Source organism: Vidua chalybeata, chromosome Z (assembly GCF_026979565.1).
Source record: "Vidua chalybeata isolate OUT-0048 chromosome Z, bVidCha1 merged haplotype, whole genome shotgun sequence".
Taxonomy (NCBI): Eukaryota; Metazoa; Chordata; class Aves; order Passeriformes; family Viduidae; genus Vidua; species Vidua chalybeata.
In genome coordinates, this window is record NC_071570.1 from 46,592,876 (window position 1) to 46,838,944 (window position 246,069).

General features: G+C 40.0%; 5 protein-coding genes across 18 annotated transcripts; 2 read left to right on the plus strand and 3 right to left on the minus strand.

Moving 5' to 3' along the window:
• Positions 1 to 9,121: 9,121 nt before the first annotated feature.
• GNE (glucosamine (UDP-N-acetyl)-2-epimerase/N-acetylmannosamine kinase) lies at positions 9,122 to 43,468 on the plus strand. 4 transcript variants are annotated; one of them, XM_053932049.1, is made up of 12 exons: positions 9,122 to 9,190; positions 22,087 to 22,295; positions 24,631 to 25,082; positions 26,084 to 26,236; positions 26,686 to 26,898; positions 27,140 to 27,227; positions 33,945 to 34,155; positions 36,491 to 36,620; positions 38,407 to 38,628; positions 39,486 to 39,668; positions 40,252 to 40,368; positions 41,068 to 43,468. In XM_053932049.1, the coding sequence occupies exons 1-12, from the start codon at positions 9,140 to 9,142 to the stop codon at positions 41,301 to 41,303; spliced, it is 2,265 nt and encodes a 754-aa protein (XP_053788024.1). In that variant the 5' UTR covers positions 9,122 to 9,139; the 3' UTR covers positions 41,304 to 43,468. The 4 variants fall into 4 exon arrangements, with proteins under 4 accessions (XP_053788024.1, XP_053788026.1, XP_053788027.1 ...); XM_053932050.1 differs by lacking the exon at positions 9,122 to 9,190 and adding an exon at positions 18,180 to 18,212; XM_053932051.1 differs by lacking the exon at positions 39,486 to 39,668.
• A 3,566-nt stretch (positions 43,469 to 47,034) lies between these two features.
• On the minus strand, positions 47,035 to 61,395 carry CLTA (clathrin light chain A). Of its 3 annotated transcripts, XM_053932478.1 has the most exons (7): positions 61,118 to 61,395; positions 54,600 to 54,637; positions 52,624 to 52,741; positions 51,159 to 51,270; positions 49,725 to 49,778; positions 48,519 to 48,554; positions 47,035 to 47,477 (listed from the first exon to the last, which is right to left on the minus strand). In XM_053932478.1, the coding sequence occupies exons 1-7, from the start codon at positions 61,326 to 61,328 to the stop codon at positions 47,306 to 47,308; spliced, it is 741 nt and encodes a 246-aa protein (XP_053788453.1). In that variant the 5' UTR covers positions 61,329 to 61,395; the 3' UTR covers positions 47,035 to 47,305. The 3 variants fall into 3 exon arrangements, with proteins under 3 accessions (XP_053788453.1, XP_053788454.1, XP_053788455.1); XM_053932479.1 differs by lacking the exon at positions 48,519 to 48,554; XM_053932480.1 differs by lacking the exons at positions 48,519 to 48,554; positions 49,725 to 49,778.
• A 13,179-nt stretch (positions 61,396 to 74,574) lies between these two features.
• Positions 74,575 to 84,376, plus strand: NANS (N-acetylneuraminate synthase). 2 transcript variants are annotated; one of them, XM_053932639.1, is made up of 6 exons: positions 74,575 to 74,753; positions 76,065 to 76,292; positions 79,380 to 79,479; positions 79,733 to 79,887; positions 81,303 to 81,569; positions 82,635 to 84,376. In XM_053932639.1, the coding sequence occupies exons 1-6, from the start codon at positions 74,622 to 74,624 to the stop codon at positions 82,842 to 82,844; spliced, it is 1,092 nt and encodes a 363-aa protein (XP_053788614.1). In that variant the 5' UTR covers positions 74,575 to 74,621; the 3' UTR covers positions 82,845 to 84,376. The 2 variants fall into 2 exon arrangements, with proteins under 2 accessions (XP_053788614.1, XP_053788615.1); XM_053932640.1 differs by having other exon boundaries at positions 74,576 to 74,753; positions 76,077 to 76,292.
• Positions 84,377 to 85,575: 1,199 nt separating this feature from the next.
• Positions 85,576 to 90,745, minus strand: TRIM14 (tripartite motif containing 14). The gene is given in 5 exon segments (XM_053932626.1): positions 85,576 to 86,111; positions 87,180 to 87,272; positions 88,339 to 88,501; positions 89,540 to 89,773; positions 90,656 to 90,745. Coding segments are annotated over 5 exon segments (1,116 nt in total).
• A 9,922-nt stretch (positions 90,746 to 100,667) lies between these two features.
• Positions 100,668 to 211,010, minus strand: RNF38 (ring finger protein 38). 8 transcript variants are annotated; one of them, XM_053931534.1, is made up of 13 exons: positions 210,485 to 210,571; positions 196,770 to 196,854; positions 155,127 to 155,197; positions 129,713 to 129,906; positions 124,519 to 124,732; positions 121,582 to 121,749; positions 117,412 to 117,582; positions 115,624 to 115,785; positions 112,736 to 112,842; positions 111,201 to 111,285; positions 109,624 to 109,745; positions 109,207 to 109,306; positions 100,668 to 104,093 (listed from the first exon to the last, which is right to left on the minus strand). In XM_053931534.1, exons 2-13 carry the CDS (start codon positions 196,816 to 196,818, stop codon positions 104,031 to 104,033), a joined length of 1,506 nt encoding a protein of 501 aa, XP_053787509.1. In that variant the 5' UTR covers positions 196,819 to 196,854; positions 210,485 to 210,571; the 3' UTR covers positions 100,668 to 104,030. The 8 variants fall into 8 exon arrangements, with proteins under 8 accessions (XP_053787509.1, XP_053787507.1, XP_053787514.1 ...); XM_053931532.1 differs by lacking the exon at positions 196,770 to 196,854 and having other exon boundaries at positions 210,485 to 211,010; XM_053931539.1 differs by lacking the exons at positions 196,770 to 196,854; positions 210,485 to 210,571 and adding an exon at positions 157,234 to 157,292 and having other exon boundaries at positions 155,127 to 155,193.
• Positions 211,011 to 246,069: the final 35,059 nt, after the last annotated feature.

The window sequence follows — 246,069 nt, forward strand, 5'->3', positions numbered from 1 at the left end:
TCTGTGTAGAAGTTACTGCCAAGACACTAAGGAGTAGCTCAGGCATTTAAACACAGGCATCTGATGTAATTTAGAGACCTTTCAGCAGCCCATCAGTACACAACCTGTAGGAACCTCTACATCTTCAATATTTTATGACGTCTATCACAGAATCTTAGAATGGCTGAGGTTGGAAGCAATCTTTGGAGTACATCTGTTCCAACCACCCGGCTGAAAAAAGGCCACTTCACGCCGGTTGTCAGAACTATGCCCAGATGACCTTTGAAGATCCCCAAGGCAGGAGAATCCACCACCTTGATCACTCACACAGTAAAAAAGTCTTACCTGATGTTCAGAGGAAAATTCAAGCATTTCAGTTTGTGCCCCTTGTCTGTCACTGGGCATCACCAAGAAGAGGCTGGCTCCTTCTTCTTTTTGCTCGCCCTTCAGATTTTGGAACACACTGATTTCCCCATGAGCCTTCTCTGAGAAAGTATACCAGCTTTCTTGGACTTTCTTCATATGAGAGATGCTTCAGGCCCTTAGTCATCTTTGGAGCCCTTCTAGACTCTCCCAGCAGCTCTGTATCTCTGCTGTACTGGGAAGCCCAGAGCTCACCACAGCACTCCAGGTGCGACCTTACCAGTACTGAATAGAGGAGAAATATCACTCTCTCAGCCTGCTGGTAACACTCCTCCTAATGTAGCTCAGGATACTGTTCAACTGCATTGGCACAAGGGTGTGTTGATGGCTCTTGTTCAGCTTGTTGCCCACCAGGACGTTAGGTCCTTTCCCACGAAGTTGTTTTGACCAATTGACCTCCAACAAGTACCAGTGCATCTGACTGTTCCTCCCCAGATGCAGGACTTTGCAATTCCCTTGGCTGAACTGTATGATGTCAAACTCCCACTAAAAAGCAGAACAACCCTCTGGTGTATCAGCCACTCCTCCTAGTTTGGTGTCATCAATGAACATGCTGTGGGTGCACTCTGTTCCATCAGCCAGAAAATTAATGAAGATGTTTAAAGAGTGTTGGACCCAGTATGGACCCCTGGGGTGCACTACTAGTTACTGACCTCAAACTTCATGCCATTGAACAATAACTACCCTCTGGGCTCAGCCATTCAGCCAGTTTTCAATTCACCATACTGTCTGCTCATCAAGTCCATATGACAGCAGTTTATCCATGAATTTTATGGGAGTATCCAAAGCCTTACTGAAGTCAAGTTAGGCAGTATCTACTGCTATGCCCTCATAGATCAAATGACTAATGAGTAACCTTCATCATTGAAGGTTATTGGCTTCATTAAGCAGGATTTCCTCTTTGTATATCCACACTGACTAATCCAAATCACCTTCTTTCCAGGAATAGTTTCCAGAAAGCTGTTTCACCATCATGTCAGGAGACAGAGAACCACAAAAAGGGTTGAAAGGGACACAAAGTATCATCTATTTCCAACCTCCTTGCCATGGGCAGGGACAATTTCCACTAGACCATGTTGCTCAGAGCCAGTCCAGCCTGGCCTGGAACATGCCCAGGGATTGGGCATAAAGAGCTTCTTTCAGCAACCTGTTCCAGTGCCTCACCACTCTGACAGTAGAGCATTTGTTCCTAACATGTAATCTAAACCTACTCTCTGACAATTTGAAGCCATTCCCTCTTGTCCTGTCACTACATGCCCTTGTAAAAAGTCCCTTCCTGTCTTTCTTATAGGCTCCCTTCAGGTACTGTAAGGTCACAATTAGGTCATCCCAAAGCCTTCTCCTTTCCAGGCTGAACAATCCCAGTTCTCTCAGCCTTTTCTTATAGGAGAGGTTTTCCTTCACCCTGTTCATCTTGATGTCCCTCCTCTGGACTCACTCCAACAGGTCCATGACCTTCCTGTGCTGGGACCCCAGAGCTGGATGCAGGGTTCCAGGTGGGCTCTCACCAGAGCAGAGCAGAGGGGCAGAATCTCCTCCCTCCCCTGCTGCCCACGCTGCTTTGGATGCAGCCCAGGACATGTTTGGCTTTCTGGGCTGGGAGTGCCCATGGCTGGGTCATGTCCAGCCTCTCACCCACCAGCACCCCCAAGTCCTTCTCATAGGGCTGCTCTCCCCCTGTTCATCCCCAGCCTGTGCTGATACTGGAGATTGCCCTGACTCAGGTGCAGCACCTTGAACTTGGCCGTGTTAAACCTCATGAGATTCCTATGGGCCTACTTCTCAACCTTGTCCAGGCTCCTCTGGATGACATCCCATCCTTTTAGGAGTGTCAACAGCACCACTCAGCTGGGTGTCATTAGCAAGTTAGCTGCGGATGCACTCCATCCCTCCTACTAACGAGTCAGGACAGGGGTGACTGACCTATAGTTGCCTGGATACTCTTTCTTGTCCTCCTTGAAGACAAGAAAGACAGGAGTGACTTTCTTTTTCTTTCAGGTCTCAGGAACCTTTCCCAGTCACTATGATCAGTCTAACATAATTGAGAATCACCTCACAATTATATCTACTAGCTCCCTCTGCACTCATGAGTACACACCATCAGGGTCCATGGCTTTAGGTATTAATTTAGTTAAATATTCCCTAATCTGAATCTCTTCCAACAAAAAGAGTACTAAATCCTCCTCCCTTCAGACTTCCCCCCACTCTTACCAACATTTCAACAAATTAATTCCTACAGATCTTGACAAGCAAGCAGTCATATTGTGGCCAAACCACTCCTTGTAAACCATGAGGAAGCCATTGTCTACTGATACAGACCAAGACAGGCAAGGTACAGAGGTGTCTTCTAAGTGTTGGCAATGCATGAATGGCATCTTCAGTCTCCTGTGTCAAATTCTGAGCTCCTTGGTTTGTTATTTAGCACCCAAGTGAGATAGCTTTGATTGTTCCTAAGTGCTGGGTATTGAACAAATCTATTAGCATCAGTAACACAACACAACAGCAAGAATAGGAGAATAGAAAGCGTTGTTTCTTATGTATGCCTGTGTTTACCCAGTATGACACTTTCCAGATAAGGCTGGGACAAGGCTTATTGCTAACTGTGATGACCATTCTTTAGAGAAGAAATCCATGTATGGACATAGATCACTGTTGTTTTCTGATGGGAGTGTGTTTTTTCTCTTGTCTATCTGCTACTAACCAAAAACCTCTATATTTTGATCCTTAGCTGTCCACTCCTGCTCAGATAATTTAAGCTGTGGAAGAAAATCTTATGCTTCCCCTGCTCTGACCAAAGACAGAGAGTGAGCAGTCCTCAGGGTTATACCAGAACAGCTGGCTAAATCTTCCCAGGGTAGCTTTCAAGCCTAGACATATGATGACACATCTCATCTCAGAGTGGGAACAGAAGCACTCAGTGCCTCTCACAGCTCTGTCAGGGAAGACATGACGGGCAGCTCTGAGAACATCAGCCAGAGCTCTCTCATGCTCTGACACCTGACGACAGTGCATCCTTCATAAAGAGCCAGCTCTGTGAAGAACCAGGGTTTATGGGAAAGTGTTGAATCTGGACTGGTCCCCCTGGTACACCTCATCGCAGCCCTGAGGTAGAAGGCAGGTAAAGGTATTTTCCCAAAATTTGGTTAAGGGCAGAGGCTGTCTAAGGGCCATCCTAAGACAGGTATGTTCTGTCCAAAATAAGCAAGTGCTCTTTTCTGTCAAAAGTCAGATCTGACCTGGACTAACAGTTCCATGGATCTGTTTCCTTAATTAGATCTCGTGACTCCTGAATAATGGTCACAAGCCTCCTTAGAAAATTCTAAGATCCACGTGGCTTTCCTAGAGCTAATCACTCACCTTCCTCAAAATATTTATTACTCTCATTTCCCTTCTGGAGCACCAAAACAAGTGTCAGTCTAAGTGACCAAGGAATCTGAAATCTTCACAGGTAAAAACTTTTAAGTAAAATGTGACCTTCTTTAAATACAGGACACCAGACAGGCCTTTCTTGTTTTCTAGGTAAACACTCCATATCATCTCAAATGAATCCCACCTTCAGCCTGCTTCCATACATACTTGGCTATATAAATCTAGTGCTTCCAGACTCCTGCTTCAATAAAATGTATCAGGGATTACAGTATATTTCTGCCTGAACAATCAGAAGATGTCCACCATACAAATACTACGCTGCACTCCATCTGTGCAGGATCCTTCAGAGCTTGAAGCTTTTGAAAGTAGAAAGCAGGGATAAATATTTTTCTCTAACACCACATAACTTGTGGTGTAACAGCTACATTATTGGTATACAGCAGAGGACTTAGCCAAAAACTTGCTAAGGAGTAAGACCTGAATTAATTGAGTGTTGTAACAGGCTGTGAACATATAACAAATGTGATATTGCTCCTGCTAGCAGAAAGATGCTATTATACTGTGGAGGCTACTGGTTTTATTTTAATGAGCTGTTTTCACCTAAATATATTAACCATTCACCATACTGTATGTTACTAGCTATAGAAACTCTAGGGCTTTTACCACACTAACACACTTGGACTTTTATGAAGTATTGGTCTTTTTCGTAAATATCAGTAAGGTTTTTTAATCATCATCTGTTTGAATCTGTGTAAATACTGGGTCTTACTAAGTCTGCAAACCTGGGGATTTTCTACACAGAGCTTTTCCATTCACCTCCCTCTTGATGCAGAGTCTCTGCTGTTGTCAGTCCAGGATCCACATTCCACTTCTTTCAGACAGTCTGGTCAGGCACTCATGTAGTGGATGAAAAGGGCACAGAAAGGCCTCGTCTGCCTCATCCACAGTCCCTCATGGCAGTGGCTGGTAGAAATCACCTTTATTTCTGTCATTCTGGAAGTTTAGGCCTTCCTTTCTCCTTCAGCAACTTTACTGTGCTAACTGTTATACTGAATTCCTCCAGTGTTTGTGGTGACATTTTTAGCTAAGCCTGCATGAGCTATATAACAGTAGTCTGCTCTTTTCTTAGTGGTCCTTCTTCACATGCTTTTTTACAGGAACAGCCTGGAGGCAAATAAAGGAGGGTAAAGCAAGAAAATGTAGTAAAGCAAGGCTAATTGTTTAATCAGAGATTACTTGAAAATTTCCTTCTGTCCCTCCTTGTCCTAAAGCAGAGAGAAGTAAGTATACCCTAGAAGGGCTTAGAGGACCTAACATTTACTCTCAGCTTCCGGCAACAGCAACTCAGTGCTCTGAATGCCCACAAGGAGCAGAAAAAAACTTCTGCAAATCATCCATGTCCACACTTCAGCTTCCTCCACACCTAATACCTCATCACTTGGGCAGGGCATAATGTCTCCAGACTGTTTAAACTGCCAAGAGATCAAGTGAACCTATAAGAGGTTACTGAAAGCCCAGGCAATACTAGCAGGAAAAGGGTGATGTTACCTCCCTTTCAATAGGAAAGGTCAGTGAAGATGTGTGGAAAACAGACATGGCTGTGTGAAGTCATACATGTATGTCTTATATACAACTACACTCATTTTAATATGACATACAGCTTTACAAAGACAATGTCTTTTTTATTCCCCTTTTCATTATTAAGCAGCCAGGCTGCAATCAGCAACATGTCAGCTGCCCTAGCAGGCCAGCAGAAGGCAATGCAAGCAGCTCAATTTGAGTTCCCTGCACAGTTCCCTCTTCCTCAGAACATCCTGTTCAATGGGGTTATTGTTATTTGCAAGTCACTGATCTCATCAAAGCAGGGGAAGAGAGGGAGAAATTGAAACTTCTGCCAAATTGATAAAAATTGACCAATATGTTTTTTCAAATGCAGTATTTCTTTTAGACTGTAGACAGAGTTGACATTGGGCAACAGCATTTTATCAAGACTTTTTCCTTAAAGGAGATGTCAGAAGACAAGATAAGGCACTTGACAGTCTGGTTTTGTGTGAGAAGGCAGGCTCTCAGTTAGGTCCAAGTAGATTGTACAACCTCACGTTTCTCACAAGCCTACTGAAGATTAAGGGGAACACAACCATCTCCATTTGTCTTGCGTGCAGAGAAGGAAGGAGTGGTGGATTGTCGTGGTTTAACCCCAGTTGGCAATGATGCACCACACAGTGGCTCATTCAGTCCACCCTCTCATCAGGAAGGGGCAGAAAATCAGCAAACTCAGACTTCTGGATTTACATAAGGACAGTTTAATGGGGACAGAGAGAACATATTAATGATGATGGTGGTGATGATTAATAATAAGAACAAGAACAACAATGATAATTAGAATATATAAAAGAGTGAGTGATGCACAAAGAAATTGCTTACTGTCTCCTCACTGATTCTGCCACTTCCCAAGCAGCAGGCCCCAGACAGCTTTCCTCCCCAGTTCATATGCTAAGCATGACATCATATGGTACGGAATATCCCTTTAGCCACGTGGGGTCAGCTGTCCTGGCTGTGTCCTCTTCCAGCTTCTTGTGTCCTGCCAGCCTTCTTGATGGCAGAGCAGAAAAAGCTGAAAATTCTCTGACTTAGTATAAACACTACTATAAATTTAGTAACAACTGAAAATGTAAGTCTGTTATCAACATTATTCTCATACTAAATCCAGAACACAACACCATACCACCTACTAGGACAAAAATTAATTTATCCCACCTAAAACCAGGACATGGACATATTACAGAAATGACCTGTTGCTGTTCTAAATCGAGGGATAGTGAGGGAAAACCTTGTTAAAGGTTTATTTTATGCAGCCTCTGCCATCCCTCCTGAATAATGCCTTATAGTTATGAATTACCACATCTACACAGGCATGTCTGTAGAGGCTGCCTGAGAATAACAATCATCTTTCAGCTGGGGAGGCCAGGACAAAGGCACATAATACTGAGAGCCTCAAACACCTTGGGGATACTTTACTGCACCTTCGAAGACATGGTTTTCTGCACACTGGGTAAAACACCAGTACAATTCACATGGTACAAGGGACCAGGACAGGAACACTTGACTGTCACTACAAGCACTCAGGTGTGCTCATTTGTCTGAAGGAGTTGGTGAGTTTTCAGAGCAGACTCAATAAAGTCCCAGGCTGACAACCCAGACTCTTGAGCTCCTGCTTTTGCTAAGTTTCAGGAAAAGTAAAAAGTCCTGTAGCACGACAGACACAGTTTCTGGCAGACAAGAATTTTCTGCAGTGCTACGGATCACAGTACTAAAGGAAAAAAAATGAGCTAAACAAAAGAACTTGCATGTGTATCAATCCAGAACAAAGGCCTATCTCTAAGGGTACTAATCATCAGTAGAGTAGGAAGTAAAGGTCCCATGCCAAACAAATGATCAGTGACCTTTGAAGAAACAGGATGACAAATGTTTGCAAAAGTGGAAAAGTACAGTAAGAAAGGAATGCTGTTTGGAGAAGCCCAAGGGAATTTGGGCTTTTCTTTTTAGTAGTCTTGTCCCAGAGGAAAAAAATAGAGCCTCAAGTTCTAAATCTAAAGTTCTCTTTTTGTCAACAACAGAGAAATTTTAGAAACCAAGTATCTCACAAAGGGAAATTTCAATACAGATTGTTTTCTCCCACAGACAGCAAGTATGTTTAAAACCTATATACCTACATATATATTTATGTGTATGCCTACACATATACACCACTGTAATGCAGCCCTGGGGGAAGAAAATCTGTTAATTGGATGTATAAATGCTGAGAAGAAATAAGAGCTGAAAATACTTATGTGCAGAATGAGACTTCAGTAGAACACAGTGTAACACTGTTGGGTTTCAGATTAGACTAGAGACAGAAAAAATTATGTATATTTCTGAGACAAATAAAGAAGAGAACTGCAAAGGACTCACAGTGAAAATATATTGAAAAGAGAATCACACAGATCTGCACGCTGTGTAAAATGGGGGGGAAATGCAATGTACAGTTTACAGCAAACTAAGAAAATGCCTCCTTCTTCTCCAATTCCACAAATGCCCACCTTTTTAGAGTCTTTTGTGCTGCTTTATTGTCCTTCCTTTTGTTCTGATGTTTTATTTAGTAACTCACCTTGTAGATATATAACAGGATAAAATGAGCAGCTAGGAAAACATTGTGATAACAGAATGTAAAACCAAAAAATTATAAACTGCCAATTATAAACTGCCATGGCTACAAGGGAGGTATCAAAACAGATACCAGTGAATTAAAATATCACAGCAATAGTCATGGACACTACTGTTGAATTGTTTGTGTACAGGTGTAAATCTGGTCATGGAGAAAAAGCCAGTCAGTAGAATTTACAAGTGCTGTGTGCTGACCTGCTTACTGGAGTAAAGTGCTATAAATTTATGTGTCACCTTGAACATCTGTGTTCCAGGAAAAACAAGCAGGACAGGAGAGAATGGTTGGAGACAAGTAATTTCTCTGCAAACACTAAGGCACACATCTCAAAAATCAAAAGACATTCACAAAAAAACTGCAAACACCCCAAGATAACACAGAAATTTGTGCTCACACAAGTGTCTAGATCAGCTTGGGGCTCTGCATGAGAAGGGTAACTTCAGGGCTCCCTTGGCACAGGGTGGACACATGCAGGCCCCAGGACTTCCAAAGGGCCAGAGTACAGCTACAAGACACAACATGTCACAGCCTTGAAACATTGTCTTGGGACAAGAAGAAACTGGAATCAGACTTGTGAAGCTCTGGCTGCTGCTGTCTTCCAAACCTGTGTTTGGGAAGACTCACTTGACAGGTTCCTTGCCTTGAGACAGCTGCAGATTCCTGTTGTTCTCACCGGATCTGGGTAGTCTTGGTGACGTTTAACACACTCGCTGTCATGGATAATTAGCGGGTAATATCCACAGAGATGCTTGGTAGCAGTAAAGTTGCCTGCATTTCCTCACCGCTGTGAGTGCTCTGAGGGTACTCAGCCGGGGAATAGCTCCCCGGGGAGAGCACAAGGAGTCGATACCGGGGGATACCCGGAGTAGAAATCCTCTTCCCACGCTGCCCTGCAGGGATAGCGCACGGCCTTAGCGCACGCAGTGCTAAAGCCCTGGACGCCGGGACCACCCCAGAATACCGAGAAGTCTCATCATAGCCCCTCATCCCTCAACCCTCCGGCACCTTCCAGCGCCGCGCGCGCCCCTCCCGGCGGCGGGCGGAGGGCGGCGCTTGCGGGGCGGTCCCGGCGCGGCCCCGTCCCCGTCCCCGGCCCCGTCCCCGGGTGTCTCTCGGCTTGGCAGCGGCAGAGCCGGCCCGGGAAAGTGGCGGGGACCGGCGGCCGTCATGGGGACGAATGCGCCGCCGCGCCGGGAGCCGCTGGCCCGCGGCCCCCACGTAAGTCAGGGCTGGGCGCGGGGGGCCGCGGGCGGGCCGGGGACGCTGCAGGGCCGTGCCGCGGCTAAGCGCCGCGGCGCGGCCGGGGAGGCTGCGCTCCGCCGAGCCCTGCACTGAGCTGGCTCCCATCATGGGGGGATGCACCTGGGAGGTAGATGCCCTGCCCGCTCGGCGAGGATGTCACGACAGGCGCCGTCTTCAGGGCCATCTCGGGACCCGCCTCTGTGTCTGTATCTCCGTGTCTCCACCAGGCACTCGGGATTTGGGGCCATGCCGGCTGCTGTTCTGGGCGTTTAGAAGTTCTCGTGAGACCTGTGCTGAATGGTTGCCCATTTGTGCCCTTTCTCTCTGGATTCTCTTTTTATTACCCAGTCCATAGCAATCTGTGGGGAGCCAGTGACCTTCCCAAAGCTAGCACCACTGTTCCTTGTAACTGTGACTACATTTCTATTATTTGGGAAGTGAGAAATTAGATTCACCCACATTAGGCTCACCCACCCTGGAAGGTGGTCTCAGCAAGAATCATTTCCAGTTTTATTTTGTTCATGTACCTGTGGCAATAATGAATGGCCCCAACATGCCAGGTGCGGTACAAGCACAAGGAAGCATGCACGCTCCAAGGATTCACTTTCAAGTAGGATGTGGACAGGGCTCGGGAGAAGAGATACGAATACAGGCGGGATAAAAAGGAGACTTGAGCTCTGTAGGCTGCTTTTTCAGGTAGGTTTTCTCAGAAGGTATTTAGCCAACAGGTGAAGTAACACAACATTGAGGGGAAGGCAGAGGAGAGTCGTACAGCAGGGAGGATAGCAAGTGCAGAAAGGCTGGGAAGACGGGGGCCAAGACTTATGGGAGGGAGGGGTCCAAAATCCTTGCTCTTTGGCCAGAAGTGCCACTGCAGGAAATAGTCCTGCTGATGCTGTTGCCCCCAGCCATCGACTTTGCCACCTGTAAAGCAAGTTTTGTAGGTGACTGACAGCTGATTTTAACTACCAGGAGCTACAGCTCTCTGCATGCTTGAAGAGTGTGGAACAGATATCAGAGGTGATGTCTGTCAAAGTACAAGCCAAAAGGTGTGTGCCTGTCATGCAAGCAAGGCCTGTTCCATTTCAGTCTGAATGTCCTACCATATCAGTTGTTTCTCTGAAGTTTTTCTTTACCTATCCTCCCTTTGCTCTTGTGTTCCAGTCAGCTTTGACTTCAGATTTGGCACCAGGTCTCCCTGAGATCTGGAGATGCTGAAAAATATCACCTTGGATATTCACCAGTAAAGATATCCATCTAGGACTCAGATATAGGCTTTAAAGAAACTGATTTCCAAAAAGCACTGAAAATATATCTGTTGTATTTATTTTTAAGTAAGAAATTAATTGACATTTTCTGCTGTCTAGTAGCAGTGCTTTCCTATGGTGGTCTGAGTCCAAATCTGAAACCACCATGACAGCACATCAGATACTGAAGATTAAACCAACACAGGGACAAAACTAAGAAAGCTCAGGGACAAAAAAGAAAATTAAGAAAGCTCCCCATTCATATTAAGGAAATCAAGGGTGGTGATGGAAATTATACAATGTTTGCATATTCCCCAAGATTTTAAATGAGAATGTCAGTACACAGGAACTATGTGGACTGTCTGACTTGGGAGCACTCTTCTATCAGAAGATTTCTCACCTCTGCTGCATTGCTCCTTAAGCATATCACACTTAACAACTGTACCTGCAGCCTGGAGAATTTTAACTGGTAAGAAGGTTGGTGGCCCACACTCAGGGACATGAGTCCCATCAACACTGTGCTGCCTGGGGAAAGCAGATTTTTATGGGCTATGTAAAACTGACACTAGGGCAGAGCCAAGGACAACCATAACATTTTCTGTAAATAAGCATGATTTCATGTGGTAGAAACCAGTCAGGGATTTTTCCACTAAGTACTTAGCTTTGAAAATACAGGATTGTCCTTTTCAAAATCAAGTTCAAACTGTATGCTTTTTCTTAAAATTGTAATCAAATTTTAATTCTAATCAAAAGATTGAGCTTGATCATTGGATCTTTGTATGAGAAAATACAGGCGTGAGAGCATGCCACACAATGTCAGTATTTCATAACTGCCTTTCAGAGACACACAAGAGAGTTTCAAAAAGCACAGGAAAAGTAAGAGGGAGAGCCTTTCACAACCTGAAGTCTCATTGTCAGATACATTCAGGCTGAGTTTTTTATTAATAATGCCTCAGCAGCTAGACCAGTCAGAAAGTGGTCAGTGTCCACGTGATTCTGAGTAACCTCCTACACCCTGGCACGCGGAAGGCCTTGGGAAAATAGACTGCTGTTCTCTTAATAGTATATGGTCTTTCCCAGAGGGACTCGGCACAGCCTAAGGACATGGGTGTCTGTTAGAACGACTGTTGTAGAGTTACTCTCATGGCAAAAACCAGGGAATATTTTAGCAGTTACTTATATGTCTCTGTAATTTTGGACAATTTTTCATTAAAACATCTGGTACTAAATTAAAGCTTTAATAAAAGAACATGGATTGCAAATCCATCTGAGAAAATCAGACTATTCTAGAATAACGGCTTACTCAGATGTTCTGCATGTGACTATTTTCCAGATTAGTATCAAAAAGCCGTAAGGAAAGAAGTAAATAGCAATTTAGCATGTAGGGTTTCTTGCGTTTTTTTCTAAATGTCATCCTGAATTCCAGAGATTTACTCTTCATCATCAAGATCTTGATTTTTTGTCCAATCAAAGCAAATTTACGGAAGGTTTGTTGGTTGAAGGCTTTAGAAACAGAACCTCTTTTTAAAATTGTGTGCTTGTTTTTACTTTTCCTTGACTTTTATTTGTTGTTTGGAGAAACCAAACTTTTTCTGGACATTTCTGGTAATGAAAATAAGGCCTACAGATACTTCGAAAAACAAGGAGATTTTATTCTTGACCCAGAATTAAAAACACAGATGTACTTTTGTGGAATACCTGGTACCATTGTGCTTTTGACTGGCACTTAAGCCTTCTGTTGCATCTCTACAAGCTTCTTCATATGGAAAATCTGCAATTGTTTCAGGGAATTATAGTAGCCATGTAATAGACTAAGATTTAAGATCCCTCTGAGGGTCACATGATTAAAGGAGACATTTAAATAACTCACCTAATAATACCTAGTGTGTTAAAAGACACGAGAATCTAGACTTAGTGAAGGGTAGCTACTGCTACACTTCTTTGTCCATTTTATATTCTGTCTCACAAAATTTCCTCATCTGTCTTAGTAAATGTAAATTGACTATCTGCTTTGTACTGTAACTTTTCAATCTAATTTTCTTCTTTCATCACATTTTTTGTCTTAGTTAATAGCCAAAATCCACAAACTACACATGAAAGAAATTATTTTAATATGGCATAAAGGGTGGAAATACATGTTTACTATTATAATTCTTTAGTCCTGATAATAGATCACTTCTTAATGGATTTTTTTTGTAATTATGTAGTAGAATTAGTAATCCTTAAAATTAGAAATTAGCAATTACCAGAGAAGATACAATATTTCAAATATTTGTAATCTGATAATCACATTGAAAAACACAGTTGCATTCAAGTAGGATGCCAAAGAGCCTCAAAAGGACTAGGAGAGATGAAAAAAAAGAACAAACCAGTTGGACAAGAACAGCAAAGAGGAATTTTTAGACCACAGTATGCAACACAGGATGTATTTATTAATAGTGAGAAGTGGCCAGAGTTTGATTCCTCCTTCCTGCCAGACTTTTAACCTTCTTTTCAGCACTTCATGGCAATATGAAGTGAAAAAAGTAGGCAGTCTTAACATCAGAACTGGGAAAGCTTAACAGAACTTTCTTTCCAGACTTTGACAAATGAGAGACATTTGCATCTTTGGCTGTTGCAAAATTGGCTCTTTCTTCTGCATAGTTTCCTCAACCAGGTATATTTCTCTATATATTCATATATAACAAATAATTCTCCCATCTGTACCTGAGGTGGAAATTGGGATCTTGTATTTGGCAAAGTTACCCACCGTCTTACCTAGTGATGACAGCTTCCAATCAAGTTCATTTTGTGCTGGATCACATCCAGATACTCTGAGTATGTACAGCAACTCTACTCATTCCATTTTGAACACACCCCAAGTTGTTTTAAGTGAACCACAATGTCTACTAATCAAGGGGTGTAGATGCACAGCACAGTAAGAGGAAGAATTACACCACAAGAACCACCCCAGCCTGGGCTGCCATCATTATTCAAGACCAACTGGTTTGAAGCCAGCTTGGGTATGTTGAACTGCATCAGATTTCCCCATGAATGTCTGATGTGTGTCAAAAAATCATCAGCAGCAATCATTCCAGCAGGACTGAACAAGAAGTGGAGCTTCAGAAGAAACAGACAAGCCATAACCTTAGCAGCATTGGTTACAAGTGAAGAAAACAGACCCTTTTGAAGAATTAAACTGATCACATAAGCAGAGTTAGTCACATGATGAGAGCAAAAAGTGGGTCAGTTCCACTCTTTTTAGAGTGGGAAAGAAAAGTTTTGTGGCTTGGTGTTTTTTTTAGCAGAAATTAAGAAGATAAAGGCTCAAGACATTGAATGAAATGGAAAAAAAAAAAAAAAACAAACAAACAAACAAACAAACAAACCCCCCCAAAAAAAAACAAAGAAAAAAAAAAAAAAAACCACAAACCAACCATTGAGGTTTCCCATACTCTTTCCAGTGCTTTCCATCGGTTTCAGATGGATATATATATTCAGATGGATATATAGCCTAGCCTACGCATGCACTCCTGATGAAGGAATTCTCTACAACAGAGATTGCTTTTTTGCCATGCATCTATCACATTCTAAAACTCTAGCTAGTTACAATAAACTTTATTCACATTTTAGAGGATATGTGCAAATGCCATTATTTTGTAACACACCAGACACCAGAATATGCCATCTTTCCAATATGGAAAAAAGGGACTCCAGCCTATTACAGAACATTGGAAACTCTGAAAAAAAGTATAGGATATTTTTTACCTAATTCCTAATTATGTCAATGAGATTCACAATTCTGCCTGTTACCTGAATTTTTGAAGCACCTAATTTTAACACCAAGTCATGGAATATTTAGATTGGAAAAGAACCTTAAGATCATCAAGTCCAGCCATTAATACAGCACTGCCAAGTCCAACATTAAATCATGTCCCTAAGTGCCACATCTATGTGCCTTTTAAATAATTCTAGGGATGATAACTCCAGTACTTCCTTGGGCAGTTGCTTATAATGCTTGATAACCCTTTCAGTAAATAAATATTTCTGAATATCCAAGAATAAACCACTGTCACACCCTGAGGCCACTTCCTCTCGTCTATCATTTATTACTTGGGAGAAGAAACTGATCCCCACCTTGCTACAGTCTCTCTTCAGGTAGATGTAGAGAGTGATAAGGTCCCTCAGCTGCTCGTCATAAGATAGCTCCCTGCACCAGTTTCATTGATTTCCTTGGATAGTATCTTTCCAGAGACAAAGAATAAATTTTCATATAGTTAATTATTTCCTCTCCCTTAGCTCCCTTAGGGAATTCTGCGTCTTACAATCTTAGTTACATGTAGATGCTCATTTTATGTTAGCAAATGCTCAGTGTCTTTGTTATAAGACACTGAGCAAAGATGTAAGATGTGTGTTGTGATGAGAAGAGAATAAATCCCCAAATTTCCCTTTTCATGGCATCTATGGCATTGTCTTATCCCTGATCTCTTCCCTTTCTCCGGAACATCAGATATGAACTGTGATGTGGTTGTCCACAGTTGCTATTAATTGCACACCTCACCTGGTAGTTTTAACTGGGAAGAACAAACAGGAAAATGCAGGAAGGTAAAATTTGTTAGGCTTTCCCTACTGTGTGTAACTGTTTATATTCTACTTATATAATGTAGTACATTGTACTTGGTCTCTTCCTACAAGGGATATTTGTAATGGAGTGCATTCATAGTAGCTGAACACTGCTGTGCCAGAATCTTCAGAGGTTATTGGTTCAGCTGTGTCAGAAGGGCCTGCTTTTCTGAAAGCCCTGATCTGTAAAATTCAAGCTGCTTTCAGGTGTTTTAGGCTGGACAGTACAGAATTGATATGGACAGCTGCTTTTGAAAATCTTAGTGGAAGTTTTCACCTTCTTACTCTCAGCATGTGTCTTTGACATAAATAAAATGGACTTAAATGAAAAATGAAGTAATAAAAGATTCACATCATGTAGATGCTGAAAAGTCAAAATGCTCTGCTTTCAGAAGGGAATAAGCAACACAGTGCTTAGCACCAGTGCAGAAGGTCAGAGTGCAACTGATTCTATCTGTCCACACTATCCATCTCCCAGGCACAGTCATGCACTGACCATCCCAGGTAAGCACCTTTCACCTTTTGCAGGATGGGTTTCCAATGAATCCAAACCAGCTGCAAACCAAACCCACTAATTTTGGTTCTTCTGTTCAGATCTTAAGCAACATGACCTCTCCCAAAATTAGTAAGCTACTCATCTCCAACATTTCCCAACACTTCGACACTAATGTCCATTTAGTCTCTGCAGAGCCTTTACTATTCCTGCAAAGCTTTCTGATGAGGGAAGTGCCAATGAATTACCTGGATACTGAGACTCTATTCCTCTCATTAATCCCTTCACAGCCAGTGGCCTTGTCAAGGACAGAAGGCCCTCTTCACAGTGTCATTGGAGATTTTGAGCAGCAAAGCATAAAACCGACCGGAGCAGGCAGATTATGGGCTGAGGCTTCTCCTCCCATCTGATTTCTCTGCACAACATTTGTCTCTCTGCTGAGAAGCCTTGAGGCAGGGCTCACTCAGTAACAAGAAAAATCTAATCTTGTTTATGTAATATGCGAGGTCTGTGAGAAATCAAAAGGACCATAGTTTCTTGTTACTTCTACACCTTTTACTGCAACATGCTGAAACACCATTAGAACATTTACAGAAAAGTCACATGAAGAGATGCACTGATGCTGTTGTAGGAGTAATTAACTCTCAATGTAGTTGCTTCTAGCTATGTTAGTATAAACCAGAGTCTGTCCATATGTTCACACTTCCATGCTCATGCTCAAATATGATTCAGGCTGCTCTTCAGTGTTTCAGTGAAACCAACCATAGATATGCTGGTAAGCTTATCATAACCTGAAAGCATTTATAGGAGACAATTCAAATTTATTTAATATGGCATTTCCAGAATGTACATGGGTTTTTAAGCAATGTGCATAAAGTAAATCTAGTGGTGCAGAGAACAATGAAAATAATTTAAACTGGACATGAATTGAACCTAAGGTGCCTTCCAGTTGCTATTACTGCATGTGGTCAGTATTGCAAGCAAAGATGCCTGGTAACTTCAGAAGCGGGTGTGCTGCAATATTCTCAAAACACTGAGTCTTTGCAGAGTTATGATTCATTGAACTGCAGCTGTCTGAGGACTTTCTGAACATCAGTATAGGATAAGATCCTTTCTACCTCTCTTGGGAAACAGTCAAGTCATCATTTTAAATTCCCAAAGGCAAGTCTTTAAGAGTTTTTACTTTAATAATCACTATTGAAGACTTTTTTTCTTTTAGCTGAAGACTTCACTAATTGTTTCTTAAAGTCTTTTTAAACAAGTATTTGTAACTGCTGGGAAAGTCAACCTTTTTCTCCCTGGTAAAGGCCAGAAATGCAACTATCTCATTCCTTGCACCTACTTTCTTCTAGGTGTGTCAGACAGGAGTCACTCTTACAGCTAATTTTTCTAAGAATTAAAGGGCAAAAGTAGAAGGGATTTGAGACCCCTCAAGTATTATATGGATAAACAAAGATACAATCTAGACTGAAAAACTGTGGCAAAGTACAGACTTGTTCAGATGTATCGCCCTACCACACTAGACTCAGGTTTCAGCCACACAAATGTGAAATCAGAGAGATAAAAATGGGAGAAAGATTGTCCTTTTACTAGGACTGGGTGACACCATTTCAGCTACTGAAATGTTTTAGGTAATTGTTTTCATAGTATAATATAGTGGGTACAGATTGCTGATGTTACACATGGTGCCTCAGGTATTGAGCTGGGATCCAAGTCACAGTCACTTCACTAATGTGAGACTTGACCTCGAAATACCTCCAGCTTGAGAAAATAAACCACGTCTTTTACAGTCAACTGGAACACAGATGACAGCAATACCTGGTAGTTGGTTTAACAGCTTTTTTGATTGTGCTTCACACCAATGAAGTTGTCATTTGGTGGCACTCTGGGCTGAATTAATGCCAAAATTATAAAATTCTGGATCACACCCAGGCACTCTTCATGAGCTACTGGCTGGTGCCCAGACTGGAAGGCTGCAGTTCCTCACAGCCTGCACCATCAGGCTACTGCCTTATTCTTCCATACACCCCTGTAGGCCATTTGTGCATCTGTGCATCCTAACTGTGCATCTCCTACAGCAACTCCACAGCCTCTAGTTCCCTGACAGCCCTCACTTTAAAAGCTCTTGACATGATGGCAGTCACCAATCCAGCAGTTTTAGCTAGCTAGCTCAGATGTGTATATATGGAGTATTCCATATATGGACAGGAAGAGACTGTTTCACCTCAACAACATGGCTCCTCTTTAGGAAGAATTTCTTCACAGAAAGGCTGATTAGACATTGGAACGGGCTGCCATTGCAGTGGAGTCACCGTCCCTGGCGGGTGTTTAAGAAAAGACTGGATGTGGCACTCAGTGCCATGGTCTGGTTGACAGAGAGGTATTGGGTCCTAAGTTGGACTCGATGACCTCAGAGGTCTTTTCCAACCTAATTAGTTCTGTGATTCTGTGACGGCAAACCTGCATGCGGCCCTACAGACGCGCCGCTGCCCGCCCAACGCCTGGCCAGGGGCAGCTGGGGCCTTCGGCCCCGAGGCGGGCGGGGCGCGGCTAGCGGCAGCGCCCTCCTCCGCGCTCACTTCCTGCAGGGGTGGGGCTTGTTGCCGGCGGATGCGAGCGGGCCGCCACCGCCGCCGTGGTCCAGGCGCTGGGCAAGGTGACTGCGAGGTGGCCGCGCAGAGCCCGGGTCGGGCCCGGCCGGGCGCGCCACAGATGTGCGGGGAGGCGGCGGGAGCGCGGCTACGCCTGGGGGCGGGGCAGCGCGGGCCGGGACGCGTCCCCGCGGAATGCAGGGATCCACAGACCCGGAGATGCGGACGCGGGTCCCCGGGAAAAGCGGGGATCCAGAGCCTCCGCAGGGGGAAAGTGCGCACGGGGGAATTGTCCAGAGGAACGGAGAACGCGGGCCGCAGGCGTGGCTTTTCCCGGGGTGGGGGGGGGGTGCGGAGAGAGAGAGAGTACCAGGGCAGACTTGTGTAACAAGTGAATGTCCTGAAGTGTCAGGGTGGGCTTAGGCTGGGTATTAGAAAAAGGCTCTTCACCCAGAGGGTGGCTGGGGTAGGCTCCCTAGGGAAGTGGTCACAGCACCAGTCTGACGAGGTTCAAGGAAGCATTTGGGCAGTGCTCACAGGCACATGGATACTTGGGGTGTCCTGTGCAGGAGTAAGGGTTGGACTCAATGATCTTTGTGGTTTCCTTCCAGTTCAGCATTGGAGTCGTCATATTCTGTGATTCTTGGTGTATCAGTATTTGAAAAAGCACAGGGGGTGATGATCCCTTGCACCAGGGAGAGGCCTAGTGAAGATATCAGCCACATTTCATGGGGGGAATGGTGGAGAGCATTTTTTGCCCTAAAACACGTGCAGGACGATGGATGTTTTTCCACCCTCACAGAGGCGTTTGAGGGTGTTGTTTGATGTTTGGTCACCTGCACTGGGCTCTAGGAAGAGGCCCTGGGTGTGTGTGCACACAGGTGATGTAAAACCGATGGCTCAGCGGATGTGTGGAGAAGTGTGGTGGGAATACACATGCTGGTAGAGGGTGTGGGAAGAGTTCAGGGCAGAATAACCTATATGCCACGCGGCAAAGCAAGTGGAAAGATGAAATTGCCCTCAAGACATGGGCATACACAGAGTGTAGAGACTGGGTCTTTTGATTTTATAACCCAGTGTTTCAGAGGTGTGAATGTAGAATATAGAGTATACAGGTGGTGTCATTTGTTTGTGAAACAGTGATCAAGGGGTGTCTCATGCTCTGAGGACTGCTAACAGAAATAGTAGCTGCTTGGCTGCTGTAAAGTCTGGCCCAGAATTTCCCAGTCTTAAAAAGTCTTTGAATCTGTGATAATCTAAAAGCTTTAGGATGGGATACAGAAGAGCAGTAGACCAAAGCACATGGAGATTAAGTATTTCAAGTAGTCCTTCTTGGAAGACTGTTTTATTTCTTCTCTCTTCTGCTAAAGATTGTTAGTCCCTGCAAGGTGGAAGAGATAGACCTTGGAACAGAAGGATCCCCCAGCTAGAGAGTTCTATTGTAGATCAAACTCAGTATATGATCAAACATCTAGAAACTAAGAGGCAAATGTTAGTGATTCGTTATTTCAAATAATTTTGGTAAATAGTCCTGAAAAGAGATTACTTACCTGCAAAAGCTGATAATAAATGCTAAAACCACAGTGGTAACAAAATTTTGTAGCTAGGGCGTCACAGCTCTGCTTGAAGGAATTTGCTGTTAATGGCTGAAGGGATTTGGGCATTGCTTTTTGACTGTGAATACTGTCTGAAAATACAGAATTATTTTTGCATTTAGGCTCAGAAAAGTTGGGAGTAAGGATAGAATAATGTCTGTTATTAAAATGTGATGTGGTAATACATCACATGTTTCTTTAGGAAACATCCAAGTCATCCTAGAAAATAATAAACCAATTTAATTAGTGGCAAATTTCCACATGCAGTTGATAATTATATTGCATTGTTACCTACCTTATGCTAGGGTAAATATTTTGGTTCTTCAAATAAGCAAGTGTTTAAAATTGACAGCAATGGAAAACCTGTCTGCACCAAGGCCAGTGTGTGGCTCACTTGGCAGCTTTTTGAAACTACTGTGTTACAGAGTCTTAAGTCAGTACTGGAAATAATTCTGCTTTGAAATGTAATGTTAACAGAAGTTGAAATAGACAAATACAGGAATTGCCTTTGATTCTAGTAAATTCAGACAGATTTGGAGTGTCTCAACATCTATGTCTAAAATTATTTCAAGAGACCATTGTTACAGCCAAATACTAATTGTACTTAAATGTGATCTTCATGGCTGGAAAGATGTGTGGGCTAGTGATTCAGTTCTGTTGGATCTGTAGTTATGGTGAGAAAAGAGATTCTATTTTTTTCTCAACTTACAGACCTGTTTTAGGAGATGGTATGTTCTGTGTCTGGATGGAAGGTTTTTAGAATTTTAGACAATGCTTAAAGAAAAAAGTAGAACAGAAAACTATTCTGCTTCTTAAAAGATTGCTTTGCATAAATGAAAAGAAACTGCTTTGTCAGAGGGGTCTTGGTGGTCTTAGCTCAGACAGCTAACTTGGAGTTAGCAGACTTCAGATAAGTTTGCTTTGTCACTTCCTTATTTTGCAGTTTTTTACTTTGGCTTCTTGTTTTATGTAACATAGAATAGGCATGCATCAGTGGCCAACTGGAAGAGTTTTGTGAGAGGTTTGCCTCTAGTTATACTAATATTGTTCATGCAGTTTCAAAGACAAGCTTACAGGTGTGTCAGAAGTGGCATTCACATCTTGATCACCATTTTATTTGAATTAGTGGCTGGTTTTACATAAATAACAACAGGACGTCCTGCTCAGAACCACCTCCAAAGAGAGGTTGTTTTAGAAATGAGGAAAAGCAGTGGGGTCTGTTAGATGTGAATCTGGCTGGTGTCACTGCCAGTAATAGTTTTGCAGAGCTGTAATGGATTGCAAGTGGACTAGAGATACCACTTGGACAACTTGGCATAGATTCCTGATCACCCTAATGTTGCTATTACACCAAAGCATTGTTTTGTCACATGTGATGAAACCTAAACTAATGTCTTAAAAATAGGGAAATCTTGAAAAGTTGCTGAATTTTGTAAGTTTCATGAGAGTGTGATGTCACAGTAGCCTTTCTTTTAGAACTATACTGAAAAAATCTGAATGCAGTCTAAAAGGAGCATGGAATTGCTCCTGTTAATATAATCATGTACTGTCATGCTTTTCTAGCTGGCAAAATCAGTAGAGACATTGATACTTCTTTGAGTCAAGGATAAGCAAGCCTTGTCCATTAATCCAGAAAAAGTTCCGTCTGCCGAGTGGAGCAAGAATCTGACATAACATTAGTTTTATACCAGAAGGATGGTACTTACTTAAACTCTTGCTAATACCTTAGTAATTTCTGTCTGGGAGGAGAGGAAATTTCGGTTATTTTGATTTTCTGTAATACTGATTTTCTTAATGTACTTTGGCCTACAAAAGAGTATGTAAGTCTTTAGAAATAAATGTTTAACTTGCTTTACCTCACCAAAATGTGTTTAATGGAGATACATAAACTGTCCTGGTCAAAAACTTTCACTTTTTGTTTACAGAGCCTCGGTGGATGCATCTGATCAATTTGTTCTATTCTTTTGTTTGGAATATGAGATTTTCTTTCCTTTATTTACTAAGGCAGAAGAGTTTTTCTACTTATACCATCAGAACAGGGAGAAGTCATTTTACTGCTTAATTACAGTTGAACTTCATAATACTTAATTATTGTTTATACAGTATTTTTATATACTATTTGTAGAAACAGAGGTATTAAAATTGAGTTTTAACTAGGAAAAAAAAATTTTGGGAACAGAACTCCGTTTGTTTTGTGAGGTGCTAGATGTCCATTATAAGTGGAGTAGTTACTGTATATCCACAGTTGGGGCTGCACTTGTGTACTATTGATGAAGTATATACCATTTGATGTAAGTAAATTCTATTATTGATGACACACTTCTTGTTTTCTCTATTATGTCAGGAGGTGTACTTCAAGAATCTTTCAAAACAGAAACAAAAGGAAGTCATGGAGAAGAATGGAAACAACCACAAACTTCGTGTTTGTGTTGCTACTTGCAACCGTGCTGATTATTCAAAATTGGCTCCCATTATGTTTGGTATTAAGGCAGAACCACAGTTTTTTGAGCTTGATGTCGTAGTGCTTGGTTCCCACCTGATTGATGACTATGGGTAAGGTGAATTTTTATCTACCAGTATGTTTCTGAGGTGTTAGCAATGATAATATGTACATTAGGTAAAACGAACTCTTGGCATCATGAGTGTACACAACAAAGTTTTACTTTTTTTTTCCAGAATTTTATTTTGCAGCTCCTTATGAGATTGCATATTTCATGCAGTCATTTTTTTTCAGCCAGTCTTGGAATTCTAGAAAATTTTGTGCAAATGCTGTAATTGAGACCGCCAAAATGGATCACAAACTGTATGAAGGGAGAAACTTATGTCCTGCAATTTTCCCTAAAACCTGGTGATTGTCAAATGGAAATGTGCTACAGTTTTTTAATTTTCATGGAGAAAAGAGCCTCCTCAGTCATTTTAAATTGCACCTCTTCTGCTTTACAGTTATTGGAGAAAGTACTTATATATCGTATATCCCAGAAGAACACTGTTAGTTCTTTCTTCCAGTATTGTGGAGGCAGGAAAGTGTGGTCATATATTTCTGACAAAATGAATAACAAAATGACAGATATATGGTTATCTGTGGTATGGGTAGGTGGGAGAGAAGAGAGTCCCTGTCCATAGCTCTCCATAAGTAAGCAGTCAAATCACCTGCCCAGGAGGATTGAATTGGTCTGAATTCCTTCCCGTGGAAGGACATCCCAGATCCCTGGTGGATATTCTCCTGATTGCTGGGGAAAAGGTAGAAGAAACAGCATGGATAGCCTTTCTGGGATTGTGGTTGATTTTCCTCAAGCAGCATTTACCAGATTGGACCCAGTAAGTGGAATACATATGAAAATGCATATTCTGGAAAACAAAAGCAGACTTTAGCTTAGGTCTGCAGTATATCGGCATTGTCGAACTTTAGGAAATGTATAAGCATATAGATTATACAAGTAGAGATACTTTTTTCAAGCAGAGATACTTTTTGGACTTTCCATTGAGAAATTTTGGCATTTTGTAAGCCAGGACAGGATGAAGTTATCCCAAATTACTAAGACAGGATGTTCCACTGGTGACTGTTCACTTTCTGCACATTATAGCACTCTGTTCCTTGCTTTGTACTGGACATTGTTTCCATCCAGTAACATGGCAAGATGAATTCAACATCACAAAACTAACTGATTCAAAACAAAACCAGACAAAAAAACCCAAAAAAAACAGTTGAACTTCTTGACAGGATAGTATGTTGAATTGCACTGTCTGATTAGAGAAATAAAGTAATCCCATTTCATTTGCTAAAAAGGACAAACACAGTCCTGATTTCTCCATATCACATAACCCTTGGCTGTCTGCAAGACTTGTGCAAAGTAATACAAAATACTACTATTTCAGTTCCATGGTGTTTAATGTTTGTCTCTGTATTGTGAATGATTTGTAATGCACAAAGCAAACAGTAGAGATTTCGATCTGGCAAATGTTTTTGCTGTTAGTTACTTTGTAGTAAGTATTCTAAAAGCCAGGTACTCCTTGGCGTCTTTTCAGGGCCTAGCCCTGCACCCCTTAATCTGGGTCATCCTAGGAAATTAGTGGATCCTCAGAACATATATGTTCTAGTGATGTGAATGGTGTAATCAACAGTAGCAGAAGTCGGATGACAGTGATCCTGTGAAGTGTCTGGTACTGAAATGTTTGGAGAATAATAAAGGAAACAAAACCACTAGAAATGCACAGTCTTGCCTGTCTCCTAGATTTTCACCTCTCAAAAGGCAAAAAATACAGAAACAAAGAGAAAAAAAAGTTTTCTGAGATGAATGTACATAATCAGGAAGATGGTAGGTCTGTGAAGGATATTTGTAAATGGAGTTGGAAATGTAATGAAATTTATACTATAAAAATGTGAGCCCCTTTACTCAGTAAAATAAAAAGGATATGCCTTAAAAGAATAGACAATCTGAAATAATATATGCTGCCTGCAGGACGTTTTCTTTAAACATACTGGCCTCAGCTTTGCATCACATTGGTTGTTGTATTTATAGAGTTGTCCACAGAAGAGTCGATAAACATACCCTTTCTGACAGGAAATCATGCCACATCTATTCTCTGAAAGGCTCAGTGGACACATGAAAGAGTTTGATTTCTGAGGATTTCCACAATATGTTCAGCACAGTTCCTCTTTAAAGGTGCCTAGAGGAACTGGATGTTTGGAATATTAGGGAGGATCTTCACATGGATGAGAATATTCTGTTAAAATCTTAAAAGCTACTTTCCTCAGTGAAGAAGATGTGCAAAGCAGACCTTTTTTCAGCCCCAGTACAGCTGTTGTAATTTGTGTTTATTTTGTGAAGCAGTATTGCTGTAAAATCAATTGTATTTACTCTAATAACCCTTTTTCTCTGACCTTCAGTAATACCTATCGTATGATTGAACAAGATGACTTTGATATTCATACAAGATTACACACCATTGTGAGAGGGGAGGATGAGGCAGCTATGGTGGAGTCGGTGGGCCTTGCATTAGTCAAGTTACCTGATGTCCTCAACCGCCTGAAACCTGACATAATGATAGTTCATGGGGACAGATTCGATGCTTTGGCCCTGGCCACGTCTGCGGCCCTGATGAACATTCGCATTCTTCACATTGAAGGTGGGGAAGTCAGTGGCACCATTGATGACTCCATCAGACATGCCATAACCAAACTGGCCCATTACCACGTGTGCTGCACAAGGAATGCAGAGCAGCACTTGATAGCCATGTGTGAAGACCATGACCGCATCCTTTTAGCAGGCTGTCCCTCATATGACAAGCTTCTCTCTGCCAAAAACAAGGACTACATGAGTATTATTAGCATGTGGCTAGGTAAGCAGGTCACTTTTTATGTTTTTCTCACATGTATTCAACACTAGACAAACTCAGTAAGTAGGCTATCAGTCAAAAAGTAATATATATTTTTTAATAGTACCTGGTATTTCTTTCTACATTTGCGTTCATTCTGTATTCTGCCACGTACAACTGAAAAATTACAAATCTATTTTACTGAGCATTTCTAGACCTTCTGCCAAGTCAGAAAATAACTCCTTAAATGGGTAATTTCTCTGAGCTGAACAATTTAAAAGCAGAACAGTCTTAAATGAGCAGTTACCTTGGTGTAGTAGAGTTTTAGTTAAATAGAATCAAAGCTGTTCAGGCCTAATATAAAGAATCATACAGAATTTGTATTATGAACCTTTTTTTGAGGAATGCACCAAAACAGGATAATATGCATCTAAGGCTTTTGGTGTTTAATACTCAGTGACTTAGAAATAATTCCTGTAAACAGTGGAGTTTTGTGTTTGCTTTTTATCTTTGACAAAGCAGTCTCCTGTATGGCTACCATGTGTAGAGCTGCAGTCTTTTTCAATCAGTATGTTTTGCAGATAAATGTTTTATCAAACGTACTAAGACAAGTATGATTGACTGTTTTAAAGCAGTGGAAATGAAGTCTTTGCTTGAGAATGGACAATTGACAGAAAATCAGAGTGACTTCAGGAGTTACTCCAGATTTATAGTGGTGTGAGAACAGTCTCTTGATCTTGGTGTAGTCTGGGAAAGCTTCAGAAGTAGACTTGCAAGTTAACAGTTTGTTGACATTTAGGTAGTGTTCTCTAAAGTTAGGAGGCGTGCTTAGAGAGGCACATAACAAGCTAGGCTACCCTGTAACTCCCTTAATTTTTATTCTAGCATTGATCCATATGTGTTAGATAAATCCCATTCAGTGCCTTGACTTTTCAGGGTTTCACATCTGTAGTTCCGAAAGTATGTCCTTCCTTCCTCTTGCTATTCTATGATAAAAAAACTTTTCTTGCCCTCCATTTGGACAGGTGAAGATGTCAAAACCAGAGATTATATAGTTGCTCTGCAACATCCTGTAACCACAGATATTAAACATTCCATAAAGATGTTTGAGCTGACACTAGATGCACTCATCTCCTTCAACAAGAGAACCCTTGTTCTATTCCCTAATGTGGATGCAGGTGAGTAGAATACCTTCATGACAGAGTGACACATAACAGATTGTCCTCAAAAGAGTGCTTTTATCCCAGCTCCTCTAGCCAGATGGAAATAGCTGGATTGTGTCAGCCTCATGGGTGCATCTGCTGCAGCTCTATGTTCACATTGCTGGAGACATTTCAGTTTTTCAGTGTGTGAAGGAAGATGAGAGAAACTACGTAACATGTAGGAGCAATAATAGTGCCTCTTAAATTAGCTTAAAACTGGAAAGATACTTTTGCAGTGAATTCTTGTATCAAACTTTGGCATATGTGCTGAGCTAAATGATTTACAGTGTAAGGATAAAAAGAGAGCAAAAACCTATTCAGAGCTAGCAACTCAGTGAATAGCTGGCTACTAGATTCTTTGTGTACTTGGACTTTGATTTTAAAAGTAGAACTTAAATCATTTATTCTACTTTGGTTTTCTGTAGGAAGCAAAGAGATGGTTCGTGTGATGAGGAAGAAGGGCATTGAACACCATCCCAATTTTCGGGCAGTAAAGCATGTGCCATTTGACCAGTTCATTCAGCTAGTTGCTCACGCTGGTTGCATGATTGGTAACAGCAGTTGTGGTGTCAGAGAGGTGGGAGCATTTGGTACACCTGTCATCAACCTGGGGACACGTCAGACAGGAAGAGAAACAGGTACATGTTTGCTTAACTAGCGTTTTGTAATGCAGGACAGTGTATCAGAGGTGTCACCGTTGCTTTAGTGGAAGCAAGGGGAGGGGAGGCACAGAACTGATAAAGAGTGATGTCAATGTGATGGGCATCTTGCCCTCACAGAGGAAATAAAACCAATTTTTTTTTCATTTCTAAAGCAGCTCATACTCTAATGCAATTTGAGCATCTGATCTGTCCTATTATGTTAATTTTTGTCATCTAGGTGAAAATGTTCTTCATGTTCGTGATGCTGATACACAGGATAAGATTCTTCATGCTCTACAGCTGCAGTTTGGGAAGCAATATCCATGGTGAGTACATTCATCTTAATTCATTGGAGGGGACGTTAAAGCAGCAGAGTAAAAGGCATTTAGTCCTAAGGTGTTTCATCATATTTGATTGGAGTGCTTTTAATGCACTGATCTGAGGTTACAAATGATTTTTCATTTCAGAACCATAATGCGATATCTGGTATGCAGTAGTATTTGTAGAACAAAATGTTACTAGTAATGTTTCAATACAAGTAGTCATTTAACATCCAACAGAAAGTCAAGAGGACAAAATTCATATTAACCTACTAGACCAGTGTGATTCGGAGAGCTTGTTCTTTAGGAGCAGCATGGGGAAGAACATCCTTTCTGCTTACTTTGACTTGTGCCTGAAGGACACTTTTTCATGTGGGTACAAGTGATACTGAAAGCTGAAAAATGACAAGGATCAAGGAAGACTATAAAGCCCTGGCAAGGCACATGAAAAATATCTCTGCCCAAGTCACCTCCTCATGTATCCTACCAGTTAGAGAAATCAGGACAGCCAGAGGCAGATGCATTGTGCAGATCAATGTCTAGGTTTGTGACTGGCACTATCGAGAAGGTTTTGGCTTTTATAACAGTGGGTTGTGTTTTTATGATTTTTAGCCTGTTACAGGGGAATGGGATCCCCCGGCTAAAAGGGGCAGAGAGTCTTTGGCAGCAGGCTGGCCAGTCTAGTGAGATGGACTTTAAACTGAGGGACTGTGAGTTAGGGTGCAAATGGCAACGATTGTGCTATTGCTTCCTCCTGAGGAGCAGGTCATAGCAACCACTGCAGAGACAGATGTTCCTTGGCTGCAGCTCAGATTGAAGATCTCTCTTGTTTTGAGGCAATTTAAAGAGATGAGCAGTCTGAAATGAGTAACCTCCCCCTTGATTCCAACCAATCCCTTTCCACCAATAACGAACAACACACAAGTAGATGCAAGTGAAAAAATAACAATTTATTAACAAACAGGATGCCAACAGGCAGCGGGGGTGGGGGGAATAAATAACTGTTAGATACCAAACTGCTAAATCTCACAACCCCACGGGAACAAAGAGAGACTTGAAATGCCAGAAAGTGGTAATGCCTGAAGTGGTACCTGCCAGAGGCAGCTGCATGGCGAAGGACAAAGGGAAGGTGGCAATCTCACCCTTCCCTTCCAAGATGGTGCCTCCCAGGTGACCACACGTTTGCAGGAAAAAAGAGACAAGATGGTGAGAACCCCCACTGGGAAGGCAGAAGTCTGCAGAGCAATTCTGGAGGCAGATGGAAACTTACTGGTTCAAGTGGCTGCTGCCACTTCCTCCTGCTGTCCCTGGACTCTGCTGGTGCTGCTGCCATGCTCTGCACCATGGTTCTGGGATGGGGTGGTGGAAAAGGAGCAGTCCATCCACACTGGCACAGGGTGCCCAACCCCAGGAACTCGCTGGCTTTTTTGCTGCCAGCAGACCTTGTGAAGATCACTTTGAAACAGTTTCTTACTGCAAAATGCAGTTTTTAGAATGGCAAACCCAAGGCTGCCACAAAAGGGAGAAGCTCTTCTCCCATAGTCTTCTCTCATGGAGTGGCTTGGACTGAAGCGAGGCCAGTCCCTCTCTGCAGCAGCAGGAGGGCACATATAGACTTTGCCCCAAGACAGCCCGGAAATGCCAGCTGGTGTCCCTCTGAGGCAAGAGGGAGGAAAAATGAAAAGAGAACCCGAAAAGGGAAGGGAAAAAAACTCTGCCAAAACAAAGATGAAACAGCCCTCAAAGCAAACACTATGCAGCAAAAGGCTGCCTGGGCAAGGCGATTTTATAAAATGCCTGCAGTCACACCCCCACCTGCCACACACACACAAGGTCCCCAGCTGCAGGGTCTTGAAGAGACAATGATTTTTTGCACAGATAGATACAGAATACAGTAACATATTAGATCACTCCAGGACAGGATCAAAGGGCAAAACACGTCAAGGCTTTTTGTTACTATGGTGTTCATGGACTCTCACACCCCTTCAAGCAACCTGATTGATTGAACTTCTGTGAAGTGCCTGTATACCAATGCACACAGCAAGTGGTATAAACAAGGTAATCTAATAAACTAGAAATCTATGTGAGGTTGCAGAGCCACGATCTCATTGGAATTATGGCAACATACCTGGAATGTTGTCATGGATGGCTATGGATTAGAGAGGACAGGTCAGAGAAGCAGGGTAGTGGAGTTGTTCTTCATGTGAGAGAGCAATTGGAATGTATCAGGCTCTACTCAGGGAACGATGAACAAGTTGAGAGTTTATGGATGAGAATTAAGAGACAGGCTAATATGGGTGACACTGTTGTGGGTATTTACGAGAGGCCACCTGATGAAGAGGAGGAAGTTGATGAGACTTTGTGTGGGCCACTGAAATAACCTTACAGTCACAGGCCCTGGTTCTCCTAGGAGACTTGTACCTGATATTTGTTCAGAGTGACAACACAGCTTGGCACTCAGTTCAGGAAGTTCCTGCAGATCAGTGAAGATAATTTTGATGCAGTGGTGGAGGAGACAGTGAGGAAGGGTATGTTCTGGACTTTTTACTAACAAACCAAGAGGCACTGGTTGAATATGTGAAGGCTAGGGACAGCATTGGCTGCAGTGACCATTAGAAACTGAGAATTCTGCATTGGGGAAGCAAAATAGCAAGCAAGATTAGAACCCTAAACTTGCAAAGAGCTAATTTTGACTTCTTCAAGGGCCTATTTGGAGGAATCTGATGGGTTAGGACTCCAGATGAGGAGCGTGTCCAAAGAGCTGGTCAGTATTCAAGCATCACTTTCTCTGACCTCAGGACCAGTGCATCCCTGTGATCCAGAAATCAGGCAAAGAGGGCTGGAGACCTAAATAGATGAGATTCTAGTGAAACTCAAACAGAAGAAAGAAATGTATGGGATGTGAAAAAAGGGACAGGCCACATGGGAGGACTATAGGAACATTGTCAGAATATGCAGGGATGTGAGAAGGAAGGCCAAAGGCCATTTGGAATTCAGTCTGGCTAGGGATATAAAGGACAACAAGAAGGACTTCTACAAATTCATCAGCAGCAACAGGAAGAATAGGGTAGATTCTTGGATTCTCATTGGCTGCTGGATCATATGGGTGTCCTGGTGTTGGAAGACACTGAGAAGGTGGAATTACTGAATGCCTTCTTTGCTTCAGTCTTTACTGCTGAGAATGGCCCTCAGGAATCCCAGACCTCAGAGGTAAGAGGAAAAGGTTGGAGAATGGAAGACTTGTTTGTAGAGGGTTGGGTTAGAGATCAGCAAGGAAAATTAAACACCCATAAATCTACAGACCTGATGGGATGCACCTACATGTGCTAAGGGAGCTATTAGATGTTGCTTATCTTTGAAAAATCATGGAGTGGGAGAGATGCCTAATAACTGGAGGAAGGCGAATGATACTCCCATCTTCAAAGAGGGCTGGTGGGAGATGTGGTGGTTGGGGGCCATTTGGGATACAGTGGTCATGCAGTAATAGAATTCTCAATAATTGGTGGAACAAGGAGGGGCACCAACAAAACTTCCACACTGGACTTCCAGAAGGCAGACTTTGACCTAGTCAAGCAGCTGATTTGGAAAGATCCTTAGGAAGCAGCACTTAAAAACAAGGCGGTCCAGGATGGATGGATGTACATCAAGAAAGTAATCTTGAAGGCACTGGAGCAGGCTGTCCCTATGTGCCAAAAGATGAGCTGTTGGAGAAGATGACTGGCCTGGATGAAAAAAGAACTTCTGAACGAACTAAGGGAGAAAAAGATGATGACCTTTGGAAAAAGGGGCAGGTAATTTAGGAAATGTTTAAGGATGTGGCTAGGTCATGTAGGAAAAAAAAATCTAGGGAGGTAAAAGCCCTATTGAAACTTAATCTGGCCACTTCTGTGAAGAATAATAAAAAATATTTTCATAAAGGCATTAATGGCAAAAGGAGAGGCAAGGATAATCTCCATTATTAGATGTGAAACAGAATGTAGTAACTAAAGATGAGGAAAAGGCAGAGATACTTAACACCTTCTTTGCCTAAATTTTCATCAATAAGACAGGTTGTCCTCAGGACAGCTGTCTTCCTGGGCTGGTAGATGGGGACAGGGAGCAGAATGGTCCCCCTGTTATCCAGGAGGAGGCCATCAGAGACCTGCTGAGCCACTTAGATGCTCACAAGTCTATGGGCCCAGATGGGCCATCCCAGGGTGATGAGGGAGTTGGCAGATGAGCTTGTGAAGTCGCTCTCCATCATTTACCAGCAGTCCTGGCTCACTGGGGAGGTCCCAGATGACTGGAAGCTGGCAAATGTGATGCCCATCCACAAAAAGGGTAGGAAGGAAGATCCAGGACACTACAGACCTGTCAGCCTGACATCAGTGCCTGACAGGATTATGGCACAGATCATCTTGAGTGTTGTCACATGGCACCTACAGGATAGCCCAGGGCTCAGATGTAGCCAGCATGGATTTAGGAGGGGCAGGTCCTGAACAACCTGATCTCCTTTTATAACCAGGTAACCCACCTGATGGATGAGGGAAAGGCTGTGGATGTTGTCTACCTGACATTCAGCAAAGCCTTGACACCATCTGCCCGTAGGACGTTCCTGGAAAAGCTGGCAGCCCATGGCTTGGACAGGAGCACTCTTTGCTAGGTTAGAAACTGGCTGCATGGCCAGGCACAGAGAGTGGAGGTGAATGGTGTCACATCCACTTCGTGGGCAGTCACCAGTGTGTCCCTCAGGGGTCTGTGCTGGGACCAGTCCTGTTTAATATCTTCACTGATGATCTGGATGATGGGATCAAGTCCACCATCAGTAAATTTGCAGATGACACCAAGCTGGGAGTGAGTATTGATCTGTTAGAGGGTAGGAGGGCTCTGCAGAGGGATCTGGACAGGCTGGATAGATAGGCCAAGTCCAATATAGGACTCCAAATAGGAGGTTTAACAAGTCCAGGTGCCGGGTCCTTCCCTTGAGTCACAACAAGCCCCTGCAGCAACCACAGGCTGGGAACGGAGTGGCTGGACAGTGCCCAGGCAGAAAGGGACCTGGGGATGCTGGTCAGCAGGTGATTGAACATGAGCCAGCAGTGTGCCCTGGTGGCCAAGAAGGCCAACAGCATCCTGGCCTGTATCAGGAATAGTGTGGCCAGGGCAGTGATTCTTCCCGTGTACTGGTTGGGCCTCTCCTTGACTGCTGCATCCAATTCCTCAATTTAGGAAGGACAGAGATGCTTAAATTCATGCAGAGAAGGGCAACAAGGCTGGTGAAGGGCCTGAAGTGAGGCGCTATGAGGAGTGGCTGAGGGAGCTGGGGTTGTTTAGCCTGGAAAAAGGGAGGCTTGAGGAGACCTTATCACTCTCTACAACTCCCTGACAAGAGGCTGTAGCCAGGTGGAAGTTTAGGCTAGATATTAGAAAATATTCTTCACAGAAAGAGTGGTTCGGGAATGGAATGGGCTACCCAGGGAGGTGGTTGAGTTGCTGTCCCTGGAGGTGTTTAAAAAAAGACTTCATGAGGCACTCAGTACTGTGGTTTAGCTGATAATGTTAGGTAACAGGTTGGACTCAATCATGTCAAAGGTGTTTTCCAGCCTAGTTTATTCTATGATTCTGTTATTTGGGGTCTGGAGCATCTCTCTTATGAGGAGAGAGAGAATGTGGAAGCCGGCCCTGTCTAGACAAGACAAGACACAACTGAGAGGTGGGATCTGTTCAATAAATAAAAATATCTCCAAGGCGGGTGCCCAGAGGATGGTGCCACACTCTTCTCAGTGGCTCCCAGCAACAGGACAAGGAGTAATGGCCATGAACCAAAACACAAGTTACAGCTCAACATGAAGAAGAGTTTTACATTGAGGGTGGCAAACAACAGGCAAAGACTGCCCAGATGGTTGTGAAGTCTCCCTCCCTTGGAGACACTAAAATCCCACCTGGATGAGTTCCTGTGTCACCTCGACATGACCTGCCTTGGGGGCATGTTGGCCTAGATGATCTCAAGAGGTCATTTCCAACCCAAGCTATTCTGTGCTTTTGTGACACAATACTCAATAACTGATTTGACCTCATGATGCGTAGAGAGTCCTGATTGCAAGCTTCCAGGAAAGCTGCAGAATTCTGGCATGGTGCTTTTCCTCATTCCTCAGCCCTAATGAGTATTGACTTTCCCTTTCTCTAACATGTAAGTTCTTACAAACTTCGATAGATATTTGCTCAACTAAGGACAAGGATAAAAGCAGTATTTCTTAAAAATCTAAACAGAACAATAAAACTGAATTCTTTAATACCAAGTAACTGATACCATGTATGATATTTTAGGAACAGGCATGTTGAAAACTGACATGAATATACAGTTTATTATTATATAGTTGGCACCTGTATAAGTACATCTTATTTGATCTGTAACACATACATAAACTGTCCAGATTTTTATTTCTGCTTTATGGTGTGGGTCCCTTCATGAAACTTAATTTTACAGGGGTTTTGGTATCATTAGTTTCCAGTTTTCTACCTTCCAGTTTCATATTCCAAAATTATTGAACTAATGCCAGACTTTAAAGATCTGTGTGTGTTCTTTAAACTACTGTACATAGTCTGTCATAGTGTGAGCTGCAGTACTGGCAGAGTAGCCAGACCATAATATTTTAATGACACTGTTACACTCTTCTGTCATAGAAAGAACTTTATAGATTGCAGTGTTATTTCTGATTACATTAATTCTTTTTTGTATTATAGCTCAAAAATATATGGAGATGGTAATGCTGTTCCAAGGATTTTGAAGTTCCTTAAATCTATTGACCTCAAAGAACCATTGCAAAAGAAGTTCTGTTTTCCTCCTGTCAAAGATAATATCTCTCAAGATATTGATCATATTCTAGAGACACAGAGTGCTCTGGCAGTGGATCTAGGTGGAACAAATCTCCGAGTAGCAATTGTCAGCATGAAGGTAAATATTCTGTTGTGCTTCTACATATTCTGCAAACTCCACTGGGCTTTATGGATGTGGGGTTGTGATGCAAAAGAGCTCCAAAACAAAGCAGTCTGTTGACTTTTATTGAGGGATAAAGAAGATTTCTTTCCTGCCTCTCATAGAGTCCTGATACAACTTGCCTAAGACTGATGTTAAACTAGCAATGCCCATTTGGTGGTGCAAGGTTTTAGCTGCTTCTTTGTGGGTTGACTACAGACTTTGAAGAATAGAACAGCTTTCCAATGTATTGGTTCTCCTTAAAAGGTGACTCGGTTCAACCTGCAAGTTTTTGTATGTCAAGCAAAACGTGGAGGGCTCCAATAGTAGATTTTTTTTGCTTCCCCACTGCCTTACACTTCAATTACACTTGTGATTGACACACAAGACCATTCTGAGCAACAATCAGCATCTAGCAAATCAGCATTTCAAAGATGTGAATAAAATTCATGATGAGAAGTCTTTTGCTTTTGTTCTCAACAGTATTGGACAATTACGCCTACAGTTACACTCCATATTTGCAGATAACTAGATCAGTTCAATAATAATTGCCCAGAAGGCAGAATAAGGTGCCTGAAGCATGAAGGGTTATATACAGTCCAGAATTTTCACATTCATTTAAGAGATGTCTGACAGATCTTCAAGGCCTTAAAGACAGCTTTTAAAAGTGTAATATTTTTAGAAGCAAAATTGACACCATATTTTTTCCTATGAGTCAACACAGACTGGAAAAAAATAATGTAAAAAATTTCTGCCCACTTTACAGAGCTCAAAGTTACATTTGTGAAAATTGAAATGCTAGCAAATCAGAGTGAAAACAATCAGACTTTCGTAATAAAATTTACACAACAAATGTAAGCATTTAACAGCCAGTGGCAGAATATGAGATTTAATTTTATTTTCACAAAAAAAAAAGGAAATTTAAAAATTCCTTTTAGAAGCCCTTATGTCTTCTGATAGTATTTGCTGCAACCTTGTCTTCCAAAACAAGTTCTCTGATGCGCCTTCGAAACTAAAAGTGAAGAAGAAACTAAGCATCCAAAATCCACAAACTCTGTCGCTCACGTGATACTGAGACAGTGGAACCCAGTACTCAAACCCATTGTCTGTTTGGAATTTTCCAAGTTCTTTGGCAACAATGATTCAGCCATGTTGCATATAGAATGTCTTTGTTACCCCTCTTTGATGAGTTGCATTAATTCAGTGCAGTTCACTGAGATACATGGTACAGGAGATTTAACAGGGAGAATAATACTCAACACAGGATACCTTGAGCAGTCTCCTAGCTTAATCCTGCGATGTAAACATTGAATTAAGATCAGTTCCTTAGTACCAATCCAAGCAGGTGCCATGAATACTTTCATTACACAGCACAACTACGGTTGAAGATAATCTTCATGGCCCCTCCCCACCCTCTCCAAACTATTTACAAGGGCATGTTATGACAGGAAAAGGGAGAATGCCTTCAGCCTGAAAGAAGCTGGGATTAGATTAGATTAGATTAGATTAGATTAGATTAGATTAGATTAGATTAGATAAGATATTAGGAAGAAATTCTTTATTGTGAGGCAGGGGGGCACTGAAACAGGTGGTCTAGAGGAGTCTGGGATGCTGCATCCCTGGAAGTGTTCAAGGCCAGGTTGGATGGAGCTCTGAGCAACCTGGTTTGGTTCAGTGTCCCTTCCCATGGTAGGGAGTTGGAACTGAATGATCTTTGAGGTCCCTTTGAACCCAGACTATTCTATGATACATGACACTTGATGGCACTCCAATACTGCAAGTGACTCAGAAGTGTAATTGCTTAGAAGATATTTCTGAAAGTATAGTCCTTTGCCTTGAAATTTCTAGCATTTCTGCTGTCTGATTCTGTTTTCATGCAGTCAGATTGGAAAGATTTTATTTTTAAAGCACTGTGGGTTTTATGTCCTTTTTAGCAATTGTTACTCTCTTTTTTTAACATTTCAGTGTTGAGCTTAAGTACATTGCTCTATCATGGTTCATGCTTAACAACAGTTGCAGCAGCTCTGGTGATACTTCCTCACACAAGCTATGTGTTCCTTAAAATGTGTATTTAATTTCAGATGGGAGGTTGATTACAGAAGCAGAACGTAATGCCTAATCTTACGAACTTGTCCCCCAGAGCTGTCAAGAACATTGCCTGCAGGCCCAAAAACTAAAGTATAGCACCTATGTTTTTTTTAAAGAGATAAGTTATGGCTCTCTATTTTCAAATTGACCTGTAATTTATATGGAAGAGAAATTTCATCATCACATACATTTCTCTGGGGAATGTTTTGTTGTTTCTAATTTCTAGGGTGAAATAGTTAAGAAGTATACCCAGCTCAACCCTAAAACTTATGAAGACAGACTAGCATTAATTCTAAAGATGTGTGTAGAGGCTGCATCAGAGGCAGTAAATGTAAACTGCAGAATTTTGGGAGTAGGTAAGTTAACACATAGTTTTTACATCTATCTTTTTCAACATTAAATTAAATCACTACTCATTAATTTAAAACACCTCTCTGAAACGGATCTCATGTAGTTTAAGTTCTTACATATTCTAAACAAATAAACGTTTCTAAATGGGTGAAAATGAGAACCTGACTATAAAGACTGAAGTTTCTACAGTTTGTAACAACCATTAAACAATCTGTTATGGTAAACTATATCTAAAATGTGGTTTTGTAGTACTCTGGATTTTGAAGCTCTCTGCATTTTGAAGCTCTCTGTGGTCTTGGCCTTGTGAATCAGATGCTCAGTGTTTATCAAAACAGCTCTTTGCTGTCTGTAAGCCTTCCTTTAGGGCTAGGATCAGCTGTGCAGCAGAATTTTCAGATACACCAAGGCAAACTAAAAAGGCCAGAATGTTAGGAGTAAATTTGTAGCTAACAGAGAAAACAGCAGCCCTTCTGCTGACTTTTAGTTCACTTGCAGTCCCCTTCTGTGTTAAACTATGTTATATCAGACATGACTTCTTCAGTTTAATGGTGACTAGGAGATTTGGCCTTAGATATTAGTTATTTATGAAAATGTTGATTAATATGTCATGGATTTTTAAGAAGGACATAGAATATTCATTTTAGCTGAGACATGTTCCTAAAGAAAAGTAGTTTGTTCGAGATGAAAACTTACCTGAATCACACACTACAAAGAAAAGTTAACTTGGACATATATTCTTTAAAAACAATATAAGTACACAAAGCTGTGAGGAGAAATGTTAGCCCTTCAAATCAGATCTTTCTTACACCTTTAATGTTCAATTCAGCTGCTAGTTTTAGAGCTTTTATGGCTGCTTTCTGTTACAGCATTAACCCTGAAACCATCTTCATACGTGACTCAGTTATATAAGCCCTGTACAAGAAAATGTTCAAACTTTACTGCCTAGAGCTAAATACCTCCATAATAGATACCTGCTTTTCAGTGGTCCTTCCACCAACTCTGGAAGCCTCTCCAGCTAGGGAAAACTGGGTTGGCTAATGGAGCCTATTACTGGCCTACACTATTCAGTAGACAAATCTCCAAACACAGTTTTGATCTTTCACAAAAACAGTGTGTTTTTAAGGAAAAACCACTACTCAAGGTCTAGTAATTATTTTTAGTCATTCTTAATCTTGAGAGTTACAGCAGACTTCTGGACACTAACAGTGTTCCAGGGTTTGAATAATTTATTTTTGCTGTTATGTCTTTTGTACAGCAGTAACAAGAAACACAGCTATTAAATGATTTGCTGTAATCTTGCCTGAAGTAGGAACATTAACTCTCTGACTAACATTAACCACTTCCCATCTAGTTAGTCTTAAGATACTTGGTGCATTGTGATTAGAGGTGTGGCATTCTATGAACTATCTTCTTTACTTTGAGGGTGACTGAGCACTGAAACACACTGCCTGGAGAAGTTGTGGAGTTGTCTTCTCTGGAGATATTCAAAACCCACATGGACAGAATCCTGTGCCACTTGCTGTAGTTGAACCTGCTTTAGCAGAGAGTTTGGACTAGATGATCTCCAGCGGTCCCTTTCAACCCGCACCATTCAATGATTTTGTGATCTTTACATGTCCAAAGTGGAACTGCCAGTAATACTTCAAAAATTTTTATTTTTATGCTCTGCTTCAAAGCCTAGTATTAGGGGGAAAAAAATCTTGTCATTAGAGAAAGAAAAACAGATTTCTACTTAAAGTCTGTTATACAGATTTAGTTTTCATTTTTCTCTCCTGTATTTCTGGGACTTAGGTATTTCCACAGGTGGACGGGTAAACCCTCGAGAAGGAATTGTGCTTCACTCTACAAAACTCATTCAGGAGTGGAGCTCTGTGGATCTCAGAACTCCTATATCTGATGCTTTGCACCTGCCAGTCTGGGTGGACAATGATGGAAACTGTGCTGCTCTAGCAGAGAGGAAATTTGGTCATGGAAAAGGAATAGAAAATTTTGTAACACTGATTACTGGTACAGGTGTGTATGTCGTAGTTCAATGACACCCAAAGTCCAGCATCATCACTTAGAGGCTCAGGTGTTCTATAGGCATAAACATTACCACTATGCCTGGAAAACCAAAACTTTTTTTGCTACACCATTTGTTTGGTTTAAGGTGTTTTTTAATATATTCAGGCAAATAAAACCACTTCGATAGTTTAGACTTTTTGATGAAAGAAGTTCTTCTGGTACTGCTACACAGGCAATTAAGGAAAATCTGAGCAACTTCAACTAGAAGAATTTTGCATTTTTCAGCTTTATAGCTTAATTCTCGTTCAATTTTAGAAATACAGAATATGTATCTAGAAGATAAGCAATATAAGAAAGTATGCTTAAATCTCAAATGCAAATGTGAGGTAACTTTTCTCATTTGCTAAGTATATAGTCCTTTAGATGGTGGCAGTAAGAACTAGCTGATGAATCTACACCCAGTTCGGGAAGGGGCAGCAGATACCTGCACATTTATCTGTCCTGGCCATTTAACACGCAGGTTTAACTGTCTAAATACAAAAATGCAAAATTTTGAGGCCAATTTGGATAGTTTTCTGTGTAAAGAGCATGACTCACAAGCTTAAAAGATCTGTCATAGTTCAGTACCATCCATAGGTTTAAAAAAAAAATACAAGCATTATATACCATTTTGTGCCATATATGAATAGGAGGGAGCTATGAGCTTGTCTATTATGCATTTCAAAACACTGAACAAATTATTTTATCTTGTATATATCAGAATAAGCAAATATCAGTGTCTTGTAGAACTGAGGCCTTTAGAAACTGTTGGGGAGCAGGGGGTGTTTGTCTTTTTTTAAACAAAAGAAGTCTTAATATCTTTGCAGGAATTGGAGGTGGAATCGTTCATCAACACGAATTGATCCATGGCAGTTCTTTCTGTGCTGCTGAGCTTGGGCACATTGTTGTATCCTTAGATGGACCAGAGTGCCTGTGTGGCAGCCAAGGATGTATAGAAGCATATGCCTCAGGAATAGCGTTACAGAGAGAAGCTAAGAAACTGCATGATGGTATCTATTTACTCTGGGTTTGAAAACACAGTTACTAAACTGCAGTATAGGAAGCCATTTTCAAAGAAGGTATTAAGAGAAAGTAAATGTGCCTTCTTTTTTCTAGGAGGAGACAAGAATAGGTGCACAGGCAGCCTGCATAATACAGATCTTTTTCAGTAGCAAGGAACATTTGGAACCAGTGGTCTCAGAATTCCCAGAAGCACACAGTCGAGCTTGTCTCTTCTTTTTAAGCTTGACATAAACTAATCTGTCAGGCATTCTGTGACATTGTCTTTCAGCAAAAGTTTCTCAGTCTTAAAGAAGTTTGAGAATATTTATATTTTATTTATTTTTGAGTCTAACAAGACTAATGAATTACCACACTCTAACTTTCGAGTTTGATTCTCTGCTTCTGCAGGTAGTGTCCTGAATAATACAGATACGATTATTTCAGCTAAACTCAGGGTTGGACACATTGTTCAGGATTCAGTATACAAGTAAAAGAGATGGAAATATTTTAATTGCCTATTTTTTCACCCTCTGACTTTTTCACCCTCTGCCACATTATCATGTTTTGCTCTTGGCTTTCTCTCCTTTCCAGATGATCTGCTTTTAGTAGAAGGAATGTCAATGAAGGAGGAGGAGATTGTTAGTGCTGCACACCTTATTCAAGCAGCTAAACTTGGGAATACAAAAGCAGAGAGCATTCTCAGAACAGGTGAGAACATAGTCCAGAGGGTGAAACACTTCCATGATTGTATTTTAGGAGGTACAGAAATGGTAGTGCACAGTAACACTACAAGAATCCTGTACGTGTTGAGGCCCTCTCAATATAGAAATTACTTATGGTAATGAGATTTAAAATATAAATGTTGGAAAAAATATCAGAAGTGTTAAAAGTATCTGTTCCAGTTAAAAAAAAATATTAAAAGGCTCTACAAAGATCAGTTTAAAAAAGAAGTCTCAACATTATCATAATGGAAAATTCTGGGACATTTCATTGTAGGCAAGTGAACGGCTGGTCTGAGGTAGCAAAGGCAATTTAAGTTACGTGTTACTTTACATGGAGGATTTTACTGGTTTACTTGTTTTAAGCATAGTCCTCCCTCATACATACCACTAAGGTGGTAGAGCGATGCTTTCCTATTTTCTCCTTGCTTACAAGCATGCTTAATGCCTTGTTTTGTCTTTTCACATCCATAATGTTGAATAACGCATTACTGTGCAAAAAAATTTGCCTTTTCTTTTTTCCTTTTGAAAGAAAATTTAATAGCAAGACACATATTGCCTAATAACATAAAACAAAACACTTTACTGACTTTCCAGTGTTATTTGCTGCTAACAGAACTGCTTCAACTACTAATGCCAGAATTGCTCTGAGTATTCTACTCAGTTTCTTTTTACTTCCTCTTTTCAGCTGGGACTGCACTGGGCCTTGGCGTTGTGAACATTCTACACACCATGAACCCGTCTCTTGTGATCCTTTCTGGAGTTCTAGCTAACCACTATGTTAATGCTGTCAAAGATGTGATAAATCAACAGGCGCTGTCCTCTGTTAAAACAGTGGATGTGGTGGTCTCAAATCTAGCAGATCCTGCTCTTCTCGGAGCTGCTAGCCTGGTACTGGATTATACTACACGTAGAATATACTAAAGAATTACAGAAGAATTAGAGAATTGGACTATTCAAATTCCTAATGAGTGGAGGGAATACTTTGCCCCAAACTTTTCTTTGATGAGAGCAGCTATTGAATCAAAGTAGTGTTCTGAGTAACTAGTGACTACTTTAGCATTTCCTAATTAAGGTATTATCTTTTTGTATTTTTCCTAAATTTCAGCTGACTTCATTGGAAGTAATGTGCAATTCTGGTTTTTTAAGCACCTCTGTTGTTAAGCCTATACATTACTTTTGAGTGTGGCTGAATTATTTATGAGCATCTCTTGCTGTATGGGGATAATGTGTATGGTGTGTAAAACTCTTGGGGATCCATATCTCATTTCCCACTTATGTGAAATGAGACATTTACCAGCTTTTCAGTTTCCAGGATTCCATCCACAAAGTAAATATGATGTAATCACCAGTAGCAGGTAGTAATTTCAGTGGGTGGAAATGAGGGCCTCTAGAATTAAAAAAAGGCTACACTTAGAAATTCCTTTTCATGAAGGATTTGGTAGAGGCAACCAAGTTTATTTATTAGATAATCTCTAAAGGCCAGTGTCAAATTCTAGAAGCTTTGCATATGAAGGAAAAAACCTACAGTTTAATCAGCTTACAGACTGCAGAGGAGTCCAAACAAACTGATAAGTAGTTGCAGTGATGCAGTGAGCATCTTTGTCTTCTGGCTATGACCAATAGTAAATTGTTTGAATTTTAATCTCGGGGGATAGCTCAAGAGACTGAATCTACTGCTTTCAGTGAGGGGGGCTGCATATTCTTTGGTAGCCAGTTAGCTGAAATGCAGCCACATGGCACAGCTAATCATAAAGAATCTACCTTTCACTGCAGAGTGACACAGTGCATCTCAGCCATTCGGGTGGCTGCAGGTGCAATGTTCTTGTCCTGCTTTCACCATCAGCTTTCAGGATGGAAAGTCAAATCTGACCCTTATCCTTGCCTTCAGAGCATTCAGAGGCCTAGGGGAAAAGTATGTCAAGTACCAGTGAAGGCTTGCCTAAGTAAGCTGTGGTTTGTATTTCTTTAATGAGTCCTTGATATACAGTGCTGTCTTTATCCAGCTCCCTTTTTAGCATACTTTCAAGATGCTGGAGAAATTGAAAAACCTATCAGCTATCTGTCAGCTAATCCAGAAAGATAACTCTGGAGGAACAGTCAGAAGACTATCCTGTCCTGAATTTAATGACCTATTTTGAATCTAACTCAACCACTGTTACTCTCAGAAGTCCAGTAATGTGTCAATACAGGGGCTATTTCCACACTTGAACTTCCCCTCCAATTAAAATGAAACAATCTTCTGCTATATAATGAACTTTGAGTGAATAGTTCACTTGCTAATTCTGGAATAATCTATACAGGTTGTCTTTACTTCACCCTCTCTTCCACAAGGAATGCTTACTGGTAACTCACATATTCAGCGCAGATTTTAGGACCACCACCAGATCTCCCTTCTAATGTATCCAGGAACAATCATGCAGCCTCTATACCATTGGCAAATAACTGGTTGCCAAGTTATACTAGGCTTTATGTAACCAAGGAGTTTTAGTTCCTTTCCCTACACATCTTTGTTTGCTTGATGATTCCCATTACCTTCAATACCAGAGCATTAGCTCTATGAGCAGGTCAAAGAGAAACTGGCATTTCTCTGCAGTGACAGTAGCTCAGATCAGGAGTATGGAGGTTCTAACAGTGATGAGGCGTGTCTTTTGATCTTTCCATCCTCAATTATCACAAGGAATGCCTGGCTGGAATGCCTGGCTAAAAGTGGGACCAGGCTTTTGCTTTCCAGACCCTCTGAAGCTTTGTATTTCTGGTATCTCAGACTCAAAATCTTTTTCCCTAGCAGCTGGAGGGTGCAGGCACAGAAAAACCACAACAGACTAAAACACAGTTGAAATGTTCTACACCTTTAACATCATGTTAAGAAAACAATTCTTCACATGCTTTTGAAAATGCTTTTTTTTTTTTTTGTCAATTGACTAAGAACTTGCTGCATATGTACAAGCAGTTTATAAAATCAGAAAGAATAAAAAATCATGTTTAATAGCATAATAGTGGTTTTGTTTGTCTCTCCTTACCCTGTACAGAAGCATCCTTTGAACTTCAGGTACTTTAATGTGGACCAGAGCTTTTATGGATATCAGCCCCCTGTTGTATCCAGTCCCAGAAGGAGCATCAGATGTTCACAGAATATCTGCAGCGATGTGCTTACTTGATGTGGTCCAATGTCCTTTAGAACAGCCCATACCATCAAGTTTAGTTATTCAGTATTTTGAATCTTTGATATGCCACCCAGACACTTGGAAATAGTAAATTCATTAGTTTTCTGATGGTCTTGAAGCACTGTCCTTCCTCCATTTAATTGTAACAAAATTGTCAAAAACTTGCAAATGTATTATCAATGGAAGCAATGGCTATTTTGTATTAAAAAAACACAACACAGAGTAAGGTGCAGACGGAATTTACACTTGGATTCAGTGAAATCCGTTCACTGTGTCAATTTCAAATGCCATGGAGATACCACAGGCATTAGCAAGTATAAAATACCTGGGCTGTACACCCCTTGGGCCATTACAGATAATTATATCTGGATTAGAACTAGTGCCATAGTAGACAGTTCTGCAAGGGAACATGCTTGCCTACATAACAAGTACTGTTGGAGGAATCCTCTTGGCAAAGACTATAGATACCCACGTTGTCCATTCTGAAATACAAGCCAGTAATCTGTATGTTTCCCTCTTAACTGGTTGCTCAGGAAAAAAAAAAAAAAAAAAAAAAAAAACAAAAAAAAACAGCAACAAGAAAGATAAGCTGCACCATGTTTTTTTATGGCTGCTTAAAACTTAACCATTTTCCATAGGCTAAGAGGATGAATGCACAGTGCTGTTGTTTTCAGGCTCCCTGCTTTCCAATGAACGCATGACCTCTCCATCCCCCTTCTTTACAAATGCTCACTGTAATTTCAGACTGCCTGGCTGCTGGCTGCCACCTGATCAGAAGCTAAACAAAGCAAGTTCTATACCAGGATATATTCAGCAAGAGTCCACAGCTTCTCTCAGTACTGCCTGAGATCTTCACACACATGCAGCCGGGATTATATCTGAAGGATAGAAAGCGTCCAAGTTTTTTTCCAGATTCCACTGACTAATGCTATGGAGAAAAGCAGCTACAATGGGAAGTTAAAGCCAGTAAGCAGGATTGAGCATGCACAGGAGGCCAGAGGTGTAGCACAATACTGTCATGTCACATGAAGTTACAAAACAAAGTGACAGATACTGACCTCTGAAAAAAATGAGTCAATGTTTAGAAACATGAACAAGGAAACTAATTTTCCCAAATAAACCTGAGAATTCCTTTGCTCTGTCACAAGGTCTAGGTATCTAAAGCAATGCTCAGACACAGAAAATGTCCTGACTCCAGGAGTGCTGTGTTTGTTTCTGAGCTTCCCAGTACATAAGAGACATAAGCACACCAGAGAGAGTTCAACAAAGAGCCACAAAGATTACAAAGCAACTACAGCATTTCTCCTATGAGGAAGGGCTGAGAGCTGGAACTGTTCAACTTGGAAACAAGAAGGCTTAGGGGAATCTTACCAATGTATATAAATACCTAAAGTGAGAGTGCAAAGAAGATAGCCTCCTTTCATTTGTGCCGTGACAGGAGACACTAAGAACAGGCTGAAACACAGGAGACGCCATCTGAACATCAGAAACACTTCTTTACTGTACAGGTATCCAAGTACTGGCAGAGGTTGCCCAGAGAGGAAGTGGACTTTGACTTCTTGGAGATCATCAGAAGCTGTCTGGATATGGTGATGGGCAACAGGCTCAATGTGGTTTTGCTTGAGCAGAGGAGTTGAACTACATGACCTCTAGAGGTCCCTTCCAACCACAGCCAGTCTATGATTTTGTGACAGCACTGATAAAGACAGTGAGCTAGCATACTTGAATGTAAAATTAAGGCAGAAGAAGTAACCTGCAAAATCTCTGCACCAGAGTTAGCAGAAGTAATCAGAATCCACAGAGCTGCATTTTAAGTGTTCCAACAGGATGAAATATGTCAAAAGTCTGCAAACACATTCTTAACCTCTGCAAACCCAGCATATAAAATACTGCTTTAACTTCTGTAACATTGCTTTAGCCTTGAATTTGAGTCTTTGCTTATTTTCTTGGATTGCAGTTCTAAGCCACATCCATAGCCGAATAAAATATTCTGTAAGATAGGAAAATGTAGTGGTCAATAAATACCATAATTCAGTGTGCAGAAATCTCTCCAACCTGCTGATCTTTCAAATTCTCTTAAATTCATATTAACACTTTAAAGACTCTATATTTAATGTAGTAACTTTATTACATTATCAGCTCATTTTGAACACCTTTGTTTTCAAAACTTTTGAGTGTGCAGCAAAAAGGAAATTTTCAGTCAAGGTGAATGCATAACTAGTCAAGGCTATGAATGAGTGTCAGTATTCTACAGACTTGCTCTGTGCTTCAGTCCTGTTGGACTCACCTGCCATACCCTTGTGCAGGTCAGAAGATTAAGGCAGATTCTTGCCTTAATCTTCCATGGAATCAAGCTTTCAGACCTGTAAGCTACTATAATTCTCATCACCACACATCAGTAGTGTGCGAATACACTTGAAAACGTGAGACTAGGTCCAGTCATTACAGACAACAGCAAGGTACAGCTTAACAACTGCAGCCCAACTGGAAACCATTTATTGACTACCTTACCCATCAAAGGGACACAGCTGCTAGTAAAACAGCTGCTGTGCAACAACATCCTGAGCCATCGTAATCTGCATCTGCAACCCTTTTCAAACTGCCTGGACTAACCCTCCAGCTTGTACATAAAAGGTATTAAAGCAATTACGCTACACAGTAGTTAAGATACTGTGTCTTTGATAAACACGGTGGAATAACATAGGAGATTGAACAGATTAGTTTTAGAAGATAGACAGCTAAGGTAAGGCTTAACAGAGCAAGGCTAGAATACAGCTCCTGTGACTGCTGGGTGACCAAAGGAAGCCGAACAGAGATTTTCTAGATCAGTTTGATTCAGATTCAACCACCTTGGCAGACAGAGCTCCAACCTAGAGATGAGCAGCAGTAAGAGCAAGTCTTCCCTTCTCTTACTCTCCAGCTCTTCAGTTCACCACCTAGTGGGAGGAAGTGTCTGCAAAAGTCAGTGAGGACAAGCACACAGTTCAAAAACATCCAAACAGCCTCTACACCACAGATCTTTGCATATGAAGACAGCATTGAAAAGCTAGTGGAACACTATAAGCAGTAGAATACCAAAGGTCTTAACTGCACAGTGCCCTCTCCTGTGTGTTGAGCCTCAGACAGGCAGCCAGAGTGACAGCAGAAAATTATACAGAACTACTTACCTGCAGAAGATGGCATCCTCAGTCCCAATGGAAGCAAGAGAAGGCCCTTAACAAGCCCGCTGTTTAAGTTTTCTTGAGCTGCTGTCTAGTGTGATAAATTGGATAGGGGAGAAGTTTTTAAACTAAAGCTCTCAAGAGCTTTAAGAAAGCTTAAAGAAACAAGGAGGACAGCCCTGCAGAGACCAGAAGCACTGCTGGCTGGACATTCACCACCAAGGTGAAATCACTAGCAATCAAGAGAAATGTTTACTCACACTTAATTGAAACACTCTCTGTCAAAAGGAAGCAGGAGACCTTCTCAATTCATCCAAAGTCAACACATTTTGCTGTTTAACAGATCTTTAATATCAGTAATGTAGTAAGTGACACCTTGGTGCACAAAACACAGAGAATGCAGTTTTGGAGGTTCTCCCATTTCAGACACAGAAAGGAAACATCAGGAAGAACATGCAATCAAACAATGATCAAGTCTAGATACATCATGATGTGGTCCAAAAATACACATTGAAACAATTAATCAAATTACTGCAAACATAGCTTCTCTGAGTAAGGTTAAGATATTGCATTTATAGTGTCTCCATCAAGCTTTGCTTCAGCGAACCAGTGGAGCTTGCTTGAGCGAGATGAGGACTGAACGCATGCGAGACACATCTTTTGCCTGCTTACTAGACTTGGGATTAAAGTCACAGAGCTGAGCCACACGTTCCCATTCAGTGCCCGGAAAAACTTCTTCTGCATCATTCACAAAGGCTTCTTCAGCTGCCCTAAAAGCAATGCAATGCACCTTGTGTTAATGCCCAGCATATAAGGCACTCCTTCCCTCTTACAGGATGCAGTTTCTTTCAGCATGTTTTGTAAGAAATGTGACCTGACAGCTGCTTGTGGACATTATGGCCACATATGCTCCCACTGCCCCAGTCCTGGAGATGAAAGTAGATTGCTGTAGTATGATATGCACAAGCAGTGCAGAGGATCGCAGAGGATTGTGTAAAATGTTGGAATACAGGTGTTTGGTTTTAAGAATACTTATTGAGTCTTTGCCTAAGGAGTCACCACACAAGCTTCCAGGAAGTAAGGTACTTCTATGTAGGCATTTTATTTATGGAGAAATGCCCAGGTCTTAACTAGGTAAGCCTCTGCCACTTGATGGCTTATACTGAACATTTGCCAACTGGAAATTTACAACTTCCTGCAAGCATGTCTTAAACAAATTCCATTTGAGGATTTTAAATCAGCCCCAAGGCCTACATTATAAAACTATGTGCTGATGATTCCCAATGCTGTAGTGAAGCAGCATGAATCATAAGGAATTTAAGTCAGGAATCCCATGCTTGTGAGTGCAATAGACTACAGTGTATCTTAGCAGAGGAGATGACTTGTTTGAGGTCCTCTCACAGAACAAAAGTATTTCCCCTGCTCTCACCCTATGGATACTCTAAGAAGGCTTTGTACATTATATACTGTATAGTGCCAGTGGCTTCCCAACTGTATTATTTTGGCTTGTCTATGCTGCCAATAGTATTGCTTCAGTACAGGGATAACACTCCAGCATCTAGTTTACATGAACTGTGGGGCCCTGGTAGCTGCCTGAGTGCAAAAGCAGTAAGCATCAAGAGATCAAACCAAATCCATCTACGCCAACAAGCAGTATAGAGAAAGCAGTGAAAATGACTCTCTCATGAGGGTTCAGCACTATTCACAGGGATGATAAGGTTACAGACACCACTGAAGACAAGGATCACTACAACACTGCTACTTTATGTGACATGACACTTTTAAGGGCAGTGAAGATTTTTTTACTTAACTGTTCTAGGCTGTAGCAAGGATGATTTATGTTTGTGCTTAAAGGTGAAGAAAAGAAAAGAAACAAGGAGAGAAAGTTTAAGTCAGATATAGAAAATGAGAATGAGTTTAATGCAGATGATTAGCTGGCTGAACATACACTAGTAGCTTAGCCTACATTCAGGAAACAGGCAGCCAGTTTTATTATGCAGCACTTACACTGCACATTTGCATGGGACATATAACAATAAGGGTTTTATTGAAAAAAATCTAACAAAACCAACTCCAGATTTCAGAAAAGATAAACACCACCTGTAAATCCATCATTTCACAAGTCTTGGTATACATCCCCCTACAGTTCGCTGTGAATTTCACACCAAACCTTCAATATTAATGCATTCAAAGCCACAACACGGCTCACCAGTACACCTTCTAAAGGTGTCACCTTAGAATCTGTGACATGTCCATCTTTCAATTCAAGTCTACAAATTAAAGGAAGAAATTAAAATACATGAACAAGCCAATGAACATTCCAATCCTTCTACCCCTCAGAAACTAGCATACTCACTGGGGCTTGAAAGTCACAGTTCTGTTGTCACTGACCTATTAGCCTGGCAAAACATCTACACTGCTCCTAATGTCTTCCCAGCAGTTTACATTGATTTCCCCCAATGCCACCTTCTTGTACTTCCCATCTGTTCTCTAACAGCCTCCTATTTCTACATACACGCACATTTTCTACCCTGATTCATGTCAGGCAATGCCTTTCTACCTTCCTTGGCTTGTGAACCTTTATGTGCGAGCATTGCTTGAATAGTTTTCTGATATGTAGGCAAAGCAGGTCATCACTACTTATTACAGAGTTAAAACACTGCTTCTCTGTGGAAGGACTAAATACAGCACCCATGTGAAACTGCAGGCACTAACCCACACCCCCAGCAAAGCATCTTGCTAAGCAATGTTCACTGGCCTGGAAACAACTGTAAACCCTTAGGTCTAAAGAGTACTGAAGTCATTGCTTTAATTCCAGCGCTATGTACACTACATGACTTAATCAGAAAGTGCAAGGATTTGTGCAGTGCATACAGGAGAACTGCACTTAATACTGCAGACCAGAATTGGTCCAAAAAGTAAATATTCAGAAGGCACCTTCAGACATTCAGCACTATTTCTAATCCTGCTTATTATCGTTATTATTAGCAAACAGAATTAGTAGTTAAGCAACATACACATAACCAATCACGTCAGCGAAGGGTTGTTTGTAGAAAGCTTCATCGGCCACCCTAGGTAGCAAGTAGTCCAACAGGCAGGCAAGCAGGCAGGAGAAAAGAGATAAGGATGAGAAATACAGAACACAGCTGGAGGCAGTTTTAACAAGCACGTTAACCTTGCATCACCCAGACTTACTGTAACAGGAAAGCAGTTACCACATGGAATGAATCAATCAAGCCGTTGGTCAGAGGGGCAACACAGAAATTCTGCTACATCCTAGAAGTTTGGATCAACTAGTTGAGGACTAGAGCCCCAATGTTAGCATTAGACTACTCCCAAAGGACAGAAACTACCATCAGGCAAGAGATCTTTCCAGGGTGATGAGAATGCCAAACACTTCTATGTATTTAATGAGCCCTGCTCCAGACTCCATATCCTGCACTCAAACACTGGCCATAATAAAATTGAGGGTATCATGAATTCTGGCCACCAACTAGGACAGTACTAATCCTGTTTCCCTTTCTTCACTCAACCAAAAGGTAGTGAATTCCTCAGTGAATGGAAGTGGCAAATCCATAATTCTGAAGAAAGTGTAGGCCTCCTTTCTTCCTTTAGAAAGAAGAGTAGTCTACCTAGGATTTTATTTAAGAAAGACTAACCTGATGGCCATTTTGATAAGAAAGGCAGTACTTACAAAAAACAAACTAACAAAAAAACAACAACAAAATGAACAAAGCAGCAGTTCATCTTGAACCCTGTGAGTTCCCAAAATATAAAGTAGTCTTGATGATTACCTGCACAGAATGAAGTAGAGATTTAAGAAGCAGTAAGTCAGTTCTATCACTTTTACCTTCATCTAGCTTGAAGTCAGAATTCCACAGGGAACTTCTAAAAAAGTGTCAGAGCTTACTATTCCTGCAACCAAGTCATCACTTTCTACCACAGGACCCATAATTAGACAATTCAAACCACCACAGACACAAGTCACCATTCAGTTTTTCACTAGCAGAACTAAGTCATGTTATTTCTGAACTGTTTCCAAAAAGAGCAGCAAAAGATTTTAAGATATTTAATGAAATGACCTGTAGCAAAGATTAACTAGAATGCCACTTCCATAAGTTCTAAAGTAAGCAAGTAAGAATGCTAGTCTCAGGGTAGGTAACTGCAGACATTGAAGGCCTATGCAGCTGGGAGCATGACAGCAAGCAGGTAGAGTAAAATATTTTCTGGCCATGTTCAAGCTTCATGTCCTAAGGAATCTTCAGTAATACTTGATCATCATCTTAATGCTTCCTGGATACTTAATCTAGATTATCTAAGAAAAAAAGGTAGGTAGTAGGAGTGTTTACCTTAATGATCTGAAGGACTATTGCCTTAGGACATAGAAGAAGTATTCTAACCTCCCTTCCCAATTATTTTCATAATTCTCCCGATGGCTGGAAAAACTTTACCTGTTACTGGCTTTTGTTTTCTCAAGCTTTTCATCTTGCCTTGCATACCACTCTTCCAACTCTTTTATTGCTTTCTCTTTCCATTCTGCTTCCTGCTTCCGCGAGTTTGCATCTGAAGATTTAAGAATTGCTTTGTCAGTCACGTTTGTATTCAAATGCATCTTGTAAACATTTCAACAGATAGTTCAGGGTGCACTCTAGTGCAGGCAGTTGCTTCACCAACTCAGGTAAGGGTTAGGAGATTTCCTGATTTACACTATGAGAACTCTAAATACTACAAACATTCAAAGGACTACTGTGCTGCATAACTGGGACAGTCCAGTTTAGGATAGGCATTTTGCAGAGTAGTTCAGATTCAGATCTGAATCTGTATAGTTCAATCTGTTGGTCTGCAAACTGCTCAAACCAGAAATAGTCACCTTGTTATGCCAGTGCTAGAACAAAGCTTAGTAAAGCCTCTGTGCTTAGACAAGTGAAGGAACCTGGCACTCCACATACTTTTACATACAGCCTACAATTCAGGACAACCTCATCTGCTGTAACTAGTACAAAAGAGGAGTAAAATGGTCAACTCTATCCAGAATTACATTTTACAGAAAGTTCTATCCTAACAATTTCAAGCAAAGGCTCCTCCACCATGTAAGTGGGAAGCACACCAGTTTGTAGTCCCTTAGACACTGTCCATGGGTAGGTACCACTGCATTTGATAGCTGTATTTAGTTTAGTTAATAATCCATTACTTTCTTAATTTAGTTATTAGATTAAGATTCATGTGACAACAGATTGCCTCAGCAATTACAAAATGCTTTATCCTTTGAAATACACTACTAATGCCTGCAGTATTTATTATCATCAAAGCTTACAAAAGCTTTTCATTTTCTGTCAGCTCATCTGTAAGTAAAGGTTCAGAGAGCTACTTGCTTGCTGACTCCCACACCAGTCTTAAGTCTGCTTACTAGAAGACTTATCCAGGCTTGCTCCTTGAACACAGGAAGCATGTTAAGACTCTGAAGAGGCAGTGTCATGGTTCAGAATTCTACTGCTTAAGAATCACAGAATGGCTTGAGTTGGAAAAGGCCTTTAAAATCACCTAGTTCCACCTCCTCTGCTGTGGGCAGAGACACCTTTCATTAGACCGGACTGCTCAAAAACCCCATTCAGCCTGGGATGGAGCATCCACAGCTTCTCTGGGCAGCCTGTGCCAGTGCTTCATCAACCTCACCATAAAGAATGTTTTCCAAATGACTAATCCAAATCTACCCTCTTTCTTTTTAAAGCCATTACCCCTTGTAAACTACACACCCTTGTAAAAATTCCCTCTCCAGTTCTTCTGTAGATCCCTTTTAGGTACTGGAAGGCAGCTCTAAGGTTACCCCAGAGACTTCTCTTCTCCAGGTAGAACACCCCGACGTCTCTCAGCCTGAGAGAAGCTGACATTAGGTTACTCAACAAATACCATGCTTACCAAGTTGCTCCAGGCGCTCCTTTTGCTCCTCTCTCCACTTACGAATACTTTCCGGTTCTGATTGCAGTCGATCTACTTGGGAGATGGCAGCATAGCAGTCTGTGGGACCATTACTCTCCTTGAAGAAAAGGAATAGTAAAGTTATTTGTGCATATAACTACCTCCCAGCTATATAAAATTAGACTCTATTTGAACTGAGCCAATAACACATTCATTTGATGTTATAACACATTTCCACCATTAAAAACATCTTACTACAAATTACAGAATCAAAGGAAATTAACACAGAGCTTCCTCCAGAAATCAGGGATAAAACAAAAATTCAAGACAACTGGAAATACAAGTGCCACACAGACTTAGTACCAGAGCACTAAGCCTGCAGAACACAGAAGGCAATGCCTAGCACTTTACTACACAGCTGTAGGCCAGATATTCTCTGAGTTCATCTCACCTTAAATATTTGCTGTGAAAGTAATTTGTTTTATGGTTTTGCACACAGGACTACAAAACATTCTTTGCAGCTTATTTGTCGACTTCAAGAGACATTACCATACCACATTACAAAATTTGGATTGCTGTATGCCACTTATAACACAAGAGGCATTTCAATGTTTAATCATCAGAACAGTGAGAGTACTAACATCCTTTTCACAATGTAACATCTCAAAGACTTGAAATGAATAGGGCTAACATTAATACACCAGATTTACAAAGCTTATGAATATTGTGGTATTTGCTACAGAAGATACTCTAAGTTTAACAACTTTTATTGCTTCATCCTACAGAGTTAAGAAATACCACTTTTAAGAGTACCAGGTCGATTGCAGCTGACCACAGATTTGCCTGTACCTTGCCCCTCTCTGGACCTCCTGTAGCCCTCATTGAAGGAATAATGCAAAGAGAAGAGGCTAGGCTGGTGCAACACCATCGGGCTCCACATTTCATCCAGAGCACAATAAATTGGCCAGCTGCAGGGCCAACTAGTTACAGGTAGCTAAAACGTAAGTTATGTAAAGTTAGTCTCTTCTTTCTGATTAAGAGGAAGTTCTGTCAACGAAAGCAACTGATCTCTTAGAATTCCAAACACAAAATCAAGGTATCTAAAGAGGGAAATCTACCTTCTGTTGTACAAGGAAGCACAAAGGGCCTGTAAAACACAGGTTGTCCCATCTATCTCACAGTAATGCTGAGGATATAAGAATGTCAGCAGCAGTGAAAGCCATTTGTGTCTCCACAAAGCTCAGCAGTCACTTCAAACTCTAAGGAAAAGTACATCGCTCACACGTTGCTTCCTTCCCAAGCATTCATTTAATCAGGCTAACGAGCCAACTGTGACACCAGGCAATGATCATGCCATGGACAAACTGGTGTGAAATTTAGTTACAACAAACTGATTGCCTTAGTATGCCTCATTCCTCCCTGACACCAATAAAGCAGGTATCTCCTCCTTTTGTCATTACCAGGGCTGTCTAACATGCTTTCATAATGCAGTTGAGCTTTTTAGCCATCAGCTTAATTTCATGCAACTTCATGTCACTAAGAAATGTATGTTTTCAGTCCATTCCTTGTAAGACTATCTTGATACAAAAACCAGGATGCATTAATTATCTCTAAGAGCAAGCAAATCTGAAAACTCTTCTTTAAACTAGATAATCAGAGCACACTTCCAGCTTAGCAGCCAGTGCAAGTCAATGTAAAGTTGTATCACAGAGCCTAACAGTCTGCTTTACAGTGCTTATGTACTCTTAAGCCACATTTCAAAATGAACTGCTGCTTTAAGTAGCCTCTAAGTTCAGAGGATGGGCATAGTTAAGAAGACTGACAACTCGATGAGATGAGCTGCCAGTATAGAAGACCATCCTCAGATATGAGACAAAATTACTTTATAGACAAGAAACAGGAAGTATTAGTCTATATTAAGGTAAAGTTGTCAGAGTACAACGGCACATTCTAAGTACAGAATACTTCTATCTTACCTGATAGACATCCCCGTTAGCCACTCCATCAACGGCATCTGTAAAGAGGTGACTTGTTTAGTCATTTGAGAAAGATAGAACAGCCAGATTTATTGATTTCTGTAACTTATATGGAAAGCTTTACTAGAGGAGGTAAAATGTGGGAGTTGTGAATGTTACTTGATACCCTGCAGGGACACTTCCTTGTCCCTGCACTTTTCTGGACAGGCATGAAATCCAAGTGAGCCAACATTCTGCAGAACCAGAAATACAAGGTCATTTCTACATCATGAGATCCTGCTTCTAACAACATAAAAAGCAGAGCTGATACTGCTGAGAAGCTGCTACAGACTGTGTTCTAAAGCTACTCCCACTGTGTCCTTCCTCTCTTAGAAGCTGATCACTATACAACTGTTCTGAAGTTAAGAGAGATTACAACCAGTTTTTTAGTGTCTACCTAGAAAATTAACAATGCTGCAGCCAACAACTGGTAATTCTTATCCTAGTGTTGTTATCTCCTAATTAACTCAAAGATAGAGCTAACATTCCTAGCAAAGTCACCTTTCTGCTACCATCTGTGATGACATGCTTGAGACCTCCTACTTCAGTTGCAGCATTATTATCTCTGAAGTGACAGTGGCAATACAGCCGTAGGGAACAAATACCAGTTGTGAGTCAAACTCTTAAGTTTTTGAAACCATTTATATCTCTGGACTATACAAAATAAACCAAGATTTTCAGGACAGAATTTTTTTGCTAAATCTCAGCAGGGCATTTCTCTGGAGCAGCGCCACGTAACATCTGTCAGCATGCTATAGCGAGTAGTCATGTTACTCATACCACCATGGATAAATCTATCACACAAAAGTGTTTCCATCATAATACACCCCTCAGTGAAAGTAGTGACTGTACCAAACAGTAAGCAAAAAAATCTTATCAAAAAGTTATTTTGCACCACCTTCTTAAAAACAGATAGCTGACTGACCCAAAGTTACTCTGCTGTATCCTCTTTTTTGTGGCTAGGTGTGCACCAGATTCATAGCTCTAGTGAATTTCTTCAATCTCCTTTATCAGTGAACTAGGCAAGTGTTTTAAGTCTTTATCTCTGAGCCCTGAAGAGCAATCATTATCTGTGTTATGTAGAGGGCTGTAAATTCATCAGTTCAGAAGAACAGTAGTTAAGTTGGAGGATACTAGTCCCCAAGAACATAGTAACTAACTTTTGCATGGGAAGACTCAAATTAAGAAAAAATAGCTTTTCAGTTATGAGAAACTGGTATTTTATAACTAGACTCCCATAATTGATAGATGGTTGCTACTTTGTCAGATTCCTACTCCTCTGCAAGGTACAGGAGGCCTTTACAAAGACTAAAGTCACCCACTGGACGAGAGGGCTCATAAATCTTGAGGATGCTTCCAAGTACAGTGATAATATCTTTTTCTTGTCACACCAAAACACATTCATTACGGTCTTCACTACTCAGGCCGGCAGGTAAAAGGAACATCATTGTTTAAGGCTGTGCCTGAGATGAAACACATAGGTTTGTCCAAGGGCCATTTTTGTTGTGCACAGAAACAGACACTAACAGACACCAAACTAAGTGTTTCCAGAGGGCACCCAGGTTAGAAGCATTAGCAGGATTAGAACGAATTCCCCATCTGTTCTGAGCTCCCTAGAACTTGCAATTAAGCTGCAGAGTCAGCATGCTGACTGAGCTTATCACAAGCAGAAGAGGAAACAGAACTGTACCAGCGTGCTGTCATATGCCAATACAAGTGTGCTACCTGGAACAAGACCAATAGTCAAACATTGCTTCATTTCAGCTCTCCAGTCCTCATGCTTCTATAATTAAGTATGAAGTATAGAAAATCATCTGTCATCCTTCATATCAGTAATCAATGCTAGTTGTGTATCAGGTTTTTCTGTTCACAGAAACATGCAATTTCATAAGCTTCCCACAGAAAAAGCCTACATACTGATAGTGCCATCACAACATTTTCAGCAGCCATGAACAATGAGACCCCCCTACAGGCTTCAGAGTCCATCCAATTCTATCATAGTATTGTACCTCCTGAAGTTAAAATCCACATATTTAGAACCATCTCAGTTAGCAATGATCCATACTCCTTGTTGTTTGCTTTTGAACTTAAGATAAACTTTTATTTTTAAGGGCACTGCTGCAATGAACACACAAAAACATCTACAGTTCTGGAACACATGCTGACAATATGGTAATAATGAACATTCATACAGCAACACAGATACTTTTTAAAGTCTGGAAGAGTCTGGAGAGGATAAGTCATATCAACTGCCTTGCATTCACAGGAGATACAACAGCCAAGCTTGCCAGAAATAGGAAGCTAGCATCAATGCCCTCCACATTTACCACAGCTTACAAAAGAAAAGGCTGGGTAGTTTCAAGATAAATACAAAACCCATTTTGTCACTTCCTAGAAGTGAATATATGGCCTCAGAGGTTTATCACAATAATGATCAACTATTCTGAAGGCTGCTTCTGTCATCATTATCACATCAGTACCACCTGGCCTAAAAGGAAGTTAGCTTAGCCTAGTTTACCAGCCTCTCTAAAGTCTTATTCTCAATGCAAAAGAGGACTGTTATCTGAAACGTTAGAGGCAGTTTGCAGTACACTGAAATATTTTTTATACTCTTTTAAAGTAGAAGTATTTTGTATGAGTCACCTTCAGCATCTCTTTTAAACAATAAGTACTCTACGTACTGCTACATTCAATGAGCTAACAGCTCTAGTTAAAGCAACAGAAGAACATAAAAGTTTCATATATTCTGACATAAGGTTAAGTCACTTCACCACTCAAGGCCTAGTTTACCATCCTTTTTCTTTTAGGCACAGTCATGTTTTCCTTTTACCTACCTCTAACCCATAACATGATAAGAAAGAATCTTTTACAAAACTTTTGTTTACATAGTTATGCAAGAACCTAGAGAAGAAATCATTTTTCTAGCCATAACTCATTCTCATGCCTGTGTGTAAAATAAAGGCAAGCAGCTCAGGAAGAGTGCTTCTTTCCAGTGTTTTAGTTTAATCTGCTGTCCTATCAAAACCCATTAGTTCCCTCATTTTCAATATAATCAATAGGCTAGAATTAAAACACACCTGCAATAACACTGTGCTGTAACAGTTTCTATAATTTTCCAGTGTAACAGCTCCTGTAACTTCCACCTTCTGCACATTTCCACTAGTATTCTCTTGAAAATAAAAAAATATAGATTTTTCTGTCCTGACTTTATAATAATGCAGTATCACTAACACAAGCTAGACAGATGTCATTCCTTTATCATACTTTTCTAAGTGCCGTCTTTTGGGGCTCTGAAGTCTCAGATACTGATTGCCTAGCAAAACCCAGATCAATGGCTGTTCAAACAATTAAGAAAAAAATCAATTGTCAAAAACAAGAACTCTTTCTGTCTGTGATGCAAACTACAAAGACAGGAGGAATCAATTCTTTCCTAAACAATTTTGAAGCTAATTGATTCTCAGTTCCTGAAAGGCTATTAAATGAAATACCTAGGCAAACCACCAGACACAATTAATTTTCTTAATTGCTAGAGGCTCATGAACATCTTTTGAAGATAGAGAAACATAATTCAGTCAAGTTCATATAAAACTTACAGAGGGTGAAAATGTGAAAGCAATGTTTGAGACTAGTCAGCCAGCATTAAACTTGTGTATTTGCACACTTGTTAACATACATAACTGCTTGTCTTTGAATGAAATGCCCCATAAGAAGCTACTCAACAAACTGGCATGATGATTAGTATTGGCATAGAGGATCTAGAAACCACACATTTCCCCCTGAACACTTTCTTACTCAGAGAACACAGTAAGTGAACCGATACACACTCAAGACATCCTATTGTCAGAATCTCACTGCAAATACAAGGACTTTGATTCATCACTGAAAAAGAAATGTCATAAGACATCACGTTACCAATACCTAGGCAACAGCGTTGTATTACTTCATTTATACAGTACTCTCTGCCTTCTGAAGCAGGGATTATTCACCTTCCAAGGGAAATAAGATTAGGTTTTTGCAAACTCAGGCAGCTTGAATGGCATAGCTATTTACATAATGAATGGCCTACTGGATGAGGTCTGGATTAGTACTGCAACCCTGATCACGGCAACATGAATTTATGCTATGTGAGACACACAAGCCTGGCAACATTTTGCCATTCCCCCATACTCACCCAGTATCCACTATTACGACAATTAACAGAATTCCCAATACTTATATTTTCAATTTCTGTCCATGAAGCTCACTTCTGTCCATGTATTTGTCTAATCATTTATCAAGAGACTGAAATTGAAAGACTGTTTGTTGATGAGACACTATGATTTTATAATATGATTCTACAATATGAGTGTATTTCAAAAAGTTGATGACTGCTGAACTTAATATCTTCAAACTTCAGTTGGGAGCTGCCCAAGTCATTACTTTTGGTCCAGTATTTAGAAACAACTTATCCAACAGACCTGTAAATAAGGAGTTCAAAAAAGGTTATGGTTAAAAAAAGTAAATCCACAAATCCCTGGTCATGATGCTTAAGGATTTACATAAGAACTTGCATTGTTTCAAGAAGAAATTTGCATTCACCTATTCAATTACAGAAGAGTTTAATGAGCTAATACGCCAGAGACTACAACTGTCTGATATTTATTAAGATACTGATCAGATGATAAGAAATGTCTAACATAAATGGAACAGAAGTCATTAGATAATTTGTCACCATGCCTGAACCAGTACATTTTGCATGGCTGAAGTCTGTGCTTTTTAACATGGAGAGAGACAGTACAGGCTCTGACAGTCAACAAAGACCAATTTTTGTTATGTTTCGGGTTTTTTTTGTTAAAAAACAGGACCACCACTAAAAGTCCACAAGCATCATCTACCACACCTATTTAACAGAGCATAAACACAATCCCAGGGTATAAAAGAAAGCAAAATGACATACCGTTCCTGCTTAAAGTTCCCAGATCCTTGGATCATATTATCATATTTATTATTTTATTAACTTCTTCCTAAAGTTCTCCAATAACCCTTTTGCACTTCATGACAAGTCAACTTACATGACTTGAGAAAAAGCGCTTGAAAGGCAGTTTAAGAACTACTTTTAAATATCAAGCCAATCTAGAAGCATTGAACAAATCAACTTTTTGACAAGAAAACACTTTGCAATAGTCATCATTACATGTATGTAGAGAACATACTCTTCTAGTTGTTCTTGTACATTGTGGGAAAGGTAAATGATAGATTTTTTTTTTTCAACTAAATTAGTTTTCTAACAGCCACTTTAATGTTCCAGAGTCTGTTTGGAACATAAAGCCCACGTAAGGCACGATAGTTGTCTAAGCCTTCTGAAAGTAAGAAGGGAAGTGACCATTGTGTCTGTTTCTGCACGATACATAGAATACGGAAGTCAAATTATATATGATACCAAAACAGGATGGTGTTCTGATAACAATTATCCCCAAGTTCTTGTGCTGGGCAAAATAGTCCCCAGTAAATACCTTTTTTTCAGAAGTATGTAATCCATATGTTTTGGACCTTATGAGTGAGCTGATGTTAAGGGCAGTGCTACCTCTAAATAAGCACTGGAAGGTCTCCATTACCCAGTTTATCTAGATGAGCTTTATTCACTGAGATACTACAAACCTGCCCCCTCATACATAAGATACGCCAGTAATTTCTGAAATCAGGTTGCAAAATGAAGACTTAATTCTAAAGATGTTCTGACAGTGAACTGGAGAGCAGTTATTCAACTTAGTCTGAAGGAGAGTGGCATCCTACTGCAGAAACAAACGGATGTCACATGAGAGCAAGTATGTCCCTGTGGCTCTGGTGACAAGTAGAAGAAAAGTCTTCTGAGAGTTTTGCAACATCAACCCCTTTCCACTCAGGCTTCAGTTAAAACCTTTCATAAGGAGAAGTGCTTATTTTGGGCTACTTTAGCCACCATTAGACTATAACCCATACTTCTAAACACACAGTTCCCACCCTTCTCCAAAAGCGGGTCCTGCAGTGTCAGGTTTGTTACATTAAGTACAAAGGTTACCAAGGAACAAAGGCTAAAGGTTTAGTAAAATTAAACATTAGCTTAACTGCTCTTATGCTGTAAGTCTAAGATCACCCCCGCTGAAGACAGAAACTCAAGTGGCGGATTTATTCAGCTGTCAGAAGGCTTCCTTCAGACAGGCTGCTGGATTAGGCGAGATCAGCACCGTTCGCATTAGGACATGGGTACGCCTTAGGCATCTTCAGGAGATACCAGCCATAACAGAGGAAGCAGGGAGGTAGCTCACCTTGTGGCACAGCGCACCCAGGACGGCCCCGACCCACCCCCAGGACCACCGCCAGGCAGCGGGCCCCGCTCGTGGCAGAGCGCCAGGGCGAGGGTCCTGCCGGCACCGCCCCCGCCCGGCCGCGCCGCTCCAAGGGTCAAGGGGACCCGGGACCCCTCACCCCCTGGCCCCACCCGCCGCCCCCGCAGGGCGTACCCGCGCCGAGGCCCTCGGGACCCTGCAGCGCCTCGGGCACCTCGCCGTTCTCCAGGATGCCGTAGCCCTCGTCGTTCTCGATACCCGCGATCTCGTTCTCCTGCTGCGCCAGGAAAGCGGCGGCGGGATCCTCCTCGCCACCGTCGGGCATCCCGTTGCCGGCCGGCGGCTGCTGCGGCTGCTGGGCACCGAAGAGCTCCATGTCGGCCATGGGTGAAGGCAGGCAGGGAGCTGCGGCTCCGCACCGCGCCTACGCCAGGCATCAGCGCGGAAGGGGCGGTGCCCTCCCGCCTGCGCCAATGAGCGGCGAGCACCGCCCGCTCTGCCCAATCAGCGAGCGGCCGTGGCGGGGCCTGCGGAACGCGAGCCAATCAGCGCCCAGAGAGCAGCGGGCGGGGCGGGGCGGAGCGGGGCGGGGCGCGGCGCGGCCCCGGTGCCCGGAGAACCGGGTGGCAGCAGTGGGCTGCGCTCCCTCGGGATCCGCTCCCTCGGGCTGTGGCTGGACCGGGGTCGCCTCTGCCAGCCTGCCAAAGCACAGGCGCTCCGCTGGGACCGTCGGCAACTTGGAGACAAATTCGAACCCGTAGAATACGTCCAAAATACCGGTTGTGTCAAACATCTTTCTCTCGTGATTCTGGGTGTCTTCTGTCTGACACAGGGAAGCTTAAGTCACAGAAACACAGAAGGTGTTGGCAGGGACCACACTGGGTCATCTGGTTCAACCTCCCTGCTTAAGCAGGGTCATCCCAGAGCATTTGGCACAGGATTGGGTCTATATGGTTTATAAATATCTCCAGTGAAGGAGATTTCACACCATCTCTGGACAATCTGTTCCAAAACACAGTCACCCACACAGTAAAGCTCTTTCTTATGTTCAAGTGGAATTTACTGTGCATCAGTTTTTGATAGTTGTCTCATGTCTTAGTGGTTGGCACCACCAAGAAGAGCCTGGCTCCATGCTCTTTACACCCCTGACTTTAGATATTTATACATATTAATGAGGTCATTGTAAATTCTGGAAGCATGTGTTCCATTGACCATGTGTTGACAAAATGTTCATTGGAAGGGCAGTGATTTCTGATACAATTTTTTGGACAGTTACTTTGATGTTTCTGTATCTGGCTTATAACACAGATAGAATAACACAATTGTAGATTAGAATGGACTAAGAGATCATCTAGTCCCAACCCCTGCTGCCTTGGGCAGGGACACCTTCCACTAGAGCAGATTATTCCAGGCCTTATCCAACCTGGCTTCAACACTGCCAGGGTTGGGGCATCCACTGCCTCCCTGGACAACCTGTTCCAGTGTCTCCCCGCCAGTAGACTAAATAATTTCTTCCTAGTATCTAACCTAAATTTCCCCGTTTCAGTTTATAGCCATTATCCCTTGTCCTGTCACTACAGTTCCTGACATTGGCTCCCTCTCCAGTTTTCCTGAAGTATCCTTCAGATAGTGGGAGGTTGCACAACCTTCTCTTCTCCAGGATGAATAGACACAGCTTCCTCAGTCTGTCTTTTTAGGGGTGGTGGTCCAGTCCTCTTACCAACATCATAGCCTCCTCTGGACTTGCTCCAACAGTTCCATGTTTTTCTTACTGTGAGGGCATTGGAACTGTGTGCAGTACTCCGGGTGGGGTCTCACGTGAGCAGAGACAGGGACAATCACCTCCTTTGACCTGCTGGCCATGCATGTAGTTTATTGGCATAGCAAAGAGGGAGGGGAAATATTTCTGTAAAAAAGGAGAAAGTGATGCTGGCAGCCCTCAGGCTGGGGCAATTGCTGCAAGAGGTACTTGTTTAATTCCGCTTACATGTTGCCTATCAGTCTGTATGTATGTTTCAGGAAATATTTGAGGTAATGCCATCCAGGCTTATGTTACAGTCCCAAACAAGGGTTCAGACGTATTTCAGAAGGAGGCCAAATTCAGAGAAAAATTTAACTCTCAAAGACAGTTGTTTGCCTTGTGAATTTAATGGGAGAGATAAATCACATGCTCAGTTACACCTTTCCCCCATCAATATCATTTGCTAGAGAAAAAAGCACAAGTAAATTCCTGTAGTATGACAGAGAGCTCCCTTCACCTCATTTAGTCAAATAAAACATGTGCCTAGTTTTTCCTACAAAAACTCAGAATCTGGTATGGCAGGAGGCTAGATACTTCTGTATTTAGTCTCTCATGGAAAAACAGCAAGGTTATTTATTTTAAATAATCTCCAGCTGCCATGGGAAAGCTAAAGAATTAAAAACAATAGCAGTAAGCAGGCCCATAAATCACAACAGGAGATGATAAAAATGAAATGCCATCATGAAGTGTATGCCACGCTCTCACAGAAACTTGCTGACTTTGTTCCACAAGTTCTTCTAAAAAGATACTCCCACATTCATTTTCATCACTCTTCTTTCCTTATATGTGAATAAAGGAATATTGCACTGCTTCCCTTTAACTATGACTAGTGAATGTTGGATGACTGTCTAGCTATTTCCTTTTTTGCATTACCACTGCCTCTTAGCCCTCTGGGGGATTTCTGATGGCACAAACACAAGTAGGACATTGTGATTTAAAATGAAAAGCAAATCTGGTTACTTGCTTGTCTAAAAATAGCAGAATAGGGATTAAGGAATATGAAATATAAGCAGAATTGCAATTTTTCAAATAGCCCAAGAAAATTATTTTCTGTGTTCTATCAGAATGAGTAACTGAATGTTATTGCTTTAGATACAAAGGAAAATACAGTGAGCCATTAGATCTGTTTTGATGATGAATTCAAAAATTTGTATGTTATCTATCATTCAGATGCACTATGAAGTGTTCTTGCACTGTCAAAGCTATTATTACTTTTCTGCTTTCTTACCCTGTATAAGAAGTCAAGATACCTCCTTTTTCAAAGGCAGGTGTTACTCCTTAGAGAGTAGAACAAAACATAAGAGTAGCATATCCTTTGTTATTCATCCACAGAGGTTTGTTGATGTGTCACACTGAGGAGAAGAGTTTATTACAGAAATATTACAGAATAAACCCTTATAGAAATATGAAAAGGCAAAAAGACTACAAAGGAGTGTCAGGATTGTTCTGTTTCTCTCCATTCTTTAAAAGATTATAAAATTCAATTCCAGTTTCTATATGAACTGAGATTTTATTCAAAAGTAGTATAAAAATATGTTTTTGAGCATTTATAAAAATATGGGTTTGCAACTCTGCACTTCCAACAATAAGAAAGTCATCAGGGTATTGTTGACTTTTGTAAGAATTGCAACAGGGTAGTGGGATTTCTCTGACTCTTTCACAATGTTTTTGATTTAAGAAATTAAATAATTAGTAGAACAGATGTTTCTAGAGAAAAAAATTGAAATGCAAGTCCTTACAACACTCTGTAAGTATGCAAATGAGAAAGGCATTGCACAGCTGACATCTGGACATGAATCACTTCTCAGGAAATCTCTCTAACTAGAAGCTCCCTGCACAAGAGCCCACAGCTGGTGGCAAGTCAAAGATGAGAGCAATGACTAGGACTTGGTCCAGTTCTATTGAAACCAGTTAAGAGGTTTCCTCAGACTGCTGATGGCTAGCAACTTTCAAGCAAGCTATAGACAGAAGTTAGAAAAACCTCCCAGCTTTTCACTTATGAGTACCTAGTATTTTATAACTAGACTCCTGTATCAGAAAGATGGTGCCTACTTGGGGTCAGATTGCCACTCCTTTGCAAGGTACAAAAGCCAAAAGGAACTGGTTTGAGAGGCACATAAAGCTACCAGCATCAGTCTGCTCTACAACAGCTAACCTGCACATCACTTCACATCAATCTGGAAGCTCCCTCAAAGCAGATTTTTAAAGGTCACTGCACATACACTGACTTGGGCACTTACAGCTAAAATTAACAGTTCTTCTAAATGGGTTTATGAAGACTAAAGCCCCCAAAGAAAACATTTGTACACATCACTGCCATTCAAGCCCATCTGCACTACAGAGTCATGCTGCAGCTGTTCACTTTGTTTTGATGGGGTTGGATTTAAAGCCAAGCCAGTGTCTATAACTCATATTGACAGTAGCAGCTTAAATAAGCCATCTGCCCACTCTGACTACCTAGGAAGACCAAACAGCAATTCTCCTATTCAGATAATCAAACTGGAGGCATGATTATTGCTACAACATGTGAGAGAAGCCAGTGTTTAAAAATATGTAGTTCTCATCCCAGAAGAAAGGCAGTTTTTTCATGAGAGAGGCTCCTTGGGTGCACCAAGTCACCTGCAAGGCAGGAGGGTTTGAAGCGGCCCAGCCTTAATTCACATGTATATTGACAAGCATGTCTTCTGCTAGAAGACCTCCAGTACCATGGCAAGACACACTGCTTTCAGTTTATCAAGCTGATTTGCTGCCATGATAATTTAATTAGATGAGGTCATACTGGTAGTGTCCACACTATTAAACACAAACATCCCAAGATAAGAGGTGCAGCTGTTTTTCAAGGAATAGTCAGTAGTCAGTAAAATAAGGAACATACCTACAACTAATAAATATGTGGTGCTATACTGCTTTTTTGTTGCTCTGACAGCTGTGTCTAATTATCACAGCTGTGCAAGGTATTCAAACAGAATCTGAGTAAGCAGAGAAATAGACATTGTTCCCTACCTAAGGGAAGCACAGAGCTGCTCAAAGAAGAACAGAGTGGAGGGTTAGACCGCCAGAGCAGAACAGTAGTAAGTAATATGACAAGAATAGTATAAAGAGGCAGGTTTGCAAATACAGGGTCAAGACCCTTGAAATTATATGAATATGAATTATAGAGTAAGCAATACCATGAAGGTAAAGTCTTACCAAAATTTTGTATGGATACAGTGGGCCTCTCCTTAACACAAAAGTACTTCAGTCCTTTAATAATCTTTGTTGTCTTGCCCTAGACACACTCCAGTATGTCCATGTATTTCTTGTTCTGTTGGCCCAAAACTGATGTGCTGAATGCAGAGGAGGATCACTTTCTTTCACATGCTGGCAGTGGTCTTCCTAGTGCAGCCCAGGATGCTGTTGGCCTTTTTCATTGTAAAGGCATATTGCTGGTAGATAATAAGCTTCTTGTTCCCAAAGACCCCAAGGCCCTTCCTTGCAAAGCTGTTCTCCAGACCCCAGAATGTACTGATGGCTGGAATTATTCTTATCCCATTGTAAGACTTCACGTTTCCCATTGCTGACTTCTATGAGATTCCCCTTTGCCCAATTCTCCAGCCTACCATAGTTCCTTTCAGTGGTAGCACAACCCTCTGATGTAATAGTCACTCCTCCTGGTTTTGTATATGTGAACCCAGATTGTTAATGAAGAACTTCAACAGTACTGGCCCCCCGTCATTCCCTGAAGTATTATGCTAGTGAACTTGCTTCCAGCTTGATTTTGTGCTACATATCACAACCTCTGGACCTGATTGCTCAGATAATCTTCAATTCACCTCAGTATCCATTTATTTATCCCATACTTTGTCAGCTTGCCTTGTTAGAACATTGTGAAAGACAGCATTAAAACCCTATTACAGCCAAGGTAAACATTATCTCATTGCTCTCCATTCTTGCAGCAGGCAAGGCAACTCACTGTGGAAGGTTATCAAGTTGGTTAAGCATGACTTTCCTTCCATAAGTGCATGGTGGCTACTTCTGATGACTTTTTGTCCTTCCTGAGATTGGAAATGGTATCCAGGATTAGTTGCTCCGTCATCTTCCCAGGGGCTCACCTGAAACAGGTTAGCCTGTTGCTCTGGTGATGTTATTTTTTGACTTTCTGGAAGATAGGTGTAACACTTGCTCTCTTGCAGTCTTGAGGGACAATCTCAGTTGCCATGGCCTTTCAAAGATTATCAAGTGTGGACTCCCAAAGACATCAGTCAGGTTTGTCATTGGCAGAGTATGTAAGGCCTATTTGTTTATGTGCTCCTTAAACTGGTCCTTCTCCACCCAGGGAAAGTTTCTTTGCTCCAGACAATTTCTCAATAGGTTCAGCCTATTGGTTGTGAAGCCTTGAGATTCTTGAAGGTTAGGATTGTTTTATTTCAACAGGCCTAATAAGGTGCTCCAAATTTACTCATAATCCAAGGTGGAGAGTTTGAGAGTTTAAGAGCATCGGCTTTGCTAAAAGGAGTCAGAGGAAATGCACAGGAAAAACTCTTATAGCATGTTGCATTTCCATAAAGATGACAAAGTCAACATTTTTGTGGTGTTCTGAGAGGTGTATGAAATAATAAGGGAGAATGTGCTTGAAGGGTCCCTTTTACTTCTTGGTACAAAACTCATTAATTATCAGGGAAAAAAAGCCCTATGTAGGAGCAGAATAAAAAAGTACCTATTTGCAGGTATTTCTGGAACACATTTTCAAGCCAGGTCATTGATTCTCCTTTTCAGGATAAAGGCTTATTGCAAAAAAAAAAAAAAATCAACCCCCCCCCCCAAAAAAAAAAAAAAAAAAAAAAAAAAAAAAAAAAAAAGTTACCATGTAGAACTGCTGAAGCCTGCAAGAAGCTTCAAATTCCTGCCTTATTAGATTTGATAAATCTACTCTTGTCTGGCATCCATGTCAACAAGGAAGATGATTGATGTCATTGTGAGACCACTCATTCATCTTTGAGACACCAGTTAGGAGGGTTCCTTAAACCTGAATAAGGGCAATTACCATTCATATCTTAAAGAACAAGTTCACAGAAAAACATTTTGAATTCCTCACTAGTGAAAGATTAAACAGAACCTCCAATTCCACAAAGCAATGGCATGTATGTTTGACTTCAGAGTTTCTTGTTGTTGTAGAATGTGCTGCATGTGAAGTTCTTACATCCAAAGGAAGACTTGTCAGCCTGCCTGACAGAATTGTCCTGACAGAAAAATTCATTTTCCACAGATGATAACTTCCTAGCCTGTCTGACAATTGTTTGCAACTGTGTAGGTAATAAACATCTTTCTGTCCTATAATCTCACTCTCACCTGCTCTGACATACTAAAGAGACCTATTCAATTTACAGCAGAAATTGTAAATTACCCCAACACCATCCGAAGTATTGAGTGAAAAATTTTACTTTGGTAGTATATTTGAAAATGTATTCAGCAAATTAGTTTCCTGTCAAGTTTTCTGGACAATCTGTGTTACATTTTTGTTCTACAGTTTGGATTCCCAAGGCTACTTCAAAATACATTGTCTTAGTATTTTAGTATCACTTCTGAATGTGGAACTTCTGCAGCTCCTAAAGTAGTAAAACTAATTGAAGTATTAGCAAATAATCTACCACTTCTTTCATGTATTACAGTCCTATCGGCTTCCTTAGAAACAAAGAAGCAGTGGCCTTTTCTGGATTTGATTTACAGACACAAAAGCATTCCATGAGGTCCAGAATGAGTATTTTAACTTGCCCAAACCCAACACAGGTCATAAAAAGTTGAGAAGAACCTGACTACATAAAAACAACTCATGCAAAGAAGTATAAATAAAAGTAACTCTTTAATTCTATTTCTGCTGTAAACTGCTTTTCAAAGTGTGGGGATTTTTGTTTTGTTTTGTTTGTTTGTTTTTAATAGTTTAATTGAACCTTAAATAAATGACAGCCACTTGAAATACAGGGATTGTTGAAGAGCATATTGAGTAGAAATCATAATTTACTGCAGACTGTTGCAAGGTAAGGAAGTTAAGAAGGCTCCAGTAGAAGAGAAAAGCCATTCTTTATTGACAGAGGGGGTTTTTTACCTTTTAAATTAATTTTTAGAAGAATTTTGAAAGGTAATTTGACTATATGGAAAACTGGGTAGTCAAGAGCTTTTGAAGCTCTTTTGAAGCTCTTGGACCCCCCAAAATCTTCTCTTTCCCTCCTAAAACAGCAACGGGTTTATGACTGAATTCTATACAGAAGGTGAGATATTGCACCATTTTCCCCTATTTAAGTGTCAAAGTAATCTACATTCTGAACACATAGAAAGCACCCATTCAGCTGCCTTATCACAAAATACATTAACTTGACTTTTTCTTCCCCTGGCTAATCAAGGCAGTAGCAACTATGTGAATGCTTATTTTTCCAGTCAGAGTTCAGTTTTCTTTCTAATACTTGATAGTGTTAGAGATCTATTTCCTTGCAACAGCACACCTGAGCTCTGATCTGCTGGAGGAAAGCAACTGGATCCAGATGCAAGATGTGCCTTTTACAGTGGGAACTTTTGACTAACATGTACAAACCAGCTGAGAATGGCTTTGGCTATAACCTCAGCCCCCAGACTGTAGTAATGAGCAGGTCAAGGAAGGGCGATGTCATCCAGGCAGGCCAGGAGGCTGAGATGTAGACTGGCACTCCTATAGCACTACTGAGGCAGGACTGACAGCCCCAAGCTAAGCTGACAAACAAACATTCTATTTATTTTCATTGTTTTGTGTGTCACGAGTTTCTGCATCACACAGTTTTCAACTGTTCCTCTGACAACAGATGTATTATTTCTGTCCTTACGCTTTTTACAATCGCGTGGAAGTTTCTTAAAGTAATAATTTACATTTACACACCTCTCAGAAAAGTAAGAGTATTAGTCCTCTCTGTCTCTGCCCTCAATGTACAGAGTGTACTCTCCTCCCTCCTCTGCTCCTACAGAGTAGAACTGAAGTACAACCAGATTAGACTGGATGGTGTCTACTCATTCCAAATGTCAATTCAGAGATACCAAAGACCAGGTATTTTATATAGGTATTGTGTTAGTTCAGCACATTTCTCATACTGATTTGTACCTGTAAGAATTCAACAGACTTATAAACTTAACAATAATGCCTTGAATAAGCCAGCTAAAAGAATTCAGTTTGACAATTAGATATGAAAATCTTATTTTAGTGATCAGCACAGTTATCATCCAGCAATTTGATAGCAAAAACAGTGACACAGAACTGGATGATTTAGGGACCAGCTTTCTCTTCCCTAAAACTTTGATCACTGCTTCCCTGCTGTCTTGTAAAACACAGGATATACAGACTAGGACAGTCACCTCCAGTACATCTGGTACAGTCTGGGGCAAGACTGCTCTTGATGGGGGGTATTTTACTGAATGTTCACTAAGTATGCTGAAAGAGGCAAAAATGATGACTGAAAAACCTTAAAACTAGTAGCCTCTATCATTTGAGGGTTGTATAGCCCTAAACATCTACTTCGTGTCGTAGCCCTGATCATGTGTCTTGTCAAATCAAAAATTGCAAGCCAGCGCACCCCAGTGATACACAGAGGGGTGGAACATAGAGATATCTGTCCCTTCAGCTCAGGAAATAACTGAAGGAGAGAAAACAGTTGTGCAGAAGGAAAGAGAAAATATACTCTAGGTAGGCCTCTAGCTAAATTCTAAATCTTTACCAATTTTGAATATGTTCTAATGGATCATAGTCCTTTGCTTGTGATTTTTTAGGGGAAAAAAAAGACGATGTTTAACATCATCTGCCTTCTTCTCATGCAGACCCCTTATTTATAGCCCCATTTGTCTTATATTACTCATAGCATTAGAGAAAGGCTCTGATTTTCATGACTCAGTCCCCCCAGCTGCTAATTCCAGCAGCATTCCTCATGAAACCAGTACCCTTCAACTTTCAGTTCAGCTTCTTATGCTCCTCATATCTTTGGGCTTCACAGCATTCTCAGCAATCCACTGGCCCAATATCAGCCAGTATCAATTTATTCTGTCATTCTTCCCTATTTTCTCCTTATATCTTTTCCCTTCTGAATCCCTTCCTGCCTCTCTAACCCTTAATCACTGTTTGACAGTAAGAGTTGTCTCATTCACATCATCCCACCCACCCCTCCCAAATATTGTATGCAATCTTCATGTCTCACTTCTTCCTGGGGAAGTTGTTTAAAGTTACTTAAACTCCACAAGATCTGGTGAAAGGACAAGTCAATCCATTGCTGTAATTTTCTGAACTATTAGCACATCTGGACGCATTCCTAGTACACAGGCTTGTTTTCAAAGTTGCATGAGAAAGTTGGTCACAGCAAAAGGGAAACATGCTGGTCTTCTTAGCTTTTCAGAACTTGTGTGGAAACTAAAATTCAAATGTCGGGCTGAAATAAAGAGAATCGGTAGAAATCAAATTCTTACTATCACCACAAGGAGATGTACTCCTGTCACCTATGGTCTGGATGGCCCAATAAAAAAATTATACTGTCATTGCTAGTAAGAAAACTAATGCTAGCATTGCAAGGCCACAAGAACTGGTGGGCTGTTAGGTTTGTTATTAGTTTGAGTGAATTTACTCAGTGCAAACTGAAATTGGTACCAGGTGTCTTTTCTTATGATGTAGAGTTTAAGTGTGGGATAATACCAGAGACCTTGAAAATATGTGCACAGGCAAAAAACAGAGGCCACAAGACTATAAACATCTCACTGGCAGTCTGTTTCTGGTTCTTGACAATTAGAATCTTAAGTGCTGAGAACACTTCTTTAGACATAACAAGGAGCACGAGGAAGCAATCAACAGCAAATGCATGTAGATTATGCACTGCTTATGAATAAAACAGATAGATTATGTGGTCATGGGAAGTTAACACCCCCAGAATTGCAGAGTATATCATCCAAGGAAAGGAGACCAGAGAATTAAAATTCACTGACAAAGTCAAGCTTTTTTGAAATGTACTAGATCTTGATATTTGAAAGGAATTGCTGCTGGCAAATGGTTGTCATCACTGGATTATCATGGAATTTTCTTCCTAAAAACTATATCAAAGCTGCAAGCACATCATCTGTTTCAAGGACCAAGGCTCTTCAAATATCTTTTATCATGCCAGTCAAGTTTTAGCGCTGTATAGAAGTCTGTGTCTGAGTACATAAACTACATGCACTGGTTGTCTCAAGCTCTGTAATTCCTGAATAAAGCATTACTGCATGTAAATTCAGTTTGCCTAGTGTGATAACTATCAGTGTGACAATCATCACACTGACAAGCCATTAAATGGTCAAGCAATTGCACTAAACAATCATTGTAGTGTCTTCCAGCTGGAAGTATTCCATTGTATTCTCTGTATGCTTCTCATTATTGTCTGTAAATACATCCATCAAATCCTCAGTGTGAGTTGGCTCTCCCACTGAAATAAAAGACAAACCTGCAACAGAACCAGGGTTTTAGACATCACACAGGAACACAGTTTCACAGAATACAATGTTGGAATTATTGTGCCCTGACCTTCATTAGGAAGTGTTAGGGAGTGTAAAACTGCCTGGTTTGGAAAAGTTCATAGTTTCTGTACTGTTATTATTTGTTTCTTACTTTAGTGCTTTACATTAGAAATATTTATATATGTGTATATATATATATATATATATATATATATATATATATATATATCACTATGTGTCATCTTACTCCATTCTACTGCTTTAATACCAAATAATTAAAAGCACAGAGGCTCAATCTTCTCTCATTTTTAGGCTATACTACACAAAATGTTATTATGCCATTGCAAAATTACTCCAGAAGTTAATTACTTGTGTTCTGGAGGCATTTTTTTCCTGCTTCTTTACCTGATGACTGAACAAGGAACTTGCCCCAGGAAAGAAGGGTGTGCCTGTTCTGTGGAGCTGGTGGTAAATGTTTGTGCAGGAAGAACCTAGAGCACCTAAGGTACTACAAGAACAAACTGGGCTTTTGGCCTCAAGCCATGTAGTTTAGTTGGAGAAATGTCTCATGGGGTAGGTCATATATTACAGTGTAAACTAAAATTCAGTGAAACATAGCACATTAGAGGCTTGCTTCAGATACCACAATTTAGAAACACTTAAGGAGCTGCTTTTTCAATCAGCAAACTTTTGGGGTAAACTTCATTATAATTATTTGCAGTGATTGTATGCAAGCAGTATTAAGGTTACATTCACAAATTGTTTTGCAAAGCCAATATTGAGTGTCAGTTTTCATAAATCGTTCATTTTTAGTATCCTAAAGTTCAACAGACTACAGTATCAACTCTGTAATTCCTGACATTATACTGTTTTAGCCCATATGGGGTACATCACTAATACCTGCAGTACATATACCTTCTATATTTTCTCTGGAAAATTTTCATTAAAATTTTCATATATTTTTTCATAACAAATTTCATACACACAAGGTTTTTTATAGGGACTGTATTTTACTCAGATCTCTTTCTGTAACAGTCATTCAGCACCCCTAAGAAATCTATGCCTGCATTTGTATCCACCTGTGACTGTAGTCAATGTAATTGACTAGTAGAAATGGTTAGTAGGAGTTCCGTTGTCAGGAAACTTTCTCTTGTATGAGACAGCCTCAGGCAACTGACCTGCTTCTAGAGAACTGGCTGGTTTTATACAGATACAAACATTTTATATGTTTATATGGTCTGCAATTCTTGGTCACACAAAGAGAAAAAAATTTATATTTATATGGTGTTCTCATCATAATTTATAAAATTCAATCCTTTGTAAAAGGCAACATCCTTTTCAAGAGCCACTAGCGTATTAGGGTGTATCACTCATCAAGACCATTTCTGATTTTAAACTGAGGCAATGTCTTAGGCTATCTCTCATGTAGTACTACACAGCTTAGAATCTGCTAGTTGTGTTCAATTAGTCACTGGAATCTCTCAGAAGGATGCAGTTCTCCTTGGGGATCAGTCAATACCAGCAAAAATAATTACTGTACTGTAACTGTAGGACTAACATTGTGTGTCAATGAGACTCCATATCACTCACCAAAACAAAACAAATGAGATAAAACAAACAAACAAAAAAACACGAGGCATGTACCATAAAATCATAACAATCGAAATTACTGATTTTCAGTTCCATTGAAAACCTCACAGATAGGCCCAGAATATCACAAGTGTCAGTCAGAGAAGGATTTTGGAGTAAAATTATCTCAGAAGTGGCCTTAGCCATTGCTTTTACCACTTATTTCCATGTATCATGGAAAGTTTTGACTGAACCAAGTCTCTGCAACTCCTGAAAGGAGGGTGTAGTGAGGTGGGGGTCGGTGTCTCCTGTCGGGCCTGGCAGTGAGTTGACAAGAGGAAATGGCCTTAAGGTGAGACAGGGGAGATTCAGATTAGATACTAGAAAAAAAAAAAAATGTCACTGTCAGGGTGGTCAGGCACTGGAATAGGTTTCCCGGAGGTGGTGGTGTCACCATCCCTGTAAGTTTTTAAGGGTCTGCTGGGTGCAGCGGCCAGCTAGTCTGTGTTTCCTGGGAAGCCGCTGCCGTGGCGGCAGTGCCCGTGTCCCTGCGGCGGGTGCAGACGGGAAGCGCTGAGGGCGCGGTGCCGCGGCGCCCCCTGTCGGCCTCCCGGGGGCAGGTAGCCCTTGGGGAGGGAGTCCGCGGCCGCCGGCGGCGCCGATTGCTGCGGCTGGGAGAAGGCGCGGCCGGACCGGCAATGTCGGCGCCTATTGGTGCGACTGGGAAGAGGCGCGGCGGGGCCGAGAGCGGCAGTGCCAATTGGTGCGGCTGGGAAGAGGCGCGGCGTGGCCGGGAGCGGCGGCGCAGTCGCGGGCGAGTCGTGGGGCTGCCGCCATCTCACCATGCCTCGCGAGTTCGAGCTGTGCCCTGGGCGGCGTGTCGGCGGCGACCAGCCCTGCTTCATCATCGCCGAGATCGGGCAAAACCACCAGGGCGACCTGGACATCGCCAAGCGTATGATCCGCATGGTCAAGGTGCGTGTGGGGGGAGGAGGGTGAGCGAGAGCGCCGGGGCGCGGCCTGGGTTTATTCCAAACACAGATTGTCTGCAGGGAGACCCTTGCATTTGACTTTGATGAAGGGTCTGGAATGCTTGTCCTGTGAGGAGCGGCTGAGGGAGCTGTGCTTGTTCAGCCTGGAGAAAAGGAGGCTCAAGGGTGACATCATCACTTTCTACAACTTCCTGAGAGGAGTTTGTGGCCAGGTGGGGATCGGCCTCTTCTACCGGACAGCTAGTGGCAGGATGAGAGGACGTGGCTTCAAGCTGTACCGCAGAGGTTAAGGCTGGACATCAGCAAGAATTTCTTCACAAAAAGGCCGAACAAACATCGGCATGAGCTGCCCAGAGAGGTGGTGGAGTCACTCTTCGTGGAGGAGTTTAAGGAAAGACTGGACGTGGCTCTTGGTGCCATGGTGTATTTGACAAGGTGGTGTTCAGTCACCTCAAGGACTCGATAATCTCAGACGTCCTCTCCAGCCAATTCATTGTGTGATCTTGTGTCATGGCTGCAGCCCCCAGCTGGGGCATGAGTTTATGGGGAATTTAGGAATTATCAGGTGGCTGCTGAACCGTCTCTAATGAACCTCCAGTTTGACTTGGTTGACATCAGACCTTTATAGCAGTAAAGCTTGTGTCATCCAGTAAGACAGCTAAACTGCTTTCAAATTTGATGTTATATCCATTAGATAGAAAATCACACATCACCACTGCTTGGGGCATGGTGTATTCAGTTCTGTGTAAGTGGAGACTGCTCTAATCAGGATATGTCTTCAGTGTGTGACTTAAAATTAATTATTTCAGGAGGTGTTCCAGAGGTGTCTGGTGCTAGTGATGTGATCTAGTATTAACTGTGGTGATGCTGGGTGGATAGTTGGACTGAATGACCTTAAAAGTTTCTTCCAGCCTTCATGATTCTGTTTCAGATACATACTCCATGTTCCACAGAATCCTGTGTCCTTTTTTAATGTAAAATTATCAGTGACAGCTAATCTGGGAAAAACACTCCAGAAGTCAGCTCTTTGAATAAGCATCATGCATAGCTAAGTAGTTTGTAGGTTTAATATGATTTCTCTGAACTGCTGCTCTACTAAGTGTATCAGGACTTTGAAACAAAAGGGTTCATGTGTGTGTAGGTCCACAGTAGCTCTGTGTTCATTACTGTTTCTGTGATTGCCCTGATGATAATGTGAAAACTCCACAACAGATGAGCACATCAGTTATTCACTCCTTGCCTTCAGAGTTAGGTGAGTGCAGATTCACTTGCATTTCCATTCAGTGTGCACCAGCTTGTCTTGCAGGACTGTGGAGCAGACTGTGCTAAGTTCCAGAAGAGTGAACTGGAGTACAAATTCAACAAGAAAGCCTTAGAGAGGCCCTATACCTCTAAACACTCCTGGGGAAAGACTTATGGGGAACACAAGCGCCACTTGGAGTTCAGTCATGACCAATATAGAGAGCTAAAGAAGTATGCAGAGGAGATTGGCATTTTCTTCACAGCTTCCGGCATGGATGAGGTATGTAAGCCATACTGGAATGAAAAGGGGAGTCTGACTGTTGTGTCTGTTGGGTTTTACTTAGGTGTGATAGTTCTTACAGAAAAAGAATATATGGACAATCAATTTCTAACTGAGAGACCTAGAGTAATTTGCCCATTCACCTGTGTCTCTACAATGGTTGGCTGAATATTTTGGAAGACTTGCCACCTGTGTTGAGATACATATACACAGTAAGTAATATTAGGGACAAGGCTTCATTTTGACCTTCAGCAGTTGGGGCTTTGAGAGAATAGATCAAGATGGCAATCAGACTGCTCTCTGGTGTGTTGGTTTCAAGAATATCAAACTTCCTTCTGTATTTAAACCAGATTCCTTTCTTGATCTAATCCCTCTTATTTCCCTCTTTTTTTCCTCCCTCCTTATTGTTTTCTAGATCCCCTGTGGTCTTTCTAAGCAGCAGAAGTGTTTACGCCTCTATTTCTTTTACTAATCTCATGGGGGGGCTCAGCACCTTGTCCTATCACTGCTGAATTATTTACTGATTTTTGCCAGTGGGTTCTTGAACAGTCAGTCACCAGCTTCACAACTCCATGAAACTCCTGCTGCTGTTCCCCCTTAAGACATGTATACTTGTAGCTGTTGCATGTCACTTGCCTCAGAATAATGATAGTGACAGTATTAACAAATGCAACATACAGTTGATATGCATAAGCTGTAAAGGTCAGGTAACACTTCAACTTCAGTATAGATGAGAGATTACAGATTTATTTTTCTCTGTGGCCTAGAAAATACAGAGAACCAAATGGAAAGAGACCCTACCAGAAGTAAGCTAGCCACTCTTGCATATGGCCAGCAGAGCAATGTCCCTGGCTTTCTGGAAGTAGACATATCCAGGATAGGACAAGGATGTGATTTTCTAAATGTTTTAAGGCAATATATCCTGTGTTTCACTTTGCAATCAGAGACAATTCCTGATACATCAGTGTTACTTCTTCTCATTTGTTCTCCCTCTTCATCTGACGATAGACAAATATGTTTTGCGTATATGGTAATAGCTCAGTGCCATGGATTCAGAATTAGATCTGTGAAAAGAGAGTGTGGTGATGTTTCTTTTATTGCTGTCTTCACATCTAGAAGACCTACTGAACAGCATTCACTCCTTTAAGAAAGGAGTAAATGAACCCAGGAGTCTTGGACTTCTGTATCTGGGATCTTAAAAGACCCATGTACCTTTGGGGAGGAAAAAAACCCCCACATTTCTTCTTTGATGTTAAAACCTCTGGTTTCTAAAGGCTGTAGTGCAACACAGAACACCTTTTGTAGGCAGCCACTGAGATCACTTTCTGCTGTTGAGATCCCTCTTTTTCTCTGCTGTGCTCCCTTGTATGTGGCTTTATCAGCTAATTAACAGAAGTGATACATGTTTGTGCCTTTTTTGAGCAGTAATTACATTACGCAACTCCTAATATTTCTGGTGGCGTTTCTGCAAGACAGGGGTTTGGAACCTAAAATATTGCATAAATTGACATAAAAACTCTTTAAGAATACATTAACTCCTGGAAGTTTTTATACATTGAGTTCTGTAAATTTAACATAATCTCTGGAAGTCCAGTTATGTCAAAGAGGTTAAATTGTGTGTTTAACTATATGAGGAAATTATTTCAGTGATGTGTGAAATAAATAAAAAAGCCTATTAATAACTTCTTTATCTATTCTGTTCCAGTGTGTACTGGAGACAAAGCAGGATCTCATTGAACCACTCCCTTTAATGTCATTCCTGTTATTTGAAATTACTTCCTGGTTCTTGAATCTCTTAAAGAAGAGCTGCTAATTTAAAGAGATATTTACCTAATGAAGAGTGGCCTTAGATGCAAGGTCTACCTGTAATATTTAATTTTTTGTCATCTCCTGAGATAAGATCTGTGCCATTTTAATATAGAATACTAATTGTCTTTATGCACAATGCATCTGTATAAACTATACTAAATAGTTAATAGAGAGATGTTATACATCACGGGTACAAGAAATTTAATCTCCATCATCCTGATGATAGAAAAATGAGACCGAATAAGATGTGATTATCTTCGTGGACATAAGCATTCTTTCTCTCGCATTAAGTAAATGTAACTGCAGCAAGGAAAGAGCTGAAGAAATTAAAAGTGTTTGTGAGTGGTTGATCAGGGGCATAGGTAAAATTTCATTACTTTCTCCAGAGGTGAATGGAGGATTTAAATACCTCTTGCATGTGATAGATTTGGAATTTAAATTTTCTTCCAATAAAGTGCTAATTTTTAAAAGTCTACTTACTGATGTAATACCTGTTTTCAGGAAGCCTCTAATAATTCTTGAATTGTCTTCAATATAACACTCATATTTTTAGACAAAGGCCAAGTATAATTAGCATTTAAATAAACAGTTTTATAGTCTTTGCTTTGGCATATTTTATCGTCTAGTATCTCCCCTTAAAGCAAACTAATTTTGGATTTCCCTTTTTGGGCACTTTTGGGTTTTTTTTCTGGTACTTATTTAATATACTCATACAAGTTTCAGTGTGATGAATCTATTCTACTACCTATAGTCTTAAACACTCTGTGGCTTAATATTTCTGACCTGCAGGACATGTGTGGCAGTGAAACTGTCTCCATGCTTGTATCACATTTCTTCTTCAACAGGCAGACTTCCATCTGCAGGTAGTTGCTCTCTCTGGTAGTGTTTTAAAAAAGAGAGAAAAAAGCAAGAATGTCATGATAGACAACAGGTTCATCTTCAAGCTGAGATGGAGCTCCCTAAGCAGCAGAATGTACAGCTGGTGTGACCAGAGACTGCCTTGAGACAGTGATCCCAGTCAAAACTCTGCACTAAAATAGAAGTACGAAAGAAGGCATCATAATTATACTTCACCTGGAGGGAAATCAGAAACTAAAATTGTCAAGATAGCAAATGTTACTTCAGGAGCAGTGTTTTTTGGGAAGATGTCTATAATACTGACCTGTTTAATTAAGCATTGCCATGTTAAAAGGTTGTTTATTTCCAAACACAATAGTTATTTATCCCTTTATCCAGCTGAAGTGGAGTCTTAAAACACAGTGATTTCTTCTCCTGTAGATGGCTGTGGAATTTCTACATGAACTGGATGTTCCATTTTTCAAAGTAGGATCAGGAGATACAAATAATTTTCCATATTTGGAAAAGACTGCAAAGAAAGGTAAGCATTTTCTTTGAGCCATCTTGGTGAACATCAGTAGTTCAGTTATTACATTTTTCCTCCAGTTGATTTTTGGGAAAAAAAATCTGAAGTTTCTTTTAAAGAAACTCACCCTCAGACTTTGAAAAAAAAAGTTTTACCCAGCATTCTTTTCTAGTTTTACTGAATTAATTTACTTAAAGAATTTAATTTAATCTTGGGTAGCTTTCTTGTAGACCTAGGACAAAACTTGTGCATATTTTCTAATGGCTAGGTCGCCCAATGGTGATTTCCAGTGGGATGCAGTCGATGAACACAATGCATCAGGTTTATCAGATTGTGAAGCCCATAAATCCAAACTTCTGCTTCCTGCAGTGCACCAGCGCATACCCACTTCAGCCAGAGGACGTCAATCTCCGTGTCATATCGGTCAGTGAGTAACCCAGAGCATGCTGTCGGTAGGGTAGCAGAGAAGGGTGGTGTCCTTTTATGAGATACACTTTCAGGTCTTAAGGTGTGCTGGAATTAGCTTCTGTGAAGTTACAAGATGTGTCATGTTCCTCTAATTCACACTGAAATAAAAAGATCCACCAGGTCCTTTTTTAGCAGAACTCATCTTTAAGGAATATGATAAAGGATATTGCTGGAGTATTCACAGTTCATCAGAGGAAAACATGACATGTTAACAGGTTAACACTGTGGTTTATAATGCTAAGAAAAATCATGTAGACTGTTGCTGTTAAGAAGGTGCATGAAGTGAGAATGTAATTCTAAATAGGGAGCTAGACCAGAATTTTGTTAGAAAAGTTTTGTGGCAAGCACATTTCTCTCTCTCTCTCAGGATCTTTTATTGAGGTGCACAGAGAGAAATGAAAGAGAAAACAATTTCTATTTCTGCTCCTTGTTTTTCTCTTGTGGAATGTGCTTGGAGAATTGTTTACCCAGAGTGAGCGCTTGGTTGGATCATGATGGATTGTTTGGGCCTGACGGCCAATCGGATCCACCTGTGTCTGGACTCTGGCGAACAGGGTCACGAGTTGTGAGTTGAGATGTTAGAGAGTTAGCTATGATAGTTAGAGAAAGTAGCATGTAGTATTTAGTATCCTCTTTTATATAGCATATTAATGTATTATAACATAATTATAATAAAGCAATCATTCAGCCTTCTGGAATGGAGTTAGACATCATTATTCTTCCCATTGGGTTCACCGACATCTACAACAAAGTTTCATGTGACTATCAGAGCCATGAAGAAAATTGATTTGACCCTACTGTAGTTTCCTTCATTTGAAATGTTACTTGGATATGCTAAATAGTGATGTAAGAAAGTTTTCCCAAACTGTCCAGTGCTGAAGTACTACCTTAGATCTATGCACACATAATACATTTTTTTTAATAGAATGCCACATGGCTGCATTTAAGTGCCTTTAGGATTTGGTGACTGTTCTCTATGCATGGATAAAAAGATTGCTTCAGATTTTAAATACAATGTTGAAGAAATATGGTTTGGATACAGATTAACCAATCCACTGGGTTCTTGGATAAAAACAGGATACTATTACTGTTACATAAACTGATACAGGCTTTGAAGACTTTGAGTAATAGAACTGAATTAAAAGGAGAAACGTAAATTGTAGATGAGAACATGCTGCCTTTTTCTTGTCAGTATTGATAATATTAGTCAAATTTGGAATGTGGAGATCAGTAATGCAGTGACTTGTTGAATTTAACCAACTGCTTGTTTTATGGCACAGTATTTATCTACTGCAATTACCACTGTTAAATTTGCTTTGTCTTTGAAACTGCTACCTTGGTAATTCAGACCAACTCTGTCGTGATTCAAGGCATATCAGTCAGCATTTCCTGATATCCCCATTGGCTATTCGGGGCATGAAACTGGCATAGCCATTTCAGTGGCAGCTGTTGCTATGGGTGCTAAAGTACTGGAACGCCACGTGACTCTCGACAAAACATGGAAAGGAAGCGACCACCAAGCATCTCTGGAGCCAAATGAACTGGCGGAGTTAGTGAAAGCCATCCGTACTGTGGAAAAAGCAATGGGTTCTCCAGTCAAACAACTCTTGCCCTGTGAAATAGCTTGCAATGAAAAGGTAACTTTTGATTTTGGTTTGTGTAAACCTGCAACTAATTTAGACCTACAGCTAATAACTCTATAGTCAGAAAAATAGCTTGTAAATTGTTTATTGCAGTAGTGTTTCTGCCTCTGCACTTAAAAAATTTCACACTGCATAATGTTAGCAGTTTTGATTATAATAGAGTTCTATGTTTATAATCCAGTGGTTAACTAACTTGAGTAACAGCATGGAATCATTTAGGTTGGAAAAGACCCATGAGGTCATTCAGTCCAACTTAACATTGCCAAGTCCAACCATGTATGTTCCTAAGTGCCATGTCTACATGTTTTAAATAACTTCAGGTATCGTTTCTCAATTTCTTCCATGTTCTAGACTGTTTGAGTGCTTGATCACCCTTTTAGAAAACAAAATTTTCCTAGTATCCAGTCTATGCTCCCCTAGCATAGCTTGAGCCATTTTCTCTTGTTCTGTCACTTGCTGCCTGGGACAAGAGACCAACCTCCACCTGACTACAGCCTCCTTTCATGGAGTTGTAGAGAGTGATAAGGTCCCCTCTGAGCCTTGTTTTCTTCAGGCTAAACAACCCCAGCTCCCTCAGCCACTCTTCAAAGGACTTGTGCTCCAGACCTTTCACCAGCTTTGTGGCCCTTCTCTGGATTCACTCCAGCACTTCAATGTCCTTCTTGTAATCAGGGGCCCAGAACTGGACACAGGACTCGAGGTGTGGCCTCACCAGTGCCAGGTACTTGGCAATAGTAATAGGAATAATATCTCTGTGATTGTATATGAGCTGCTTTTACACTGAGCTAAAATACCAGTCATTCTAATCAGATTCCCTCCATTGTGATTTTGAAAAATTCCAGTGAGCCACTATCCAGTTTCAGGAAACATCTGCATGTTCCTGGCAGCTTAATTACAGTGAAAGTAACCATCTAAATTAATCTTGGAATAAGTAATGGAGAAGGCAGTTCTACACAACCCGTTCTGAAATAACTGCAGAATATTTTTTATCCTTTTTTGTTATACTAAGCTAGCAATAAATTTAACTTTAATATTGTTTTTTTTCTCCCTTTCCTGTAGCTGGGAAAGTCGGTAGTGGCAAAAGTGGCAATTCCTGAAGGTGCAATATTGACCCTTGACATGCTGACGGTGAAGGTGGGAGAGCCGAAGGGATTTCCCCCAGAATGCATCTTTGATCTGGTGGGCCAGAAGGTTAAAAAAAATATTGAAGAAGATGAAACCATCACTGAGCAAGTAGTGGAAAATCATGTAAAAAAAGTGAAGTGCTAAACCAAAGCACTCCATTCCATATTTCTCAATGTACTACCATGCAACGTGTTTGAGAATAGCAGCATGGTAGATTAGAAGAAAGGGATGTAATTATGAGGGTGCAAACAGGTTAGAATTTTCAGGAAGTTTTAGAAGCAAGGGGATATAAATTATGAAGATTTTATTAGAAATTGTATAGCATTGTGCCTAGGAAATGCCATGGTCCTCTCTTGTCCATTTCACTTAACCTAGATTAATTTGGAGTTCTGCCAAATAAAGGACCACAGTCTGCTGCTTTCCAGCTTCTCTTTTCTGTTAAGAATACAGTAAATCATGAGAATTTTATCTACACTTGAATTGTTCTAGCTCTGTACCTTTTCATACTCCTCTCTTTTCTGCCATTTGCTGAGCCCCTGTGATAGTAGGACTTTGATTGGAGGACTAATGATTGGAGTTGAATACAGATAAGTAAAAGTTCACATACCCTGAACTGAAAACTACAAATACAACCTGGATGGATTTATTTTTAAGATGAAAGTCTTAAAAGTGTCATGATAAAACAGTGGGTTGCAAGAATCTGTATTCTGTGGGAAAATGGGCTTCTTGAGCAACCTAAGTTCTCAGGAGACAGTACAAGGAAAGGAAGCGTAGGGATATATGAAAGGTTCCATTTAAGGGGCAAGAGAGCCTTTTGTGAACTGAAAGACCAAAAGGTAAGCCAGAGAGATTGAGCAGGGAAGAAAAGCAGATCTGAGATGAATCAGTAGAAATAAGTTTAACTTATGCTTCAGAAATTGTGTAAAATATCTATTGCAAATTGAGTGAAGTCTGGACTATTAAGTCGATTCTGCAGAGCACTGGGTGCCTCTCTTTGGACCTGGGGGGCAACTTCTCAGGTAGGAAGCCAAATGCTGATGAAGTTGAGCAGCTTTTTTTTTCTGTACTAACCAGCAAATCCTCTACATTGGGGTTTTTCTCCCAACACTGGTGTGTGAGATGGCTGAGGCTGACTGCCTGACTACATCACACCATTATGCTTCAGCATGATGGTCAGTACACGCTTTGCGTGGTCTGCTCTTGCATCCCACGGTGCAAGAATGGAAATGCAATGCCACTCCTATCACCTGCTGCCTTTCCCTGTGACCAGAAGGGAGCCATATAGCAGCAGCTGCAAACCATTCATTTTTCAACTACCTTGCTTAGCACAGAACTGCTTTGCAATAAGTCATCTGCTTTTTTTCTGTGGTGGAATCATTTACTAGTGATGGTTACTTGGAACTTGCTACCTTTTCTTCGTGAGTTGGTGAAGTATCTTGAATTTGGTGGTGAGTGGTTTTGTACCTATAAACTGTTTACTTTCCAAATGTTTACCCTTGTGCATTTCTGAGGAAACTGTATTCATATCTTTAAATGGGGAAGCAGAGTCATATACTTCACCATATGTGAGCTGTGACTGATGCAGCATGCTTGCCTTACATTAAAAAAACTACTCAATTGTTAAAAGATTTTTTTTTCATTTCAAATTTGAAAAATAAATTTAGCTTATAAAACAAGCTCTTGTTTCTGCATTTCAGTCTATGGTCAGACCTTGCCTTTGCCAGCACTGGTGATGAAGGGCCTTTAGTATTTGAACACTGTAAGATTACCTGACCAGTGTCAAGTAGCAGTGCTTTTTCACTCTGGGCTGGTCCTGGAGACTGCTGTAAGCAAAAGCTCCAGAAATTTCCAGGACTTTAATTAATGTATTGGTGAGGGGAGAAATATCCATATACAGAAACTTGCAAGCTGTGTTCCCTAGTTTGAATGATGCAAATATGAATGCGTATTTGCATTCATATCCTAATATGAATGTTGTAAATTGGACACAAAGATAAATGGGCTACAAATGCATTTCTGGCCTGGTGTTTTTATTGTACCTGTGAGCCCTCCAGACATTTCATCCTCTGTTAGGGGTTGTACACAGCTTTTTCTCATGCTTCCACTCAATGGAAAGAATAGGGCCACCCAGAAGTCCAATTCAGAGCTTCTGTCACATGTAAGAGCAGCTAGTGACTATTAAATGTAGCCACAGAAGCTCCAACATCAGAAGAGACATTTCCAAGAGTCAGTACCAGACTTTGATTTTTCCAAGATGACACTTAAATATGAGCTAATTCACTTAGTGCATTTATTTTCCAAATGTGGCCTTGTCAATAATAACAATATGCAGTATATAATCTTGAAGCTTGAATCAAACTAAACCTGTTGCCATACACAATTGCAGGCTCTCCAGGCCGATGAGAGGAGGGAGTTCATTTAAAAAAAAAAATCAAAAAGTCAATATCCATGTTCCAGTCTGAGTTGTAATATGTTTCTTTCAACCTGACTTCTTCCACTTTGCGAGTTGAAAAATACTACATGCAGCACTTCAGGTGGTACAGCAACACCATTTATAAGTCAAATCATCTTCCCCCATTGAAAAATACATTGGTCTTCGTGAATTTACTGTTACAACTTGAAAAAGTACAACAGTATTACATACTGCACTTTGAGTGGTATGTCAACATCATTTCTAAAAGTCAGGTCACCTTCCCTCATTGAAAAAAAATACACATTAAAAATCACAGTTGGTTTTCTAAACTTACGTTACCTTCTAAAAGCATCATAATTACAACTTTAATACAACAGAGATGAATTCATTAGACATTCAACAGAGATGAAGTGGCATTAGTAGAAAAAGCATGAAATAGTGGGCTTTATTTCACTTTGTTTCTTACGTTAGTTTGCATGTTCTAATGGACCCTTCCCAGAGTCTCAGGGCTGAATAAATTGGTTCTGTGAACTTGCAGCAGAAGGTGTGCAAATGAGCCATGTCATCGCTAACATTGTAGAATGAAAGGATTCCTGACTCATAATCTAGAAAAATGCCAATGCAATCAGGATCATCTTGTATCAGGATGGGGATTCTTTCTCCCTTGTGAAATGCCCAGTATTCAAAATCAGACTTCTTAAGGCACCAAGATGCTCTATTCCAGCCCAGTTGACAGGTTTCAGAGTCTCCTTTCCTGCCAATGGCAGGGTAGGCTGCGCCAATCCACCATCCTGCTCCAGCCCGAAGCAGGTCAACCTCCTAGTAATGGCTCCCAGAAAGGAATGCATCTCTGCTTAGCACTTGCCATAATTTATCAAATCTCTGGGGACTACAGGGGTAAAATATTTTCCTCCAGCTACAGCTTACTTCAAGACAGTCATCTGACAACTTCAGTCTTGGGTGAATGCTGTCGTATTCCCAGGTTGGTGATCTTGCATCTGCAGTCAAAGCCATAAAGATACTTGCTACATTTCTCATGACCCTTGGAAGAAGTCCAAGTTTTAAAACACCTGCAGAGGAACCCACACTTGGAAGTGTCTTGGGACAGTCAGAAAGCCTGCAGTCCCAGGAACACAGGCTGGAAAAGGCCTGCCAAGGGGATCACAGCAGGGCACTAACATTGCTGCCTCCACACCTTTGTGATCTGGGCCAACCATGGTAATGGGGACCTCAGCCACAGCACCAAGGTTGCTTTACATTTAGGGTTAGGGCTCAGCCAGAAAGGCCACAGGTCCAAGGACATTGATCTGGAAAAGGCATTCCAGTGTGAGCAAGGCAGGGCCCCAACATTGCTGATTCTACATTAGGTAGGGATGGGATTCAGCTAGCCAGATCCTACAGCTCCAAGGACACTGGAGCTGGAAAATATGCCAAGTGCATAAAGCAGCGAACCAACATTGCTGTCCCCACACCTTTCTAACCTAGGGCACCAATGTGATGGGCACCTCAACCACAGCATTAAGCTGCCATTTGGGCTAAGATCAGGATTCAGAGAGCCACAGAGCCTACAGCTCCAGAGACACTGGGACTGCAAAAGGTGTGCCAAGGGAATCACAGCAGGGCACCAATACTGATGCCTCCACACATTTCTAATTTGGGTCACTCATGGTAATGGGATAAGGTGAAGTCATACACAGAGAGTTAAGAGTCCCGTGGTCTGTTCAGCCTGGAGGAGACTGAGGGGAAACCTCATTGCAGTTCACAACTTTCTTGTGAGGGGGGAGAGAAGGGGCAGACACTGATCTCTTCTCTGTGGTGACAATGACAGGACCCAAGGGAATGGCCTGAAAGATCTGTCAAGCAAGGTTCACAGAACCCCAGAGTGGGCACTAGAACAGACTCCCCAGGGAAGTGATCACAGCACCAACCCTGACAGAGTTCAAGAAGCACTTGGACAACACTCTCTAGACACATGGTCCTGTGCAGGCCCAGGAGTTGTACCCTAGTGATTTCTGTGGGTCCATTCCAGCTCAGTGATTCTAGAACTCCAGCATAACCATACTTACATTTTAAGAAAAGCAACCGATCAATAGGAGTCATGGTTTTCAGCACTGTCCCAGGCTCTTTCTTTGCAGGGGGATTAAGGCTACTGAAAACATCTGGGCAAAGATGAGAAGGAACAGCTTAGGGAGTCTGCCAGTTTTTCAACTATCATTTTCCAACTTCACGGACAAACTATGTTACTTTTTCTGAAGAGGGGCTACTCACTCTGTATGCTTTCAGTGCTCTTTGTATAGCATGGAGATGCTGGATTAGTGTTGCCACAGAAATTCACAATTGAGCACAACACCATGTAATCAGACCTGATTCGTTTAAAAGTAGCACTTATCAGATTAAAATAGGCAGCTGAAGATAGCTGCAAGTGCTTGCTGTAGAGCACCTCCACCATGCTTTCTAGCACTCCTACACACATCCTGCAGTGGTCTTTCAGATCAGATCTGACCATATGCCCCAGCAACCTGCTAGAGTCTTGTCGGTGGCAATTCTCTGATAAGGGATTAAAAGGCAGCTGGGTGAAATGTGATGGCCACTGTTGCCTGCTCACTCAAAGAGCAGCAGGATTTTCCCATGGTTATTTAGTTTTGTGGCTCTGTGCCCCATTAGGAAAAACTCCTTGCCTTAATCATGCCAAAGGTCATTTAAGGATGAAGTAACAGCTCAAAGACAAAAGGATTTCTAAATAGAACATGTCAGCTCAGCTTTACAGTACCAAAAATCATCAATTTTTTTCAGACTGAGGCAGATCACCAGGTACATCAATTAGAAAAAGTTTTCAAATTTTAGAGGTACCCCAATGCCAGAGCACCTACATTCAATTGTAAGTGTAATTGTAAGTAACTGAGAGAATACATAAATTCGATAGGTGTGATGTTCTGCATTAAATTGTATTGAAATACCTGATAGAACTCTATCAGTTCTATCTGGGTGGGGGGGGGGAAGAGCCAGCAGACAAACCAAAGATAATTTTCAGGGTTGGAAGAGAAATCTTACGTTCCTAAATCACCACTGCTATAACAGCATTACACCCATGCTGTCAGAAAGCAGTATCCATGCCTGAAACACTGTTGTTTCTCCAGATTATCTGGTTAAAAATCCTGTTCTTACTTAAAAAGTACACTTTATTTGCAAAGAGAGCAGAGGAAAGCAGTGCACTCTCCCAGGTACCTTCTTTAAGCCGGTCTTCCAATAGTTTCTGTAGAATGGACTGAAGAAGTCTGATGAAGTGTTTATAATGGTTAAGTAAGTGTTCAAACGAGAGAGGTACTGGATGCCACTTTTCTAATGGGTGCCTGGATTCCTTAATTTCCTTCTCAATTTCTGTGTACTTCTGAGGGCAGAAAGCCAAACACTACAATTAGCAGAGACTGTGACTTTAAAGGACATGAAAGGACAGCTCCCATACACACATCCAGAGCAAGGACAGTGCCAACACTAGGTAAACCTATGGGCCATAACTGGCAAACTTTGCTGAGATCAGCCTGCCTTTTAGCTCATTAGCCTGCCCATTACCTCCTCCTGCCAGTGGAGCCACACCAGACACGGAGAACCCAACAGCTATCATTAAAGAGATCCCTCCAGGATGGAAATTAGTTTAGCCTGGCCAGGACCCATTGTGGGAAATCCCATCAATGGCAAAATCAAACTATAAAGTTTTAAAAGCAATCTGAAGAATAAAATCCAACCTCCCCACAAGAAAATCTCCACAAAATCACAAAGAGCACCTCCTGTATGGAAGTATGTTGCTAGCACACACAGCAAAATGCCAGGGCCATATCACAGCAATGGAAACTCAAGTCTGACACATTACAAGGATGCAAAAATGCTCCAGAGGAATCATCCTGTAAGAAATTGCATCTTTTGTCTTATGTCAGGTCATAAGCACATGGCAATACAATCTTTCCAAGGAAGGTGAAGATCATTATCTGTAGGCAAAAAGAACAACATTGCCCCCTCTGGTGAAGTGGAGGCTTATGGTGATTAGGATTTCTTGCAATTAAGGAAATTACATATTTTAACTTCCCTCCTGAGGTTTCCCGAGGGCTGGCTTTTCTCATATCTTCATATTTCACTGGACAAGAAAGACTTGATACAGCATTTGTCTTCAAGATTAAGAGACATGTATCTGTCTTTTCCATCTGTGCTTAAAATTAACATGAATTTCATACATACCTGAAATCCATGCCATAGCAGGAAGACCTAATTAAGAAAATCAGGAACCAAATTTGTTCACCAAAACACCAACACAAAGCAAATTAAAAAGCACTTAGGGAGATGCTGCTTACATACAGAAGGATCTATAGAAGACATCACTAGAGAAATTTAGGACTGTCAGGGTAGGAGGTAGAAAGAGAGCATACAATACCACCTCCAGCAAATTAATAGGATCACTGTCCTGTTGTATTTGTCTGATCTGATGTGTGAAGGTCTCTAGGGCTGCAAGCTGTTCTTGACAGGGCCTCAAATGCTGATCATGTGTTTCCATGGCTTGCTGAGTCTTTTCATCAATTAAGTTTTTTGCCAGACTCTCTTCTTCCCGAAGAAGTAACTGAAGATCAGTCATTTTTTCTGACAGCTGCTATTTAACCATATCAGCATGGGCCTATGGATAAAGCAGAAGAATGTCTCCCCCCTGCTGAACCATAAACATTTCAGACATTTCTCTTTCAGGCTTTCAGTTCTATGTTTTGGTTGAATTTTATGATTTTCTCCATCTCTTCAGAAACATGTCTCTACTCCTTAAGGGAGCACAGACATGATCTACCTGCTGATGTCTGGATGGAAACGAATGAGGGAAGATTCCAAGATGCCTATTTATGTCAAAAAATCTGTTTTCAGCTGGAATTAACAGGGTACCAACTGCAACAAGAAGCAGACCTTGTCCTTCAGTAGCAAGACTTTGACTGCTTTTAAAGCAAGCCTGAGACATGTAGCTGGTAGGAAGAGAAAGGCTCCAAAACAAAGCGGCATCAGATCAAGTCTCTAAAGCCCCCTCAAGTTCTTACTGACATTTCTGTAACAGATCTGCCTAGTGATGTTCCTTAGAGCAGAAGTCATTTCATGCTCTATAAATGAGATGCAGCTTAGCATACATTCCCATTCTTAAGACAGAATCAGCAGAACTGTTCTTGTGTTAACTCTGAATCCAGAAAATTCAATAATGCAGTTCAGTGCAATACAAGAAACATAAGTGTAGCCAGAATAACATAGGCAGCTGGGGCTACCCACTATTCCTCTGCATAAAAATTTCACCCTTGGTCTTCCAGAGATGTTCAGCTGATCAAAGAATGAAGTCTTCGGAGACTCTCCCTTTTCCCTCTCTTTGGTAGTGTAATATATCATGATGAATACAAGGAATACATTCTTCTCCTGAGAAGTAGAGTAGCCACCCAACAGATGGCTGGGTCTTTGCATAGCTACAGAGAAAACAAAATGTCTCCCCGTGGAAAATGACCATCCGGTGGAGAACGAAATCACACTTTACCTTCACATCATTTACAGCCTCCTCCATGCTCCTTCTGTTGCCATCTTCTTCCTCTTTTCTCTCTTCTAGATTCTTCAAACACAATGCCATGAGTTCCTATACAACAATGGAACAAAATAAAACACTCTTTCATAACAACATCTGTAAAAACTACAAACAACTCTCCAGCTTGATTACCATATAGGGGGGCACTGAATACTCCATTTCAAAATCAGAATATTTTGAATTGGAAAGTGAAACTCTTAAACAAATGGCCTTTTACGAGGCTTATTAAGGCCAGTATAGTGATGAACCATAAGGATATCAGCATTTCACCTGGTGGTTATACTGGTAAGGTTTAAACAGTTGGGCAAATTAGCACCACCTTCTTAAAGCACAGGGAAACCTAAAGTGAAAAAAACATATGCTATGATGCTGCGCATTTCAATTATGTGCTAATGCATTTAGCAGCTGAAGGGCAACTAAGTACTTTTATTGAGAGGATAAGTGGAAGGCTCCATTTAGACTCAAAATCAAATGAATGTTCAGGATGCTTCCCAGTGTACAAATGACCAATCAGATACCCCACTATCGCCACAGTGATGCTTAGTCTGAACGTCTGCAACAGCTAATAGTGTCAGCATGGCTGGTAATCAGTCACAGTATCTGTGACCCTTGTGGTGTGCCCAGCACAGCATAATCAATGTTCTGCTTATGTCTTGTGCCAGTTTCTCACCTGCAGCCCTCTGAAATTGGCTGCCCTCTGCCCAGCAGGTTGAACAGTCTTGGTATACGTCCTAATGCATTTTTGCCATCACTAACATGAAGGATACAGTCAATGCTGCCCCACACTCTCAGTGCACTGGTGCTAAAGCAGGCCCTCAGTAAATACCAGGTAAGCTAGCACCAGCTGTAGCTGCTATCAGTGTCCTCTTCTGCAGCTGAGACCCAGTCAACAACACCTGCATGCACATCTACAAGTTCAGTGCAACAGCCCCAGGGCAGCACAGCATTTAAACTCTGCAGCATGGATAAACAGAGCATGAAGTTTCTCCTGCTCTGATGCTTGACTATCCTCAGAAAGAAAGATTTTCCTACTGTCAATCAACATTTTTCTCATTACAGCTGGAGCCATGTTGTTTCACTGTGCCTTTCTAAGGGGAGTTTTAATCTCATCTTCTCCATACGCCCATAAAGGAGCTGTAGACACCACTGAGTTCTCTGACAGAGGCTGAACAATTCCAGTTCTTTGCCTGTGTGTTTTGAAACGCTAAGCTTCAGCTCCACTATTGTGTTTGCAGCTTCTGCAGGAGGGTTTGCCTGATGAAGTCTGTGTGTGTCCTGTCCAGAGGAACGTATGTGTTAAGTAAACGTTCCCATCTGACCATTCAGGAACACTCTTGTCAGTCACACCACCAGAGACTGTAACTGCTGGGACTGAGGCCCCTTCTCAGGGGTCTCTCCAATGAGCCAAAGTAGGAGCCTGACTCCTACTCACCTCACAGTCACACAGTCAGACAAGGTTTCCTTAACAGTTCAACCCCAGGTTTCCAGTAGCAGAATCTCAGACCTCTGGATTCCTGAAGAGATTTATTTATGGTTCAGTAGCAGAGTAACAGCTCCAGCTGGTGCCTAAAGTAGGAATCCTGAACAAAGGATTACCTGGACTTTTATACCCTCACAGAAAGTCTGGGGTCTTCCTGCTGAGTCCTTGGCTCTGGCAGTGCCTCAGTGTCCAGTCACCTGGCTGGTCACAGGTCCCTGTGCCCTTTGCTGTGCTATTGCTATTGGCAATTCCGGACCTCTTGCCTCAGGCTCCCAGTCAGAGCTCAGTGTGCAGCTCCCACTGCAGCTGCACCCCAAGCTACCTTCACAGAATGTTCGCCCCTTTTTTTGGATTGAGCATATCTGCTAATATATTAAAAGGGAAAAAGAAAGCTTTCACAGCATTTTACACTGCCCTTACTTAAAACATTATTGCAAGTAACAGAATTAAGGCTAACATTGTTGTCATAGGGTAGAAATTATTATTAAGACCATTATTATTAAGATCATGAAAGATGCTTGAAAATTATTTATTGTCCAACTTGTTAATCATTCACTACTTGTTGGACATGAGACATGTGTATCCAGTTTTCCTAACACAAAATTTTAACAGCAAAATTAAAATGTTAAAGAACACAGAAAGACAGCATATGGTCCCTCCCATTTAGATTCTAATTTGAGTTTTTTGTGAGAATATCTTGCTTAGCACTACATCTGCAGGTTGTGTATAATTTACTTCTATTTCAAGTGGGCTGGGTTGATACTATTGTGCATACTTTCTTAATTCCTCTAACCCTTTCTGTATTTTATATATAAAATACTGGGTCAGGCATTCTTTTCCATGCAGAAGGTTGATCTTAGCTGGAATATAAGTTCCTGACATAGCTGAGTGGCTTCCAAAGAAACTTTCTGCCAGTGCCATGGATTGTGATGGAACATTCCAAACATTCCACAGCGCCAAATTTAAGGTTTGTGGCCATTTCAGATAAGCTCATGTGCATATTTTTTGTGTCCTGTTCATCCCCTCTACTTGTCCTGAAGATTGTGAGTGATACAGTTAGATGTAATTTTCTCTGTATTCTCAAGGACTTACACAACTGATTGTTTATATTAGCTGTAAAATGAGCACCCCTGTCTGATTCAATAGACTCTGTAGAACCCTGTATGTAGGTTTAACTTTTTAAGCCAAGGCCTTTTGTGCTCCTCTTGTGCCAGCCCTTTTTGCTGAAAAGGCTTCTGCCCAGCCTGATAGCTGATCTGCTATCACTGGCAAATGCTTACATGCAGCTGTAGGTGTCCACAGACTCTATCTGCAGTCACTGAAAAGGGAAGTAGATTCATAGTTAGTCATCCTATCTCTGAGCTTGGCCTCATACTTGAGAACTTCTGGTAGACTGGGAAGCTATTTGTGATCCTTCTTGCAGTGGCATAAATTCCTGTAGATGCGCATTTTCTTTTCTTTTTTTATTTGGCTAGCTGTTGCCTCTGCCTCTCCACCTACTTTATTGTGAAACCTTCTAACCACACAGATTAAATATCTCTTTGGAAGAGTTGGCTTCCCCTCTGTAGACCACATTCCATCATAATCTTGTGTCACTTCTCATTTTTCCCACTTTTCTTTTCTTTTGTTGAGCAGTCCTTCTCATATATGGTCTTAGGATCTCTCAAATTTGGCCATTCACTCTGGCTAACCAGAGCCACAACAGCATGTTCTCTATCATCAGGTAGAGACATTAGGCTCACTGGATTCAATGTGTTACATCTTTTTAATATTATGTGCCATTGTGAAGATCAGTTCATATCTATGTGCCCATTGTGCTGTTAGAGCTTGGGCTGCAGACAGTCAACAGTATCTCCACATCATGTGGGATATGAACTGTTTCAGGATATAGAAGGGGAATAACTAATTTCTAATATTTTTGCTGTTGTTGTCACTGACTCAGGCTGGTGTTTCTGCTGCAAGTGAAGCTAATTTAACTGAGTAATATGCAAATGGTCTCTGATAGGGTCCTAAATTATGCTTTACCCCTCCACTGGCTATTCCTTTACATTCATGTACATACAGATTGAAGGGTTTTGTATATATAACCTAGGAGCCCAAGACCAGGAGCAGACACCAGAGCTCCTTTTATTGCTGTGTAAACTTATTCTTTCTCTAGATCCTATGCAATAGACTTTATGTCTTTGTTCTTGGTTTCCTCAGTCAGAGGCTTAGTCAATTCCTCTACTGCAGGAATATATGGCCAACAAAATCCCACAGTTCTGAGCAAACCTGGTACATGCTTTTTGTGACTGGATGTGAGCTGTCAGAGCTCTTCTCAGAGCTCCTGAGGTTATGCTCTACTGCATTGGGTGCCCCATGACACCCATCTCTGCCAGTCTGGATGCAGGGATCTGAACCCAACACCTGACTGATTGGTAGAGAGCAGGGCAGTCATTGCTCGTTCATTCAGAATGGTGCTTGCCTGTTGCTCATGAGGATATCAACCGGGTCTCTGGTTACAAGTAATTTAATCCTGGTGTAGTAACAAAGTAAGAGTTCAAGCTGGTGCCTCGAGGAGAAACCCTGAACAAAGGATTACCTGGGCATTTATACCCTCACAGTTTGTATGCCAGAAAGTCTGGGGTCTTCCAACTAAGTCTTTGGCTCCTGCTGTGTCTCAGTGTCCAGTCCCCAGGCTGGTGCCACAGGTCCTTGTGCCCTTTCCTGTGCCAAGGGTCGGCAGCTCATGGCCTCTTGCCTCTGGCTCCCATCCAGGGCTCAGCCTGCAGCTCTCACTGCAACTGCATCCTGAGCTAACTGCACTGAATGTGTTCCTCAACATATGGCTGGTCTTCATCACCACAAAGCCACACAATGCTGATGGAAGATATCCAGCTCAGGACTCAGGTTCCTTTTCTGGAAAATTTAATCCCCGGCCTGTTGGTGCCCAGTCTTAAATGTTGCAGAGTCACTCCATGGGTTGGATAATCCCAGACACGTCTTGATCTTTGTGAAGTTCATGCTGGTGCTTTCTGCAGCACCTCACAGTCCCTCAGAAGACTGACTGCCTGCCACTTAATCTTTCCTCATCCTCTGTTTCATACCCTCCTTGTTTGTAATGACAGCAAACTCTGAGGGCATATTCCAACCTATTGCCCTGGTTGCTGATAAGAACATTAAGGCACATTGGGCTCATCTTCTGTCCCAGAGGAATGACACTAGTACCCAGCTGCCAGTTCAGGCGTTCTAGTCTATCTATCCAAACTCAAACATAAGGTTGTCTGTAAGGACATTTCAAGATCTATTACTTGCAGCATTAGAATTTTCAAGTTATTAGTACCTAGGGAATTTCCCATTACAAATAAACTTATTGAGCTAGATTCTCTGTGCTTTCTAGTGTTTTAAATTGTTTACTGTGGAGAAGAGAGTTGTAATAAAACTAAGTCTGTTTTAGTGTACTGTTTACAGGACTTGGTGCAGATCTGGACATCTTTGCAGCCAGCTACAAAAAACCAACCAACTAACTCAAAACCAAGTGGAATCACCACTTCAGCAAAGACATTGAGGACTGTAATTTGAATGGCACTAATACACCATCTAGCACCTGGTGTTCTAAACCCCAGACAGGAATGAGGCCACACCTTGAGTGCTGTGTCCAGTTCTGGCCCCTCAGTTTAGGAAGGACATTGAGATGCCTGAGCATGTCCAGAGGAGGGCAGCGAGGCTGGTGAGGGGCTTGGAACACAAAGCCTGTGAGGAACAGCTGAGGGAGCTGAGGGTGTTTAGCCTGGAGAAAAGGAGACACAGAGATGACCTTATCACTCTCTGCAACTCCCTGAAAGGTGGCTGTAGTCAGGTGGGGTTGGTCTCCAGACAGCAAGTGATAGAATCAGAGGACACAGTCTCAAGCTGTACCAAGGGAAATACAGGTTGGATATTAAGAAAAAGTTTTTTACAGGAAGGTTGATAGTTCTGGAATGGTCTGCCTGGGGAGGTGGTGGAGTCACCATCCCTGGATGTGTTTAAAAGATTGGATATAGCGCTCAGTGACATGGTTTAGTTGACGTGTTAGGGCATGGGTTGAACTCAATGATTTTTAAGGTCTCTTCCAACCTAGTCATTCTGTGAATTCTGTGTGAATTAATTAGCAAATAGTCTCCTTAATTCAGCAAATCTTGTCTGTGCTCTGAATTTCTCATACCCTGAGAAAGATCTACCAAAGCACATCATTCTTTCTTTTCTTAATGTGTTCAGACAGGTTGTACCTTTCACTTCAGATATGGAGTTCTGTCAAAATAGCACTCCTACCTGCTACCTCAGGATGAATTTAGCAGCTAATCATTCCACATGACCTTTAGTTAACCTGAAGGCTTGTGCTTCTGGCTCTCATCCCTAGCCCCCGCACCATGGTAAACTGAAGTCACACAACAATTCTTTATCTGTTTCACTCTTCTTCTATTAGTAAATTGATGAAACTTGATTTGTTGAGGACATTACTCAAAAATGAGGGTACACAAATTTATATGACTATACAAATTCATTACTGTGATTGTGTTTCCTGTGACTTCCTCAGCATCTGGTATTGATATTCATGAGTAAATGTCAAACCCTACAGAAGTTGTATGGTTTCCTGTCCTTTCATGTACACTTAATGATTGTGCATTGTAGAAGCACATGCATTTGCTGCATGAAACACCCCATTAATAACAGACAGATGGTCTGGTCATAGAATTCATTTTAGCATGTGAGCGAGCAACCATCCAAGACCAAAACTGACATCTTTATTTTTAGATGCTGTGTCATTTGTAGTATTCAACTGCATTTACTCCTTTTGTGGCAAACTGATAATTCTCTTTGTCTTAAAGACGAAGTACAATCACTTCTTTTCATGCTCTGCAACCTCCTTTCCCTGCTCTGTTTCCTTAAATCTGTTCATGCTGGCCCAAGATGCAATGGTATACAGAGGAAGATGAAAAGCAGTTTGCAGTAACCAGTTTTTAAATTTGGCCTTGCTCTTCAGAAGGAAAAGACATAGCAAAATGCCTTAAGGCCAAGCAAAATGAAATCATACATGCCCAAAGTGCTCCTGGCCCTGCATGTTGGACCAGATCTGGGTAGAAAGGAAGTGTATGTTGCAACAGAGTAGTAATAACCTCTGTACACAGAAGGGATATGGTCTATGATCAACAGCAGGTCAGTAAATTGCAGAGCAAGAGCAAGGTGAGAGAGAACCAATACTTCAGATATTGCAAAAACATGTGTTTTAGCAGCACCAGAATGCATAATTGCTTCTTTCAATTAGCATGATTGTTTCCTGAATTCTTACAGAAATACTTCCTAATTACAATGCAACACTATCACAGCTACTTGCTAAGGATTTTTTTGAAGATGGTAGACCATATAAACATTATGGTCTATGTACCTCATCTCATTACTAGTTTGTTGCACATGAAAAAAAATTCCATTCCTTGTTTTGAGTACAGTTCCTTCTCATTTATTTTGCTGAACTAACAGATTTATATTCAGTTTTTAAATAAGACTATATGATGGCCCAAGCTCCTAGTACTCAAATGAGCTGTGAATTGCTTCTTCTCTCTCCATATTCTTGCCTTAACTGCCTCTCAAGAAAAAATTAAACATTCTCCAAACCCTAGCAAACATGGTGTGGTGAAAACTGTTCTCCTGCACACACAAATCTATGGGAAGAAACAGTGTGACAGAGGAACTTGGTGGGGTATGTCCCAGGACATTTATCATGGAGGAATGTGCTGGCTTGGGGATCTGCAGAACTGTTAACTTTAGACTCTTCTAGTGGTGCCAGGATGAGACTTTCCAAGATGTCCATTTCAAAATGAAGATTTGCTGAATTTTGTTCTAGGTACTAGAAGTCTGATAGTACTGGAGTTCTTTTACAATTGGAAACCACACTTTGAGACACAGTGATGTGTTAAGTGGCACACAGTGCAATCCATTGCAAAGGCCAGCATGTGAGACTGGCCTTTAATGAAGCTGTTGAAGAGCACAGGACTGAGGATGGAGCCCTGTGGACCACCACCAGTGATAGGTCACACCAGTCTGATGTCACCCCATTCACTATTGCCCTTTGTGCCTGATCCTTGAGCCAGCTGCTCACCCATCACGTGTTTATCCAGCTGTGGGCTGGGTGTTTTGTCCAGAAAGATACTGACAGAGACAGTATGGAAAGCTTTACTGAAACCCAAAAAGATTACATCACCTGGCTTTGCTTGGTCAGCTAGGTGGGTTATGTTGCTGTAGAAGGAAATCAGATTGGACAAGCAGGACTTTCCCCTCATGAAGCTGTGGTGGCTGTGACTGATGACTGGGTTGTCCTCCAAGTGTTTTTCAGTACTCCAAGAATAATCTTTTCCACAATTTTACCCGGCAGTGAAGTGAGACCTGTAACAGGTTGCTGTTATTTTCAACACTGCCTTTTGCCATTAATATATTTGAAAAGACTGTTTTTATTGTCCCTGTTTCTGGCCAGCTTCTACTCCAGTAGAGCTTTGGCTGCATAAATTTTCTAACTACAATGGGAGGCAGCACCTCTGCATTCTCTCTATGTTACCTGACCTTACTTCATAGGGCATATACCTTACTTTTTGCCTTATTTCCAAGAGAAGATGCCCCACCTCCCTGACTTCCAACTTTTAGGAATTGCCTGTTAACTGTGCCCCTAGGTGATGTTTAAAAAGTGACCAGCACTGATGGACCCCAGCATCTGCCTGAACATTTTCCCAGACGATTTAACTTACTAGTTCCCTGAGCAATCTGCTCTCCTCATGTTCAGAGCTGAGATTTTGCTGGGATTTTCCCTCACATCAACAAAGATTTTAACCACTTTGTGGTCACTGTGGCCAAGACGGAGCCAATCTCCACCCACAAGACCTCTCTGTTGACAAGGTCAAGGAGGGAATCTTTCCCAGCTGGCTCCCTTCGCTTCTGTAAAGCTGTCACCAAGGTTTTTAAGAATGTTACGACCTGGGTTGTACCACCTGTGTGATGGCTCCCAGCTGATTTCTGGCAAGTTGAAGTCCCCTGTAAGGACAAGGGTAGTTGATTTGGAAGTGTCCCCTAATTCCTCAAAGAATCAAAGACAAGGGAAGATTCTTATACTGTTAAATAAATACATCTACATCTACCAAGGTTAGCAAAGGCTAGAATTGGACAAAAGCTGCAGCAATGCCACTGCTCCTGAAAAGCCAAGCCTGTCTATTGCATATGTAAGACTAAAGAAGAAATGGTATCTTAAGCATTCCTGAATCAGTTGAAAAGCAATGTGGGCATGTAAATCATGAATGTGCAAGGCTAATCAGTTGCAAGGAAATACCACATCTGAAAGTCAGATGGTTGTGTGCATCATAGTGTGAGCTGTGGGAGAAGGAGGGTTACAGCAGACACATGAGATAGAGAAACTAGAGCTGTAGGCAGTAGCTGAAAGCAAGAAAGGAAAACAGAATCACAAAGAGTACACAGGATGCAGTATCTGGTGGCAGTGATATGATTTACTAGAAGTTAGCAACAGAAATTGTCAGCTAACTAATGAGAACGCCAGGAGACTCTCAAGGAGTGGTAACACAGGCTTGTGAGCAAAGACGGCCATTGCACAGGCTGAGGAAGAGACTGAGATGCTGTGACACAAAGGTGGGGAGCATAGACCAGATCAGGAGAGAGGAGCAGGGCAATTCTGCTCTTCAGGCTAGGACTGATCATGGCCAAACTACTGATGATGCTGGAAGCTGCTCTACAATATAGTCATGTGCAAAAATGTGACTTTGCAAGTATCTGAGCTCACAGATTGATACCTTTCTCTTTTCCAACAATTCCAAAATCCAAAAGGTATGTATGTGGACCTGCATAAGAATTCTCAAAAGCATGAATTAATCTTCAAATATGACTGAGTACCTAGAACACCTGCTATAGATGCAGCTATTAAAATCTCCTATGTAAATGAAAACCTCTTAAATAACTACATCTGTCAACTTAGATTACATTATCTTAAAACCAAAATCACACAACTCCACTTTTTTTTCTTTCTTTTTGGTTTTGTTTTACTACCAGTTTCTTGTGTGACCCTGGGTAATTAAACCATCATAATTCAGGATGCATCACTTACTATTGTTAAGGCACTGCAAAAGTGTAACACATCTCTTCAGCTGATTCACAGTGCAAATAGTATACCTAACAAGAACTTTCATCCCTGCAAAGTTTCTTCTGGCTAAGTAAATAAGATCTTTAGAACACAAGGATTTGGGTATGTTGAATTCTCACACTCTCAGAAACATGGTACAGCATTTCAGATCAGTTTCTGAAGCTCTCTCAACATAAGGATAAAGAAAAAGTTGTGTGCTACAGTTAAGGTGGCAAAACACCTACAACACAAGTGACTGTTGCCAGTAATATTTCAATTTGCATGATGATGCACAGAAATATGCCCACTAATAAAAGAAAACCTCAGAGAAAGAACAGAACAAAATTGTGTAAGTGTACATCATACATTTATTACCGAACAACTCTCTCAACTCCAAAATTGGGCACAGGGATTAAAAATAAAAATTCATTGCACTACCTAGTAAAGCATTACTAGTAACTCTCATAAAAAAGTACAAATTTTGTTAAAAATTTATCAAGCCTTCAAATGATTTGGTTACAGATATTTAGAATACATTTAAAACTACATGTTACATGATACAATAGCACATGATTTAAAGAAAACACTTAACAAAATATGATTCCAACAAAAACCATAAGCTTTCATAATTAGCAAGTCTGAAACACAAGTAGCAAAATGAGGTAACAATGTACCAAAGGAAAAAAAAACACAGCTTTTACAAAGGCCCAAAGATAACTCAGTTAAAACTGTTTTCTACAATTAAAACAGTTGTTAAGTCTCATCCCAAGTATTATGCTTTGTGTTAACAGCTGTGAAGTCACATTCAAAAGCATGTACAAAATGACATACAATATATGGCCTTACTTCTTTTTCTAAAGAAAGCCAAAAACTGAGACACTGGAATTATCTGTAGGCCTTGATATCCACCAAAATGTCAAATTAAATTGACAGTTTATGCAAAAAACCACAGCAATGCCAATATGATAAAGCAAACATATTGGAGGTTGAGTATTTTTGGTTTTTTTGGATAAGTCATTGGATGGCAGAAAGGCAACAAACATAAAAGAAGTGTTGCTGAATTCAGGTGCTATCAGGCACCACGGCAGCTGTGCATAATATATGGCAATTAAGAGCTGAACATAAATCCCCTGCCCTTGACAGCCACCACAGAAGATGTGGTTGTAGCCTGTCTGAGCTAATTCAAAATATAAGCATGTGTGCTCTTTGTACACATTAACCATGGGAAGCAAGTCCCCATTCATCCAAGCAAACCGAAGAACCATTCCAGAAGAGATGAGCCATAGGAGTGCAACAATTCATTGCAGGATTTTACCAACTTAGACCATCTCCTAGATGTCCCATTGTCTCAATAAATTTTAGAGGGGGAAAAGGGACACTTCTCCAGTTCCAGAAAGAGAACTACTTTCCCTCAGCTTCAGAAGTATGTGTCCTGTTCACTTGTATCAAGTAAAGTACTCTCTTTCCATGCTTTGAACTGAATACTAAACACAGAAATGTTAGTCATGTTTGAATCTGTACACAGATTCTTTTTGTTTTGCAGATATATAAAAGAGGCTAAGTTTTGTAAGACATACGTGGCATATGCTTTTAAAACATGATTTTATTTGTTAAAAAAATAAATTTTATTACATGTAATTAAACTGCTAGGTGCTATTGTGAAAAGCCTATTCTTTAACTCCATTGGAAGGGAGGAAAAAGAAATTCTAGTATTTTGAAGTGGAAGTAACAGCATTTTTATTTATTTAGTGTTCCTAAGTATGGACAGGTATATAAAGCATCACTGCTTTTCAGAACTACCTGCATAACTAAACAGAGGGAAAAACAACTGAAACAGGGCAAAATTGTGCTTTTATTTAGCTGCACCAAGGGCTGTGACTGGTCTGTAAAATCTTCAAAGAGGAAAACCAGCATGGAGAACATCTAACACTGTTTGAAATTTTAACTAATACTAAAGCATAGCAGCATACAAAAGCATCAGAAATTATAAAGAATAAACTTAAAGTTGAGACTGGCAGCAAGTTGTAGCAATACTGGTAATTGTGCCACTTGTGCTGCTGCTGCAACCAAAGAAATGACACTGAATTTATGAGAAAAGTTTCCTTGCAAAAAGTGTATCCTTTTAATAATTGTGGCATATGCAGACCTAAATATTTTGCTAGAACACATCAGAGACGTTAACAGTGTGAATGTTACAAAAAAAGCTCATCTTTTTCAATGGCCCAAATAAAATATTACTCAGACCACTTGAATAGATGTTATCCCCTCCTTTTTCACAGCATTGTTCTGGAAAGTATTCCAAATTTCTCCTCTAGTGAAACACTCTGGAAACTTGACTGCAATAACCTTGGAGTTCCTTCTTCCTATTACACTCATCATGAAATAAGGAAGGGAAAGAAGCAGCATCTGGGCAACTGAATTCTGCAGGTTATGACCAAAACCTACTTTGTCTTGTGATAGGGTGAAAGAAATATGAAATTCTACTTCTCTGAGAAAACGCTAAAAAATGTATTTTATTCATGAAATCGCAGGAATAAAATTGTAACCTTTTACAAGTTATTTTAGTTACATACCAACTTCCTTGTAGATGACAAAGAATGAATGTGATTAAAGCCAATGTTTATAAGCTAAAAGATGATGTCCTTAGCAAGTACAATGGGCAAAAGTTAAGAATGTTCCACAAGACCAGGACATCCTCAGTGTACTTCCTGCTTCCCTTCATGAAAGAAACATGTAACTGGTAAACCCAGCTAGAAAAATTTGAAAGGAAAACAGAAAAACACTGATATATTAGCAATTGAAAACATTAGTATTGCTAAATATGATACTGTGACTCTACATTGATAAAATAACTTGTAAATCAGCCATTAAAAAAATCCAGACTTTTAAACATACGATAAAACCTCCAAGGTTAGTAATGTATGAAGAATGAATTCATTCTTTAGTGTTACACACTTAAAGCCTCCAGTGAAGGGGAAGCATAACAGCTGTTTGAATAGTAGTAGGTAGAAAGGTCTTTACACCTGTAAGTACGTTGGGGACAAAATACTAAATGTCTGTAATTGCTGCACCCATCACATTCAGTGTGCAACTGCAAACACAAGGAAGGGAACCAGTGTACAGTACTAGTACTGTTTAAATAACTCACAAGATTATACATTGCAGCATAATTATTACTACACACATACGTTCTCAGTACATGCTGGTATATAGGTTCTCAAACACACAGGCACACCCAGTCACAAGCACACTTCACTCACCCCTCTCTCAGACAAACACACATTCACACCATTCATATCCACTCACAGTATCTGAAGGCTCTATATAAGGTAGATTGCTATATTGTTTGGAGCTACCACTTTTTTTCCTTTTTTCTTTTATATAAAAGCACATGCTAAAAGATCACATCCACAGTAATCTTGCAGCAACACTTGGAATGATCACACAAAACCCAGGGAATGTTAGTGCACACACAAAATTAAGCTAAAAAAAAATCTTTGGAGTTCCAATCACACTTGTTAGTATAACAATCCCGTAACTGTGAAGACTAATTATAAGCTTTATAATTGATTAAGTCACACAGTGCAAAGTAAGGTCCATTGACCCTTTTGTGTAAAGGGTAGGCTGGAAGCCACATGGGTAGGTAAGTTCAATAGAGAGTTCATATATACATGTGACCAGAAACACCCGAACCAGATTTGTTTGTGCTCTTAGATTGGTCATTCTGAATCACGATGCACTTCTGAAGCATCAGCTCTACAAATCGGGCAGGTACGATTTGCCTGTAAAACCAGAAAAATAAAATAGGGTTAATCAGACTGACAAATACATTGTTAAAGTAATTTGTATGTGACACTGACATCTGTGACCACTGAAGAGCAATTCAAGAGAAGACAGAATGTGCTTATGCCTTTTCTTAATTTGTTTTGTTATGTTTGAATAGTGTGGTGAGTTTGTCAATTCAAAATTACATTTACAAAAAAATAATTGTGCCTTTTATCTTTAAAGCCAAAGCAAGACAACAAATAAGGCTCTAGCTAAGTGATGGTGGTTTCATTAACGTGGATTCACAATTACAGTATATTGCAGTCAGATGGATGCAACTAACAACCTGTACTGTATGCCAAAGAAAACCACCAAAACAAACTGAGACACCCTGGGCTCAAATAAACATTTTGTTTGAAGATGTCATATTGCTACAAACTGTATTGATGAGGAATGACACCATACTTTGTTTATTCGGTTATCGTCACAGAATATATTATATAGACTTGGTCAAAGCTGAAAGAAAACCAGGGGAAAAGGGAGGGCCTTTTAGTCAAGGGGAAGGGGAATAAAAAAAATAAATAAAGAAAAGATGACCCGACCAAGCAGGTATTCAAGTAACTCACACCAGCAGGTCTAGATTTAACTTTTTAGTAAAGCACACTGAAAATATGTCCTCTGACTCACTTTTCTACTTCTACTCTATTTACTTTTCTAGCTTCCTTAAAAAGTAAGACAGATAAGAAGTAATATTCCTTAAGCTACTGGGAAAGTATTTCTGCCTTCTCATTACCCTTTTCAAATACTGGCTAATTTCATTTTAGTAAATAATAAGAAAAAGCCCCAGAAAAATGAGTCAATACTTCCCTTGCAAAGTGAAAAGTGAAGAGAGCTCTTCCCTGTCACAAATTTTCTACTTCATAGTTACCAAAACTGCAGGACCAACCACTGTACTCCAAGTCTTCTAAGGCAACAGATTTTTCAATGAAAATACAAGTGAAGAGCATCAAGAAATATGATTCTGTAGGCCAGAATTCATAATTCTTTGTCAAATATTTTAAATCCAAACAATAACTAATCCAATGAAAGTACTATGTTATTTATTACTGAAAAACATTATTCAGTAATGGAAGTTAAAGTTACAATTTAGTTTTCCTGTCAATTTTCCTGCTGTCAACTGTTAGCACTGTCCATACACTTTATTGCTTTGTAATTTTTGTAAATCATGAATTGGAGTATCAATTAAACTTAGATTTCTTGCTCTTTCACTAGCAGTTTCAAAATATACTTCAAAATGTCCTTAGTCAGTCATTTCATTCCATTTAATTTAATTTAATTTAATTTAATTTCATTTCATTTCATTTCATTTCATTGCATTTCATGTGCCTGATTCTAAACTGGCTAATATAATGTTTAAAATAAAAAGGCATGTTCTTAAACATTCAGTGGATTAATGAATCAAAAGCTATTCATTTAGGTTGGTACTGAAGTAACAACCACTTGCACCACAGAACACCATTCAGTAGGAGTAATTTCCTGACAGGAATTGCAGACATAGACCTACTGTGCCAGGATAAAATGAATACTCATGGACACCAAGCCACTGCTTGCTTTTCAAGATCCTACATGAACATCTGCTTTAACTTTAGTTGTATTATTGTGTCTTTCATGAAATTAATTTCCCCCTCCTGGCATTTCATATGACTCTTTGACACCAAAAGAGGAGCGAGGGGGACATAATATTTTAATACTGACCTTCTAACTTGCCACTCTTCCAGGCAGACTTAATTTTGTGCTGTAACTACAGAGTGCTGCACAATGAACTGATTTTTTAAATGTATTTTATAGAAATTTATAGTTAAAGTGAACTGCATTTAGAATAACAAAACTATAGGGCTACTAGAATCCTCTAAAAAGCATTGCACTACATTGGTGTTAGTCTATCAGAAATAAGTTGAAGTATAGTTACAGTTTGTCTTTTCTTATATATAATACAGCATTTCCTCGTATGTTAAATATAAAGGCAGGTTGTCCTTTTAACATTATTCACAATTACTTTTATTTTATAGAAGAACACACTTCTCATGTGTTCATACTTGACTAGAAGAGGATATAGGGTAAGAAGGAGCCGAATACTGTGAAGCACGGGAATTGGGAATACTACAAAAAGTGAAAGGATAACCTGTCTCTTTTTAATTCTTTTGCTTCCTCCACTGTATTATATCTTCTCTTGTTAAGTCTTTGAGTTTGTTTAAATAGGGAAGTATTTTAGCTGAAGTGGGTAACTTAATGCACTGTTATAGAACATTTCCTCTTACTTGCTCTTTCTACTTACTTGCCACCTAAAAAGATAGTACCGTCACATATTCCATGCATACACAAAACACAAGCCAAAAAACATTTTTAGAGAGTTTTTTTACTTCGCCATCATCACCAACAGGCAACCCAAGAAGAATATTTTTAAAGTACTCAGTTGAATCACTAACCTTTTATTTATATCTTCCACTAAAGTGACATATGGTGAAACTTAAAAAAAATTAATTTGACTCCATAGTTCTAGAAATAGTCCTAGATAACAAATACATTCTTCAAAGAAATGAGATTAAATTAGTAAAAAATAGTGACTAACCGATAATTTTTTGTCTACTTAGTGGAGTAAACATTACAAATACTGAAAGCTACAATTTTAATTTTCCCTTGTACAATTTATGAACATGATGTTGGCTGGATGATGTGAATTAGGTAGATGTGGATATAATTATACAATCAAGATACATTAAAAAAAGCTCTCAAATTCATAAAAAATGGACAGAAGCAAAACTAAAGCACAAAATATTTTCCAGTTATTATCACTTCCAGATGTTAGCTTCTTAACTGCAACCAAGTTTAGACAGAAGCAGTAACTAAAACAGACTGCTATTACAGGTTATTCGTTAGAGCTTCCAAAGCAAAATAGTGTTTATTTGCAGACACCATCTTTGTACCAGTGTAACTGAGCCCACATGGTGTAAAAGTAGTCTATTAGTGAACCTACACTATGATGGTTTAATGTTGTCTATCTTATTATGCACTCAGCTCTGGAAAAACAATGTCAATGCAAATTCTACCAGGTTTAACTGCACCCCTCAACATTTGGATTGCGTATCTTGCACCTCATTCTAAAGACAACCTTAACAAAATACTACAGGTGAAGATCTGTTAGAAAATGTAGATTCTAAGATGGGACAGGAACATCAACAAAACAATTTCACTGCTAGAATAGTACACTATGATTATGAAAACTGACTAAACTAAATTTGGTTTTTTCACTTTGCAGTTCCAAAGTCTATTGCCAGTTCATTAGCAATTGAAAGGACTAACTCTTAACTTTTAAAGTAACACACTGAGTCCAAAAGAGATTAACTCAACATGCTTGTCTGACCCCTCAGTGGGATGTCAGGTAAGAAAAGAACATTAAGAAAAAGACAAACACGCATGGTACTTTCCTGATGTGTTCCTCTAACTTCCAGAAAACTGCAGATCAGGGGTTCTATGAATCAGAGGTATATTTTTTTTTGCATTAATAGCCTGGGAAGAACTGTCTTTAAAAAAATCCACATAATAAACCTATAGCATCCACTATCTCACATGCTATGTCAGATGACATTTTCTTTTTGTTTCCCCTTCTTTCCATAAAGTGGAGAGAATACTATCCCTGGATACTCACTGTCCACACCACAACTGACTTAGACAATTTCATGCCATGAAACATTGACACATGTAGTGTGGATGCTGCTTGAGAAGAGAAGGGGGACATTGAAGACACCACTTTGATACGTATAGACTCTACTCTGAATTTATAGTAAGTGAAAAAAACTGCATACATCTAGCAGAGAAAAAACGATAATGTTATGTGGAGTCTGTGCATGTAGCTTCTTAGTATGACAATAAAACAACCAGGTGTTTAGATTACTCTTGCTGATACTTGAGCATGTGAATTCAGATACTTTTGGACCATTTCTACCAAAAACTATGAGCATTACAAGCAGTTACACTAGTCCTAGATTTTGTAAGAGCTTTAGACTTACACTACTATGGGTACTGTAGACAAAGGGCAATTTGATATCCCCTTTTCAAATCCTTCTCATTATTCTTGGGATCTTCTTAGGAAAAAAATACTGTCAATATTGACTTGATTTTTTTTCATTGTCTGCACTTTTAGCACTTGCCAAAGATATGATGCCATATTTATGATGCCGCAAAGGCAAGGGGGGTTTATTTCTTTTTCCAAAACAACAAACACCATCTGTAATTTTCTAGGGACCATATCAACATAGGATCACTGCAGTTTCGGAGGTTCCACACAATAGACTAAATGGATTAAAGCTGAATAGAATATAACAGTTAAAAAACTGAGGCAAGATGAGAATCAATACCTTGCTGGCAATAGATATGGTTCAATGCAGCCTGTAGAAATGTCCGCCATAATCTACTTGTATTTCTTGTTCTTCTCAACTTCTGCACAGCTGCTATTTAATCAGAGCTCTTACTGGGTGGTCCTGACTCTTGAGCCTTTCTTTTTTGCTCAAATCCTCTTCGATGGGTAAATTATTTTGTACAACTGTAGTTTTTATCTATATATATTACATTTCTGTGTATATACATATACATATACATAAATGTACATATGTAACCCACTTAATTTGCCCCAGAAACCAACATTAACAGCAAAGTGGGGAAGGAAATGTGTTGGTACTCATTCTTGCTAGGCAAGGAATGTAAAACAGTTGAAGCCACCATCATCATCAAACTCTATATCATACCTCCTATATTATTTACTTTTTCTCAAGTCTTCTTTAATGTTGTGTATTACTCAAACGCAGGGTTATTGTTTTAAGCAAATAGAAAACACAGTAAGAGCTGTCAATGAAAACAATTGTATTCATTTTCCATTGTGCCAAATATTGTGAAGAAACAGCCTTCATAATTATTAGAATAATATAATATCTAGGCAGTGCTTCCATTCTGCTGACATTTCTAAGAATCAGAAACACAAAACAAGACAAAATGAAGCTTAACAGCAAAATATCCCCACCCACTCCTATTAAACCACATAATCTATTTCATCTAAGATAGGATTACTTTTCTTACCTTCAGCCATTTATCAACACACTTGGCATGGAACTCGTGGTTACAGGGTAAGACTCTAAGTAGCTGCCTTGACTCAAAATCACACATGCACACCACACATCTAAAAAAGACAATGAAGTTCAAATGTATCTGCTATGTAAGAACAACAAATATGCAATTCCATACAAAACCTTACAGGTATGATTGCAACAAGTAGCTACTTTACTCCTTCAGAACTACAGTGATCTACATCTGACAATGGAAACTGAGAATTGACTGTGGGGTTCTATGGGTGTTTAGTTGGTTTTTTTATTTACTGTGCTTTCACATCACAAATCAAGTATTCTTGCTCTTCTCACCTAGCTGTGACTGCAAGTTAAAGAAATGAAAATCAGGCCACCTAAATTATGGATCCTTGAAAGAGACCAATATACTTACAATGTCTGCTCTGACTGGTGATTGTTTGGATTGAACCTGTAGGATGGAAGCTGCTCAATGTCTGCTTTTGTTAATCCCCGTGGTTTGGCTTCTCCCAGACGTTCTGCCAAATTTAGCAGTGCCTGCAAAACATGGAAACTAGACATTTAAAAATTCACTGATCAAACAGGCTCTGGTTCCATTAGTGCTGGGCACTACCATCACATCTCACTACACCAGCTGCTAGCACAGAACACCCTTCTATCAAGAAATGTTTAGAAGCTTAGTTCTCCCACACAATACAAGCTCCTTGGAAAGTCTTTCAGAGCTTAACCATCATTGTAATTATGTAAGGTATTATCTCTGGGATTTCAAAACCCACTTCCCAAGGACCCAATTTCCTATCTGCATACACAGCTCAATAAATCGCTTCTGAGGGATCGTCTCTCCCTGCTATGAAATTAACAGTGCCAGTAACCAGAAAGAAATTGTCAATTTCTTTTGTAAGAATATGTGAATTTGGTCTTGTGAGAGAAATCATAAATTTAATGGGACAGTTTATGATTCCCACTCCATGTCTTGGGCTAGTTGAATTAAAATATGGAGATTTTATCCTCAATCTGGAAAACAAATACATATCATCAAACTTTAGGCACTTTTTTGGCTGCTAATTTTATGTTAATTTTCTGTAAGCCAACTATTGCAACTAAAATCCTTTCATGTATATAATTTGCAATCTGTCATGTATTTAACTCACACTCCTTCATGAGGGGCCTAGGAAATGACATGAGTGTGACAGACAATCAATGCAGAGAAAAGATACTATGAAAGCTGAAAATGGTATTGATTTCTTACAGTACTGAACCTAGGGCCAAATTCTCAGAAGACATTGCTGCTTCTGAACCACCACAGAAGTTATTACAGAAGTGCTCATTGTTGAACTGAAGATGTGCAACTACACAGATATCTTAACGAGAGCACAGGCAAAGAGATGCAAAATTCACAGTTAATGATGACTAATTCAAGAGAAATCTAATGGAATCCACTAGCTTCAGAACCAGCAAAGAAACAATAGCTGGAACAGCCCCATAATTACCTAGGATATTTAAGAGGGTTCTGCATTTCTAGATGTGAATTACCATCCCCTCCAGAGGGCAAGAAGAAAAGGCAGTAATTTTATAAACATTATGTTTAGATTAATTAATCCTGTATTAAAACTACTCTGAAAGTTACACTCATAAAACCAGTAACTTACCCTTTTCTTTTGAAAGTGCTTCACTTCTGTTTGGTATTTAAAAACAATTAAATTTTGAAAGGAGACGAGTAGCATGGAGAACATAAAAGTTGAACAATTTAATGATTACTAACCTGGAAAGGTGAATTCTGGGAAAGAGCAATAGACAAGAAAGAAAGCTAAACACTTCTTATATTCAGTATTATAAAAAAAATCTGAAAGGACAATTTTTGGATTCTGTCTTCACAGTCACTACATTTATTTGAAAAGCAAAACCAGGATTAAAAGCAAAATATAATAAAATTTTATCTATTGTTTGAGGTAACATCTGTTCTTTAAAGGTAGCTGTAGTTCACACACCAACCTCATAGTTTTCTACCTCTCCATCTTCCACATCCAACTCAAAGCTGAAAGCTGGTCCAACTGCCGGTGGCACTGGGAGCATTGATCTACCACAAGAGCAAACAAGGATAAGGTTCAGCATCTTGCTGAAGAAAAGCACAGAAACATCTGGCAGAGGTAATCTTCCTGATGCCTCTCAAATCAACATGTTCTCAGAACTGGCAAAAATGTTATGTTTGAAGTCAAGAATAGACATTTGAAGTGAAAGAGTCACAGGAAAATGCTTTTTCTGCTACTTTCTTATATTGGGTGTGCTGACTTATTAACTGCATGCATGCTTCACTTGATACTTTTAACCAAGCTCAGCTTTATTATAAAAATTAATCTCTTAATTATCACAGACTATAGAGACCTAAAAATGACAAAAAAATGACATTCTGGTTTTAAGTAAGTTTTATTTCCTTAAGTGGATAGAAGACCATCGAAATGGAATACTAAGTCCATTTAGATCTCCAACATAAAAGTCTTGCAACTTCTGCAAGCCTGAAACACATACTGAAGATAAATAGGGTTTGCTACTAGACAAACCTGTCCTGAAGATAAGCACAAATTCACTTTCTCATGTACTGTGATGTTGGTAAAAGCAGAATCCCTTCAGACTGAGAGATCAAAGAGATGTTTTTCTGGTTGTACATTCAGTAAGTCTTTTTATTCTCCCCAAAGTAGTACAGTGGGTCAAAACTTCATCCACAGACATGGAAATCACAAATTTAAAAGCACTAATACAGTAGAATCAGGAATTCCTGTGCCACATCATGTCCTCAATGAATAGGCAAGAAGCTATGAGACTACCCTCAGACTGCAAGATGAAAAGTTGAACAACTTTGCTGAATCAGATTTCTGGTGCCATTTTCATACTGCATCTGAAGTTGCACAGAGAGAATCTACAGATCTGGTGTCAGTGCTTGATTATTTCTTTGTCAATGTCACCTTTGTCACCAGAAACTTAATCTTTGTTTTCCAAACATTTAATTCTTACTTCTAATACAGAACACATACAGAACTCATGTCATAGACCCAAACTCTCTTCCAGAGAGTCTACCATAGCACACTACAGATAATTCCTAAATGTTAATTGTCCCACATCTTTTCCACAAACAGCTAATCAGAGGCAGAACAGAAATGTGACAGCTGTGACAAAGTAGCACTTTAGCCAATAAAGAGTAACACATCACAGAAGTCCCCACTCTTTTGTTTTATAATTAAGAACAAAACCAAATTAATTTATTCTGTAAGTGAAGACACCTACAACTTGATCAGAAACAAGAGGCTACTGTGCCTCAAAATACCTACAAAACTACACTGGACAAAAACTGTTCACTTGTATTTTTCCTTGCTCATTGGTGTTGGTTATTAAAAATTTACACAGAAATGGAAGTTCTCCTCTGAGACAAGTGAAATATGCCTGGTCTCTGGTAGAGTCCTACCATAAAAAGTGCCAAGATGCTTTCTGACTTCTTAATATCTTACATGGAAGCAAATGTACTTTTCACTTACAGCACATAAGGTAATAGGCTGGGATGGTAAGGGTGTGGTGGTATTGGCTGCTGTGATCGATATCTGCTGCGCCCTGTGAGTCTTCGAGTCATAAAAGGTGGGTAAGGCTGCAAGAAAAAAGAAAATAAGCTTCAACTGAAACTTGTGTCCAGTTCTGGGCTCCCCAGCACAAGACAGACATGGACATACTGGAGAGAGTCCAACAAAGGGTCACTAAGATGGGACCGGAGCATCTCATGTGTGCAAAAAGGCTGAAACAGCTGAACCTGTTCAGTCTGGAGAAGAGAGGGCTCAGGGGGATCCTATCAATGTATATAAATACCAGAAGGGAGGGTGCAAAGAAGACGGAGCCAGGCTCTTTTCAGTGGTACCCAGTGGCAGGACCAGAGACATTGGGTACAGACTGAAACACAGGAGGCTCCGTCTGAACATCAGGAAACACTTCTTTACTCTGAGGGTGACTGAGTACTGGCACAGGTAGCCCAGGGAGATGGTGAAGTCTCTCTTCCTGGAGATACTCAAAAGCTGGCTGGACATAGTCCTGGACACCCAGTTTTAGGTGGCCCTGCTTGATCAGATGATCTCCTTTCCAACCTTATCCAATCTGTGAGCCCATGATTTGACATTTTCTATTCTTAATCAATAATGAAGTAATGAAATCAACTTTCAATAAAGCATTGTTTAAAAAATTCAGCCTCTGCAAAAATCCAACAGAATCTCAGCCCTAATTTGAAATTACTATTCCCATCTATAATATACAATCATACCAATTCATGTGAAAAAGTGGTAATAGACAACAGAAATCCTTACAAGTTCTTGTGTGTTTAGTCTACAGTTAGTATAGTTTAGGAAACAGGACAAGAATTGCTGAACCTCTTGTAAATATAAAAGGCTCAGGCGCTATTATACAGGCCTGTACATAAGCAGTTGAGTAAAGAAGCCCTTAAAAAACTCTTTAAAAATGAGAACTAAAAAAAAATCTTAAAAAACCCCTCTAACTTTTAAGTAATGGTATATACTTATATTTAGGCTTAAACGCTTGAAGCCTTTCAGGTGTAAGTAGAAGGTTTAATCAGTACAATTTCTGCAGCTGGACCACACGTGGAGAGACGCTCAAGCCCAAAGTTTCAAGGCATTCATTCCATGGATAAATCAGGGCACTTTTTGTCATCTTTTACTAAAATGTTTTTGTATTTTCTACAACTAATGTTTTTGAATTTTCTACAATATTTATGTATCCCTATTAAATTCATATTTGAGGGCCTTAAGACTTTTTTTTATTTGAAAGAACCCTTTAAGCCTTAGCAATATGTTTTCTTCCTACATGTTTGAAATTTGAAAGCACAAGAGCCCAACACCCCAATGACTAACCTAAAACCCCCTAATTTTACAATAGAAACATTATGATTAGGTAGTCATGGTCATACATAAAATTAACATATGAATATGAACATATGAACATAAGAACAATGCAAAAGAGCCAAGCTTTAGTATTAGTTTATTTATTTATTTATTATACTTTATTATTTATTTTAGTATTACTTTGTAAAAGGCCACATAGTTACTTGTAATATGTCTCTATTCTACTCTTTAGCAATAAACAACACAGAGCTGAAGTATCAGAGAGAACATCTGCAGAAAATGGTTATTATGTTCCTTATCTACTTTAAAAACCAAACTTAAAAATGAAGAAGTCTGACTCCAGGCAAAACATGTATGATTAGACTAGTTCATCTAACAAGCATACTGAATAAAATATAAGCAGTTTATAGAAGCTTTCAGGTGTCCTGGACTCCAGAGTGTCTCATAGTACCTGAACACTTCATTGAAAATTTGTACACCTTTAGACTAGGAGTAAGTTGGTCACTTTTTGAAATGGTGGACGTTTACTTGAACCTTTATGAAAACTGCAAGCAACCATTTGACTAGATTCTGTGATTTCAAGAAGAATAATTGAAGACAACATATCTGTATATTCTGCAGCTGCAGGGCCTAAAATTTAATTATAATTCAAAATTTAAATGGCAATATGACCCTAAAACCAGTGACAACTTGATGTACGTGTCAAACAATAAAAAATTTCACCACCTAAACTTGGGATCTAGCTATTTCTCCCAGTATCACACAGGCAGGAGAGGGGGTATTTTGTTTTTTTAAAGAAGTGACCTGTACAATACAACCACAACAAGAACACCAAAACCCTGATGCATCTCAGGACTAGTATAATTGTAGATTGAAGTACAAGACAAAGATCCTAGAAGCAGCACCCCTGGACACACCACATAAGCACACAATTCAACAAATTTCAACACAGACTTTATCCTGCACCACTTTTAATTTTATTTTGTGCCGCTGCAGTTGAACTGCCTGTCGATCCCCTAAAAGCTGAGTTAAATCAAGCTTTATAACATATCTTTATAATATATGGTGTGGTCTAAATTATGGAAGCACTCTACAGCTGCTTAAAGAGAACTGGTTTTAAAGCATTCTGGCTTTCCCGAGCTGTGGAAACTCAACATATGATGACGAATTAATTAGAAGTGACAACAGTTTTTCTGAACTGTACTAACCAATACCTGCAACAGAAGTCCTGGACTTCTGTTAGAAGGTTTAGATTTCTGTTAGAAGATTTAGATTTACTTAGAAAGTTTTCTAAGTAAATGCTGCTGCATTCTGCAAATGATGTTACTGAAAATAATTTTCTAGTGTCATTAAATTACCCTTAACTTGATTAACTTAGGCTTAAAGAAAATGCCACAATATGCAGCTATTCCAATAAGGGAACATGATTGCAAAAGTGTGAATTTTTCAACAAATATACTACAGAATAAAGATCAAGAATGTCAATGCAGTATGAAAGAGAATGTAGCACAGAAAACAATACTTACTACCCCAAATGACACCTCCTGGTGTAATGGATCATGGGCTAAGAATTGAAGAGGAGCTGAGGGAGGCAAGGTTGGTGGATGGGCTGAGGGAGGATATGTAAAACCTCCCACAGGAAGATGTTCTCCAAGCAATTCTACATCATTTTCTATCCTTTGAAGTGGCTACAAAAAAAACCCAGAGATAGTCTTTGTTGCAATAACAGAGATGAAATTTTTCCCCAATAAAGAACTGCAGTCCCAGCAGTATATTCTGTGCTGCCATAATCAATTTTATAGTATCTCGGTGAGCAATTCCTAGGTCATTAACACTACCCAAAAAAGCAAAGACAACACTACACATTTGATATAAATTCACCTTTTCCAGCTAGCCATGCTTATAGACCAGGAATTTATGCGATTTAGCAAATATAGGAGTGGCTGTAATTTCCTGTATCTTGCATTTTTCAGGACAAATATTTGTTCTCCTTCTTGCCAGGCTGCTCTCACTGTATAACTATGCGAGAAAAAAAAAATAAACAACCATAGACAAGAACTGAAATTGTGCCAGAAAACTTAGAAGTGGAGGGGAATCACGATGGTTCCAGTAGATGAAACTGATAATGATATTTAGAAAGCAAGCAGATGCTTTCCTAGGAGGGTCATGCGAGCAGTCCTGAGATTTCAGAGGCATGGGATTCCAGACTGGTTTTGTTGCTAGTCAAATCTATTATATTAGTGAGGTTCAAAAGTGCCCAAGAAGCAACCAGGAATTCTCATTGTTTCACAAATACACCATTTCACAAATACACCATTATTGACACTGAATTTCACCATTTCAAGAAATTCAGCTAAGAAAGCCACCTTGTGGAAACCAAAGGAATATACTGTTTTCCTGTAATACAGAACAAGATATTCTTAAACCACTATGATGCAAGGTTTTTGGCAGAGCTGAAAGCAGACAGGCAAGCCTAGTTAAAAACCTAAGTAAGCAACTCAAAGTAAAACCTGAGTCCATAAATTTTCTAAAGCTAAGTCTCGCAAAGATTTCTACCACAAAAAACCACTTTGTTAGGATGACGGAAATTGTTCTCTCATCACTGCAATGAAGTGATTACCATCCTATCCACAACAGAGACATAGCATGAAGGAGTCTCAGCAGTGTTTGCAATAAAAAAGCTATATCCTATTTCTGTGTTACTGAAATACCTGCATCTTTTACTCAACAGGGAAAACAAATGGATACGTACTCAGATAACCACACAAAAAGAGTGGTAGGCCAGAACTGTAAATCTGATTTCCCCCTAAATTCAAAACAGGGTCACATTTTCCTGTGTTTGCATAGTCCATTTCACTAAGCCAAATCTGCTTAAGCAATATCAGTAACTTTCATAAAAGTAAAGAAAATGTCCTAGGAAAAGGATTGGTTATTTAAAAATTAATCAAGAAGTAATACAAAAGAAACATGTAATAAAAGCCACACTCTGTGCCTTTTTCTCTGCTAAGCTTTTCTCTGAGATGCCTACTATGCTTACACAACCTCCTCTGGATTCTATTCTGCTTCCTGGGAAAGAAATACCTGATAGTGAAGGAAATACCCATCTTTCTGAGAGAAGTAAAAGCGTATGGACAAACAGCACAGGCAATGACAAAACCTGAAGTGAAAAACTGAACTTTAGAAGTATTTTTTCATCTTCATAGAAAGCAGTCACAATTTGAAAGAAAATCCTTGTTTCTTCAATCAGGTATCAGTACCATGTGCCCATCCAGCCCACCAGTTCTACTGAGAGTGGGATAAGAAGCATTACTTACCGACCGTGACTGTTGTGCTTGGAAAGGAACAAACTGTCCTGGAGGAGGTAAGTGAGGAGGGTGGTGTGTAGAGATATGAGAAGGATGCAAAAGGAATGGGTCATTAGAAATGAGGGGTGGAAATGCTGCATATGGTACAGGTAGGTGCTGGACTGAGCACGCCTGAAGCATCTGAAATAAAATGAAAACAATACATTTTTGTAGCACAAACATTCCCTACACAATGATCCATATTCTATATATTTATTACGTAAAGATATAAGTGTAACAGAATGGTTCTTTAGCCTTGCTGAAAAAGCCTCTAAAATACACATAAATAATAACTCATTCAAATACCCAAGAACAGTGATTACTACCGAACTTTTAGGAAGCTTTTACTACAGGCTTTAGGAAGCAGCATAGTATGACATCTGCTAGTTGCTCATGAGGTCACCAGGAGACTGGATTTTCAATACCCCAGGACCAGACAGGCTCCTAAATGATGAAAAGATACAGTTATCCTAGTTAGTTTTATTTTTCCCACATACCATCATCAAAAGAACATGCCAAAGCAATGGTCTTGCAAGCACTGTAAGCTCTAGATGTAGATAAGGGACTCAGCTGTCAGACTGTGCCTAAAGACCTCTGTTGCCTCAAATACTATGAACAATTCATACAGTCTGCTTCGTTTTGCAATTTTGGGTGAGTCCTATGCTCTAAAAGCAGCTCCCTAGTGACAGATACTAGGGAGCTCTTTTTCTTGCCTCCTTTAAAATGCTGAGAAAAAAGCAACTTTTGGCACTAATGTTTGAACAACAAAATGCTGAAAGCACTGAAGGGGAACAGGAATGTATTTTGTGGCATTGTTCAATTTTACTTCCACCTTTCTATACGGAGAAGCAAGGAACCTGTCATCTCCTTTTTGTTGCAATTTGATCCATTATGAGAATGTCAGGCATTTCTTTTATACCTGTAACAATTACAATAGCATTTAATTAAGATATTCATTATCAAATCTTGAAAAGAAAGATTACCCAGTTTTGATATCTTTTTTTTCTTATTAGTAGTGTCACACAGCATACATTTACATATTGACTATAATAACATAAAATGGTAAAAGGAATTAATTTAAAATTAGATTTCAGTAGTGGAGGTGAAATGATCTTCTCAATTTGCTATGATCACAACCAAACATAAACCTCCAAATGCACCAAAATACTAGTAGATTAATTTGATCCAACTATTATTTTTAATTTAAATACTGACTATTCTTTTCTTTCAGTTACTACATCATTCTTCTAAAAAATAAATACCATAAACAAGTGTTTCTATGGTTATAATAAATTTTTATTGTATTTTACTAAATTGAAAACTGTCCTCTGAAATAGCTGAAGATAGATTTGCAGGTAGAACATCTCAGTCCTCTTTAAAACATGTGATTTTTTGGGAAACACTGAAATAGGATTCTACATGGTAAAGATTACCATAGCTCCTATATATGTTTGATTTGTGCTATGCCCATGTCACTTTTTAAAGCCAGAGCAAATGAGGCGACACTAACTTCCAAGCAGAAAGAAATTAAAATTACCTGTTTATTTTTAAATAAACAGAACTTTTAAGAACTTTTAAAAAAGTTCTTCAGTTTGGACATATCATAGAATGACCTGGGTTGGAAGGCACCTTAAAGATCATTTTGTTCCAAATCCCCTGCCATGGGAAGGGACCCCTTTCACTAGACCAGGTTGCTCAGAGCTTCATCCAACCTGGCCTTGAACACTTTCAGGGATGTGGCATCCATAACTTTTCTGGGCAGCCTGTTCCAGTGCCTCACCACCCTCAAAGTAAAGAAATTTCTTTTCCTAATATATAATTTAAACTTACTCTTTTTCAGTTTAAAACCATTCCCCATCTTGTTCTGTCACTACATGCCCTTGTAAAAAGTCTTGGTCCACCATTCTTGTAGGCTCCCTTCAAGTACTGGAATTAGGGTAACCCAAAGCTGCCTCTTTTCCAGGCTGAACAAACCCAATTCTCTCAGCCTTTCATCACAGGAGAGGTGCTTCCCTCTGTGATCCCTCTGATCATCTTGGTCTCTCTCCTCTGGACTCACTCCAACAGGTCCATGTCCTTCTTGTGCTGGGACCTCAGAGCTGGATGCAGGGTTCCAGGTGGGATCTGTGGGATCTCACCAGAGCAGAGCAGAGGGGCAGAATCCCCTCCCTCCCCTGCTGCCCACGCTGCTTTGGATGCAGCCCAGGACACGTTTGTCTTTATGGGCTGGGAGTGCCCATGGCTGGATCATGTCCAGCGTCTCACCCACCAGCACCCCAAGGCCTTCTCACAGGGCTGCTCTCCATCTGTTCATCCCCAGCCCTGTGTTGGTACAACCCAGGTGCAGCACTTTGTGTTTGGTCTTGTTACACCTCATGAGATTTCACATGAGCCCATTTCTCAAGCTTGTCTATGTCCCTCTGGATGCCTTAGTCTTTGAAGAACTTTTAAAACTGATAAAGGTATTTAAATATGGTATTTGTTTACTTCATAGTTACGCATTCAGTGAGATAGACAAATATTGTGAAAATAACGAAAGGAAACTGGGAAGTTCACAGATTAAGCTGGAGGGCATGTGCTACCTTGAGATGTATTTTTATAGGCTGGAGAAATTGGCTGACAGGAACTATTTCAAGTTCAAAGGCAAACATGAAGTCTGGCACTGGAAAAGAGTAACTCCATAGATCAGGACACTCTGAGACGAATTGGTTGCAGTCAGATTTGCAGGAAAAAAAATGAGGTTGTGGTGGACACATACATAATACCCATAGTGTACTCAGCCAAAAGGCCTATGGCATGAATGGCTAAGAAAGCAACTGGTGAAACTAGTGAAGTGATTCTGCCCCTCCATTCAGAAACTGTAACATTTATCTCAAGTCCTGGGCCCAGTTTTGGGCGTCCCAGTGCCAAACATAGAATAGACAACATGATGACAAGGTCTTGGTGAAAGTCACGATGACCAGTGACTTGGAGAGAACTGCATAAAAGAGGCGGCAAAACTAGACTTGTTCTTCTTTAAAAAGAGAAAAGTAAGCAAATATCTTACCCCTATGTGTAACTACTTCCTGAGAATGGACAGGAAGAATCCAAGACCTCCTCAAGAAGCAAAGCGAAAGAGCACAAGACCAATGGGACGAAGATGCAACAAAGAAAACTCAACCAGACATACAGAAGAAATTCTTTATCACAAGGACAGTCAAACGCTGAAGCAGAAACAGGCACTGTGAAATCGCCACACTTGGAAGTTGGTACTGCACCAGGTAGACCACTAGACAACCTCCAGAGTACCCTCTTAACTTAAAACTATTCCTCAATTTTATGCTTTAACAGAAGAAAGCATAAAGTCTGCCTGCTGATACTACAGAAACCTAACTGTTTATATTCATTTGTACTGGATCTTTTCTCTCAACACACTTGATTAACTGTTGTACATTCAGAACAAAAACCAGAGCTTTACTCCTATATGTATTAAAAGGACAACTGCATTGTTGAATTAGAAAACCTTTCATGAATTGCACAGATAATATACCTATTCAAAGCATAGGGTAAGATTATTAGTATGGGTTGGATGGATTTCCCTACGCCCAGTACAGTTTCATATTTTTCTCTGTTGTTTCTCAGGACATGTTGCTTTTTTCCTTGCTGAATTTACTATGTAAATTTTGTTCCAGTCTCTGGGTACTCATTCTGAGATTGCTTTGCTCCACTACCACCACCAGTAAACAGAAGAAAAAGCCTGTCTCTCATGCTGCTTCAGGGATACACACCAGATTATATAACAGATTTTCACCAATTTGACAGGTAAGGAACAGATTCTCTCAAGTACTCCAGACTAGCCAGCACCATGCTGCAGACCTTGTTGCCTCTCATGGGGATAAATGTTATCTGGGCATGATAAACGCAGATTACCCTTACTCTTCAATGAGCAACCTAAAGAAATAGTTGGGTCATATCAAGGGTCATAGGCTTATTCATGTCACAGAATGCACACAGGAAAAGCAAAGTTCCACACTGCTGGCAGAGATCAACATTATACCACCATCAAAAATGTTCACTAGATGCTGTATATAGTACTGTGTATGACAGATTTGTACTAGAAAAATAGATTGAAGCTGGTGTCATTAAGAGAGACACACTTACTGGGGGAGGCACACTGCAAACTGGAAGGTGCTGGCCACTGAAAACGACTGAGCACCCTGGGACCTGTTGCGTGCTGCAGGCTGGAATGTGCTGGCCTGTGCAAAGTGGTATCCCATGTGGAGCCACAGTTGTCACTGTGTATGAAACAGGAACTGTGCCCTGATGGATCTGCAGCAAAAGGAAAAAAAATGTATTTAATAACTTACTGCAAAGACTTAACACTGTTGTACAGCACAGTAAGATAACAAGTTTTACTTACATATCAGAAAAATAATATATTCACAAAGGAAGTGTAATAGGAGGTACATGGTTGTCATTTCTGTTCATTAAAATGTTTTAATCAATGGAATGTTATTTATTGATCAGAATTTCTGGGCAAGAGGGATCTCTCAGCTTAACATGCTAAAACTTCAGTGGCACCTTAGTCACTCACAAGCCTGCCTACCCTCCCTTCTCTCCCCCAGGTTAATTATGAAATTAACCTTCTTATGAAATAAGAAGGTGGTAACTCCCACATAAAAAGCTAATCTACAAGCAGCTCAAGAATTTTCTCAGTTCTGAAGGAACTGATATAATATTAATTCAAGGAACTTGTATCTTTGAACAACAGAACAACTTTCCAGATTTTATTTCTTCCTTGATTAACTCTCTTGATCCACTTTCAGGTCAGCATTTAAGCTAAATTCCTAATTTAAGTAACAGAATAGCTAACTAGGAAGCTGAAAAGCAAAAGTTAACATGACTAAGAGGCAGCAGACCCTAACTGTCCAGATTCATATTAGGAAACCACGTAACCCAATTTTCTAACTAGTGGCAATCCCTAAAATTTAATCATCAAACAAAGATCCAAAGGTATTCTGGACCTAGAAACCACATGGGATGTTTGTTTGTTTGAAATTTTGTTGCTGGTTTTGTTGGATTTTTTAAACACTGAACGATCTTTTAACACTTTCATGTTCTAATAAAGCTGAAAAGGCTTAAGAGTCAGGCAGCACAGATTAATTGAAAGCTTATTAATTATTTCAAAGCTCTCTCTTCCTTCATGATCAGCCAAAACAGAACCTTCTTATTTAAAATGGAACAACAACAGCTCCTCATGAAGGTGAGAATGAGTAAAGAGAGCTAAACTACCAAACTGGTAGTATACAGCCAGATAAAGAGACCACAGATAAAATACTACACAGATCACTGAACACAGGTTAAAATCCCAAATGTCAATAATGACAGAAACCAGGCTCAGAAAAGTCACTGAACTTGAACCAGTTTTGGCTCTGCTACAAAAAGTTATTTACAAATAAGTGCAATGCTATATGTGATCCCGGAATGTTCATGCCCCTGAATTGGAAAGTAGCACCGTGGAATACCTCAGTCAGTCTGGAAATACTGACATCTGATCACAGATGGTGTTTGGCAGTAGGATGGAAATCTGTTCAATCACACTTGTCATGAACTTACAACATAAAGCAAGAGCATTACTGGATGCCAGCAGAAGAACTGTTAAAAATGTAAGTTTGTGAGACTGCTAGAATGGCATTGGCTTCCATCCTTTCACTTGGTCCCAAATGCAAATACTTCCCTGCTGAGAACTGCTCTGCACATATAGTACGACACACCAGTGCTATGCATCTGCAGTGAATGCAAACCAGCTTTTAAGCACAGATGTTACAACTGCATTTTGTGCGCGTGCAGCTTCCGATGTGGACATCTACAGTCTATTCATAGCTATGTAGCAAGTAATGTACTTGTGCTGTGGCCTGTTAATTTAGTAAACAACAAAGGTTACCTCAACAGGATCACAGAATCATTTAGGCTGGAAAAGACCACTAAGTTCATCAAGTCCAACCATTAACCCAGCACTGCCATCCCTAAATCACATCTCTAATTGCCACACCTATGTCTCTTTTAAACACCTCCAGGCATGGTGACTCCACCACTTCCCTAGGAAGCCAGTTCCAACGCCTGACAACCCTTTCAGTAATTTTTCATACTATCCAATCTACACTACCCTTGTGCAATTTCTTCCTGTCCCGTCACTTGTTACTTGGGAAACCAATGCCCACCAGGTTACAACCTCCTTTCATGTGGTTTTAGAGATTGGTAAGGTCTTCCCAGAGCCTCCTTTTCTCCAGGCTAAACACACCCAGCTCCCTCAGTCTCTCCTTATATGATTTGTGCTCCACACCCTTTATCAGTTCCACTGCTCTTCCAAGGACATGTTCCATCAACGCAATGTGCTTCTTGTAGTGAGAGGCCCAAAACTTCTTTTATAGCTCTTCAGTTACAGAATTCTATACAAAGTACTGTCACAGAGAGGAATTATTTATTTTCTGGACCAACTAGTATATCATTTTTTCATATAATTTAAGGAGGAGTTGATTAGGCATGGAGAGTTAATTTAGTTATGTAACAAAACTATTGTGAGTTCTGCTGCTAGGTAGACAACCAACTATAGGTATTGTGAATTCTACCTCTAAATAATACATTTTAACTATTTAATGACTCCTAAGATACAGTGAAGTAATTCACGTGAAATAAGAGTACATAATTAATAAGTATCATATCACATTTTTATTGCAAGAAACTGATTAAAAAAACAAATTAACTGCATTTCAGTGGTTCTAAGACAGAGACAGAGAAATATGCCAATTCATGCACTGACAATTTGTTAAGTATGAATTGTTAAGTATCAATCTTGTTTATTAAGTGTGAACTTTTTTGGGTTTTTTTTCACTGCCTATTGCAATGCTTCATACACATAATATTCAACAAAGATTACTCTGTAAGAAGTCAAATAGAAATTATTGCTCTGTGACTTATATTGTCAACTATGAAATGAGATGATTTGGTGAGGAGAGATCTTGAAGATGGTGGGAAAAAGCCCCTAAAACCAAACACCACCTCTTGAACAGCCTTCTGATTGTGCTCTAAAAATTTTACCTGATCATGAATGTCAACCATCACTGCATTCTGCTGTGGTAGGTGAGCAGCTGGGTGCAACATACGAGGAGATACATTCGGTGGGCGAAAGGCTCGAGGCTCTTCTATTGCTTGCTGCTGTCCATAGGAGAGATGGTGATAGTTTTCATCCTGGCTAATAGAATTATGTCTAGACAAACGATCTCTCCTTGTTCTCTGACGTCGAACAGGAGGACTGGAAATGCATTTAAAAAATTAGAGGTTATATAAATGGCACAAATCCTTCTTAATAACTAAAACGACAGGAGAATCAAATATCAAGGAATTTTTTAAACTGGAAAATTTTACTAGAACAAGTTTATTAGATTGGAATAAATTTTTTTACTAACAGAACTGCTAGAATCCTTATAAATGACACTTTTTTTCAGTATGGAAATTCTTAACAGAGCATAACTTAATGCTGTTAGGGAAACCAAGAAAAGAACTCCTATGTAAAATATCACCTTGTGAAAAAAATGACAGATTGCCACAGTAGTGCTCAAAAGTCAAGATAGCAATGTTCATTATATTCCCATGCCTTTATTCTACCTAGGTAAAAATCCTTCATTAAATGGTAACAGATTTCCCCAGGGTCTTTGTTTCAACCATGCCACAGAATGATTGCTTGCTTAGTGACAGCACACAAAGCTGTAGACTTCTTTGAAGAAACAAATTAATTTTTCAGCTCTCTCATGTTGACTACATAACTGAGTGCATTCTAAAATTCTCTCCAGGAGATCCCAGGAAATTATGATTGTGGTATTGTTTCTTTTCCAGAGTGGAGAACTTCTGTAGATATAGACTTAGACCAGACCATATACCTGTTTGAGCAACTGATCTACATGTGTAGGATTTGATTATGTATTCTTATATAATTGTGTGCAAGTTCTGAGTAGAACTGCAACTATCTTGAGCTAAAACTTCTAGAAATCAGAGACCACTGGTTCAGGTTCAGCACTCAGAAAATTATGCATACAGATGTGATAAACTCACAGTGAGAAGTTCCAAACAAGTCAGTTCTCATTTATTTGGAAGGGGAAAGCACTGAGAGCACAAAATGATCCTGCAGTACTTTCAGCACATGCCTTTCCATCTCCACAACACACACAAGTTACAGGTCCCAGAAGCAACAGCATATTAAAGCTACATGGGGTGAAATGGTTTCCCTTTTACGAAAAAAGCTAAAGGACCTAAACTGCAGAGAAGAGACAAAAAGGATCTGTGATCATTATTAGAACATGTCCTCTCCAACACTGCATGCAACAGAACTGCTATCACCAAATAAAAATCATGCAAACCTGCAACCTGTTGGCAAATCCCAGATACTTCTCAGGCTGAGTCTAACTTTTGGGCTGCATGAAACAGATATACTTGGGGAAGTGAGACCATAGCACCAGCTACCCAGATGCAACTGTGAGCATATGATAAAATGTGTCAAGCCACTATTTTTCTACCCTACCTCACAGAGATTTTTTGACACTATTGCCTCTCTTAGAACTGAAACAAATGGTAATTCTCAACAGGTAAGACAGAAAGCATAAGGCCAGGCTGTAATACAGCAAAGAAAAATCCAAACAAATTAAAAAGTGAATAGCCGCCTTTATTTTTATAAAACACCATGGCAGAACATACAAGCTGTGCTTTCTTTTAACCATTGAGAACATAAATTTTAGTTCTTACTAATGTATTTTAAATCCAGTTTTCTTTCCCGGAGTTTTTGCTGCATTCTGTATTGCTTTATTACTAATATGATACAACTGCTACATTCTCCTTAAGTAAAATTGGCATATATAATTCTAATCATGGAACTAGTAATGCAGAAGATTACTAATGAGTTTGGAGTACTCAGTTGTTTTAAATTTGCTGTTTCCTGCTATGAAACAGAAATGGTCTGAATATTTTAACATAAAAATACCTATGTGAGGATTTTTTCTTTGGAAAAGCTCAAAAAATAGAGGAAAGCTACAAAAGACAGTACCAGTGCTTCAGAAGAACAGAAATTCTCTGAACTGCTGCCAGCAGTTAGACAAGTGGCTTCTTAAACAAGGTAGTTCTCATAAACCTAGTCTTGCCTCTGTCTTGGTTAAAGGCCTGGTTTTACTTTTCCATGAACCCAGAATTATGAAAAAGCCAACAAAGGCTGGCAAAACTTTTGGAGTGTCTTTTAAAACAAATTAGTAAGTATCATTCCCAGGATAAAAGCAAAGCTGGATTTCTTCCTGTGCAGAATTATAAATATACTATCCTTTCTATCAGCAAAATTCAGAACACCTGGATACATAGCTCTATTAGTTTCTGAATTATTGGAAATTACTTCAGAGTAATTGCCAAGACATGGGTCTAAACTATCACTAAACTTCAGTAATGAATTTGTGCTTGAAGTCTTTAAACACAGCCACAAAAAATCCTCTGTTACTACATACACAGTATAAACATGGTAAATGCCAGGTTAAAACAAAGAGACAGGATGAAAATGGTGAAAAAATTGCAGGAATTCCTACCCTCAGGTAAGAACAGCCATCAAAAGGCATCCATAATTGCAGAGTTAGTATGTGCAGATCTTAGTATTTCTAACAAGAGTGATTTCTTTGCAGTAAGACATTCTTGAATCCCTTTAGTTCAGAATTACATTGAAGACAAGGAGGAAAGGAAGCACAGATGAAAGGTAAGACACAACAATGGTACAGATACCCCCATTTCACAAGGACGGATAAAGATAAATTGGAATGGCCTTCTCTGTTTCACATAGGCATGCATTATGCTTTTACATTCATAACTTATCTGTACTATATATTTGTATCTAGACAAAAATCATCTTTCTCCAAATTCACACCAGAAGGCTATCTTTATTAATGCAGTATTTGTTTGCTTACAATGAATCAGAATAAAAAACCACAACAAATCGGGGCACTCTTGTGTTAGGCACAGTACAAAATCACTGATACCAAGAGGTAAGGTCAAAACAGTAAGGCAGGTAATGAAAAAAAAAATCCAGGTAATAAAAATATGCAAGACAGACTGTCCTGACCAACAGGAGTAAACTGGTAGGACGAAGGAATTAATGCTGATGACACTAGGGCAGTGATGTCCACACTAGACACACTTCAAAGGTTTTGCCTGCACTTGCCCTAGCCTGTTTCCTTGAGCTCAATGACCATTTGCAGCTGGAGTGCACCTTTCATCTTAACTTAACCTGAAAAACTGGTGAACTCTGAAGCCATTCTGCAATGAGAAGAGAAAACAAAGCAGGGAAAACAAAAAATTTGCTTCAAAAGCATAGGCATAACCTCACCTAAAGCATTAATAATAGATGCACTCATAACAATCTTAAGGACTCAAGTTTTTGATCTATGAGAATGGCAATCAGTTCTGGTGTGATTCCAGAGCACTCTTAAGACTCAGAATGACTCCTGCAATACAAGAAACATGTATGTATTGTTCTCCCTAAAAACCCTGGTTCTAGAAGAAACTAGGTGCAATGCTATTGTGGAACTGACCTGGAGCTAGCTCAAATGCAACACTGCACCCAAGCTAAAAAATGCCCTGTCTCAAGTGCAGGGAAACAAAGTACTGACACATTTAAGTGTCTCTGATTAGAGCAAAAACTTATGTTATTACCCAGCAGCAGGTGAGCTGGCTCTAGAAAGAGTAATGTTTGTGTTCATAAAGCTGCAGCCAACCTAACAGTTCCTGTCAGACTGAAGACGGCTTTACCATGACATGTCTCCCTCTTTGCAAGTGGCTTACTTGCAAAAAGCCACAGGCTACTACTTCATTAGCACTTGACTGCATCTGAACATCAAGACACTTGTCCCATGCACATTCAGTTGCTACACATTTCGATTCTTATCCCACAGTACATCCAAACTGTCTAGGATTCTGCTATCTAGCATTAACCTAGCTAGACAGCTAGTTAGTTAGTTAAGCATGCTGTTTAACTCTGCAGATGTTAATGAACACTGCAAACAAATCTGTGTAAGCTGACTGAACACCAAACAAAAATGACTGAATGTGCATAATCTAGGCATCTCAGTTCAAAACATTTGAGGTCAAGATCATTTTGTGGGCCAAATGCCCCTAACAGAGCATCCTTGTACCGAACTATATGAAAGGTATGATCTTCTGTCTTCACAACAACCCTTTTAAGTTCACAATTTAACCTCTTTCCTAAGTCTGACAAGCTGCACTGCGAGCTGCATATTTTACATGCCACTGACTGAAGGTTTTCAAATTCATGAAGTTGAAGCAAAGATACAAAACTAGCACCCTCTAAGCTCTCTTGCTTCAAAACTACTGGCTGATCATTGTTGCCAAATTTGATTTGTGGAATCTGAAGAAAACTAGGTAAATACATCTTAAGCCTAAATTTCATATTAATGAAAAAGGACAGACACTTTCTATTTTAGTACAAACCAAGCCAAAACATTTCTTAGAAGCAAACAGAGACAGAGTGTTTTAACTTGCATAAGATGACTCAGTATTTTTGAGGCAGAATGTGAGGCAATGAAATCTTTTGTTTTGGATCATTTGTTTAACTATAACAGCAAAAAAATCTGTGAGTTTATGTTTTGCTAGACTATCATCCATCCAGGCCCCAGTTCCAATTTCTCTCTTCCATGACGACTGGAACTTATTCCAAAATCTCTGCTTTGAGAAGTTAATGAGCTACAAGCTAAAACCAACATGAAAATCTAATTACTGCTACATGTGAATCAGCCACCTCAGCAAACATTTGACAATATGCTAACCTTCTCATCTCCCCAGCTGGTGTCTCTCATCTTTATTTTGATTGGTTTTAAGTACTAAAATTGTGACTGTAATGAAAATGATGGTATTACACTACATTCTTAACACCTTTAAAAAAGTACCCTGGTGAGAAAGATTTTGCCTTGCACTTTTCTACATGCTTTTTGCCTCAGCGCAGAGTAATAGAGAATTACATTCATGATAAAACATGTTTGGAGCGCTCTTTTCCTCAAGCTGACTTTTCACATAAATCACAAGCCTGAAATACTTCCAGTAGCCTTTTAGTCACAACTGCATTATCTTACAGCTCAAAGGAAATGTTAACATATTTACCATGTGTAATCTAGTCAGTGCCACCCAAAACACACCTTCCTTGAGCTAAAATCAGAAAGAATATGAATTTGTTTCCCAAGCTACACAGCTTCCTTACCTCCTCCTGTTTCGTGCAGGTGTGTTGCATCGTTCCCCTGAGAAGTGGTGTTGGTTGGGTCGAGCCAAAGGAGGCTGCCTATTTGATGTCATCTCCCATGGTCGCATTGGTGGTGATGGGGCTGGTGATGCTGCTGTGTAGTCAAAGACTGAATGGGAAAGGCGTTGTCGCTTGGGACTAGGACTGTCTTCACTCTAAGCCAGTGCAAAGAAAACCAAACCAAAACAAAAACAAAACCAACCTCAGATGAGTGAATTGCAATCCATACTTCAGTATTCCTTTGCACCTAGCATTAAGAGTGACTCATTGAAGACACCATTAAATTTAGTACCTGCAAGTATTCACCTTTATATTGTGTTTATAAACACAGATTTTTCATGGTTCTATAACCCCTAGAAAAATTACTACTTAAACAACACTTTAGCAGCACTAAAATATTAAATTCCAACATCTATGCAAAATCAAAACTCTTATCAGAAAAGAGTAACATGAGGAAAATAAGGCATCACCTATTTTACACTCCTCCTACCTTAGCATTTACAGGCTACAGAAGCATGGGAAGATGTATAAACACAGTCTTCACAGTAATGGTATCTGTACTAGTCAGTAGGCAGCTGCCACACAGAGTTTGCTCTCTGCATTGGACCTCCTTCCTATCAGGTCTGTACCTAGCTAATCAGACATTTGCTCTGTACTGCAGCTATTTTAATTCTGATAACTCAGCACAGAGGTGCTTCATTCTTCTAGTTATTCATGTAATTATAACCATTCATACACATAACTGGAAAAAAAAAATCATCAATCTCCGGTTAAGTCTGTCTACTTCATTAAAACTCCACAAGGCCTACAAAGTCCCTGAAATTTTCTGTGATAGTGATGTGAAGGTCATTCACCTCCAAGCAATGTTTTCCCAGTTGGTTATGAACACACTTTCACCGTGTGTCCATGCTATCTAACAATTTAATAGAGTTGTCATTCTTCTCGGAAGGTCCCACCAATGCCTGTGAAGCCAGCAGAAAATGCAATAAACTTCCCTCCCCTCCACCCCACTATTCTGCCAAAATTAAAACACATCATGCTGTTAATAGACACGACAACTGAAAATACAGAAAAGTACACATCATACTTCAGAGACCAGTAACTGAAAAAAAACTAAAACCACGTGAACTGCCAGTGGAACTATCCTTGAGTCTAAGCACCACATGAACTTCTCTGATAGAATTCCTACTGCAAGCAAACTCATAGTATTTAGCTGCCCTCCAGCTTCTCAAGTTCCTCCACCACTTCCATTTCAGTCCACCACCACACTATTTCATTTGCATGTAATCGCAGATAGCTGAAGCAGAGAAAACAACTTGTCTGCAATGGCTATGCATTCCAGAACTGCCCCCTCCCCCTAGATTGTTAGAGGTCTCACTTCAGACTTACTGTAGACTGGACTATGGACCTCTCCTGGCTCTTGGCTTTACAGGGGCATTTTATTTTCTGAACTGTACTCAGTTGCTTCTTGGTAGGTTTCCATCAACATATAGTTTGTACTCCAATACAAAAGTTTGTATTCTTTCCAATGCAAAGACATTCCTTTCAAGAATTAGAAGTTTGGTTCAGGTGTTCAAGAGACAAAAGGTATTTTTCCTCTCTTTGACTTGTGGCCATTTTTTACAAAATTTTACAGCTTTTCAGTCTCTTGTCTTCAAATACTTCAACACAGATTGTAGTTTCCCCTACTGTATCTTATCTAAAACAGTCAGCTTCCTTAGAGAACCAGCTGATAATGCATGCATCTGCTTGTTGCTCAATCTCTTCTGAACTCCTTAACCACCTGCAATTTTATTTTTTAAAGAAAAATAGGTCAAAAGGCAGGTATGCACCTAATGGTTCAGGACAGCAGATGTCCAGGTAAAGGGTGACTCTTCCAGAAGACTGCTTGCCCTGAGAAGCTCAACACCAAAAAAAAAAAAACAACCAAAAAAACCACCACCAAAAAAAAAAAAACGGAAAAAAAAACAAAAAAAAAAACAAAAAAAAAAAAAACAACAAAAAAAAAAAAAAAAAAAAAAAAAACCAAAACAAAACAAAAAAAAAAAAAACAGGAACACACAGAAGCACAACTTCTGTGAAAATACATATTTTATTAGATTTCAGAGAACACTGCCAAAGGACAAATCTTAAAGGAACTATGCTACAAGAGTCAGAGAAGGATTATTTTTGGCCCAACTTTTTATACCATGATGACTAAGCCTATTCAAAGAGAAAGACAGATAATAAAAATGCTGGTAAATTAGGTATGCTGGGATTTTGTGAGTGCAAAAGAAAATGTCAAATGGAGGAAGGAAAAAAGTGGATTTAGTGAAACTGGCAGAAAACAAAACCTTGAAAAAAGACAATAACCACTCCTGTCCTAACACAATCTATACGTGCCTTTGGCTGGGGATTTCCCACTGCTACTGGCCTAATTTACATGTGACACCCATCCCAAGCATTAACACTAATATACCTTGCTCCATAGAAAGCAGTCTACTTTGCAAAAACAGTTCTTCTATTACTATTTTTTCCCTTTTGCATCAGGAGTGCACTATTTCAAAGACTGTGGAGATGTAAACTGCTAAGTAGTTTGCCTTCATCATCACTCCAGATTACTAACTCTCACAGATATTTCTAACTCTGTAAGTGCTAACTCCCTTCTGCAGTAAGCAACAGTAATTTTACTCAAAATTGTTTCCTATTAGAAAGAAAATAAAGGTAAAATAATGTTTTGGAACTACATGTACCGAGATTTAAAATGTGTCTTTTCTGTACTGAAAAAGAAGGAACCTAAAACTAAGTTCAACTTATTTGCAAACAGATGTTATAAAAACCCCAATACAAACCTAATAAATTGACGACTTGGTGTTTTGTCTTAGTTTTTATTAAGAAACCAATTCTCATGTGGTAATTGTATCAAGATAGTAGTATCATGCAGGAAAGTACAAGGAGCTAATAAGATACATATATCCTGTATAATTTTGTTTTCAGATTATTTTCAATCAGCATGTGAAATAACTATATATTGACAGTATGCTTTTTCAGTCGACATTGTTATTGCTTATTAAGTTCAGTAGTTTATTTGTGGAATATGATACTTTCCACAATGACAAGAGCTCTCCAAATCCCAAATAACTCTTATTGTTTGTTGTTAGTACTCAAAATATTTTCTAGGACTACTGTTACTTTTTCCAGCCATACGCTATGTATTTTTCTCATGTCCAACACACAAAAAGAACAGACTGGATGGCAGTCATCAAGAACACTCTTTAACTAATAAGATAAACTAGCTTAAACTAACAAGAACACCTAGCTTTAACTAACAAGATAAACTCACTGCCCTTTAAAAAAACACTGAAGCGAAAGAGCACAATGAACAGGAATACAGATTACTTTGTATTTAAAGGAACCAGTATCAGGACAAAGTCATCAGATCGTTACTAGTAAAAGAAGCAGCATATGTCAAAACACGAAAACCCTAAAAGTCAGCATTTCACTGACATTCCTAAAAGTTATCATTTCACTGACATACTGTTTGTATATTTCACTGACATACAACTGACATAGTTGTCTAATTCTCATCTGTATACCCCATAAACTCTCATAACTGTAATGGTAATAAAGGTGAATACAGAGTATGCCTGTTTGTAAAAATCCCCTTTAGAAGTGTTTGTTCAATTTCAGTATATGTTTCTTGCAGTAATGTTTTATCTGAAAGCTTTTCCATTTTATTTGCGAAAACCAGGTATTTTCACCAAGACAACACCCTGTGAGGTTTGTTTTTTTCACTGTCCTTTTCCAGTAAAATTATAAATATTGCAGCCACACACTGATTATTAACCATCACAGAAGGGAATTATTACCAAAGCAATTACTCCAAATATCTGAAAATAATTTTCCTCTCCTCTCCCTATTTATTTCCACTTAATTGTCCTGCGAAACACAACAAACTTCTCCGTATCTCCCACCTCAAATTCAGAGAATAATCTACATCTATCCTGTAGCCCACAAAAGACCTGTATTTTAAAAGTAAACTAATACTTCAGGAGTATTTTCATGCATAGGCCATAGAAGCCTTTACATAAGGACAATCTGATAGGTATACCCTATAAAACCCTACCACAGGCTGACTAGAAATCATCAGCTACATGTTTCCTCTTCATGTGTGCATACTGAAATTATTTTTCCCCATGACAATGAAGGCTTAAGTTTTAGTTTTCATATTTTTCAGATTCTGTGCTGCACAGGTATGTAGTTCTGAGCTTCATATTAAGTGTTGGTAAGCACTCTTCACAGAGTAGCTAGACAAAACAACTCCTTTTCTATCTTAGGATCTTTTCTAGCTAAGGACAACTGTTACAAGATTCAGACCCAAGAGTATAAACGACGGTGAACTGAAGAGAGAAAACGAGAAGAATGGGACTTCATAATCTGAAGTTGTAATTGGACAATTAACCCAAATATGCAAATGGACCAAAACTTAAGGAAGTGTGGGACCTCGTAACTGGTCATCCATTTTGTGACCATTTTGGGTTCATCTTGGGTGTAGCCCTGGACAGGCTCTTACACTGCCCAAGGTGTATCCTTTAAGGCCTTTTAACTTATGCCTACTTTATTCTTTAACTCTGTCTAGCCTCTGTTCTAGGTCAGCCTTCTCAAAGCATCAATACAAGTTGGTAAACATCAACTTTTTCAAGTATTTTCAAATTTAATTATAGGCATCTAATGGGCTAGCAAACTGAGTATTCTGCATATCCTATCTGCTCCAACAATTCTAACAACTGTAATTTGAATTACATTTTAACATTTCTGTTGGTCTGATTGTACCTACAATAACAATAAATTCTTGGGCTGAACAGACAGTTACATCCAAATGCAGTGGCTTGTTCATAATCCAAGACAAAACTAATAATAAGCACATTTTTTTGGCCTAGGTCAAGTAAGTTCTGGAAGAGCTGCTCCCCCACAGCCCTAAAACCAAAGCAAGGGAAATCACTTATGTGACAGATGGAGCCATTGCATGCCAGATGGCTTTCTAAGCATTACTGTCTTCTTTCATCTCTCCCACAGAAAGCAGCAGCTGCAGAAGTTTAAATTCGGTGTGACTTACAAAGTAGAGTTTACAAGCTCACACAACTCCGCTATAGCTGGTACTATAGATACAAATTCTGTAGGAAACCAACAAAATAATTCAGATAGCTACAGCCCCTTCAGCTCCTGCCACCAAAAGCCTCAATCACTTCTACCACTGGCACTGCAAACCTGGTTGTTGCCAACATCTCCAGTGAGACTCCAGCTGCTGGCCTAGTTTCTATTCAAACTGGTCTCACCTAGCCCCTGCAGCACTTACACACACAGTATAGAAAGTGAAATTACATAGAGAGGCAGTTAAGAAAAGAGCTAATAAAACAGGACAGATTGCAGAGATCAGGCAGAGGGCTCAGCCAAACAAGCATAAAGACTGGCCACAGTTTGCCTGCATCAGCCCTTTTTCTGTCTGGCCCCGTTTTGTCCCTTTTACAACTTCCTTCCCTTGCAGATCACCTTCTCAGATTGCATAGTCTCACTGACCTGCCCCAACATCCTAGACTCTCAGGTTTGCATCCTTATCAGTCACAGAATCCTTGTTTGTCTGCACATTTCTAATAGCTCATCAGTTACTGTGATAGGCCAGGTTTTGTTTCTTGTCTTTGCCTCCACAAAATTTGCTGGGCAGGTTTGTGTGTCTCTCCATATTTTGTTTATGGCTTCCTCCTTTCTCTTATAATGCCATGTGATGAGGTCTACAATCAAATAATTTCACTGAATTAAACATCGCTACAATCCACATACCATCTTCAATTACTGACTGATCAGGTGTCATCCTTTTATCTGACTCCATTATTTTTTGGTTCAACAGATTTGTGCCTTAAAATGTTCTTAAAATTTATTACTCCTTTTCTTTTTATCCCCTTATGGCACTCAGAAGTTCCTTGACCAGACACAACTTACACAAGCTGATGTCTCTCCTTCCACATTCCCTTACATATCACAAAACTCTTTCAACGAACAACACAGAGCACAACCGTAACCACTCTGTCAGTCCAGGAAGAGTGAAATGAAGTTTACTTCTGAAAACAGTAAAAACTAAGAAGAATATGGGAATAAACAACAGCCCTTCACCCTTGCCCTAAACAAGAATATTTAATAAAATCAAAGGGTTGGTGTAGGGGATGAGAAGAATTTGTTATGGTAAACCAGAAAGTTTATCTCTCCCATCCAGATATGTAAAGTCCAAAGGACATTATATCTTCTTGCCATGATAACCCAGGATAGTTCACACACCCCCATCTGTATGTACTTTAACACTAGTACACATGACAGATGCCAGCTGCAGTTCTTGGAATCCAGACAGCAGCACCTGCACTCATCAGCCAGTTCCCTAATGAGCAAAACAGGACACTGTGTATACACTGTGTACTAATAAGCACAGGTTTTATCATCCTTCCCTGCTGCGCTTTCCCTTGAGCTTCATTCCCAATCAGGTCCCCATTTGATCAGCACTGGTGTCCTGGGGTTCCCACAGTGGTAACTCTCAGCTTTCATGAAAGCCAAAGCTTTCACATGCTCATTGTCCTGCCTTAGTCCTGAGGGATCCACATCTACATTTTGTGTAACAGTGGCATCATATTAACCTGTAAGCTGACAGATGAGAAGCTCTTGGGGACCATGAAGTTTGACATTTCCTTTAAATATAGTCTTAAAATACTAGCTTTAGATAAAACCAGGAAGGAGCTACTATAAGAAGCAACAATGGGGCAGTAAATTAAAAGCCCTGTGCCACAAGTGGCAAAAAGTAACAGATTTTATGAACAAGTGGACTACTTCCAAGCCTAACTGGTGTGCTTTTTTCCAAAACAAAATAAACAAGGATTATCCAGTTGGACTCAAAGCTGTATGACAAAGGACCTGTCCATGTATAAAGATTTGCCAGCAGAATGATACTGTAATGACACACATCTTTCACTAGCAAAAGCTCTTTAGAGGAACTTCAGCTGACAAACAACAGGAATAAGAATCTTTTACTAGTATAATTTGATTTGCTCAAAGAATTTTGCTGACTTAACTGCATTGGCCAACATAGTGATATTTTTCAACCTGCCAACTGTGCGCCAGTCCAATTAGAGCATATAACATTGCCTGTTCAACTTCTGCAGGGTAAGCAGGATTCAGAACCTTTGCTTCAACTCACCACCATTCACATAACCATTACACCTCTTTTCATGAACAAGAGAACATCTGGAACAGATACAGTGACTTCTCTAGTAAGAACTGCAAATTGTTACAGCTGTTGACAATGAGTACAATCTTGGTATAACATAGTCATGAAGTCAAGGTAAATGGGTACATGGTGAGAAAATAAAAATTCTAGTATTGATGTCCACATCCTGCATCCTCCAGGCACTAGATAGAAATCCTAGAATGTAAATAATGCTTCATGGTTTAAAAAAAAAAAAATCAAATTTTACCTAAAAACCTCACTATCAGTAATATTCAGAGCCATTTTTTATTAGCCAAGCTTTTATTTCAGAGTTGTGACCAGGACACAACTTGGAAACGTGACTGTCTGGGCACATGCTAGACAACTTTCTAACGAAGGAACAGTAAGGGAAATCTGAATTTGGTCTAATAAAAAATTGGCAAAGAAATGCAGACTGTCCCAAATCTGCAAACTGTTTCAATAAAAGCAGGTGACTGAAAGGAAGGCCAAAATGAGCCAATTCTTGCAAAGTCCTAGAAGACAGCATGTGCAGTACTGTGTGCAGTTCTGGGCTCCCCACCACAAGAGAAACACTGACATACTAGAGTCCAATGAAGGGTCACAGAGATGATGAAGCACCTAGAGCACCTCTTGTGTACATAAAGGCTGAGACAGCCTTGGACTGACTCATCAGCTTAGAAAAGAGAAGCCTCAGGGCTATGACATAGCAGGCTCCATCTAAACATGAGTTACTTGACTGTGGAGAGTGACTGAGCACCGGCACAGATTTCACAGAGGCTGTGGAGTCTTTCTTCCTGGATTATCTCAAAAGCCATGGTCCTCGGCATTTAGCTCTACCTAGCTCTGTTTCAGTAGAAATGCTGGACCAGATGACCTCCAGAAGTCCCTTCCAACTTCAGCCACTGTGATTCTGCAGTTGATTTTCTTGTAATGCTAAACACAAGGCTTTTTGAAGCTTTACTCCTGTGAGAGAAGCAAAGTGCAACTCATATAGGACTTCAGGGTACTTCAAGATATACCCTTGAGATACGAAGCATCCCTGTATCTACAGTTCCCCACTGAACACTAGATACATCTGAATATTCAAAAAAGGAAGATAATTTCTTTCTGCACTTCAGAACTTTTTTCATCATTTTTTTTGTCTTAATTCTTACACTGTCAAGAATTAAGGAAATGAATCTGTAACTAGCACTTAGGATGAAAATTCCACAGAGAACAAAAAACACTAAGCATGACAATGAAAAATCTAAAAAAAGAAAAGGGCAGTTAAAAAAACTCATGCTCCTGGTGACATCTCTATTGATTTATGAAGAAAGTATATCAATTTGGAAAGAACAGTGCTTAGCAAGGCACATCATTCTGAAAAGAAGCCTACAATATTTTCTTTAACTTGCTTTTGAAATATGATTATGTGGTAAGAAGAAAACTAGTCACTACATCTTAATATGGAAACCAGTGTTCAATAGCTATGTCAGATTGCTGGTACAAAATCTCCTGTAGCAGCTTTATATATATATCAGGTTTCTTAGTAATTTATGTGAATTAAAGAGCCCTGCTGACAGTGAAACAGCAGAACTTTCCACAATATTTAGTAAAAGGAACACAATTTGTAAAACAAGAGCAATATTACCAGACATGGTAAAAAGAAGATACAAGTTCGTATCTTTTTTTTGGTCTTTCGAAGCCATAATGGTATATATCAATTACATTGTATGTATCAATTATAGCTGTATCAACTGTACCAAGAACATGCCTCAGTAATCTTTCTGGCCATCCATGACTCACTTCTGGCTAACAGGATTAATTCATTATTTACTGACAGTGGACAGAAAAACCAATTTGTTCTTCAGCAATCAGAACTGACAATGAATCCTTCATGCAAAGTTTGTCAGTGAAGATCTGAGGCATGCAATAGCAAATCACATAGCAATCGTACAGAACTGTTTTAAAAAAAAAGCAGGTGATTGAAAGAAAGGCCAAAAAGAGAGAATTCTTGCAGAAGTCCTAGGAGATAGGCTCTGGAGTATTGTGTGCAGTTCTGGGCTCCTACTACAAAAGAAACACTGACATACAGGTCAGTCCAATGAAGACTTGTTCTTCTTATGGTCAAAACACTATTAAATAAGCTGAATATTTGATTTGTTTCTTATTCTACATCAGATTGACACTTCTGTGTTTTTCCAGTGTCTTCTCCGTATCAGTTTCTTCTCTGAAATGCATTTCTCACTTAACTGAATGTTTAGGATGTACAAAAAACAACATTAAGAGACAGCTACATCTGAACTGCTGAAGTTTCACACAGTAAGTACTTGAAACACTCCTAAGAATTTGATTATTAGATACCAAATTTTCATTCCAAACACTGTAATATTACTTTGCTGCATATGAATTTAAAATACACAAAGGCACTGGAAAAATGTAAAAATATTAGCATCATATTTAGCACTGCAGGACTCAATAGCATTTAAAAAGGAAGGAAAATGATTTAATAAGACAACATGTTTCTCATTTTCAAGTTGTACTGCTCATACAAAATGGACAGTAAAATCCATATATCACAACTGTAGCACTTCCTTTTTTAACAGTGAAGCAGATTTAAGAACCAAGGCAGCACACAGCCATTTCAAAGTTCTTAATATTAAATTAGTATTTGCAACTGCTTGCAGTACTTGCTGCATGCAAATAATCCTTTGAAATATGAAAAGGCTTTGCAATCATTTTTTGCAGGAATGAATCAAAGCACATTAAATGCTCCAAACTCACAAAGATGTTAGCAAGTATTTATTTTTGCATCACATCATTGTATTTCTTCTGAATGGGAATCTTTAACTCTCGAATCAAAAACACCAACCAAACATCAACATGGGAAGAAACCTCAGCTATACCTCCTGTCATGGTTTGACATTGGTGCAATGTTAGCACTCTTATGAAAATACACTTTCTTAAATAAATGCTGTGAGATGTTATTAGGAACAGAGTAGAGTAGGCTTAAGCTTAATAATAAAGGAAAAAAACTTTATTAAATTATTACTACTATAGAAGACATATATATTAAATTTAGGATGAGGACTTTTTAAAACACTCTTTTTCTTCTTAATTTCTAAAATAATTACTATGAAATATTACTTGGGATTCTTGATTAAATTATTACTTTTTAGATAATTAATATTTAGTTTATTAAGGGAGAGAGGAGTCTCTTTTGTGCTATAGACCCCCCCCCCCAAGGAAATACAGTTGCTACTTCTTGTGTCTTTATGTTATACATGGCAACTCCTTGGAGAAAATTTGTTAGTGTGATATTTTCTTTTTTATGTTACAGTGCTCTTATTACTGTGCATGGACAGACTGTCTATAGGGCTTTTTAAAGGATGCTTTGCTATGGACTAAAAGAGATAATAGCTTAGCTTCTTATTTTGGGACTACAGTCCCCCCTATTTTTTGTGGGGGTTAAGGGTCTAGGAACAGAGGGCATCACTATTTTCTTTTTAGCTTTCTTTTGTTCTTGTTATTCTTGTGCTGGTGGTTGCTGAAGTAGGTTTCTTTGGGTTACTACTGCATCTTTTTAAAATGCAGTTTTTATTGTAGGAGAATTTGGTTTAGTTTATGGTTAATAAGAAAAGCTTAGCTAAAAGCTACTCTATTATTTCTCCTTAAAATTTTTTCTTCTAACATCTTGGGTCTTGGACTGTCTTTCTTCTATTACAAATTGAGGAGGAGGAATATTTTATAAAGCTTTCATTTTTTAGGAAAGGGTTAAAAGTTTAGATTTTTTGGATGGCTGAAATTTTTGTTTAGTATTCTTGACTCTTACACTGAGCATTATCTCCTTCTTTTTTCTTTCTTTTCTGCTGGCAAATTTTTAGGTGTTGTCAGGCTTTCTGTCTCTTTTCCTCTGGTGGGGGGATAAAGGCATTTTTGGTTTTTTTTACTTTTCTGTCTGTAGGAGCTGGCTTAGTTTTAAACTTTCAGCTTTTTTGGCTTACTTGGATAAGGTTACATGGCTTTTCTTCTCTTACTTAGCGTGAGGCTGAATAGGAGAGAGTCTGTACTTTTTAATGACTAGAATTAAAAAGAGTTTTCCCCTAAGAATTCTTACTTTTAACTCCCTGTGTTCTCAGAAGCGTGTCTATACTTTTAGTAGTCACCCGAGGTACTAATATCCAAACCTGACCACTGATTGGTTTGACCCAACTTCCTGAAAAAAAAATTCACTTCCATATCAAACCACAACACCTCCCTATTTAAAAAAAATCCAATTGCTGGAAAAATATTAATTTTACCTTAAAATCCTAATTTATGGTCACAGTTTTCAACTCAACTCTGTGGTGTGTGTGATAGAAAATGGAAAAAAAATTGTGCTATTTCTGCAGATGTTCCCTGCAATTAGTATGTATTATGATAGCAAACATTTCAAGCTCTCTTAAAACTGAAATTGAAAGAGTTATGCAACCAACAGTACTGGTATCCAAAAATACCTTAAAAAATATTTTCCACTGATAATTTTTATCAGTCAATCTCCAAAATGCCTACCAAGATCTGAGGTAAAATGTCCATGTTTTGACACCCACACCACCTTACACAATATATAAAGTGGTATTTCAAGTGACAGTGTTAAAAGCTATCTCTGGGCCTCCACAGAGTCCTGATCCCCTCTTACATATGTAAGCAGAAAAGAAATTTTAAATTACAGAATTACAGATATAGAAATAAACTCATTTTCCTATATACAAAGCTGAAACACATAAAACTTTGCACCTGTACCATTAAAATGTAGTCATTACTGTAAGGAAATTTCTTTAAATGTCGTAAAAGGTACTGAAATTATACTTAAAATAATGCCAGGGCAAGAGTAAAGTGGGGAAATAAAGACAAGGTGTTCAGGTATAGACACATCTGAAGAAGATCACACTTTCAATTTTAAACATAATTATGCACTTTCTCCTTTGATGGGATTGGGTATCTGAAGAGAATCTGGCTCAAAACTGCTTAACAGCAAAGTCTACACACAGTTTGCATATTCAGTGTGTATTCATTAATGATTTTGCCATTTAGACATATGAAATTAACAATACAGGTACTTCAGCAGCGACAGGGTAATTAGGATATTCATTACAAGTAAAAAACCAAAATCACAGTCTTTCAAGATTTTTTTTCCCTGTGTTAAACTACACATATAAAGATGCATACAGGTATGCACACACATATATGAAACACAACATATGTAAATAGACAAGCCATCACTTGAGCACTGAAGACTGAAATCTTTTATTTGTGTTAATGGACATTATACTGACCGTATTTGTTGACAAAGCATCAAGAGAACATCCAAACATTTATACCAATAAAAACATTTCTCACACTACTATAACTGATGTTCGCAATAGGCACAAGGACAAGTCAGCATTTGAAATCTGTTCCTAGTGAGAGGTTACGGGCATAATAACTCAACCTCTATTGTGGTAACACGTATTTATACTTGTCTGCCTTCACTGTTGTTGCTTGTCATAACAATACTGAACTGCATTATTGGAAGATGGAAGTACCTGGTCAGCACACCATACTGTTAAAAATTTCTGTGTGTAATGCAGTTTTACATGTTCTCAGTTCATGCCACAATTTTTTCTCTACATTGCTTCAGTCTCTCTGTATTGTTAGAAATTTGAAGCCCCAACAAATACTCTTCATCTGTTTCAGAAACTACACAATGAATCCACAAAAACCTACCTACCCTACCTACTTACCTAATCAGTACAACCAAATTGTCATGTTAACAAGAAAATGCTCTTCAATATACTCACACTGGTATTAGTGGGGAAAAAAAACCCAAAAAACAAGAGAAGCAAGTCTTAAAGGATACAGCTTAAAAGAGTTGTATTTAAACACAAGCTTGAAAATTCAAAGGTCAAGATACTGAATTGTAAAAATAAGGCACTCTAAGTACAGCCTTCTTCAATTTCCTTTTTCTATGGGGAGATGCCACTGAACGAGGGAGAAAATACATCCCAAATGGCACACAGTACAACTGCAACTCTTGTCCTTAACTGTCACAGCAACCTCCAACACCAACCCTTTCACCCTGTGCATCAGTTCTGTCCTCCTATTTGATTTATTATTTCCTTATTCAACAGAATTTTACACACAAAAGCAATTTTTCACAGGTGAAATAAATACCAAGGCTTTACTCTGCTTCTTACACAGTTTAGGACAAGTAAACTCTTCATCACCTATGGCTGGACACAGCGCATCACCGAGCACAATGTTATGATTAACATTTTGTTAAACTATTTTTTTAAAAAATTAATTTATTTTCACTACAGAGTACTACATGTTGGTACACTGCAGAAATATCCTTAACGACAGTACAATCTAGGAATCCAGGTCATAGCAGCTCATGACTTAAAAAGATGTCCTCTTTCCTTGGTAAAGAACTGGCTGAATGGCTCAGCCTAGAAAATTCTGGTGAATGGAGTTATATCCAGTTGGTGTCTGGTGACAAGTGGTATTCACAGGACTCAATACTGGGGCCAGCCCTGCATAACATCTCTATCAACAAACTGGACAAGGTGATCAAATGACTCCTCAGTAAGTTTGCAGATGACACCAAGTTGGGCAGAAGTTGACCTGCTGGAAGGTAAGAAGGCTCTGCAGATGTAACTGGACAGGATGTACCAACACACTGAGATCAAAGTTCACAAGGCCAAGTGGCAGGTCCTGCCATTGGGTCACAACAACCCCATGCAGTGCCTAAGGCTGGGGCAGTGTCTGGAAAAGTGCCTAGCAAAAAGGATCTGGGGCTGCTGGCTGACAGCCACTGAACAGAAGCCAGGAGTGTGCCCAGGTGGCCAAGCAGGCCAGTGGCACCTGGCCTGTGTCATCAGTAGTGTGACCAGCAGGACCAGGGCAGGGATTGGCCCCCTGTAATTGGCACTGGTGAGGGCACATCTTGAGTGCGGTGTCCAGTTCTGGGCCCCTCACAAGAGGGGTTCCAGCACTGAGGTGCTGGAACATGGTGGGTCTGGAGCACAGGACTTATGATGAGCAGCTGAAGGAGCTGGGGTAGTTTAACCAGGAGGAAAGGAGACTCAGGGGAGACCTTCTCTCTCTCCACAGCTACCTGAAAAAAACAGGCTGCAGCAAGGTAGGAGTTGATCTGTTTTCCAAGTGACAGGACAAGAAGAAATGACCTCAGTTTGCACCAGAGATGGTTTAAATCAGATACCAGGAAAATTTTCTTCACCATAAGGATTGTCAAGCATTGGAATAGGCTTCCAAGGAAAGCAGTTGAGTCACTATCCCTGGAGGTAATAAAAAAGATGTATAGACATAGGGAGGTAATTTAGTACTAGACTTGACAGTACAAGCTTAATAGCTGGACATGATGATCGTATGGGTCTTTTTCGACCCAAATGATTCTTTTACTCTTTTCAAAACTCATCCAATTTAGACGATGTGCTACATAATAAAGACTACTTGATTTAAATATATACACATAATTTAGATTTTATTAACAGCTTGGATAAATTAGTAAATGTTGCTTTAAAAAGCTTAGGAGAAAAAAATGTTCTTCTCTAGAGCTGGGATTTAAACACACCTTTTATCCTTAATAGCTTGCAGAACTTCCTTTTTTACATGTGTCACACTCAGTACACGCCCTGTAACTACTGCATTATAATTATACTGCATAATGTAACTACATTAACTACTGCAATAGTGGCTGGTTCCTCTGCCCCTACAAAACACACATGTTGGGAGGCTGTCATCAAACAGGTCATGTAAATGGGTAAAGAACTCACTCCTCAATGTAAGCGACAAATTATTTGAGATAACAAAACCAAGAAAGAATTGGCATTTTCTGCTAAGTTAACCAAAACAAGGAACATGTGAGAAAACACTGCAGGTTCTCAACTTCAAAAAAGAGCTTCTACTTGTGTAGATCTTTTAATTTACTTTAGAAAACAAGATTATTCTCACACAAAGTCACGGGAAGGTCAATAAAAAACAAACCACATGATACACATTAGATGATAGGCAAACGAACATGATCATTGCTCCCCCAAACACACTCAAATATGCAGTTTGCTGACTCACTTCTTAAACCTTATCCCACATCTTTTGTAAGGAAAAAAAAATAGGCATTAAGAACTTAAACCATATAAGAAATTTGGTAAGATGTGTCCTTTTTTAAAACACTCTCAAGTCCTGCCCAATGTTGAACAAAACAACAGATAAATTTAAATATTCACTTATAGAAAGCAGACCCAAAGAATACAAACATTACACTAGGTCTCTGTATTTGAATTCGAGAAAAAGTGCTCTGGCTGTTCTCTGATACAGTAAGGAAATTAAAAAATAGGAAGAAAGCTTCACATATGATCTGTAACCTGTGCTCAGTAGGGTTTCACATACAAAATTACTAAACGCCCATTGGTCTTACCAGGTCCTTTATGCCCATATCTGAATGTTTTTCCCAAAGCCATACTCATTCACTTGGCACTTACTTGTCTTCACAAATGCTTACAGAACACAATCTTAAATGAATTTTCTAGTCTTTTACATCTCACATCTCTTCACTTCCCATCTTGCTTTGTATTCAGTTCTGATGTTTTACCAAGACACAAACACAGAAGACAGATCAAAAATGCCCTCCCTCAGTACCTGTGAACAAAATAGTCTCAAATCTCTTTGTAAGACATTCATTTGCAAGAATTAGATTTTCAAAATGCAGCTCATCAAAAATATTCATCACACCACAAATTTTTTAAAGAACAGTCCCAACACAGGTCATCTCATAAAGTCACCTGAATAAGGAAGAAAAGTCTCGAATTTTTATCTAGAAAGCCATCTCCTAAACCTTTCATGAAGACTGCCAGACAGAGCATCTGCTCAGTAGCACCATAAATTGTGCCATGAATGTTATCCTTTCTCACACAATTTACAGTTATTGCAGTGACCAAAAAAAAAAGAGGTTCTGTAGGAAGAATGTAGCAATTCCTGAGTTTTTCTAGGACAGAGGTGTTCACAGATTTTGCAAAGGAACAAAACTGCAAGACTGATAAAATGAAAGAGCTACTTAAACAGAAAGTAAGCAAAGCACAGCCTATGTAGTGGTGCTCACATGAAGCACTGGTTATTTTTTGTAGTATCTGAGGTACTAGTGGGAAATACAAAAAAAAAGCAAAGTTACTGAAAATAAACAAGAAGATAAAAAATTCTGAGACAGCAAACCTGGACTGTATTTACTGACAATCAGGAACTAAATACACTAAAGAAAGAATGTCCCTATTCTTCTGAGAGGAGAAAAGCAAAGGAATCAGTCTTTCTACTGCTACAATGCCAATAGAAGACAGCATGCAAGTCAGATATATGCTGCTTACCGACTTTTCTACTAGGTGAGGTACAGTTCCAACACAATCCAGACAGACTGGTTGGAAGGCAAATAGCAAAATACTCAAGGTGTAAAAGGGCTTCACTCTTTCCCCTTTCCACTGCTTTTAAAGAGCAGCTGTTGTTAGCATTCAGTGCTATTAAAGGCCAAAACCAGCACCAGTTTTCAGTGCTCTGACAAACAGGCAGCAGTAGAGGGCACCAAAAAGCAAAACAAGTTTCCTTATCGTTAAAGAGCTTAGTAAAAGAGGAACCTATGCGCTTCCATGAGAAACTGAAGAGTAAAAAAACTGAAAACCATCCTGTTAAATCACAGACCTCATCAAATTCTGCCCACATCAGAATTTAAATATTCTGTATTAGATAATTTAACTTCATATAAATTCTTATACAGAGAAGAAAACCACAAGTTCTACTTCCATATGAACTGATTAAGTCAAACCTGCATCTTCCACAAGTTTTAAGAATTATTCCCCCACAGTCAAAACAACTTTCTGACTAAAAATAGGAAAAAAAGAAGTGCTATCTTTCCTCTATCCTTATTTCTGCCTTTCAAATCCTTCTGAGGCAAAGCGGGGATGGTAAAGCTACACACAAATACTACCTGAGAAGTTTGTAACTCAAAAACCTGCTCTGTACAAATTCTCACTAGATCCCCAGCAATTCAGTCCACATAGTCTCTACAAACATGATATATCTGACTTACAACAAGACAACAGTTTCATAGTACAAGACTACAATTCAATAGCAGGTAGATCTGAAGAAGTAACTTCCCTCCCTAACCACACAATTTTTATATTTTAGCAAGACTTTGCATAAAAACCATCACAACTCTTAAAAGACTTTTTTAGCAAAGAGTTGAAAAAAAACTTAACTGCCTCAACAATCCACATTAAATCATAAAATTTATCTCTTATTTTAATGTCAATAAGCCACATTAAAAAAACATACTGAGATAAGCTGACACATAAACTTGACAAATCACAACAGTAACTAATTCAACTAATATCAGCTTCTGAGCCAAATCCTTGTATTTCAGAAGACAATTATATACTGCGACTTCCATACCACTGCAGGTACAAAGCAAGGACTTAACAACATGCAACTTCAATTCAGTATTTATTATACTTTGGTTAATTAAAAAACCCCACAAAGTGAACCAGATAAGAATCAAATTAAGTTTAACCTACTCTGTAAGTCCATGAGGTAACAAAGTAAGATTCACAAAGGAGATAATGTGATCTTTACTTTTTAAGACCTTTTTATTTACATACAATTTTTCACAATTGACACTTTTCACAAGTAGTATAACTTCAAGTAACAATTCCCTGAAAACTTTCTTCATGTTATTCTATGTATGCATATATTTCATTTTTTGCCAGATATTTCGTGTGTAAGAAGATCAAAAACATTATGAACTATCACCAGCCATTAAACCTGTCACAGAACCTACTTGCTCTTCCATCTTGGACTTCATCGTCTGATGACTGCACCCTCCTTTCTCTTACTGCACACACTAGTATCCAAACAGTTTTTTACTCTCTCAGAACAGCAAATCTCCAATACCACAGCTGCAATACTCCCTCAAAGGTAAAAAAAAGGTAATGTAATGTAATGCTGCGAAGCAGTTAAGGAGTCTGTTGGGTCAACAGATAGCAAGATCCCCGGCATGTGGATAAATACCATAAATTTGGCAAACTAAACCAAAGCAGTTGCTTCAGTGAATGACATTTAAGCATAAGCACATCATCAGCAACACCAAACCAAATTGTGATGTAATTGTATTCAGTACTTGCATAAGGAAAACTTCAATTAATCCAGTTTATCTTACTATTACAGTTGCCCCACTCTACATGTGAAGAACTTAGAAAATGCAGGTTTGCTTCAAATACCACCTTCAAAAAAAAATCTCTTTCAAAATGCAAACGGTATATATTCATAAACATTGTCATGACTTCCAGTTCAATTAATTTCTGTGTAAGTAATAATTAAGATACTTGCTCTAAACAGTTACAATTTGAAATTGGTGTCCTCAGTTAAGAACTCAATGCAGAGTCAGTTTAAAAACACACTTCTTAAGGAAACAAGATATAACTTTACAGTTCAAGAATAAAAAAAAAAAAGAAATCCCGTTTGTGTTGTTTAGGAATAGGAATTAACTCACGCGTACTAAGAAATACCGAATGCCCTAACGTGTATGCTTGCTAAATCAGTATTTCTTTAAACAGTTGCTCTTTCGACTAATTTAAAGGGCTCACAGATCCCTATAGACGTCAATTTACTACATGGATGAGAGGATGTTCAGTGCTTCAGAAACACTCGCTACCGCCTTGCAAATTAACCGGCCTGTCTTGCAGACAGCACAGCAATTCAGTCCTGGATAGTCTGTTAATTTTCAGGCTCCAGTTCTGCCTTTTGCCAAACAAGATAAAGCAACTTTAACAAGATCGGACAATTACATCCCTTTCCCAGCTCTAGTCCACCTCGTGGGCCGCCCACGTGGAAGGAACTCGGGCTTCTCGTCGGCCTAGGCCACACGGCCTCCTTCACGCTCTACCTGGACGGAGGGCGGCCCGGCGCCGCCGGGACATCGCCCTCCCCGGCTGACGAGCCGCGGGCACCAGGCGGCGCCGGCGAGGCCTTGCCCCGCGCGCGCCGCCGCTCCCTGCGCCGGTACCTGGGGCCCCGCCGCCTCCGCCGCGGGGACTGCCCCGCCTCAACCTCGGGGCCGCCGCGGCCGCCCCGGGCCGGGCCTGACCCTTCCGCCAGTGCTTCCGGGAGCGCGGCCCCCCCCCCCCCCCGGCCCGGTGACGTCACGCCCCGCTGGCCAGTGACGTAACACCACACCGGGCGCGAGGCGTCCTTTGCGGCCGGCGGCGGCCGCGGGCCGAACGCGCCTTCCCACCGCCGAGACGGCGCGGCCCCCCCCCCGGCCCGTCCTCATTTTACTTTCGGTTTCAGAGGATCGGGGAGCGGACAACCTCGGGAGAGACCTCCGAGATCCTGCGGGCCAGGGCCAGCCTTGTCAACCAGACCGTGGCACCGGGTGTCACGTCCAGTCTTTCCTTAAACACCTTCCACGACGGCGACTCCAGCGCCTCCCCGGGCAGCCCGTTCTAGTGTGTGACCACCCGCTGAAGAAGTCCTTCCTCATGTCCAACCCAAACCTCCCCTGGCGCAGCTTGAGGCCACGTCCTCTGGTTCTGTCGATTGAGGAGACCGACCCCTCACCTGGCTCTAAGCCCCTTTCGAGAGTCACTGGAGAAACAGGATCTGCCTTCTGCTGGCGGTGCCACAAGAGTACGGGCTCTGGATGCAGCCCTGATCAGCAAAGGCAGCAAACGGAGCCTCACAGAACTGATTTACTCAAGCTGGTCCCCTCAAATAAGATATTACCGCCTTATTTTTCACCTTTCCAACCTCCCTGCACTCACTACCTCAGCATAGTTAAAGTTTTTCCCAACTCTGATCCAGGAAAACAACATCTGCTGTAGGTATAAAGAATTAACATTCTAAAGGAGATGACTCACTAGGCACGAAAATGGTTGAAAATTGGTAAATGACATCCTTGCAGCTGCCAGAGGTGAAATGAAAAAGGTGTAAAGCTGCTCAAAAAACACAGACAGAATGACCTGGGATTAAGAGTGTGTGGGTGTGCAGATATGACACCAATACATGCCATAAAGAATGAATCTGACCTGTCCTAATTGGACAAGAAAATTTTCCAGTTTTGAAATTGGAGGGGACAAAAGAAATTCCTCCTAATATTCCCATAGAAATTCCTCCTAATATTCCCATTTTTCTATGTACTGCCCCTCACACATTCCCCACAAGAGGTGTAGTCCTATATAATACATCATCTATAAATAAATGTGATGGGTCCTTCAAATATCTGAATTTGTGAATCCTTTTTTGTTCAGCTATGTGTGAATTTTGTAGGCTAATGCTGCCCGACATTGCACCATCCAAAGTGGAACACAAAGCTGATCATTTTTACTTTAGGATTAGAACTTAGAAATACTTCTCTTCTTGTGAAAACATCTTTTTAATGAGTTGACAGGCCTCTGTATTACAGACTGAGTACCTAATGTCCATGACAATGTCATTCAGACAAGCAAATGTGAGTAAGTTCATAGAAGCACAGAATAGTTAGGGTTAGAAGGGACTTCGGGAGATTATCCTATCCAATTCCCCTGTCAAGGCAGGGTCACCTTGAGCAGGTGACAAAATGTGTGGAAGATGTACAAACTATAGCTGGGAAATTTAAAGGTTAGAAATAGTAAAATAAATTATGTAGCTAGGTATTTCAGTCATAAGCATCAAACTGCAAAAAGAAAAAAAAAATCTTTACACACTGTGAAAGTAAAATAAATGAAAAAAAGATAAAAAGGAGAAAAAATAGTGTAATTACTAACCCCTTAGTACTAGTAAAAAAATTCCAGTGGATTGCCCCACAGTGATTTTTTTTTTTTTTTTTTTTTTTTGTCATTACTACTAGGTGGCCAGTTTGGTTTTTAACTGCATGGAATAGATAACTTGATGAGATCTGTGAAAAGAGATGTTGCAAGAGTAGTTAAGGGTTGCATCTTTGGACTTTCTTTTCAAGATGAGTTAGCATTCTTTAACGGAAGCATACCACTGGTGAAACAGCTACCCAAGGGACAAAAAAGTATTTTAAAAGCTAAATAAACTTGGTATGATTGAAAGGCTCTGCAGGATGATATACCTGCAGAGTATATAGCAATGTATCTCTAAACCTAGTAGGAATCCACTGCAGTAATATACTAAGGAATACCATTTCCTTCTTACAACTATCTTTCCCTAAATGCTTTGCTCAATAAAGAAACTTACTCAGTTCTTTAATATTTATACTTAAAAGCAAAAATCAAAGAAATTACAAACATGAAAAAACAGTGCCCTGTCTCATGCACTGAGGTTTACAAGTTCCCACCACCAAAGCAACAATTATTTTTAAATAAATCTCAATTCTAATCACTTAACTACACCAAATAAAATGGGGAATGTATTTTATGCCTATGCTGTATTAGATTTCTCTGTAATTCAAGTACTGCTTTTGGTGCTACAAAATTAGACAAGTTCTTAGTACTACCAATAATGCTCTAAACAATAACACATCCCTATTAATGCAGTGAGTCTACACATGAAAAATCTTACACTTTGGTTTCCTGCTGATTGACTGAACATGAATTCAAGATTCTCATGTGCCAAGTCAACAAAATCAAGTAATTGGGGTGGAAGCCTGGGAATTGTTTTCATTAAGACTGCAACATTCCTTTAGCATGTGTGGTGTGGAACTTTTCTCATGCTGTTGTCCAGAAAATGACATCTGGGCTTCTGGAGAAACTACTGTAAAATATATGTGGATTGCTAGTCAAATACAAACCTTTACATTTCTTCTAAAATGCAAAAAACAGTTATGCACAATCAGGCAAAAAGCAGTAAATTATTTTGCTGAAATATGCCTATTGACTAATCAAACTATTTTAAATGCATGCTTTTCATAAAGTTTCTAGAATGAATACAAAAAGACCTAACAATTAATAAATTTGTAGATAAATCAATTAAATCCAGCATTTAGTATGATTTAAATGATATTCATACCAAAACGAACAGGTGGTATATCTCAGTAATGGCAGAATAAATCAGAACCTGATTTTCAAAGTGATTCACAGTGGAAACTGTGATCAAAACTAACACAAGAATCTAGGCATATGTGAATACAAGTAAGGCATGAGAGGCGATTGCGAATGTACCCTAGTACAGGCTACTTTTTAGGAAGCATTGCTTGTGATTTAAAAAAAGTCTAAACATATACACAAACCCTTTAAAAAAACCCCAACAAACCCCAATCAGTGGGCATCCAGAGGGCAGTGGCCAAAAGCTCAGAGTCCCAATGGACATCAGTGACAGGTTGTGTCCCACAGGGATCTGTATCAGGACCAGTGTTACTCAGTACCTTTTTATCAGTGAAACAGATGAAGGGATCGAGTGCACCCTCATCAAATCTGCAGATGACACCAAGCTGAGTGATGTGGTTGACACTCCTGAAGGACAGGATGCCATCCAGAGGGACCTGGACAAGATGACTGTTGTTTTTCCAAACAAGTCACAAAATAAAAGTGTTGATTTTAATCAAGGAATCAACTAGAATTTCCTATAAAATCAAAGTCAGACAGCTTCACATATTCTAACAGGAAAATCAAACCCTAACCAAGTAAACCTGACACCTGAGGGAAAAACATGTCTTTTAAATAGACCCAAAACCACATTCTTTCTGCTTTTTATACTAGGTCTTCTTAAGTAAAATTTACAGTTGGAAGTTCTTTCTCAATTGGTGCAGAATCAACCCTAACGAGAAAGATTGTTTTCTTTCACCATCTCTATATATGCAAAAAATAACATTTGGCCCAGTTCCTCTATTAATATGGAGGCAGGTGGTGTGCCAAACAATTACTCTTCTGAAACTTATACCAGGTAAGCTGCCACACCCCTTCCTGCTCCCCTGCCCCCAAACCAGTGAAGCACCTAACAAATGGATTTTCCAAAAAGATTTAAACCAGTTTAATTGCCTTGATATTAAATAAAAGGAAAGACAATCAGTGTAACACAAGAAATGGTCTTCCATGTAATGACTCACAAAAGGAAAATGGTTAGGTTGGTGTACAAGGATGGCTCTGAAATTAAATTTCCCCCACCCATTACTCACCCAAGAATCTTCCACTGCAGAGTACACAAGGCCCAAAAAACAAAGCAGGGAATACAGTTGAATATAGCTAACCAGAAAATCAATTGGAAACTTAAAATAATGTTAGCCATGTTCTAGATAGCATGTTTGATCAGTATCTGTAGGATGAACCAGTAACCAAATCTAAAAATAAAAATTAAACCTAAAAATACCTAAAAATAAAATTAAACTAAAAAACTAAACCACACAAAAAAACAACACCTCAAACAAAACAAAACAACCAACAAATACACACACACTACAAAACCCAAAAACCCCCTCAAAAAATGCCAAACAAACAAACAAAAAAACCCTTAAAACCCCTACAAAACAAAACAAACCAACAAAAAACTCCCCATAAAAATAGAGAGAGTGAGAGAGGAAAAAAAAATAGTAAGGCAGTAGATCAGTAAAAGAAGCTCTCTCTGAAAACAACTCTAGCTCTAAGATAAGCTGCAACAACTATGTAATTAACTTATCCCAGAGTTTCAAAGCACAATGATTAGTGCACTTATTAAGGCAGTGCCACACAGGTTGCCTTTCACTGCGTACTCTCTTTCTTCCCGGTCTGGGGCAGCTCCGACGCCCTCCGGCGCTGCCTCCCTCCAGACTTCCGGGTCCGCCGCTTCTCTCCCGCGTGCCGCTGGCACCGGCACCCGGGTCGGGGTCTGCCGGGTTCTGTCGCCCTCGCTACAGGTACAAGGTAAAGAGGGAAGGAATGACCAGATCACCCACGAGGAGAGCAGGAAGGCTTTATTGTCTCTGAGAGCTCCAGTGGGGGGTAGCGACCCACGCTTCCCACTCCACATGAGGGAAATGGCCGTGGCACCTGGGAGGGAGCGGGATGATATAGGTGATGTGATAGGGAGGGCAGACACCACCCCCCAATGATGACGTAGGACAGCGACCAATCAGGGAACCACAGGGGCGGGCACTGAGCCTCAGGCTGAGTGGGATTGTGGGGATGGGGCGGTGGGCACGGGGTTTCCGGGGCTGGACAAGGGAGCAATTACAGGAGCAGCAGAGGGGAGGAAATCCAACAGCAGGCAGCATGGGGCCAGAAACCAGGGGGGCGGGGGGGAACGACACGGGGGAAGTGCGGGGGTACACAGGACTCGGCTAGCTAACACAAGTAAGAACCCCTAAAACCCAATCCCAGGATACAACATTTCACTTCCCAAGAAAAAATATTTAGAATTTGACCAATACCCACCCCTTTCGAGACATGTCAAGCCAAGAAGTTAGTTTACTATTACATGTCATACTTGTATACAATGTAAGACACATCACACGTTGAACTAAAGTTAATCCATTTGCAGTATTTACAGACAATAAAGCTTAAGGTGAAACCATCAACAGCCAGTCTCACAAGCAGTTAAATGTCAAAATTACTCCTTTCTGTATGTCACAATTACAGTAGTGATCCAAGTATCACTGAACATTTAATACCCAGTACTCTACTGACCCCCAAGCAAACTGATTTGTAAATGTGCCAAAAAAGCATTAGGGAAACTCATGCACATGACTAGACATGTTGCTATTTTGAAGCTGCACCACTGAACAAGAAGTTCCAATTTTTAAAAGCTTCAATTCCCAATTAAAAAACAGGAAAATACATCTACTGTGAAAAACAAACAAACAAACAAAAAAAAGCTTTGAGCACTTAGCTAGGATCTAATCTCTAAAGTCAGAAGAAATAAGACATCCTACCTTATATAGAAATTGGCAAAGCCATTGCTGTTTTTTATTAACTGAGGGTGTCAATATGGCAAAGCAATACAAGCAAAAATAAAAACACAATATTAAGTCAAATTTCTCATTAAATGTCTAAAAAATTGTTTGGAGAAAAATATAAATCTTACTACAATAGAGACAGTTCAAAAAGTAACTCTGAAAACTGACTGCTATATCTGCAAAGCAATACATCTTTGTGTAGTAAAAGCAACATATAAAGTCCCTGCATATGCATCTTGTGGATGAAACATTCACATAAATCTCACCTTGTCACTGTCATCAGTACAAATGTGATCTTCATGGATTGAGTGGCATTGAAACGATGTACCAATACTACCTGGAAAACAAGGAGGGAAGGGAGAAAAAAAATAACTGAAGTGATAACCCAATTTCTGTGAACACTAAAAATAAAGGTAAATTTAGCAAACTTTCTTTTCTCTAAGATTTAGTTGCCAAACAGCTAGGTTTGATAACAGAACAAGCATCCAAGGGACATTTTACAAGTGTGCCAATGTATTCACATAAATTTTTTAAAAATAATTTTAAATGGAATAAAAATTATAGCTAGCTCATCAATCCAAAACAAACAAATCAAGTAAAGTACATATGCACATATAAAAATAAGGAGAAGCTATGCAATTCAATGTTATATACTGTACTAGAGGACATTTTCAGCACCCTGGGTGATCACAAACCACCAGCCTCATTCCAGCAATAAATTAAGAATAAAAGAGGAACATTCCAAGGCTAAAGTTTTAATTGTGTCCAGTTTTCTTGTAATGGAATTTCTGCCTGCTTAATACTTCTATACAAGGTTCTTTAGGCGTAGGAACAAAAGGGACAGTACACACCTCCAAAGGTTTACCCCACTCCTGAGACTTCTGTCCAAAGAACATATGAAAATACTTTACAAAGCTTCTTTCTGACTTACCACTTCAGAAAAAAATACTATTTTGCTGTAGGAGTCATTGTACTGCCTTGAACAGAAGTAGTGCATGATTATACTGTATATTTTTTGTAGGAAGGGAAGGCAAAGAAGAAATCACTATACAGCTGAAGTTTCAAGGTGAAAATGGAAAAAATGAACCTGTTTTAAACTGTTTGAAATATGCAGTGCTCCCCTTCCACTTGATTTAGACTTTTGCAAACCTCAAGTGTTTCACTACGAGCACTCCATATATTTTCTTGAACTGGAATCAGTTCAAGCTCAAAAGCAAGCTACAAAACTCAGGAGAACACAGTGTTAAAGGTAAGGCTTGATATCTTTCTGACCATTAACCCAGAGGCAGAATTGATGTAAAATATAACCTTTTGAATTGGCCTAAAATAAGAAAATAGGCAACAAAAAAATAGTTAAGTTCAGCCAAATTACAACAAATACATATAAACTTGTTTCAGGCATCCACGCATGTGGATAATGAAAGGAATTTCCAGAGGTTAAATTCCTAAGACTTACTCCTGAACAAATTAAAATTCATAAATGTGGACCTTGCATTACAGGCTACATTATATACTTTACAGATAGGCTTTTCACGAAATGTGATTGCATGCACCATCACAATGATAAGCTGACTTTTTTTCTAGCTATAATAGATACCAACAGTAGCAACATAGCTCCAGCAGAGCAGAGCTTCCAGTTAGTTATGCAACGTAAGACACCTGGGCAGCTCATCAGTTTTCATTATGCCATACCTTCAATTCTAACAATATCCATATTACAAAAAAAAAAAAAAAAAAAAAAAAAAAAAAAAAAAAAAAATCTAGTTTGGGTTTTATCTACATGTTCCAGTCAAACTCAACTGTTCTGCAGACAACCAACCAATCTGTTCTACAGTTAGCAATGTTTTCCTTTAAATTAGTTGGTTTTTTTTTTTCTCTCTTAACAGGATTATTCATGGCCTTTCTGACATATTTGTTTCATTTGCAGTCAACTAATACCCTACAGTACAATAACAAGATATAAGACACAATCCCTAACTGCGAGAAGTGAAGGCATTACACATATCCTGGCTGCTCTGCACCAGTGAGCTGGCTGACCTCACCAACAGCCTAACCAAAAGCTGCTTTTGGATAAGGGTTTACGTCGAAGACAGCATTGATAATACAGTCCCTTGCATGAGCCAGCAGAGGTAACAGATCTGAAGACACTGACACAGCAGACTACCAGCTAAAGGCTCTGCTTCATGACAGCGCAATCTATAATGTTGAGTTAAATGGTCAGGAAAATCCTGTAGGACTTTTCTGATCTTAAAAATATTTTTATATTTATACACATAAAATACAAAAGCAGTTTTTAATAACTGAGTTATGTTTCATTTTCTTTCTGACAGATTGCACTGAGACAAACCTGAAGACAGGTTAATCACATTTCACCTACCTGCAAGGAAGATCAGAGTCAGAATCTCAAAAGATGACCTCAGCAGCTCTCTAGTCTGTGTCAAAGACTTTTCAATTGTTGTTTAACTGTTAAAGATGCCCGAGGACTGAAAGGAACAAAAGGCAATTTGCATTGCACCGACTGCAGGGAGTAGATACAAATTCAGTTAAACTACCTTCATATCCCCAAATTTACAGGGAATTTCAGACCAGCTGAAGACCAACTGCACTCCAGGGCTAGCATATCCTAGGGCTACTACAATCAAAGCTTTAATTCTGACTGAAGAATTATCACTGCAAAGCTGACTTAGAGTGGAGAAAATGCCATCAAGACTCCTACATATGGGGCAGAATGTAGCAGGCAGGCCACTGCCCACAGCACCTTCCCAAACACACTTCCTTGCTACTGTGTTCAGGAGATGCAACTATGAGGTCTAATGCCCATCATTTTCTCAAAACTAGTCCCAGTTTGAACTTCCTCTTTCTCACAATCCAAAGCAATTTCCATGCTGTGCAAGTAACAGGGCACTTTGTAACCGTCAGCTGGTTTTCTCAGACTCACAGTTTCTAATACCTAGGTGACAAAAGAGTAGCTTCAATTTATTCTGAGACACCACCAAAACACAGCAGGCGTATGTGAAACATTAGATCAGGCATTCCTTCACCACTACCAGTATCAGACAGGGTAGAGAGTAATGCCCTTCAATTGATGCACTATATGTATATATAAAACCTCTTTAAACGCAGTAAATTCTTTTGCACGCCCTTCTTCAAATAAAGTGATATACCCAGTTAAGTATTATGGCTTGTACTCCAGTTCTTTTGGAACAGGCAAGAAAGAAAGTGTGCTATGCTCCCCAGCTACCACAGGAAAGGGATTGTTTCTCTTCTAAACCCACACATTACACTGAACAGCAAAAAGAATCTTCAGAATTTCATGGGTGCTGTCTAACTTCTGCATTTTAATAAAAGGAAAATCAGTATCAGACCTGAAAGGCCTGCTTCATGCTTGCCAATTTAAACCATCCAAACACACACAATGCTAGTCCAAAGGAAAAAGAGGTGTGAATTCAAACCTTTTAATACAGTAACTTCACTGCTACTGGAAGTATCTCATTGTTTAAATGAATGACACTGATTAGACTCTCCAGCACCAGTCTCATTATGAAATTGTTTGTGTATGACACCTGTACTATTAAACCTACTTTATCTAGAGTAAAGCTGTAGAGTCTTACTAACTTGCATGAATCAGATAAGTTCTGGTTGAAGTGTTTAATTTGCAGACTAGAGTCTGGAAAGTAGGAAATGCATGGAAACAAAATCTGAATTGGATCAAGCTTAGACTCTCAAGTAACTGTTCTCTTTAAAAAAACTTTGAGTTGAATGGAGTATATAGATGTATCTGGTGAGATAAAGCCATGAATGGCTAGTCTACTTGAAAAAATACAAGGAAGGGATTATTATCTGTGATCTAAGAGCCTCAACTGCCAACAAAATAATGCAAACCACTCCTGCGGATTATTATAATATGCTAGTCAACAATGTTCCTCTACCTGTGGCACATTATTTAGATTTTAGATGCTCCTTCTAATTCAAGAACCTTTCAAACTGCAATGAAGAAGTTACTCAATTGGTAAACAGAATACTTTGCTGTTACAACAGAAAAGTTAGAGGTGAGTTCAATAAAAGATACAGCTTGGTCAAGTAAGAACAAGGCTGCAAATTAAGTATATTATAATACTTTTAAACTTCTTTCCCTATGTGTGCAAATCTGATCACAAAGAAGAAACATGATACCTTGTATGCTAGCTGCATACAATTCATACTAGGATTGCCATTCTTCCCTTTTTTCTTTCACTCCTTTTTTTATAAACTCCAACAAATTGAAATTCCCATGGATTTGTATCACCTTTAACTTAGGTTGTGAAAAGAATTTATTACACTCTAGGAAGTGCTAATATTTTTCAATTGCATGGTATGGGACACAAACACTGATAATTTAAAGCAACTTCTCAGCATGGAGTATACATATCTAAAGCATTGTGATAAAGTTCTGTAACACCTTCTAGCCAGTAAGCAGCCTAAAGTCACTAAAGCAGAAAAAAAAAGGTAAAATGCCTCCTGAGCTTCTCTCCTTCCTTTCCCCCTGCTTCTTCTACTTGTCAAGAAATCCATGGTCTTGTCAAACTGCAACTAGCATAGGTTTGCTGATGTTTTCTGAGTTCTGGTGTCCCCTTCAATACTCTGGCCCAGTCAACCTTACTGGTTTCCCCATCACAATGCTCAGCCAGGGAATGCTGTCCTCAATTCCACACACCCAGTGAAAACTCAGATGTCTAGTAATCATCAGGAAGCATGGTAACACTCTGCAAGAAAAGCTCCCTCAGCTTTTCCTTTTTCTGCAGCTATCAGAGAAACACACAGCATGCTTACTAACCGGCAAGAAAATGGGATGAAAAGTACACAACTGAGTGTTCAAAAAAAAATCTGGGCCTACATTAGTTTAATATAAACTAAGTGTATCTTCCAGTCAAACTTCTGACTGAATGACACCTCTCAGACACTTCTGGAGAAAAGGAGAGGAACGTAAAGGGCTCTTTGTATTTTAAAAACATGAAGTCTGACATATTTTAACAATACCAGAGCTTAAAAAAAAGAACAGACAAACTTACTTTAGTACAGCAAAAAGCCTGAATTTGAGGCAGGCCTCTGCTTCAAAAACAAAACTCATCTATAAATCAGAACTCAGGAAAGATCTTTTTACCTGAAGTTTCTGCTTTTCTCTACAAGACTGCATACACACTTTTACTTCAAGGAACATCTAATTTAAATTTGCAGGTACAAACTGGACAGCTTACTCCAGGAACTATCCACAAAATGGCCCTTACAGCAGCCTCTAATATAACCCCATCTACATACCGTTTACCTTAAGTGTTGAAAATTTTATATTATTTGGAAGTAGAAATCAGTAACTTGAATTGTTAGGATGCAAGCTGAACGTTATATGAACTATAAGGCTATGTTGCTATGTTGTGTAAGTCAAGGAGGTATTAAAGTAAAAACCTGGAGCTAAAAATCTGAACATTACTAATAGTTAGTAAAGACAAACCTAGCAACTTAAATAGTATTTTTAAATAAATAGCTAGAGTAGACAGCCCATAGCTTGTGATTTATGAACAGTAACAATCATATTTCAACATGGACTATAAAACCAACAGAAACTCCCACCAAAACCAACCTAAGATGCGTGAAGATGACCACATGGCCCCTACTGGGTAACAAACGATGCACCAATGAAGAGCAAGACCCCAGACCATAACATTGCTATTTGTCCAGACTGTCACACGATAGATGATGGCCAATAAACCTACCTAATGGAGATGAGAACATAGTGTCAAAAATTTCTTCAACACTGTGCTTGCAAACACGCTTATAATAATGGCCCCCTCACCTCATACAAGAAGTACTGTTGCCTAGCTATTGCCTTCTTCTTTCTCCACTAACTTTAGCAGCTACATGTTTTTTTAGTGAAGAGAACAACTACACTTCAGATGGACTGGTAACCCACAGAGTCAGCCATATAGTTTCATCCCCTCCACAGCAGTCTGGGACAAGGAAAGAGGCCACTGCTTTGGCAGCCACTCAACTTCACCTTGCAAGGTGATCTTCAAATTCTGAAAAGATCTGCATATTTTTAAGCTAAACACATACCTGCAAAAAAAAAAAAGTGAGTCACTTGCACAGGATAAAGTGTCTGAAGGATTCAAATCATCAGCAGCTTGCTTCCCCACATACCCTAACAGCTCAAGTCAGGTATCAAGTACAACATCAAAAGACTTTTTCCTGAACTAACAATGCAGCATTACTGAATAACCAAAGACTCAATAACCATGAAGTATTCTAAAATTTGTGGCTTCATATCTTTATAGTGCACATATACAAGCAAGAATTGTTTTCCATAGATTTATTGACTGCAGTTGCTTTGCTCTGGGGATCATTTTTTCCTGCTTATTCAAGGAGCTGTTCAGCAAGAAATTATCTGGTGAAAAAATTTACAGCATCAATAAACCTTCAGGAAATCAGCTTAATGCAGAAATACTACTACACCCATAAACACAGTACCAGTATGTTACTGGTGCTCTTAACACTCAAAATTTCAAGATATGAACGGTATCTGAAGAGACTACACAGCCAAGCATCAACAAAATATTAGCAGAGTGTTAAGTCTGGTTCCTAGTAGAAGGTCAAAATTGGAAAAAAATAACTGTATAAATAAGAACAGTAGAAGCACTATTTGTGTCAGATAAGCTAGTTAGACCATTCCCTGTTACCTTTGTATCCTCCTATTTCTGATGAACCGAGTTCATAAAAATCACACTGTTTCCAGCTGTCTCGTGCAAGTGTCAAACATGGAAGACTGGCAATAAATCAGGACCAGGAAATCATTTAAGAACTTTGCAACCAAAAAACCTGCATCAGATGACAGTTCAAGTCCACTGAGAAAATTCTCTACTCATTCATTAGGGTACAAGCTAATTTCAAAGAATCATGGAGCCATTTGGATTTTAAGGAACCTTTAAATACCATCTAATGTAGCTATCATTAGACCAGGTTGCTCAAAACACTGTTCAACCTGCCTTTAATACTCTCTGAGATGGAATTTCTACAACTTTTCTACAACATCCACATGAGGGCAACCAGCTCCAGTATTTCTCCACCCTCATTGTCAAAACCTTCTTCCTTCCATCCTCCTTATATTATTAAATCTACCCTCTTTCCATTTAAAACCACAAAGACCACAGAGCTGGATGCAGTACTATAGATGGGGTCTCAACAGAGTGCAGTAGAAGCAGCAGAATCACCTCTCTTGACCTGCTGGCCATCTTGCGACAGCCTCTTGCGACAGCTGAGGACATGGTTGTGAGTTGTAAACACACACTGCTGGCTCATGTGAATGTTCATTCACCAGTACACCCAAAGTTTTTCTTTGCAGGGCTGCATTCAGTCAATTCATCCGCCAGCCTCCATGGAAATGGGGGATCACACTGACCCAGAGGCAGGACTTTGCACCTGGTCAAACCATGACACCTTGTTAAACCCCATGAGGTTGACATGGCTCAATGCCATCTAGCGATGGATGACATCCCTTTCATCAACTGCACCACTCAGTGTGGTGTCATCCACAAACTTGCTGAGGTTCTGCTCAATTATTTTATGCCATTGGTTAAGGTATCAAAATGTCCCAGCAGAGACCCCTAAGAGACACCACTCCTTACTGGTTTTCACACGGATACTGAAATGTTGACTGCAACTCTTGAGACATGGCCAGCCAGCCTATGTCTTACCCATCAAACAGTACATTCATCAGATCCTATTCCCTCCAATTCAGCAACAAGAGCTCTTGTGGGTTGGTTTTATTTAGACAGTTGTTTTATTAATGTTAGTTAGGTTTGTTCCTTGTACTCCCCCATTTCTCCCCTCACAGTGGTTTGCTCCAAGTTGTTTACCCTGAGAGTTCCTGCTACTTGGATCCACAGTTACCTGTCAATGTTTCTTTTCTCCTTATTTGGTTCCATCAGTCAAGGTTTGTTCACTCCCTATTGGCTGTCAATCCTGTAACCACCCACAGCTTCTTCAAGAAAGTTCTGTATCAATCACCCTACCTTAGCCCTTCTATTTGTCCCCAGACTCTGTACCCACCTCTGTTATGTTACCATTGGTTGTTATAATTGATGTCATCCCTCTATCATTTGTCCCCATTGGGCAAAGCAGGTTTCCACCCCTGTCTGCCCACCCCCTATTTAATCTGCTGCCATCCTGTGTTTCATTGGCATTTGTCTCTGCATCCGCCCCAACAGCACCTTTGTTCCTGTCCCACCTGAGGGAATAAAGACTCTTTGGGCTCGCAAACAAGTGTCCTTCTCTCATCTCTTTATCTCCTCTCAGCATGCGAAGGCACCAAAGCTGTGTTACCCACGCCGCAGCACTCAGCACTACCAGGGTGGCAGACGCCGTTTCCCTGGAGTGCCCACACACGTGGCAGCCTCACACGGGCAGTGCTAGCCGGTGCATCTCGACTGCTTGAGGTCATGGCAGGTAGCCGCTGCAAAGAACACTGTGTGTGACCATGTCAAAGGCTTTGCGGAAGTCCAGGGAGATAAAGCTCTTCCCTTGTCCACTGATGCAGTCAGGACTCCATCATAGAAGGCTATGAGATTGTCACAGCCTTCTGTGATGGAGTCCTGACTGCATCAGTGGACAAGGGAAGGTCAGGCATGATTTGCCCTAGGTGAAGCCCTGCTGTCTGTCTCCAGGTACCTCCATGTCTTCCTTATGATTTGACATAGCTACCAGTAGGATCTGTTCTATGATCTGCTGAGCACAGAGGTGAGGCTGACCAGTCAGTAATTTCCAGGGCCCTTCTTTTTACCCTTTTAAAAAGGGTGTGTCCAGAAGAAAGCCAAAAGTGCCTGCGGGATTATTGATTTGAGGTACATGAATCTCAACCATCTCAACTGCTCTAAGGACATACAGAAATAACACCTAATATATAAACCAACCTTTGTGTGGGGAAGGGAACAATTTTCCAAAAACTGACTTAGTCCCACAATCAGTACATGTTTCTTAAGATGTACAGATTCAGAAGAGATTACTCCCATGGACATGGCAGTCAGGTACTTGAACCAAGCGAACAACACAATCACCAGTTTCTCCCCCACTAAGCTGTCATTCTCTTTAGATCTCCTCTCATGATAAAATCATTCTGAGGTGATTTTCTGAAGAACTGACATAAACTTAAGTTGCAGCTTGAAACATATGACCTCTGCAGCTAAAGTATAAAAACATACTTCTTAACTGCTATACTACAACACTCTTACAATACCCACCTAACAAAGAATACTTGAGACACAAAGCTTGATGCTTTAAGACACAGAGGTTAAAGACAAGCATTTAATCAGTATTCTCCCCTGTGTACAGTAAGATTCACATCTCCATTCACTGCAGTTATCTCTACAATATAACAAAAATAATTAATAGTTTATTAACAAGCTAAAAGGAAACTCCGTTTGTGCATTAAAATCCTGCAAGAGGAGGACACTAAGAAATTCTGAACATCATGTCCACTTTGTGGTGCCTGGTCCTTTGCTTAGTAATTAGTCACAGTTTCCTTGCTGCTCCCTGAAGGCTGCTTCATTGGGGGTGCTTCTGTGCAAGTGTAGTCTAGTGAAGGATGCTCGCAGCCTTCATATGCACATTTACTGCCATTCCAGAGAGAACAGTAACATTCATTTATAGACAAAGAGTGAGGTGAAACTCACCACAGAAAATAGTACCGAAGGGCCAAAATACAGCAGTGCCTTTTCATAAGGAGCCTCTCCGCAAAGAAGTTCAGTATCTACTTAGAAAGAAGGAAACTTTTTGCCTGTTCTTGTCATCTTTCAAAAGGAGGCTAACAGCAGTACCAAAAGCCCAAAAGGCATCCAAACACAGTTACTATAAAGCATATGCAAACAGCTAGAAAAGGAGAGAAAATAGATATTTCAATAACTCAAGGCTGACTTTTACTTAAAGTAAATCAACTGTAGAACAAAGAATAAAGCTGGCAAGCCACAAAGCATTTAAAAAAAGATAAAGTCTTTTAATCTTGTCCTGGAATTCAGTTTACATCAACCACTGTGTGAGAGCTGAAGCAAGAGATGCAAATACCAAGCACATCTACAAAGCACAAAAGGACAAAGGCCCGGTATGAGCATAAAAGATCACACAGATATCCTCTACACTGTTCTATTTCAATCTTTATAGGAATTTGAATTACTGTTTTTGAAGATTCAGTTGTCTTGAATTTCTGAGCCTCCTGAATCTAAGTTACTTTTCAAAAGCTACCTGAAAATTCAAACCATTTGTTCTTCTCTATTTGTAACTACATTATTAAACTGATTTTCTTGAAATTAATCTTCTCTTGAGAATTTAATTTAGTCACTAAAAGATAAAAACCTGTTTATATAAACTTTCTGGATGCAATGAATAAAGGGCTTTCGATGGATTACATTTGTTGTTACCAACATAAACCAGCCATCATTACCACAACAAAACTAAACAGGCATAGAAGCACAATATTAACTCTAAGCCTTAGCTTGTTGCTCCCTGCCTGTTTCTTTATGGTATCACTTACGAAATCTAGAATTAATTTCTATACTACAAAGGCTCTGGTAGCTGCTTGGTTGGGGTTTTCAGTTTTGATCAGGTTGCATAGGGGAAGAGAATGCTTCAGTGGTAAAAATATTGTTGGTGCCAGTTCCTGTAGTCTTTGACACAGATAGGAAAGAGCAATGAAGTCCAATGTCAGTGAAATCCCAGAAACAAAGACTTAAATGCACCTCAATTATTTATTTTTTTGTCTTTTACTTTCACAGTATATTCAATCTATAAAGCGAATGGTAATAAAGAGGCATTTCCTACTTAGGAACTGACCTTGCAAATATTTGTTTGAAACAGAATCAATTCTGAAAGCATGGTTAAAGGTGCATGATCAAGCCACCTCTAGGAAATAGTTTCAAATTAGAGAGAGCTCAAGCTCCCTCCAAAGACAGCTGATTTAATGAAATGGGAAAACCTGAACAAAATCAAAAGTGGTCTAAGAGAGAATCCAAAGAAGTAAGAGTTAAATAGTGCTCTGTCACTGTATATGAGCTCTCCACACCCCTCACCTCCCTGCAGCCCATTAAGTGCTTACAACTGCAACTTACACTAACAATCAGTAAGGAATGACTTGCCCCAACAAAATGAAAAAGTTAATTTATATTTGACTGGCCATGAAATAACTTTCTCTCTTCCTGTCTTTCTTGGTTTTGTTGCAATTAGTAAGCATTTGTCCCAGCCTTGTTTCAAAGAAAGCCATGTTAACAATCAACATTTTATGTTTTTTTCTCATACATGCAGAATATAAAGCCATCAGCAGCCTGAGACACCACACCAACTTGTCAAAAAATCACAGAAAATGTTTATTAATATTTCTGTCCCCTGGACAAACCAGGCTATGACAATAACACAGAAGTTACTTTGAAGGAAAAGAACAGAAGGTCAACAGAATTCCTCTTTTAACCCAGTGCTGCTTGTAGTAAATAATAATAGAGATTTCAATTCCACAATATCACAGTTTTCATCCCTTTCTGGATATATCCTGTCTCAAGCTGACAAGGTTTTTCTAAAGAGAGAAACATTTTGATGAACCTCAACTTGGTTTATCACAAGCAGCAGTATCATTATAATCAATAAGAAAAAGCTTCTGAAAAAATAAGAAAATTTGATATTTACATATCATCAAATGATGAATGTTTCTCTGAAAAAACAGATTCTAAGTTTTTGGAGTAACATTCAGTAAGTAAATTACATTAAGCTTTACAGAATAACAATTCTGTGCTAATTCTGTCATGGGGAATTCTTTGCAACTCCTTTTTTTTTGTGCTCTGGCTTTTAAAACCAAGATACACTACTACTTACTATGTCCAGTCTTGGTATTCATTTTCCAAGATGCCCAGGCATCTCCACAGCTCCTAGTCCCTGTCATCACCTACATCCCAATTAACCTTGTCCACACTCTATGCTCATTTTCAAAACCTTTTTCTTCTGCACTGTCTATCCTGAGGAAGGATATCAACTGGTACGTAATCCCCAGTTTTAGTTCTGGTGCAAATGTGAGAGACAGCTATTACAGCCAACAGGTAAAACTACAATTCAGCCAGCAATCAGGTGTGCAGAAAGCATCAGCTTTCTTGCTTTCAGTTTCCAGCCTTTCAGAAATCTGTTTTTTTTTTTTGATGATTTTGAATTTTAAAGGTTAATTTAAAGGGCATCCATAAGGAGAGTAAATCAGAACACTGGCACAGTATTCAGTGAATACCGAATACTCAGCCTTTGCCAAGTTTGAAATCGGAAAAACATACTGAGTTAACTAGAAATTTTTCAATTAAGAAATACTCTGACAAACTTACATTTAAAACTTTTGCTCCCTGTCCTGTCACTACAAGCCTTGGCAATAAATCTTTGTTCATCTTTTAAAACCTCCTTTTCAAAGGTCACAGTAAGGTCTTCCCGGAGGACTTCTCCAGACTGAACAACCCCAAATCTCAGGCTCTCCTCCAAGGAGAGGTGCTTCAGCCCTCTGACCATTTTTGTGGCCATCCTCTGGACCCATTTCAACAGGTCCATGCCTTTTGTGTACTGAGGTTCCCATAACTGGGTACAGTATTCCCACTGGGGTTTCATAAGAGCAGAGAAGAGGGGCAAAATCACTTCAGGATACAGTTAACTTCTTGAGCCAAAATGCATTTCTCTCTCTGTCCTGGACCCTGGAGATTTCCGAATGTATCTTCTAAAGTCCTCCCAAATTTAACACAGGAAAAATTCTTTAGTTTCTCCAGCAATACCAGCAGACAGAAAAACTCTTCTGAAAACAACCATATGCCCTAAGATAGAGGTGAAAACCTTCCAGGGTTAAATATGCTTCTTTCTCAGTGTAAGAACACCCACACTTCCCTATTGAGTATCGCAAATATGGCAACTTTTCAGTATGGTTGCTTCAGTCATTATTGCACAATGTTGTCTTTTCTCTTTTAAAAACAAAGAAATTGGTCTGTCTACATTCCATAGGCTACCAGGTCTCAGCAAGATCATTAAATGTTAATATAAGCACTCCTCTGGTACATATTCAACATTCAGATTAGAAATTTGTCAGCCATGGAATGAGTTAAATCTGTAAATGGGAGCAAATATTTACATTTATTTTATCTTTGTTAGATGTTAATAATTCTAGTAAAGAAACTCTGGAAGCTTTGATGCTTCAGAACAAATGGATAATCTTGTTGCAGTAGAGGTCAATAGCAATTCCATCTGGAGAGAGCACAGAAGATAACACTTCGTTTCTCCTTTTGGCACAGCCAAACAACAACAACAACAAAAGCTCACAACAAACAATAGTTCTGGAACCCTGGATCTGCAGGTTGCATGTGGATGGTGTTGACAAGTGAAGAGTGATACATCCATCCCCCATAAATTTGCCCTATTCTCAGTCCTCTACTTTGCATAACTAATTTAAACTCCATTCAGTTTTTCATTTCTGATAATCCTTGCATTTTCTAAAACTCATCAAAGGTTCTCAGTAGAAAAGAATCTTTTCTTCTTGGAAAGAGCATATTAAAAAAATTAGCTCTAACTAACATGCTATTTTGAAATCACTACAGGCAATATCTATCAGAAAGGTAATCTACCTTTCTGTCAATTATCTATTCAAGCAACACAAGCTGGACTGCAACCATCCATCTGCGTTAAATATTTGGAATCAAATGGCCTAATGTAGCCAACATCAAAACTAACACGATGGGTAATAGCAAGGGTAAAGTTTAGCTCCCTTTGGCTCTATAAAATATGCAGCATAGAGGCAGGTTCTCATTAATTCACACCATACAGAATACACATACAGAAATATTCTTCTACCTGGAGGTCCACTGAGACAGCCACACAGCCCCATTTTTTCGACAGTACATTCTACTTGTCAGTGTATTAAAATGTAAGATTACTGAGAAGTTCTCAGAAGGGCATTTCTATTCCAAACCCTTTAATAACAAAGGGCAAAAAATGCAGAAAAAATGACATGCCATAGTAATACGCTAAGAAAAATCATGATGATCAATAAAAAAATTGTATGCACAACCTTGATTACGATCTCTGATCCAAGGAAGTCTTTGAATATCAGAAACCAGCAGGTAAAAATACATAAATTTAAATTAAGATACTGAATTTAAACTCAATCAAAGCTATTTTCAAATGCACTAGAAATTGAAACCTAAGTTGTCTAGAACAAAAACCAAAACGTAATAGAATACTTAAATACTTCACAGAGTGAACATTAGTCCTGAACTTTCAGGATCAGTGACGTCTCTGAAGGAAGTTCTTGGCCAATCAAATGAAGTCAGAGATGTTTAGGGCGTTCTTTCTGAAGCTGATACTTTTTGTTCTTCTCCCATTAAAAAGAGTTTAATAGCTTGCTCATTCAAAGTTAGGGAAGTTATTACAAATTATAGGAGAAAGCAGTCTAATTTTTACATATCGGAAAAAGAAGGCAAAGTGCAAGTGAATACTAAATCACTAGTTCTACAAATACTACAGATCAAGAAAAAAATTCTTAAATTTGCATGTCCCTCAAATAATTTTGTTTCAATTTTCCTGATTTCTTAAAGCCACTTTATTTTCAGCATATTGACAAAACACCTCTGCCTTTTAAGACTGTTTTAACAAGCTTGTTGTCTAAATTTAATTTATGTTTCTATTAAATAGAAGCCCATCATCAATTAAGAAATAAAAATTAATCTTATCAAGGAAAACAAAGTAAACCATACAAATTTTCAAAAGCCTAAAACACAGAACATAAGAAGCCAATAAAATGTGCAGTTATATAAATTCCTTAAATGTGGCTCTACATTACCTCCTTTCCTCACAAAATTTAGCAAATAAGACTTCAAATGTTATGTTCAATAGGAAATACAATTATTGACTACTAAGATTCAAGTTTTCTCTAGATGAATGCTCCAAATTAAACTGAAAACCATGAATCAAATAAGGATCCTAACTGGCAATTTAAATTAATTAAAACCAACCTAACTCAATTTCCATATGAAGGTATTTTTGTGGCAGCCCATGGGTTTTGCTTCAGGCTTTTTCCTCCCATGTTAAAGGTAAACAGAAAGCATGCACAACCTTTATGAATGCAAAATGTAAGGCACACTAGCATAAACATATGCTAAAACAAACAACAAAGTAAGGGACATCATATCTTGACTTACAACAGCATTTGTTTTCAAGGTATGAAGCTGAAAAACCTAAGTACCTAGATTGTTTCTCTGAAATGTAAAGCAACTTGCTAATTTGTTACTGGGGTTGGGTAGCTGCTGGAAGCACTACTACAGATAAACAAAAGACCTTTGAATGGAACAATTATGAAACCACAATATAAATTATTTTTAAATAACTACAGGATGATTATTAAAAATGTTTCTGTAAAATGTTTGAACTGTTAACTGTATCAAATATTTAACCCATAGATGCTTGACAATTAACAGCCTGCTTGACAATTGCCTTCCAATTAACAGCCTCCTCTCATAGGGCTTGTCTATCCAACAGTATCTACATTCATGGCCAGGCACCACACCTGTGCTGAGCCTTTCTTTGCTACTTCCCGACTCCTACAGCCATTAGCAAAAGCAGCCTGGGTCATATACAATGACGAGAGAGATCCATGACCAAGAATGCACAGAAAGTCCAGGATCTTGCAGCTAGCTTTCCTGATCAGTCTCCAACAGACCTACTTAGTGACTTCTGACACAAGAGTAGAAATATTCCTTCCTCTGCATGCATCCATAGTCTACTTAGACATCCTTTAACTCCATGCTCAGAAGTCACTAACTGACTAAGAGAGGCATTACCTGAAAAGCTGGCATAACACTAGGAGGCTCAATTGTGAATGGAACACATTGACCAAAGTCACCCCAGCACAACTCTCTGCTATGAACAGAAGTACATCCCCTTGCCCCCCCCCCACTATAAACAGAGGTGTAGCATGAGAAGAATAACTTAAACTATTGCTCATTTTTTAAGCATCAAAAGCATGATGGATATAAAGAAATCTTTTCTTTCTAAGGATTGCATCTACTTTAAGTCTATAACTTAGAGAAATTGATTAAGAAAAGTTTCCCAATGCAGAACTGTCATTTGTTTTAATTAAAACAGTCTTGTCACTTCACTATACTTAGAAAGAATAAAGGAACAGAAAAATCAAGAAGCCGCAAATGCTTCATTCACAAAAACATGCAATGCACGGTTTGCTTGTGAATCCTTCCCAGTGCTGTTCCACCTGGCATTACAGGGTAACTAAAACCCAGTAAAACTAGGAGTACTATGGTTTGTACTGGACAGGCTTATCAGGCTGAGAGCAAAGTGCCTTCAGCTACCACACAAATGAACTAAAATCCTAAATGAACCAGAGGGAGCTCATGTTTTTCTTTCTTTCAGTGTGTGTGTGTAACTATACCTGCCTATTTGTTTGTAAAATTTGTAAAATCTGTGAGTTGCCTCAACACAATGGCACACAAATTTCAACTTTATTACTTTAGCATCAGCTTTAAAAGGCCAAGGTACTACACATAAACATGAACATAATTTAAAAAGAAGTCATATACACTACTTTGTTCAAAAGCAAACCTAGGTTAAAGATAATTTTTATCTATGAGACTGAGGCAGTTTTTTCCAGCAAAATATTCTTTTGCCAATATAAACTACGTCAGAGCTGTAACCTTAGTTTCCTAAACACATCAGTAAACTTATTCTAGCTAAATGTCATGCAACACCCCCACAACTCACTACAAAACAAAGTGTTATTTACAGTCCTACTCCAGCTTTCTCTCCACAACCTACACACTGTAGGCCACTTATGAGTACAAAAGGTTCACCTACACTTTTCCAAAATGGAAGAAGCTAGCAAACAAAACTAGAACTTGATGCAGAACTACCTATCATTATACAGTAAACATCTCCTGAATAGGCTTCTCTCAAAACCACCCTCCTGCAAAGTAATTCACAAACGGAGACTTCCTTTTAATCACCTGCTCGAATCACTGGGTCACTGCACAATGCCTGCAGCAAGAAGAAGTGAAAAGAATGAAGAACAATCAGAACTGTGCACGCACTCAGATGGTAGGAGATGCAGCCCAGGAAGGCTAAACTATGCTATCAGTCTCACTAGAATCAGTGGAGAGCACTCGCAGGCAAACTGAAGTTGCCAAAGTCACAGCTCTGTTTCTTCAGCTCCAACAAACTCTGGGTGTACGTGTCTGTTTCTGTGATTGTGTGTTTATAGGGAAGCATTAAAATATATTCAAATGAGCATTAAAAAAAAAAAACCTAATACATTCTGTTATATGTAACAGGTATAATTCGCGCCTTTTTTTTTGCATGATATATATAATATTAAATAGTTGTTAGAATGTACCTTTGGCATTAGAAGTCCCCCTTCTCAGGCAAAACCAGGTGTGTGTTGAAACCCGATTTACAAGCAAAGGGATGTGGCTCGCCAGGAGATGGGCCTTATCTGAGGCGATATGGAGACACCCAGGCGCTGATCATCCCGTGAACGACCGGAGATGGTCATGAGGAACATCCCCCGGGATCCCGGGCTCGGCACTGTCCTTTTCCTTGTGGCTGGCTAAGTCAGATTTCTATTGCTAAAATAAATCCTTTTTATTTTTTTAATTCGGCTGGATCATTTTTCATTTATAACACATTCTCAACACAAGCTTTACTGTTAGTTAACAGTAAACATTCAAGTTTGATTTTAACACTGTGTACATGTAATGGAAACAAATTAGGTCACATTATTAATTACACAGCAATTTGTATACAAACAGCATATAGCTGCAGGAACTATAAACAGCAGCCAAATCCACAAAACCTCTACTACTCAGTGTTATGAACAGTTTCCACGTGCTCCCCAGAGATGCGGGCAGGGCCTTCCTAGTTCCCATGGCAACACTAAAAAAAACTACTAACTCTAGCTAAGTATCGATATTGAAATGCTAATTAGCTAATTGCTCTGTTTGTTTTCTCTAAACTACCTGGAGATAACTGGCCTCCCACCCCTCCACGCTGCCATTCTGGGACTGACATGCAAATAAAAACCCCTTAGGATCATGGGAGTATTTTTAGGAGATAAAAAGGAATATAAATCAAAAACTGAACACAATAGAGGAGTCTAGACAAATGCCCTAGCTGAGGAAGAGGGAAACACATCCCCTGATTGACTTTTAACCGTCGCCATCACCTAAGAAGGAACAGACTATATTAGGCTCTGAGAAGCAGGGCGATAAAGAGACAGAGAGCCAGCTGTTGTTCTGGACTTCAGCAACAGATTCTGCACGCCATGCCTCCTCGTCCTCGGGCCACCGGTGCGCCTCAAGGAAAGAAGAAATTACAGCTGCTGCTTGGACTCCAGTGACAGACTCTGCGCGCCTCCTTCCTTTCGACTGCCTGGGAAAGCTATGACCGTGGGGGCAAGCTCTGCGTCGAGCCCCCTGCCCAGCTGATCTTTTTAATAAAGAGCTGAACATTAATAAAGGCATTAGCCCTGTTCATTTCACTCAGGGTCTTTCAAATCAAAATGAAATTACGCTTTTAAATTTAAAAAGGAACAAAGAAACCAAACAGTAGCATTTACTTGGGCTCTGGCCAGGAATGCCAAATTCTATTGCCTGCAGTATGTTTTCACTGCAAAGTGATAAATCCTGCCTTGGAAGAGGTTATAGCATGAGCAGCAATCTATAATACAACTCTAATAATTGGAACAGCCTTTAACACATTTCATAAAACTGTTAATTCTATTTTAAGATTTGAAGTTGGTCACCAAACTCTCTTCCTCTCTTCCTTTTCTTGAACAACCTTTAAAAAAAAAAAACAAAAACAAAACAAAAAGCAAAACCATTGAACAACCCAAAACCTCACAAACCAACACACAAGACTTTGACAAAGGAGGTACCAGTGCTTGCAACAAGCAGAAGATAGTCAGTGTGAATGGATATTATGCCTTCCACTTACTTCCTCGCACAGCAGCATCAGTCAAGACAATATATCAATTTTTACCAGCCAAGTTACTTTCAAACTCACACCATCTCCAAACAGAAAGGGACACTTACAGATAAGTGAAGAAGTGAGGAGTAGCAGTAGAAAGAATAAAGAACCCTGAGTGACAAGAACAAGAGGCATTTAAGCAGCAACACTACAGGCTGAAGGGGCCCCTGTCTCAAGTGTACATGCAACACATGCAGTCTGAAAACACGCAGGAGGAGGAACAAGAGCTCTGCATCCAGTCACCACACAACGTGACTGGAATAACTGAGATCTGGCAGGAATGACAGAGCTATGATGGACAAACAGATACTATTCAGGAAATACAGAGAGGGAAGATGAAGAAGGTAAAGGGTGCCTTTAGGTAAAAGATCAGTTTGGATTTATGAAGCTCTTTTAGTGGACAACAGATGGGTGAGGGTTTGTGGATCCACATCAGAAAAGATTTCAGGAAATGCGGCATCATGACAAAAGACTTTTTTATAGACCTCCCACATAGACAGAGCACCCTAAACAACTTGAGGATTGCTTTTGATCACAACCTTGGTTCTTGTGAATGATTTTAATCTCCTTGACATCTCCTTGAAAAAACAACAGAGCAAGTGGAGACACACACTAAAAAGAATAGAATAGAATAGAATAGAATAGAATAGAATAGAATAGAACAGAACAGAATAGAATTTCTATAAAGAGTATCTCCTTAATATAGGTACTGGACAGGCTAACCTGGGCTGGTGTATAGCTAAGCAGATATGTGATTCACTGGCTGGGAAGTAGCAATTAAGGATACAAAAATCACTGGCAGCCTCAGCGGTAATGACCATGACATAGGGGAATTCTAAACCCTGGGGGCAGAAAGGCAGGTGACCAATAGAGTACAGACCATGGACTTTTGGAAAGCAAATTTGAGGATTGATAGGTATGATCCCACTGAAAGCTGTAATGGTGGTAAAGGATCAGAAGAAAACAAGCAAGTCAAAGGACATTCTCCATGCACAGGAACAGTTCAGTCCAATAATGTGAATATCATCCCAGCCAAAGAACTCATGGTGGAACTCCATTGCTAAAAGGCAGTATAGAGGAGGTGAAAGCAAGGGTAGGCTACAAAGGAAGCATTTAGATACATTGTCTAGGCATGCAGGGATAGCATTAGGAAAGGCAAAGCTCACCTGCAGTAAGACCTGCAGGCATCAGAAGGATACACAACAAGTTTCTCCTGCCCCATGAACAGTAAAAGGCTGACCTCTGAAAACACAGGATAGTTACTGAATGGAGCAGGTGATTTATAGTACCTAGGAACAGATAAGAGAGAGGTACACAATGTCTTCTTTTGCCTTTGTTTTTTACCTGCAAAGTACTCCTGTTCTTATAGACAGGGTTAAAGGAGGTTCAAAGAATGGACATTAGTTGATGATGATTTAGTCAGAAACTGTATAACAGAACTTGATCCATATAAATCCACAGGATAAGACTTGCTGAACCCAACGGTACTGAGAGATGGGCAATGCAATGACAAGGTCCTCTCTCTCACACATCTGAAGTCATGTAAAAAAGCATGGAAACTGGGGAGGCCCCTAATGACTGAGAAAAGGCAAATGTTACACCAGTCAGGGGAGAAGGTCAAAAGATCATTGGGGAACTGCAGAGTGGTCAGATTCACCTTGATCCCTGAGAAAATCATGAAACAAGTAAATTCTCTGAGCATTTTTCAACACACAAGCTGTGAACAGTCAGCATTTGCTCCTGTAGTCCTCACTCTTATCACTAGTCTAAAGTTAATACGCAATCTCATGCATAGCAGTACCTGCAGCTGAAAGCAATTAAATAACCAACATATGGAGGGACAAGAGAGGATGAACAGGAGTCAAAAGTACACACCTCCAATTGGAAACCTTCTCTTAAGAGCTATGAAAGTATTAAACCAGATACTACAGCTTACATTCACTTTGAACGCCTTTTTTAAGCAAACAAATAAAACAACAATGAAATAAATGAGACAGATTTCCAGAAAAAAGTTTTAGAGAAACAATCACATTTTTTAGAGTAAGAACAATAGGAAAACCTCCACTGAATGCTCACAAAAGTCTCAAGTTTTTAGGAAAGAAATTGCTCTTTTAAATCCCAAACTGTCAGTATTATTGCAAGCCAATCTTTGCCACTGAAATCCACCAATATACAAACCCCAACACACCTTCTTAAACAGAAAGAATGGGGTGTTTTTTCCAAAAAGAGGAATATTTGCAGGTGTTCTTGAAAATTACTATCTCTGGCAGCTGTAGGTAGCTCTGAAGAACTCGGCTGGAACAGAGATACCCTCAGCATCACCATCCTCCCAATTTTCAAAGCATGACATGACAGCACTCCTTGTGTTCTGACACAGACCACCCCTCAGACAGAAGAGGCTTACATTCTACAAATGCCAGCTGCTCCCTCATTACAACATTATTGTCCAGCAACATTCACTAAAAGCTTTTGAGCAATTTCCAGCTTCACACAGATCCTCTCTCAATCTACATCTACAGTGTTCTGCTTTTGTATCATACCAGGCTTAAAATTACTTACTGAAACCCCATGCTTATGTAACAGGATCTGTGGTACAATATCCTTTCTAAAGTCTCTTCCCTCCACAAAGCTTCTTTGTGGCTTGACTTTGAGAAAGAAAAACTGAGAATAAATGAAAACAACCATCTCTTCTCAAAAATATTGTAAGCAAATGGTTGTTTATTTTTCATTTGTTTGTTGGGGTTTTTTTGCCCCCACTGTTCAAAGGTTGAATGTAAATGTGAGAGGAAATAAAAAAGATCAGAAAAAGTGCAGAGGCTATACAGTAAAAGTAAAGTTTAGTATTTTGTCTTTCTCACACAGACTTCATGGGACAATGAAGCACACAAAAATTATTTTTCTAGTAACTGTGACATGTAAAGAGATCTTCTGGTATACTTAAGAGCTATCAAGAAAACCCTGTAACCCTATGTAGGGCATGAGAAAACTATGCTGTGATAAACCAGGGTAGCTCACCTCCCCTGATCAAGTATGCAGAGTCAGGAGCATGTCTTACATTGTTGTTACAGTAGGCTGGGACAGTTTGCTTCCCAGCATCCCCAGACCAAGTATACAGAGCCTCAAGCATGTCTTATTTCCTCACAGTAACCCACTATAGTTCACCCACCCCATCTGCACATACCCTTGCACCATTTCATATGATGGAGGCCAGCTGCTGATCTCAGAATCAGACAAAAGCATATGCACATCTTGTATCAAGCCCCTCAAGATCTGAAGCCAACTTTGCAATTTTTTTTGTTGCTCTCAATCAGCAGATGTAGCTAGACAGTTATGATTAAGCAATTGCATTGTTAACATTATATGTTTGGCTAGTGCTTGTTTTAGGCAAAAGGGAAGACAATCCCAAGATGAATGACCTGTCTGGATGAGAGCACCAGGAGTAAGGTCAGAACTGAGCAGTAACTGGGGGAGAGGTAACTCCAGCAGTGGACCATCAACTCAGTGACCACCTACTCCAAACAGACCCTGGAGTCAGACAGAGGGAAGAACTGCACCTGCAGACTAAATAGCATGGCAAATAGGGGGTTGAGTGCTAATTAATGGAAGTCACATAATCTGTAAGCAATGAATGCTGATGCTTTGTTTGTTAAAATGTACAAATGCTGTAAAGTTTTGATGACTGGGGAGCCAGTCTTTTGTAGGCTACCACCCTGCTCCTTTCTTTGCATAATCCAGAATAAGAGGTAGAAATACCTCACCTGGGGTGTGTGAGTTGGCGCTGCACACTGGGAAAGGAGTCCACGGTTGGCACAAGTTTTTGGTAACCCAAGTGGGACAGACAGGGTGCCTTGCCCAGGTTGACTGGCCACTCCAAGCAAACAGGCTCAGTTGAACAAATTCCAGTACACACCAATCTTCTGACTGGGACTTCAGAAAACCAACCCAAAAATTAGGACAACTGGCACAACACTTTAGATAGGTATGTCATCAGTAAAAGGGGGTGATTGGGAACTGGTAAAGAGACAGGAGAATTTTGGGTTGGGGCTCTGCACAAGCTGCAGGAGAAAATATTTTGTTTCTGCACTTCGGTGACATGTGTCATGAATTTTTCGTATTTTGCACATACATTTTCACACTTTTTGGTAGTGTGAAAATTTGTTTTAAAGTGTGTGCATTTGGACAGTTTATGAAACATTGGGAATTTTAGTCCTGAAATGTTTTCCTCTGCTTCTACAAACAAATTGCTCTAATTTGCTCTGCCCTTGGATGCATCTTAAAGAATATGAGTAAATTTCAGAGTGAGCCCATGACTCAAGAGAAATTGAAAAGATACTGAAATCACTGCTGGCCTTAATGGGAAGTAGATTATGGTGAAAAATGGCCAGAAAATGGGTCTCTGAAATGCAATGATTTTATAGCTGATGTTATTTTGTAGGAGGCAAACTTTATTAGATTAGGCCTATTATGTAGTTTTGGTTTTTGCTTTAACAAATAATTGGGTTGTAAGAAAACCACATCCACACCTGCTTTTCTTGAGCAAAATTTCAAAACTAAGTATCTTCATCAGGCTGATAAACTTTCTTAGCTCTTATGTCTTATCCTTTTAAACCAAGTGCAAATAATCCTTTCATCTTTATAAAGAGAAGAAAGGAGGTCCAACATGAAGGCCCTGATGGTATCATACATAGCACCAAAGAAAAAAACGGGAAGTACATAGATATATTAATCAAAGCCATAAACTGGATGTCCAAACACAAAACTAAACCCCTGGGTATTGCAGTTTCAGTAGACAACGTATAATGAACCATTCTTACTATCCTGGCTTACTCAGAAAAGCTGAATGAAACTCAGCTAACATTCAAACCTTAAAATGACAACACTCCCACACATCCCACATTTTAAACCAAATAGAAAAGGAATGACAAAATTATATACAGGTACAGAAAGGTCTTTCCCAGCAATATACAGAACTTCTGTTAGGCTTTGACTATTACAGTGTAAAAATCACATTTTTCAATAATTAACTGTATTCAGGAAATCTCACACACACAGAAATATTGTTGCATGCAGGACATGCTGACCTTCAATATGATTTCTAATTATAACATTTGATGCACAATTATAAAATCACAATCTGAGTAGAACATTTTACTGGGCTTCATAAAGACGGGAAATGTAACAATTAACCTAACTTTTAGCTAGTAAAAAACACTCTATAAGGAAGCAAAATTATATTTCAAAATGATTCCAAATTATTTGGAAAGGCAAAGAATCACTTAGAAAAATTAGCTAATATGGTGACTGCAACCAGTATATACAACATTCAGTGACAACACTGTGGATAGTGCTTGGCTGTTTTTAGGTGAGGCATTTGGTTTAGACAGGAATTTCACAACCTGAACGCCACCATTCAGAATTGTTTTTCAAGGTTTTCACTTTTTCCAAGTTTCCCTTAGCAAAAGACAATCCAAAGACATCTTCACTGTATAGCTTACTATTATTCTACTCAGCAGGAACAGCAAGACTGAAAGCTACACACACACACACACACAGAGTACAGCCCAGCTCCCAAATAAGCGAGGAATCATGACAATATATCTTAAAAAATGAGGACAGAAACACAACTGAATGCAGTATACAGACAAACAAAGAGCAGTCAGACAGATTATGTCCAGATGTAGAAATCCACTGAAAAAGCTACACCAGCACCTTGCAGTAATTTTGTCTCTCAGTACTAGTCTAAAAGACCATCTAGCATGTGACAGAAGCCTGAAGAAACATCTGTAACAATCATTTGGTTACCAGGTTTATTTCTAAGATACTCTCTTGAGGATTCAGTACTGGAAATTCCTTTCTATGTTAATACATTAAACAGATAAAACAAGCTAAGAGAATACAGCACCATTACTAAATCATACCCTAATTCCTTCTACTTTCTACAAGCAGAACAGAATATTCACACTTCTTTCTGATCGGCTGAGAGAATTGGGATTGCGCAGCCGGGAAAAGGGAAGGCTTATGGGTGACCTGTTTGCAGTATTTAGCACCTGAAAGGAGTCTTCAAGACAGATGGAAAGAGATTATTTACAAAGGCATGTAATCAAAGGGCAACACCTTGAAATTGAAAGGCAGCAGGTTTAGATGACATATTAGGAAGAAACTCTTTACTGTGAGGGTGATGAGGCACAGTTGCCCGGAAAAGTTGTGGATGCCCCATCCCTGTTCCAAGGCCAAGCTGGATGGAGCTCTGAGCAACATGGTCTAGTGGAAGCAACCTGATCTAGCGGAAGCAACCTGGTCTAGTGGTCTACTCACATTACATGATCTTATGATCCCTTCCCACCCAAGCCATTCTACAATTCTCTCATGCTACATCAGGAATAAACTAATTCAAACTCTCTTTTCTCATCCCAACAGCATTCAAGTAAGTATATACATAGCCTCCATTTAGAAAGCTATGCCATGCCAAGTTTATTTAGTCTCCTTACATGAAAAATGTCCTCCTGCAATTGACATTGAAGGGTCTAAAGGTTCACAGCCCTCACAATGCACCCCGCTGTGTATACAAGCAGCAGCCTCTCTGCTGGCAGGCACCTGTTGCTAGGCTGATAACATCAGTAAATGGGCCTGCAGTGACACCCACACTTGACACACAACTCAGGCAGCACTCAAGCACACTGTAGTTCCTTTATAATTCCTTTTTCAAACCTAGAAAATGTCAATGAGATCTGTACAATAGGGTCAGGGTCCCTTTTGTCTGAGTTAAGCACAAAGCTACACATTTCACTAGCTCTGTAGGCAGAGAAACAGCAAGGAAGTTTGACTCCCTGTCTTTCCAACAGTTAAATGTATTTCAACTATTAAAACTCACTGATCATACCTCAAGACAGAACATTCAAGCAATTTTAAAAAACTAGGCCAAATTTGCTATGGAATTAGAGAAAAAATAGTGAAAAACACTATTAGGTTTTATGTGGGTATCTCTACCAGCTGCTGAGTGGGTTTACATTTACATTACATATACTTTACATATAAACAGAAAAACTTAATTCTCCTTGCTCAAATGATACATGAAAGAAACACACAAAGAGATCACCAGAAAAGATCTGAGGAAGTTGATGAAAGTATTAAAAAATAAGACTCCATACTTATGTCATCACATACTTAAAGTTAACGAAAAAACACTCTAAACTCACCCAATTGCTTTCTAAATTTGTCAATTTTAAATGTTACACATAACAGTTCATGATTACAGTTCACAGAAATAGTGCAAATAAATACAACTTGTAAAGGTCATAGAAGCAATATCTGCATTCTGTCTATATACTACAATAAAGGATACACATGCTTAAAAACAAATTGGAGAGAGTATAAAAATCTTAAAAGTAGTGCAATTTGAGCAAAAAAGTTACCCTTTCTCAGGCTCTTTTCATGAAGAAGTGATGTATGAATTCAGTAAGGGGTGCATCTATCTACGATAGCATCTATCTAAAATCAGTTTCCTGATCTGAAGATTTAAAAAAAAATCCAAGTGGACACTGTCCTGGCCAACCTGTTCTAAATGACCCCACTTCAGCAAAGAGGTTGGACTAGATGATCTCAAAACATGCCTTCGAACATCAGTGCTTTTCTGATCTGCGTACAATGACAGAGCTTACTTTTGGCTAAGGAAGCCATCTACTCCAGAAAAAGCTACACCATCCCAAGCAAACATGGCATTTTAAAGCTTGCCACACCCCTTTAAGGACAACACTGTATGAAATGCCATTATTAAAAATAATAACAAATTTTCCAAAAAGAGCATAAAAAGCTATTATAATAATAGTTTATGGTATTCAACATACTATCTGATTCAATTCATGATCACTGTCTCATTCTCCTGCTCTATATCCAAATACAGAGTCCATACCTGCATTTTAGGCAACTTCTTTATATTTGTAGGCAGACTATTACCACAAATCCCTGCTCTACAGTTGTCTTTCCTCCATGCCAAACAAGCCCCAATCCTCAGCCTCTCTTCTGAGTGCATGCACCCCAGATTCTGTGGTGCTTCATAGTCCTCTGCTGAGCTCAGTCCAGTTCTCCATCATTTTTACTCATACTGGGGCATCAAAACTGGACACAGTATTCCAGATGCAATTTAACAAGTGACAAGTAAAGAGGAATCACTTGGTCTGATTTCCTTGTTATGCTCTGGTTAATACAGCCCAGGATGCTACTGGCTTTTATCAGTTCCAGAGCACACTCTTTGTTCCTGCATGGCCACTGTCACCCAGGATCTCTAAGAGCTTTTCAGCAGAGCAGTTCCCCAGCCAGTCAGCTCCTGTCTGAGGGACACAGCATCTCCTACTGCCTACGTCTCTGTTCAATTACACAGCATGCCTGTTGGTACACTCTTCTAGCCTGTCTAGATTGTTCTGGATAGCAGCCCTTACTTCAAGTGTATAAATTCCAAACCCAGATTGGAATCATTCACAGATTTTAGTGATGTGCATGATCAGCAGCTGAACAAGGAAATGTGAAGACATTAAACAGATTTCGGGACAGACACCCATGATACTATTATCCGGAAGCCAGTAGTATTACCCACTAACTACTACCTCCAGAACTCAAACATCTATCAGTTTTTCACATATAGAATCACAGATCAAGGAACTGCAGAATATGCTGATTTGGGAGGAATCAAATCAGATCACTGAGTCCAACTCCTGGCCCTACACAGGACATCCCCAAGAGTCACTCCGCATGCCCAAGAGCATTGTCCAAATGTTTCTTGAACTTTCTCAGGCTTGGTGCTATGACCGCTTCCTGGTGAGCCTGTTGCAGTGCCCAACCACCCTTGCGGTGAAAAAACTTCTCCCAATATGCAACCTAAACCTCCCCTGACACAAGTTCAGGCCATTTCCTTGGGTTCTGTCACAGGTCAATACAGAGAGATTATCAGTGCCTGCCCCTCCTCTTCCCCTAATGAAGAAGTTGTAACTGCAATGAGGTCTCCCCTCAGTCTGAACAGACCAACGACCTCAACCATTCTTCATACAGCTTCCTTCAAGGACCTTCACTGTCTTTGTTGCCCTCATCTAGTAGTTTTTCATCCATCCAGATTTTACCGTTCCAACCTGGATGCAATGATGCTATGGGAGACCACAGCAAAAGCCTTGCTAAGAATCAAGACAGATGACAGCCTCTACTCTCCCGTCATTCATAGATCTTGTCATTTCATCACAGAAGATAATCAGGTTGATGAAACCTCCTACTTAATGTACCCAGAAATGGCTCCCAAGAGACTTTATCCCACTTAGAACAATATAGTCTACGTCTTTCAAAATGGGGAGTATTGTGCTGTTCTGTTTCTTTTCCTAACTAATTAAAGAACCATATCACAGGAAGAGAATGTACTCATTCTCCAGCCAAGGTGAAAGGAAGGCTGTAAATGTTTTATGAGACTTGTCTGATCACATAAGCAAATTTGTAATAAACTTGTAGCAAAAAAATTTTGCTAAGGAGATTCCCCACCACTGCCTTATAACTTCTAAATCACTTCCTCAGACAATGTCACAGAATCCATGTTTGTTGGTATTGCAGGGTTTGTATCTTCTCTTGGTGTGTCTTGCAGACCTATAATATGATCTTGCTCTGCTTTAGTTTTACCATCTGCATTTAGAAGAGTGAATGCTTGCTTTTGGCCAGCAGACATTGCAAGTGAGGGAATTTACTCACAGCACTGGACAGCAGGGTTCAACTGTTAATCTCCTGCACTGCCCGCATCTAGAATGTAGGCTTAAAGTAACACAAGCTGCTTTATAGAGCACTTTGGGAATATTTAAAACTGTCTAATGAAGTACCAGAGCTTCTGTGATGTGAATTTCTGTGCTTGTGTCTTAATGCTAAACTGGCAGCCCCTTGGTTGTTTGGAGAGTCTCTTGCACTTTGATAAAAATTTAGAGCACTAGAAAAGGCTTTTCCCTGACACAGGCTAGTATCAGAAGCACCTCTACAGCAATGCAACCCATACTGGTGTTTTTCACATTCAACAAAAATTCATGAGTGCTTCAGACATTAGACTAACATTTTCTAATAAAATGCACAGACTCCTGCACTGAAAGAAGTGGGGTCTGTGTAGTAAAGAGTAATAAAATGCTGTACAAACAACTTTAAATCCTTTTAAATATAAAAGGATACACACAGCACTAAAAGCTGCTATTCCATGGCAGTAGTCAAGTCACTGCACAGCAGCTGCGGTGTACAACCCTACAGGGCTGCTGGCAACTCCACAGCTTGATAAATCCATCAGTGAATCTACCATGCAAAGGAAGACACTGGCCATTAGAAACATAAACTGCTACTGAAAAATCAAAGAACTGTGTACGTAACATGTCTGTGGTAGTAAAAATGCAGGGAGCAGTCTAAAGTGAGCTCAGTCAAGCTTTTGTCACTGCACTCAGCTGGAGCTCTAGTTTATCCAAAAGCCAACTAATATTCCTTAACTGTTGATGCAGAATTTCAGTGGCATGTTGTTAAAGAGCTCAAAGAAAATACCAGTACAACAGAATTATGAACCATTTCAGTCTGCTCAATTTCTACTGTAGTATGTGAGCAGTTTGATATAAACCTTCAAAAAGTTGTTGCAAAACACTAACATCTGGTTTCTAAAAAGATTAAAATGCTTTAGATTACTTCTAACATAAATTCTACCCTTACCAACATTTGATTACATAGGTTAGACAGTATCAGAAAGTTGGAGCAAAGAAGCAAAAGTCCAACAACCATACACACAAAAAAATCCCATTCTCTCCTTATGTTTTCTGAACAACTTTCACAGTCAGAGTAGCTGCAATGGACAGTTACCAAACACAGGACATGCAGCTGATATTTTTTTGACAGCAATCCACAAAACAGCCAGGTCAGAAGAGACCGCTGGATTTCCACAGCACACAAAAAGTGCTCCCCTTATTAAGTAATACCATCTTTGCTAGTCCATGAATTTGTTGATGAATTTGTTATGATCTCCAAGGCTGAAAACCATGTAGCTGTTGCAAAGTGTGATGTGGGTAATTTTTCTGACGAGCTTCACTTTTGTCTAGCTGTTCTTTTGCCAGTGTCCTCTGAAAAAAGGTCCAGAATTCATTTCTATATGAAAGCCCTGGTGAACAGATTGCTTATACTACCTCCAGATGGCAAACTACTTCACAAACTGCCAGTCCGCACTCCTACCCCAAATAATTTTTGCTGCTAAAACCTAAAATTCATATACATGGTACTTAACAAAAGCTATGTGGAGAAGTGACAGTGGGTAAAAGCTGCCCAACAGATCTTTTTGTCTTGTACATTACTCTGGAATGACATGAGCTTTTTTCCGGCAGTTCTTCTTTCATATTAAAGGAGAAAAGTTCTTTCAAGGTAAAGTACTACCTCAGCATTTAATTCAAGAATACATGAAGAGATTTTCAATTATCAGCATTTTTACTGCTGACACATCTGAATGTGTGCCTTGGTTGGACCCCCTCATCTGTTTGGCACACCAGAGGCAGAATATGGATTTTCACTTTATAGAAGTTATTTGAAAAATGAAGCATTTCTTATGAATCTTTCCTTTTTTCTTCTTTCCTAAAATCTTGGAGTATGTAGTTTATCCACACATAAAACTAAAGAACTATAAGACCTTATAATCTCAATGGGAAAACAACCATATGACCTTGTCTTCAAAAAGACTATCATAACAAAACAAGATGTTTCTGCAATAAAGCCAGCTGATTGGGGCTGGCTCAGCCAGTTGGGGGGGGGAGGGAGGGGTGTTTGTTTGTTTGTGGGCCTTTTGTTTGGGTTGTTTGTGGTTTTGTTTGTTTTGTTTGGGTTATTGTTTTGGGGTTTTTCTTGAGCCAGCTAAAAAGGGTTGCTTAGAGGGTTGTGTTGTCCCAGAGAAGTAGTTCTCACTCTCGCTGTATGAAACCTTCTGTCACTTCTTTTCTCTTCATGAAGTGGGAATTTTCCCAGAGGCTTACTACTTAGACTACACTTCCTTAATGACAAAGCTTTCAAGAGCTTGTGCTTCTCAGCAACATGGAAAGTTATGAACAGGATGACAAATTCAAATCAAAGCCGTTCAGTCAAAGAATACTTCTCACCTTCCTTCATGAAATTCATCTGATGTTACAAAAAACAGTCAGAAAACAGTATTTCTGGTCTCTGAAAAGCTGTCAATTCTTGTTTAAATTCAAAATTAAAGCAACAGTTGACATTCTGAAAAAAAAGTATTAAAGTTTAATTTTGCCAAATATACTACTAATGTACGAATGTACTTTAGCATAAATATGTACTTGCTTCAGGTTTCCCTCTCCTCCAAAGAGTTTACTATGGAAGATATTTGGCCTTCTCCAAAACAGAAGCTGGGATACTCTACGTAAACTGACTTTCATCTACAACCTGCAGCTGAAACTTAACAAATATTTGATTTTTACCTTCTGAAGCGAGTATAAATCAATTTCTGGTAAAATGTTTTAATTTGAAAGGTCTCAAAAGTCACTTCCAAGTAGTGGAAAAGAAAGCATTTCTGGAAGGAAGATAGTATTTTTGGAGGTAGGAACTTCTCATTTCATGCTTCAGAGAAAATGTTTACAGCTTTTTTGATGTGGAAGAAATAAACTGCCATCATTGTTGATTACTGTGGAAACAAGTCTGCTGTAAAAAAGACAAAGAATCACAGAATAGCTGAGGTTGGAAATGGAAGGGACCATTGGAGGCTGTCATCCTGTCCAACCTCCTTGCTCAAGCTGGACTATCCAGAGCAGGTTGCTCAGCACAATGTCCAGATGAGTATCTCCAACATGGGAGACTCCAAAATCTCCCTGGGCAACTTGTGCCAAAGTGCAATCCCTCTCTCCATTTCCTGATGTTCAGAAGGAAGCTCCTGTGTTTCAGTTTGTGCTCACTGCCTCTAATCCTCAATCTCACAACCAAAGTTGTCATAACAGAAGGGAACACAGCTACTGCTTTTTCCTTTAAATTTCAGCTGTTTTGGCCACTTCTCCACATAGCATGCAACCCACAAATGAGGATGCAAGAACATAATATACTGTCCACTTGATTTAGGGTGAGAATATATTGAGGCCAAAGAAAATGAAATTATAAAATCCTACTGGTGGTCTGCCTGTTTGGAGAACAAGGAAGAAAATCCATGAATTCTTTTTTTTTTTTTTTTAATGTGCATCTGCAACCTTCTCAGTTGCAACATCAAAATGTAAAAAGGCATTTTTATCCTCAGTAGGAGGTAGTATACCAGAGGAAAAGAAATGTATAGTAAAAGAACAGTTAGCTCCCCAACTACACAAGTGCAGACAATCAAAAGCTATGAATTTAGGAAACACGCTCTATTTAAAAGCTAACTTAGAAAAGTTCAATGCAAGAATTAGAAATGACTATGCCCTAACTCTTTCTTCCTCCTAAAAAAAAGGCATAATTTGGGAGAAACTTGCTGAGTAGAAGTTCTAAATCCACCATTTTAACAATGCACAATCAATTAATTCTGGCATGCATGTGACAAGAAATAGGAACAGCTACAAACCTTGAACAATAGCTCATTAGAACCTGAAAACCTTTTAAAAGCTATCCACAAAATGCTCCCTTTTTTCAGCTTGCTGTTTTCTGTGTAGTTTAAGTAAGAGCAGCACAGTTACCAAGTAGAGGACCCTACATAACTGACTACAAAACAAACTGAATATAATGCCAAAGCTGTAATCACTGTAAACACAGAATTTACATACTTATCCAAATGCTCTTACAGCAGAGCAAAAAAGCCCTGGACACAATTTATTCGCATTAAGGAAATTAATTACAACACTATTCACTATCTGTGTTCTCATCTGAAAAAGCTGTAATACAATACAGTGATCAAAAGGAAGGACTAACTACTAGAAGTAAGCAAATTAAGTTTTTTGAACAACAATGCTTCTCTTCCAAAAAACCAACTATATATATTGGTGGACTCTTGCATCAGAGATTCTGTTTCTCATGAACTTAAAAGTCTGATTAATTTCAAAGAGAAAACCTGAAGATAGCATATGCTAAGAGAAAACAAAAGATTAAGATTCAGCAATGCTCAAAGAAGGGAGTCGAGTGCTATTTATTGCACATACTGATTGCTAATTCAGACTGTCAAAACTTTGTTGTGAGGTGACACATAAGCAACAGAGACCTGGCCTTCGCTATTTATTTCTAGGCAAAATGAGGAAAGAATTTAAAGAAGTTTTAAGTACAATGTGAATTCTGCTTACAGTCAGGACAGTCTTTTACCCTCCAAATGATGATATTTGATACAGAAATGAAGGAACACAGAGAATCCAACTGTACAATCTTTTCAGAATTAATATGCTTATATATAAGCATGTAGGGTTCAGTATCACATATAACTGCTTTAACTGTTCATTTTACCTTCTCTCTTAACACCAAATGTGCAACAATTCTTTGCTACTGTGACTAGACCTGCTATACCATTGTACAGAAATATCAAAACATCCATTTTTCTCACTGCAGCAGTTTTAAAAATTTATTTCACTCATCTTCCTTTGTACCTGAGGCATATTGCCAAATAATACAAGACTGACAACATGAAGTTAAATGTCTAGACAATAATCTAGACCAAACAGCATGCTAATGACAATGTACATCTCACCAAAGACTTCTTTTTAATTTAAAGTGTTAATGCTAACCAGAGAGAATCCTTCAGCTTCCTCATCCTTCAGAAGACTCAAATATTCACTTGTTTCTTAAGCTGGTCAGCAAGCAGCTGTTATGTATCAGAAAGCTTATAACGTCAATCAAAGCCTATTTGGAAAACATGAAGGACGTGGCTGGCACATGAAGTACAGCAACTCCCAAGGGCGAATCCTTCTGCCTTTTCTCTTCCCACCAGCTCAACTGCAGATGCAAGATATAAATACTGCTTCCAGCATTTGGACTACTGCAAAAGCCCATACAAGCTTAGTCCATGCTTCTTTTGTGACACTACCTCAATAAGAAGTCAGTATATTTACAGGAACATTTTCAGAACATAGTTCACTTTGCCTCTGAAAAACAAATTTGTAAGAACAGGGAGACTGTCCTAGTTGTACTACTACCAGTTAGTAGAATTACTAACTACTAGTAGTACTACTAGTAACTAATAGTAGTAGTAATACTACTACTAGTCAGTTACATTCAGGAGATTTTTCCTCAATTGCCCTGCTCAAATCTTACTTAAGAAATTTACAGTTATTTACCCTGCAGTGTAATTAACACATGCCTTTTGTTCTCTGATTACAACACAAACAAAGCAGACATGAGGCATACTTTTTGGTATTGCTAATTTCAAGGAAGCAACAAGTTGATTTAGCTAGTGGACAGAACCCAGACTTCTCAAGCAGGTGCAAAAACACAATTTCAAATTAGAATACAGTAAACAGCTGGAAGCACTCCTTAAAAAAACCACTAGATATGTGGGGGTTTTATAAGATCTTCCAAACTCCATCCCACTCTAGTGCAATTTCAGCTTGTACACTCTGGCTTAACAGCAAGATTTCCTATTAAGATGTCTCTTAGGAATGACATGGAAAAAAGGCAATCCCAGCAGTGGAATGTGGAGTGAACACATTCCCAGAAAGCAGAGGATGGAGAGATCAGGAGATTTGCTAAGTCATCTTGAAGAAGCAGTGATGGGTTACTATAAAAGCTTCCTAATTATTCATAGCAATTAAAAATTAAGGCTGTTGACCCAGTTACTTATAATTTTAAAGAGAAAAATCATTTAAGTAACTTCATAAGTAAAAGCAAGGAGACAGCCAAAAAATACCTTCAAGGAGATGAAAGGACAAAATCATGATTGAAATCAGAGGGAGTTTCTCTGTGCAACCTTTGTTCCCATTGCCAGGGCATGGCCTCCACATTTCCAGAATATCCTCAGGACATGCAGTTTTCCCTATCTCTTCCATAACCAATCCTCCCTCTGGGGAGACATCTGCAGATAATGGGCTATTGAATGTCACTGCGCGACTGATAAGAACTGTAACATCCCATTGTGAGATGCTCCACCCAGAGGGAAGAGCCAAACATTCCTAACTGGATATAATCTGGGTTTTTGAGACACCATACTCAGCCTTTTCTGCTGGATTCTGAAGAGGAATGGCTGGGTTTTTCCACTGGATCTTCAAAGGAAGACTACATCCATCTACAGGATTACAGCTCCAACAGAACCGCATCTGCCACTCCAGGAGGACTGCAGCCACTCCCAATTTGGACTGCTATCAACATGCTGGCCAAAGGGGTGTCAGGTTGTATTCTGACTTGACAGAGTGTTTTTTCTTTTGTATTATTGCATGTATTTTGTTTGCTTTTTCTCTTTTCCTAATAAACTGTGTTTCTGCCTTGGAGTCCCTCACTTGTTTTGCTTTCAAACCAGAACATAAAGTAAATGTGGAAGACATGACATAGGCAGTTCCACAGATAGGCAAATATACTTGATTAAGTGTGGGAAGAATCGTTCAGCTAAGGAGTGTTTATCCTCATTTGTCTAACATGGTTCTGCAATTAATGGACAAGGCCTTCCAAGCTTCAAAGCAATCCATTTCAAAGCAATCCTTGTTTCCTAGTCTATTAAAATCAGCAACAGGCATGACCTGGGGTCAAATGGAAGAAAAATACCCAACAAAATTACAGAATTATGACAGTATTTAACAATAGCAAGTGAGGAGCAAATAAAGTGACTGATGAAATCCAGTGCCAGTAACTACAAAAGAGTCCACGCAAAGAGAAAGATCATTCCAGCTACACTTGTGGACCAAAACCTTCCTTTTGCCTTCTCCCCTTAAATGTACACATTCTATTTGTTCATCTGTTAACTTTATCAGAAGTTCTGCATTGAGAACAATAAGAAAAAGACTCCAGAACAAGACTGAAAAATACCTCACGGTTTTCCAGTACTTTGATAACTGCATTCTTAAGAACCTGTAATTAGTCCAAGAACACTGATTAAACACATGGGTGTGGGGAAAAGCAAGAAGACAGACCTGGACTCTTCAGCTTTTAAATTGTTTGAATGAGTATAATATTGCCAAAAAGAACATTGATGAAGAACACTCACTGTGCCTCAAAAAAGTCCAGCCCACTGAACAAAATATACCTGGTAGAACTTCCCTCTCTGGAAGTCCCTGACCAGGACTACTTGAAGCTTGGTAATATGATGGAACAGGTACAATTGACTTGTATTTGTCAGATACCGGCTTAGGACTAGCTGGTATCTGACGTATAAAAAAAAAAAAGTATACACTTTTCCCCAAGAGCCATTGTTCACCTTCTACAAACACTCCCCTCCAGACTTCTAAGTCCAGCTGTAGACAGGCTCCAGGTTTTGGAAAACTCTTCAGTACTTTTGTGTGGTATCAGTAAAGCTGCAAGACAGAACAGGACACCATCACCAGGACTGACAGCAGTTCTTTTCAGGAGAAGAAATCTGTTAATTGACATTGTGTGGTTACTGGGGACAAGCAGTTGTTCCCAGCCCTAGTAGTCCCTATAAGACTAGTAAGTGCCCAAATAGGGCAAAAGAACATTCCTGACCTCAGGTCAGATAAAATCTATATGATACTTTCTCCTCACTCTGAAAGCAGTCTGCTTGATTACAGTTTTTCTTTTCTGCACCATCTGTTTGCAGCAGTTTGCGAAACACAGCCTCTCCAAGCACAACAGTAACGTAAGTAAAAGGATTCTGCACCATGAAGAAAAAAACATGGCATGTTGTTTCCTGGTTCAGAAGCCCAATACCAACCCTGTGATTTACCTGGAACATGACCAAGCATCAACCGTCAATTTCTAGCAGGATACAAGCACTGAGGGAAGGCTGAATTTCTTTAGACTGCTCAACATTTAGCACATGACAGACCCTTCTGGGCTCAGATACCTGGAAACTGAAATCTGAGGGAAGAGTAGCAGATAACATTAGGACTACAGAAGTCAAAAGAGAAGAATTTCTGGGGGAAATGTTTTTGTTTCTCTTCTTCCTCAAGACACCCAGAGGTGATGGACGGTAAGACAAGTTGGAACACAGGGAAATATTATTAGGAATGAGGATCTGAATATCAAGGAAATAAACAAGGGTATTGTGTGGCCAAGACTTAACAGTGGGAAAAATGGAACTGGAGAGAGCTCCTGCCAGACACAAGCTCAACCTGTCTAACATTAGAAGATTTTCACTTCTTCTAATAGTGGGATGTTATAACATATTCAAAATATCCTTTCAAGAGCACCCAGCACAGAGCAGTAACTATAGTAAGTGCTCTCAATACAATCTCTCAGAAAGACTGAAAGCCTTGCTTAGTGGCCCTAATAGACCTAGGTCCAGATCTTCTTTCAAGAGCCACTTTGACAGAGAAAAGCACAATTCATATTATATACTTCAAGTATCAGCAGTTATCCTCAATAAACCATTTAATTTAATGTTATTTCTCCTAGAATCAAATGACTAAGCTATGCTCTGGATTTCTAGATACACAACTGCCAATGTGCAACACCTTACTATGGGAAACTTGCTATGACTTTTTTACAGGAAATTTTTTACAGGAAATTGTTTCTCTCCAAAATGTCAACCATACAAAAAAGCTTATGGGAATGAATAAGTTGAAAATAACTGTGATGCAAAAATGTTTTTAATGAACAGTTCATCTGGGGGAGGAAATGCAGTCAAATACTTAGCCCCATATGACAGGGTTAATGCATTTCTGTGAACTGATAACATGCTTCTGGGTGATAAGGGCAATTCAGGTTTTCTGCTTTTCATTTGATATGAAAGAAAAGCTGTCTAATATTCAGTATATGCCTTGTGCATGGTTTACATCATATTTGCTTGTGCATATCAAGTACCAGACAAAAACCCTGTACAATTACTGTAAAGGGGGAAAGCACTGGGGCTACATGAGCACACCGTGCAGCAGAGTCAGGTAAAAATTACGTTCAGCAGTTGAGGCTGGCATTTACTAGCCTGCAAGCTTATACTTTGCAATATTATTTGGGGTCAGGCAGGAAGGATCAGTACCTTGAAGTGAGAGGTCTCTAGCTTCAGTCCCCTGATTTGTGAGGATTACTCAAAATTGCACTTAGACTGCATAAGCTATTTTCTTTGATTCATGAACAATCTGAATCACATAAATGAAGGTAAAGCTCAAAGAAATATCTGCACATTGAGGTCTTTGTGTGTGTGAAATTTTTCATTCACTTTACACTACTGTAGAACTGTATTCAACAGAAAAAATACTTTTCTTCCTGAAAAAACAAGTTTACTCTCCTTTTCACTTCCTCCCAAGTTCCCAAGTATATCATCACTGATGCTATCTCTATCACTATTTCCACATGCTAATTTTTTTTAAGTGCCAAAAATAAAAAAATCAATGCTATCACTATTTATTTACTTTTACAAAGCACTCATTTGTGTTCACTGTGTATATCCTAGTACCCTTTGAAAGAGTATCAAGATGGATTGCAATAAGTACAATGGATGACAAAAGGAGGAAACAAATACCACCTGGAAGTTATTACACAGGCAGAAAAAAAAACAGTTGCAATCTCTTTGCTTTCTTTTCTTGATCCCATGTTAGAGCAGCACTACCAATGAGGGAAACACTTCTAGATTTCCTATGTACTGTAGGTATGTATCTGTAAGAACACCCAGTGAACCTGGACAAGTGGTTTACCTCAGTTAACACCTACTGCTAGTGTTAAATTGCAGCAGTACATTCATTCATTTTAGGAGTATGGTGATAATGTGCAGCTACTTCTGCTATTCCTAGCTGCAGCTTAAGAATACATGAAGCTATTACCCTAGAAACAGTTTTTGGGGTATTCCAAAAACATAGCTAATAAAAAGGTAGATGCCTGATTCAGAGCTTTGTGACATGAAGTAGAGAAAACATTAATGCACCAGCCAAATGCTTTATGAACTCTGAAAAGACCAAAGATGTCCTTATCTCCCTTAAGCACCCAATGCCAACCTAACACTCAAAAAACTACCACAAACCAAACCAGCTCTTGCACAAGTCTTGATTTCAGCTTATTCCTTTGTTTTGTCCCAAAGGTCCACAGTATCATACTCAATAAAAAGGAACACTGAACTTCTAGCAATGGATTCAGATGGCGTTCTTTAAAGAGACTGCACATCATCACGGTGAAAGCTTCACAGAGGGACAATCTACCTAGGAGTTCCTGAAAAGGCCCCACACCCCCTCTTTCCAGTGAAAAACTGATCCATTCAAACACAAATCAGAAAATTTTCTTCAAACAATACAGATGTCTTTGATCACTTTGGAAAGGCTAGAAATGGGCACATTTTCACCACAGTACAAAATACAAGATGGGTCAGCTACAGCAACACCAGCTAATGCTTTCAAATACCAGTTTTTCCTTGGTATGCAAACCAAGTGCTAGTCAGAAAGGAGCACTTCCTTACAAGCACTAGGACAGAAGTTATTCCCCTTATCTCCTTATTCATAAACCCATGGACTCTTCCAGAAACATAGTTTCACTGCTGAGTAAAGTTTATTACTCTCTAATCCTGTCAACAACCTTGCTGAAAATATGTTATCGAAGCTCCCTCCATCCTTGTGATGGATGTTGACTGCTTTCTGAAGTTTACTCTGAACATCACAGCCACTGACATTTTACCAGAAAATGGGTATTAGATAGATATAATCCACCTAAAAGATTGTTGCAAAAACATGCTCAAAAATCTAGGTACCAGATTTACAAAGACAACAGAAAAAGTGCCAAAATTTCAATCAAATTGCAAAGCAGCAGGTCAGTCATAAGTAGATTTTACTGAAAATTACAGATTAGTCTGAACACTACTGTTTCCATTCCATTTATATAGCTGGATTATTTCTGCAGCTTGTTAGTTCTGCAGTTGCTTTCTCTCTGATGGGAGAGGACGGGGGAGAACCAACACACAGACACACAAAAAAACCCAAACAAAATCAAAACAAACAAAGAAAAAAAATCTCACACATAAACACCATCACAATGCCCCCACAATTTTCTGAAAGCCTCCAAGGTTAAGTTGAAAATCTGAAATCCCCAAAAAGCTAAGCAAAAGACATGATACACAAATCTCTATCTACATCAAAAAGTTGTGGTTTAGCATTTCAATTGGAATTTCATTATTTTACTTTTTTAATAATTCCAGACCTCTCCCCAATGGCAAACTTACAAGTACAAAGAGCATCTTTATTTCTGACAAGTGAGTAATCTAGTAGGATTCATAGCCTTTATCTAGCTCCTTCTCTATATTTATACTTCTTTTTTCAATATAATGGCTGCAAGGCAGTCCATTTTCAATTTTAAATGCAAGGTAAAGGGTGTGAAACCCAGAAAACCCTGCCTTTAGGGTCAACTACATTACCCTTTTCAGCTGTAGAACTTTTCTAGACAACAAACTGTTTAAGTCATATGCAATCACAAACCAGAAAATTCAACATGCTGAATTCATTCTACTTCCCTGCATTAGCTTTTCACCCAGGTCATCATACAACTCATCTTGCTCCAGGACACCCTATGGAAAGAAGCTGTGTTTCCTTCTTCAAGCAACTGTCTTGGAGCTGTGACAAAATCATGACATCAAAATCTTTCTGTAACCAAAGGTCAGATAACATTTACATACAGGCAATGTTTGTCTGCACTGGTTACTTATGCTGATAATTATTGATTTTTTTCAGACCATCTTGTGTGGCAAAGTTTTGGTGGCTGGCTACAAGGATAACCTCTGTCAGATGATGTCAGAAGCTTCCTCTATGTACAAAAGCCAATGCAGCCAGCTCCAAAATAGAACCACCACTGGCCAAGGCCAAGCCCATCGGTGACAGTGACTGCATCTCTAAGAGAACGTATTTAAGAAGGGGAAAACTGCACAAAAGCAGCAAAGTAGACCTCAAGGTCAGTGAAAATTCTGCTCCAGGCACTGTAGGAGACATTTTGCAGCCTGTGCTGAAGACTGTGATGAGGCAAGCTCTCTTCCAGCAGCCTACTGAGGTCCACAGTGCAGCAGAGATCACCTGCAGCCCACAGAGGACTCCACACCTGAGCAGGTGCCTGAAGGAGGCTGTAACCATGTTGGAAGACATACTAGGGCAGTTCATGACGAACTGCAGCCTATGGGAAGGATTCATGCTAGGAAAGTTGGGAGGGACCTCGTCCTGCAGCAGGGAAAGAACATGAGGAGGCAGGAGCAGCAGAGACAAGGGTGACAAACTGACCACAGCCCCCATCCCCCATTTTCCTGAGCCACTCAGACAGAAGAGAAGAGAAATCTGGAGCTGAAGCTGGGAACAAGAGAGGACCGGGTGAAACATGTTTTAAGGTTTGTTTTTATTTCTCATTATCCTTCTCCAGCTTTTCATTGGCAGTTAATTAAATTAATTTCTCCATACCAAGTCTGGTTTGCCATGACCATACTTGCTGAACCTTCTGACATACTTTTTCTTCACCATCCAGGATGAGGAAGGTGAGTGATTAGAGTGGCTTTGGTGGGCAATTTGTGTTCAGTCAAAGTTATCTCATCATAACATAACCTCCTTTCTCCACTGAATTTTACTTTAGTTTCCATATTGTCTTATATGTTCTGCATGAATGAACTATACTCTGGAATTTGCTTCATGTCTCCTAATTCAGTAACATGTACAGAGGTAATGTGGATTTAGTATTTCCTTCTCTGTAGTTGCCAATTCTCAGCTTGTGATATTCTCTTTGACTTAGTAAGGTAAAGCATCTCATTGCTGGGTGATCTCGCCTGGCTAGTTATCACCCATTCTCACTCTATTCCATCAGGAATTCCCACAACCCCATCACACTCTTACCTTTCTCAAGTAAACAAGACCCAGCTCTCCCAAACACTCCTACTACCATAGCTCCTTGTGCTCCAACTGATACTCATGGTAACATCTGAAAGCAAAAGCAGCAACACAGATGCACGTCAGCCAATACCTGTGACATATCCACATAGCTCAGCAGTTTTCAGTTGTTTGTCTAGCAGCTTAGCAGCCAAAATAACCCTTTGACATGAAAACTTTGAGAAAGAGGACAAGTTACTGCAGTTATATCCAGGTCATTTTAAGAGACTAACATCTTTTGGTGGAGATTGTTATCACCATTATTTTTATACAACTGAACAAATTACCACTGTTGCTCTTAATGAAGGCATACCTCCCTCCAGGCAAGAACACAGGGCTCACACATTTACACAAAAAGTATATACACCAATTAAAAGACACATATATAGCCCAGTTTTCTTTTAGGCATATTTCAGCAGAAGACAAGATCTCAGTAAGTAGCGTATAGAACCAGAAGAGGTTTCAAAGTAGCTGGGTCATCCAGTCCCAACAGCAAATAATTAGCTATACGACTGCATACTATAGACAAATCTCACAAAAAAAAACCCACCTTGTAAGTTTACAATGCATTCAACACACATAATTCTATGAAACCATAAAGCCAGTTTCAGCAAACCTTTTTTTTATAACTTACATAATGCACTGAGGCAATTAGAAGTAGAGGACAGTGGCCACTGCCATGTGGCAGATACTTTTAAGAGATACAGAGATTTTAAGATTTTAAGAGATACTTTTAAGAGATACAAATGACTGTATATATATATATATATGAGGTATTTAAGTTTGTGTGTCTGTCTGTGAGCATTTCCACATGCATGTGCTGTTTGTCTCTAGAAGCAAACAAACTCAAAGTATGCATGTCAAAAGAAAAAAGGTTAGAACTTAAGACACTGGATTTAACATCAGTCATCACCAGTTTTGAACTCTCAAGGCTTCTTTAAGATCACTAGTATGTTAATAAAAGTAATAGCCAGTGGAAAAATAGTCAACAGAAATGTATATGTAAATTACATACAATGAGTAACAACCTTGTGACTTGAGATATATCATTTTTTTTGTTTCAGCATCTTTTCAATTTCAACAGCTTCTGTGTTATCTTCAAAGCAAACCAAAGATTTCTAATAGCCTCTCTATGGTAATAAAGATCAGCCACTGGAGTTCTGGAAGAATTTCTCTTGCCCTTCTCTTTACAAATACAGATTTCTGAGTACAATAGCACATGACTTGTTAAACATAGACATGAAGAGTGAAATCAACACAGACCAGTAGATCAGACATGAACTCATGATATTTGATTTGCAAAGTTGAAGTATGACTATTTGTGGTTGATTGTGAGAATTATTTCTACACTTCTGAAAGCAATAGAGCAAATCTGCTCCTCAAAACCTGCCTGGATCTGCTCTCTTTCACAATGCTTTCTGGAAAGGAACATCTGCAAGTGCTTAGGTGAGTAAATTTAGAATTTACGCTCTCACTGCCCAAATTTTTCCAAAAGAAAACAAGCTACAGCCAGAGCAAAACTCTGCAAGTTCAGACTTAACCAGAGATCAGACTGCCACATTTCTTTTTTTATACACAACAACCAAAGTCCACTTCCCCTTCTTTCGTAAGTAACACATTTGTAACAACAGCAGCTTGCTTCATGTGCAAAAGTGTTTCTTGGTAACACCATAAATACAAAAGTTCTAAGCCCGGTTTTGCAGTTCATACAAAATCCAAGGAATCCAAGCAGTTGAAGCAAGACAGCATTTTGTTTACCAGTGCTGAATCACTTTCATGTCCCAGAAACGTGTCTCCCAGGACACAGTTCTTCACCCTCAGCCTGCAAGCTGTATTTGCCATTGAGCACTCCAGGCAGTCCTGCAGAACAGTAACCACATGTTCTGGTCTCCCCTCTCTTAAGACTTTGTGATAGCTCTCCCCTTTTGATGTCACTGCTCCAGTGATAACATAAAAAGCTTTAGTGGTCACAAGAATGCTGAATGTAATAATCTGGATGAGGTGCAATTCAGCCCACCAAAGAGGGCACTTTTTTACTGAAATTTGAAATTTTTTCCTCCAGCAATAGCCTTGAAAAGGACAAGCTTAATCGGCCTGGGAGGTAGTAAAAGCAAGGAAAATGCCTGGAGAGCCTTAAGAACAATGCAGGAGGTTCCAGCATGACTCCTCAAATGAGCTGAGGAGAGCACAAAATTTTTAAACACAAGGAGCAGCAAACCAAGACAGCAATGGCTAGGCAAATCAAGGCAAAGCCTTAAAACACACATGTTTTATAGGAAATCACCTCTTAAATTCATCACATGGACTGACTGCAAGGAAGAAGCAGCTGACCCCCACACTCCAAAAAGGCACCACATAGGCCCCAGCATGGCTGAAAATTTATTTTCAGTATCACACACAGCTGTTAGTAACTTGAAATTTCACGCATCTAGAAGCTGGTGGTCTACATAAAAGAACACAAAAGTGTATTTGTAAACCACAATTCTTCAGATGCACTGTGTCTACAATCCAAGAAAAATGGGGTTATCAGACCAAAATGGTCATATTGATGAGTTACCCTGTTTCTCAAATAGGAAAACTCTCCCAGAATGAGCATTTCAAAGTCACTTTTATGTCTCAGAAAACCATCCTTGCCCTTTTGCATATACTGATTTGAGTTACCACAGCATAACTTTCTAGCACAGGTAATCCCTAAGCAGTAACTCCAAAGATACTGCATAATAAATATCAAAGCATGTCAGTATGCAGATATTCAACAACAGTCATACTTATGCTAACCGGTATTAAAGTATTCTCACCTACTGCTCTCTACAGAGATCATAAGATCTTTCATGGTTATGCTAGACCTTCCTCTTAAAGAGACACAATAAATCTTAGACAACATTTCTTCTTCAAATTGTGTAAATTTAAGATCTTTAGAAGATCAAAATTAAAACCATTCCAGGTGGCAATCATTCAGGTATCTCTTTTCTGGACAATCAACCCTATTTTGAAAATCCATAGAGACAGAAAAGGTCAAAACTAGACATGGTGCCTTGAAAACAAAGCTCTCTTACAGCGTTGTCCAGTGGTAGAATGATCTCTTACGTCTTGCTTTTTAATCCAAACTATTAGACGACTTCTTTACCTTTCTTACTACTACTTGAGACCAAAAAACCCCAAGGGGCTAAACCAGCAGAAAATGGAGAAACACAAAGGTGCAGAAGAACTAAGTTACTAGAAACAGTTACCTCTCTATGACATCAGTCACTAACAGAAAATGCAGCATTCAAACAATACCTGATAGGAAACGAAAACTTGACGTAATGCAGAAATGTAATGCTACAGAATAATAAATGAAACAAATGACACTACACTTTGTTTTAAAATGCTTTAAAACCACTTTTGCCCCAACCTAGCTGAAGACTCAGTAACTCCAGAACACTCTGGCATCCTTGTTTTGCTTCACTACCCACCCTGCCACACAGCCTCCACACAGTCCATAAACAAGAGATACAGATGATGCTTCAGTTAATTCACAGTAAATAAGTCTACAACAATATGGGCAACTCACTTGCTTTGAAAATTCTCTTTATGGCCCAGATGTTTTAAGAGTGATCCTCAAAAGAAATCAGTTGTTACATGAACATCAGAAATAATAAAAATCTGCATTTGTGGAATTTTGTTATGTAGTTTTATGTTTTCTCCTGCAGTAAAAAAGTTTGCCTCCAAACCCTTACAATTCCCATTCCCTGCAATTCCTTTGGTTTCCCAAGCTCTCAAGATCCTCCTTTATTTCCTGTGTCCTTGTCAGAGAGACCATACACTGCAGCTGTTTGGAAGCAAAATACTGTCTAACTACCTGTGTCCACGGATCACTAAGTCAGACAAAACAGCATCAGATTCCTTCAAGCTGTTTGCTTGAGAGAGCAGACTAATTCATCTGGTACTTAACCAGTGATTTACTAGAATTTATTTTTTTTTTAAACATTAAAAAGCCTCCCTCAAGTTTGAAGCTATTTACAGAGGAACAGGATTAAGTGAACAAGTATGACAGCTTTACATAAGAATGCCAATTTCACTTTTACATGGTAAATTACGTGAGGAGATCATCTACCACAGTTTTTCACTCTTTTCCTACTTTTTGCTGTGTTCATATTTTATATTATTGACTGAATTCTTGTCTGTACCATTCTCCCTTAAAAATACTATAGAAAATGTATAGACTAGTAAAGTCATCGTATTACAAACACTGGTTTGGTAAAGACTAACAAAAAAGGATAAGAAAACATCAGTGAATATATTTTTATGTTTTTTACATACTCTCCAAGCTTGGAAAAAAATCCATTTCATTGCTGAACACATCTCTCAATTAATTTATCTGGCACTTTCTGAAAGCATACCAAGGAAAGACAGAAAGACAGGAAAGACAGAATCCAACATCCCCTATACTTCTAGGACTGAAAAATAAAAACTGAAGCATATACTTTTGTCTGTCAGATGAAAACAGACAGTTTGTACATAAACCAGCAAGTAAGTTAGGAAGAAGGGATGAGAGGCAGAAGTGTAACTCTGCTTTAAACACAAAGAGCTATTGATGTTTTACCCAAAAGCATTTATGCATTAAATACCCATAATAAAAGGTACTTTTGGGTGTGTGGGGAGGAAGCATATGAAAAAAATCAAGGTTAAAAAAAAGCAGTCTCCCAAGACTGAGGTGACATTTGCGTGCCGAAGCAAACTGAGTTCTCACCATCACTTCTGACCATGTGCAACTAAACCAGTCCCAAATTGCTGTTCCTTCTCTATTTGCAATGTCTGAAGCAGACATCCCCAAGATAAAGGTGACATGCTCACTACACAGTAACATAAAGTTTTTCAGGCTGCAAGAGACTGCTGGATATCTGATAATTCAATCCCCCTGCTCAGACCAGGCTAATTTAGAGCAGTGCCTTGTCTGGCAAAGTTCTGGATCTCTCCAAAGTTCTAAGGTCCATAATGTCCGCAGTTCTCTGCTTCAGAGTGAAAAAAAGATTCTTCCTAAAAATATCTGCCACATATTTAGGTATTTCCACCTGAGCCCTATTCCCAGTGACTTGCCTTACCAGCCTGCAAAAGTCTGGCAGTATCTTTTCTTCATCTTACCAGAAGAGGAGAACACAGGCCATTGGGATCTCTTAGTCGGGATCTCCCCTGGGCCATCTATTCAACCATGCTTTGCAATCCTAGTGTCCTCTACCTCTCTCCACAAGTCCCATGCTCCAGCCGTTACATCAGCTTTCTGTCCTTAAGCTCGCTCACTCCACTAGATCAGGAGCTGCTACCCACCCATTCAAGCCCCTCATGGCACACAACTCTTCTGCCCTAGTACAAGCCTCAGCCTTTGCTGAACGTCATAAGGTCCCCAGTTCTCCAGGCTGTCAAGGTCCCTCAGAATAGCACACCTGCACCCCAGCATACCGACTGGTCCTCACCATATAATGTAATCAGTGAGACAGCTGAGGATAGCAGATAGGCATGTTGTTCCATATTTGGGTGTTTTCCAGGTTTGTAAGGTGATAAAATCCTAGTCACTACTGAATAGTTTTTACCATATTTACCACTTTCATAGCTTTTCCCTAATCCTTCACGTTCAAAATGCTTCATCAAATAAAAAGCCACCAAAATGCAACAAATCCTCTAAGTTATTTTTCCTCTGTGTCCAAATTCTTCATTAGTAATATTTTTTGGTATCTCATTGCAGAATCAATACCTTTTGGGCACAAGAGATTGACAGTGTTATAAAAATGAAATTAAGTTTTAATAAAGAAAAGAGTACTTTTCTATCTCATTCACTTTTTCAGTCCACTCAACAGGCCCTTGTGACAAACACCAACTGCATCTTGACTCTCACTTTCTTGAAATACATCCCTGCAGTATGTACCTCACTTTGCTCATCTTTACAAGCATAATCACGTATTTCTTAAGTTTGAAGACCTGTTGTCTTCAATAATAAAACCAGGACACACTTGCCACACTGGTGGCTAAAAGCTTTCACCTCCAAGCCTCCAAAAATCAAAATGCATTTCTGAAACAGCTCAGAAATCTAACCTGTACCCAACCTCCAAAACAAGCTGTAAAAACGATTTTCAGATCATATCATAAACACTTTATGTAACCTTGCTCAAAAACACACACAAGCCACAACGATTATAGACTCACAGGGTTTCTGTGCCAAAAGGCTCAATATCCTACGACTAAATCTGCATGATAATTCTTTCCAAAAACTACTGCTTACTCTGTTTGGCTTTGGGCCACTTCAACTTATAAACAGGAAAAAAGTGATGCCATGGAAAAGATATATACAGAAAGCCTGCACACGCTAAAAAAGCAGATAAACACATTTTTTATGGAAATTCAAAAAATCATTTTAGACTGTTGACTTGTAGGTATGGAGGAAAAAAATCCACCACAATCCAAATCCCACAGACATTTGCACAGGCTCTTAATGAAAGCAGAAGTATCCATGTGCCTAAAAGTCAAAACTTTACCGAGCAAGAACCCAAGCAGAGAGTAAACCTAAATCTCCAGTATTTTCACTCTGGAACCTGAATATGCTTTAGGTGCCATGCAGCAAAAGATAAAGAGAAGAAAACTTTCAGCTGTGCTGAAAAAATAGGCAGCAATAGTTTCCAAACTGTATGTTGCTATTCCATGGTGCAGGTTCAATCACACAGCACGGCACAGGAGCTGTTCCAAGTATTCTCTGACAGATCCAACTGTTCTATACAAACAGCTAATGTTTCTAGCCATACTTCATGGTTTAATAGCCATTCCTCGGGCTCTTACACAACTAGAAGTCATGCAAACAAACACAGAGCATGGCTTTTAGTAATTTTTAGACTATTTAAGGGGAGTATTCCTAAGAGGGAATTTTCCAGGCATGCAGATTATGAAGTATTTTAATAAGATTCACAGAATTCATCCTTTACTCCTCCACAGGCTGGCAGAAAATGTATAACATCACTACCTTCCTTGTACCTTCCTTCCAGAAAAATGTGCACAAGCACAAATAACTTTTTTTTGGAAATAGAGATTGGTAATATTACAGGAAGAAATGCAATTCCACTATTCTTAAATGATATCAGAAACAATCATAAACACCCTCTAACAGTTTAAGCAATATTCTTTACTGATACTGGCTGCGTATGCTTGTGCTACAGTCATGTGCCTTACACAGAAGAACAGAAATTCAGTTAAACACTTAATTAAGTTTTTCAGGTGGTTATTTTGCTGGAATTTTCTTCTTGTTGTTGTTTGCGGGGGGTTTGGTTTAATTTGGTTTTTGTAATTTAAATGCTAGATTATGTTTCCTTTAATATTTTAATTTCCCATTTGGGACTGTCCTAGAAGCTGGTGACCAGACCCAAATGCTTAGAGATGTGAGCTTTGAAATACTACAATGAAGGGTGGTTATTAGGGTGGTTATTATAACAGCCCATGGTCGAGAAAACCACACCAGCTGCCAGCAAGCAACACAGATTATTTGTCTGGATGCAGAAGCCCAGTCATTACAAAAGACATTAGAGAAACATCTTGACACACTTTCCCACCCTGAGACTGATAACAGATGTTACTTTTTCATACATCATGGTGACAAAGGGCTTGCATGAGAGGGATGATGCAGAGACTCAACCTAAACACAGTGCCAAGGATAATGGGAACAGCAACTCAGGAGCTTAGAGCTGGGATGCCAGGCTCTCCATTGAGAAAATCTAAAGAAGAGTGTTTTTAGAATGAACATTTGGAGCATGTGTGTGCATTTCAAAAGCTCAGAAAACACTGTATATCATGCTTGCTTAAAATAGTTGTGAAAATACCTATGACATACTATTTAAAAAACTTCCTGCATCTTTCCTTAAGTGAAGTATGCATTCTTTGCCCTACATTACGCATCAAGCAACTTCCTGAAGGAAGCTTTATTTTAAGTCATCAAAACACAAGAACAGGACTATTTTTCCTATCAAGAATGGAGGATCTTTTCTTTATGCACAGAATGCTAACAACCAAGCATTTACTGTACTTCACATACACAAACAAGAAAAAAAAAAGGTTTAGAACAAGCATAGAAGAATGCAGTGAGGAGTTAAGAAAAAAAAAAGGCACTAAAAAAGGCATAACAAAACAAACAAAATCCAGTAAAACAAAGGTGTGGAAAAGCAGCACTATCTTATTGAAATATTCATGTAAAGGGAGCTCTCAGTGTGCCATGATTTAACCTGAACAGGTACCAGCAGCAGCCCTCCATCACTCTCCCCCTTTGCCACTGGGATGTAAGCAAAAATCAGGAAAGGTAAAACTTGTATCCTGAGATAAGAAGGGTTTAGCAATTGAAATAAAAGTAAAATACTAAAACAACATTAATGATATAGTATTATAATTATAACCAATAGGGAGATGAGGGGGTGGGGGGAAGGGTGACCCAGGAATAAAACCTAAGAGAAACAAGTGATACACAATACCATCAGTCACCACACAGTGACGGATGCCCAAAGGAAGAAAATTAACTCTATTCCAGCCAAAACCAGGGCACTGAAAAATTCGTAACATTCTCTCTTATTCTGGTACCATACCTTCCTGTTAACCCATCCACATCTTGCATTACATTAACAGTGACACCCTTATGTTTAGATGACACCTTATGTTTAGATCTCCATTTGAACTTCTAATATGAAGCAGATGCTATACGAGATCATTTAAAATACCTAGGGTGCAAGAACTAACAAAAAAGCTGCAAAGCTATCAGTTGAAAATGATTTAAAGCCTATCTTTCTCAGGGAAAAAAAAAAAAAAAAAAAAAAAAAAAAAAAAAAAAAAAAAAAAAAAAAAAAGTGGTTAAAAATATCCTGTCTGCATGTGGATTTCATTTAGCCAAGATAATTCATGGGTGAAAAAAGGGTTGTATAAGCAGCAAAACTAAACATTAAAAGGCAGAGAAAAAAACTCCAAACCCCATCATTATTTTTAAATTGAACACAGCTTTTCTGAGAATTTACAGTGTTCTCAATCATGCTTATTAATATACTTTACAGCAGTTTCTCATTTTGACCTTTCTGTGACAAGGCAAATATATTTCTCAAGCTCAGTATTTTGGTGATTTAGACCAAAAGGATAATTTAGATTATTTCATAAGCAGATGTTACAAAGCAGAGCATGCATTTCGAAATTAAAGACATATCTCTGGTCTTCTTGCTATTATTAAACTGAAATTTGTACTTTAAAGAATATTCTGAATTTTTAATTTCCATGCTTTTGCATACTTACATCTAAAATATGCCAGATTAGACAAGGATTAAGTTGTTCATACTCTGTGAACTACAATCAAAAGAACTGTATATTAATTTTATATTCTATATTTTCTTTTAAAAAAAATTGTTTCAGTCTCACACTATCCTTAAATACTTAATGTTGGGGGCAAGGGATTGCAATACATTAACACTTGCTAGTGTCCACTTCAGCTGCTTTGATACTGGCACCTAAAAGGCACACTTCCAAAGAACAACTTCAGGCCATAAAATCATAATTTCCAGTTCCTGTAAATACTACAAGTTAAAAGTGGAATAAAAATATAAAAGTGATAGGCACAGAGCATGGCTTAAAATAAATGCACCTTATCTGAAAATAATTGTTAAGGAAGTACATTTGCATTTATTTTCCAAATAAATCCAATAAATATGCAACTCATATCTCTTATAACTAACTTCTTGAAACAAACATTTATTTTGTTATTAACAGATATTTATAAATGTCTGTTAACATTAAATCTGTAATTACTATATTCTATTCAAAGCACAACAAATTTATGTAAAAACATAGCCTCCTATCTTCCTTTATAATTCAAAAGTAGCAAAACTAACATACCAACATTATAATAAATAATTCTGATATGCTAAAGGTAATTGCAATCTCGTGTTCAAAACAGAATATGTTCAAACATGCAAAGTAACAGATTTATAATATTGTGCTAATTCTAACCAAGAAGTACCGTCAAGCCATTTCTTTGCATCACACTTTGACCAAATTAAAATGGAGAAGCTCTAATGATTGTTTCTGGTTTCGGTGGGGTTCTTTTTGTTTGTTTGTTTATTTTTCTTTAATCTATCAAAATCAATTGCAACTCTTGAGAATCTCCACATACTGAACATGCTTCACTTGTTCCTACCAAGAAGCTATCTTTCCATCTCACTTTATTTCATATGGTTATAAAGCTGTGAAGGCATCACCATGTCATAAATAAAAAAAATAGTGTCTACCACCAGGCATGCCAGAATTAAATATGACTTTCACTGTAAAGCCACATTAACTGCTCTCCTGTTCGAGAACAAAACCACAAATACCACACAGAGATGATATAACTATGCACAACTGCTAAAAGCACAAGCATATACAGAATTAAGCAGAATCACTAATAATTCAGCTTTCAACTGGACTTAACTGACACCTCATATAATCTTCACAAGAAGTCCAACTCCGCACATTTTTACAATCAGCTAGGCTTGAAAACTGGCACTAATCCTTTCAACAGAAATTTCAGCTTCTCCATACTCAAAGACTTAGCAAATGCAGTTATCTGCCAAAATAAGCACCCATCTTTACTCCTCTTAATATAGGACTTAACCTCATGTGCACCTTAAAAAACAACTAAACTAACTAAACACTTAGCTGCAGAAAGAGAAAAAGCAATATTAAGTAGATTTAGCAAAGTTCATCTGATTACATCCAAAGAGCTGATATGAGTAACAAAGATGTTTAAGAGAAAAGCTGTTTTCACCAAGTTATGGACAACACCATGTGTTAAATACAGCACAACTTTCAAAAGCCATCTTTCCAGAAATGAGAATGTCGATACAGACCTAAAAAACCAAAAAAAAACAAATGAACAAAAGGCAAAACCCAAACAAACAAACAAAAAAACCCCTAGGAATTTCCACTAGAGACACACTTTTTGTAGCTGACAACCTTTCCTCTAGGTGAGTGACTCTTTTCCACCAAGGAGATACAGATACCCCAGTGGAGGCAAAATACTTTATGGAGAGTGAAATGCCTTTTAAGATCAGGATCAATCTTCTAAATGAAGTAAAGAATCATCAGCATTTCTAGTCCAGAATCCTTTCACATTTGACAGCCATGAATGGAGAAGTTCCATTTTGTTGACACATACTGGAAAAAAACACAAAAGAAACAACACCAAAAGAGACCCAGCCATCACTGAACATTCTTCTGCTGGGAGAAACGACATAGCAAACATTCTCCTAATCTTGCATGTAAAGTACAGCAATTTCACTGCCTCTCAACGTTTCAAGATTAGATCACAATATAGGTTTTTATCAAAAGTTAATATATTAGGATCAAGAGTACAACTAAGAGGATGCTCAGCAAAACAATCCAAGTTCAGCCCTGATGCCTGAGTTTAGTTCATAGTTTTTCCCTCTGGTGACAAGTAATTGACTGAAGAAGGTAGACCTTCATGAAGAGTCTTTCCCTTTGGAGAAAAGCAAGCAAAGAAACAAACTTGTACTCCTCATGCCCAGTCTAGAAATCTCCTGGATTTGTCTGCAAATTATGACACTATTTCAAAATTAGAAGATGAATCACATTCATACTATCTGAAAATGTATGATGTATTTTTTAGACAATTACTACTAACAAGCATTTACCTGCTACTGTGACTTAAGTACACTGTAAAACTTAACCTTTCAATGTGGGTGTCTGCAAGAGCTCTTTTGAGCAAAATCGTTTTGGCTATTGCAATTGCCATTAAACACAGGACTTTCAAGGGTTTTTAAACACAGGAATTGTACTAGTAAATACCAAAACTTCAGAACAAACCCCAAAAAGCCCCTCTCTGGAGAATAAAAAGTCCAGTATTCCTTAATCCAATATTAAGGTCTTTGTATACTAGGCCTGTGATGAATATATTATATAGTAAAGTTTATCGTTTTCTCCACCGTAACTTTCCAAATCATGGAAAATACCAAAGCTTTACCTCCCAACAGTAGCATAGGATTGCTAAGAGCTTAAGAAGATTAAGAGAGGTTTTGAGATCAGGCTTTAAGATAAGGTTATCATCTACACCAGGAATATCCATGGACTTTTAAAACAAAAAGTTGAAATAATTTCATCAGACAAAACCTCTAATTCCAAATAATGTATACTGTAAGATGTTGTTGCAACAAGATGGTTTTCTCCTGATATATTTTATTTGGGAGGCCTGGGAGAGACTAATCTGTCCCATGTACTGTGTGGTCTCAGGACATAGCTGCTTTTGAACTATATAATACAATGCAAAGGTAAAAATTCAAGTTCTCCCTCAACTTTCTGCATTGTAATCCTTTACTATGTTGTCAATAACGAATTTCAAGAGGAGCTTGTCTATAAAACCTACTTCATTTTAGAGCAAGATTTTTATCATTATAAACACCCAAGTGCCCAAGACATAAGCACTACTAAAAATACATTCTAAGAAAAGACTTAATTAGACACCTCATTTCTTCACCCTCCAGGCCCAAAGAACAACGTCTTGTTTTCTGACCTTCTCCCATACCACTTCCTAATTAGTAACTTCATACACACATAAACAACTTAATTCTGGCTGCCATTCACAAAGAACAGCTCAAGAAAACATCTAAGGCCCTGATCCCAAAACCACACAAATAGTCGTTTAAATATAAGCATGTGGGAAACTCCAGCACAGCCTTGGAAGCGGCTCTTGTGTTTGACTATAAACAAGCACATCAACCCATCTGTTAGGACCACAATCCTGAAATCATCGAAGTTTCAGGATGAACGAACCACATGTTCAAAACCAGCTCCCCGGTGGGACCCCGTTGTGGAGCGGTTTCTAAGAGGAAATCCAAAAACACGTCTGTGGAACTAACGATGAGAGCCCCAAAGACACTCAACGGGCCAAAAGTCTGACTTGCAATCAATATTTTGAAGCACCAAGAAAGAACTCGATGTGACCGGTCACTGTTCTCCGTGAATTCCCGCAGTTACCGGCCGCCCTCTGCGAGGGGCGGAGTCTGGCTCCGGGCACGGATACGGACACATCGCCCCCTCCCTCTCTCTCACACACACAAAAATCCTTCCAGGAACGGGGCTCGGCTGGCAGGCTGCAGAAGGCCGGCGGCGGCTGCGTAAAGGAGGCAGGGCGGCCGAGGCCCCGACGCTGCCCCGGGCACATCAAAGTGTGATAAGACGCAGGCGAGAGGGCGAGCGCACAGTGCCCCGCACAGCGCAACCCCTGCGGCTGCGTCGGCAGGCAGGGGCGCTGGGTTGGGGAGCGCCGGCGGCAGCAGCGCGACAGCCGGAGGCGCCCGCCCCAGCGCCAGCTGCCCGCGCTTCGCACCGCCGCATCCCGACCGACCGTCGGGGAAAGAGCCATCGCCGCGCCGGGCACCGGCTCAAAGGCGGCCCTGAGCACTCCGCTGCCGGCCGGGCGGCACATGGCCTGCCCCCAGCCACCGCTGCGATTCGCCCCGCCGTGCTCAGAACAGCGGGAGTTTGCCCTCCCTCACGCCCCGTCCCGCCCGTGGCCCCCACCCGGGACGGACCCCGGGCGCTGCAGAGGACAACTCCGCGGCCCTGCGGGCCGGCGGCGCTACCAGCCGGTGGCGGGACACCCGGACCCGCTCCCAGTCCTCCGGGGCCCTTCTCCCGCTCACCTGGTGGCGGGGCTCTGGAGCCCGGGGCGCCGCGGGGTGCGCTGTGCCCTGCAGGGCTGCCCCGGCCCTGGCTCCGCGCTCCCGCCTCCGGCAAGCTCGGCCCGTGGAGGGGCGGCGGCGGGCAGAGGGCGGCGGGCGGCGGTAAGCGACCGGAACCGCCGCTCATGGCGAGTCCCGGGAAGCCGGAGCAGGAGCGGACACGGGCGCGGGTCTGGGGGAGTGCCGTGAGAAGGGAGGCAGCCGAGGGGGAGGTGGAGGCAGCGACGGTGGCCCCACCAGCGGGGGAGGAGGCAACGGAGGAGGCGGGGGGCGGCGGAGGGGAGGAGGAGAAGGCAGGCAGGAAGGGGGCGGCGGAAGAAGCCACCCATCTGCCGCTCCGGCCCGCCTCGCCGGCTTGACGGAGGTGCGGGTCGCCGCCGCTTTCCTCGTCGTGGGGAGCGACGCCGCGGTCCCGCTGGCGGGCAGGGGCATGAAAGCCGGCGTCGGGCTGCGCCCCGGGGGCTGCCGAGCGGGCGGCCGCCGGCATCGTTGCCCGCTCTTGCCGGCGCCGCGGCAGCCGCCGCCCCAAGAGCAGCCCCACCGCGGGAACGGCGGAGCGGTCAGCGCCAGCGGGGACGCGTGGGTGGCATGGGCGGCGTGGGGAGCCTCCGGCCGGAGCGCAGCCCACCACCGGGCGGGGGGGCCGGTGCCCAGCCGTGGCGGCTGCTTCAGTCGCGCAGCTGCTTACTGCTGCCGCCGAGGAGGAGAAGGAAGTCTCCCCGCCTGCTTCCTCCCTCCCTGCCTCTCTCCGTCCCTCCCTGCTTCTAGCCCCAGCGGCCTGCCGGCATTCCGGCGCTTCCCCGAGGCCTCTCGCCGCCCACAGCAGCGCTGCTGCAGGGCGTGACGACCCGCGGGGCGCGCACAGGCGCGGCCGCCCCGCACTGCAGCGGTGTCCCCTCGGGACAGCGGGAGCGGGGTCTGTACCGGGACCCCCGGTGGGCTGCAGCCCTCCCCGAGCAACCCTTGCGCGCAGAGCCCGGAACCATCCTCGCCCTGTCCCGTGTTCCGTCTCCGCGGGCAAGGGCACCGACGCGGCCCTTCGCCCTCGCTGTCCGGCTCCGCGCCCCCGCGTCGACACGGCGCTCCGGGGACGGGGGGCAAAGGTTGCCATCGACGGGTGAGCCGGCCCCCACAGGCACGTGTAAGGAGCGGGGACCGCCCCATCCCGGCGTCAGCGGGGGGCGGTGAATACCGATCACTCACAGGGACAAACCGCGCCTGCCGGTTTATATAAAAAAAAGTCAAGGATGTCGGTAAAGGGACAGGTTAAGGACAGGGATGTCCTTAAACTGTCACGGTGACGCCGGTTTCCTTGTCAGACGAACAGGATTCTAGCAAATCCATTGGCATGAGAAGACACCAGGAACGCAGCCAAGACGCAGCTAAGAGTTTCTCTGAAAGTGGGGAAATGCCTCTGTGCGTGCAGCAATGCGCCTCTGCGATGCGGAGAAACAGCTGCATGTGTGGAGTGAGCCCAGGAAGAGTGGAATAGTGGGAAAAATGACACATGCATTAACAAAGAAAATGCATAGCGAAATTTACTAGCCAGAGGGGTGAACTTGCTGTCCTCAGTGGAACAGCAGTAATTCTCTGAGATCTAAATGTGCAGACAGAGAGTTATTTTGCACATCACAGCAGTGCTGCCTTCTGTGCCATGCTGTGAGTGGGAAATGTTTCCACAAATCCTGCATTTGCCAGCATTGCCCCACTGTGCCAGTCTTTTCCCTCGCTTCATATCATTTGGTTGAGATTTTCATCCAATGTGGGAGCAGGTGACCATGACTCCCCAGAGGATTAACAACTCTGGGGTTTGTAGCAGACTATTGATGTGACTCTTATGTCCCAACACTTTTTTAACATCATTCAAAACCTTTCTTGATTTGTTTGTTAAAGCTTCATGGAGTACTTCAGGTCTTCAGCCCTGAAGTCGGAAACAACTTCAACAGCTCCTGTCTCCTGACTCTGTGAAACGTAAGGGTCTGAAGTACTTTCCTTACACTTCCCCTTTCCAAGGCGTCTACACTTCTTTCAGATTGCTGTTCTCTGGCATACACATGCAGCCTGCATGAAGCTCTTGGCAGTTCACAGCTGGCAGAAAGTGATGAACAGAGCCATTATTGCTTTTGTAATGATTCATTTTTCACTCACTTCCTGGGGGGAAGTCGCTTTAAAACTACACCCATATTGAAGATAATGCTTAAAAGTGCATTGTGGCACAGACTTCTTTTTTTGTGAGCCCTCCAAAAATGGCAACTTTGAATACTAATTATACACTACAGGAAAAGGTGTGAAAATAGCACCAGTCCTTCAGCTAACACAATCTTTTTAATCTTTTTGTATGTAGATTATCTTCCAGAAATAAGCAAAGAAAAGATATTTCTGCAGTATGAAGTTACTTCAGCTATTAGTCTAACACACACTCCAGACTAGAGGCTGTCTGGAAGTTCAGGAAAGCTGTTTCTGTGCAATTTGGGACAGGAGTCTTACAGACATAACCTGACAGTTGTGGTGCACTGCACTTCATTTCCTTCTGGAGCTTTGGTGTTCCTTTTTCCTGTTAGTTCTAAATTTAAATAAAGCCTTTTCAAGAAAACATCATTGCAAAAGCTAGATACAGATTTTTTTTTTCCTGGAGTCACTTTACTCAAGTATGATAAGAGATACCTTTAGTCTAATACCCTATTAGTTAGGGTAAGTGCCACATTTGGAAAACAGGCAAGCTTTTAGCAGTGTACACAAAGCCTTCAGATCTGCTTAAGGTCTTCAGGTACTTAAATACAAGGTTTTGTCTAAGGTTTAAAACAGCTGTTAACTCATTTTTCTGAACAGAAACATACTGCTGGCCATCCAGAATCACACTCCTTGGTAGTTATATCAAGTAGATCCAGGGAAAAGCTATAAAAAGCTTTTTTTTTCTCCTTTGTTGTGATTCTTGGTATAAAGTTTACAAACTTGCAATGCTGCCTGAAAAAACAGTAAAAAAATGAAGTGTCGGTTTCCGTACCTCTCCCAGTGGTCTGGAAGAATCAGTTACAGGTGTGATTTTCAGGGTTCTTATTGTGATACAATGTTGAAAACTGGGATTAGATATATTGTTTCACTAAAAATTCAGAAAGTTAAACTGTCCCCAGAGCATCTCTTAAAAGCTGATAGCCTCTGAAATGGTGTTTAAGACTTTGCATATGCCAGACTTTGCAATGGGATGATTTCTACCATGAATCCTTCATGAATCTCTGTTTTGTTTCTGTTGGTGCTGCTGAAGTCCCTGATGATTAAAAAAATTACTGCAAGTAAGGCTGGCAAGACTGAAAAAACTGATTATAGACTTTGAAAATTGATATGATAACTGATCTGAGAAATGCCTCAGAGACACTGGGGACTATTCATTTGAAGAGGTGAGACAATCTGTAGCACAGGTCAAGTGCCCATGCAGCAATGCCCACAGCTGCAGCTGGAAACTACAGTGCAGCTGGAACACTGTGGTCTAATCACTGTCACTGAGATGTGGAGGGATAAATTGCACGGCTGGAGCACTGCATCAGGGGCTATAAACTGTTCAGAAGGGACAGGCAAGGAAGGAGGAGTGGGCAGCAGTGGGAACGATGTTACCCTCTATGTGGAAAATGGATGAACTGCAGAGAGCTGCCATGGAAAACCAGCAAGGAACAGGTAAAATGGGTAAAAACTGGGGTCAAGCCAACAAGGGAAACCTCATGGTTGATGTTTACAACAGGCCACCAGATCCGGGGGAGGATGTTAATGAAGTGTTTTTACTTCAGCTACAGGAAGATTCACACTCCAGGCTCTGATCCTGATGGGGGGCTTCAACTGCTCTGACATCTGACATCTGGGAAAGGAGCACAGCAACTTCTGTCTCCTGTAGGCAGGTCAGGAGACTCCTGGAGCACATTGAGGTCTTAATCCAGGTGATAGCCCAACCAAAGAAACTTTACCAAAATAATAAGAATAATAAGGGCTTCTCCAGGTATGTGGTCAGAAAAGGAGATCAAGGAAAATATAAGCCCCCAATAAATAAGACAGGAGAACTGGTCTAGTACAGAAAAGGCTGAGGCACTCAACATTTTTTGCTCAGTTTTCAGTGGTAAACTCTCTTCCCACATTTCTTAAGCCCCTTCTACCTAATCTATATTAACCCTTCTTTGGTTTAGAGTGACTCTTCTCCAATAAGTTTTGATTTGTTTGGAAAAAAATACATGGTTAAAATGAGTATGATAAATACAATACAGAAGGGACTGTGCAGGCAAAAGGATAGGTGGTTTCATCATGCATTTTATTTTATCAGTGGCAGGATTTTTCTCACCTTTCAGTAGCTGCTCTGAATTAACCCTGATAGTCAGGCTCTATGTAGATGACAAGATTTTTGCCCTGTGATGGCATAGGTTTTACACAAGTAACCCACATAAAACAGCTTCAGTCATTCTAAATTTTTTATACTCTAGTCTTCAGATATATTAAAATGCCCATGAAAGACGGATGTTGTGAAGTTCTTCCATGTTACAGTGGAGAATATGACATTGTTTGTAGTAGATAATGTAGCTTAATCCCACACTGTAAAACACCATTTATGCATCTCTCTGTTTCTGAACAAGTAGTAGCAAAAATATGGACCAGCTTTTTCAAATTATTATTAGACATGGTGGCTAATATTTAAACACAATGTGAAGTTGCATGATTGTCATAGCTGCTGAGTAATGGTAGAAGAGTGTAGCCAGACTGAATGGAACATCAAACTGAAGAAAAGTAGACTTGCTATTACAGATTTAAAAGCTAACTTTTAGGCAGTTAGATTCCTAGACTGTGTTCACTCGTCTTCGGCTCAGATTTTAGCTAGTGTGTATTCAAGGGACAGTCATGGGTGGTCTCATGGGGAAAGTGGAAACAGGTGCACCACACCGTTGGACTCACAGTTGGCGTTATGCAAATACATCCCTGGTTGTCAGTATGTTGCAAACAGCTGCTCCTTTATCCCATAGCAATCTAGTTGACATTCCACATTTTAAGTTACCTTTTAATGCTATCCATCCTATGGATTCATGAAAGAATTAGATAATTGAATTGATATTATTTTGAATTTATATTGATAGAAGAACTGATATATTAATATTATCATAATTGATAAAAGAACTAGAGCAGTGGGGAATTGTTACCAAGTCTCATTCTCCCTGTGTAGCTGCCAGTAAAAAAATCTCATGGCACATGGTGACTGCCAATAGATTACAGAGCCTTGAATAGTGTCCCTGAACAACTCACTGCAGCTGTTCCCAGGAAAAGTGATATAGTTAATATTCTTAATGAATAAGATGCATGTACTGAACAACACCAGCAATATACTTTAAATATCTTGGTGTGGTATTCAGGAAATCAGGAGAGGATTCAACACCTATCACTCAAAAAACACAGAGTCACTTTGCTGGACTTTCAAGGGAAAGGAATAAGGGAAACTGTGAGAATGAAACTAGTCATTACTGAGGCTTGGATACAATCCAAGACTTCTTTCTTCTCCACTAGGAGCTGATAAATGAATAAGTGAAAGCTGTCATTCAACTTGCATACTACAGAAAGTAACTATCTAGAAAGTATACTAAGTATTCTCTGGAGCTTTATTAATACATTGATGATGAGGTGTTATAACTGGAGACAGTGTAGACAACATCTCAAAAGATAGGAAGCTTCCTGTATCAGACAATGCTAACCCTTGCATTGAGAAGTCTGGTATTCTATATTGTAAACCCACAAAAGTTGGTAAATTCTGCAGTAACTTGAACAGTGAGGTCCAAATATCAAAAAGTTCGCATCAATGCTGGCAGAATTCTGAACTTCAACTTGGCCTGTACCCTTAGGACCAATATGGAACACAACATACTCTCAAACTGAAGAACTGGAAACCTGAAAAAAAATAGATATGAAAAGGCTATTATGTAACAAAAACAAGTGACTATTGCAATCAACAATAATGCCTGCTGGAATTTTTTGAATCACAAGAGAAATTGAACAAACTGCTGGACATCATTGGTGTGATATTTTTATGGGATTCACACCATCCGTATCTGGCATATTACATCTTATATCCTGTGATCATTGTAATATTGTGTTCTGTTTTATTAGCTTTTATATTCTTGTGCTAGTATATTTGCATATTGCTTTTCTCTCCTTGTCAAAAATATATCACATTTAACACATCAATTGTTAAATGATTACGTGCCAGTAAGAATACTATCTCCTTTCAGATGTTGCATCATAGTGTATAAGAAATGTATGTATAATCAATGGAAGACCTGCAAGTACTACTCTGAAAGCTAGGTTTATATTTGCTTATTCACTGACAGAGCTTCAGAGCCTGGTTTAAAGAAATAATTAGTATGCAGTCTTGAACTATGGCCAAATTTCAATTTTTATTTTTTTCCACAAAATGCCTTTAAATATCATTGTACCTTCCCTAAAGAATTAAAAGGTACAGGAAAGGAGGGAGGAACAAACAGCCATTTGATTCGGAACAGAAGCGTTATCAATCATAGTGACTGGAGTTTAATTACAGAGTGAGAAGAGGACAGGCTAGAGTAATACACCTTGAGCTAGAGCATTTACAGAATATTAGTACTGGTGGTTTTGTTTAGGTAACAGAATTTATTGTCTGCCTTGTTTAATATTTCACAGGCTTTGTGTGTAGTTTCCCATCAAATGCACACTAAAGTAATTTCTCCTATCCCAGGCTGAAGCTTCCTGGAGAAATAAAACCAGAAATTTAAAAAATAGGTTTGAATGACAGAACCCATCATTAGTGACTGTGTGGGTCTGAGGGCACAAAAAGAATTTACAAGATGTCTACATTCAGAATTGACAGGCTCTGGCTCTCAGTGCCTCTGGAGGCTGCATTTCACTCTTAGGCATATTTAGCAAGAAGTAGACAAATTATTTATTCATCTACCAAAACCAGAGAACACAACTATAGAGACACTGATTACACAGTGATATTTATCTCCTTGATTGCACATGCTTTGACATGCTGCATTACTTTGGAGAAAAGAAAGGATTCTGCCAACAGAGCAGGAGAACATCTGTCTCTGTTAATGGAGAACCTGTCAGCATATTACTGGTCTGCTCTTCCACTGAGCCCTTTCAAAGCCACCCTGCTAACCAGATGAAAGGGACACAACTCCTTGATTAGTACCTAAAACAAAATGTCATTTTGACTTTATCAGCATGGCTTATGAGTAACAAAATATGTTAGCAGCTGGTGCTGAAACAGATTGAGCAGCTCACACCCCTGTGATATTTGTTAGATGTTTGTTTGCTGGTGTTTGATTTGCAGCCTAGAGTGACTGATAGCGCAGGGCAAGGTACTTCAGTAACAGACAGCAGATAACAGATAGATCATGAGTCTGCATGCAGCAGATCTGGGAGCATGCAAGTTTCTGAGAGGGTTTTGTGACAGAACACACAATATATCCAGGCAGTGAGGAACAAAGACTCCCAAGCAATAGCTTTCACTTGTGTATCAATAAGAATATAAATCTTCAAGGATCTCCAAAGGTCAATTTCCTGTTTCAGTAGTCAATAATATATCAAAAGAGAGTCCAGAATCAGACATATTTTTCACAAAGATGAAAGAACCTTGCTGAAATCAGAGACACTGAGAGTTGGCTTTGAGGATTGACACGAGGAGGAGAGGTCAGTTAGTGTTCCACCTTTGTAGAGCCAAGAAAGACATCAGACTCATTCAGTGTTTGTATAGTGTCTGCATCTCACATCATCATGTCCAGGAGATAAAAGAAAATGCAACTGTTGTGGTCCTGAATTAACTGTGTTGGAAAGGTGTTGGTGCATGAATCAATTAAAATTCCTGCAGAAAAGTGCTTATCCCATAAACATCTGCCTGGCCAAGTCATCATAATGTATATACTGTAAATAACTTCACTTCAGGCTCCAAGTAGGTCTGACAGTAGCTGTCCACAGTGAGAAGGGCCATGGGTACATATAGAGCAATAGACAGGATGGAGACAGGTCATCCCAGTGTGCAGTGGAAGAAGGTGAAAGAAGGGATGAGGTCACCCATAGGTATGATTCAGGCCATTTGATTTGTTTGTGACAAATAGCCAAAAGATTCCTGAAGATAGGCCCGTATTTGAAATCAGTCCTTACTGAACTGGGACCAGAGAATCTCAGTCATTTGTACTGGGTACTTCATAGAGAGCATCACAGGACCCATGAGGTACACAAGCCCTCGTTGGGGTTTTCCACTGATCTAAGGCATGGGCAAGCAAAAAGGCAGAGCAAGGACTGGTGAGTGCTTAAGCCACAATCTTTTCAGGCTCAGGATCATCACTATGATTCCCATATTTGAAACTTGGGTGAAAACCATACATCAGCTTAAATGGGACCAGCAGTACCAGCATTTCATTCCCTGTGTGTGACATACAGCTGAAAGACCTTCACTGAGTCTAGGGAAGAACAAGGTCCTAAAACTCTCTCTGGCCATAGATATATGCAAGGATTCTAGCTGGAAGGTCAGGATGATGGTGCCCAAGATGGCATAAGACCTCTCTAGCCCAGCTATGAGGTAGAGCTAAGTCCCCCAAATCCAACGTAGCATGTACTTGATAATATCTTCCATTCTACAAGCCTCACTATACCTCACTGTCTGTAGAGAAGATGCAAATGTCAAGAGCTTAATACTGGAACAAGATCCAAAATCAATTCAGACAGTCCCGAAGGAAGAGAAATTTTAGGAAATCCTCTACAATTGGATTGAATAAGCCATACTCTGGAACTGCTGCTCTGTTGGCCATGTCTTCTGCAGGTCAAGAAACTATGAGACTTCATGTTGTGTCCCAGCTGTTTCGAGTCTGTAACCCCCACTGTCCACCCCAATTCTTCTCTTCTACAATTCAGGAAGATTTACAACATGGAGGACTATGAAGCCCTGAGGTATTGTGGTACAACATTCTAGCACAAACCAAATCTCTCTCTTATTTGATCCCAGCAAGTCAACTAGATTCCACTAGTGTGTATTTTTCATCTCTGCTCTCACCTTATTTCTGATGCTATGTGAAGACCTTATTCTCAGTGAGAGATTTCAGAACCTGTGCAGCTTTACCAAATGGAGCTCTCTGAAGCACCTTAAAAATGTACAGGGACTTCCTCTGGGTTGCAGGAAGTACTGGAGAATTATTTAATTTGCGGCAGAAGAACTGAAAAAGAGGCAGGAGATGTCTAGGGTAGATAACACAAAAAATGAACTACCAGATTTTTAACAGGTGATGTTCAGTTTTTGAACTAGCTTCCAATAAATCTAGTGGGGTTTTTTTGTTGTTGTTGTTTTGGTTTGGTTTGTTTTGTTGTTTTTTTTTTGAAGACTCCAAAATGGGATGAGATTGTTTTCCTGAGAAAATTTTAAGATAAGCACTAGTCTAAAGGTCCAGTATTGACGTACTTGGAAGCCAAAGCTGAAAACAGAACTGAGATCTAAAATGACCACCTGCAAATCTTTGTAAATCTGCAATGTGTTCACTAACTAATGGAGGTTAATTTATTGTGTTGACAAGCAGTAGCTGGGGGACAGCTGTAGGCATTCGCTCCTCTATATTTGCTTCTCTGATCAAACCTGCAGAGCTTTCTAGAGTTATGCATATGACCACAGAAAGTCCTGGCATTTTTCTTGAAAGAATTGCACAGCAAACCTACCAATAATGGGATATACTCCTGCTGTGTGCATACATAGATACGGAAATATATATATGCACTTACAGGTACATGTGTACACAAATACACCCAGAAGCATAAAAGGATGAAGCAAAGATACGTAGAAACTTCATAATCTCTGAAAACTTCTCTGTAAATAAGATGTCAGTTCCTTTTTTTGTTAAAAAAAAATCCAAAACTTCTTTTGCCAATAAGTAGTCATAATCACTGCTAACTGGGTCATAAATTCCACACTGCTTATTGCTGCTTAGCTCATCACTAAAAATGGCCCAAGTAGATGAGTGCTGCTCTCTGCAAAATGCAAATTCCAAATCTACACTGCTGGCTATAGCTCAATGCTAGGAACTCTAACATTTTTCATGCTTTCAGCACACAGAAGAACATCGACCATGTGAGTGACTGCTGTTACAGTCTTCATTTTGAAGATGTGGGCTGATTAATGCAGTGAAAGCTGCTTACTCCCCCTCCTTCTCCTGTCCTCCATTCAGGCCAAGGAAGATCAAATTTGGATTTACTGAGGAGAAACTGGAAGTCATTGGACAACCCTCCTCACATGACACAAACATTAGAAGCAGAACTGCATTTTAATTGACTAAACATTAGAGGAGTAAAAAGGTCCAGATAGCTGGAAAAGATTTATGAAGGAAATTTTAATTTATGTTTTGTACATTGGTGATGATTATAGGTGAAAGACACATGATGGAGCCTTGTTTTCCTAAAGCCTGCTAAGAGGAAGTGGTGAATGAATACTTTGGCTTTCTTTGCTTGCCTGGGCAGACATTACTTTACTGATTAAACTATTTTTATCACAACACATGATTTTTCTGCCTTTAAGCCTTCTGATTGTCTTTCCCATCCCACTTGATAGGAGTGGTTATGTGGGGTTTAGCTGCCAGCTGGGGTTAGTCCATCACAATCTGTCCATCAGTAAGCTCCTGCCATGGTTTCTGAGGTGGGGAGCTTTCAAACAAAGCAGAAGAGCCATAAGACATGCATATATGCTTTTTTTTTTTTTTTCCTTCTTTTTCTCTGATGTTGCTAATTTTAACTTCCAATTCAACCCAGTATTTTCTAAGCAGCAACTGTGGCTGTTGCCTGTAGACACTTCTGGAGCTATGTTGATATTCTGGCAAACCACTGGTTCCAGATTCTTCAAGCAATGTCAGAGGTGTTTTCCTGGGTAAAATGGAATTAATAATGTTAATTAAATATTTAATGCCTTTAAACAAATTGAAAATTCAAGGCACAATCAAACTATTAATGACAAAATCCTGCAAAAATGAGCAGTGCTAAAATTTGGGAATTGGTCTTTGCTAGCCTCAGCATTATCATGGAATCATAGAGTGGCATGGGTTGGAAGGGACCTTAAAAGACTATCTACTTCCAACCCTGTACACCATGGGCAGCAATGTCACCTAGTAGATTAAGGTCCTCAGGGCTACATCTGACCTGGTCTTGGGATGGGGCATCCATAACTTTTCTAGGCAATCCAGTTCCACACTACCCTCTGAATAAAGAATTCCTTCCTACCATCTAATAAAAATTTCCCCACATGCATGCTTTCTAAAAAAAAATTATTTTTAAAGTTCCAAACCATTTCCCCCTGTCCCATCACTATCTACCCATGTAAGCTGCCATTAGAAGTGTGGTCTGCCCACCACTGATCTTTCCTTTGGCCCTGTACAGAAGTACATTGCAGCCCTGTCTGTCACTATGAGATGAGGTTTTTTTCTCACAGACCATTAACCTTTTTCATCATATATGATGGACCTGCTCTGGGTGTGAATAGTGGTTTTCCCACCCCACTACCATTTTGAAAAAAAAAGCTTATGACAGCATGTTTGTCAGTTTTTACCATTATTACACAAAACCTAAATTCTCTTGTTAAAAATATTAACTACACAATGCAAAGCATCTGCGTTGTCTTAATCAGCAGAGATATTTTTACACTTTCATTGAACAGAGAACATCTTGGAGTGAAAGAAACATCGTGACACTTATACATAGCTGCTCAGCTGGCACTGGAAGCTGTGCAAAACACTTTGCATTTCCTTTCCATCACCTTCACACTCCTTATTAAGGATGAGTGTTGATTATGCTGGTATGATTTCCCTTGGTACAAGGTACTGCCTTTTCCCTGTTTCTTTCTGTTTCTGGATTCTAATTTTTTTAAATACCTGGTGTTGATTACAGAGCTACATTTTGTGGGCCTTCATCATATAAAAAAGTCTTGTAGGTGCCTTTGGTGGAACTGTACTTTTCCTTATGTGGGAGTCCAGAAATCAATTAATGAAATGATACTAAATGGGAGACTGAATCAGAAATATTATTGAGCATGAACACAGCTATATATAGAAGTATGTAAAACTATTATGTACTTTCCTCTATGGTGGTCAGACTTTACCTAAACCAATTAAACTTTTATGGCTACATTTTCTTCAGCAATAGAGTAGAAATGCCTTAGACTGTGGATTACACCTTACAGGAGGCTTTTGAAGCCACCCTGTTATTTGGATGCTGTAGTAATAGAAATTAAGATCTTCAGTGCATGGCAGTTCACAACCCCTTGCGGTTTATGATAAACACAACCAATCAGCAAATCAAAGACTGGAATAAACCACAAACCTTTCTACAGGCTGTGCTTGGTAAGCTGAAAATTTGCTTCAAGCAACAAATAGTTGTGAGCTGCCAATGTTAGACAAGAGATCAGTTCTTAGAAGATATTTTTTCCAAAACTGGTCTGTATGTTTGATGTAGTACCACAGAATGCAAAAGGAAGTGGCAAAGAGAGGAGAGGAGCTTATTGGTGAGGCAGTATTTTACCTGTACACTGACTACAAGATAGACTCTTTAATAATAGCTACATTTATTCTACTAACAGCATTCAGCAGATAAATGGGATATGGGATATTTGGCTCAAATTTTAAACAGTTAGTCACAGTCAGGACTGGTATCTGCTCACAACCCTGGAGCAGATGCTGTCACATAGTGACAGTGGAGACTTTGCAGGAACTCGTGCAAACTGCCCTGAGCACTGGACTGATAACTGACTCTGCGTAGTGCAGAGGCTTCCAGCTTCTCTATCAGTTCTTGAACCCCTTGCCATGTGAATGTCATGTTTCTCAAAAATGCCTGTTTTTTCAAAATGGACCTGATTTTTTTTTTCATTGGGCCCTGGAATGTCAGGATTTCATAAAATCATAGAATGGTTTGGGTTGGAAATACCTTAAAGATTGCCTTGTTTCAACAGCCTGGCATAGGCAGGGACACTTCCCAGGTTTCTCAAAGGTCTATCCACATGGATGAAACAGGGCATCCACAACATCTATGGGCATCCTGTTCCAGTGCCTCACCACCCTCATGGTAAAGAATTTCTTCCTCATATCTAATCTAATCTTACTATCTAAATTTACTATGTAAATGTAAATTTACTATGTAATATGTAAACTTACTATGTAAATTTGAAGCCATCCTCCTTTGTCCTGTCACTGCATGCTGTTGTAAAAAATCCCTCTCCAGTTTTCCTATAGGGCCACTTTATGTACTAGAAAATTCTGTAAGATCTCCCTGGAGAATTCTCTTCTCCAGGCCTTAGAAATGCAACCCTCTCAGCCTGTTTTCATAGAGAATCTGCCCTGTCCCTGTGATAATCTTTGTGCCTCTGCTAGTCTCATTCCAACAGGCCTGATTCTTTCTTGTGTTGGGGGTCTTGTGTTGCATGAGTCTAATGATTGTCTGGCAGTTTGCTGCTAGCTAGACTGACCTGTGCTCTTCTGCCCGATAGCTCAGAACCATAAATCTGAATCCACAGTCAGATCTTGTAGGAAGTCAGCTGGGAAACAACTCCAGGGCATATCTTTAAGTCAGGGATTCATTATTCATTTCACCTTCTCTCTGTAGGACACATCACTGAGAGGATTATTCTTCCAGCAAGAAAAGTTAAGAACAGGTGTATTTCAGACCTTTGAAATAACAAGCTCTTAGACAACACATAGTTTCAGACCAAGGACTAATTTGTTAGAGAACTGAGTTTTTAGGAACCTGAGAAGGTTGCAGATGTTTTCACTCCTTACTTGTATAAAGCCTGTGCTTTCTAGAAGAGATGGTATTCTTTGCAAGCTGTTTCATTATCTGCCTCTTAAAAACACAAATGTCAACACCTATTTGAATGCTTGTCTTTCAAAGGAAGAAAGCCTGAAAAAGAAAAAAAATAATCCTATTTAGGGCTGTAGTGCTGGTTTGAGCTTTTTCTCATATATTATGGTTTTTGGAAGAGCATGGTTTAGATGGTCAGGAGATGCTAAATGTTAGATTGAATTTTAAGAAAGTGAAGAATTTTAGATGTTGGCATTCTTGTGGGAATTTCTGCCATGCAGGAGCAGTCTGTCTTCAGAGAGTAATGATGATCAACTATCACCTTGGTATTTGTATTTAAATTTGGTCATTCCTGAGTTATTGTCCACCATTATCTGAACTTCTATCAACAAGATAGAGTCCATTTTTATAGATGCTTCAGGCTGGTCTTACTCCAAGATATTTCTTTCAGCTGGCCATAATTTCCATTAGGGCACTATTTCAGTACATCAACCAAAAAAAATTCTTTTGACATTTTTATTTTGTTCTGTCATTCTTTTTACCCCTACAGACTGTTTTTACACCTGGGCTTTTTATCCTTGAGTACAAGTCAGTCAGAGACCTTCCTATCATATCATAGTAGCTAAAGAAGAAACTGAAATGTGTAGTGAAACACAGAGTGCACATAAGAAGTTTTACCTGTTCAGTCTTGAAGAAACTCTTGTACTAAATCTACATGTATGAAGAGCAACACAGAAATGCTCCCCAAAATTCAGAGTTTGGCCAAAACAGCTCCTTCTCATTTTTTGCATGAATTGACTTGATTATCTAATTACAGCAAAACACAGCACTGTTAGTCAACTTGCCTACACCAGGAAATAGTGTTTTCTCTTGCTCTCAATAAGTCTGATTGGTCTGCTCACGCCTTGCAGAGGAAGTGGCTTTATAGCCTGAGTGAGGGCTATCAGTACTTTTGTCCAAAATACAAAAGGAGAAGAAGGTACCCTGGCAGTTACCCATTAATCTTGTTCTGTGAGTTACACTTGCACAGAAATGGGTGGGGTTCTAGAGACTGTAAATTGCAGGTAGCAAATTAGGCTGATTAGAAACATCCGTTTGCATACAGATACCACTTTCTGGCAATGAGCAAAGAAAGAAGTAATAAGGTGAGTGAGGTTTGGTAGCTGTTTGACTGCTTGTGGTACTGGATCTCCTTTTGTGTTCATGTTCCAAATCTGAATAAATATTTAGATTCTCTCTCTAGTTATAAGAAAAAAAAAAACTGGATAGAAAATGGCACAATATCTATGATTTTCCATATTAATACATAGAATAGACCTGCAAGCTGCACAGTCTTTCAGAGAAAACAGGAAATAGTATAAGTCCCTTAGGAATGAGAAATACATGTTGTTTAAACCACCCATAGTCTGGCACAAAACCTGCAGTACAGTTCCTTTTTTAATGTGCACACCATTGAAAGTCAATTTTGCAATATTGCTCTGTTTTAATACAGCCATGCAAAGTTTAAAACAAAACCTTCAATCACACAACAGTACTCCAGTCTTCCTCAGATGATTGTCACTTTACATAGAACCTTTTACACCTTTCTTCTAGAAAAAATAGAATGTTCTCATAAGAATATTAAATTTTTGTTTGTCCTTCTAGAGCATTGGCTATTAAATACAACATACATTCCAGGTGAGATTTCTTTTTCTCTATCTATATGAACAATATTTTTTTTTTCCTAGTACTTTTGCAAAAACCTTTTGTTACAGTAATATAATCAATCAAATACTGCTGCTGTAGATAACTTGGAGCAGTAAGAAGTTGGAACTTCTGCATTTCATCTTCTGAATGAAAATACCACTGCTTGCATTTATCAAATCCCTCACTTTCACATTTGGAAGTCCTCAGAGGGTAACATCTAGTCTCAGATGACTAGGTGGTGAGTTTCCTATTTTGATTTTCCCCCCATCTTTTCCCTAGAAAAAGGAAAATTGGAACTTCACCTATTCTTTTTCCCTCTTAATTATAATCAGTTGGTTCTGTCTTGAAATATTCAAACAGAATAATCAGTCTTAGAATTGAGAAATTATATTTCTAAGGTCTATATGTGAGAGTGTGATTGCTGATTTAGTCAAGAGGATATTTACCAATTACTGCCATGGAAATCAGCGTAGATCTGAAAGGACCACCTAAGGACTATTGCTGTTATTTGATTTTGGAAATTTTCAAATTTTTTTTTCCCATCATTCCAGATGGTGGGAGAAGCTCTGATTGCTTCAGGGCTGCCAAAAAATTATAGTGGAAAAAATGTGACCAATTCCTTGGTGTCAGTCTTTGCCCTGCACATTCTAGTTGCATTACTTCTGCTTGGGGTGGAAATGTCTGCTAGTGGTGACTTTGATTTTGCAAGCTGAGTGCGAGATTACTTTAGAATCTTTTTGCCAAAAGGTCTACCTTCATCTGTCCTACTAGCCTGGTTCTCACTGAGGTTCATGCAAACCCTTTCATGAGTATGAGGAAGGAGGTTTCCAGTGTGAGTTCTTCTTAGCTAGTAAGTTTCTTATTACACATTACAGATCTGTTAGGAAGAGCAAGTTAAGGAGAGCTAGTTTGTAAGTAGAAAATTAACATTTCCCCTTCTGTCTTTTGAGATGAGAAAATAACTATGATTACTCAGCCAGGCTGGCAGAAAGGGCACAATGCCTGAGGAAGGGAAAAGTGTTAAGGTCACAAGCAATCAGACCAAGAGAAAGAAACTTGGAGCTTCTCCAAGCAGTTTCTAAACTGCTGTCTCTCCAAGATCAGACCTTCAGTTGGCACAGCCTAAAAACCCAGGATCTGGTGCCTGCCTGAGGTAAGCACAATTCCTGAGTGAGGCCACCTGGTACTCTAAAACATCTGAGTTTTCCTCTCAGATTCATACTTCCATCCTGAGGACGTGCAATCCTCGTGCATCACTTGTGAGAAAAAGTTTTTAAAGGCAAAGTTTTTTTGTGGAAAGCTCTCTTTTAGAATGTGATGAGAAACCTGCACCATGAAAGGGATTGTGAGATGAGCTGTATCCTGTTGTGCTCACACTGCTGCAGAGAGGCAGACTTTGGCTACACACCAATCAGCGTCACTTTCCTTTCTTAATACTGAAAATACAGAGTTGTGCCATGCGCACAGGGGCATAACAAACACTTCTCCACTCACAATGTTGCAAGAAATGTAGTCCTTTTACCCAGGGAGATTTCAAAGCTTACATCAGAGAAATTCTGTCATGCTTCTTCTGTTTGTTTTTCCTTACAGATTGATGGTATGAATTCTGTAGCTACTCTGACAGAAGATTTGCAAAATAACAGTGAAGACATAAGGATAAGCACATCTAAGTGACAGAAAATATGCCTGACCTTTAGTGATGTCAGCTGCCAGCATTGCCTCATGGCTGACCACAGTAGCTGGACAGACTACAAACAGTAAAAGTGGTCAGAGGTCTGCATTTCCGGCTGCTATTGACAATACAACCTAGGACAAACCATGTGTGAAAATCTCTTATATGTGTAATTTCCAGTTAATAATTCCTGGAAAATAAACATGCTATTTCAAGTGCGAGTCATTTAGATAAGAATCACCATTGAGGGTATTGGCAAAAGCATGTTCAATATAAATTTGTGAAAGTGTGACTTAAAAAAGTTTGGTGGCAAGGTTCACTCTATGACCTAGCATATAGATGAAGCATACATGGAAAAATTGCATTATGAGGCATAATTGGATTAGAATCACTTTAGAATGATTCATACATAGTCTGAGGATGCAAAATGGTAAGGATGCAAAAGGGTAAGGGAGACCCCCCTGTTGAGCCATGAAGTTCTATGAGGCCCCCTTGCCTTCTAAACTCCTGTTGGAGCCTAGATACAGCTGACCACAATCTTAGTCCCAGCCCCTTGGTCAATGGTTTATGTATAAAAGATTCGGCAGTGCATGATCATTGACAAATTCAACATTTAGAAAGAGAAGCAACAGGGTTTACTACAATTACAACAGTGACTTGATAATAGATTCAAGATGGCAGGCTCATCCTATACTTTATAGAGGATATTTAAATGAATTGAGACACACACAAACACAGATGTGTATATGGATATATATGCAAAACGTACCTGTTCAGAATGACACCAAATGTGTTTGCATCAGTGTGGGTGAAGGGTTGAGCCTCAAGGAGCTGGGTACCCACACAGGCCCTGTTCTCAGTTTTCACTTACTATTCTGAGTTCTCAAACCCATGAATTACTGAGCTCTGGGAGACCCTGCACAAGACACTGGTGCAGCCACTGCAGCCTAGAGGAACTCAAAGGGTTTCATCTGGGACTGTTGTTCATGGGGTTGCAAGTTTCTTGGCTTCAGCCATCAGTCAGTTTCCATCCTGGCCTCAATCCAGACCAGTAATTTTCCTCAAGATTTCAGTAACAATAATATTATTCCATTTGGGCTATGATTCAGGCAAGTTAAGTTCCAAGGCTTTCAGGGTTATCTCTTGTCCTCTTCCTTGGTTAGGCAACAGAATTTCCTGCTATGGACCAGGACAAGATGTTTTTGGTAAGTTCAAGGGGAGATTCATTACCCGAGAGCAATTTATCAAGGACAAAGTCTAACAAGAATTCCTGAGATCTCAGAGCAGTGTAGGAGATAGCAAGAATGCACCACTGCATGTGCTAGAAGTTACTCCTAAAATGGTGAGTTTAAATGGGCTACTAATTAGCTGATCTGAAAGCAGACTGAAAAACTAAATTACACTGCTTCACACCTGGAAATGTAGTTTGTATAAGTAATTTGATATATTGGCTAATAACCTTATTCATATGAATAATCTCTGGTTTTATCCTTTGTACAGTGTGGATATGGAATAAACAGAATGAAAATAAGAAAAAAAAACCAAATAAAATATTTATTACTGTAGTATTAATTCCCTGATATTACAGATCTTCCATTCCTCACTAGGTCTTATTTTGGAAAACAGTATCTTCTCTCCTGCTCAAGCAATTGTAATTAAAACAATAACCCAGAGATACATTCACATCCAGATTTTAAAAATCCTGGCCATTATAGTATCACCTTTTCTTCTCCTGAGAATGGGGCAGGAAGGAAGAATCCCCATTATTTTGAATGGGAGGTGCTAGGTTCTGAGTTAAACACTGTGATGTAAGTTGAGTTCTGTAAAATTGAGAACTCTTTTTTATAAATGAGAATGCCTGGGATTGATTCCCTGGCCCTGCAAATATAGCCACTAAATTATCCCAAAACTTTTGTGATCCAGGAGATGCTATAGTGCATGCCTCTGCTGGAAAGTTTGCCCACTGAGCTGGACATTCATACTGCTATAACAAAGGGGCCAAGCGGCGATAAGAAAATTTTGCCACAAACAAGGTGTACCTGGCAGGAAAGCTGCTCTTTTGATACTGTCCTTGAGTAGAGTTTCATTTGAACTTTTCTGTAACATAGGTCAAACTTCAGTCTTCTGATTGAGTCTTCATAGGTGGCAAAGGCAAAGGTTGATGGGGAGCACCACCACCACTATGAGCAGTGCCTCAACCTGTCCAGTTGGCTCTCATGCTTCTCTATGGCACAAAGACAGTAAATAGCTCACACAAGTGTTGACTGGCTCCAGTGCTTTTGTTAATGTTGTGCCAGGATTTTTGCTTTCCTATGGAAGTTGGAACATAAAATACCATTAAATGAGTGGAAACTTGAGAATAGGAATACAGGAGCTGAACTGAGAGTTTTCACATGGAATTTGTTCTGGGGAAACTCACTCTCTCTGGCTTGTTTCCTGGTTTTTGATATTATTTCAGGATGAACAAAAGGTACTTGGACTTTGTCAAATATTCACAGGGTTTTATTACTATACTAACTTCTACCTTCAGTATTTTCTGGTTCCATAGATAGGTTTTCCAGTATGTTGTTCAGTTCTATTGTATTAGATCATTAAAGCAAGAATTTTTTTTTTTTTTTTTAAGTGTTTTTTTTTTTTTTTTTTTTTAGTTTTTAGTTTTATAAAGCACAACAACATTCTGCAGTTTGACCAGCCATCCAAGAAACAAGTGATAATAGCAGGTAAAAATTTAGATTGAAAACTGAAGTGGTAAGTATCAGTGATATTTAGTTAATTATGTTTGCATTCTTGAGTCTATCCTACAGCTCAGATCCTATTCTACAGCTATGTGCTGTAGGTAAACTCAAGGCATATTCAGGAATAGGGAATGAACTACTGTAGTGATCCTGAACAGAAGATTATTGTTCAGAGCTAATGATCTACAAAACAACTATTCTGAGCAGATCCTGGACAGTGCTATGTTGCACTGTGCAGAATGGATGCCTTGGCCTTCAGTCCTTAATTGGTTCGACTTTTGCACTTTGACTTTTTCTGCCCAGAACTCTGCAACTATTGCATCCTCACTGATTTTGGCAGCCTTTAGTGAAGGTACAGCCCAAGTCATAAGATACTCCTGCTAAGCTGAATTAAAAAATTATGTCCATTCAAACTTTTCCATAAATTAGTCACTGCAAACTGACTCTCCCCTTCATCCTTTTCTTCCTCAGAATGATGAAAGACAGAGTCCATGGCCAGGTCTACAGTGTTAGGTGATTTAAAAAAAAAATTAGTTAGGCATGGGAAAACATAATTTGAGTTCTATTGAAAGCAAAATTCTAATCATAAGCACTGCATACTTTAAGAACTTGACCATATGATACGGTTAGTAGAAAATCCTATTTTCATTGTTTTCCCTTTCCCCTTTTGAAGCTGTCCTAGTTCCATGCTGGCCATGGTGCTTCTTTTTTGGCTGAGAGTTTTGAACTTAGAAGACAGCAAAGATTTTTGTGTTCCCAATGTTTAAATCATCTTAGGTCAAGAAAAGGCCTGAAGAAAAAAATACGTAAACTTGAAGTACATGTGCAAAACAAGTTATACAAATGGAAATTAACCTGAGAGCATAAATTCATGTCCGGGGATTCCAGCTGAAAAAATATACCTTCACTGGTCTCTAAATGTCACTGAAGTCTTTGTTTCAATTAATTATAAATTATTCTGATTTTCATGTAACTTGGTAATTATTTGTTGCTATTGGTCACATGACTTATGAGATAACTTTCAGTCTCATGACTGTTCACTTTGCAAATCTCTTGTTTTCAAGACCAGTCAGCCTCCAACATGCAGCATGCCATGCAGGAATGGCCCATTGCAGACATGATCCCTTTTTGGACTTTCAAGCAATTACAGGTTTTTCTTGCAAGTAGTCTGTATTATCTATATATGTTATCACTAATTCTACAGCCAAAACTGTAATGAAATTCACTTGAAAGCATCTTTCTGCACTTTTAAAGGTAGGATTTTCAATTGCTACTTCCAAGTGCGATGAGCAGGCCACTGTTGCATGGAACTATCTGAGTTTATGCTGCAGCCAGGGATTTCCACATCTGTGGGGCTGTGCCATACATACAGACCCAAAAGGGATAATGCAACAGTTTGGATTCTCCCTGCCTTAGGCAGTGGTAAACCCATCTGTGGGATGCTTTTCTTAAGATCCTAGGTGCACATGGTGGGTAATGCAGGAGTATGAGGAAGTCTAGAGTGTACTTAAAGGGGGTTTCATTTTGGGTGAGAATAGCCAATGAATTAAATAGTATGATGTTATTTTATATATATATATATATATATATATATATATATACATGCTATATATTATCATTTCTATGGCTGCTGCCCACCCTTCATCACATCGGGTGCCTCACAGTATACACCTCCACAAGTACAGATTTTCAATTGCTGTGTTAATGAGGAAGGGACTTTGATGGAACTCAATGAGCATAGTGGAATCAGAATTGTCTACAACATGCAATGATTGGACACTACACACCATCTTTCCTGCCTGATTGTTATGACAGTCCAGGGTCATGGACTACATGAATTCAACAGACCCTTACAGGGAAGCTCCATAGACTTAAGGAATGACAGCAGTGGGTACATCAATCAAAAGAAAGGAAAGGTGATGTGGAACATAGGACCTGGCATGACAAAAATGAGATAAGACTTGGATCCTCACCTGTTTTCTGCTGGGATGGAGTTAATTTTTGTCTTAATAGATGGTACAGTGTGTTTTGGATTCAGTAGGAGAATAATGTTGGTAACACATCAATATTTCAGCTTTTGCTAAGTAGTTCTTGCTCTAAATCAAAGACTTTTCAGTTTCCCATGCTCTGCCACATGAACAGGTGCACAAGAAACTGGGAGGGGACACAGCCAGAACACCTGATGCTAACTGGACAAAGGGATTTTCCATCACACAGAGTGTCATGTTCAGTGTGTAAACTGAGGGGAGCTGGGCAGGTGTCATCAGTCTCTGCTCAGGGACATGCTGGACACCAACCAACAGGTGGTGTGCAATTGCATTGAGCATCACTTGTTTTTCTTCAGCTGTATTCTTTTTTCTCTCTCCTATTTATTACTGCTGTTGCTTTTCTTGTTTTCATTGTTGTTGTTGTTGCTACTATTATTATTGTTGTTGTTTTTATCTTTACTTTGTTTCAATTATTAAACTGTTCCTATCTCAATCCACAAGTCTTTCCTCTTTTTTCCAATTCTTATTCTCATCCCACCATGGGTAGGGGTGTGAGTAAACAGCTCCTTGGTACTGAGTTGCCTGCTGTGGTTAACCCATTACAACTGGTTGACACAGGTTGCACCTGCTTAACTGAAATTATCTCATCACAGAAAGATCCCATGCACGCTGCAGAGGTGGTGCTGGTTCATCAGTAAACCAGTGAACTACTGTAGGCAGACAGAGCCAGAAGCTTGCAGAAAACAAGCTTTGGAAGATGGGTTCCTTTGATTGTAACATAGGCAAAATTAAACAGAACATTCAGATTAGTCTGAAATATTGTAATCAGGTTTAGATAAATTATATGCATATTCATCCCTCCAGAATTAGTAAGAAAATTTCCAGTGTAAATTCTGACTTCTAGAAATATATTAAAAAAAAACAACAAACAAACAAAAACAAACAAACAAACAAACAAACAAACCAAAAAAAAAACAAACCCCCCCCAAAAAAAAAAACCAACCTAGGAAATAAGAATATCTGGGGAAAAAAAGGCAAATAATCCAAGAATGTAACAATTAGTACTAGTAATCTATAAAAATGCATATAAAAGCATCAACTCAGTCATTACTGGAGTATAAACATTTATCTCTAGAACATGCCATACTATTTCAAATACTCAATCAAAACCATCCAGAAAGCTTCAAATGCTAAATGAGGTCCCTTTCAGCCAGTGTAGAGGATAAATTCCTCACTACTGCTACGTGGGTGACAGAATATATGGCATGGGCAGTTGTATGGAATTCCTTAGCAATTTTTTCAACAGTAACACAAAAAATAACTTACTCTTCTCATGTCCATGCCCCAGTTCTACAAAATGCATAATCATTGTATAAATCCAGCCCACATACTAAGACTCTACTTAAATCTATGAAAAAGCCACCCTAGGAAAGACAGACTAAACAGCTGTGCTGAAGCTGCTCTGAGCAGAAGGAGGTGCTGAGTCAGTGGTGATTCTATTTTCATCCTTTGTTTCTTCTGCCTCTTACTGCCCTAATGATGCTGTGTGTGGTTCATAGCCTCTGAGGTTCAGAGGACACCTCTTTTTGAAAACATTCTGTGACCAAGGCTTTCAGATGCTATTGCTAGAGGATATATGAAAATGCTATTCATGCAAATAATTAGCTTTGTGCTTCCAGAAGCCCTCTCTCACAGCTGGCCTCTGGGGAGAGCAGAGGGACATGAATATGAAATAGTTGATAGAAGTATTTAGTCAACTATAATAACATGACTAATTTTACCTGGATGATAATTTCTTTCACAGCTTTAATGCATTTCAGAGAATACTACCATTTGGCCTCCAGTGGCTTTGGGAATATTTTATTCTCCATTTCCTAATATTATTCTAGATCTCATCCAGATGAAGAAATATCTTTCCTTAGTAAAGACATGGGCACATGCATTTGCACCTATACTGCTTGTTTTACAGCCAATTAGACTCGCTGTATGGTATGACATGGGAAAAATGATGAAAATTACATAATCTAAGTATGACAACTTAGATTGATTGTTGATGCAGAAATCCAGCATCAACATTGCTTTTCATTGGAGAAATATAGCAGACCAGATTCAGTTGTCAAGTGCGGCGTTAGCTTTCTTTCTTCCCGGCTGCACGCAGCTCTTCGGAGCCCGGCTGTGGCGTAGCTTCCACGTGCTGCCGGGGTTTGCTGCCGCGGGTTCCCGGACACAACTCCGTGTCTCGGGCGCGTGGGCTGGCCAGCCGCTGTTACCGTGCGCTAGGGATCCGGCAAAGAAGTAAGGAATATGTCCATTTACTCCGTGCTTGGCAGGAACGGTTTATTGATCACGTGGCGCGGGTCGATGGAAAGACGCGACCGCTCCCGGCACTCGCATGGGAGAAAATGGCGCCTAGGGGCCGGCAGGAAAGGGTTTTATGGAGGGGCGGGGCGAGAGGATCCACGGCCTGCCGGCCAATAGGGGCGGCTGCCATGGTGGTGACGCCAGCAACAGCGACCAACCAGAGAACCCCGCAGGGGCGGGCACTGAGCCTCGGGCTGAGCGGGATCGTGTGGATTGGGGTGGCAGGCACGGGGTTTCCCAGAGCCGGACGGGAGGGTGGTTACAGGAGCGGCAGAGGGGGAAGATCCGGCAGCAGGCAGCATGGGGCCAGAAACCGCGGGGGGGAACAACACGGGGGAAGCGCGGGGGTACACAGGACTCGGCTAGCTAACACAAATGAGAACCCCTAAAACCCAATCCCAGGATGCAACAGTCAATAAATGAAAAATATCTGTAAGCTTTGTCTGGCCCATCTAAGGTGTTGCATTACATTTTGTGTCACTAAAACAACAACGACAACAACAAACAAGCATGCTCGTCAGGCACTTGTTAATGCTTGTTGAAATCACTGCTGTATGCTTCATTCCACGTTAGAAAAGTATGGATAATGCACTGAAAAAGTTTTCCAACAGTAGCACTGAACTGGGAGAAAGAATGTGGTAAATTGCAAACCTGAGATTCTGGATTATGACTGAGTGCAATGTGGCAAACACCTAGATCTGTTTATCATCGTCTGGCTAAGTAATTTCTATGTTTTCACAAGATGTTAGGTTTCTAATTGGAGGGTATCCGAATGCTGTACAAAGGTAATAAATTTTATCATTCTTTGCAGAGCTCTGAGGGGTGGCAGTTGTGTATCACCTTTTAGAGTAGTTGCCTAAAGAGCCATTGCATCTAATGATACATTATTCCTCATTCTTTTCTCTTCATGAGTTAAAAGCCCTAGAGAGACACAGATTTCTGGTTAAATTTAGTGCTGAGATACTTCCCCATTTGTTTTCATTAAAAGTTACCTGATCGTTTTCTGACCCACTCTTACTGAGAATATGAGCTCAGTGGAAATGTTGGTGAACCTACACTGATCACTAATGAGCTGGAGCTGACTTCTGCACTTCAAGGAGATGAATTATATCTTGCATTTATTCAATTATGACCCAGATCCTTGGAAAAAAAATAGGTCTTGTATACAAATAGCTGAAGGCAGTAAAACTTTTGAGCATATTTCATAAGTCCATGGATGAAGTTTTTATTTATGCCCCTTGTATCTGGATTCTCACTGTAAACTGACATTCAAGCCTTAGAAATACATAGTCAGTATAATAATAATAATAATAAAAGATAATTATTATGTACAATTGAAGGAAAACAATCTTGATTGGGTAAAGGCCTTATAACAGATCCAGTTTTCACTGCTTATCTAGACCTGCCATTGTGATCTGAAACACTCCTGTAAAATCATCAAATTGAAGATTTATACTTAGTTGGGATTAGTTTAATCTGACTGAAGAAAACCAAAGTTTCTGAGAACTTCTATCAGAGATCTGGTTCTTATTGGTATCGATATCCTGGTTTCCATGTGATTGAAACAGCCCTAATTACAAACCACACTAGTTAGGTAACTCTCAACTGCCACCAACCCCATCACTGTTACCTGGGATGCTTACATGGGTCGTGCTAGTCTAGCTCAGTCCAGAATATGGTATTGAATATGGTATCAGTTATATGTCCTGAACGGCCTTTGACAAAAACTGACAGCTTAGCAAACAGGCAAGAAGGCCATGTGACAAGAACTTGGCGTGAAAACACACCCCAGAAACGCAGACACAGCACTGCGCTGTGAGGAGCAGAGATGCGGTTACCAAAGGCTGCCCCCTCTGGATGGCAGCATGAAAGCACTTTGCTGTCAATGGTGGTTTCACTACAAAATGGCAACAAATTGGGAGTGGCGTCCCCTGCGCTGACAGCGTGATTCCCCTCTGGAAGGGATAATTATGTATGGGCTGTTTATTCCTGGTAAAACAGTTAAGTGATATGCATGCCACTTGCAGAAAAGCCTAGGTGAAATGGGCTTTCCCTGTAAAAGCATGTAGTAATTAGGCAGATCCACATACCCTTTCTCCCTCACAGAAGGCATGAAAGGACTAGATGGCTAGAAGCCATGTTTACCTTCTTCAGCTGCTATCTGTTCAGCTGCCTCTGCAGTTCCAGCCGTGCAATGGGGTTTGATGAAATTACAGTAATGTAAATTTGACAAGGTGTTCCCATGTTTATTGGGATGCAGAGTTTTCCAGACTTGTGAGGCAATTAACAGGGCAGGCATTACTCCCAGGAGAAGGTATTTTTAGTTCTGTAGAATAATGCACTACCTCCACTGGTCTGATTTATACCATACTCAAGCTATCTGAGCTGTCATGCTTTTCTCTTGCATTATTGTTAACTGCATGACAGATCATATTGCATTTGTCCAAATCATAGCAACACATGCACCTTGCCTTGGCATCTGTCTCTGGCTTATTTTTTTACATCTGCTGGTTGTCTTTCAGAGTTCTTTCACATTTAAATGCAGGTACTCATCAGAAACGAATCACCAAAACTTGCTTGGAGTGCCATTCTAAAGATGGAAATGGTTGGATGGGATACCCTTCCAAACAGATTATTGGCCACATTGCCATGAGGAAAATCTCACAAGGAAAAACACCTTGACTATTCTGCATGACTTTCCCTTTAATGCAAATTTTAGTCATTTTCAAACTTTCTTGCACCTTTTCCTGTAACATCCCATCTTTGACATTTTCCTTCAAGCACCAAATCTTGTGAAGCTCTCACAACATCTGAACTTCTCTGTTATATCATTGAAGTACCTGCTTTTAAATAGCTATTCTTAATTAAATCTTACTTTTCCACATCTTCTGTATATATGACTGTAACAATTCTTTGACATATTGTAGTTTTCTAGGTGGATTCTAGAGTCTGGGTTTTTAAGCTAATATTATGCTGGATCCTTCCTGAATTCACAAAGGTCTCTGCCAAATAGGGAGACTTTGTAACAAAGTCTCCTAAAACCACTTTTCCTTAAACCACTTCTCCTACCTAGCACTTTCATATGTGTATTTTTTATTCAGACAACCTTCCCAATTTTAAAAACTCATTATTAGAGTTTTTAATGAATTATTCCTCTATTTTGATTGAAAATCTTGAGCTGGATACTTTTTTATTATTGCAAATAACATTTTCACTTTTTTTTTTTCATTATGCTTACAATAATTTAAACTGGAAAAAATATTCTACCATAAAATGAACTGCAAGTAGCACATTTTTGATGAAAGAGGAAAGCATCTATGGCTTCATGAAAATTTCTTCTTGAAAACAGAATATAAGAATGAAGACAGTTTATTTTCCATAAAGAAAGGCAACTTTCACCATCTGAGCAAAATCACAGTCTTCAGTTTGGAACATAGTCTCCATTCTATGTTTTTTAAAACAATTCACAGCACCATAAAGCTTCTCTAATGAAATTGCATGCCCTCCAATATTTTAGTCAGCCACATGACCAAATTCCACTTAAATTAATCACAGCTCAAAGCCAATCAAATACAGCAATTTGTATCTTTCTACATGTGATTACACTGTGGGACTCAGGAATCAATTGCCTGCATACTCAATAATTGACTCAAAAATACAAAATTTTGAAAGATTTTTTCAACTGCAGGTACTGTTGAACTTGAAACAACTGTTCTAAGTATTTCTGCTATGCTTGAAGTCATCTGGAATGCTAGTGGTAGAGTTTCCAAAAGATTTTCTGTCTGAAATTGACTCACTTTATGTAATGATAAAGATCTAATTGTAATTACAACATTGTGACACATTCTAATTCTGCAAAGGATCTTTAAAAGAACCTGTCCCCATTGCATTGGGTAGCATTAGGTTACAAGGGCCACAAAGTGAAATGCTCAACAAAGCAGTTCCAGGACTCAAAATATTTCTTCCTGGCACAGGAAGTGCAGTCACTGTTTCCTTCTCAGCAGAATTGGAGCTGTGAGGTAGGTGATGGAGTCAGCACTGGCATAGAGCCTCAGGGTTTCCTTTTGAGATCCAGGCCCTGATCATTCAGCACATCCAGGGCTGGATTCCAGGTGAATCACAGCTTTGGAAGGCCCAGCTAGCTCTGTAGTGATCCAAAGCAGCTGGGCAGTGGCCCAGGCCAAAGAGGAATGCTTGTTGTGCTCTCAGTGTGTTCCTGTGGAAATGCTGCCTTCACGGGCCAGGTGGCAAAGCCCCCAGAAGAGAATGGAGAGCAGAGACACCCCAGAGGCAGGGCTAAGGTCTGAGCTTCAGGGCACTGCCTAGCTGAGCTCCCTTACCTGTGCCTGCCTGTGCTTCCTTCCTCAGAGGGAGCCCAAGGCTGCGGAGAAGGCAGGTGGAGGCTCTCTGAATGGAAACACCTTCATCGATGAAAAGATGTCAGGAACTGACTGAGGCAGGTAAGCCAGCTCACAGAAGGTTCACAAACAGCTGCTGGCTGTACCTCAGCAACAGGCAACAGACCCCAGGGAGAGAAAATATGCCACTTTGTCTGCAACCTGGCAGCTGCTCCAAGGCACATCTCTGCTGAAAGCCTGGCCAGCTGTACACTGAGTTTCCCTGGAGCAGATACAAAACCTGTAATTCAGTTCTCACTGCTACAGTTGCTGGCAATCATGAGGATTGACCTGATGTGGCCTGTTAGAGAGCCAGATCCCATCCCTGCTGCAGTCTTTGCGTCTTTCAAAAAATGGCCTAGGGACAGAAGGCTCTCGGGCAAGTAGACCTCTGATGAAGATAACTCTTGGCTCTTTAGGAAGCAGAGGAACAAACCTTCATGGCTGGGTCAGGGAGGTCCTAATGGGTTGCTGCCCTACTCCCTGGGCTTGGGGAGGAAAGCACAGTGGAGAATGGCTAGCAGTACCAATTATCAGCTGTGGGGAGCCAAGGAAGGAGGTTTCAATGCCTCCTCCTCTGCTGTGGGGAAAGGGAAAATTTAATGTGAGGGTCAGCCTGGAATGGCAGAGGACAGGGCTTTCCCTGACATTGCAGGGGTGAAGTGGAGGGAGATGGGATTCTGATTGCAGCTGGGTGACACTGGACTCACAGAGGAGCATGGTGACTGGGTCTGGTTGGGATGTAGTCAACTTTCCTAGTAGCAACCATTATAGAGCTGTTCTTTGTACTGATAGCTAGATGGTGTTGATAGCACACCAGTGTTTTGGTCATGCTGAACAGGGCTCACACAGCATCAAGGGTGTTTATTCATACTCCATCTGATGGCCAGTAGGCTGGAGGTGGGCAAGAGTTTGGGAGCACACATAGCCAGGACAAATCAAAGGGGATATTTCATAATCAAAGGGGATATTTCATACTATGTGATGTTGTACTTGGCAAAAAAAAAAAAAAAAAAAAAAAAAAAAAGTTAAGGATCATGGGAGGGATTTGCTATTAAGGTGCTTGTCTTCCAAAGTAATCACTACACATACTGAGGCCCAGCTTCCCAGGACACCACCTGACAATGAAAATGAGAGAATAAATATTTTTGCTTTGCTTTGCTTCCACACATAGCCTTTGCTTTTCTTCATTGAACTGCCTTTATCTCGACCTTTAATTTTTTTCATCTTATTTTCTCCCCTGTCCTGTTGAGTAATAGAGCTGCTTGTGGCCACTTGGCATCCAGCCAGCTCACCACAATCTTTTTTGGCACCCAGCATGTGGATTGAGCCAATGGGAGTTCTGAATTGAGCATGCTATAGCTATAGCAGTTATTAATTGGCAGGTTTCTGTGTCTTTGAAGCTGGCTGGCTGCTTTGGAGCATTTTAGTACAAACGTTGTGCATTTAACTATGCTGGGGAAGTTATCTTGCAGACAGAATGAGGGAATACACCTCCTCTTCACTGAGATTGATACTGATAGTTTTACTGCATGGACTTCCACAGTTTTTGTTCACCCTTATGTGAGGTGTTTAGTACTACTAACTGATGTATAGTTGGGTTTGGCAAAAACACCTTATTCTGGACAGTCTTGGAGGCCTCATGTATCCTTGGCATAGACTACCTGAGGACAGTGTACTTCAAGAGTCCAAAAGGGCACCAATGAGTTTTCAGTGTAGCCATCATGAATATGGAGAAGGTTAGACAGCTGATTAGCTTGTCTGGGCTCTCAGAACATTTCTCTGTTGTGGCCTTACTGTGGGTGGATGAATGGCAAGCCAATTGCCCCCATGACAGTGCACCAGCAGTGATACTGCAGCAGCTGAGACTCCCTGGCTCCCACCCGCAGGCTGATTCACCCATTGGAGACCCAAAGAATGATCATTGTCCTTTAAATATATCATATGGCCCATGCAAAAGTCCGGTGGAAGGTGAAAATTAACAGGGACTACTGTGTCCTGAATGAATATGTCACACTGCTGCTGAGCGCTGCTATACTTGATATGCTGGAGTCCCAATGCCAGCTGGAGTCAAGGACAGAGGAGTGGTATGCTGCAACAGATATTATCAATCTTTTTTTCTCAATTCCTTTGGCAGCAGAAGCAAAAATTTGCTTTCATGTGACAGGGTGTCAGTACACCTGGAATGAACCCCACCAGGCTGGAAGCACAGTCCTACCATTTGTCATGGACTAATCAGAGCTGCACAATCACCAGAATGATCCCCCTGAACACTTATCATACATCGATGACATCAACAGGTGGGATAAAAAAAGCGTGCTAGGTGGGCAGCAGGGTTTATAGGGGTAGGAGTCCGTGATTCGATTTCTAAGGAATTAAGTAGTAGAGTCTATTTAGAGTATGGTGAAGAGGTCACCATATATGGGGGGTTCTTTTGGTGTTGAGAAAACAGTTGGCACTAGCAGTTAGAGCAAAGCAGGGCTAATGAGCAACAGGGCACCTGGGCTCCCTGGAAAACAGCAGGATCTGGCGCTTCTTTTCCCAGCCTCACCTCTTACAAGACGCACCTTCTGCCAGTTGTACCTGTGCTGAGGGTTGATGGGTATGTCTCCTTCCTTAGTGTTGTAGGTGGTTTTGCAGCGATATCCCATTACTTAGCTGAACTTGGACCCTCAAAGGATCCTGCTGAAGTCTGCCTCACGAGGGAGCTGTGTTCCCAGGAAAAGAGAGTGTGAATTGATTTCCCCCTGTACATCAGTCCTAGAGACCCAAAATGGGGTTGAAGGAAATCTCCCTTCCCTCTTCCTGCACTCTCTATCTAAGGAGTGTGTCTCTACACCCCATAGAGACACAGCAGCAGGGAACAGGAGGATTTAAGGCTGTGGGAGACAGGATAGGGCGATATGAGCCTACAGAAAACAGGATCACTGCCTGCCTGTGGGAGGGATCCACTTCTGGAGGAGTTTCCTTATGCTCTGTATCTATACTGAACAGAGCCCCATCTCAGGCCAAGCTGGGGTGTATTCAGTCCTCACAAAGCTGGAGGACCTTCTCTGTAATCCAGTAGTGCCTTAGTGATTAAGACCTGGAGAATGTTGGCAGTTCTAGGCAGAGAGAAAACACAGCCCTATCCCCTTCCTCCCCTTCAGAGTCCTGGAGATTGCACTGTCTGACTGGCTGCATCAAAACCAAATATGCTGGGAGTGGCCACAAATTTAATTTTCCATCAAAATGTTCATATTTTTTTTTAATTTTCCAAGATTCAAACCAAAATATTTGACAGTTACATTTCAGCTTTTCAAGTAGGTAGGCAAAAGAAGGAGGAATGGGAGATTAAGATGAAGGAAGGAAAGAAGAAACACATCTGGAGAGACAAATATAAAAACCGAAACGAGCACAAGCAGGCCAAACACAACTTCCATTTTAATTGTTCCTGTTGTTGAAATAAACAAAATTCTAGGATTCAGTAACAAGAAAATTCAATATAGGGAAAAATAATTATATGACGAAAATTAAGTTAGGTTTTAGCATAAAAAATAAAATTAAGATTAAAAATAAAATTTAGATTAAAAAATCAATTAAGAAATAGTAATAGTCCCCACTATAATTGATTCGGGTTTGGTTAGCATGTAATTTCTTTAAAAGCAGGAAAATTTTGTTTTGCCCATGAACCAGCCTGCTTCTGCAGACACTGAGTGGCCACAGCTGTAAATGGAAGATGTTAAAACTGAAGGAAGGATGTAGATGCAAGCACTTGGCAACTCCGTGTGTAAAAAACAGAGCAGTTCAGCAACTTTGGCCATCCCAAAATAATATCTCTTGCTGTCAAGCTCCATTTTCACATGACCTCTATAGAAACAAAAACTACAGCTGGAGCAAGATGCAGAGTTATTTTTTGTTTGTTTGTCTCTCTGTTTGTTTTTCCTCGCATGATTCTGAGCCAGCAAGTCTCAGTCTCTGTCCAGTAGTAACACAGCAGGTGCATGTAGGATCATAGAAAGCCTGAGGCTAAGCCTGAAAACCAAGGTGATGTGTCAGGATCAGGGTCAGAATCAACGAGACACAAGGCAATGAATGACAGAAGCGAAGATACTACAGAGGTAGGGGTCAGTAGCAAAATCTGAGTTTAAATGCAGCTTCCAAGTGCAAAAGGAGCATGCTCTCACCTTTGTTTTTTTTCACAAGAGCTCCTATTAGTGATAGAGCAAACACTGGACTCTGCAATGCAAACTCTTTCATTCAGCCGATTTTCAGCACCTTGAAATCAGAATTATTCAGACATTCACATGGTGACAGCACAGAAGACAAGTAAGAGAAGGGACAGTTTAGTTTCTTTAACAGAGGTGAAGAACAGTCTTAACAGCAGTAAAACTGATGCAGCTAATGGCTGGAGGATGTCTGGGCCATAGTAATCATGAAATTATAGAATTAAGGAATGTGGTTAGAATTACCAGCTTGGACTTCTGTCGGGAAGCCTTTGGCCTAGTTGACAGTCTCTTGGAAGGCACTTCAAAGAAGGTATTGAGGTGCTGGGGTGAGTCCAGAGAAGGGCAGTGAAGTTGGAGAAAGGTCTAGAGGATAAGTCCTATTAGGAGAGGATGAGGGACCTAGGGTTGTTTAGTCTGGAGAAAAGGAGGCTCAGGGGTGACCTTGCTGCTCTCAAAAATCCCATAGAGAAAGTTGTAGCTAGTTGGGGGTTGGCTTCTTCTCCTAGGCAATTAGTTACAGGATGAGAGGACACAGCCTCAAGCTGTGCCAGAGGAGATTCAGCTATCAGGATATCAGGAGGAATTTCTTGATGGAAAGGGTTGTTAAACATTGGCATGGGCTGCGCAGGGAGGTGGTGAAGTCATCATCCTTGCAGGTGTTCATTAAAGGACTGGACACAGGACATGGTGCAATGGTCTAGTTGACAAGGTGGTGATCAGTCAAAGATTGGTCTCAATGGTCCAGAGGAATTTCCCAGCCTAAAGGATTCTGTGCATTCTTGAAGAACAAAGTAATCTAGGCAGGCTAGCAATTTTTGAAGAAAAAAATCTTAAAGCTGCAGAAATACCGTCCTGAATGCCAAAACACCTGTGGTGGAGGGGAAGAAAACCAGTTTGAACAAGAGAGTTTTGGCTGTAATTCAGTAACGAAAAGAGTTTATGACCTTTGGAAGAAGTGGGTCTCTGCTCAGGAAGACTACCAAGTCCCAAATTTGTATGGAGAGAAAATTTAAAGGGCCAAAGCCCAACTAGAATTTAATTTGGCTACCGCAGTAAAAGACAAAATGTTTCTATCAATAAATCTGGTGATCTGGAAGACACAGATGGGAAACAGAATGATGGCCTAATAATCGAGGAGGCGAAAAATTAACAATCTGCTACATATCTTAGACACACAAAAATCTATGAGGCCAAATGACTTCCTCTGAAGGGTACTGAGGGAGCTGGTAGAAGAGCTCATTGAGTCATTTTTAATCATTTAGCAGCAGTCCTGACTAACCAGGAAGATCCCAGGAGAATGGAAATTGGCCAATATGATGCCCTTCTACAAGGGCTGAAAGAAATATCTATAAGGTGCTGGGGCACTATAGGCCTGCCAGCCTGGTGAAGGTCATGGAACAGATCATGCTGAGTGCCATCATACGGCATGTACAAGACAACCAGAGATCAGGCCCAGCCAGCAAGGATTTAGGGAAGGCAGGTGCTATGTGACCAACCTGATCTATGACAAGGTGACCCAGTTAATAGATGAGGGAAAGGCTTTGGATGTTGTCTATCATGACTTGAGCAAAGCCTTTGACATTATCTCCCACAGCATTCTCCCAGAGAAACTGGAGGATGACTTGGATGGGTGCTCTGTTTATTGGGTAACAAAGTGTCTGGATGGCCAGGTCCAGAGAGTGGTGGTGAATGGAGCTACATCCATCCAGTCACAAGTGCTTTTTCCAGGGATCAGTACTGGAGCCAGTTTTGGTTAACAGCTAGTTTGCTGATCTGGATGAGAGAACTGAGCATACTCTCAGCCATTTTGCAGACAACACCAGGCTGGGTGGGAGTATTGACCTGCTGGAGGGCAGGAAGGTTCTGCAGAGGGATCTGGACAGGCTGGATTGATGGGCTGAGGCCAACAGTGTGAGATTCCGTAAGGCTAAGTCTCAGGTCCTGCCCTTGTGTCACAACAACTTCACTCAGCACTACAGATGGGGGGGCAGAGTGTCTGGAAAGCTGCCCAGCAAAGGACCTGGGGGTGATATGGTCGACATCTGGCTGAACACAAAGAAGCAGTGTGCCTAAGTGGCTAAGAAGGGCAATGGCATCCTGGCCTGTATCAGCAATAATGTGGCTAGCAGGACCAGGGCAAGGATTGTCCCCCTGTACCCAGCACTGGTGAGGCCACGCCTTGAGTTCTTTGTTCAGTTCTGGGCCTCTCACTTCAAAAAGAACACTGAGGTGCTGGGGTGTGACCAGAGAAGGGCAATGGAGCTACTGGTGAAGGGTCTGAAGCACAAAACCTGTGAAGAGCAGCTGATGGTACTGGGTGTGTTAAGCCTGTAGAAAGAGTCTCAGGGAAACTTCAACTCTGCAACTACAGGGAAGGAGGGTTTAGTAAGGTAGGGGTCAGCCTTTTCTCCCAACAAATGAGAGGATGAGAAGGAACAGCCTCAAGTTGTACCAGTGGTGGTTTAGACAGCGTTAATATGGAAATAATTCACTACTGAAAGGCCTATCAGTCACAGACCAGGCTGCTCAGGAAAGTGGTTCAGTTCACTGCCTGGAGATATTTAAAAGATATGGCATTTAAGGACATGGATAAAGGGTGGATTTGGAAGTGTTAGGTTAAATGCTGGACTTGATGACCTAAATAATTCTATATAGATATGTTTATATGGAAATAAAAATAGTCT

What these genes read in the sequence shown, in the direction of transcription:
- CLTA (XM_053932478.1), bottom strand. Translation starts at nt 61,328, where the DNA reads ATGGCCGACATGGAGCTCTTCGGTGCCCAGCAGCCGCAGCAGCCGCCG. An exon ending in TCCCGAGGGCCTCGGCGCGG is followed by an intron (nt 54,638 to 61,117) that starts GTACGCCCTGCG and finishes ACCTCTTTACAG; the next exon opens with ATGCCGTTGATGGAGTGGCT. An exon ending in GCTGACGTGATTGGTTATGT is followed by an intron (nt 48,555 to 49,724) that starts GTATGTTGCTTA and finishes TTCACCTTTAAG; the next exon opens with CACAAACATAAATCATCCTT.
- NANS (XM_053932639.1), top strand. Translation starts at nt 74,622, where the DNA reads ATGCCTCGCGAGTTCGAGCTGTGCCCTGGGCGGCGTGTCGGCGGCGAC. An exon ending in CAGCTTCCGGCATGGATGAG is followed by an intron (nt 76,293 to 79,379) that starts GTATGTAAGCCA and finishes CTTCTCCTGTAG; the next exon opens with ATGGCTGTGGAATTTCTACA. An exon ending in TCAATCTCCGTGTCATATCG is followed by an intron (nt 79,888 to 81,302) that starts GTCAGTGAGTAA and finishes TCGTGATTCAAG; the next exon opens with GCATATCAGTCAGCATTTCC.
- RNF38 (XM_053931532.1), bottom strand. Translation starts at nt 211,010, where the DNA reads ATGCCGGCGGCCGCCCGCTCGGCAGCCCCCGGGGCGCAGCCCGACGCC. An exon ending in AGCCTATTACCTTATGTGCT is followed by an intron (nt 111,286 to 112,735) that starts GTAAGTGAAAAG and finishes CTCTTGTGGTAG; the next exon opens with ATCAATGCTCCCAGTGCCAC. An exon ending in GTGTTGATAAATGGCTGAAG is followed by an intron (nt 104,094 to 109,206) that starts GTAAGAAAAGTA and finishes CTGGTTTTACAG; the next exon opens with GCAAATCGTACCTGCCCGAT.
- GNE (XM_053932049.1), top strand. Translation starts at nt 9,140, where the DNA reads ATGGGGACGAATGCGCCGCCGCGCCGGGAGCCGCTGGCCCGCGGCCCC. An exon ending in CGCTGGCCCGCGGCCCCCAC is followed by an intron (nt 9,191 to 22,086) that starts GTAAGTCAGGGC and finishes CTATTATGTCAG; the next exon opens with GAGGTGTACTTCAAGAATCT. An exon ending in TTTGGGAAGCAATATCCATG is followed by an intron (nt 27,228 to 33,944) that starts GTGAGTACATTC and finishes TTTGTATTATAG; the next exon opens with CTCAAAAATATATGGAGATG.